Genomic DNA, 288,358 nt, shown 5'->3' with positions numbered 1-288,358 from the left:
CGCGATTGCGGTTTATCGTATAGCGACATTGCTGCTCGAGTTAGTCGAGATGTCGAGATCCAATGACTGTTAGCAGAATTTGGAATCCGTGGCCTCAGGAGGGTAATACGGAACATCGTGCTGGATCCCAACGGCCTCGTATCACTAGCAGTCGAGATGACAGGCACCGTATCCGCATGGCTGTAACGGATCGTGCAGCCACGTCTCGATCCCTGAGTTACCAGATAGTGACATTTGCAAGACAACACCCATCTGCACGAACAGTTCGACGACGTTTGCAGCAGCATCGACTATCAGCTCGGAGACCATGCCTGCGGTTACCCTTGACGCTGTATCACAGACAGGAGCGCCTGTAAAGGTGTACTCAACGACGAACCCGGGCCCACGAATGGCAAAACGTAATTTTTTCGGATGGATCCAGGTTCTGTTTACAGCATCATGATGGTCGCATCCGTCTTTGGCGACATCGCGGTGAACGCACATTGGCAGCGTGTATTCGTCATCGCCATACTGGCGTATCACGCGGCGTGATGGAACGGGGTGCCATTGGTTACACTTCTCGGTCACCTCTTGTTCGCATTGACTGCACTTTGAACAGTGGATGTTACATTTCAGAAGTGTTACGATCCGTGGCTCTACCCTTCATTCGATCCCTGCGAAACCCTATATTTCAGCAGGTCCTGTATGGGCCATTCTGGGTACAGAAAATGTTCGACTGCTGCCCTGGCCAGCACATTCTCCCTATCTCCCACCAACTGTAAACATCTGGTCAATGGTGACCGAGCAACTGGCTCGTCACAAAACGCCAGTCACTACTCTTGATGAACTGTGGTATCGTGTTGAAGCTGCATGGGCAGCTGTGCCTGTACACGCCATCCAAGCTCTGTTTGCCTCAATACATAGGCGTATTATGGCCGTTATTAAGGCCAGAGGTGGTTGACTGGGTACTGATTTCTCAGAATCTATGCACCCAAATTGCGTGAAAATGTAATCACATGTCAGTTCTAGTATAATATATTTGTCCAATGAATACCCGTTTATCATCTACATTTCTTCTTGGTGTAGCAATTTTAATGACCAGAAGTGTAGTTTACCTTAGGTATGTCATGTTGCGTAGATCATTTCCACGATTATTTTATCGATATAAGAATAGTGCTAACGTTAATATTACTGAAATTTTTAGTTCTACACGTGTAACTACACTTAGCGGTACATTTTTTTTATCAGTTCGGAAACAGAAACTCGTCCATTGAATAGAACTTGTGCAAAAGAAATGATTTTAAGCTAGATTTAAAACTTGATCAGCTACCTGCCAGACATTTTATGTTGTTGCAAAAATGATCAAAGATTTTTGTTGGTCAATAATTTACTCCTTTTTGATCAACTGACAGCTTCAATAGTGTATAGGAAAGATCATTTATCCCTCTAGTCAGTAATCGATTCATCTGGGCCAGAGGACCCAGTCCATTCCAAGTACACACAACCCAAACAATTGGTAATGCAACCACCACCGGCTTCCTTCGTGGTGGCTGCGCGTCATTCTAACCCTACCACCAGCTCTTACCAACTGAAATCAGGCCCCATGTAAGCAGGTTACGATTTTCCAGTCGTCTAGGAGCTAACAGATACGATCACGAGCCAAGGAGAGGTGCTGCAGGCGATGTCGAGCTGCTAGTAAAGACACTAGCGTCTGTCGTCTGCACTTATAACACTAGCGTCTGGTACTGCTGTACCAGAGGAATTTTGTTATGTTGACCGTGTTGTACCTAATGGAGGTGGCTTATCAGAAATGAAAGTCAGAATTACGTAAATATTTGAACAGTAACAAACAAAATTTAGCCTATCTGCACAGTTTAACTGATAAAGAGAACGGTCGCCAGCCTAACTGGGCAAGAGAATGATTAACATTCTCGTTCAAGAAAATAGTTATTAATAACTTTAATGGATAAACACAACCTATACTTTGTTACACGCGAGTGCAGTGAACTCTTGACACTTACATATGTTTATGGTGAGATTGAAACTAACAGTTAGATCAGCACAAACTATTTGCAAAATTATAACAGATACCGAAACACACTATTACTTTCAGGGCTTACACAAACTGAATAGTCTTTGTAACGTTATTATTACTATTCATTGCAGAATCATTAACTGGGTATAGGTTAAGTCTCTCTCAGTTAAATACTGTACTATTTAAAATGTAAGTTAATTGGAATCCACTAACAGGTTGTTTCTCACTATCTTTTGAATAAAGAAATAATGTTTTTCATAATTAGTGGTCATCCCATTGCTTGTTACCTAGCATTAACACAATAGACAAACTGTGAATCCTGTTATATTTTTAATATGCACATCCAATACACAAGAGAGACAAACACTTAGCAAACATGAGTATATGACGTTCCACGCTGCAGTTTTCCACTTTTACTACATCGAGAGACAATATATATATATATATATATATATATATATATATATATATATATATATATATATATATATATATATATGTAAGATACTGACTCACCTTCTTCGATTTACAACAGGCAGTAATGTGATCATTTACTAAGCAAAACTTTATAAGCCTCAGACTTAAGAACTTTTAATCTGAAGTTGGCAACAACACATTAATAAGCAGTTTTACTAGTAAAATTATTTTCAGCAAACATCATTAACTTAAACTCACTCTCTTGCCAGATTAACTTTAACTTTCTTTTTAATATGTTCAATAGGCATCAATTAGCAAAACACTGGGCTTTAATGTTCAGTAAGGACACTCGGAAATCACTTTAGTTCAAACGGAGAGGAACCTGAGAGGTGTTATGATAAGGAGAAAAATCAAGGTAGGTACAAAAATTCAGTTATAAATTACCTTATATTTGAGCACACTAACACATCCATTAAGCCGATCCTTCACTGTACATTGCTATAGTGCTCCATTATAGTGTTTGCTCAATGTGGTGGCGATTGCATGTCGGTAAGTGGAATTGCAGGTAGAATTGCTGGACTCGGTCATTTCTTGGTGGTGATGATCGATACAAATTCCAGAATAGTTCCAGCTATTTATCCATCCATCCGAGGCATTGGAAAGTAGCAGAAAAAGCCTCTCTCGGGAAGAGGACAATGTGCAACTATTGCATGGCAATGCACAGTTTGGTAGCTCGTCCCCGACTCGTAGTTCGTCCCCGTCTGACTCTTGTTCCACCTTTTCCACCTAGGCCAACCACAATTTGAACGCGCTACACAGTTCCGTTCCTGAGGGAAACCACAACACCTTTTACATACAGATTAACTAAGGACCCTAAGTGGGGATCAGCTGTTTACATAACATCAACCAAATTCATTCAACAAAATAGAATATTTGCACATATTGACATACCTATAAAAAATTATTCACACAGAAATTACAATTATATACAGTAAGTTTTGTTCCCTCCTAATGGGACAAAGAATTTAAATGACGGATACACTACATTGCATAGAATCATATCATGACATCAAAGTTCTTACAAAGAAAGGAGTATACAATTTTGTGTTATCGATTCAAACAAACACATTTACAGAAGCTCAATGATGTAACATTAAATAAAACAAAAGCAAACTAAATCAGCAAAGCACTAGAGTTATGGTGTTAAACATGCCCTATGTTTCGTTGAAGTTTCCTGTAAGTGATACTTCAAGGAAACATCTATAACACCTAAGTGGTGTTGGCTACAAAAAAAATTATTCTATACAACTTCAGTTGGGAGAGAAAAAAAATACATATTACAAACATACACTATATACACTAAGGAAATTCATACACTCCTTCCAAAAAAATTTTCAAAATAAAGCATTTACTTTGTATGTAAACATTTAGGCGTAAAACACAATTTTAGATCAAGAACACTAAAAGACACATTTTTAAATTAATACATCCTCTAGGTTTGGCAGTTCGTGACCACTTATCAACTTCTTGCCCCACAATGGCAAGTCCTTTGGCTGCTGCTCACATAGCATATTTGGTAGCCCTTAACTTCAGGACCACAGCACTTTTATTCTTTTGTCTTGTTTTGCTGCCCAACAACATATTTTTGAGCAGTTTATTGTCATCATCTTTAAGTTTTTTCATCATTATGTCACATCTTTGGTAAAATTTGCATTAATGGTGTAAAACATAAAACCTGTAACTTCAAAACAGTAATTAGACACTGGCAACAAAATAATTTCTTTTCAAATGACAACATCAGGTAACATATACATTAATCAAGAAAAATTTTAAATGACATTTTTAGCATAATGACAATCTTCAGGAGTTATTTGAGAGTCCCAAATTTGTGGCTTTTCTCCCCACATTCTTACTCAGTAATATCTCTTTTATAGTCAATATTCAGTTTAATTATTTTTACACACATTTAGGTTATCACTTATGTCAAGATCAGGACAATAATTCATATCCCATTGCCAGTGTTTTCTGTCAACCCTTTGTGGCACTAGAAACATACATCTCATATCTATTTTACACATGTTAGTCAGGTATATCTCCTAAGTTTTGAACACATATAGCTTTTCAACATCATATTTATCCCTATTTTCAAAAAAACATTGACATTTCATTTACCTTGTTTTCAGTATTGTTACCTTTCCTCTTTCCAATTACTTTTCCATTACATTTTTCCTTTGCAATACCCACTATACTTTCATTATTCTTGGTCATTTTCTAGTGTACCCAATTTAATTATTCATTTATTTGTCCACAAGCAATACACAGTATCTTACGTTATTTCTACACTTTTCAGTTTATTCTGATAGAGAAGAAGGAAAGAAGATAGTAAAAGTTCTGAATGATGAAGAAGAAGGTGGACAGCACGAAAGGAAACGGAAGTAGTGCTGGCAACGACTCGGGTACTTAATGCTCATCGGACACTTGACAATGCAAAGAGTGCATGTCCCCTGAGGCTTGAACAACCCTCATCTGAGGACATGTATCTTTAAGTAAACCACACACTGCAAACCTAAGCCCTTTTTGATTTTCAAGTATATTACAAATAAATTATTGTCTTGTGGAGTTCTCTGCACTTTCATTAAGTTACCATAAGCATCATTATCATAAAGTTCTCAGGTTTCTCACCCTACATGGCCCTTTCTTCATAATTAGACTGGCAACATCAAGTAATAAATTGAAAATAAACAGTTGCCTATGCAAAGTAAATACAGTGCACTACAGTAAATAAGCAACGCCTGCCACAGGCCTCAAGATCAAAAAACAATAATTCACTTTCAGGTAACACTCAGATACAACAATAAAGTTTAAGTCATGTATAATATTGACAGTATATATACATACAGCAGCCTGCCCCCAGTCTCTTTATTAACAAGGCAGTCTTTTATGGTTCATAAAACACTAACTTAAGTCTGGTGGCTTTTTAGGCCTCCTATATTCTACATCTTTCACTATACTATTCAGATCTTGCCAACGCTTTGTTTCATCAGGCGGCTTTTTAGGTTTTGGAATTTCGAAGTCTTTAGCAAGGCACATCATCTCCTTTTCTGCTATTATTTTATCAAGTGATTCTTTTTGTTCCTGTAATTCACACCCATTCAAAACATCGGTTAAGGCTTGCCCCAGTATAGTATCATCTGGATGTTCCTGCAAATTATGCCCTTGTGTTACATTACTGAATAATTCATTCGGTTTTGGCCCAGTTCTACTTTCTTTATCTTGCTTTGGAAAAATGTCACTAATTTTCTCATACCCTCTTTCAGTAAAAGTATATTGACTTTCGTTCACACCTGAAAATTCATCTTCACTGATCACTACTCTCTTCTCCACCATCAGATTCCCTTAAATACTCGACTTTTGAACAATAGGGAAAGTTAGTATATTCATTAATATCGGTATTAATATACGCTTCATCATCTGAACTATCACTGATTTCATTTTCGTCATCAGATTCGAGCAGGAAAGCAACTTTTCGACAGTGGAGCATATTATCAATAGATGTTTCAGCCACTTCGTTTTTCGACTCATTTTCTACACAATGCACATTATTTGGAGACTCAAGCACTTCTGTTGTATCACTTTGAACGATTTCAGCCTTAACTTCATACTTAGTATAATCGTCATATACTTCGATAACCTTCATTTCATTTTCCCCTTTGTTATCATTCTCAGGTAATCGTGCGAAATTCTTACTAGGCCCTTCTGCATTAAAATCATTAAACACATTTCCATCAACAATAACTTCAACTACACTGCTTATAATGTCATGTTCACTAACGTCCTCCTTTACATCACTTTCACCTATTGTTAATTGTGCACACGTCTTTTGCGCGGCATATTCTACCTCCCTTTCCTCTTTATTCATCATAACCTCCCCCACATCTACGTCTTTTACCTCATACACATCATTAACAGTAGAAATGTTCTCCTTTTCACTCACCTTTTGTGGCTCCCATTCATTCTTTAATGGTGCCCTTTTGCACGATTTCGATATCGAGTTATCTTTATCATATGACATATAAACTTTATTTTCAGTTTTACATTCGTCTGTTACTGAAACCGGCTAACGGAAGTGTCCGATCCCGCCTCTTCTATTTCTCTCTTCTTGTTCTGACGTCTGCCATTTGTGTGAGCTGCCAAGTGCAATAGACGGTGCTCCTTGTAAGCGCTGCCCGGAACATAAACGGTCACGTGTCTTCGCACTGGGATCGCCACTACGTATCACTCCGCGCACGTCTTCCATAGGCGCGTCCTTAACCTTCCTGCCCTGTAGTGTATATCTTTCCTTCTCGAGTCTATTAATTGACATCTTTTCTTTGGGCCCAAAACCGGTTTCCACGTGAATCTGGACCGTAACATACGCGTTTTTCAGTTTTCCATTTTGTCTCTAGTTTGGAAATTCCGCGCCATGCATCCTCTGCCACGCGTCGCATAATTTCCCCTGCCTCTCGCACGACCTCTTGGAATCATGTTTACACGATATCTATTGTTTTCAGGTCATTCGTTTTGCTTATTACTTTCTCGCAAATAATTGTTATTATTGTGGGGACGGGTTTCGCGATTTCTTCGCCAGTGATCTTCATCTTCTACCTTTTCCAAGAACGCAGAAAAACTTTTGTGGGTACTCCCAACATCTATGTAGCTGAAAATATTAGCTATCTGAAGATGGGCATGGTAGCCCGGAACCGGTTATGGCATTGAAATAAAGCAAAGGTTGCACCATTCACCAGTTGTACAAGAATTATTTTAAATGTACAGTAACGATTAAAACAATGCAATTTACTAAGTGACAGAGTAGTAGATCCTTATGTATTGCTTATTTTTTGGTTGTGGATCAGTAGGTTCAGTTGAGGAGTCCAAGATGGCATGTCGGGCAGTTTGGGATAGCTGGCATTCCACAAAACACACTTCGACAGCGAAGGTGCTGAGAACGAAGATTAGACCTGAGACTCATTCACATAGATGTAAAACAAATAACCTCTATTGCATAAAAAACAGTTGTTTCATAACTTTGTTTTGAAGTTAATAAATGTAACAGATTTTTAATTATTATTTTATTTGTTACTGATGAGTAATTATTTTAAGAACTTAAACTAAGAGCAATCTCAGAATTATATTTTGTATAGATGAAATACGTTTTTCTTCTAAATTTACAACGTAATCTGCATTTTTACAACAATATGTAATAATTGGTTCCTTTTACCGACCCCCAGACTCAGATGATGACAGTTGCTGAACAGTTCAAAGAAAACTTGACTGTAATTTAAAATACGTACCCTACTCATACAATTATAGTTGTTGGTGACTTCAACGTATCCTCGATATGTTGGCGAAAAAACATGTTTAAAGTCAATAGTAGGCATAAAACGACGTCCGAGGTGGTACTGAATGTCTTTTCAGAAGATTATTTTGGACAACTAGTTAAGGAGCCTAGTCGAAGTGTAATTTATTGACAAACAGCCAGCACGGATTCAGAAATACTGTTCTTGTGAAACACAACTAGCTCTTTATATTCACGAAGTAATGTGTGCTACCGTCAGGGGACGTTAATTTGGTTCCATATTTTTAGATGTCCTTAAGGCTTTTGTCACCGATCCACAGAAGCAATTTCTAACTAAATTTCGTGCCTATGGAATATCGTCTCATTTGTGTTACTAGATTCCTGATTTCCTCTCAGAAAGGTCGCAGTTCGTAATAACTGACAGAAGTAATATCTGATGTTCTCCAGCGAAGTGTTACAGGCCCTCTGTTGCTCCTAATATACATAAACGATTTAGGAGAAAATCTGGGCAGCCCAGTTAGATTGTTTGCTATTAATGGTGTCACTTTCTTGCATGTAATATAATCAGATGATTGCAAAATGTTTTAGAAAAGATATCTGTATGGTGTAAAAAGTGGCAGTTGACTGTAAATAACGAAAAGCGTGAAGTCATCCACATGAGCACTAAAAAGAATCCGTTAAGTTTCAGTTACACGATAAATCACACAGATATAACGGCTGCAAACTCAACTAAATACTTAAATTGGAAAGAACACAAAGATAATGTATTCGGAAAAGAAACCAAAGATGCGGTTAATCGGTAGAAGACTTAGAAAATGTAACAGGTCTACTGTAGTGACTAAGATGTATCATAGCTCATACTGTATGACTGAAATGTTCGCTTTCCCCCGCGCCTTCCGAAAGTGGAACGGTAGAGAAGTAGCTTAAATGTGGTTCGATGAACTCTCTGCCAGCGACTTAACTCTGAATTCCAGAGTAATCATGTAGAGGTACATGCAGATATTCCATATTTCCCGACTATTGAATATTAGCCACCAAGTCCCACTTTTTAAAGATTTTTCCAGTTATTGAGTTTTTTCAAATTTTATTAAGAGACAAATAAGTACTTTTTGCCAAATAGATGACGTTTATGGTAAAATGTGTTTGAGAGCTAAGAATGTGTTCAGTTGTGAGATACAATAACAAAAGTAAGAAAGTAAGAGGTGTTGCATGATATCCGAACTTCACCTACCTAAACGATTAAGGCTCAGTTGCTCCTCACTATGACAAAATCGACGATCTTGCATCCCTACCTGCCTAGCACGGGAGCACCAGCTGTTTGTGCAGTCCCTCACACAGCCGGTTCCATCACTGCACTTGCACAACTGATAAGCTTCATTTATTAATGTGTGTGTCGGAGGTATAGGATAACTTTAATTCACAAGCCTTAACCATGCCTTGACTTTGAAGTGAGCCGGAAAACCGCAACATACAGCAATTCAAGAAAGAATTGCATTCTGTTCTGGAATGGAATTATACACCGAAGCGACAAACAAACTGGTATAGGCATGCTTATTCAAATAGAGATATGTAAGTAGGCAGAAGACGGCGCTGTGGTCGGTAACGTATATGTAAGACAAATAACTGGCGCAGTTGATAAATCGGTTAGTGCTGCTGCAATGGAAGGTTATCAAGACTTAAGTGAGTTTGAACGTGGTATTACAGTCGGCGCACGAGCGATGGGAAACAGCACTTCCGAGGTACCGATGACGATCATTTCACGAGTGCACCGTTAATACACCCCTGGAAATGGAAAAAAGAACACACTGACACCGGTGTGTCAGACCCACCATACTTGCTCCGGACACTGCGAGAGGGCTGTACAAGCAATGATCACATGCACGGCACAGCGGACACACCAGGAACCGCGGTGTTGGCCGTCGAATGGCGCTAGCTGCGCAGCATTCATGCACCGCCGCCGTCAGTGTCAGCCAGTTTGCCGGGGGATACGGAGCTCCATCGCAGTCTTTAACACAGGTAGCATGCCGCGACAGCGTGGACGTGAACCGTATGTGCAGTTGACGGACTTGGAGCGAGGGCGTATAGTGGGCATGCGGGAGGCCGGGTGGACGTACCGCCGAATTGCTCAACACGTGGGGCGTGAGGTCTCCACAGTACATCGATGTTGTCGCCAGTGGTCGGCGGAAGGTGCACGTGCCCGTCGACCTGGGACCGGACCGCAGCGACGCACGGATGCACGCCAACACCGTAGGATCCTATGCAGTGCCGTAGGGGACCGCACCGCTACTTCCCAGCAAATTAGGGACACTGTTGCTCCTGGGGGTATCGGCGAGGAGCATTCGCAACCGTCTCCATGAAGCTGGGCTACGGTCCCGCACACCGTTAGGCCGTCTTCCGCTCACGCCCTAACATCGTGCAGCCCGCCTCCAGTGGTGTCGCGACAGGCGTGAATGGAGGGACGAATGGAGACGTTTCGTCTTCAGCGATGAGAGTCGCTTCTGCGTTGGTGCCAATGATGGTCGTATGCGTGTTTGGCGCCGTGCAGGTGAGCGCCACAATCAGGACTGCATACGACCGAGGCACACAGGGCCAACACCCGGCATCATGGTGTGGGGAGCGATCTCCTACACTGGCCGTACACCTCTGGTGATCGTCGAGGGGACACTGAATAGTTCACGGTACATACAAAACGTCATCGAACCCATCGTTCTACCATTCCTAGACCGGCAAGGGAACTTGCTGTTCCAACAGGACAATGCACGTCCGCATGTATCCCGTGCCACCCAACGTGCTCTAGAAGGTGTAAGTCAACTACCCTGGCCAGCAAGATCTCCGGATCTGTCCCCCATTGAGCATGTTTGGGACTGGATGAAGCGTCGTCTAACGCGGTCTGCACGTCCAGCACGAACGCTGGTCCAACTGAGGCGGCAGGTGGAAATGGCATGGCAAGCCGTTCCACAGGACTACATCCAGCATCTCTACGATCGTCTCCATGGGAGAATAGCAGCCTGCATTGCTGCGAAAGGTGGATATACACTGTACTAGTGCCGAAATTGTGCATGCTCTGTTGCCTGTGTCTATGTGCCTGTGGTTCTGTCAGTGTGATCATGTGATGTATCTGACCCCAGGAATGTGTCAATAAAGTTTCCCCTTCCTGGGACAATGAATTCACGGTGTTCTTATTTCAATTTCCAGGAGTGTATTAGGAATTCGGTAAAACATCAAATCTCCGACATTGCTGTGGCTGGAAAAAGATCTTGCAAGGATGGGGCCAACGACGACTGAAGAGAATCCTTCATCGTGACAGAAGTGCAGCCCCTCCGCAAATTGTTGCGGATTTCAGTGCTCGGCCATCAAAAAGTGTCAGCGTGCGAACCATTCAACGAAACACCATCGATATGGGCTTTCGGAGCCGAAGGCTTACTCTTGTGCTCTTGATGATTGCACGATACAAAGCTTTACGGCTCGCCTGGGCCCGTCAACACCGATATTGGACTGCTGATGACGGGAAACATGTTGCCTGGTCGGACGAGTCTCGTTTCAAACTGTACCGAGCGGATGGACGTGTACGGGTATGAAGACAACCTTATGAATCCACGGACCCTAAACGTCACCAGGGGATTGTTCAAGCTGGTGAAGGTTCTGTAATGGCATGGGGAGTGTTCAGTTAGAGTCATGTCAGACCCCTGATAAGTATAGTTACGACTCTGACGGTGACAGTCTTGCACTGATATTTTTGTAAATCCATATCTTTGCCATTTTTTGTTCAATCTCATTGAAACTTTGCACACTTTTGTGTAGAGATCTAATATGATTTTTTTTTAATTCAGAATTTTTAGTAACAATCTAATGCAGTGAGATAATTTTGAATTTTTTATTCCATTATTATTTTAAGGTACGCTTTTTCATAATTTCGAGGCAAATTTGGCAATTTTTTTAAAGGTAAAATAATCTACACTAATATGTGTACAATTAAGTGCAGTAACTTTATAATGCTATTATTTTCTGTGATATTTTGGATTCGGACATTTTTTACAAGCAAACTTTTCAATATAATATCAACCAGAAAACTGTGTATAATATCTCGATTAAAATTTTGTTCCACTTAAATACTGCTTCAAAGTAAAAGAACAGGTGTGCCAAATTTCATTGCAATCCTTCCAGTAGTTTCTGATATTTGTGTTCCTGAAAGCAGAAATCCTTAAGTTGCAGAAAAATCATTTTAAAATTAGGATGAAACGTAAAAAAATCTATCCTAGTTAAAACAGTACATAGCCATATTCCATTTCTTTCTCACCATCCTCTACAGCTCTTTTAGCTTCTCAGCTCCTTCGCCTAGCAATTTTTTTGTATGTTCTGACTAAAGTCTCCGCCTTCGCGATTCTTTGCTTATCGATGATCTGCAGTATCTGCTCAGTGAAGACTCCAGATGTAAAGCCCAACTTGCTGAGGATGTGAAGTCTTGTCACATTTCCATCATTAAACACTGCTGCAGCTTTCAAAGCAGAAATCTTCACCACCAAGTTGGAAACAAACACTGTCTTCGGACATCTTTTCCAAATAAGAGCATTGAAACTTTCATTTGGGTTCTGTGTTTTCCCATGCAGACATTTTTCCAGCAGTTCTGGTGAACCCAGTCTTCTAAAAGTTGCTTTAATGGCCATTGAAACCTCATAAGGATGGTTACTTTTATGGGTATAAGCTTCCCTACTTTCCTTACTTTTCAAAAATTTGCACCATTTATTAGAACATAGCCCATGTTGAGGTGTAGTGTCTGACGACAAGTAATGAAACCAAATGGCCCATACTGCTTTCCTCATACTGTCCAAGCTTGTGAGGTTACTTCTAATTGCAGCACCATAATAGACTTGTAGGCTGTCAATTCTCTTCTTTGTTAGTCTGTTTTTACCTCCCAGTGGTTTCCCATCCTCTTGTAGCTTGCCTTTGTTGTCTGCAACAAGTCTTCGGAGTTGTCCGCCCATCCTCTTCTGAATATGGCCTAAGGACTCCAGTTCCTCAATAGTGCAATCTTTTCCATAGGGCTGACTTTAAACTACATTCTAGAAAGCACTAGAGTCTCCATCTCCTAAATACTGTACGTATCTTACTCCATACTTCTGGAAATATCTATGGAAAATGAATTTCATACCGGCAGCTTTCATCCCATCACTGGAGCCTGCATACTTTCTGCTACAAACAGCTTTATGGGCTGCTTACCATTCTGTTTCTTTACCTGCATCAATATATTTCTTGTGCAAGGAACATGCAGAACAATATTTAGACATCACCTCTAAGTTTAATCCTTTTCCAGTGTCGACACTAATGATTGTTGAAACTCCATGCAGTGAAGTACGCCCCCTCTTCATCCAGGAACTGTCACAGCAAACTGCTATATCATTGCTGTTAGTTGCTTCACAATTTTCTTGAATTGGCCCCAGGACTACCGTTTTCGTGCCCTCTTCGCTTACGTCTGCAACTGCATTGAGGAGAGGAGCATTCATTGCAGAAAATTTAAGGGGAGGACCAGGCATATTCATAATACCACATAAATGGTTTCCACCATCTCTTCCAATCCATATACATCTTAGTCCATAAGCAAATCACATATTGGTTTCATAGATACTATTACTGACTTTTGATGTCTTGAACGGTCTGTCAGCATCACAGTTTTGACACAAAGTGTGCAATGTGCAAACGAAACCGCATCTCTTTCCATCATCAACCAAATCCACATTTCCTCCACAAACAGAGCACTTGCAGGCTTTTCTAAGTGCTTCTGCCACCATTTCCAGATCCACAATATTCTGAAACCTGTATTTCTGTCATGATTTGTTTCTTCTGACACAATCCCTGTCCCAAGTTTTATTTTAGATGCACTTGGAGACAAGCTAATGTTTGCATCTGCTAGCCTGACCCTATCCTCAATGTCAGTTTTTCGCTTTATATTTGAAATATGGGACTTATTGTATTTTTTTAATCCTTTACCAGGCCTAGGTGTTGTAAAAAGGGATCAACAGATTCCACCATGCACAAAGAATGGCACAATAAATCAAGCGTCACTCTAATTCCACTGAACAGCACAAAACTTGTTTACAACACTCCACAGCCTTCTATACCTCACTGATTGAATCAGAAAATGGCTCCACAGCCTTCTTTACAACACTGCTGTTATGTATACAAAAAATCACAGCCTTCTAAAGCTATATTTTCTAGGTTCACAGGCCAAACTCTGCAATAAAATTTTTCCTCCATTTGTTACATTGGAAAGTGGGCTTGGCGCATTACACTGCTTAGGGTTTTAATTTTTTTATGCCGATTATAGTACGAATTTCAAGGAAAAAATTTGGGATAATAATCTAAATTACATTTACTAACAAATAAGCAAATAAAAATAATTTGTAAATTTTTCATTATTTCTGCCACCGTCTCCCCTTAAGCATCCTGTCTGATCATCTGTATCCATTCATGTCCATTGCGAGTTGCGACGGATGCGGGCAATTCCAGCAGGATAATGCGATACCCCGTACGTCCAGAGTGGCTCCAGGAACACTCTTCTTAGTTCAAACGCTTCCGCTAGCCATGAAACTCCCCAAACATAAACATTATTGAACATATCTGGGATGCTTTGCTAGCGCTTTTCAGAAGAGATCTCTACCCCTCGTACTCTTGCGGATTTACGAATAGCCCTGCTGTATTCATGGTGTCAGTTCCCTCCAGCACTACTTTAGACATCAGTCGAATCCATGTGACGATGTGACGTCGTGTTACTTATGCGTGCTCGCTGGGGGGGGGGGCTACGCGAATTAGGCAGTTGTACCAGTTTCTTTGGCTCTTCAGTGTACGTTCGTGTAGAAATATTTCGCTGTGTAGCAGGCCCTGAAACATCCATATAAATTTTGAGACAGGGCATAGAAACAAGTCACCAAAGAGCCCACTCATAGATGGACCTACTAATCTTAAGCACTGAAGTGTAACTTTTTTCCAGTGTACAATGTTTACGAAATTAGTTCATTCCTGTTACCATGATGTGACATGAAGCGGTTACGTATCAGCTACCAATGTGCAGCGCTTGGTCCAATACCCAGAGGATGCTACGATTCTTCTTCTGCAACTACTGCTTATTTCACCTTGACAATGATTCACGCTTGCAAAAACGCGGAGTCTTTCGAAGTCCATGTTCTGTTGTATGTCCCCTTATACGAGGGCTATCCACAAACAACATTACGTTTTGGAATTAAAAATAAATGAAGTATTGGAATTTTTTTATTATATACAGATGAAAGTAACACTTAAACACTACTTTTCTACATAGTTACCATTTAAATTAAAGCACTTATCGTAGCGATGGACGAGCTTGGAAATTCCTTCGTCGTAAAATTCGACACTGGTCTAATTATTTAACTTATATCACATTTTAAAGGTAATATAATCTTTCAATGTCAAGTGGATCCATAAATTTCACGTAAAACATGTAGCCGTCTGCATCAAATAAGCGGTGTGGACCTGATCGGAGTTCACATAAATTGTATCGACACACCAATCGTGGATTTCTAGAGACATGGTCTGCACGTGTCGCGTTGTTTTATCGAAAGTGAAGCTCACCGTACCTTTTCGTGGATACGCGCTTCAAACCAAGGTAGCCATACGGAGCAATCGACACCACTGCAAGTAGACAAACACAAACAGACAGTAAGGCTGAGCGGAGGTGCTACGACTCACTCTGCTGACAGAACAACACTAACGAGGAAAACTTCACACAAGTGGCGCTGCGGCAAGTGAAATAAAGAAGGACATTCCTGCTCGACGCTCGAAGCGGAACTGTTGGCTGTCTGTGAACGACTGACAACAAAGAAGCCGAGTAAAATGTTCAAATGTGTGTGAATTTATAAGGGACCAAACTGCTTAGCTCATCGGTCCCTAGACTTACACACTACTTAAACTAACTTATGCTAAGAACATCGCCCACACACCCATGCCCGAGGGATGACTCGAACCTCCACCGAGCGGGACCGCGCAGTCCGTGACATGACGCCTCAAACCGCGCGGCCAAAACTGAGTAAAGGACTCAACGATGAAGTTCAGTGGGTATCACGTAACGTACACCCAGATGAAGTGCAACGAACAAAATGAACTAAAAAAAAAAGTGATCAGCATTCGCACAATGCCAGAAGGTCGCGGTCGAGGTGACGGTTTGGATCCCGCTAAACTTATGTTTATATCTATATTTTTTCCAGGGCTGGCCACATTACTTAATTTATGTGTCAATTGAGAGCTAATATAATCAAAAAACCAACGTGCATTTTCATGAAGTTTTAGCGAATTTCATATGTTATTTGACAATTTACTATTTTTTATTAAATTTTCAGGGTCGAGGCACAGGCTTGGAAAGACCTAGTCAAACCTCGATAAATAATTATGCGAATGACGTTATTCGCAATGAGTAACATAGTAGGTCACAATGTGGCAGATCACAAGATGTGCTCTCAACGTCACACGTTGCAGGTTGGTATTTGTCAAAAAACGTGGAAAACATAATTTGAAACGGTCTCTACTACATCAAAAGAATGCAGGTTTCCCGTATTTACAAGGAATGTTCAGAGTTTCTAAGGGAAAACACACCTCGATAAAATTTTGAAAATTAAATAATATGACCAGTTAAGTAAAAAAATGGATTACTAATTAAGTCTGAGTGGGAGTCAAACCGTAGCCTCATACATGTTCGTCTTACGATACTTGATAGCTAATCACTTGAGCGCTATGAACTCTAAAGTCCGGCACATGCGCACAGATACATAATCCACATAATAGAGGCGTAAACCTTCTCTTGCGATTTTCTCGGAATTGCCAGAACGTTGCACATTATTACTTGCACATTATGTTGTTTTAGTGGCCCACTAAAAGTATACAAAGTCTGAAATAAATATTTGATCCCGACATCGTAGCCTCCCCTTGTTAGTGTAGAATTATGCAGCTACTTGTTGAATGATTTTGGCGATTTTATGAATCTAAAGTTGTATGTACATTATAGTATTTGGCAGACAGCCAATGAATCAGTAGCAATACTGCACATGAAAATTTGTTCTGAATGAACTGCACTTATTTTAAATTTGGTATATGCATCTAACGACAGAATTTCGGAGTCACAGGAAGAATAAATACTATGAAGATTTTCAATTTAGTCCTGATCTTGAGCGCATCTCCTTTTATTGCTGGGTGTGAGGGATATACGAGGTGCTACAATAAAATAGTGAGACTGATGTGAAAAAAACATTGCTTACCGTTTTAGTCAAGTTTAGTGTTGTCTCCTTCAAAGTAGTTCCCTTATGATTGTACAAACTCTTTCCAGCGCTTCTGCCATGGATGTTAACATTTCTGGAACTCATCTTCTGTAATAGCCTCCAAGACCCTTGTCACCGCTTTTTGGACATCTTGTGTTGTTTGAAAATGGTGTCCCTTGACCGCCGTTTTGACTCTTGGAAATAGAAAAATTCGCACGGAGCGATATCTGGAGATTAAGGTGGCTGTGGTAGTACTGAAATTTGTTTTGAGGTTAAAAATTGCTGTACTGAGAGAGCAGTATGGGACGGCGCATTATTTTTCAAAGTATTTCTAAAATTTCTTTGTAGCAATATTGATTAACTGTTTGTCCAGGAGGCACTCGCTCTTTATGAACAATTCCCTTGCAATCAAAGAAGCACACAAGCATGTATTTCGCGTTTGACTTTGACATGTTAGCTTTTTTGGTCTGGGTCATCCCTTTGAGCACCATGCGAACTTTGAACACGGCTCAACTATTCTGGATTGATTTCTGTTTGCTCTAACATACCGTCTGCCAAATTTTTCCGTGTTTCTCGCTATTGTGGTGTGAGACTTCTGGGGACAATTTTTGCACAAATCTTTCTCATAGCAATATCTTCGGTTATTGTTAGACGAACTGTTTCTCGGTTGATATTCAGTTCTTCTGCAATCATCTTCACGGGTAATCTTCGATCAAATCGTACGAGTTTAAGCACCCTGACCAAGCTGCCATGCGTCTGTGAGGTTGATGGTCGTCCACTGCGGTCTTCCTCTTTAATATTCTTTCTGCCTTCGCTAAACATTTTATGCCAACGAAAAACTTGACCTCTTGACATAATCTCCTCTCTAAAAGCCTTATGAAGTTTACCGTAAGTTGTCGTCGCGTTTTCACCCGATTTAACGCAAAAAGAAATGGCATACCGTTGCGCAATATCATGCAGTTCCATTTCCGTGAGAAGAGACACAAACACGTGTTAACTCTCTTCTGAGCAGTTGCATCGATGTGCCGCTTGGACTAGAAGCAGCTTATAGACCAAGGTCAATGATATTGTGCCCACGCCAGCCTGCAGGGTATCCACATCTTGCAAACAAAATCAGACTCATTACTTTGTTGTCGCACCTCGTAACAGCGTGTTAGCTTTGTTGCAGATATATTCATTGTGTAAGAATACGAATGTAGCCAACCTTATGTCGGTCAAACAGAAACACTGTAGGACAACGCAGGAAGCAGCATGAGAGATTTTATCGCCTACGCTCTGCCGAGTAATCCACTGAGCAAGCTTTAGAAAACGCTCACCGGATCAGATTTGACGAAACCTCTGCCGTGGCTCGCACAGCGTAATTAAAGAAGCGATCGAAGTGACTGATATCACTCTTAATAGAGAACGTCGACCTGGAGCTCAGCGCGGCGTGGGAACCAGCGATTGCGAAGATACAGCGGGAACTTCGCACGCTGAGTTAACGTACGCCCTTGTATGGCGATGCAGTGTGCAACAGTGACGTCACGGACGACAGCAAGTGTATGTAAGGGGCGTACCAGGAGCCCACTCGCAACAGTATAACTTGATGACGGTGAAGGAGCGCTTGGTCGAAAACTCGCGGAATTTTAAACATTTGACGCATCTAAAAGCCCAAGTATTTTTTATTCAGTGCATTCTGCTTTCTGAATGTAATTTGGAGTCAATAAGTATTTCCTGTTATTTTCTGTAGCGCTGTCACGATACTATCTTTCTCTATCTTGTTTAACTCCATTACTGGTGAACAGAATAGCTTTAGTTCAGTTGAAGTTCATCGTAATTACGCGAGCAGTGTGCCATGGTCGCGAAGAATGGGACAACGTTACCAGAGCAGTTTAGATAGTTTGAAACAGGCTTTATTCTGGTTCTGCATGTGCCCAGCCAGTCGTATTGTGCAATAGCTGGCCACGAGGGGAGCTTGGATGTGTGAGGTGCCAGTGTCGGACTGGTCAAGAACATGAGGGAAAGCACCACATGATCAAAGTTCCGGTCGAGCATGTTTGACCACAACACCGTCACTTCTTCACATCTGCCCCTGCCAGTTGCGTAGTACACTTAAACAGATTTTATAATTATTGTAATAAACTCTTGAGCATGGAATATAAAGCTGCAAGTGAGAAAACATGGTCGTCTCAAAACCCCTCCGTGCTACTTAATAGACTGACATCGTGAGTATAAGATAATAGTTTACCTATAAATAATACTGTAAGATGTAAACATGTTGAGCACGTCAAATCGTACAAATAATAATGGGTAGGCCGGCCGCGGTGGTCTAGCAGTTCTAGGCGCTCAGTCCGGAACCGCGTGACTGCTACGGTCGCAGGTTCGAATCCTGCCTTAGGCAAGGATGTATGTGATGTCCTTAGGTTAGTTAGGTTTAAGTAGTTCTAAGTTCTAGGGGACTGATGGCCACAGATATTAAGTCCCATAGTGCTCAGAGCCATTTGAACCATTTGAACCATATTAATGGGTAATCCAGGACAGGAACGAAGTCAGCATCGGTCGTAATGTCATCTGCCTTTTTTTTTTGCATGCAGATCTAGATTTCAACTGACAGTGCAACTATCATCAGTGCGTTGTAGGTAGTCATGTAGACTGAACGTAATTATAACGAAATACACTCCTGGAAATGGAAAAAAGAACACATTGACACCGGTGTGTCAGACCCACCATACTTTCTCCGGACACTGCGAGAGGGCTGTACAAGCAATAATCACACGCACGGCACAACGGACACACCAGGAACCGCGGTGTTGACCGTCGAATGGCGCTAGCTGCGCAGCATTTGTGCACCGCCGCCGTCAGTGTCAGCCAGTTTGCCGTGGCATACGGAGCTCCATCGGAGTCTTTAACACTGGTAGCATGCCGCGACAGCGTGGACGTGAACCGTATGTGCAGTTGACGGACTTTGAGCGAGGGCGTATAGTGGGCATTCGGGAGGCCGGGTGGACGTACCGCCGAATTGCTCAACACGTGGGGCGTGAGGTCTCCACAGTACATCGATGTTGTCGCCAGTGGTCGGCGGAAGGTGCACGTGCCCGTCGACCTGGGACCGGACCGCAGCGACGCACGGATGCACGCCAACACCGTAGGATCCTACGCAGTGCCATAGGGGACCGCACCGCCACTTCCCAGCAAATTAGGGACACTGTTGCTCCTGGGGTATCGGCGAGGACCATTCGCAACCGTCTCCATCAAGCTGGGCTACGGTCCCGCACACCGTTAGGCCGTCTTCCGCTCACGCCCCAACATCGTGCAGCCCGCCTCCAGTGGTGTCGCGACAGGCGTGAATGGAGGGACGAATGGAGACGTGTCGTCTTCAGCGATGAGAGTCGCTTCTGCCTTGGTGCCAATGCGTGTTTGGCGCCGTGCAGGTGAGCGCCACAATCAGGACTGCACACGACCGAGGCACACAGTGCCAACACCTAGCATCATGGTGTGGGGAGCGATCTCCTACACTGGCCGTACACCTCTGGTGATCGTCGAGGGGACACTGAATAGTGCACGGTACATCCAAACCGTCATCGAACCCATCGTTCTACCATTCCTAGACCGGCAAGGGAACTTGCTGTTCCAACAGGACAATGCACGTCCGCATGTATCCCGTGCCACCCAACGTGCTCTAGAAGGTGTAAGTCAACTACCCTGGCCAGCAAGATCTCCGGATCTGTCCCCCATTATGCATGTTTGGGACTGGATGAAGCGTCGTCTCACGCGGTCTGCACGTCCAGCACGAACGCTGGTCCAACTGAGGCGCCAGGTGGAAATGGCATGGCAAGCCGTTCCACAGGACTACATCCAGCATCTCTACGATGGTCTCCATGGGAGAATAGCAGCCTGCATTGCTGCGAAAGGTGGATATACACTGTACTAGTGCCGACATTGTGCATGCTCTGTTGCCTGTGTCTATGTGCCTGTGGTTCTGTCAGTGTGATCATGTGATGTATCTGACCCCAGGAATGTGTCAATAAAGTTTCCCCTTCCTGGGACAATGAATTCACGGTGTTCTTATTTCAATTTCCAGGAGTGTATATACCAATCTAACTCAGGTATGTACAAGCATTAGTCCAAGATGCCTGTACATGCCTGAGTTAGATTGGAATACGTTTCGTTATAATTACATTCAGTCTACGTGACTATTTGTAAACGCACTGACGATAGGTGCGCTGTCAGTTGAAATCTAGATCTGCAATACAATAAGAAAAGGCAGATGACATTACCACCCATGATGACTCTGTTTGTGTTCTAGGTTACGTCACGGTCGTGGGGCACAATCATTTCCATGGAATGGAATATGATTTATGGGTAATAATGAGAAGCGGTAAATGGGGTGATCAAGTAAAATCGTGATTAGGGGAGGTGAAAGGAAATACCTTGGAAAAAGGTAGAGTAATTAATTCTTAAGCACTGATCCAATGTTTGGAATCCATATCAAGTAAGCATGACAATAGACATCGAAGAAATTCATATACGCGATACTATTATCAGATCGTAACAGGTCGATTTAGCACATACGAAAGTGTAACACAAATGATTGGGAATTGTAAGTAGGAATCAGTGAAAGAAAGACAACGCAGCTCTCGTGAAACGCTGTTGGATAAATTTTGAGAAAGCGTGATAGAAAAAGACTGTGACCACCAGACAACCAATAGGGCACGTACAGAAGCATAGAGACAGTCAATTGCCCCTCGCTGATTACGCGAATGGAATTGGAAAGAAAATCGATATTTTTCATAAGAAGTGTCATCTTCCATGCATTGTACAGTGGCTTGTATCGTATATTTGGAGGCGTAGACATTGGTGTCGTATGTGTCGCGTATTTTGCTGTTAGAAAAACTTATTGATCGTGATCTAGATCGCAGGTCGCATTGGGAATTGAAATGTCTTAAAGTTAAAATCAGGATTCGTCGGAACGAGTCGTATTCCTGGAAGAAAGGATATTTCAGTCCATCTCCTGTTGAGATTGACACTTCAAATAAACTGCTAACGTGTTCTTCATAAGCAGCTGTGTGCCACTGCAAAGCTTTAGCTGTTAGACGTTCCTATAGCAAAATAATAGGAGAGCCCACTTCAAGGGAAAGACGACGTGGTGGCTAAGGAGATGATTGATTTGATCATCAAGTTCGATGACTGCACTTATTCACACAGCAATATTATTTACTGTTTTGTCGTCTTCATATTGAGCTGCAAGAATGGCTCTGTCTTGAAATCTGTCCAGATCGTGATTGTTTTAGAAAACAGTGGGACATAAAGCATGAGTGAAATCTGCACGGACGTGGATTTGACTGTGCTGTCTCGGTTATTGTTTGCGTGTCAAACCATTTCCATCAGCACTCACTCTCCCAGGACTGGAATTTCGTCAGGACTTTTACCAATCAGCCTAGCAAAAGTCTCCGTCTAATAAGACAATGGTATATACTTCTGGGAAGTATGTAAGTGTATGTACCAAGTTTGGTGCAAATTGAACAAGGCATTTCAGAGTTATGTTCAAATGTCACCACTTTCACATCGCGATGTACGCCCATAAGGGTCCACAATACCACAGCGCTCCGCTTGAGATGCAGAAGCAAAACGCCGTATTCCTTGATAACAAGGAGTTGACTGAGTCGCTTTGTTTAGACTCCTCTGGAGGCGTGTTTCGGTGTAATAAAGTGAGGCAAGATTTCGTGCTTAAGGTTTAACTAGCGATATACCGAAGAAAGCTTCAAAATTACAATTATATTATAACTGTTATTCCATCCTACTTTTGCCCTTTATAGAACCGAGTCCGAAAGTCATACATGTTATTTAAACTTAATAAAAAAAAGTAATGCAAATCTGCAGTCTTACCCGACCGTGAGGTCGGTGTTAGCTCATGCGTCTACATATTCGGACTCCGTTATAAAGGAGCGGCCGAGATTCGTTTAAACAATTTCAACAGACCGTAGATACACACTCAGCAGGGCATGGGGACGGGCGTTGGACATCGAAAGAAACCAGAGACAGATGCGCGACGCGGGAGCGGCAGTTTCAAACGTGGCGCCTGCCCCTGGCGCCATCTGACGTCACCATTGCTGCCACGGGCAATAGCTCCGCTAGCTGACCGGGTCGACTTACGCTCGCGCACCACATTGGCTGCTGATCATGTCATCTTGCCTATATAAGCGAGAAACCGTAGCAGCCCCGGCAAACTCCTGACTACGATGGCGGAGATGGCCATCGAAAGCTCGAGGATTTTATTCGAATTGAAGCGGCTGGAAAACCGAGAACGTTTTATTCAGGTCTCTTGTCTATTCCGAATTCAGTAGCATTCTTGTGTCGTATTGCGGGGTAGGGTTTTCTAGCTGATTCTTCTAGGTAGTTCCTTGATATTTTTTAGCTCATCGTTCCGATGCGTAACTAGCGCTTCTGATAAATTTTTTGGTTTTATGACAGTGTTGTAATGTCTCACTTGTAATTACAAGAGAGACGTGGTTTATTGTACTAGGGGCTTTCGATAAGTAATGCAACATATTCTTTTCTCAGCCAATGTCGGTTGCAAAAATGTGGAATTGGTTGTCGGACTATGTGGAATATTCCCGCTTCAGCTCCTGTAGTTTGATGAAGTACCGATGGATGGGGTCGCTAAGCGTAGCCTGCAAAATGACATCTGCAACAGAAATGCATTCCAAACCCAGAGCTATCACTGAGATTTTCTATCGCTGTCGCTTGAGCCTTGTCCCGCAGTTAAGCAGGGTCAGCCATCGTTAATCGGATTTGGCATGTCAATGTTTAAGGGGTGGCCGAATGCCCTTCCTGTCACCACCCCATACTCCCCCGGGACGGAATTAGTGTACCCCAACTGTCTGGGTCGAGTGTAATCCATGGAATTTTTTTTTCGCTATCTTTAAGTGCCCGTACTGTATTAGCTGTGATGTTTCTGTCCTGCTCTGGAAGGGTTTCTCTTTCACTATAGCCCTCTCCCCTTCATTCTGCATCCTGTCTCTACTTGTTATTTCTCTCCTACTGCTGAGCAATTTCACTTCACATGTCTGTAATCTGCTTGCATCTCTACTCTTCATTACCCACGTTTCAGATATATAGTTCAGTGTTGGGATATAATAACTTCTTCGCTTTTTTGTGAGACGTATTTATTCTAAACCAAGGTCCTAACACTTCCCAGCAATGCTTCTGCCTTGTTACTGATCTCTTTCTCATTTCTCCATTTCCATCCATCACACTTTCTAAATACTTGACACTTCATATCTTCCTCTTTTCTTCACCTCGAACACCTCGAATCCCTATTCCGCTTGTTGGTCTATCTTTCTTTGCAGTTGTAACCAGGATCTTATTGTTTACACTGAATTTCATTCCACGCTGTTTCACAGTTTCTTTCCAAGTATCTAGGTCTTCCTGACTCTCCTCCTCACTCTTTTCCCAGATCATCAAGTCTTCTGCGAACACTGATGCTTTCATCTCGTCGTCTGTAGTTTTTTCTGCCATCTTCGTCGTTATCTTATCCAAGAGCACAACGAAGAGGAGAAGTGACAGTTCACTGCCCTGTTTCACACCACTTGTGTCCGCCCTTTCATTTCCTTTCCACGTGACCCAGACTTCCACCGTACCTACTCTCATCTTTGCTTGTTGCCTCTTTTTCTTCTCCATCCTGTTCTAGTGCCTCCTTGACCTTTCTTCTACAGACCCTATAAAAATACTTTTCTGTATCAAGAAAGGCGATTAGAAGGTCTTCCCCAAACTCATAATGGTGATTCTCGAGCTGCCTCATTACGGTATGAGATCAACAGTTTACCTTCCAGGTCTGAAACCATGCTGTCCCTCTCTGTTTGTACTGGATCATTCTTCGCATTCTGCTTGTAATCTCCCCTTCACTTATCGACCTTAATGACAGTAAAACTAAACCGCGTGTACCTAATGAAAATTGGGAAAAGCAATCGTCACCGAAGTTAATCTGTCGGTAAAGAGGGAGGAAATGGTTGCATCTAAATGAAAGGAAAAATGCAAATGAAACTGGTGGAAATTAATTTTGAAAACGGGTAAAGTTAATAAAGAAAGTAAATGTGCGGTCGTTACGTTAAAAATTAACTGGCGATAATTAGATAGTTGAGATTTTGGGAGAATTAAAGTCGCCAGTCCTATGGACAACTACTGCAATAACTTAAAAAGAAAGGTTAATGCACATATAATTAGCACTAAAAGCGTGGCAACTGAAGGTTGACACGTATTGTGTGAAAACTAAATGTTTGTCAGAAGTAATAAATTTCGGTACACTCTGACTTAATTTAGCAAAAGAATTAATAAAACCCGAAAACTGTAAGTTAATTTTGTGACAGAAATTAATAGTGAATTTTAATTCTGAAGCACTACGAAATTCAATAAAATAAGGTTAGTCTTGGGCTACCTCAACAATCATTTCAAAAACTACTTGAATCTACGCAATTTAGAAATAAGAGATTTAGCTTTGAGCTTGAATTAAATAATTCTGAACAATTAACAGTAGTAGAATTTAGTACGTACCAAGCTGAGTTGCAGTCACAGGTAAGCTAAAATATGGTAACAAAACTCGCACTCTTAATTTGTGCATGTGTAATCTAAATATTGTGGCCAGGTATGAATACCTTAACTAAACTTTGAAATTAAACCAGTGAAATGGAATTATATTACTTTAATGCAGGCGTTTGAATTTCAATGACACTCGAGTTAATTTCTGAAAAGGAAGGGACCCTACTTGGTAATGCAATTGGGACAATGAGCAACAAAGGTTCATGTTAAGTTGCTGTATTTTAGTGATGCTAATGGAATTGTTTGAAAAGCTGAGGTCTACCATACAGTTCTAAAACTTTACGTGCTTTCAGTCTTCCTTGTTGGTTGATTGAATGAAGGATTGAAGTCGTCGATCGAGAAGGTGGCGACAATCACTCATTGTTGGCCGTAGCTGTTGCAGAAGCTGGATAAATGGCTCTGAGCAATATGGGACTCAACTGCTGTGGTCATTAGTCCCCTAGAACTTAGAACTACTTAAACCTAACTAACCTAAGGACATCACACACATCCATGCCCGAGGCAGCATTCGAACCTGCGACTGTAGCAGTCGCACGGTACCGGACTGCGCGCCTAGAACCGCGAGACCACCGCGGCTGGCCAGAAGCTGGATATTGGCGCGCCTTCTTCTCGACACGGTCACCAGGCGAAAGGAGCTCTTGATGTATGCCAGCTAATGTTTCCCATCCGCGACACCACGCCAGAATCTATCATAGCAAGTCGAGCGCAATTACATGCTGCCAAACCCCGAAAGCGCAGCAACTCGCGGGAGCGACACTCAACACACCTGCTCCACCGCCCTACTCCACCCAACCTCTGCTCTGCCCGCGCTCCACGAGGCAGAGTTAACACTACCAAAGATCCTAAACACTTTGGTTCTCCACACGACTTATCGATGTAATCGTTCGATAGCATAGTTTTCCCTAGACAAAACACAGTGTAAAAAAGCAAATAGTATTTACAAAACAAACCAATCATACATCGACATAAATGCATAAATATATATATATACAAATAGTAAAATAATTACAATATATAAAGACACAGAAATGTCATATCTTCAGGTAACAAAATAAGGAAAAAAATTATAGTACAATTGATGGAAATAGGAGGATATGCATTTCCGGCGTTATATGCTCTCCAGGGCCTTGTATGATACTTTTTACTTCTAGGATGATGTTAGACCCAATTTCCTTTAACAATTCAACTTAGATTCCTTCTTCTCCTGCCCTTCTACCATTTCTCAGTTTCATGAGTTGTCTGTTGACTTCCAGTTCATCTGGTACCTTTGACGTATCGCTTCTCTTGACCTCTTGACTTCTTAATAGGCTCTCTGCAGGTTCAGTAGTTCACTGAGATACTCTGCCAATGTATCGCAGTTCTCTGTGTTGTTCAGTGCGACTTCGCCATAGTTTTTCTGAAATACAGATTTTTTGGTTCTATCGGACGATTCTGACTTTAAATGTCTTGTAGAGGTCTCTCGTGTTATAGTTTCAGAACCCTCGTCTATTACGTTTATTGGATAATTTACGTTTTCTCTGGTGACTTCCTGAGGTCTCTTGTCGTTTTCTTTGCAGCCTGTACGTGCGTTGCCAGATATGAACCTTCAGCATTGCAGAGCGTCAGCAATCGTCGGTTAATATATTAAAAAACTAAAAACCCGCCTCGATTGCGAAAAAAGCACCTAGTGTTAACTGTTAACCCATGTTTAGGCGTAGATAACTACATCTTCTTCGGAATTACAATAAAACCCACAAGTACCTAAGAAGACCTATGACTAAACGAACACCATATCTATACGTTTATAAACGAAAAAGGTAATGAAAACGCAAACAGTACATATGTACAAAGTCAAAACTTAATGGAATGACGGGTCATGGCCCATCGAACATAGGCCGGTGTGAGGTGGAGCGTACACCATTAAGTTAAATAGTGCTTTTGAGTTTGTACATATGTGACAAAGGTCTTCTTAGGCACTTGTGGGTTTTATTGTTGTTCAGAAGAAGGTGTAGTTATCTCCGCCTGGGTTAACACTTAACACTAGGTGCGTTTTCCGCAATCGAGGCGGGTTTTTAGTTTTTTAATATGTTGCCAGATAAACTTCTATTTGGTCGGTTTTCCAATTGATTTCTGTTACTCTCCTGTTTTCAGTTGCTTTATTCAGAGTGTTCTTCCACCACGGATGTTCCGTCGTTTTTGCTAGAGGAGTTTCCTCTTCCTCTTTACTGATTACCTTCTCTTTTGATTTCTTAATAGGTCGTGGCTGTCACTTCTTAGCATTACTCCTTGATGCTTGATTATTTCAATTTTATTTTAACTTATTACCTTAGTCTTCTTATTCATTATATTTGGTATCAACTTGATTTAGATCCTGGTGAACGAAGTCTGCCCCCCACCCGCCCCCCTCCCCCCTTCTGATTTATACATTCATGATTTATCTGTGTTCCTTGTGTGTAATTGCTATGTGGTCGATTTGGCATTCTTCCAACGGGCGGCCTAGTGATCTCCGTCTCTTGATTTTCGTGATCTCTTTCTTGAAGTAAATTAACATCATCCTCATATTTTGATGGTAACATAGCTCGATCGATGTCTGGTCAACCTTGTTAGAAAATCTATGTTCTGGGAATTGTCCTATCATTCATCTCAATGTTTTCTTCTTTGCGTAATTGCGAGTTTAAATCACTTAATAAAATTGTAACCTCTCCTTTACCGTTTTTTCTCATGTTTTTTTCGACCCAGTACTTATTAACTTGTCCTTTGTCTCTCTTGTTATCTTGGTATACAGGTACATGTGCGTTGATTTTCATGTGAGACTTATTAGCACGTTTGAACCTCATCGCGATAAGTCTATTGTTCATTGGTTTCACTTCTGTTACTGATTGGAGGAGCCTGTTCTTTACTGCAAAGGTCATTCCCAGGGGCTCAGCTACTTTACTTATTTCCAGATCTGGTTTGCTCTAGAACAGTCTATCGTTCGTCTGTGACGTCGTCTATTACGCGAGTCTCTTCCATTACAAATATCAGAATCTTTTGTTTGTCCAGAATCTTTCCAAATTCAAGCAGTTTCCCTGCTCTAAGTAGTGTGCTGATGTTCAGTGTTCCTTTCTATATCTTCACTTTAGCGGAAACTTTACTAGAGGTCTGTGACCCCCTCTGCGTCCGCAGTAGGCCGAACTCACCAGAATTCACTAGTTCAGTTGCTTGCTGTAGTGGTTACCGGTCGATTGGTTGCCACCTGGGATATTGACAGTATTCCTTTCGCGATTCATGTCTGCACTTGATTCGTGAGTCCAGCTTTCACTGTATGAATAGAACTTCAGAGCTTTCTTTGCAGACGGACAAACTTTCAACGGTCCCTGAAAATGCAGGCACCTACAACCAAGGTCTCCACAAAATCTCATGATCTTAGCTTAATTTTTTTCTGGGTGATGTGGTTTATCACTACCCCTCCTACATACCATACCTCCTATCCAGTTATTTCCATCCAAAATTCACCTTTGAGGTCACAGAAACAGTCGAGTCCGTTCCCCCTACGTCTCCAGCTCGACGTTGTGCTCTAATAACTTCATCGTTGACGGGACATTATATGCTCATCATACTTATTTACCGTTCATGTGTCATTATCATTGAATCCCTTTAGACTTGTCTTTCATTTCTGGATTTCCTACTTACAGTATTCAACACCATTATTTCGCATTCGCAGAATCTTATGTTCCGATCCAAAACTCTCCTAATCTTCCAGAATGAGATTTTCACTCTGCAGCGGAGTGAGCGCTGATATGAAACTTTCTGGCAGATTAAAACTGTGTGCCCGACCGAGACTCGAACTCGGGACCTTTGCCTTTCGCGGGCAAGTGCTCTACCATCTGAGCTACCGAAGCACGACTCACGGGCGGTACTCACAGCTTTACTTCTGCCACTATCCGTCTCCTACCTTCCAAACTTTACAGAAGCTCTCCTGCGAACCTTGCAGAACTAGCACTCCTGAAAGGAAGGATATTTCAGAGACATGGCTTAGCCACAGCCTGGGGGATGTTTCCAGAATGAGAAAGACGGATACTGACAGAAGTAAAGCTGTGAGTACCGGGCGTGAGTCGTGCTTCGGTAGCTCAGATGGTAGAGCACTTGCCCGCGAAAGGCAAAGGTCCCGAGTTCGAGTCTCGGTCGGGCACACAGTTTTAATCTGCCAGAAAGTTTCAAGTTTCTCCTAATCTTGTTTGGTTCCATTGTAAGTACACTATTTGCTCTGCCAGTAAGCAACTGCAAAAAAGTCAATTTGCCCTTCATCCTATCCTGGATGATGACTGTTGTTGAGCTGGTCACATTTAGTCTTTCCACATTTTGTAGTTCAGTCCAGATTTCTTCTTTGACTGACGCTGTTCACATTTCTGCAGAAGTTTACAGTCACAAAAAACTTGAGAAACATAGGCGGCTGTTTTAACATCCTTTAGTGTCACTGCATAAATGTAACATTACTGGTGGTATAAATCTTCACCATTTACATACAGTGCATTAAAAACATGAGTAGTTTTGATAAATACTCTCCTCAGTCATGTCTGGTTTGCGTCTTTTTAGCCGCCTACATCTTAGGAGCATCCAAGCAAACCCGAAACTTGCTGCAATGGAGTCGTTTACGTGCTTCAGTGTACTTCAGTATTTCAGATAACGGGACAATGTGTGCAGTGACATCAGAGGCATATTTCTGGAAATCCCAACCTAACATATCAAATGAATTCACAATTGCGAATAAGGACTACAACCAGCTGTAGAATGGAATGCTTGAGAATTTGTGCCGGACCCCAGCCGGGATTTCCCGCTTATCGCTAACGCTCGCCTTACTATTTGGCTTTGAGTGCACGACTCACTGCCAGACCCAATCTTCGATATGTTGTCAACCACGTGTACACGACCTGTAGTCGTACATCCATTATGTATATGTGAAACATTCTCGGTTTTCTTGCCGCTCCAATTCGGGATAAAACCTCAAGCTTTCGACGATTTCCTCCATCGTCATCGTCAGGAGCTGACTGTCTCCACTGCTACTATGGTAGCCTCTATATAGCCCGAAGACGGCTTCTGATTGGTCGGCTTATGATTGGTCGGCTTATGATTGGTCGGCGATTACGTGCTCCTGTCTCAGACGGTGTCACTGTGTGCGCCGGTGGCGACACCGCTTCCGTTTCAATGTACACCCGCTTCTCTGCGTCAAGCGCTCATTTCCATGCAAAGCTCGGATGGTATCCGCTATCGCGGTGAAAGTTCTTTTGGCTCATTCTTATTTCAACAGTTCTTTAATAACATAATCCCAGTACGTGGAGGCATGGAACAGAATTTTTGTTTCACCGAACAATATTTTATGTTAGTTCATGAGGCTGTGCTTCGCAATTGCCGATTTCTCCAGTTCTCTATTTTTGATATGGCGTTGGTTTTCGCGCAGCGGTCGGAAAAGGTAGGAATGGTCTCACCTATATAATTGCTTCCACACTCACGGGGGATATTATAAACTGCAGGGACCCTGAGGCCGAGATTGTCCTTAACAGGGCGCATCATCTTCTTAGTTTTCTTAGGAGGGCGAAAAATCGGTCTTACACCCCGTCTACGCAGGACTCTTCCTATTTTGCTGGAAATAGCGCCACAAAAAGGAAGAACTTTAATCGGTCTTTCATCCTGTGAGTGTGCAGCATTTTCACGTTAAAAAAAGCTACCACAGAAGCAGTGAAGACAGTTAGTTGCTCCTGACGATGACGATGAAGGCTATCGTCGAAAGCTTGAGATTTTATCCCGAACTGACGCGACAAGAAAACCGAGAATATTCTACATATAAGTAGCTTCGAGAAAGATTTCGCTCCCATCCATTATGTGTATTCCCGTACAGGTCAGACGTTGTACTTGAAAGTCGCTTGCCCGGCATCGTCAGATAAATACGATATTATCTGTATTATCTAATTAAAATGGTTCAAATGGCTCTGAGCACTATGTGACTTAACTTCTGAGGTCATCAGTCGCCTAGAACTTAGAACTAATTAAACCAAACTAACCTAAGGACATCGCACACATCCATGCCCGAGGTAGGATTCGAACATGCGACCGTAGCGGTCGCTCGGCTCCAGACTGTAGCGCCTAGAACCGCACAGCCACTCCGACCGGCTTATCTGATTACGATGTATGCTTGTCCAAAGGAACTTTGCATCGTAATCAGAATAACACAGGCACTGCAACATCGTACAGTCTAACATGGGCTCCTGAAGATGGGCAGCAGTCTTGCGGGGGCAACAAGCTACCTGAGTGGCTGATATTGCCTTGTAACATTAGTCAAAATGGTCTTCCTATGTTGTACTGCGAAAGGGTGAAAGCAAGAAGAAACTTCAACCATTTATTTCCCAAGAACACATAGCTCGATAGTGACGACGGCTTCTCTTTAGTAAATTATTCCAGAAGTAAAATAGCTCCCACTCAGATCTCGAACTGAAGGATGTGGTAGCGGAGAAAAACGAAACTGGTGTTCTTCGGATCACAGCGTGGAATCGTAGATCTCTTAATTGGGTGGGTAGTTTAGATAATTTTAAAAAATAGAAATGTAAACGTTGAAGTTAAATACAGTGGGATGTAGTGAAATGTGACGAGACGAGAGGAAGGACAAGATTCCTGTCAGTTGAGCGTAGCGTCATCAACATTAAACCAAGAAAGGGTAATGCAGGAATATAACTAATAACGAATAAGAAATTAGGAATGTAGGCGACTTACTATGAATAGCATAGAAACACATTATCATAACCAAGACAGCAGCAATGCCGACGCCTTCTGTATCAGTAATCAACACGTATTATAAAAGTAAGTGTACGTGCGGCTAAAACTCAGAAACAAGTCACGGTACGATGAAGGGAGTTATATGGTGTGGTAGCCCTGTATCCTTCATCCACGAAGAAGGTTCCTGTTTCTACCTGAAGGGCGTACTTTTGAAGATATAAGGGCTGGAAAGTTCCGTCCTCTAGAGATTTTTAGGACCTTCGAGAACATTCGAGAGCATTCGAGAACATTCCAGAACATTTGAGAGCATTCCACAACATTCCAGAATGTGACAGAACTTTCCACAATGATTCGAGTTGTTCGTAAATAGTCTGCAACATTTGGGGAATTTCCAGAATATTCGGGAACTTCCCAGAACATCCCAGATCATTGTGGAATATTCCAGAACATTCTCGAATGATGTGGACTATTCTGGAACATTGTGAACCATTCGAAGCGCTTTGGTATGTTCTGGAATTCTCCAATTGGCGGGAAGGGGGAGGACTGCACATTGGTAGGAGTATGTAAAGCAAGACCCATCGTGGGTTCGAATGTCAGTTTCTTATCAGTGACTCAAGGAGGAACCGAAAAAGTAGTGCAGAGGGTGAATAAAAACAAACAGTGAAGTCTGATTAGTCAGAGTGATAGAGTGATGGAATGTAAATCGAAAATAAAGTGAGAAAAGTGTGCAAAATGTACTTAGCGTATTTGTTAATAAAAAAAGTTGGTTTGATTTATATTTTAGACAAATCCTGAACGTAAAAGAGGGAGAGATCTTGCCATTTATGAAGCAAAACTCCGAAAGCAAAAAGAACAGCGAAAACAGGAAACAACGAAATGAACGGATTGAAGAACAGCATTGCGACACAATCTTATAATAAAAGACTGCAAACTCAAGCCAGCATTTAAAATACCGGGTGATGAAAAAGTCAGTATAAATCTGAAAACTTAATAAATCACTGAATAATGTAGATAGAGAGCTACAAATTGACACACATGCTTGGAATGGCATGGGGTTTTATTAGAACAAAAAAATAAAAAATAAAAAAATGCAAAAGTTCAAAAAATGTGCGACAGATGGCGCTTCATCTGATGAGAATAGCAATAATTAGCATAACAAAGTAAGACAAAGCACAGTTGATGTTCATTACAGGAAATGCTCAATATATCCACCATCATTCCTCAACAATAGCTGTAGTCGAGGAATAATGTTGCGAACAGCACTGTAATGCATGTCCGGAGTTATGGTGAGGCATTGGCGTTGGGTGTTGTCTTTCAGCATCCCTAGAGATGTCGGTCGATCACGATATACTTGCGACTTCAGTTAACCCAAAGGCAATAATCGCGCGGGCTGAGGTCTGAGAACCTGGGAGGCCAAGCGTGACGAAAGTGGCGGCTGAGCACACGATCATCACCAAACGACGCTCGCAAGAGATCTTTCACGTGCATAGCAATATGAGGTGGTTCTAATAAAACCCCATGTCATTCCAAGCATGTGTGTCAATTTTTACATCGCTATATACATTATTCCGTGGTTTATTAAGTTTTCAAATTTACACTGACTTTTTGAACACCCGGTGTAAACGCATGAGAAGCGCGTACGAGGACAAGTAAGCAATATGACCTAATAAATGAAGCATTCCACTACGACCTGAGGAAAGAATATAACTAACACAAAATCGTAATAATCGGAAAAATGGATAACATCTATCAATTTTGCAAAACGAAAAAATCCAATAGAGGAATATCAGCATCTGTTGCATGAATGGAAAAATTTCGACTACCACAACTGGAAGCACCTCCGCAGGAATTTTTACATTACGTGACCGGGAAACTCCAGAATCAAAACACTTTCTTTAAAGTAAAAAGGCATACAACACCTGCTTCCAAAGGACTTCTTTCGGTATTACTTCGATCAACAGAGATGAAATCGCTTATGTTTTTTTTCCATCCAAGGACCAATCTATCACAACATGGGGTCATTACTACCACTACCCAACGGAGGCCATATATTTCTGCAATGTAGTTCATCGGAAATGAAGAAACAGAAATTTACCAACGATGCACAAATATCAGTGGACTGAGACGAGAAGTAGTCCAAGATGTACAGAGGATTTTACACAAATACAATCAACTGATTCACATATGTAAACCAGCACTAGGCTGAATGATTTCTGATGACTGTAGAGTTATAATTCAAGGCGACAAAAGACCATCTGGAAAACTCGAAAATCGATGGAATGCACCTCAGACAGACGAAGTCTCCATCGTAATTGTGGACAATGAAAACTCAGGCTGTGACATAGTTGTACAATGAAGAAGAGAAGGATTACAAAGCACCGCATGGACACGCCACTCATATGATGCTCTCCAGTATCCATTGACATTTTTGCCCGGAGAGGACGGATATCATTTTAGTGTGAAACAAATCCAACCTGAAACAGGTCAACAAAAAAGTCACTTCGAAGGAGTTTTATGCTTACTGCTTAATTATCAGAGTCAACAAACATAGAATGACATTCTCAACATTCGCCGTTTATTCCAACAATTCACGGTACATGTGTATGCAAAAATAGAGGCGGAACTGATGTTTTACGTAAGACTGAACCAGAAGAAACAACACAGGGAAGAATACATCAACCTTAGAGATGCAATCATAAATGACGGAATCACTGACGACATTGGAACAATGGCAATCTTATCTTCATCATTCATAGGAAGTCCGAAATACATGCATGAATACACTCTACATGCCATGACCCGCATAAGAAAATACGGACGACCTGACCTCTTCGTAACATTCACATGCAACTAATCGTGGCCAGAATCAAAGAACAGCTAAGAAATGGACAAGCCCGCATCCGTCTGCACGCCGTAATACCTAGAGGTTTCCAACAAAAATAGTCATCACAAAATACCACATATTCAAAACCTTAGGTGCTGGATTGTGTAATCGAATGGCAAAAACGAGGTCTGCCTCGCTCACACAATTTCATCTTGTCTACACGAAAGAATTCATCCCACGAATATCGACAAAATCACCCAGCTGAATTTGCCAGTCCACAAGAGGAACCGCAACTGTACGACGTGGCTGTGGAAAACACTATCCACGGACCATGTTGTCTATTAAACCCCAATTCGCCATACATCAGTGATGCAAAATGTACAAAAAATACCCTGAAGCGTAATTGGAGGATACAAATACAGGAGTTGATAGTTATCCCAAATACAGATGATGATCACCCAAAAACGGTGGCTTCACAGCGAAAATACGAATACGAGGCAACGACGTACTAGAAACAGATAATCGGAGGGTAGTGACATATAACACACTACTTTCCAAAATTTTCCATGCACACAGTAGATTACTGCAGTTCAGTGAAATCTATCAAATATATCTGTATGTATGTGAACAAAGGGAGTGACATGGAAGTACTACATACAGCGAACAACAAAACAGAAACGACGAGATCCTCATGTACCAAATGGGGAGATACATCAACAGTAACGAAGCAGCTTGGCGGATATTCGGTTTTGCCATACACGAACACAAGCCAACTGTACAACATCTATCAGTGCTTTTCGAGAATGGATAAAGTGTTTACTTCACTAAAGACACCGACAGAAAAGTTGCAAGCGAACCACCTCAGAACACAATATTAACAGCTTTTTACGGACTAGACATTACTAAATGTCGACGTCCCTACCTATTATACGTGGAGCAGAACAAGAAAAATCTTTCGACGACTAGAACAAGAATTCCGGTAAATCATCCAGGAATCATGAAAACTGGCGCACAAGGCCGAGTATGCACCGTACCTCCGAAGAAGACGGAATTTTTCTATTTCCGGATGTTGCTACACGGAATACGGGCATTAACAAGTTTCACATATCTGAAGACTGTTGACAGTTACCTATGTCAGACGTACAGGAAACCACAACGACACTTATGATTACTGAAAAACGGCAACCACTGAGAATTAGCATTACAAGAAGTCTCACTCACAGCCCAAGCTGAACAAATGAGATACTTATTCGCCATGATTTTAACAACATGTAACCCATCCAATCCAAAAAAACTATGGGACTCCTTCAAAGAGAGTATGAGTGATGACATTCTGCATGAAATCCGACAAGCTCATTCTTACTTAAAATCGAATTCAACGACTACATCTGCAATGGAACACTCATTCGCCTAGAAGGTAAATGCTTGGCTATAAACAACCAGACGTTAGTACAACCTGGGATGCAAACACCACGAAAAATGTTATGACTGTGTTGAGTTCGAAATTACAAAGGAAAAAAGCTACAACATCAACAAACTACTTCAGTACATTGCTCTCAACAAACCACTCCTCAATTGCAATCAAAAGAAGTTTACAACGTTATCATGGACAGCATCGGCAACAAAACTGGCAGAATTAATTTCTTGGACGCACCAGGTGGCACCGGGAAAACGCTTATAATAAATCTATTGCTGGGGGAAATTTGTGCTAAACAACACATCACACTTGCACTGCCATCATCCGGTATTGCAGCCACACTTACGGAAGGAGGTTGAACTGCCCACTCCACCCCCCATATATCGTTGAATGTAGCAGAAGAACAATTCCCGGTATGTAAAATGTCAAGAGCCTTTAGACAGGGTGAGCTTCTAAGGCAAGCTAAAATTATTTTCTGGACAAATGCAGAATGACAAATTAAGAATAACTCGAAGCCATGGGCAGAACATGGTAAGACTTTCAAGGAAACTCAGAAGTTATGGGAGGGCCTGTACTCACACTCTCACGAGATTTCCGACAAACGCTTGTAACGCTGGAAATGCATATCCTCCCATTTCTATGTATAGTACTATAATTTTTTTTGTTATTTTGTTACCTGAAGATATGACATTTCTGTGTCTTTATATATTGTAATTGTTTTATATATATATAGGTCGATGTATAATTGGTTTGTTTTGTAAATGTTATTTGTATTTTTACGCTGGTTCTTGCCTAGGGTAAACTTTGCTATCGAACGATTAAATCGATAGGTCCTGTGGAGAACCAAAGTGTTGAGGATCTTTGGTAGTGTTAACTCTGCCACATGGAGCACGGGCAGAGACGGGAGTCTGGCTGGAGTAGGGCAGTGGAGCAGGTGTGTTGTGTGACGCTCCCGCCAGTTGCCGCACTTTCGGGGTTTGGCAGCATGTAATTGCGCTCGACATGCTGTGATAGTTTCTGACACGGTGTCGCGGATGGGAAGCATTAGCTGGGGCACATCAAGAGCCCGTTTCGCCTGCTGACAGTGTCGAGAAGAAGGCGCGCCAACATCCAGCTTCTGCAACAGTGATGGCCGACAATGAGTGACTGTCGCCACCTCCCCGATCCTTGACTTCAATCCTTCAATCAACCAACAAGGAAGACTAGAAGTACGGAACGTTTTAGAACTGTATGGCAGACCTCATCACTAAAATACAGCAACTTAGCATGAACCTTTGTTGCTCATTGTCCCAATTGCATTACCAAGCAGGGTCCCTTTCTTTTCTGGCATGAACCCGAGTGTCGTTGAAATTCATACGCCAGCATTAAAGTAATATCATTCCCTTTCGCTGCTTTAGTTTCATAGTTCAATTAAAGTATTCATAGCTGGCTACAATATTTAGATTTCACAAGCAGAAATTAAGAGTGCGAGTTTTGTTACCATATTTTAGCTTCCTGTGACTGCAGCTCAGCTTGGTATGTACTAAATTTTACTATTTCTAATTGTTCAGAATCATTTAATTCAAGTTCACAGTTAAATCTCTTATTTCTAAATTGGGTAGATTCAAGTAGCTTTTGATATGATTGTTGAGGTAGCTCAAGACTAACCTTATTTTACTGAATTTCGTAGTGCTTCAGAAACAAACTTCATTATTAATTTCAGTCACTAAATTAACTTTCAATTTTCCAGTTTTATTAATTCTTTTTCTAAATTAAGTCAGAGTGTAGCGAAATTTATTGCTTCTGACAAACATTCAGTTTTCACACAATACGTGTCAACCTTCAGTTGCCACGCTTTTAGTGCTAATTATATGTGCATTAATATTTCATTTTCAGTTATTATAGTAGTTGTCCATACGAATGGCGACCATAATTTTCCCCAAATCTCAAATATCCAATTAACGCCAATTATTTGTTAACGTAACGACCGCACATTTACTTTCTTTATTAATTTTACCCTTTTCTCAAAATTAATTTCCAACTATTTCATTTGCATGTTTTCCTTTCTTTTAGATGTATCCCTTTCGTCCCTCTTCACCGACAAATTAACTTCGGTGCCGATTGCTTTTCCCATATCTCCATTAGGTGTATGCGGTTTCATTTTTCACTGTCATTAAGGTCGATAAGTGAGGGGGAGGTTACACGCTTCTAGTTATTTCCAAGTGAACATCTGCAGACGAGATCAAATGTTCAAATGTGTGTGAATTCCTAAGGGAACGAAGTGTTGAGGTTATCGGTGCCTAGATTTACACACTATTTAAACTAACTTTAACTTATGCTAAAAACAACACACACAATCGTGCCCGAGGGAGGACACGGACCTCCGGCGGAGGGGGCTGCGCAATCCGTTATCTGGCGCCTCAAACCGTACCGCCACTCCGCGTGGAAGTCGAGACCAATGCACGCTTTAAAAAGTCACATCTCTGTCCTCACATACGAATAGTACGACTAATAAAAAAATATGAGAGTTGATCAGTCGAAAGACAAAACAGCAACACATTTTCTCAGCAAATTGTACAAATAGGCGAAGGCTTCGTTAAATTCAATAGTGATTTCCGCAACATAGCCACTGCTCATCGGTAAAATTTATCCAAACATTGTTCACAACTATACCAACCTAGACTGGCTAATTCAAAGGACAATTTTGGTAACTAAAAGTAATGTTGTCGACGATTTCAACTTGATGATATCAACTTTAATATACAAAAGAAAATGCTCCCTGAAGAGAGAATACACAAATCGATCGACACGATGGTAAACGCTGAAGAAAGTGTGAACTTCCTTATAGACTTTCTAAACTCTTTGGAAATACCAGGAATGCCATTAGACTGTCTTTGACTTAGAATTGGATCTCCGATCATACTGCTCAGAAATCTCAACTCACCTAAACTATGTAATGGAACAGGAATGATCGTCAAACAGCTATCAAATAACATCATCAAAGCGGAACTTATGGCTGGAAAGTACGAAGGAAACACACTGTTTATCTCCAGAATACCACTGATTTCTTCTGAACTGCCAGTCCAATTTGAAGGACTGCAGTTTTGCAGTCAAATTAGCCTATAGTTTTACAATTAACAAAGCGCAAGGACAAACTTTAAAATATTGCTCCATCAGCTTCAAAGACGACTGCTTCCCTCATGGTCAGTTACACGAAGCTTGCTCTTGAGTAAGAGATTCTTAAAAATTGTAGATATATATCCCGGACAACAAAATGGAAAATGTCATTTATAAACAAGAATTATAAATAGAATATCTTTTCTATAATTTTTTTACTCTTTTACTTAACTAGTGTTGTACATACTTAGCATATGTTTTCAATAAAAAATTATTGTCTCCTTAAAATTTATCCTTCTATTCCAACTGTCACACAATTTCATGTCAGCTCCCGGAGCGAAGCCGGGTATCCCAGCTAGTGGTTTTTTTGCGATGGATGTCTGGAATTTAATAGAAGGAAAAGTAGGAGCAGGAATAATAATAAGAGAAGGGTGGCTACGAAGAAGGAAGGATATATTGTATAACTGAAAAAGAGAGATTTTGAAAGAATATTTTAAGCTACAGAACCAACTGATTATGAACTACTTGTCAAAACTGAAAAATTAAAGAAAGGTACAAAATTAAGGAGATGGAACCTGGATATAAATAACCACAGATTTACGAGTGTTTCAAAGCGAGCATTAGGCAACGATTGACTGAAACAGGAAATGAAATGAAATGAGCTTATGGCATTAGTGGCTGGGAGGCCCCATGCGTGGGAGTTCGGCCACAGAGTGCGAGTAGTAGTTTATTCGGGGCCACATGAGGTGACTTGCGTGCTGGCGATCAGGATGAAATGGTGATGAGGACAACACATCACCCAGTCCGCGAAACAGGAAAATGGGGCACAGTAGAAGACGAAATGGTAGCTTTGAAAAATGAAATTATGAAGACACCGGGATTAAAAAGGGATAAACACAAGAGTGACAGAAATCCGTAGGTAACAGCCAATACATTGATTTGAAATGGATAAATGGAGAAATTTAAAAACACGAGAAGTTAAGCAGACAAAAGGCAATATGGAAGTCTAAAAAATGGCAAAGCAGTGGGAAATTCAGAGCTGTATATACGTGCATGACTGTGGGAAATATAGATGTAGCCTATGCCAAAATGGACGAAACCTTCGGATAAAATATAAATATTAATAGCATTTATGGCAACCCATTCGAACGAAAATAAGGAAAGGTCTAAAATGGAAAGGAGAGCTATATAATCGATACGAACTTGAAGATGAAGTTGCAGAAGACACAGAATTTACACATAGGTGTGTATTGGGAGAGACTGCGAGAGAAGTTTGACTGAGCAACGAGATCCACGTGCAAACAGAGCACCTAGAGTAGACAGCTTTCCCTCAGAATTATTGAGATCCTTGGAAAAACATACACTGATAAAACTTTTTCATCTGGTATGCAAGATCTATGAGACAGATGAAACAATCTATGACTTCAAGAAATATATTGTAATTCAACTTCATAATAAATAAGCACCTGGAGGGTTCGAATATTACCGAAGTATCAAATTAATAACTCATTTGCAAATTACTTACATGAATTTTTACTGAAACACGCAAGAACGGTTAGAAACCATCTTCCGGGAAGATTAGTGCGCCTTTGAGGAAATATAGGAATGCACGAGGGAATGCTGACACTACGACACACCGTGGCGAAACAAGCGCTGCATCATTTGAGAGATACAGAGGCGAGCGAGTGGGTCGGTACTTACCCTGGTTCACGGCTACCAGCGGCACGTCTTCATAACACGCCTGTGCGTAGCATGGAAGTATTGCGCCATAATCTAAGGATGACATTAAAAAGTAAATGTGGTTTTCCGATCTTTGTCAACATAAGCTGAAGTATATTAATGGTTCAAATGGCTCTCAGCGCTATGCTTCTGAGGTCATCAGTCACCTAGAACTTAGAACCACTTAAACCTAACTAACCTAAGGACGTCACACACATCCATGCCAGAGGCTGGTTTCGAACCTGCGACCGTAGCAGTCACTCGGCTCCAGACTGTAATGCCTAGAACAGCACGGCCACTCCGGCCGGCTATGTTAATGTTGAAATTGTTAAATCTCAGAGTGAGATGATAAATATGTTTCCCTAACTTCATAGTTTTAAATAAAAACAAGCGGTGCTAAATAATAAACCTAGAGCCAAAAATTGTTCAGAATGTGTAAATGTATGTCAGAATTAACTGTTACACGTTCCAACTTAATCAGAGCAATATTTTAGTCAAAATCCAAATTTTTACGAAAAAGTGAAAGTGATAAATATTATACCCAGGAAAATAAAAATTCGTAAGGCGCTTTAGTTTAGTGTGAAAACCTTGACTATGTGACCCCATTAAGCTACCTCTAATAGTTTCCGAATAATTTACTGAAAACTAAATTTGGAGCAAAACCGTCTTTACTTGTAGTAGTTTAAGCATGAGTTACATTTAAAAAATAGACAGTTCTGACTACAGCACTTTATTATATGTATTAAATAATGAAGATATAACAAGTTTCAAGACTTTGATGCAAATAACAATCAATACAAGGTCTCTTATAGATGTAGTTCAGAGGTCATGTTCTACTGTCAGTTCCATTCTAAAAATTCTAAATGGCAAAGTTTAATTGCAGGCGAGCTAAAACTTTTTCTGTGAATATAACGAACTTAATTACATTCCACAAAAATTACGAAGTTTCTAAATTAATAGGCAACCGCGTTATAAAATATTATGTGTCCGAGAACACGGCCATTTTGGGACTACTATCAAGGCCTAGAGCGGATGACGGTAAGTGTTCCCTTCGGCCGATCGCTGCGCCCATATAATATAAATACGTCCAGAGCGGCAGCAGAGGACTTCACACCAAGCTACGGTAAGGTACGCGTTAGTCAAAGCCGGCTACGCGCTGCCTCGGGTGACGTCACAGCCAGGCTGTAACTAAACGCATGTTTTCCTTACAAATAGGAAGTGCACTCACGATGACTGTGCACCGTCCGGGATTGCTTATATTTCGCGGAAGCAAATCTTTGTGTGCCACCTGTAATGTTAACAAAACTGCGTGGCAAGTGGTGACATTATTTTCCACTTTCGTAGCGAGGAATTATTTTGATTATCATAAGTCAGGGCGAAGGACAATTTAGGGGGAACTTATCGTAGAGGTCGCTTCTCAACTGCTCATAGTGCTGTTTATGATAGAGACGTCATTATTATTATTGTTATTATTATCTGGTATATTACTACACACATCAAAACAAAGTATTGCATCACCTCGGTTCCGAGAGTTCCGGAGCCTAGGCAGAAAACTGGAACAGAGATCAACATAAACATCATTTCTGCCCTTTTTATTGTTCATGAAAACCGTACATCGCATGTTGTAGCACCATGCAGCGAGGCCTTCAGAGGTGGTGATCCAGATTGCTGCACACACTGCTAACTCTAATACCCAGTAGCACGTCTTCTTGCATTCATGCATGCCTGTATTCGCCATGGCATATCATCCACATGTTCGTCAAGACACTGTTGGTCTATACTGTCCCACTCCTCAATGGAGATTCGGCGTTGTTGGTGGGTCACGTAGTCCATAAACAGCCCTTTTTAATCCATCCCAGGCATGTTCGATGGGGTTCATGTATGGAGAACATGCTGGCCGCTCTAGTCAAGCGATGTCGTTATCCTGAAGGAAGTCATTCACAAGACTTGCACGATGGGGGCGCGAATTGTTGTCCATGAAGACGAATGCCTCGCCAATATGCTGCCGATATGGTTGCACTATCGTGGAATTCACGTATCGTACAGTCACTTAGGCGCCTTTCATGACCACCAGCGGTGTACGTCAGCCCCGCATAATGCAACCCCAAAACAGCAGGCAACCTCCATCTTGGTGCACTCCCTGGACAGTGCATCTAAGGCATTAAGCCTGTCCGCGTTGCCTCGAAACACGTCTCCGACGATTGTCTGGTTGAAGGAATGTTGGACACTCACAGTGAAGAGAACGTATCGCTAATCCTGAGCGGTCCATTCAGCATGTTATTGGGCCCAACAGTAACGCGCTGCACGGTGTCGTGGCTGCAGAGATGGACCTCGGCATGGACGTGTGGAGTGAAGTTGCGCATCACGCACCCTATTGTGCACAGTTTGACTCGTTACACGACGTCCTGTGGCTGCACGAAAAGCATTATTCAACATTGTGGCGTTATTGTGAGGGTTCCTCTGAGCTAGAATCCGTAGGTAGCGGTCATCAATTGCAGTAGTAGTCCTTGGGCGGCTTGAGCGAGGCATCGACAGTTCCTGTCTCTCTCTGTATCTCCTCCCCTGAACACTTCCTTGTCTAGAGCCCTTCATAGCACAAAGTAATAATGTGGACGCGATCGAACTGCGGTATTGGCCGTCCAGGCATGGTTGAACTACAGACAACACGAGCCGTGTACCTCCTTCCTGGAACTGATCAGCGGACGGACCCCCTCCGTCTAATAGGCGCTGCTCATGTATGGTTGTTTACATCTTTGGGCGGGTTTGGTGACATCTCTGAACAGTCTGTGATACAATATCCACAGTCAACTTCTATCTTCAGGAGTTCTGGGAACCGGGGTGATGCAAAACTTTTTTTGATGTACACTCCTGGAAATTGAAATAAGAACACCGTGAATTCATTGTCCCAGGAAGGGGAAACTTTATTGACACATTCCTGGGGTCAGATACATCACACGATCACACTGACAGAACCACAGGCACATAGACACAGGCAACAGAGCATGCACAATGTCGGCACTAGTACAGTGTATATCCACCTTTCGCAGCAATGCAGGCTGCTATTCTCCCATGAAGACGATCGTAGAGATGCTGGATGTAGTCCTGTGGAACGGCTTGCCATGCCATTTCCACCTGGCGCCTCAGTTGGACCAGCGTTCGTGCTGGACGTGCAGACCGCGTGAGACGACGCTTCATCCAGTCCCAAACATGCTCAATGGGGGACAGATCCGGAGATCTTGCTGGCCAGGGTAGTTGACTTACACTTCTAGAGCACGTTGGGTGGCATGGGATACATGCGGACGTGCATAGTCCTGTTGGACCAGCAAGTTCCCTTGCCGGTCTAGGAATGGTACAACGATGGGTTCGATGACGGTTTGGATGTACCGTGCACTATTCAGTGTCCCCTCGACGATCACCAGAGGTGTACGGCCAGTGTAGGAGATCGCTCCACACACCATGATGCCGGGTGTTGGCCCTGTGTGCCTCGGTCGTATGCAGTCCTGATTGTGGCGCTCACCTGCACGGCACCAAACACGCATGCGACCATCATTGGCACCAAGGCAGAAGCGACTCTCATCGCTGAAGACGACACGTCTCCATTCGTCCCTCCATTCACGCCTGTCGCGACACCACTGGAGGCGGGCTGCACGATGTTGGGGCGTGAGCGGAAGACGGCCTAACGGTGTGCGGGGAAGTGGCGGTGCGGTCCCCTACGGCACTGCGTAGGATCCTACGGTCTTGGCGTGCATCCGTGCGTCGCTGCGGTCCGGTCCCAGTTCGACGGGCACGTGCACCTTCCGCCGACCACTGGCGATAGCATCGATGTACTGTGGAGACCTCATGCCCCACGTGTTGAGCAATTCGGCGGTACGTCCACCCGGCCTCCCGCATGCCCACTATACGCCCTCGCTCAAAGTCCGTCAACTGCACATACGGTTCACGTCCACGCTGTCGCGGCATGCTACCAGTGTTAAAGACTGCGATGGAGCTCCATATGCCACGGCAAACTGGCTGACACTGACGGCGGCGGTGCACAAATGCAGCGCAGCTAGCTCCATTCAACGGCCATCACCGCGGTTCCTGGTGTGTCCGCTGTACCGTGCGTGTGATCATTGCTTGTACAGCCCTCTCGCAGTGTCCGGAGCAAGTATGGTGGGTCTGACACACCGGTGTCAATGTGTTCTTTTTTCCATTTCCAGGAGTGTATGTATATTGGGCGTATGAAAGTTATCAAATATATCGATAAATTAGAACTCAAAATTTTCATTTATAATCATAGTTCCTGATCCCACTGAGTAAACAGAGAGTAGAAACATTTCTTTCAGTGAGCAAAATAACAAAGTGGACTTGCAGACTGTAAGCAATGGTCAATATGTTATCCATCGTTTTTTTGGCTGACCACAAAAATAGTTTTAAGTCTCTCGCAAAAGTCGGCGAATATCCTCATATTTCATATTTTTCTCATACTACTATGCACCCGCCGCCCCACGTATGGCGTGTATCGGCTGAGAAACAGAACAGTGAAAGTGATTGGTACAAAACAATGAACTCGGTAGGCACTAACTTGTTACCGACGTGAAGTATACAGAAACCATAGCTAGAAAAGTACTAAGAATTGCTCGCGAGTGTGGAAGCTAAGCTGTTAGCCACAGTGACCTTGATCGTGAAGGAAGAAGTCGACACTAGATTGCGGCTACCAATGGCACTGAGGTTAGAAAAAGACGGTGCGTCGTCAGGGAGCTGTGTGGACCTGCGAGCTACCTAGAAGATACTGCGTGCATTCAACGGTGCCCAGCCTCCCTTATAGGCGATACCAGCCGCCATACTCACCGCCATAACTGCTGCTGCTGCTGCCTGTATTATGTCGCGACGCGTCGCATCATGTTTGTTTGTACATCGCGCCGGCATCGTTCGTTGAGGTCAAGCAATTAAGTTGAGTCAAGAATATTTAAAGTATTTGTTAGCTTTTGCTAATTAGCTACTGGCAATGGAAAATATTGACAAAGAGAATGTGATAGTTAAGATGGAAGCAGTCTCTGACGATGAATCCTCAGAATTAGAAACCGAAATTAATGAGGATGGTTCCGTCAATGTAGGAAATCCAAAACTGGAATGTGGTTTGTCGGAAATTGAATCTGAAATAAATTTCAGTGTTATTGCAAAGTCAGAACCATTTTCTGATGATGACGTAATTGAAGTCAAAAAAGAAAAGGTAGAATTAATACAGTTATTAGAATAATGAAACTGAGTTCAATGTATCCGAAATTCAGCCAAGTCAGGGAACCCTAGAAACTCCTTTAAAATCAGTGGAAATACCAAGTGGCAATGTAGAAGCACCAGATTAGATGCAATTACTGTTTGCTAAACTTGGTTCGGTTCATAAAGAACTGAGGGATAATAACAAAGAATTGAACAATAGGATTGAAACTAGTAGAAAAGAACTAAAGGACAGTAATCAGGAACTGAACATTTAGATGGAATCTGATAGAAAACATTTAAACGGTAGGATGGAATCTATTAGTAAAGGGCTAAAGGATGAATTGATATCAAAACTGAATAGTCTAAATTATAAAACTGACGCTAACCCCCATGATCTGCAAGCCCAAGTAGGGCAACAGCTAAATAAATGGCATAGTACTTTCAAAAGCGATATTAGCGAAGTTCGCGAGGATTTAGAAGACGCAGATGAACTTCTGGAGAGGAGGTTGTCAGAAAGAATAGGCAACGAATCCAAACCTTGCTCTAATCGATTTTCAGAAGTAACTAATAAAGTAAATGGTTGTCAAAAAGATATTAAGAAGGTAAATTCTGATTGCGAGAAATTTTGTGTAGACGTTGATAAAAGATTTTCTGACAGGGTGGAAGCAGTACAATTACAAGCTGAAGAACTAAACACTGGTGTTACTAAGATAGAAAATAGAGTTAACTCTGATAGTTCCTGTAATACTACTGTTCAGCATGTTGCTTCAATTGGCGGCTCTTTCATGGATTCGTCAGTTTTTACCTTTTGATCCAGACAAACAAATTCATCCTAGAGTTCTGGAATGATTTTGGAAATATTTTGTCTAATGCATGGTCAGAGGGAGGGAAAATTACTTTCATAAGAAGTTATTTGCCAGGAGATGCTTTGCGATGGTCAGCGGACTTAATGATTAGATGCAAGGCTCTTTCTGAATTCAAAACTGCATTTTTAAGAAAATGGGTACTGGTCACACAAAGAACAAAACAATTTCTTGAGAGAGTTGTGGAGTGGTAAAAACTTTGCTCCAGGTTGTGAGTCAGTAAAAGAGTTCTCTAGAAAGTGAGTCTCATGGCTATCGCATCTGACATAAAAGATGAAACCGGAAATAATTATCATGGGACTTGAAGGTAAACTGCCTTGGTATTGGAAGAAGAGAATCATTTCCACAACTAGGAATAATGTGGACAAGTTCATTGAATATGGAGAGCGAGAAGAAACAGTAGCTGCTGCCGTGGAGGAGCGGCTAAATAATAAGAAGTCTTCTAACAACCACGTAAACTACAGAAATAATGACAATGGGAAAGTGAATGTTAGAAGTTGGAGGTTCGGAATACAATGCCTAATTATTGTAATTAGGCACGTGGAAGAGGAAGAGGGGGTAGACAAACATCATGCTTTCGCAACAATTATTATGGCGGTAGTAAAAGGTAAATAACATGCCATTGAGACAAGACGGAGAGGAGAATGCTACCATATCTGGTTCCGTATCAAATGAACACAATAGGCCACGTGTGAGAAACTAAGTCCTGTCTATGAGGAAACTGACTCTCTCAAGGCGGTAACAGTAACACAACCAGTAAGAAAAACACAGACCACAGTCAGTCAACACACGCAAGCAGGTAACAGGGATGATGAAACAGGAGCAGACAGTACCAGTAATATACTAAGTCAATCTCAAAATATAGTTGACAATATTCTGGACACTTCAGAAAAATGGGTCAAGGAGGAGAAATAAAACACTAGAGGTAATAGGGAGGAACTTAGTAACGGGTTTGAATCTGATAAGCACGAAGATAAGGCAAAGGCTTACATCTTCGACGGTAACAGCAATTTGACAGCGAAAGTTTCGCTGGGAGAGAAAGATTCGGTTTTGCAAGGTTTTAAAGACGAGGAGTTGGTGGATGAAGGGGATAGCAATATTTATGAGGTCAAGGAACCCATTAGTGTATTTATTTGCCACAAACTGTAAGAGCCGACAAAGGTATTATAGATAGCAATGTTGCGCAGGGGCATAGTTGGTCAGAGGTAGAGAATAGCTTAGTTGATGTGCAGAAACGAAAGAAGAGGAAGTCGTGGAGTCTTTCATTTAAAATTTGTCGACTGGTCGAAAAAGGCAGCTGAGAATGAAGAGATTGAAGACCCCGTGAATCTAAGTGTGAACATACTTACAACTGAACAAAACTATTTTAACTGGAAACATATTGAAAAGGTTTCATTAGAAGTATTTTATGAGGACGCTGTTCAAACTAGAACAACTCGCGCTATTGTAATAACCGGCATCTGCCGATAACACAACTTTGTCTTCTCGATATTTGCAGTGAAGCATGTGCTTTGTCTCAAGCAGTCATTAATGCTATTCCCAATGAGAATAAACTAACTGACATGAAAAAATGGTTTAAGAATAATAAGTACTGCTGGAAAAGTTTCTGGACCAGTACACTACGAGACCTTGATACCAGTTTGTAAAGGTAACATAATAACAGATCAAATTTCTGATGAACAGAAAGGCAGTAATAATGAAGTATGGGAACTGCCTATTAGAGTGATTAGGAGTAAGGGATACTCGCAGGCAGACACTGAAATCGGTAGTAAGGTGCAACATGCTAATGCGGAAGAGAACTATATAGTAAAAGAGATTGATGCTCAGGTATCTGCAACAAATTAAATTTCTGATAAAAGGACTTTAAACAGAAAAAGAAGGCATGACGCAAAAGCTCTCTCATTTGTTTTAGCATTGGTGAACTACTGATAGTCAAAAATATAGAGAAATCTAAGAAAATTTCTGCAGAAACAAATACGTTTATGCATGGGTATCAAGGATCATTCAGGATGATAAGAAAAGCGTTTCAAAAAAGACGACAACTAGATTCTGTAGAGAGTCTGCCACTCTTTGGCGGATACATAGTTTGGTGTACTGTGCAGTTGCAGCTGGATGAAACATATTTTCCTTTCAAGCATCATACCCTTCTTTTGATCTGTCTGTACTAGTTTCTGTAGGAAGTGTGCCACTCTTTGGTGAATGCACAGTTTGTCGTATTGTGCTGTCCCAGCTGGATGAAACGTTATTTCCCTTTCAAGTTTCGTTCTCTTCCTTTATCTCATCGCAATAAATATGGAATATATGTCTTCATGTTGTACAGATGCTATTAGCTGTAATGTCTTCCTAGTGAATAGGAATGATTCACCGAAAGTGGCTATACCTGAATGATGACTTACAAAAGAATGTGAGAGATAGTTTGCAGTGTTAAATTCTAAATGTTAAAATAATGGGTAACTTTTGAGCACCAATAACAGAAAATTGATGATAAATGTGATCCATCAAAAGAGGATAGTAACTAAAAAAATACGGAACACTTTGAATGAACAGAAGTTATTGAAGCAGGAAATTCCTAAAATCTGGAACAATAAACTCTGCATAAATTAATATATTCAGTTGGGACTAAGGTTGAGAGAGTAATGGTATGGTGCCTCTAGAGGCAAGCCAAAGCGTTTTTATATTAATTAAAGAAGATTTATGGAAGTGGTCGAAATATATGTTATATAAAAATGGGAAGAAACAGGAGAAATGAAATCAAGGGGCTGACGTATATGGTTAAATTGTGAAAAATTGATGAGTAATTCCCTTACGTCTTGTAAAAGGTTTGAGAAACGAGTAATCTTGCTTAAGGCAGATGATCAATTAACAGATAAATACAGACACGTAAATACAAATACGCAAATGTGTTAAGAAATGCAGATCGTAAAATATTGATATGGTATCATAAAAAAAGCTTTCTAATGATGTTTGTGCCAAAGCAAACTAAATGCTGTCGAACAAATGACTTATTTGGCATACTAGACCATACGATAATTGAGCCGTATACTAAGATTACTCAATTTTCTAAGTAAAGCAAAATCTAAAGTAATGAAATAAATTACAAATTAGCCCAGAAGTTCATTAATTATGAACATAAATTCACCTTCAGTTCATAATAACTATGGGTTATGTATAAAAGAAAAGAGAATTGAAAAGTTTGAGTCACGCTTAGTAGTGAGGTGAAATGTTACGATTTTATGGTGTAACATATTACCAATAATCATTCTGAAATAGTTAATAACAATTTTTCAAAAAGAAAAACAGGAATTCTTTCTGATAACTTCTCAATTATTGGAGCTATTGAAGGAAAATAGAAAATAAAAAGTGTTTTTCTTCCCTTGGATATAAGTTGAGAGCAGAAGCTTAGGCAATGTTATCTGTTTCTCAGGAACATGGAGGCTTCATGAAAGGCAGCCCACAAGATATGGTGGAGAAGGAAGCGAGGACGATACGATCTACAGTGAATCCCTCCATATCTTTTTCTAATAAAATATAATGGATAAGTGACTTCCCACCTCCTGCATCTCATGGTTTAATGAAAGTGTCATGCAAACGCTCAAAGTGGTGCTTACAATTGTGATTAAACAAGGCAGTGTTAGTGGAGAGGAAAGAGAGTTAAAGTACAGCTTGACTAAAAGGAAGCATCAGTTGACAGGATACACCCTGAGGCATCAAGGAATCATCATTTTGGGGGTGAAGGGAAGTATGAGGGGAGGGGGAGGGTGGTAAACATTGAAGAGGGAACACAAGGCTTGAATACACTAAAAAGGTCCATATCGACGGCGGTTGCAGTGGTTATGTAGAGTTTATAAGCTTTGGACGGGATAGACTAGCGTAGAGAAATCTATCAAACCACGATTCGGACTGAAGACCACAACAATAGAGTCACAAGACTGTCTAGCGTAGTGATTTCATTGGTAAAAGTGGGAAACCGCAAGTCCAAAAGTCGAGGACTTTTTCTGGCACTGATCACTTCCGTAGTCTCTGGCAATGGCTTGTCAATACAAAGAAGGCTACCCACACTGGTTCATAGTCGGCGTTAAGTTATAGATACATCTATAGGAGGTTGAAAGAAGGCAAACGTATGGTTCGGATGATATCTAGTAAAGTACCTTAGGTTTTAGGACTGCCCACTAATACTTTAATACAACTGAAAGTACGTGGAGCGTACGTGACAGCCTCATCTCACAACGTAAGCAGTGGGGATGCTCTTGTAATGCGGAAGTAAATTGTTCAGAGCTAGTGGTCTCTTGAAACAGACGTTGTTGTCTCTTTAAAATCAGCTCCGAGTTATCTCGCAGGAGGTATCATGCTTTCTATTGGAGCCCGGGATGTATAACAAGCCTTTCTACGGAAGTGAACACGACAAAAATAATTAATTGAGTTATTTTAAATCTTCTTTAGTACCTGCAACGAACACATGACCTGTTCCATGTGGGATGTATATAAAATTGAAGTCTTGTGCCAACTAACCCGTAGATTTCAAATTAATTTTTGTAGGAACATGTGCGAATAACTGAATAATCGTATACATTCACGAACTCAAAGAACTGTCATAAAACTATAGTAGCGTTATCTATTAATTACTAAAGAACATTTCTGCTTTAAAATCTCAGAACGTGTGTGTCCATCCTAACAGGAGTTGGAAAAATTCATGGACACTTTTAAGGGAGTTGGGAACTGCTTGTGGGAGAAGCTGGCGAAATCGGAAGGTGCAGAGACGAAAGTGTCCACCATGCTCACAATGTCCGCGACTGACTCGATTGCAGCCACCATTCTTAGCGATAAACCAGAATTGGTGGTGCCAGACCTGCAGAAATAAGCTGAAATGGCTGCTCGACCAGTTGATTTCGTAAAAGCTTTTTTGGTCATTTGATGAAATTTTCATTGCGTATTTACATGTAACAGTTTTGCTAATTTGTAGATAATTTCTCAGGAATCCATCACCAAATTTGGCATATCATCTATTTTTATCAAATCTGTTTCATGACACAAGTGAAAAATTACCGATGAATTTTTGTTAATTTTTTAGAGAATCTTCGTCATGCTTATTGGTTTCTTATACAGATAAATTTTTCCTTTCAGATAAGAAAAAAAATCTGTGTCTCAAAGTAGAAATATTGAAAAACAAAGATAATTCCATAACTGGTACAATACAGTACACATACAATTCATAGCACCCTACTCACCGGCGCCATACGGTATAAATATTACATGTGATCAACTAGCGATAGATTTTTCTATACAAAAATTTTACCATGAGTGCTCGTGCGCGATCGTGTGTATGTGTGTGTGTGTGTGTGTGTGTGTGTGTGTGTGTGTGTGTGTGAGCGAGAGAGAAAGAAAGAGAGAGAGAAATAGAGAGAACCACTGTATGTAAAAAGAAATTGTAGAGGTTTAATGTAGACCTCGAACGTGTTAATGATCAGCTTATTGCGCTAATTTTTACTAAGGAACTGTGTGATGATTGTAAACCACCTGACTCGTTCCACATTACAGTGAGAGTCCTCGGTTTTGATACGTGGAAAACGGTAATAATAAATTAACTTACTGAGCTGCTTACCACATTTAAACCTATCAGCTTCACAGATGACTCTAAATAGTTACATGTCAGCGAGCATATATAACAGTTAATTTCACAGAATTGGTAAATGTATATAGAGGGTATCCCACCTAACTCTGCCACCTCATATACTTCCGAAGCGAAAAAAGATGTGAAAAATGCAGTTGGCCAGGGATGCACCTATGTCAGGAGCTCACACAGTGGGCAGGAATGCTCTATTTCTGCTAATAAATAAACACCACCTAAAATACAAATTTACTTTTTTTTAAATGACACATGTAAGTTACGGTTTAAATGCTATTATTTTATAACTAATTTATGGTGTAACCACTTGATCAGTTTTCATTCCATAAACAAGCTCCAACATTTCGTTGATACAGAGTGAAATAGTTAAGGCATGACACATAAAATCCCGAACCATTAAGTATATCAACAAGCTGTTTTCGCTGAACTATTGCAAGCGTTGTGGTAAATTTTCTGTCGCACAAAAATAAATGACAATAACATTTTATAAATTGCGCTCATTTTGGGAGTATGTGTTTATTATTATGACTATTACATCAAGTGTTCGAAATGAAGAACTTGAACATTCATATGTACTGTAGAGCTTTTATGGGCAGACAGTAATGTGCGATGAATCTCGTGTAGACGTATTGTGCCACATGCTCGTATTGTACAGAATGTCACGTCGTCAAGATACGTCGGTGTTTCTTGTAGACTTGCTGTTTTAATTTTCCTCTGAGATAAATGTTAGCCATGTTTATTATAGTGAGCATGCACGTTATTCTGTATTTCCAATACGATCGATCCAACTATTTACAAATGTTGTATTGACAACGACTGTAATTACCTGTGTGGAATCACCAGGACCAGTGTGATACTGTTATAACATAGATTTCCTTATGTCCAGTGCAATGTCTTCCAGAAACTGCAGCAGCATATCTGCTAGGGACTGTAACTGCATTTGACTATTTAAAGCTCCATTACTAAAACAGGGCCCTATGATGCGACCATTGAAACGTCTGGACCACATGTTGGCAGATCAAGGTTGTAGTTTATTTACTCCTGTAAGTCAGCATGAATCGTCAATTGCCCAGTAGTGCATATTGCGAAGACTGATTTGCCATGACCTGTAAACGATGTTTCACCCATAAACAAAACCCTGTACTGAAAAGTCACATCAGTATGCAGCTTTCGCAGACACCACTCAAAAGAACCCAGCCTTAAAATGTTATACTGACACGCGTATTGCATGTTGAGTCGGATTTCCAAAAAGCAGTTAAAGTGACGCCACTCGACAGCCGTCATCGAAGTTCCACGCGGGAACACTCATATTCCTCTGACCCCATTAGAATGACTACACTTTTACTCATTTCTCTGGAAGTTAAGGTTTCTTCGTGATGTCAGTTTTGTTCTTCCACCACAGATCAGCGTCACTCGGCTGCCACCAGGTGGCTGAATTTCGAAGTAGGATAAGTTGCCCTGTTTTCCGACGGTTGCCTAATTCCTACTAGATGGATATCTGCTCCATGGACAGAGCTCCCGATACAACCCTTGTGCTACCGCCGTTTTAGTATCTTAACCGCCAAGAGCATCAGTCGCGTTCTGTGCTCGCTGTCGATTTTTGCATTTGAATGTGATGCTTTGTAGATGCAAAGTAAGCGTAACAGCTACATGGTAAGTAGTTTTATATTATAGTCCTATTTGTTAGTGATATATCACATCTTAATGACATTTGTGAGTAGCTTCCTAAACGCAATAATTCATTACATATTTCGGTAGTTCGGCCATGAATGTCGAGTGGTACAGGTGCCTAATTTTGGATACTGCTAAGGTGTCCAATTTCAACCATCCAACAAATGGGCTTCTCTTATAGATGTCGCTTTTATTTCTTTTCATGACTGGGAAGAGAACAAAGTATTGGGCAGAGGAAAATATGAGGAAGGCAGTGGAAGCCATTAGAAATAAAGAAATGGGTTTGTTTAAGGTGTCCAAAGTGTTTCAAATGCCAAAATCTACAGTTTCAGATTGTGTAAAGGCAGAAAACTTGGAAAAGAAACTAGGCTCTAGGACAGAGAGAAAAATTGCTTTAAGAAGTTATGTTGGGAACGAATTTTCAAAATTCTACCAAGTAGTGGAGCACAGGTATTATGGACTGTGGAGGAGATATATTCGAACTTCAGCATATCAGCTAGCTGCTCCAAATAATCTTATGCATCCTTTTGCTCCAGACACTAGTAAAAAATGGTTGCAGGAGTTCTGAAAAGGACATACAATGTATTATTTTACAAAACCTGAAATCTCAATAGCCAGAGCAAACGGTTTCACCAAAGAAAAAATTTCTGAATTTTTCGATATTTTGCGACCTGAAATACAAAAAGTTAACTCTGACTCTCCACAGGTTTACAATGTGGATGAAACCGGAATATGTGTAATTCTGGGAAGTTGGTGTAAAGTACTGAGTGTGAAAGGTACAAATTAAGTTACTAGATTGTCTTCGGCAGAGAGAGATTCCTTGATTAATGCTGTTACATGTGTGAATGGAGTAGGGACATTTATTCCACCACGTATTGTATTTCCATGAATGAGAATAAAGCCAGAACTTTTGAAAGGCACATCACCAGGGACAGTAACGGTGTGCTGTCAGTCTGGATAGATACAGACTCACATCTTCATACAATGGTTGCAGCATTTTATCGGAACTGAGAAACCATCCTGCCAGTATCCAGTTGTGCTCATTTTAGATGGCCACTACTTACATACTAGAAATCTGGGCGTTATTAAGTTGGAAAAACAGCACGGAATAATAATGGTATGCCTACCACCCCACAATACCCATCAGCTACAACTATTAGACGTCAGCTTCATGGAGCCTTCCAAAAAGGTTTGCTCACAAGAAATTGATCTATGGCTTGGCAACCATCCATTGAAAGCTGTGATTCTGGCTGAAGTTGGAAAAATATTTGAGACAACCTACGTACGTATCTCAAACATGTAAACAGCTAAAGTGATTTCGATAAAAGTGGAATAATTCCATTCAACCCAAACGTTTGTGAAGATATAGACTTCCTCCCACAGGAAGACAGGACATAAGAAAGAAACATGTGGAGGTAACTGATACGAAGAGGTAAAAAAATTATTCAGCAGACACTGGTTGACCATTCGAAATGCGCCAACCGCCAGTCTTAACTTAGTCTTCTACAGATGGAAGACAAAGCAGAAAGACAGCAGTGTTGACACCCTCAGCATATAAGAAAGAGGTTACTGCGAAAAGTCCTCAGTTTTTAGCTCAAGACAAGCTAAAATGCAAGAGGACAACTTCAGAAGAACTGGAAGAACCTTCAAGATGGTGAAAACATCAAAGCACCCAAAACACCAGCCAGAAGAACACAAATGTGGCCAAAATGATTAGGTGGCAAAGAAAATCGACATATGCCTTATCATCTGCGGAGGATTCAGAAAGTGGAGTATAATTTCATTCTGTATGCTGAGTATCCAGGAACACTGACAACACGATGTGTGTGTCACGGAGCAGTAGTGCTCCTGAAAGACTGGCAACCCTACGAACGGAGTGGCATCGCGTGCGTACATACCTCCAAGGCGTCGCTTCCGACGACTTCGGCCACCGGCGCCAGTCATGTCGAAACCAGTTTCTGGCGGAGGAAGTACCAGCTGAGATACCGAGCGAGGTGGCGCAGTGGCTAGCACACTGGACACGCTATCAGGAGGACAACGGTTCAAACCCGTATCCAGTCATCCTGATTTAGGTTATCCGTGATTTACCTAAATCGCTTCAAGCAAATTCCGGGAAGGGCACAGCCGATTTCCTTCCTAATCCTTCCCTAATCCCAGCTTGTGCTCCGTCTTTAATGACCTCGTTGTCGACGGGACGTTAAACGCTATTTCGACAGATGATGAAGGCAACGTAGATGAGGAATGCATGTATTATTCTGTCCCATACCAGGAAGATTAACCTGGAGAAGATTGGATAAGGTGTTTGGGATGTTTGCCATGGACGCGTGACGCTGGGACAGAGAAACATGATCGAAAGACGTATAAATGTGGAAACTGCAAATGCTACACTCAATGTAGTTATAAGTGTAAGCAAAGTGGAATATCTCAGCTTTACTTTTTGTACTTTTTATAACAAAATAATATTATAAGTATGCAGTCTAGAATTTTCTTTGTGAAATAACCCTATACGAAATTACGAACCACATGAACTCAAATTGCACACATTGTTAGCAAACTCTCCAAAGAGCACAAGTTTCTTTGACACAAATTATGAAATGTAATCTCTTGACTTTCGCTATAAAAAGTTATATATGAGCAAAATCTATTATGTGTTGCATACTTCAGTCATTTTCTTGAGCTTTCAGATAATTTTTAACCAACCATGTCTTTAGATTTCCTTAGCTATCCGAAAATAGGGCACTTTAACCTACTGTAGCTGTATTCTGGTTTTTGGAATAGCATTGTGCCTTGTATCCGATTTAAATTACCAAAATGTCTTTGAAAAGGTTGTCAGCAGTAGTTGTACAGTTCCTTGAACACTACAAGGAGTGACCTTCTGAGTAGAATCACAAAAACTATACTACCACGACAAAAGCGTAAGAGGTGAAGTATTGCTTGAAACTGTGGACTGTACACGGGAAACAAGCTGAATTAAGAATTTGTCCTTCCTACACCACCGGACACAATGAAGTGTTAAGCTATTATAGGACTGCAGGTCTTTCTGGCACATAGAAAGTTGTTTTTGAAGTTTATGTAAGAAATGTGTAATTATAAACAGAATAAATTATATTTAAAAAACTTATCTCCTTCTGTTTTGAGTATTCAGAGGCAAATTCCGGCATTTCCCTTAAAATACAAGTGAGGTGCTATGTTTCATTCAAAAAGAAACTAGCCGGTAGCTCTAAAATAAAAACCACTGAAAGGGTCGTAATGTCATCGCCTACGGAAGAAGGTGCGGTCACTAATAAAGCTCTGAAGCTCCAAACTCGCCCCTCACCTACGTGATGACAGAGCTAGCAAGTGTATGCATCGAGTATCCACTGCAGTCTGTAATGCTGAAAGCAGTGCGAAGGAGGCTTCGAAAGGAGGTCGATTGGGTGCAGTGAGTTACCCTCACAGTGGAAGGAGTATGGCGAACGGAAATTCGTCGAAGTATGGCACAACTGTACGGAGAACACCGAATGTGCATTGTAATTCTAACAATGAATCCGATCTCTGGTGCAATGGTTGCCACCGTAACTCGCAGGTATCCAGTAATGAGGGCAGCCAGTAATGTGGTATAACCTTCCAGATCGTGCAACATCGCCCAAGGACATCCACTCTTCCTCGAATCGCTTGTGCCACGCCTTGATCGTGTAACACCATAGCTTAGACACTAGATACCTTTTGTTGATTCATTTATGGTAGCTTTCTATTTTGTTCAACATCCCATCGCTGAACTTCTGTAATTAGTGTGCGATTAATTCGATACTGTAATGAAGTGTAATCTCTGTAATGTGCACAATATGAGCAAATGATCTTTTGACTTCCTCATATATTCTCTTTGGTTGTCTTTAAAATTAAATAATTTTATTTAAATAATTTTGTTTAGAACTACCAATATATGCAAATGTTCTGTTTTATTTAAAACGTTTGTTTGCTGTTATGTAAACCTTCACTTAGCGTTCTTAGTTATTTTGTATGTAAAAGGTGTTGTGGTTCCCCTGGGGAACGGAACTTTGGAGCGCGCGCAAATTGTGGTTGGCCTAGGTAGAAAAGGTGGAACAAAGAGTCAGTCGGGGACGAGCTACCAAACTATCAACTGCTCATGCAGAAGTTGTGTATTGTGTTGGTTCCGAGAGAGGTTTTTCCTGACGCTTTCCAATGCCTTGGATGGATCGATAAAGAGCTGGAACTATTCTGGAATAGGATCCACAGTTTATCCTTTACGCTCATGATAAATAAAAATTAATAGAAAGACTACTATCTATCAAAACAGTAACTATTTGTATTCAAAATTCAGTGAGAAATTGTTTCTTAGTGAATACATTTAACTTTCATTCTACATAGAAAAGTATTTAGCTGAGAGAGATTTAACCTATGACCAGTTCATAATAATGCAGTGAACTACATTTACAATTTTTTTGTTGAGAAGTAATACTGAACCTATGTCCAATTTATGACTCTACAGTGAATATTAATAGTAATGTTATAAAGACTATTCAGTTTGGATAAGCCCTGAAAGTAATAGTGTGTATCGTTATCTGTTATATTTATGGAAATAGTTTGTTCTGCTCTAGCTGTCAACTCCAAACTTAACGTTAACATATGCAGGTGTCAGAGTTCATTGCACTCGCGTATGGCAAAATATAGGTTGTGTTTGTCCGTTAAAGTTACTCATATCTACTTTTTTAAACAAGAATGTTAATCATTCTCTTGCCTAATTAAACTGGCGTTTTCTTTATTCTTTGAACAGTGTGGATAAGTAAATTATTGTTTGTTACTGTTTGAATAATTACGTAATTCTGACTTTCACTTCCGATACGCCACCTCCGTTATGTACAACACGGTCAACATAATAAAATTCCTCTCAGAGTGTAACACTGCTCTGTTGCTTTATACCATAATTGCTTTAACAAGACAGTTTTATTAAACGACCTGCCTCCAACTTTAAGTTTATGGTATAGCAGTAGCGGACAGAAGTGTTATACGTGGCTTTTCCGTGACAGGACTATTTGTTCTGTTGGGGCATGGTGCGTAATAAACCAAACTTGGTACTTGCACAAGCTACGTAAATGCAATTCTGTGTTATAACCCTCGCAACGGATATAGAGGCTTTTTTACATTTATGCTATTCTTCGATGAATTTTCGTTCCGTGAACTGCTGCAGCTGTAAGAAAACTCACTGTGCCCCTTTGACTTTCTTTTGAAGCTTGGATGTCTGTTTTCCGCACGACTGAGTGCAGTGGAAGATCGACGCGTACACGTCCTTAGGGTGTTAGAGCTTACGGACGCTCAGCACCGAGGTATCAGCCGCCTCGCTCTGTCGTCACGTGAGTGCACGCCTACGTCACTCCAGCGGTCAGTCTGGGGGTTCAGCTCTTACAGCTCTTATAGAGGTCGCCCTTCTTCCGTAGGCAATGACGTTACGACCCCTACCAGTGGTCTTTGTCTTACAGCCTAACAAGTTGTGAAAATTGGACAAAATAATGTTATTAGTGCACACAGTACGAAAAATTGATCATTTTATGGTGTATGCACAGCTATCATGACAATAAAATGATGTGGAGTATGATTTCATTCTGTACGCTATCCAGAAACTGTGACAAAACGATGTGTGTGTCACTGACCAGGAGTGCTCCTGAAGCATCGGCAACCCTACGAACGGAGTGGCATCGCGTGCGTACATACCTCCAAGGCGTCGCTTCCCACGACTTCGGCCACCGGCGACAGTCATATCGAAATCGGTAGACGGCGGGGGGAATGTCACCAGAGATACCTAGCACACTGGACACGCTATCGGGAGGACAACGGTTCAAACCAGTATCCGGTCATCCTGATTTAGGTTATGCGTGATTTGCCTAAATCGCTTCATGCAAAATCCGGTAAGGGCACAGCCGTTTCCTTCCTTATCCTTTCCTAATCCCAGTTTGTGTTCCGTCTTTAATGACCTCGTTGTCCACGGGATGCTAAACACTATCACCTCCTCCTCCTGCACCACTAGAGCTACCCTTCACTGCGTGTCTACTTTCCTTCGCCGAACAAGTGTGCGGATATATATCCACAAGTGTAGCTGCGCATAATGGCTATTTGTGGCGACGCAGTTCCATTCATCGGCAGTTCTCCACCAACTCAGATTCTGGCCAATCCAACCATTCGATAAGATCACAGTAGTGGGACTTCGGATCTCTCCAACATCGACCCCGAGAGCATCTATGGCCAACTTCCGCTGAGTTCACTCTACTTCCTACTTCCTTCCCTTGAGAAGTTCGTTGGTTAAGCTCTACCTCTCATCATCTTAATTCACACTGTCATTTTCAGGCCCAAGTCTGACTGAAAACAGTGAGAGTTTCGTATTAATTTTTGTGGAGAGAAATTTTGGTTTTGTCCTTGTCCTATTATTTTGTTAATAAACCTTTCTCTTGATTTGAAACATTTTATCTCCTAGGCATCTCTCTAAGTGAGATATAGTTGTATGTCTCTTTATTCTAAATATTATGTCCCCAGAACCATAACAACACGATTTGTATTTTACTAGAAATATAATGTTAACTTTCTACATTCAAGGTAGTTTGTAGTTATAGGTTTCGCCATTGCAATTATGATCACATAACAGTTAATTCATTAGGTGAGAGTGCGTGATCTTTCTATTATATGATGCATGGATAAGATATGTGTGTCAGTAACAAGTACTGTTGAGTAATTACAGGAAGATAATATGTAAGTATCGTGGCAGCTACATTCTACAGATATTGAAATTACTGTAATTCTGGTAGTATATTCAGATTCTCGTAGTAGCAGCACAAAGAACATTAAACATCTGTCTGGTGGATTTGAGACAGGAAGCAACGACGTTTCTCATAGAATTATAATTGCAGCTTGACAGCAGTTTTTAACAAAGGAGCTTGAATGTCCCATCACCAACTATTTCACAGTGTCTTTCAGAGCACTTACACAAATTTTAAATACGGAATTCGGTAGAGAATAACCTAACATTTCGTCTTATTTAAGTGATGTGGGGTGCTAAAGAATAAAATATTAGTTTTCAAGTTAGTGTTCACGACATTGCAAGTAACATCCGACACATCACACTACCACTATAAAATTCCTCTGTTTGGGACGTTATAAAAAGAACACTTTTCATTGTTTAGAGTCAATTGCCACTTTTCGTACCATACAGATATCTTGTGTAAATCGTTTTGCAATTGGTCTCGATGACCTGATGACTTTAGAAGACGGGAAATGATAGCATCATCTGCAATCAATCTAAGAGGGATTCTCAGATTGTCACCTAAATCGTTTATATAGCGCAGGAAACCCAGAGGGCCTATGTAAATTCCTTGGGCAACGCCAGATTTTAGTTGTGGTTCACTCGATGACTTTCTGTCGGTTACTGTGAACTATGACTTTCTGACAGGAAATCAGGAATGCAGTCGCTCAACTCAGTTGATAGTCCATAGGCACACAATTTGATTTGAAGTCCCTTGTTAGGAACGGTGTCAAAATCCTTGTTGAAATGTAAAAATATGGAATCAATTTGACATTCCCAGTCAATAGTAATCATTGCTTCGTGAGAATAAATAGCTAGTTGTGTTTCATGAGAACGATATTTTTTGAACCCGTGTTGGCTGTTTGTCAGTAAATCGTTTTCTTTGAGGTAATTCATAAGATACGAACACTTGTATTTTCACTCCAGCCAATACGGAGCTCAACCATGTATGAAATCTGCTTTTATTGTTCGAAAGTGGTTCATGAACGGATCTTCGTTTATAAGTGCTACTGAGAAAATTTAGAGTCTGTTCGAAGTCCCTATGTTACATCTGCATAAAACTCTCTTCGAAATACAACATTGACGCCTTCTCGTCTTCGGATTGGAGTCTTGTCCCAAATCTGAAAATACAACCTGAATGACAATATCAAAATCCCTCCAACTCATCTCCGCTGACACCATATTGGAAACAGTGGCACTAGAATCTCGATAGCAGCCTCTGGAAACATCAGCGCACGCCGTCAGTGCCGTATCAGCCGACATATCACTTGCTATTGCGTCATTTTATTTGTCTGATGAAACCCGACTTGACTGTTGCAAAGATATTCTGCTTTCTCGTGGCCTTATCTTCACGAGATTGTCATGTTACTCAGAATTTGACAGTGCTAGTGGAAGAGGGTGGCCCCATTCCCTTCCTGTCGCACTTTGGGAAGGAATTTGTGTCCCTCATCTGTCTACGTCTAGAGTTATCTGCATCTACATCTGCATATGAATTTTGCAGCTCCCCGTACGGTTTGAGGCGGAGGGTATTCTGTCCCACTACTAGTCACGTTCTTTCCTGTTCCACTCGCAAACAGAGCGAGGAGGAAACGATTGTACCATTGTATATGTGCTTCTGTAGGAGCCCTAGTTTCTTTCATGTTCTTGGTCCTAACACGAGATGACGGCAGTAAAATCGCTGTAGTTAGCTTCAAATGCTAGTTCTCTAAATTTTTCTGAGTAGTGTTCTTCAAAAGGAACGCAGCCTCCCGTCCAGGAATTCTCATTTGGTTCCCGAACCATCCTCGTAATAGATGCAGGTAACAAATCTACCAGTCCACATCTTAATTGCTTCTAAGTCGTCCTTTAACTCTGATGCGGATCACAGACACTCGAACAATACTCAAGAATAGGTCGCATTAGTGTCCTACAAGTGTTCTCCATTAGATGATTCACACTTTCCCAAAATTTTCGTAATAAACCAAATCCGACCATATATCTTCCCTACAACAATCCTCACATGCTCGTTTTAATTGATATCGCTTTGCAACTTTACGCCCAGATACGTAAACGACGTAACTGTGGCAATCAGGACGCTACTAACGCTGTAACCAAAAGTTACTTATTTCTTTTTGCTACTCATCCGCATTAACTTACATTTCTCTACATTCAGCAGACCAATTAGAAATTTTGTCCAAATCATCTTGTATCCTCCTACAGTCATTCAACTTCGACACTTTACCGTACATCATAGCACCACCACAAAAAACCGCAAGTTACTGTCCACCCTGTTTGTCAAATCATTTACGTATACAGAAACCTACCTAAGCGTCAGTCCTGAAGATGTAAACACTGCAATCGCTCAGATGAATGATGATCTGTCTTCATTAGTGACATGGGCGAAAAACCTGTGGGTTAAACTAAATGCAAAAAAGACGCAAGAAATTAATAAGTTCAGATTTCCGCGAACGGCTACCTCCTATTCTGCTCGACGGTACTCCAATACCATATCAGAAAACAGTGAAGAACTTGGGTGTAACTTTGGATGAGCATCTCAACTGGGCGGAGAATACAGTCGCAGTGTGCCGAAAGACGTCTGCTTGTCTCTATGCTCTCAAAACGTTTCAGAACATATTTCCACAGGACTTGAAACGTCAGCTCGTGCAAGCACTCGTTCTACCGAACCTCCACTATTGTGATGTGATTCAACAAGGCATGAGTAGTGAAAACAAAAGACGGCTAGAGCTAACCATGAATGCCTGTGTGCGTTACACCTGCAACATTTGCCGATATGATCATGTTAGTGCTTCATACTCCGAGGTAGGGTGGCTGCAGCCGGACAAATTGCGTGACTACCACACTCTATGTCTACTTCACCGACTCCTCGTCGCGCAAGCACCCCAGTACTTTGCTTCAGAGATTAAAAACCTGTCATGCCATCATAATCGAAACACGAGGTCACTCTTATTTGGTATCATAACTGTGCCCACTCACAAAACAAAAACTCTTGCAAACTCTTTCTCAGTTGCCGCTGGAACAAACTGCCCCTTACCTTGCGCAAAATTCAATGTCCTGCTGCTTTTAAGAAGAAGTTTAAGAGCATGTCCTACTATCATCCTCATAAAGTTCTCCACAAAATTAATGTACAAGGCCAATCCTCCCATCTGTCAAATAGCAAAGCTAGCGTCTCCTACCTTGCTCCTGAGATGCCTTCCTCTTCATCTATCTCTATTAGCCACGTCATCTTGTTTTCCTTTATATTTCCTTAATTATGTTTCATCATGACTCTCTATTCTTCTCCTCCCTTCACCATGAGTCTCCCTCATACTCGCTGCTGCCAGCACTCCTATCTAAAATCTGTCTCTTCAATACTGTCTAATTACAACAGTACTTATGATCTACGAATATAAACTCCATATGTATGTATTTTCCCAGGTGCACCTTTCTAATTGTTTATTTCACTTTATGTACTAGATGTAGTTTAACATGCCTACTAAAACATATGAATGTAAAATAAGTAGAATGCCTGGTTAGATGTAAGAGAGGGCCTGATGGTCCTGATCATGCCAGGTTAAATAAATCAGTAAATAAAAATAAATAAATAAAAAATAATATCAGTCCTGTCGCACTTCCTGGAGCACTTCTGACGATAACCACGTCTCTGACGAACACTCGCCGTCTATTACTTACGACGTCTTTGAGCCAATCACATATCTGTGAACCTATTCTATATGCTCATACCTTCGTTAACGGTCTGCACTAGGGCACCGTGTCAAAATATTTCCTTTCATTCATAGTTTCCACTACAACGTGTAAGGAAAGGGCAAGCTGAGCTTCGCACGAACTCATGCTTTCTAAAACCGTGATGATACGTGGGCATAAACTTCCGGGCCCCAAGAATATTTATTCTGCTCTAACTGCGAATATGTTCAGGGATTCTGTAGCATACCGATGTTACAGATACTGATCCGCAATTTTGCGGATCCGTTCTTTTGCTCTTCTTATACACACGATTTACCTGTGATCTTTTACAGTCGATTATGGCTTCTCACTGGGAGAGTTGCACTCAATAAATACAAACTAAGCGAGGCGCCAATGCCGTAGAGTACTTTCCGTAAAACCGAATTGGGATTCCGACCGGACCGGGAGATGTACACTCCTGGAAATGGAAAAAAGAACACATTGACACCGATGTGTCAGACCCACCATACTTGCTCCGGACACTGCGAGACGGCTGTACAAGCAATGATCACACGCACGGCACAGCGGGCACACCAGGAACTGCGGTGTTGGCCGTCGAATGGTGCTAGCTGCGCAGCATTTGTGCACCGCCGCCGTCAGTGTCAGCCAGTTTGCCGTGGCATACGGAGCTCCATCGCAGTCTTTAACACTGGTAGCATGCCGCGACAGCGTGGACGTGAACCATATGTGCAGCTGACGGACTTTGAGTGAGGGCGTATAGTGGGCATACGGGAGGCCGGGTGGACGTACCGCCCAATTGCTCAACACGTGGGGCGTGAGGTCTCCACAGTACATCGATGTTGTCGCCAGTGGTCGGCGGAAGGTGCACGTGCCCGTCGACCTGGGACCGGACCGCAGCGACGCACGGATGCAAGCCAAGACCGTAGGATCCTACGCAGTGCCGTAGGGGACCGCGCCGCCACTTCCCAGCAAATTAGGGACACTGTTGCTCCTGGGGTATCGGCGAGGACCATTCGCAACCGTCTCCATGAAGCTGGGCTACGGTCCCGCACACCGTTAGGCCGTCTTCCGCTCACGCCCCAACATCGTGCAGCCCGCCTCCAGTGGTGTCGCGACAGGCGTGAATGGAGGGACGAATGGAGACGGATCGTCTTCAGCGATGAGAGTCGTTTCTGCCTTGGTGCCAATGATGGTCGTATGCGTGTTTGGCGCCGTGCAAGTGAGCGCCACAATCAGGGCTGCATACGACCGAGGCACACAGGGCCAACACCCGGCATCATGGTGTGGGGAGCGATCTACTACACTGGCCGTACACCTCTGGTGATCGTCGAGGGGACACTGAATAGTGTACGGTACGTCCAAACCGTCATCGAACCCATCGTTCTACCAAGGGAACTTGCTGTTCCAACAGGACAATGCACGTCCGCATGTATCCCGTGCCACCCAACGTGCTCTAGAAGGTGTAAGTCAACTACCCTGGCCAGCAAGATCTCCGGATCTGTCCCCCATTGAGCATGTTTGGGACTGGATGAAGCGTCGTCTCACGCGGTCTGCACGTCCAGCACGAACACTGGTCCAACTGAGGCGCCAGGTGGAAATGGCATGGCAAGCCGTTCCACAGGACTACATCCAGCATCTCTACGATCGTCTCCATGGGAGAATAGCAGCCTGCATTGCTGAGAAAGGTGGATATATACACTGTACTAGTGCCGACATTGTGCATGCTCTGTTGCCTGTGTCTATGTGCCTGTGGTTCTGTCAGTGTGATCATGTGATGTATCTGACCCCAGGAATGTGTCTATAAAGTTTCCCCTTCCTGGGACAATGAATTCACGGTGTTCTTATTTCAATTTCCAGGAGCATATTGGTTTTCAAGTGTGAGGGCGTTTCCGAAGTGTTTAAGACGCGTCTAACTGAAACGGGACGTGGGTGCCAGACTGGTAGTCACCTTGTCGGACGTCGAAAACTACCTAAAAACCACACTGAGTCTGTTCGGCACACGGGTCACCGTCATCAAATCACCAAGTGGTGTGGTGGCGCATACGGCTCTCTGGGAGCGTCTACCACTGCGAATATGTTACTTAAATTATCCTTGTCCATTATCATTGACGTATTTTATTTTCCACTCTACCAGATTCTTGATATGCTATTGTTGTGTTTGCAAGACAGATCGTGAAGCCTTCGTACAATCACGCTTTCTTTTAGTGTAGTACCAAAAATGGTTCAAATGGCTCTAAGCAGTATGGCACTTAACATCTGAGGTCATCAGTCCCCTAGACTTAGAACTATTCAAACCTAACTAACCTAAGGACATCACACACATCCATGACTGAGGCAGGATTCGGCAGCAGTGTGGTTCCGGACTGAACCATCTACAACTGCATAATACCGCATCGCTCCTCTAACAGTCTGGTGTCATAAACTGTAAACGAAAACCATATCAATTTTTTGATCATATGTTAGAGCAGGCCGAAAACAAGACTACCTGTAAATTATACCATGGGTCTGTGTCGCAATTTTCATAGAGAAATGGACACATAGGGAATCAAACTGACCAGTGTGAGGTCTAGTTCTGCAAAAAGGAATTTGTTTCTCTGAAACCAATCGTGGTAATTGAGAATGATATGATTAGTGTTTTGAAGTAGGATTTCTGTTAGGTTTGTCATAGTCAAAGTAAGAATGACAAATCGACAAATGTGGTATGAAATTGAAGAGCGTGAGGTCTAATGCTTAATTGTCTGAAAATAATCAGGGTATCAAAGGTAAAGCAATTTGGCAGAAAGTTACATAACGAACGTTTTCCGAATTCCTCACAGCCAAGCCGAGCATGAAATGGAAAAATAGGGTATCAAATTCACCAGACTGAGGTCTAATTTTGGAAACATAATTCCTTGAAAGAAATCAATGCAGTTAATTCTTGATTTGAGGGACAATTTGTATGTTTCACGAGTGGTTGTTACTAGCTATGGAAATGATGTAGTAATAAGTTCATCACTTCAAAGCCCAGCGAATTAGCACACACAAAAATTATACACTTTTTGATATTTAACTAAAAAACGGTTTGCGCGAAACACTAAGTTCAGGGCATTTCGAGAACAGAAAAAGCTTGAAAAACCCCTCGCGTGTTGAATGCAATAAGCTGAATCAGAAAATTAGTTATGATAAAGTTACACACCTCAAGACCCAAGATAAATTACTGTACACAAACGGATTAAAAAATCAATCGAATGTTAAGGCGCCGCGCGGTATTAGCTGAGCGGTCTATGGCGCTACTGTCATGGACTGTGCGGCTGGTCCCGGCGGAGGTTCGGGATCTCCCGCGGGCATGGGTGTGTGTGTTTGTCCTTAAAATAATTTGGGTTAAGTAGTGTGTAAGCTTAGGGACTGATGACCATAGCAGTTATGTCCCATAAGGTTTCACATACATTTCAACATTTTTTTGAATGTTAAGGCCCTAGTAGTGGACACTACGCAAATAAGGAAAAGCTTCATACTGTCTGACAATAAACACAGTAATATGTATAAAACTGTAGCCCAAGCTTCAGACAAAGTGAATTTTCCCGTTCGAAATGCTACTTCGGTTGTTTGAAATGGGCACGTCTAACGCAATTGATGATCTAAAATAGCTCACGAATTTCGTACTGCTAGACTATAGCGACTGCCTGGCTGAGTGTTCGACTGAAAAAAATGCATGCACATATCAATGTGCTGATGGACGTGGAACGGTTAATTGCAATGCTTAGACTAAATTCTAATCAGTGAATGTCCTAACGTGCCAATGTTGGCCAGTGGTGCTATCGTTGCTCACCATCAGATGCCAGTGGAAGAAGAGCAGATTGTTGTCTCCGTCTCTCGGTCACTGAAGCAGCCTTCCGTAGAGTCGAACACTGGACTCCGATTCGGCTCCTCCAGTAGAAACCCAATGATCATCAATCATTTTACAAGCGCTCTCTGTCCGCAAATGGTGAAATTGCCTCTTCATCAAAATTCCCGCAGTTACTTTCCTGTCCTCCCCTCTTGTCTAAAAAATTTCCCTCTGCGTGATATGGCCTCATGACGTCACACGTATTTTGCCTGCTGGCGATTTCACGTCCACCACCTAGCCTCGTTTCCCATGTCATAGGAAAGTTAAAAACTCTGCCGAAAGCTAGCCGCAGGAAGCCGGCACATACAGACACTGGAGTCATATTTACTCCTCAGAGCTGTTATTATTAAATTCTTCCCCCTCATTATTCTCTAGTTGAACTTAATTGACATATTGAATGGAAAGGAACAAGCTGAACGGATTGCCCCTTTTCATAGCACCCTGCTTGCATCAAATTTTTGAGCCGTAGGTGATCATCTTAAGTTTGCTAGAGTGGCTGCAACAAGCAAAATTGACAAACAACCATCAGCCGTATTCAGAGAGAATGTAAGGTTTATTAATATGATAACCAACGTCAAATGTTACTAACAGGATACAACAAAGTGTAACTCTGCCAACCACAACATGGAAATAACGTTCAGGGAGCTAAAGTTAACACATACAACCACAAACAAACAATCGTAAAATATTCCACTGTTAATGCTGACTTTGATGTTGATAATCAGTGAATCTACACAAAACAAACAAGATTTCCATTTCCAGCTGTTCAAAAAAACTCGTTCGCCTCTTCACCAAGGTCAGAGTTGAAATTAAATTACAATAAGTATTGTTTGTTACTCTGTCCTTCACAAAGTGCGGTTCCTTGCCCATTCACTACGTGGCAGGATACAATATTCAATGACTGAAAGCCCAGTCACATTAAATTTCCACCAGTGATCTATACAGCTAAGTCGAAGAGTACACAGGAAATACATGTAATGCACAAAAGTTTTCGGTTCTTATCCCAATAGGATTCTTTCTTTGAATAATACAGCTGAAGACACATCCATTGACAAGTTCGACAATAGGTACAGTCGTGCTCAAAAGTATCCAAACGACGTGAATTGCATTTCGCCTGATTCGCACACATCCCTCATAACGCAGCTGTCTAGCAGGTCCTCTAATCGCTCCTCGGTACAGTCCTTTGACTATTGAAAATGGTTCCCACAAGTCACCACTAGAAAACACTGCTCTCTATCGCAATAACTAAGGATGTAAAGTAATACCACGATACTACAATTATCAGGGGACACCATATCACAGATAAGACTGACCTTAAAGCTTGTAAGCTCACATTTATTAGAAGAAATTACGTACCTGAAATGTTACCACTCTCATTATTACGTCAGATAGATAATGCTCGTAGTATGTTAGTCGTATTCAAGATTTTCTCTTCAAAGTAACTTACCGTACTTATTATTTAACACAAAATGGCATAAAAAATTTAAATTATTCACGAGCTGCTAGTTGAGATTATGAACTTCAAATGACACGACGAACCGTCTCGTTCTGCATATGGATTAAAACCCAGGTCATGCACACTAAGCAAAGATTTCGTAACAGACGGAAACTAACAGAGAGTGATATACCTCGATTTTGGACCGTATCAGTTAGGAAATATCAACTTTAAATTACATAACGTAAATATTTTTAACGGACGCTTCTATTGTCCCTGTTAACGAACTGCGAGAGATGTTAAATATAGCTTCTTCACAAGTAACTTACTTGAATTGGCATGAGGTAAAGCTTTGTGTTGGACGGAGATTCGAACACAGAACCTAATCGGATTGTTATCGACGCACCATCAACTGTGACACATGGGAACTTCTCGGCAATAGCGAGGCCTTTTAACTGAAATGACGAGACGAAACATTAATTATTTCCTTCCCAGTACTCCAACCCGGCACCCATCGCTGTTATATTCTAGAGAAAACGAACGTTAAATATCGGTTTGTTACACCAGCAGCGACATGGGAGCAAGTTTGAACTAGAAATAATGTGACGAAGAGTTCAGTGCTGACTGGGAATCGAACCCCACACATATCGTTGTTGACTGCACACAATGAGACGTCAGCTACCGAATTTTTCTCCACCAGCAGCTCGGTGTAACATCTTGAACTTACAGCGATCTCGCAAATAGTTCTGTGTCTCACTGAAAGTCAATAACGTCGTATATCATTTGTGCTGACAAAGAATGAAAATAGATTAAAAATCAAAATTATTATCCACCGGCAGATCTTCGTTGTCATGCTAGAGCTTGATAATACATCATGGAAACCTTAGTGCCAGGCCAGGATTCTAACCAATTCACACACAATTTGAGGATATGTTGAGGAATCTGCAGTTTTGAACAAATAACAAATTGTAGTCGAACTGTATTGTAATGAGAGGATCACATACCGCGTTAAGGGCGGTCTGAGTTGCATTCCCAGTTCAGAAGCACTTTTATCGACATACAAAAGCTCAAGTGAAAGATGGAATAAGTGTACTATGACCTACATTGCGTTTGTTTCGTCAATAGAAATAAATAACTAGCATAAGAAAGGTTACTGGTGATAGAGTTTCTACATATCGCTACTTCTGACTTTATTGTGGTTCAACCTAACGTCTATCAATCTCTCAGCAATCCAACAGACCACCTAACCCATTTCTCTGTGACCCATTATTCAAGTGTAACGTCGTAGCACCACACTGGATGAGAATTCTGACACAGTCTCTGTAGTCGTTTGAAGCATGTACAGTACATTCATTTACTAGGTTGATCGAATCGCCATGATCTAGCTGGCTACCCGGTGCATATATTCGACTCTATTTTGTAATCACCGAAATAAAGTTACGTAATTGCCACCTACACAGAACTGCCAACAGTGTAGGATGCAGAAATTTAAATAGGAAGTGTTCCTTTCCACTTGAGCTACTCTATTGCGCTATCTGTTTGTTGAAATCGTCATGCAGTGCAAAAGAAAAGCTGTAACTGTCTGTCTCTCAGAAGTCTGCATCCGGCCTTATGCACTATCTCACAACACTGTGGAGTGCGGAAGTTCTGGAGGAATTGGTACTGGCTTCTGGAGGTGCTGTAGCTACGGTCCAACTAGCAGTGTAATGCTAAGTGTAGTCCACCATTGACAAAACGTCGCGAGTTCAAATACATTCACTGCTTAATTTTTTAAAACACAATTCTGCTGTCTGCTGAAGTTATCAATCTAATGGAACTTTGAACATAATTCCTTTCACCTCTCAGCCCAAAATAGTTGTATGTGGAAGGCCAACTTCTGTGACATTTTGTTCTTTTCAGGTTTAATAGACGGCCAGGCAGTAGCTGCTTCTCGAAACTTTTGTGCAATGTATGGGGAGAGCGCATTGTGCCAAAATAATTCAGAAAAGTATTTTCTACATTAGCTGTCGTGTGGTAGTGGCACTTTATTCTTCTTCAAACCTTGTTTGACTGCTTTATCTCAGAACAAGTTTTCTACATGCATGTAATCAATAAACTGCATGTGAATTGTCAGACTGTTATAGATAACATCAGAGAATTCGCATATATCGTTGATGATTAATTTCTCTCTCATGTCTACTATTGTGTAAACAACACTAAAAGATACCTTACGAAAACTGTACAGTGTATTATAAGAAATGGAATAAAACTACCCATGATAACCTTACGACTAGTCTGTTTTAATAAAACTGTGTATCTATACACAAGTGTGCCTCTATCGGACCGAATTAGTAAAATACTGCTTACTCACTTAGATTTCTATTTGGTCTGTGTTAAATTGTTATGCTGTGTCATGTTCAAGAGGTATGAAAATGTAGCATTTCATAAATAAAGTTATGTATTCATCGAAACACAAAATTTGCTTGTCAGCAACGGAAAGAGTCATTGCCTGTTGTGTAGCATTGTAAGTTTTTCAGCATTGCACATGAGCCGAATGTATTTTCTTGCGTTTTTCTTATCGATGTTTGATCTGACTTCTTATAGCTCTTTCACAGAAAGGATAAAAAAGTTATAGTTGGCGAGACTGGAACCGAGAACCAAAACAAACACTTTTTCACAGGTCAGCATGTAACCACATACCTGCCAGTGACGCCTATTAGAAGCATAATAGTGGCTAGAACTAGTAAATTCCTATTAAAGGACAAGCTTAGTTGCGATTTCCAGGCGCAATCACTTTTCTGGGCTGAAAACCGTAAATTTACAATCTTTTGTTACATCTCAAGCGATAATAACTCAGATTATGCAATGGAAATGACAGGAAAATTCAAGTGAACTTTGAGGCTTAATTCAGTGCACACCAGGAAGTAAATCGTCGATCACAGAGTTGCCAAACATACCTTGCCTAGTTGCCAAATCTCAGTTCCACTACCAGCAGGAAGAAGACGAACCGATGCGTTCCTACAGAGGGCTGGGAAGTGACAGTAGCAGGCATTTCAGTGCCGCGGCTGGCACGGTCTGGAATGCGTAATGCGCCTGATTCGCATTACTGTAAGCAGGTTTAGGGACTGGAGCGTAGTTACTAATAATACTCAGAACTGACTGCAAACTAAGCATCATAAATCAGTAACTCTCATAGTTGTTTTTATATTTCTTTAGTAAGTATACTCAAAACTAAGGAACTCATTCATGGACGTTTTCGTGCGTGGCTGATTGTCGAAGACAACAAAGAAATAAAAATAAAAACCAATGTTTGTGTGTGTGTGTGTGTGTGTGTGTGTGTGTGTGTGTGTGTGTGTGTGTGTGTGTGTAGAAGAGAGAGAGAGAGAGAGAGAGAGAGAGAGAGAGAGAGAGAGAGAGAGAGAGAGAGGGAGAGATAAATATAAAAAAGAATGAGAGAGAGAGTAAGTAATTCTTGTAAAAAAATTGCGTTATGGTATGTAAAGAAAACTTTCAATAAAATGACACGTTCCACATCATTACGAAATGATATATTCATGAACTATGGAACCAATATTAATCTAATCTAATCATATTGCTGATTCTCGAATTACCGAAATTTTTGCAAATATCAGTAACCAGACCTAAAATAAAAGACCACAATTTTGTAATAAATAGGAACACCTATCAAGACCCTTTCGTCCCTGTTAACTAACCACGAAAGATATCTGATATACCTCCATTCAGAAGTAACAAACTGTGCATCCATATAAAGATGAAGCACATGATGTGATGTCTGTGATGAAGGTACGAATCCAACACATAATCGGATTGTTAACTAAGTAAAATCAAATGTTACATATCGGTTTTTCTTACCAGTTGCTAGATGTTTGAATCTAAAATATGGATACAAATTTTTGTATCGAGCGACAATCGAACCGCTCACGTACCGTCCTTCTTTATCATCCACGAATATAGCTTAAGTATCAATTGGTTACTCACCAACACTAACATGTGTGCGTGTTTGACCAGAAATAACGACACCTTTTGCGAATGTTGACAACACATGAACTGACATTAAAAATGCATGTTAATTTTCACTAGCAGGGCGGTGTGCACATGATAGGGTTTGAAATGAAATTATGAATATTTTTGTACTGGATCAGTATTCGGACCAACATACTTACCTTTGGAGGATACCTAGAGAATGTTGCAATCTTGGGAAAAGGAACGAAACGATTGCAGTATACTGTTCCGAGAGATTCAGATCCTCAAAAGAGGAGATACGAATTCAGATCACAATACAGCACCAAGTTTTTCGACGTCTGTAGTTGAATCAAGTGTAAGTAAAATAAGAGCCCTGTTCCTGAAATGGCTATCGGTTGATTAAACAAGATAAAATTTTCTAATGAATGTAAGTATTTCTGTTTACCATGACTTCCGCCTATGTCATTTCCCAATGTTAACCGGCTCTGACCAGTTAGTAAAGAGGGAACGTGACGGTTAATGCGGATTCTGAATTATATCTTCTTTCTATTAAGGTGACCAGAGGTAAAATAAATCAGTTTGTGCCTCTTAAAAGTAAATGCCTGAACTCACCCATTGCACCTTTGATAGTCCGTTCCAACAGACCATTGTGGGCACATTTCCCAGGCCCAGGAGTCTGCTGTAGCGGATCATATGCGTAGGTCACAAAATTAGTCACGGTTGTAAAAATGCGTGTCTATTAAACGGTTAATTAGAATCAAAATTCTGACGTGGAGATTATGCTACTCTCATGTCAGCAGGATGTAAAGCCTCTTCTAGGCATCATAGCCTCGAGGTGAAGCCATTTCGAAATTTTCAGTGATTTAGCAAATTTATTAGTTCTAGGAAATCCACTCTGAAGAGTGAAGTTACCGGATAATTCGATTATTACAGTCATTATTACTATCATTTTCTTCATACCACTGCTGGAACACGTGTGCTTGAACATCATTTAATGCCTTTTGGTCATTATAGAAGTAGTTGCCCAAGAACAGATTCTTTCCCTATCTACGGAATTCTTTTCATGTTAATGTCAAACATCGGCAATTACTCGTAGCTTACATTAAAACTAAAGAAATTGCTGAAGTCGTCACTTGATAACAAAACAGGACTGTCTTTCTTCATTTACTTGCGCCTAGAAATCTCTGTCGAATACTGCCAAAGCAAAAGCCAAGAGATCTAACTGCCTTCCGATATTTGTCGCTGTCGATTCTTCCATATGGATTGGTCGACGTGACCTGTTTCAGGTTGTGTATGACAGAGAATGTTTTAGAAAATCAATTGTTTTGCTTTGCAATAAACATAAATATTTTCATTCTAAGCTATCCAAGTTCGAAATTTTCGCAATATTAGTTCAGATTTAATATTCGCTTCTGTAATGTGGAAAAGTATATCGCAGTTGCATAACCCGCATCCGACCCAGTGACCTTACACTTAGTCGCTGACCATAAATTCTAGCTCAGAGTGAGACCAGTTTAAGTAACCTAATGTAGCGAAGGCTGTTTGCCAGTGCTATTTCTCACCGGAAAATACTCAATTAACCCATTGGGCTCCATAAGTACACTATAACAGTAATTTCTGTGTGTATGCAATGCATACGAATTGTAGAATTTAGTGGGGCTCTCTCTTCCACTTCTGTATACAATATGCCTGATCTACACGGGCCCTTCATCATTACAGGCCCTGGGCCGTGCAACAAAATACTGACAACAGCAATGTGCTTTTACTGACAACCTCACTGTTCGTTTTACCTGATTTTGTCATCATTTAATTAAAACATCACTACCTTCCAGTGGGGGATAGTTCGTCCCCCTTTTCCTTCAGCGAAATTTGTCAGTAAGCTTTTTGCCTTCCAACCAGCGAAATGCGGCAGAGTAGAGCTAATAAACGATTCACAAACCACGATTTAGTGCCGTTAAGATGATTTCTTTAAACATTGTCGTAGGTGAAGGAATTTAGTTTCTTCTTAAATTGTCTTATGCAGCAATGTTCACAGATATATCAAATAGGAAAAGCTCTTTATCCAGGTACGAAGGTTGTAAAACAAACTTCCCACAGTTTGTGTCAGGTTGATGTTTTCGTCTTATAGCACTACGTAAGTATTTTGTTTAAGAGGTATCACAAGTAGAGTTGCTGTAGCTGTGGGAATCATTGGTTGAAAACGAATTTAGCACCAATGGGTACAGTACTGCTACATATTCAAAATGATTATCAATCTAAGTCTGAGTTCGTTCCCAAACGGAGGCGTATTTATAATATCAAAGCTAGACTGTGTATCCTAATACTGCTTGGGTGGGCATTGGAAGGTGTTTACACACACGTATACAATAGTATGAATACTTCAAACGCTATAGTTAATGCTGCTTTCATAAACTAATGTTGTTTTCTTTATTCTTCTGGGTCTTCAGTGTGCAATATGTGTTGTAGACGCAGTCTTAGACAAAAAGTTGACCGCCGAGTCGTTCACATAAGTTGGACAATACACTCACGCTCCCCTCAGAATTCTATGTCTGGCAGTATGCTTGATCTGACAATATTGTAGATTATGGCACTTCCTGGAGGAAGTTTTGACTGCAGTCTGAGTACATCAGTCTTGACTACGACTGTAGTCTTGGCCTAAAACATGAGAGTAGCTAAAACGACATCTGGCTTCAGAAAGCACACGTTGACAAAACTTTTATCGCCCCTTTCCTCTCAGTGCTGAATTTATGAGTGTATGAGTCCAATTCAAGCGAATCTACACTTTATCCGCTTTCTGTCTATTGGTAATAACAGTTTGGTTCAACACTATTTTAGCGAAAGATTTCTTGGCTGGCCATCTGCCTCTGAACACGGCATGCGTCTATGTTTTCTGGGACCCGTTTGCTGCCTACCGTCGGGGGCTGAGGCACTGCATTGCTTCGCCTGCTGCCGACAACGTCTGCTCCTTATCTCAGTCTCGATGGTGTAACATGACTTAATGTTGTTGAGTGGTGACCCATAAAATCTGTCTACGATTTGTGTTTCACACTCGATAACAACGAAAGCACAAAACCATTTTTATTTTATGAGTATTTTATTACACTAGTATGCAATACATCAATGTGGCACAGAATTAATTTCATTGTTCCTGATCAAGTGTGCTATAATTAAAGCATCAAATCCTGTTCTTTTTCAATACACACGAGATTCTTCAAATAATTTATTTTTGTCATGGGTTCGTATGTGTTAGTCAAGGCACAGAGAGTAAATGCAATGTAATGTATTTGGTTTCTTTCTTTGATTTTTTATTGCTTTGTTGTGCTCGACTATCAGCCACACACGAAAACGTCCATGAATGAGTTCCTTAGTTTTGAGTATACTTACTAAAGAAATATAAAAACAACTATGAGAGTTACTGATTTATGATGCTTAGTTTGCAGTCAGTTCTGAGTATTACTAGTAACTACGCTCCAGTCCCTAAACCTAGTTACAGAAATGCTAATCAGGCGCATTACGCATTCCAGACCGTGGCAGCCGCGGCACTGAAATGCCTGCTACTGTCACTTCCCAGCCCTCTGTAGGAACGCATCGGTTCGTCTTCTTCCTGCTGGTAGTGGAACTGAGATTTGGCAACTAGGCAAGGTATGTTTGGCAACTCTGTGATCGACGAGCTACTTCCTGGTGTGCACTGAATTAAGCCTCAAAGTTCACTTGAATTTTCCTGTCATTTCCATTGAATAATCTGAGTTATTATCGCTTGAGATGTAACAAAAGATTGTAAATTTACGGTTTTCAGCCCAGAAAAGACGTTGCGCGTGGAAATAACAACTAACCTTGTCCTTTAATGGCAATTTACTAGTTCTAGCCACTATTACGCTTGTAACAGGCGTCACAGACAAGTACCTATTCGCTAGGTAGGTAGTAACATGCTGACCTGTGAAAAAGTGTTTGTTTTCGTTCGCGGTTCCAGTCTCGCCAACTATAACGTCTTTATCCTTTCTGTGAAAGAGCTATAAGCAGTCAGATCAAACATCGATAAGGAAAACGCAAGGAAATGCAATCGGCTCATAGTGCAATGATGAAAAACTTACAATGCTGCACAACAGGCAATGCCTCTTTCCGTTGCTGACAAGCAAATTTTGTGTTTCGATGAATACATAACTTTATTTATGAAATGCTACATTTTCATACCTCTTGAACATGACACAGCATAGCAATTTATCACAGACCAAATAGAAATCTAAGTGAGTAAGTAGTATTTTACTAATTCGGTCCGATAGAGGCCCGTTTGTGTATAGGTACACAGCTTTATTAAAGCAGACTTTAGTCGTAAGATTATCACGGGTAGTTTTATTCCATTTCTTATAATACACCGTACAGTTTTCATAGGGTTTCTTTTAGTGTTGTTAACACAATAGTAGACATGATAGAGAAATTAATCATCAGCGATATACTGCGAATTCTCTTATGTTATCTATAACAGTCTGACAATGCACATGCAGATTATTGATTACATGCATGTAGAAAACTTGTTCTGAGACAAAGCAGTCAAACAAGGTTTGAAGAAGAATAAAATGCCACTACCACAGGACAGCTAATGTAGAACACACTTTTCTGACGTATTTTGGCACGATGCGCTCTCCCCATACATAATACAAAAGTTTCGAGAAGCAGCTGCTGCTTCGCCGTCGATTAAACCTGAAAAGAACAAAATGTCGCAGAAGTTGGCCTTCCACATACGACTATTTTGGGTTGAGAGGTGAAAGGAATTATGTTCAAAGTTCCATTAGATTGATAACTTCAGCAGACAGGAGAGCTGTGTTTTAAAAATTTAAGCAGTGAATGTATTTGAACTCACGACGATTTGTCAATGGTGGACTACACTTAGCATTACACTGCTAGTTGGACCGTAGCTACAGCACCTCCAGAAGCCAGTACCAATTCCTCCAGAACTTCCGCACTCCACAGTGTTGTGAGATAGTGCATAAGGCCAGATGTAGACCTCTGAGAGACAGACAATTACAGCTTTTCTTTTGCACTGCATGACGTTTTCAACAAACAGATAGCGCAATAGAGTAGCTCAAGTGGAAAGGAACACTTCCTATTTAAATTTCTGCATCCTACACTGTTGGCAGTTCTGTGTAGGTGGCAATTACGTAACTTTATTTCGGTGATTACAAAATACAGTCGAATATATGCACCGGGTAGACAAGGCAGCTAGATCATGGCGATTCGATCAACCTGGTAAATGAATGTAGTGTACATGCTTCAAACGACTACAGAGACTATGTCAGAATTCTCATCCAGTGTGGTGCTACGACGTTACACTTGAATAATGAGTCACAGAGAAATGGGTTAGGTGGTCTGTTGGATTGCTGAGAGGTTGATATACTCATGGTCTGGGTTCGACTCCAACTTCGCCTGATGATTTTTGATAGGGAGAGACAGATTCTATTCTCTTCTGGCTACGACAAGTGGAGAAGGTATAATGACATTGGGGTCTGACATTCACATTAAATGTGATATTGCTTCTCTACTAAGTAGACGTTAGGTTGAACCACAATAAAGTCAGAAGTAGCGACATGTAGAAACTCTATCACCAGTAACCATTCTTATGCTAGTTATTTATTTCTAGTGACGAAACAAAGGCTATGTAGGGTCACAGTACACTTATTCCATCTTTTATTTGAGATGTGTATGTCGATAAAAGTGCTTCTGAACTGGGAATGCAACTCAGATCGCCCTTAACGCGGTATGTGATCCCCTCATTACAATACAGTTCGACTACAATTTGGTGTTTTTTTTTCAAAAAACTGCGGATTCCTCAACACAGTCACATATTGCGTGTGAATGGGTTAGAATCCTGGCGTGGCACTAAAGTTTCCATTATGTATTATCAAGCTCTAGCATGAGAACACCTATCTGCCGGTGGATAATAATTTTCATTTTTAATCTGTTTTCATTCATTGTCAGCACTAATGATATACGTCGTTATTGACTCTCAGTGAGACACAGAACTATTTGCGAGATCACTGTAAGTTCAAGATGTTATTCCGAGCTGCTGGTGGAGAAAAATTCGGTAGCTGACATCTCATTGCGTGCAGTCAACAACGATATGTGTGGGGTTCGATTATCAGTCAGCACTGAACTCTTCGTCATATTATTTCTAGTTGAAACTTGCTCCCATGTCGCTGCTGGTGTAACAAACCGATATTTAACGTTCGTTTTCTCTAGAATATAACAACGATGGGTGCCGGGTTGGAGTCCTGGGAAGGAAATAATTAATGTTTCGTCTCGTCATTTCAGTTAAAACGCTTCGCTACTGCCGAGAAGTTCCCATGTGTCACAGTTGATTGTGCGTCGATAACAATCCGATTAGGTTCTGGGTTCGAATCTCCGTCCAACACAAAGCTTTACCTCACGCCAATTCAAGTAAGTTACTTGTGAAGAAGCAATATTTAACATCTCTCGTAGTTCGTTAACAGGGACAATAGATGCTGGGTAGGAATTCCCGTCCGTTAAAAATGTTTTAATTTAAAGTTGATATTTCCTAACTGATACGGTCTAAAATCGAGGTATATCAGTCTCTGCATGCCTAGTCAGTAATAACTGTTAGTTTCAGTCTGTCAAAAAATCTTTGCTTAGTGTGCATGACCTGGGTTTTAATCCATATGCAGAACGAGACGGTTCGTCGTGTCATTTGAAGTTCAAACATATTCTCAACTAGCAGCTCATGAATAACTAAAATTTTTCATGTCGTTGTTGTTGTTGTGGTCTTCAGTCCCGAGACTGGTTTGATGCAGCTCTCCATGCTACTCTATCCTGTGCAAGCTTTTTCATCTCCCTGTAACTACTGCAACATACATCCTTCTGAATCGGCTTAGTGTATTCATATTCCACGCTCCGATCCGTAGAACGCCAGCTTCCTTTATTTTCCATGTCATTTTGTGTTACATAATAAGTACAGTAAGTTACGTTGAAGAGAAAATCATGAATACGACGAACTTACTACCTGCATTACCTATCTGACGTAATAATGACAGTGGTAACATTTCAGGTATGTCATTTGTTGTAATAAATGTGAGCTTACAAGCCTTAAGGTCATTCTTATCTGTGATAAGGTGTGCCCTGATATTTGTAGTATCGTGGTATTACTTTACGTCTTTAGTTATTGCGATAGAGAGCGATGTTTTCTAGTGGTGATTTGTTGGAACCATTTTCAATAGTCAAACGACTGTACCGAGGAACGATTAGAGGACCTGTTAGACAGCAGCATTGTGAGGGGTGTGTGCGAATGAGCCACAATACTTTTGAGCACGACTGTACATATGAAAATTCAGCAGCTATACTTAAAATCATGGAAGGTAACCACTGAAACCGACGCAAAACACACACACACACACACACACACACACACACACACACACACACACACACATTCAATTACAATGATGTCCTGATAGACATCCTTGCCTTCTTGAATCAGACAATGGTTGTTTACATACTATAAGAAATCCTAGACTTAATACGAGACATAGAACGGTTCAGCGAAGCAAATAATATGGTCTATGAAAACATGTTGAGTGTACTTAATCTAACGCGATAATGACAATAATGAAACTAAGCTTTCGGTGTGTGTCATTGAATTTAAAAAAAAATCATGTGGCGTACTTGATAAATCAAAATGTTATCTAGTATTATATTAAGTTGAACAATAAGCAAAGATCAAACAAATTATGACAATTCTTAACCAAGTTAGTCCTTAAGACCCTATAAATTAAGTGGGTTTATCTAACGATATAATGCGAAAATTATGAATTGTTCATACTACATAGCAGCAGAAAAATGTTCCTGTCGGAGCACAGTCAATGCAAATATGTTCCTGTTTATTTATAAGACTCTGACTGAAGAGTGGAATACCACCTGCCTCATTCTACTTTCCTTAGCAGATTTAAAAACTGTCCCAAAGTTTTTGGCATGCAAACATTTTCACATTTTTTTAAGAATGCACAACTTCTACAAGCTGCGCTAATTGTAACTCACTCACATCCACTAGTCCATCGCTGTAATTCGCTCTTATCCAACCACTCCTAGTTACCCTTTTTCACTCACTCATTCAACCGAACTCAGTGTCATTATCTCTTCATGTCTCTCTCTCATTCTCTCCTATGTCACAGCCACAGCTCCTTTCATTCTGTTCTACAACTGCAGTATCCTCTCACAGTCACTTTCTCCCTCTTCCTCTCTCTTTCTGCTAATACCTGATTCCTTCCTACTGCTGCTGCTATTTTTAACTGTCACCATCTCTCTCTTCCTCGTTGTCCTTATCATATACTCTCATCTCGCATTATTACTGTCTCTCACCCACTTGCACTCTCTCTCGTTCTCTTTCTTCTTTCCACTCTCCTTGCACTATCTCTTTTCCTAGCACCGTTCTGTGACTGTCAACTATGTTCCACTGCCACTGTGTCCCTCTTTTTGTCTCACACTACGACTGTCTCCGTGGTACAACCACTGCCAATCATCTTCCAATATTTTTTTGCTATTCCGTCTCTTTGCCATTGCCACGGGCAACTCTCAGCATAGAAAAGCGTGAATGTGTCAACATGCCACAATTTTTGAGGAAATTTCGTAAAGGTACCGATTAAGGTAGAGTGAGGCAGCTGTTACCCCACTTATGAGTCAGAGTGTTTTAAATTAAGAGGAATATATTATCATTTTTTGTGCTTCGATAAGCGCCCTTTCTCGCTGGTCCTTTCTTGCCCCTGCTGCACCAGGGCATACAACTCATATCAAAATTAATGTATTGGTCAGTAAAATTTACATAGCTCACTTATGTGGAATTGAATTAGCCCAAAACTAATTTTTCATCTCAGGCAAGGTTTTACGGACAAAAAAATTTTGAATGTGATCAGTATTACGACATGGGGCTCCCATATGATAACGGAGAAACTGTACACCTTATTTCTCCGTGGTACGTCACTTCGTAAATTATGTTTTCGCCTCACACCGGATTTTATGTGGAGATTTTACATGCCCGAGTACGTTAGCTTTAAACCCCTTTATCTCGGAAACGGATAAAGATAAGAAGTAAATTATCAAAGTTATTAGAGTTCGTGATCTTAGGAATACATTGTAAAAATTGCAGCCATCTACTATGCATAGGCGCGTCGGAATCCGCGGCTGTGCTTTGGTACCCAAAAAATAAAACAAGTTTTTTGAGTATTTCTCGATAACAGGTAAAGATATTTGAAAACGAGGAGATGGTTCTTCTAGACAAATGTCTAGAGAATAGACGTTAAGATTGTAGCAATTTTCTGTGTTTATTTATTTTTAGTTGTCCGTGAGTGTTCGGAGAGGTGTATATGATAACATGGAGACCTCGTAGTTCATTTGTTCCTTCCTTTGCGACGTCTTCCTTCAGTTTGACTCGTAATCTCTGTCTGTTCCCAGCTCACCGGCGCTGACAAGGCGAGCCGGGGCACCGTTAACAGCTGAGTCTACGTTGCAAACTTGGTGTGCGTCCTGTGCTGACGGCCTATACGCAACCTCCTGCGCTATCAGCGCCCGTTTTCTTCTCCCGCTAACACTCCCCCTCTTTTTCATATCGGACAACGTCTCGTTCCACTCCACTTCTTTTTTGCCCCGCAAATTATTGATTTTGTTTCGCTATTGACTGAGTGTAGGCAGAAACTGCCTTGCCGCGGATGCTGCTGTTGACACAGTGTGTGGGGTCTGTGCTGTTTGGTCCCGCCGGTGACTTTCGTGTCACTGTTTTGCATCTGTAATAGTCTTCGAGTTGACCAACACACTCCTTCGCCATGTCAAGAGGACTCACTTTTTGTTATTATCTCTCTCTTAACTGCACTTGATTCTTCTGCAAATTCCAAAGTTGTCTCTGTCCACTTTCTACGCTTCCGTCTCTAGAGGTTACTTTCTTTACCTCATCTCGACTTTCCTTTACTATTTTCCGGAGTTTTTCCTTTACTTCAATCGCTACTTCGTTCTTTGCATGCTGAGCAGTGTTTTTGTTCCTCCTGTCAAGTTTGTAATTTCGTTGGTAACTTCGATTCGTATCTTTCCTCCTATACCCTTTATTTCTTCTCATCTCCTCTTGGCTTCCTCCTTGGCATCTTTCCTCACTTTTTAGAAACATTATGATTCCAAATCTATCAATTCTTGTCTCACTACGTCTGTCTGGTGGAGATGCGAGCAGATCTGTTCTCAGTGGCGTGTTCGGCCCCTCGTTCTCTTCTTTTGCGAATTTTTACTACTGCTGCAACATGTTGTGGCGCGCTCCCGGCGTCATCTCTTCGATAACTGAGGTCGGCAGAGCTTCCTGATCGGTGAGATTCGTCGAACACAATTTGCTAATTGCAGTTTTATGTTCACATTCATCAACACTAACTGTACAATCGTCTTCACCTTCACCATTTCGTAGAGTACATTCCAGATCTCCGACACTATCCTCCTTCGCGCCGTGGCTCGTTAGTTCATCTTCTTCACACAAAATTGTCTCGTTCGTTTCCTTACAGCCGCTGCTAACAATTATTTGAGTCTACTGTTCTCATCTGAGCTAAGTGTCAGTTATCATAAGGTGGCTAATATCTTTCAGGAAATGGCATAGAACCTTAGTTTAACGCAACTAAATGTGACACGTAGGACAAGAGTGGCTCACTAACCTGGATCGCTTTTAAGGTTACTACGATCTCATTTTTACTGTTGCAATTTACTTGGCTAACGATTTGGAAAGATTTCCAACCTCCCTGAAATCTTAAACAACATAACAATTTACACTCACCATTTACTCTGAACCAACATTCTTTTCATTGCGACATCACTTTGGTCTAAATAATTCACGATGGAGCGTGGCCAACATGCTATTTCATGAAACCAATGTTTGTCTTCTTCGTACGTCTTATAATTCCTCGAACATGTCGCCTGTATCCTGTTTCGTTATCTCATTCCATCGTGCTGTTTGTCGAGACATTTTTGTTCTTCCGCACTTAAGGTTTATCTGTAGTCTCCCTAATCCTAATTCGCTATCAACATTCGGCTGTTTAGTATGGACTCAAAACTTGCTTGTCAAATCATTTACAACAAACGAGGAACATAAAATCTAACTGCATCACAGAATATCCTGTGTTGATAAGATCCTGGTAGCGTCTCCAACTTATGCAAAACCCCACGTGTACGGAGTGCAACAAGCTGACTCAGAAAATTAATTATAAGACAGACACGCAACCATAAGAAACAAGCTAAATTAGTTTACGCAAAAGGACTGTTACATGCAGTGGACGGTTGGGACCATAGCTATAGATCCCAAAGGGGGAATTGCATAAGATAAAAAATGAAAATATTTGAGGTGTTAATAAAACATTATTTGAATGAACACATTAATTTATTCAAATAGGGAAACACGTCTGACTATCTGACAGTAAACGAAGTTGCAAATGTTCAAACAAGTGAATCTTACGGCTGAGAAAGTTACTTGTAAAGTTTGAAATAGGTGCCTTTAACATAATTAATGTACTGAAATAATTCACGAATTTCGTAGTGGTCGATCACAGTGACTGTTGGCTGAGTGTTAGACTGGCAAAAAAATACCAACACGCGTTTATAAATGCACTGATTGACGTGGAACAGTTAACTGTAAGGCTCAGACTGAATTATGATAACGTGCAGGCATTGCTGTTATTTCTCACCATCAATTATCAGCAGAAGACGAGCAGACTGTTGCCTCCATCTCTGGGTTTCTGAAGTACGACCAAAGACCAGGCTTTTGCAGACTCGAATACTGGACCGCCAATGGGCTTCTCCAATGGAGACTGGAGCCGGCAGAGTTTTTTTTTTTTTTTAGGACCAATACACACCTCGAAGGCCTCTTTTGTCTGTCAGAATCGGACACCCTGCTCTTTCCTTCGCTCCACGAAAACACAAGCACCAGTCATTTTACAAGCACTGTCTGTCCGCCAACAGCGAAATTGCTTCTTCAGAAAAAAATTTCCAAGAATGACTGTCACGTAAGAATCTCCAATGACTTTTCTATCCTCTCCTCCTCTCTAAATGACTTCCCTCTATGTGATCTGGTATGCTGACATCACATGTCTAATTCTACATCTACATGGTTACACTGCATAGTTACAGTGCCTGGCAGAGGGTTCATCGAACCATTTTCCTTCTACTTCTCTACCATTTCACTCTCGAATGGCGCGTGGGAAAAAGGAACACCTAAATCTTTTCGTTCGAGCTCTGATTTCTCTTATTTATTATGATGACCATTTCTCCCTACGTAGGTGGTGTCAACAAAATATTTTCGCATTCGGGAGAGAAAGTTGGTGATTGAAATTTCGTAAATAGATCTCGCCGCAAAGAAAACCGCCCTTGTTTCAGTGACTGCCAACCCAACTCGCCTATCATATCAGTGACACTCTCACCCCTATTTCGCGATAACACGAAACGAGCTGCCCTTGTTTCCACTTTTTCGATGTCCTCCATCAATCCCACATGGTAAAGATCCCACACCGCGCAGCAATATTCCACCAGAGGACGGACAAGTGTAACGTAGGCTATCTCTTTAGTGGGTTTGTCGCATCTTCTACGTGTCCTGCCAACAAAGCGCAGTCTTTGTTTCGCCTTCCCCACAATATTATTTATGTGGTCCTTCCAATTTAAGTTGCTCGTAATTGTAATTACTAGGTATTTAGTCGAATTGACAGCCCTTAAATTTGTGCGATTTGTCATATACCCTTTTAGTAACTATGTGTGTTACCACGCACTTTTCTTGGTTTAGTGCCAACTGCTACTTTTCGCACCAAACAGAAATTCTCTCTAGATGGTTTTGTAATTGGAATTGACCGCCTGAGGATTTTACAAGATGGTAAATCGCAGCATCATGTGTAAACAATCTAAGGGGGCTGCTCAGACTATCAACTACATTATCTATGTAAATCAGGAACAGCAGAGGTCCCTACTTTGCGGAACGCCAGATATCAATTTTCATCTACTCGATGATTTACCATCTATCACAACGAACTGTGACCTCTCTGAGAGGAAATCACGAATCCAGTCACACAACTAAGACGATATTCCATATGAACGCAATTTTATTAATAGTTGCTTGTGAGCAATGGTATCAAGAAATCTAGAAATACGGAATCGATTTGAGGTCCCTTGTCGACAGCATTCATTACTTCATGGGAATAAAGAGCTAGCTGCGATGCACAAGAACGATATTTTCTGAATCCGTGTTGATTATGTATTTTTCTTCAAGGTGATTCATAATGTTCGAGTACGGTATATGCTCCAAAATCCTACTGCAAATTGAGGTCAGTGATATTTATTATTATTATTATTATTATTATTATTATTATTATTATTATTATTATTAAATCCATCCTCCTCTCTGTCCTCCAGATGAACTCAGTTGTCACACTGAATGAAAAGAGACTAGCTGAATGGTTTGCCGCTTTTGACTCTGCCAAGAAAAATGATCATGCTTTCTGAACAAAACTTAAAAGTTAAAAAATGGAAAAATCATTCAAATGTTTTACGAAATAGTTTGTCTAAAATTAAGTGATAATACAGTGTAGAGTAATATTTGACACACCTTTGAACAATGGTCGAAATCATGTACGCTAAATGAATTGCGTCGAATGTGTCTCTACTCTCATAATATTTTACTTATTAGTTTCAGACTAAACGTTTCACCGATGTTTTTCAGTTCTTTTCATTTAACTGTTATGTACATTGTAGAAGTTTCATTAGCTTCACAGTCACGTTCTCTGCCCTCTGTATCAGCTGAACGTAGACTGATGATTTTCAAGCAACCAAATTAACACATAAACTGTATCCGAGTTATGTGTTTGCCTCTGTTTGATACAACATGGCAGACATTTCTGTGACCTCTCCTGTCAATGGAAAGCCCATGGCTTACTGTGCAGATACATTCTTATTATTGTATGTAGTTCTATACATGTTACATCCTTGAATTGTTCTTTGATGGCTCTTTCCATTGCTCACCCGTTCTGTATGTATATAGGGCGGCACGTCTTAACTCCTTCACTCTATATAACTTTTATAATTAAGTATTCACCGTGCAAATTTACTCTTGTTGAAAAGTCTGTTGACTTACTGGCTGAAAAAATATCTACAAGGAATCTCTATATTTTGCTTCCCATGTTAATACAGCCTTCTTACAGACTGAATTTTGGGATGAAAATGGTGTAATTCTAAGAACATAACAGTTTAATATGTATGTCTCTACTTGTATTTCAGTAACTGAAACTATTTTGTTTTGAAAAGGTCTGCCTTTGTCATCTGTTTCTGTTTAATTGATGTGAGTTTATGTAAAGAAATACAAACTTATTTTCGCCAGCTATTTTTATACTTTTTAAGACTGCCCCATTTACTGTGTTCTTAATAAATGACAAAACTGCAATTCTTTCCTTATTTACACCATTTTTATTTTCACATGTCCATCTTGACCACGTAGATTTCTTTACACTTTATGATCGGTTTCGGCTTATTGCCATCTTCAGGTCCATTGTAAATATAAGTATTGTGTAAGCGACCAGGTTCAATAAATTAAGATTAAATCTATACAAGTCTTAGTGATGCATGAAATATAAAATATAAAAATATTTATAGCCGTGTATTGTAGTCATACACACCGTTAAAATATTCTGATATAAATCATCGTCAAGTTAAACATGTGCGTGCTAATACTCAGAGTGCATCAGTATTTCTACAAAAAGCTAATGCCAGCAGGGAACACTTTAGCCTGAGTACATAGTAAACCAGTGTCGCCAATATAAAGATTAAAATGCGGTATGCATTGTCTTTAGTTTAAAAATTTTTCCCTCTTGGCTAAACGAGGGTCTGTCATTAAAAACATATACTGATATACTATGTGTGAAATTAGATTCATACTTGAAATTCACAAAAAGTACAAATAATGTACAATACAGCCCTTAGCCTGGTTAGGTAACATACCACTTTTATGAATGCCTGTATAAAAAGTATAAAAGATAAAAAATAAAAAAATCACAAAATCTTCTATCCTAAGATAAGTTAACACTGAACGAAATCATAGGATAGTTAATAAATTAATGACCCTTAGTTAAAAATAGAAAACTGATAATCGATATTGTATTAGAGTTCAGAATCGATGGCAAATACGCCGTGGCTTCTCTGAATGAATTCCTTGTTTTCCTGTGGCTAGGCTCACGGAGGACGGCCCAGTCTCCTCGTCACCGGTGGCTGGCACACATGCCAATCCGCTGGGGTGCTCCATGCTGCTCAAACTAATAGTCTCCAACATGATTAATTCTTTACATTGAATAAGTAGTAACGGAAACAAATGAGAAATTTGGAAAGGGAAATAAAACTTTGCAAGAAGTAATACAAGCTAAAAGTTTGTTTATGACATTGTAATTCATCTGGAGGTGGCAGAGGTCTCTTAATATCAGTTAAACACAATGGATGGTGCCTTAAAAAGAGGTAACAAAAAGAATAATAACAAAAGTAAAAGAAGGGAAACAGAATGTAGTAAAATTAAATGGTGCCCAGGAAAGCAAATGTCGAAATGCAACAATGTAATTAGTAAAGTTTGTTGCTATTTATCAACAAAGAAAACTGTTGATAGCTGAAGAAGAAAGAATACAAAACGTGGACAGTCAATAACTAGAATTTTTTTCTGAGAAAGAGATACCTATTAATATGAGATATAAATTTAAGTGTTAGGACATCTTCTCTGGAAGTAGTTGTCTGTGGTGAAGCCTTACACAAAAGTGAAAGATGAACGATAAGCAGCACAGACATGAATATAACAATAACTTTTGAATTGTGATGCTACAGGAGACTGTTGAATGTTAGATGAGAAGATGAAATAACTAATGAAGTGATAGTGATTAGATCTGTTAAAAAATTTACAGCACAATTTGATTAAAAATTTATTGACAGGACATATACTAATGCATCATCAAAAAGTTAATTTTTGTGGAGGAGAGCAAAGCATTTCTACAGTTAGCAGGCTCGAGTGGATATATGTTGCTATAGTTACCTAGAGATGGAATGGATTGCGTGGAGAGCTGCATCAAACAATTCTTTGGACTTTCCAATTGATCTATGTCCGAAATTCTTATTAATTTCATAGAAATACATCAGTAACTATGTAGAAAAAATGGTCGTTTCAGAATTACGATATTTCATTCAGAACATCCTTTGTATTATTAAATTTTGTGTAAATTCTTTCCAGTTTTCACTGTAAAAAAACATTTTTAGTCTTTGTTGTGAGGCTGGGATTATTGTGGGTTTGCTTGTTCCGTGAAATTTGTAATATATTTCTCCTATATGTGTGTCTGTGGATGATTTTATAACTCAGTCCAAAAGAAATTGTTACTAACGTCTGTGATAAGAAATTGGGCTTATTAGTGATAGGTTTTGAATATGTCTTCCATATTTGTGCCTGTGAATGATTTCATGGTTCAGTCCAAAAAAAACTGTCACCAGCTTCAGCGACAAAACACACGGTTTATTAGAGATAGGTTTAGAATATCATATTACCTTTTCCCCAAGTCAGAAAACCTTATGAATCGTTTTGTCTATAATAATAGTTTAACTTATGCAACTATGAACAAGTTGTTCTTGTAGACAACTTAAAGTAAAGTATTTGTAGAGAGCAGATAAAGGCAAAATAACACATAATTAAATAAGGAAAGTCAATTGAAGACATAAAATCTGTATATGAGTCTGCAATCATTTTATTTTTAATACTTTCATTTTCACAAGTCTGTCTTGATCACATAGATTTCTTTACACTTTATGAGCGGTTTCGGCTTATCGCCATCTTCAGATCTATTGTAAATATAAATACTATGTAAGTGACCAGGTTCATTAACCTATATACAAACGTCCCAATAAACGATACGTTGGAAATTGTAAGGAGAACGTTGCTGACACATATGAAGATTATCATCATCATCATCATCATCATTTAAGATTGATTATGCCTTTCAGCGTTCAGTCTGGAGCATAGCCCCCTTATAAAATTCCTCCATGATCCACTGTTCAGTGCTAACATTAGTGCCTCTTCTGATGTTAAACCTATTACCTCAAAATAATTTTTAACCGAATCCAGGGACCTTCTCCTTGGTCTGCCCCGACTCCTCCTACCCTCTACTGCTGAACCCATGAGTCTCTTGGGTTACCTTGCTTCTCCCATGTGTGTAACATGACCCCACCATCTAAGCCTGTTCGCCCTGACTGCTACATCTATAGAGTTCATTCCCAGTTTTTCTTTGATTTCCTCATTGTGGACACCCTCCTGCCATTGTTCCCATCTACTAGTACCTGCAATCATCCTAGCTACTTTCATATCCGTAACCTCAACCTTGTTGGTAAGGTAACCTGAATTCACCCAGCTTTCGCTCCCATACAACAAAGTTGGTTGAAAGATTGAACGGTGCACAGATAACTTAGTCTTGGTACTGACTTCCTTCTTGCAGAAGAGGGTAGATCGTAGTTGAGCGCTCACTGCATTAGCTTTGCCACACCTCGCTTCCAGTTCTTTCACCATGTTGCCATCCTGTGAGAATATGCATCCTAAGTACTTGAAACCGTCCACCTGTTCTAAATTTGTTCCTCCTATTTGGCACTCAATCCGTTTATATTTCCTTCCCACTGACATTACTTTCGTTTTGGAGATGCTAACCTTCATACCATAGTCCTTACATTTCTGATCTAGCTCTGAAATATTACTTTGCAAACTTTCAATCGAATCTGCCAGCACAACTAAGTCATCCACATATGCAAGACTGCTTATTTTGTGCTCACATATCTTAATCTCACCCAGCCAGTGTATTGTTTTCAACATATGATCCATAAATAATATGAACAACAGTGGAAACAGGTTGCAGCCTTGTCTTACCCCTGAAACTACTCTGGACCATGAACTCAATTTACTGTCAACTCTAACTGCTGCCTGACTATCCATGTAAAGACCTTTAATGGCTTGCAAAAGTTTGCCTCCTATCCCATAATCTCGTAGAACTGACAATAACTTCCTCCTAGGAACCCGGTCATATGCCTTTTCTAAATCTATAAGGCACACATACAATTCCCTGATCCACTCATAACACTTCTCCATTATTTGCCATAAGCTAAAGATCTGGACCTGGCAACCTCTAAGAGGCTTAAACCCACACCGATTTTCATCCAATTGGTCCTCAACTAATACTCGCACTTTCCTTTCAACAATACCTGAGAAGATTTTACCCACAACGCTGATTAAAGAGATACCTCTGTAATTGTTACAATCTTTTCTGTTTACATGTTTAAATATTGGTATGGTTACTGCTTTTGTCCAGTCTGATGGAACCTGTCCGGACACCCAGGCCATTTCAATTACCCTGTGTAGCCATTTAAGACCTAATATTGCAGTGTATTTGATAAGTTCCGACTTAATTTCATCCACCCCAGCTGCTTTATTGTACTGCAATCTATTGACCATTTTATCCACTTCCTCAAATGTGATCCTATTTCCATCATCATTCCTATCCCATTCTACCTCGAAATCCAAAACATTACTGATCGCATTTTCACCTACATTGAGCAACTCTTCTAAATATTCCCTCCATCTGCCCAAGGCATCCACAGGATCCACCAGCAGTTTTCCTGACCTGTCCAAAATACTTGTCATTTCCTTCTTACTTCCCTTTCGAAGACTGCTAATTACACTCCAGAATTGTTTTCCAGCAGCTTGACCCATAGTCTCCAACCTGTTCCCAAAGTCTTCCTGTTTCTTCTTGGATGCTGCAATTATCTGTTTGGCTTTGTTTCTTTCTTCAACATAACTTTCTCTGTCTACCTGAGTTCTAGTATGTAGCCATTTTTGATACGCCTTCTTTTTCCTTTTACAAGCTGCCTTGACTGTGTCATTCCACCAAGCTGTTTTCTTCATCCTACTTTTACATACTACTGTTCCAAGACATTCTTTAGCCACTTCTAGTACTGTGTCCCTGTACCTTGTCCATTCCTTTTCCAATGACTGTAATTGACTACAGTCAACTAACTGGTACCTTTCTGAGATCGCTGTTATGTACTTGTGCCTGATTTCCTTATCCTGAAGTTTCTCCACTCTTATCGTCCTACATATGGACGTGACCTCCTGCACTTTCGGCCTCACAATCATCAAAGAATCCCCTGAATACACGTGGGTCCCTCACAGCCTTCCTGAATTCCTCATCTGTTATTATATAGTCAATGACAGATCTGGTTCTCCGGCCTTCCCAAGTATACCGGTGAATGTTCTTATGTTTAAAAAAGGAGTTTGTGATTACTAAGCCCATACTGGCACAGAAATCCAAGAGTTGTTTCCCGTTCCTGTTGGCCTCCATATCCTCTCCAAATTTACCCATAAACTTTTCATACCCTTCTGTTCGATTTCCAATCCTGGCATTAAAATCACCCATGAGCAGAACACTGTCCTTGTCCTTTACTCTAAGAACTACATCACTGAGTGCCTCATAAAAACTATCCATCTTATCTTGATCTGTCCCTTCACAATGCGTATATACTGACACAATCCTAATTTTCTTGTTAGACACTTTCTGTCGTTCATTTACATACCTTATTGCAACTACGCTGGGTTCCATTTCTTTCCTGATTTAAAGCCCTACACCCCGTTGTGCTATTCCTGCTTTGACTTCTGACAGGTAGACCTTGTATTCTCCCACTTCCTCTTCTTTCTTACCTCTTACCCGAATGTCACTAACAGCTAAAACGTCCAGCCCCGTCTTACTTGCAGCCTCTGCCAGCTCTACCTTCTTCTCTGAGTAGCCCCCATTGATATTAATAGCTCCCCATCTCATTACCATTTGTTTACCAAGTCGTATCTTAGGAGTCCCTGGTTTGTCAGTTAGAGGTGGGACTCCATGACCTCCAAAAGTCCGAGGCATTTTGCTCTGATTGTTGCCAACATCATATTTAAAGTACCAGGGAAGCAGGTTGCTAGCCTTACTTGCCCCGAGTCCCGTAGGTTTTTACCCCTAACGGTTGAGGAACTAACCGGTGGAATTGGTAGTCTTTGCCGTATGAACACAAAGGTGACCACGAGTCAGATTATGTCCGAGATGCCCAGGCTTATTACAAAGTAACTGGTATCTCGACTGTTGGGACCACTTACTTGGCCACTCATAAGTTGCCTGTGGTTCATGAACTAGGACATGACTACAGGAACCCACACCATGAACCGATTAATGAGGGTGAAATAATAGAACCGTTGGAAATTTTGGAACTGCTGCTGTCATTTAAATATTTTCAGTTTAACAAGATTTTTTATCAGAAGGACGGGCTAGCAAATTGTCAACAGTTTGTCTGGTACTTTATCTCATATATTTATAAATGAGGTGGAAAATAAGTTTTTTGAACAAAATCCTGACGTCTGCGAGAAAATTCTCTTTTACAGACGATATGTAGACGATATTATACTACTGTACAAAGGAGACGAAAGTGAAATACGCGGGATAGCAGAAAGGATGGGTGAGATACACGAAAAAATTTAATACACAGTGGACGTGGAAGAAGAAGGAAGTATACGTTTTTTGGATCTTATGTTAACTAAAAGAGATGGAAGACATAAAATTAACATATTTAGGAAGACAACGGCCACTGGCACTATTATAAATGCAAGGTGCTGTCACCCCAGTAAGCATAAATGGGCATACATCAGAGCTATGTTTAACAGGATACTAAAATTTTCGCTTACGCCTGATGACAAGATAGAGGAATTAAGTGTGATTAAACAAGTAGCCAGGGCAAATTGATATAAAGATCGTTACGTAACGAAACTTTATTTTAAACTAAAATCAAAAATGTGTGACAGGACGAAGCCAATAGAACTGGAGGCAAGATGTTTGTGGTTATGTCATACAATGGTGCATGCTCAAACAGAACTGCGCAGGCCTTTGGGAAAACGAAAATAAAAATTGGGTTCCAAACGAAAGGTACAGTTGGTTGTAAGCTACGTCACAAAGTTGGCAATAACAACGATAAATATATGGGATCTGGTGGTTATAAGACTAGCTGCCAGGATTGTGATAAATTTTACATCGGTCAGACAGGAAGAAATTTCCAGATTCGTTTTAGAGAACCTACATATAATCAAGATAAGTGTGGTTTCGGTACACATTTGCACACAGAAAGACATTCGATAGGACGTTTAGATAGTAACATGAAAGTGTTGCGTAAGGCGCCAAAGGGACAGTTAATGGACCTGCTTGAAGAAATGGAGATTTATGAGCACAGGAAACAACAACCGGAATTACTGATGAATGAACAGAACAAGTTTAACCTGAATGCTTACTTTGATATATTCAGAGACTAATTAAATTAATTATTCAGTATCATTCACAGGTACGATATCTTTCTTTAAATTTCCTTGTATTTCACCTGTCTCAAATGTCTTACATATTGGTAGTAGATGGAATCAAAATAAAGCTAAGGAATGCTGCACTGTTTTGTTTTAGATCATGCAGTCAAATTCTTCCTGCAGTATCACATCCCCAACTCCTCTACATGTACTTTCTCCAACAACATATTCAAATTCCTTTCTTATGTATATGCTCTTTTTATACATGCCTTACACTTTTTAGCCAGACTTACATTGGTTTGTACTGACTTGTAAGCTGATATCTTTAATTTTCATATACTTGGTCCCCATCTCCCTCATAGCCATCTTGCATTCCGCCTCTAGCGATTTCCATATTGCTATTTTGCGTTTTCTGTCAACCTAATTTTTTAGATGCCTGTATTCACTATTGCTTAATCCATTCTCTGCATTTATATATTATACTTTCGTTCATCTCTTACATTCAATATCTTGTTTGAATATTCACTGGAACTTGTGTTCTTGTCTGTTACGTCTCGTGCTGAGGTAACAGGTAAGTCATCCTTCAGAGCTACACATTCGTATATGATAGTCTTCTTTTCCCCTGTATCGATCGATAACTCCCTAATGCTCTCTTTGAAAATCTTACCAGCTTCTGCTACTTTCAGCTTTTTCAGGTCCCATCTTCTTAAAGTCCTAGCTATATTTAATGTATTGTGTTTTAATCTGCAGATCATAATGGATATACTATGACTATACATTTGGAATTTAAAGTAAAGCTATTAAATGATTAATGCCATTATCTAATATTTAAGCTATCTTCTGGTTAGTGTATCACTTCCATATTTTATTTTATGTTTCTTAAATAGTGTTTGCGATGGTTAAATGGTGGAAAGGAATATCTCCATCATAATATACACCAGTTCAGTGCCTCCCCTAAAACGTACATGTTTGAATGTAGTAAGCAACGTCAAACTTTGGTATTGTGTAGCAGCTTAAGCCCAGCAATTTGATAATATGTTGCAGCAGGGCAGTTTTGGAAACAAATGTTTTGTGGGTTTTTATCTAGCACCATTGGTAATAACAGGCTACATATTTCACAATTTTATACAAACTGAATTTAACATCGTTCTTGCTTACAACAGATTTAGTAAATTACAGATACACATGTGTAGTCGCTGAAAAAACTAAAGCATCTGAAGATAGACTCATAGTGAAAGAACATAATGCAAAATTAAAATACAGTTATTCATATGATTGAGTGCTGAATTTATGTATATACTAACTGATTGCCCAGTATTGTGTAGTTACTTATTGATTCCAGTGTCGGATATGAAAAAGAGTGAAATCTGCCTCAGGAATTGTGTTGATGTGTACCAGAAAATCATTCTGGGGACCTCTGACATTCAGAGACATGCTGTGAAGGTGTAATAGAAAATCGAACGATGTTCTAGCAATTTTGAGAAACAATATTGACTATATCAAACTACAAAATTCAAATGTAAATCCGCTGTTAAGTACAGAAAATGAACAAAGGGAAGAAAACATCAACATTTTAACAGTTGAAACGAATTATCATGTAACAAGATTCAAGATGATGAGGATGTTAATGTGAAAGAAGTAAGTGAGTCAGTAACTTGATGGAATTTTGAAACAGCATTATATACTGATTTATATTCAAATAAATCAGTACTAGTCAATGAAATTTGTAATTACTGGATTCATTGTTAGGCACTGGACTATTAGTTTCCTTGATTGTATTTCAAAGTATCTTGCTGGTGATGTATTGTGAGGTTCCAATGTAAGAATTATCATCATATTGTGCTGGTGAAGGCATACACAAGTCATTGTGAGAGTGATCAGAAATAATGTCAGACATCTGATGCTCGTACGTTAGTGACTAGAATGACACAAAAATAAAATGAAATATAAATCGAGATCGAATTGGAATATAAGTTTGCTTTCAGAAAACAAACCAGACTATGCTGAAGAGTTTTATTCATAATGGAAAGATGAATTCATGGTGGTTGTTGATCAAGATAAAGCTATTAGCCATAGGAAGTGGCTATAAAAGAAAGCTTTCTTCAATGAAAGAGATCAATCAGCATCAAATATAAACTCAGATGTCAGCAACAATCTGTAGGAACTCTACTCAGAATCATACCATTGTTATAAAGCGAAACATTTGAGAATAGAAGGTAGAGAAAAGTTAAATCCTTTTCAATAAATGAAATATTTGATAACACGTTTGAATTGTTTCGATGACTGGAGGACCTCTCATGAAAAACAATAAACTAAGTTTGGAGAAATAAGTTGGAATTATAATGAAATTAAGACAGATGATTTTCAGAGTGTTTTCCATAAAATTATTAGACAATTTTCGAAAAGAGATGAGTCAAGAGTCAATGAGTTTTATGCAAAAGAAATTTGTTATTGAAAAATAATAATAAAAGGAAACCGCCTTTGTGGGAAAACGACTAAGAAATTTATGGACCTTTGCGTAAGAGAGACTACTGGTAGTATTAGGTTTTTTTTTTAACATTACACATATGCTGGCGAGATATCAGCCAAGTAAAAGATTTTGAGTCATCTAGCTGTAAGTGCTGGTTTGGCTGGTAGGCCAAGGCGAGGGAGTCACCCGGGCCATCACAGACTGTAGGAGTTCGAGGAAAGTGGTCAGCCAACTGGAAGCATATTCTATGTGTGAATGGGTCCCAAGATGGCGTCGCTGGCAACACAGGAGACTATGGTTACCTTGAAGTGCCTCTAAATTCAGTTGTAACTCACTCAGTTTCATTATAGTACAAAACCAGTGTCACCAAATTATTCGCAGAATAGAGGTTCTTGTCTTTAGATATCAATATCATGAGTTCCACGAAAATTATAAACGTTAGGTAGTCACAGTAAATGAATAATCGTACAAAAACCTTTAAAAATTAATTACTGAAGAAAACTTCATGTGATCTTTTGAACAAGGTACTGGATGATAATTTAGTACACTATAATTACTAAAAGCCACACATTTATACATACATACTTATTTACTGAGATATAACATACCTGATATCTTTTTAATAATGTAAAAGTGTCAGATCATCATATTATCTGCAGTTACGCAGCATGCCATTCCTCACAACTCTCCCAACTTAACCATACAATGTATGTCTGGATTTAATAACTGACGCCATGTCATTGAAACTCTTATCACTTTTGTTACAATAAATAACCGCAATCACAACGTTTGTATTTTAAGTTCGTTAACAAACTAAAATTTGTGGCACCAGACATGCTTGGGCCCTCATAACATTTTGTTGTTAATTGTGAAACCACTGATTTTAGTGCTTGAAATGCCGCACTCTTGAAATTATTATTGCCGTTGCCTTTTTGTCATGTTCAAACTAGACCTCAAGATGATCTTCAGTGGAGGTTGAAACTGATAGTCAGCATTAAAGAAGTGATCCAGATTGTGTCTGTTTATTTAGTACATATAGCTTATTAGATATATTTTTAATCTTGTTGCATTTTCAGTGATTTAAGTAGGTTGAGAACTTTGGACGAGAAGCTAGGAATTAAAAATGTGAGAGTGCAGGCGCTCCTGGTCATTCTGCATCTTTGCGAGCTGATAGTGATCTATTTGTGACAGGAAGCTGCAGCACAGGCACTTTAAAATTCTTTCATATTTAGAGAAATTCCGAGAAAAGTGGGACCTTAACTCTGAGAACTAGCTGGAAGTTTAATATATGATAAGCATTAGATGACTTGCAGCACTGAACTTTCACTTATTTCGGTTCGGTGCTAGATAGAGTGCAGGTGGTTTCGTGAGTTTTAATATGTTTATTACCCTAGTGGTCTTTAGGTATTTGTGATCTGATGAATGTTTTGAACTTTGAAGAGTGCATGACGCCACTATGAAGGCTGCAGGGTGAGTGGTGGGTCTGAAGTCTCCAGTGGAAACTTTATTGGGAATTAAGAATGACTTTTATTGACTTCAGTACATTACATAGTGCGGTAGGCATGCCTTTTCCAACTGCCCTGGCAGGTGATGGTGAGTGGGCAGCGGCTTTCAACGGTATTTGCTGAGATGGTACCCTGTGTTGCTGAGGCCAGCAGCCTTTGGAGGTCATGGTCATTGCCGTCCACGGCGCCTACGTGCTATGCTGCAATGGCATTCCATTGGGGAACAGTTCCTCAGCTCTGCATGCGGTCAGTCTGGCAGCATATGGATTCTACTATGTGCAGTGCTCGACTAGCTGCTCTCAAACATTTGCTGCATGGTTGGTAACCCTGTGGCGTTGAGTTCCACTAGAAAGTCAACGTCAGTAGCGGCAGTCAAGGACGGCAGGTTGGCACAGCTATGGCACCAATCCTGTGAAGTATTCAGTACTGGTGGCAGGTGCAGGCTGGACTCAAGCCCATGGCTGCTATTGGTGGTGCCCAGCCATATCAATGTATGGCATAGCCCTGGCATCGTGGTTGTACTGTCGGTTTCCAACAATGAGAAGTGCCCCCTGACTCAAAATTTAGACTTAGTTATATGTCTCTGGTGTGTCCTTGTTTCATGAAAACCTAGAATATAATCACACTGCCTGTAACAAGTGACCAGCCCTAGTGTGACGACATCACCCTGTTGGGTGAATGATTACCATTGCTTAGTAAAGTTAAATGCTGTGCTTGGGTATTCTGGCTTTGTAATCCACTTATGTGTCTATTATTGTGGCTTATATGTTATTCCTCGTAATAATTTATACTCACCTTATGAAAATATTGTGATCTAGTCATGTGCTTTAATTTTAATATTTTAAGAGAATATTTATTGCTGTTAATGGCTTCTTGTATCAGCTTCCATAATAGTTTTAAATTTTTTAGTAAGACATTACTCAGAAACTTAAGTTTTAGTAGTGAATGTGACTTTTTGCAACAAATGTCATGTTGATACTTCCTGGTAGATTAAACCTCCGTGCCGGACTGAGACTCGAACCCAGGACCTTTGCTTTTGCGGACAAGTGTGAAGATAGGAAGGTAGGAGACGAGGTACTGGCTGAAGAAAGCTGTGAGGACGGCTCCTGAGTCATGCTTGGGTAGCTAAGTCGGCTGCATGGGAAGAAAATCTTTAAGAATTTCTTAACCACCTCAAAGACATACATAACAACATTAAATTCAACATGGAAGTGGAAGAAAATGGGTGCCCGCCTTTCCTCATCACCATGATAAAGAAAAAGACTGACATCACCTTAGGTCATTCTGTTAACAGGACGAAAACACCCACAGACATGTACCTTAATGCCAATAGCTGCCACCATCCAACACAACGCCAATGCGTGCCACCACCTTGGTACAGAGAGCGACCAGGAGAGTCTACCTGTCTAACTGCAGTGCTTGAGACAAACGTTTCGCAAGTACGACCAGTCTGAGATGCAGTTAAGAAGTGCTTTCCAGCTGAAGAAGACATATGTGAAGGCGACTCAAAATGCTGGGCTGACCACAGCAAAGATTTCCGGAATATTAGAAAAGGCGAAACGGAGAAATCTACAGTGGAGGAACACAGTGCAAAGTCAGTTTGATTTCGAACGAACAAAACTGCTGTGGAGAGCGAATGGACTCCAGGATTTGGTCTTTATAGAGGCTGTGAAGATACGAGTCAGTGATAACCTTGTGAACCGAGACAGCGGTTTCCAGCTTAGCACCGCATGGGATGCAGCGATAACAAAAATACAAGAACACTCTGACGCAAAACCGGCAAAGATAGCGGACAGAATCGACAGGCCTCACCAGGGGCACTGTTGTGTATCGTTCATACCGATCGGTACAGTAGGTTGGCCTCGGTAGTGACGTCATTTTCGCTTCTTTATCCGAAGTTACTATTCTGTAAGCGTCTGAGACCTGTTAGCTATCAGTCGTCCTGCCGACTTTTCGAAAACTGTACCGAAAGGTTTTGGATTTCGGTATGATCCTCTCGTTCTGTTCAGTGTGATTTATTTACAACTAGAATTTGTTATTTTAAACATATTGAGCGCTTTTAGCGTCGGACATAGTGATTGTGTTACTGTAGAATCATCAGGACGCGTCTGGGTGGAAAGTGAGCTCGTAATAGACTGTTTTCCTTTGTTAGAAATATGTTTTACGTTGTTGTTACTGTGAATAATTGTAACATAAGAAAACAGTTTCGGTCATTATTCTCAAAAAATACCTGTTATGTTTACATAATTATCAGCTTAAAAAATCATTAAATTTCAAATGTCGTCTCTGCTTATATACAGGGTGTTTCACTAAATGTGTTTGCCTCTGTAAGTTACGAAGTACATCTACATCTACATGAGTACTCTGCAGTTCACATTTAAGTGCTTGGCAGAGCGTTCATCGAACCACAATCATACTATCTCTCTACTATTCCACTCCCGAACAGCGAGCGGGAAAAACGAACACCTAAACCTTTCTGTTCGAGCTCTGATTTCTCTTATTTTATTTTTATGATCATTCCTACCTATGTAGGTTGGGCTCAACAAAATATTTTCGCATTCGGAGGAGAAAGTTGGTGACTGAAATTTCGTAAAAAGGTCTCGCTTCGACGAAAAACGTCTGTGCTGTAATGACTTCCATCCCAACTCGTGTATCATATCTGCCACACTCTCTCCCCTATAACGTGATAATACAAAACGAGCTGCCCTTTTTTGCACCCTTTCGAAGTCCTCCGTCAATCCCACCTGGTAAGGATCCCACACCGCGCAGAAATATTCTAACAGAGGACAAACGAGTGTAGTGTAAGCTGTCTCTTTAGTGGACTTGTTGCATCTTCTAAGTGTCCTGCCAATGAAACGCAACCTTTGGCTCGCCTTCCCGACAATATTATCTATGTGGTCCTTCGAACTGAAGTTGTTCGTAATTTTAACACCCAGGTACTTACTTGAATTGACAGCCTTGAGAATTGTACTATTTCTCGAGTAATCGAATTCCAACGGATTTCTTTTGGAACTCATGTGGATCATCTCACACTTTTCGTTATTTAGCGTCAACTGCCACCTGACACACCATACAGCAATCTTTTCTAAATCGCTTTGTAACTGATACTGGTCTTCGGATGACCTCACTAGACGGTAAATTACAGTATCATCTGCGAACAATCTAAGAGAACTGCTCAGATTGTCACCCAGGTCATTTATATAGATCAGGAACAGCAGAGGTCCCAGGACGCTTCCCTGGGGAACACCTGATATCACTTCAGTTTTACTCGATGATTTGCCGTCTATTACTACGAACTGCGACCTTCCTGACAGAAAATCACGAATCCAGTCGCACAACTGAGACGATACCCCATAGCTCCGCAGCTTGATTAGAAGTCGCTTGTGAGGAACGGTGTCAAAAGCTTTCCGGAAATCTAGAAATACGGAATCAACTTGAGATCCCCTGTCGATAGCGGCCATTACTTCGTGCGAATAAAGAGCTAGCTGCGTTGCACAAGAGCGATGTTTTCTGAAGCCATGCTGATTACGTGTCAATAGATCGTTCCCTTCGAGGTGATTCATAATGTTTGAATACAGTATATGCTCCAAAACCCTACTGCAAACCGACGTCAATGATATAGGTCTGTAGTTAAATGGATTACTCCTACTACCCTTCTTGAACACTGGTGCGACCTGCGCAATGTTCCAATCTGTAGGTACAGATCTATCGGTGAGCGAGCGGTTGTATATGAGTGCTAAGTAGGGAGCTACAGTATCAGCGTAATCTGAGAGGAACCTAATCGGTATACAATCTGGACCTGAAGACTTGCCCGTATCAAACGATTTCAGTTGCTTCGCAACCCCTAAGGTATCTACTTCTAAGAAATTCATGCTAGCAGCTGTTCGTGTTTCTAATTCTGGAATATTCCATTCGTCTTCCCTGGTGAAGGAATTTCGGAAAACTGCTTTCAATAACTCCGCTTTAGCGGCACAGTCGTCGATAACAGTACCATCGGCATTGCGCAGCGAAGGTATTGACTGCATCTTGCCGCTTGTGTACTTTACATACGACCAGAATTTCTTCGGATTTTCTACCAAATTTCGAGACAATGTTTCGTTGTGGAACCTATTAAAGGCATCTCCCATCGAAGTACGTGTCAAATTTCGCGCGTCTGTAAATTTTAGCCCATCTTCGGGATTTCGCGTTCTTCTGAACTTCGCATGCTTTTTCCGTTGCCTCTGCAACAGCGTTCGGACCTTTTTTGTGTACCACGGGGGATCCGTTCCATCTCTTACCAATTTATGAGGTATGAATATCTCAATTGCTGTTGCTACTATATCTTTGAATTTGAGCCACATCTCGTCTACATTCGCATAGTCAGTTCGGAAGGAATGGAAATTGTCTTTTAGGAAGGCTTCTAGTGACACATTATCCGGTTTTTTAAATAAAATTATTTTGCGTTTGTTTCTGATGGATTTGGAAGAAATGGTATTGAGCCTAGCTACAATGATCTTGTGATCACTAATCACTAATCGCTGTATCAGTTTTAGGCGACGGAAATATTTATTGCGGTACGTCACCATAAGAAACGTTACACTTTCTGCGGAGCTATGAACATAGTTGTGTTATTATCCAAAGAGTTACAGCAAAAAGAGACAATTTTTAAATGGAACAATAGTTGTTTCTATCGTGCACTGGAATCAGTAACACCAGCTGTGTATACATCAATTTAAATTACATTCCTATCCCTTTTAGTTTGCGAGCTACAACCGTTCAAAGTTTCAGGGGCAGATACGACACACGATGCGCACAACGCAATGCACCTTCTAAATGTGGTGCGGCCGAGTGTAACGTCGCCGGTGTCACTGAGCGAGAAGCTTCCTCGATGCGCTGTTACACTGCCGACTGTCGCCGCACACGGCCGTATACCCGACAGTTCGAGCCATACAAACAAACAGCGCTCAATATACCACAGTTGCTGACATCGGATGAAGATGGCAAACACGAACAACGAGTACATTGACATTTTGCTGATGCTCGGCGAGCGCCGACACGATGCCACTGAAACAGCCATCGCTTACGGCGTGAGATATCCTAGACGAAGAGCTCGGGCAGCCTTTGCGTTCTTACGTGCCGAGCAACGACTTGGGGAAACAGTCGGCTTGGCAATGCGCGGCAGTAACAGACCAAGAACTGCAAGAAGTGAGGAGACGGAGGTGTTTGTTTTAGCTGCAGCACACCACGATCCTCATATCAGCTTACGAGCTTTTGCTGCAGTCGCTGTGTATCTTACAGAACACAGCCACAGGCCTCACCCGTACCACCTGTCACTGACCCAGGAAATGCATGAGAACGATTTCCGTGAGAGAGTTACATTCTGTGAATGGGCCATGCGTCATTTCACGCTGGAGTCTTTGCAAGGCGTTAGTGCTGGCCTCTGTGGGCGAGCGGTTATAGGTGCTTTGGTCCGGAACCGCGCTGCTGCTACGGTCGCTGGTTCGAATCCTGCCTCGGACATGGATGTGTGTGATGTCATTAGGTTAATTAGTTTTACGTAGGTCTAAGTCTAGGGGACTGATGACCTCAGATGTGTCCCATAGTGCTTAGAGCCATCCTTACAAGGTATTATGTTCTCTGATGAGTCCACGTTCACAAATTATGGTGCAGTGAATCGCCATAACGTGCACTACAGGGTCGCAGACAATCCTGTGGGTACGACCAGTCGACCGTCAACGTAGGTGGTCTATAAATGGTGTGGAATTCTTGGGGATGAAATCATCGGTCCACATTACTTCCCAGGTACACTGAGAGGTGAGTTATATCACGCGTTTATAGTCGACAGTTTGGGTGGTCTCCTTGAACATGTGTGTCTACACATGTGCATGCAGCACGATGGTCACCCAGCCCATTCTGCGTGTGCTGTTGTGGAAGAACTGAATAACTGGTTTGCAGGAAGGTGGTTGGGGCGCCATGGTCCTCATTCATGGCCCACAAGGTGTGCTCGAGGAGACGACGCAACTCAGATCGCGTGGCAACGAGAGGACTTCGGGTCACTCGCAAGTGGTTGGTAACACGTTGGAAACTACTTGCTGGTAACTAACTAAAGATGTGTTGTATTTGGAGGCCTATTCTACAACACAGCAAATTATTCATCACCAGATCGCGTCGTCAACGAGTCTCACTTGAATTGCTTCTGTTTGAAGAAACTTGGAAAAATGTGGAGAAGTTGCTGGTCGCAGAAACGCAAAGTAGCTTTTGATACTGAATGGACATGACTTTTCCTTCCCTGCTTATTGTTTTCTGTGAAGTACGAGTAATAGCGGAAAGTATCGGAATATTTACATAGAATTATATGTTTTTGGGAGTGCTTAAAAAGTCACGAAGCTCTTTTCAAATTTCGAAGGACCTGGCAACCCTACAGAGCGTCGCAGAACGGGCATCTATGTGTTTGACCGAAACAATATCTAATATACTGCTATGCTTCTATTGCGCTGTCATCCTCACCCCTCCCCCCCTACCATCCTGTCCGTTCTGCCAGTTAATGTACTTCACAGTTTCATTTCCTCACCTATTCGACAGAGAACGTCTACATTTCTTCACCCATTTACTTAATTTTCAGTAGCATTGTCTAAAGCTTCCAACCTCTTCTTTTCGGTTTTCTCAACAGCTGCCTAGCTTGTGAGGATGCCTGTTGCTATCACTGATGCAGATACTAGCAACCTAGACAGTACAGCCACTCTGCTTTCTTAGTTTGCAGAGCTAAGAAACTAGAACAGTTCTAAGAGTATTTAATTGTGATAAGAAATATAATTATTAATTTATATGTTATCTGTCGATTTATAACAGACAAAAAAATAACCAATACAGCTGATTATTCAGCCAACACTGTAAAAAATTTTATTCTCGTCCAGCGCATCAGCAAGACTATGTCCGCCCGGATAGCTGAGCGGTCAGCGTGACAGATGGCCGTGAAACGGGCCCGGGTTCAATTCCCGGCTGGGTCGGAGATTTTCTCCGCTCAAGGACTAGGTGTTGTGTTGTCTTCATCATCATCCCCATCCGGCGCACAGATCGCCCAATGAGGCGTCGGATATAATAACACCGCACCAAGGCGGCCGGACCTGCCTCGCAAGGGGCCTCCCGGCCAATGACGCCATACGCTCATTTCATTTCCATTTCAGTAAGACTGTCATAACTGTAACTGATTTTAGAACTGGAAGGAGCATTTTCAATTTATAAAAAAAGGTAGATTGCGTAAGTAATTTGCATTACTTTCTCTTATTCAATAATTCCAATTTGGTTCGATATTTACGAATAAAATCATGTTCTGAAAAATTCAGAATGAGCGAGAATATTAACCCACTTCACTTACTGTATTTTAACCTAAATTTTACAGTGTCACTGACAAATAGCATAAAACAAACAAAGGAGTAAAAGATTACCTTCCTCATCAAGGTCACGTCAGTAATAATGTAGACCATTTGTCTGTTTTCTGTAAAACACTATGGTTGACATAACAACGTTATAATTTATGTTCCCTTCACGAAAACTCTACGAAACATGGTCCTTGCCATGGTGGCAAGGCCACGACACTGGAAGGGTTTCTGGACAGAGAACAGTCAAATAGTGAAGCTGTACCAGTGTGAAGTAAATGGGAGGCACTTTTCTCTTAGATAAACAAATCAGCCATTTGCCCTAGTCTAATTTGATGACATTTATACAGACAAAACAACTTCCTTGGGCTCTTTTTTAGTACATTTAGCACATAATTAATGCGTAATAAATAATATAATTGTAGTTAATGGTCTGTAACTGTCATTCTACACTCCTGGAAATGGAAAAAAGAACACATTGACACCGGTGTGTCAGACCCACCATACTTGCTCCGGACACTGCGAGAGGGCTGTACAAGCAATGATCACACGCACGGCACAACGGACACACCAGGAATCGCGCTGTTGGCCGTCGAATGGCGCTAGCTGCGCAGCATTTGTGCACCGCCGCCGTCAGTGTCAGCCAGTTTGCCGTGGCACGTGCCCGTCGACCTGGGACCGGACCGCAGCGACGCACGGATGCACGCCAACACCGTAGGATCCTACGCAGTGCCATAGGGGACCGCACCGCAACTTCCCAGCAAATTAGGGACACTGTTGCTCCTGGGGTATCGGCGAGAACCATTCGCAACCGTCTCCATGAAGCTGGGCTACGGTCCCGCACACCGTTAGTCCGTCTTCCGCTCACGCCCCAACATCGTGCAGCCCGCCTCCAGTGGCGTCGCGACAGACGTGAATGGAGGGACGAATGGAGACGGGTCGTCTTCAGCGATGAGAGTCGCTTCTGCCTTGGTGCCAATGATGGTCGTATGCGTGTTTGGCGCCGTGCAGGTGAGCGCCACAATCAGGACTGCATACGACCGAGGCACACAGGGCCAACACCCGGAATCATGGTGTGGGGAGCGATCTCCTACAATGGCCGTACACCTCTGGTGATCGTCGAGGGGACACTGAATAGTGCACGGTACATACAAACCGTCATCGAACCCATCGTTCTACCATTCCTAGACCGGCAAGGGAACTTGCTGTTCCAACAGGACAATGCACGTCCGCATGTATCCCGTGCCACCCAACGTGCTCTAGAAGGTGTAAGTCAACAACCCTGGCCAGGAAGATCTCCGGATCTGTTCCCCATTGAGTATGTTTGGGACTGGATGAAGCGTCGTCTCACGCGGTCTGCACGTCCAGCACGAACGCTGGTCCAACTGAGGCGCCAGGTGGAAATGGCATGGCAAGCCGTTCCACAGGACTACATCCAGCATCTCTACGATCGTCTCCATGGGAGAATAGCAGCCTGCATTGCTGCGAAAGGTGGATATACACTGTACTAGTGCCGACATTGTGCATGCTCTGTTGCCTGTGTCTATGTGCCTGTGGTTCTGTCAGTGTGATCATGTGATGTATCTGACCCCAGGAATGTGTCAATAAAGTTTCCCCTTCCTGGTACAATGAATTTACGGTGTTCTTATTTCAATTTCCAGGAGTGTAATAACTGTAATTTATAACCCAGATGGAAGTCAAGTAGTGGACTTGCTTTCATGTTTACCCATGTGTTCGAATGCTTTTAGTGTAAAATCATCGTAAAGATGGTAATTTAATACCCATAAATGGCGTCCCCTCCACCACTAAAGTGTGCCCCAATTGGATCTTCAGCTACCCCCCCTCCCCCGAATTACTATCTCCAGAATCCTAAGACTGTCCTTCTTAGTCTGAACTTCATTCCAATAACGTCGCCTCCACAACATGTGCTATTCACAGATTTTACAACCCTTGTCTCACTTTCTTCCCAACTGCTGCTTACCTTTCATGTCCCTCGACTCTTATAATTGCCATCTGGTTTCTGCGCAAATTGTAAATAGCCTTTCGGTCCCTCTAATTTCCCCATTTCTACGGAGGTCGGCTTCTACCAGTTTTTCCATTCGTCTGTAAAGAATTCGCGTTAGTATTTTGCAGCTGTGGCTTACTAAACTGATAGTTTGGTAATTTTCACATCTATCAACACCTGCTTTCTTTGGGATTGGAATTATTATATTCTTCTTCAAGTCTGAGGGTATTTCGCCTGTCTCATACATCTTGCTCACCAGATGGTAGAGTTTTGTCAGGACTGGCTCTCCCACGGCGCTCTGTAGTTCTAATGGAATGTTGTCTACTCCCTGGGTCTTGTTTCGACTAATGTCTTTCAGTGATTTGTCAAAGTCTTCACGCAGTATCGTATCTCCCATTTCATCTTCATCTACATCCTCCTCCATTTCCTTAATATTGTCCTCAAGTACATCACCTTTGTATAGACGTTCTATATACTCTTTCCACTTTTCTGCTTTGCATTCTTTGCTTAGAACCTGGTTTCCATCTGAGCTCTTGATATTCATACAAGTGGCTCTCCTTTCTCCAGAGGACTCTTTAATTTTCCTGTAGGCAGTATCTATCTTACCCCTAGTGAGATAAGCCTCTACATCCTTACATTTGTCCTCTAGCCATCCCTGCTTAGCCATTTTGCACTTTCTGTCGGTCTCATTTTTGAGCCACTTGTATTCCTTTTTGCCTGCTTCATTTACAGCATTTTTATATTTTCCTACATCCTACATTAACAGATTTCTCTTCTTCAGAAATGCTTTTCTTACCACTGCTAGTCTACATTTTATATCCTCTCTGCTTCAGTCATCATCAATTATCTTTCTGCCCAAATAGCCAAACTCATCTACTCTTTTCAGTGTCTCGTTTCTTAATCAGATTCCCTTCACATCCTGTGATTTAACTCGACAACATTCCACTAGCCTTGCTTTGCTCTCGTTTATTTTCTTTTATACCCTCTTTTCAAAACACTGTCAGTTCCATTCACCTGGTCTTCCAAGTCCTTTGCTGTCTCTGACATAATTACAGTGTCATCCCCCAGAATTTTAATTCCTACTCCAAATTTTTCTTTGGTTTCCTTGACTGCTTGCTCAGTGTACATATTGAATGGCATCAGAGATGGCTACAAACCTTCTCAATCACTGCTTCCCTTTCGTGCCTCTCAGCTTTTGTTACTGCTGTCTGGTTTCCATACAAGCTGTAAATAGCCTTTCCCTCCCTATGTTTTACTCCTGCTACCTTCAGAATTTCAAAGAGAGTATTCCGTTCAACACTGTCAAAATGTTTCTCTAAGTCGAGAAATGCTATAAATGTAGAATTGCCATTCATCAACCTATCTTCTAAGGTAAGTCGTAAGGTCAGAATTGCCTTACGTGTTTTTACATTTCTCCTAAATCCAAACTAATCTTGTTTGAGGTCTACTCCACCAGTTTTTCCATTCTACTGTAAATAATTCGTGTTAATATCTTGCAGCAATGACTTATTAAACTGATATTTCGTTAATTTTGACACCTCTTAGCAACTTTCTTTCTTTTGAATTGCGATTACCGCATTCCTCTGGAAGTCTGAGAGGATTTCGCCTGTCTCATAAGTCTTGTATGGCAGATGGAAGAGTTGTGTCATGATTCGCTCTCCCAAGGCTATCAGTAGCTTTATCAAATTCTTCTCGTAGTATCACATCTATTGTCTCATCTTAATGTTCGTTCACTTCCCTTTCAGTAATATTTCTTACTATTTAATTTCCCTTGTATGGACCCTCTATATACTTCTTCCACCTTTCAACTTTCCATTCTTCTTTTAGGACTGCTTTACCAACTGAGCTCTTGATATTCATATAGCTGCTTCTCTTTTCCCCAAAGGCCCTTTCCTTTGAAAGGGCACTACCGACTCCCTTCCCCATCCTTCCCTAATCCGATGGGACTGGTGACCTCGCTGTTTGGTGCTGTCCCCCAAATCAGCCAACCAATCAACTAACCAATCCAAAGCCTCTTTAATTTTCTTATAGGCAGAATCTTTCTTCCCCCTAGTGAAATATGTTTCTAAGTGCTTACATTTGTCCTCTAGCCTTTCCTGCTTAGCAATTTTGCGCTTCCTGTCAATCTCATTTTTTAGAGGTTTGTATTCATTTTCGCTTGCTTCATTTGCTTCATATTTAACTTTTCTCCTTTCATCAATTAAATTCAATATTTCTTCTGTTACCCAAGGATTTCTACTACGCCTTGCCTTTTTATCTGCTTGATCCTCTGCTATCCTCACTAGTTCGTCTCTTGAAGCTACCATTTCGTCTTCTACTGTTCCCGTTTTCTAGACAACGGTTGCCTGATGCTCCCTCTGAAGTTCTCAATAACCTCTGATCCTCTGATTCTTTCAACTTAGCCATGTACCATCTTCTTAAATTTCTACCTTTTTACAATTTCTGCAGTTTTAATTTACAGTCATACCAATTAAATTGTGCTCAGAGTCCACTTCTTTCCCTGGGAATGACTTACAGTTTAAAATCTGGTTCCTACATCACTGTCTAACCATTATATAAACAATCTAAAACTTCTGATGGCTCCAGGTCTCGTCCACATATACAACTCTCTTTTATGATTCTTAAACCAAGTGTTAGCTATGATTAAATTACGCTGTGTGGAAAATTCTACCTGGCAGCTTCCTGTTTCATTTCTTTCCCCTAGTCAATATTCACCTGCTATTTTACCTTCTCTTGCTTTTCCTACTATCGAATTCTAGTCCCCCTTTACTATTTAAATATTTATTTCCCCTAACTATCTGAATAATTTTTTTTATCTCATCATACATTTCTCCAATCTCTTCATCCACAGAGCTAGTTGGCATATAAACTTGTAGTACTGTGGCAGGCGTGGGGTTCATCTCTAAAATAATGCATTCACTATGCAATTCATACTAACTTACTCCGATTCCTATTTTCTTATTCACTATGAAACCCACTCCTACAATACCCCTATTTGATTTTACATTTATAACCCTTAATTCGCCTGACCGGAATTCCTGTTTCTCCTGCCACCGAAATTCACTGATCTCCACTACCTCTAACTTCAGCCTACCCATTACCCTTTTCATATTTTCTGACCTACTTGCCTGATTAAGGGATATAACATTCCATGCTCTGATCCGTTCGATGCCAGTTTTGTTTTTCCTGATGACGATCCTTCTGAGTAGTCCCCACACAGAGGTCCAAATGGGGGAATATTTTACCTCCAGAATATTGTGCCCAAAAGGACGCCATTGTTATTTAACAATTCAGTCGATCTGCATGTTCTTGGGAAAAATTATGGCTGTAACTTCCACTAGCTTTCATGTATTCGCAGTACCAGCATAGCAAGGTTATTTGGGTTCATGTTACAAGACGAGATCAGTCAATAACTCAGTCAATAACCCAAACTGTTTTCCCTGCAACTACTAAAAGAGGCTGCTGCCCATCTCAAAGAACCACATATTTGTCTGGCTCCTCAAGAGATACGCCACCACTGTGGATGTACCTACAGTACTGAGGTATTGTGTTATTGAGGGACGCAGGCCTCCCCACCCATGGTAAGGTCCATGGTTCAAGGGAGGTTATGTTTATAATAATAAATCTGACTATAACTTTTCTTTTTAAAATTTAGTCTTGATCACATCACATATGTTACATGAAATACACAGCAGCTGAGAAGAGTGCTCCACCTACCATCTTCGAAGGGTGCCATGGGTATGATGATCGTCATGTGATATAACTGAAATCGGTCACCTATGTTCTTGTCTTGAAAGGAGGATATAAGATGAACATTAACAAAAGCAAAACGAGGATAATGGAATGTAGTCAAATTAAATTGGGTGATGCTGAGGGAATTAGATTAGGAAATGAGACACTTAAAGTAGTAAAGGAGTTTTGCTATTTAGGAAGTAAAATAACTGATGATGGTCGAAGTAGAGAGGATATAAAATGTAGACTGGCAATGGCAAGGAAAGCGTTTCTGAAGAAGAGAAATTTGTTAACATCGAATATAGATTTATGTATCAGGAAGTCGTTTCTGAAAGTATTTGTTTGGAGTGTAGCCATGTATGGAAGTGAAACATGGACGATAACTAGTTTGGACAAGAAGAGAATAGAAGCTTTCGAAATGTGGTGCTACAGAAGAATACTGAAGATAAGGTGGATAGATCACGTAACTAATGAGGAGGTATTGAATAGGATTGGGGAGAAGAGAAGTTTGTGGCACAACTTGACTAGAAGAAGGGATCGGTTGGTAGGACATGTTTTGAGGCATCAAGGGATCACAAATTTAGCGTTGGAGGGCAGCGTGGAGGGTAAAAATCGTAGAGGGAGACCGAGAGATGAGTACACTAAGCAGATTCAGAAGGACGTAGGTTGCAGTAGGTACTGGGAGATGAAGCAGCTTCAACAGGATAGAGTAGCATGGAGAGCTGCATCAAACCAGTCTCAGGACTGAAGACAACAACAACAACAACATGTTCTTGTAATATACACAGTGTGATCAAGACAAAATTTTAAAAAGAAAATTTTTTAAAATTTTTGGTCACTGTTCCAAAAATGTTTATTAAAATTTTCATAAGTCGGACTATTGCAGTGGGCACTTGTTTCTGTTTTAGATAATCCCTCCTCTCATTAATATATCTATGTGTTATGTGGAACCCAATTTTTATGCTTGATTGCCCCATACCTGTTAATTATCATTTGCTTAAAGTTAGATTGATCGTATGGAGTGATTTCCTTCTCTATAATCCACTAGATATTTGACTGCATCATGTGGGGGTATTATAAACACAACAATTGAAAATTCACACTTTCCTCATGTAGAACCAGTCCTGACACAGGGAAGGCCACTGCAACAAGGCCGAAACATCGATTTCATAGTCTATATTTAAAACATTAATACAGTGACATGGTACAACACGAAGAAGAATTTTAATCTTCATGATACTGACCGCAGACGCCTATGCTGTTATGTTAGTCTTCACTGCATGGCCTTCACACATACATTGAACACATTCCTCCCTCTTTCCATCCGTCATATCCTCCCCATCTCTATCTGTCAACCTCCTCTTGCTCCTTTCGCTGTCCACCTCATTGTTCCTCTCTCTCACTTTCTATCTCCCACTCCTTGTCTTGCTCAGCCATGCACATCTACATGTCTAGCCCCAGCAATATATGGTGGTACCACCCACACAACACATCTGCCATAAACAGGAGACTACATATCACTGGTAGAAAACACTCTTTTGCCCATATCTCTGCCCCTATTGGAGCCAGGATGTTCAAACCCCCCACGCAGCTGATTCTCATATGGCAAACAGTATGCATACCAAATTTGATAGAAATCGGCATAGTGTTTTAGAAGGAGATGCCGGGCATACACACAAACATGCATCCTGTTTTAAATCCATAAAGAAAACAGATGTCTCCATGGCCTTCAAGCCCACGTCTCGTGGTCGTGCAGTAGCGTTCTCGCTTCCTGCGCCCGGGTTCCCTGGTTCGATTCCCGGCGGGGTCAGGGATTTTCTCTGCCTCGTGATGGCTGGGTGTTGTCCTAAGGTTAGTTAGGTTTAAGTAGTTCTAACTCTAGAGGACTGATGACCATAGATGTTAAGTCCCATAGTGCTCAGAGCCAGCCGCCTCCTTCAACAACCAATGGATGGAGCCTTGCAGCTTGTATCAACAGTTCCTCAGGTGTATGCTAACAGGCCATTGATGGCCTCTGCCATCGAAAAGACAGCCTCCTCGGTGCTACCTCTCACCAAAAATCTCACCACTCTATGAGTCTCCAAGGTCTGAACAGTACAAAGTGACAAATCACATTGTTACCTACTGCCCCCAGAATCATAACAGCAGCATTATATGTCCAATGCCTCTCTATACAAAAGTGATTTAAACACTTAAAATCAACCCTCCTCTAGCCCATAAAGGAGTTTGAAAAAATCTGTTGTAAATTTTGTAAGTTTTCGCTGATGCAGAAGGTATAAGGGTTGTAAAGGCTTGAAGGAATTTGAGAATATTTAATTGTGAACTTGGGGCTGGAAATGTTTCTTTCTCTCCCTCCAGCCAAGGGTTATTGTCTAGCCAGGGACCTTTAGAACAGTTTGCACCTTCCCTGGGTGCACCCTCTATCACCCCAGCAGGAAGTATATTTGATATTCTGTTTAATGAAATTCTTTGTTCTTGGTACAAATACCCTCTCCAGGTGCCCACTCCTTCGTCTCCACCCTCGCCTCCTGTGCATAATGTTGAAGGTGTTGGCGATGTTTGATTATTTAGGATAAATCAGTATACATCCTTTAATGAACTGTTCACACTGCTGGTAACATGTTCATAATAAATGATAATCGATGTATATCGTATTTTCAGTCGAAGTGGCATCAAATAAAGAAAGCTGAGTCAAATAACAGTAATTGTGTCACTCACATTATTTACTATAATCTTTTGGTTGCATATTACCAGTATTCGTTAGCTGTTTAAATACTGTATGTGCAAGAACGTGTTCAGAAGCAAAATATATCTGTTAATAATAATTAAATTCAGACAAATAACACTAAAAATAAGACATGTCTAGCATGTCAACATGTATGTCAGTGTCATACTCTTTCAGTCATGAGAGTAGGAAGAATAATTTATCTATTTATTTTAGCATCTAATTCATCTGCTGCAGATGATGCACTATTATTGTCGAGTCAAAGTAAGAAGCTTCACATGGAAAATAGTCAATTACATTTTCTTTTCAAATAAGAAACTAGTTCTGCACAATTGGTCTAAAGGTAAATTTTGAGAAAGTTTAACTAATATAGTTCTATACCATTAAAAATACCCCACCCCCTATCTCCTGTTCAGCAAAGAAGTATAATAAATAGTGTCGATAGTTCAATGTTGTTGTGTGTGCACATTGATAAATAACTGAAATTAGATAAATATAGTGGACTTGCTAAAACTTTTAGGTTAACTGCGAACTGTAAGTACACAGAAATCAGTAACTTAACACATTATACACTTCTTCATTGACTATCTTAAAGGGTGGTATTGTCGAGCAAAGTTTCATTTAAGCAAGAAGTATTATTGTATGAAGGAAATTAATTATAATTTTTCTTGGGGGTTAACACATGTACATCTTGCAAACATCTGTAAAGTAATTGTGAATATTAACCACAGTGTTCCAGAAGTCCAGTGCAATTAGAAAGTAATAGAGGTTTTTCCAAATACAGTACTAACAAGGTGCAAGTAAATGAGCTTGATGAAACTTAGTGGTTGTGTGGAGAGGGTGAAATGATGCAATACAAATTATCTTCTTTGTGCCCAATTTTACTTTACAGGGTAAAACATTCCCTGAAAGGTAATTTTACACATACTGTGTGGAGGGGATCTTCTGATATCCCCTCAGATAAAAATGATTCACTTACAAAAGTTAAAGTACAAATAACATTCTTGGAAACTGTATAAACGAATTTTGTAATGATCTGTAAACTTGCAAAATACCTAAACACAGTTAATTAATTTAGAAGGATGAAAATCTTTGTTACAATATAAATTGAAAAAGCTCACTAGCTACCTATGTCCATGGGTAAAAAAGATGGTTTCTGGAATACCATTTTTGCAAAATAAGCTGTAAGCAATTCGCTGTCAGATGTTTTTCAACAGAGCTTTTTAAAAAGTTAAACATTCATTATTACTGTTGTTACTTATTTTACTTGTATTTGTCCGTTTTAAGTTATTATGATATATTTTACATCCATTTTAGTTCTTTAGTTTACCATTTTACCTGTGTGTAATCTCTCAATTGAGAATAATAAGTAACCCATTATTCTGATATAGAATCGTATTAATAATAATGATCCATCAATAAGTGCTCAAAAGATAACGATTTATTACACCATGCACATAAAATGAAGAAAAATTCTTCACCTAATATACAACACAGAGAACACAGTACAAAACAAAATTCAGATGGGTTTCAAATTGCCATGCATGAACCTCTAAATATCCTGATTTACATCAGGCACATTTCAGTACACTTGCAAGTCTTGACAAAGAGAACTGATTGTGTAGTAGTGAATGGTGCTTGATTAGATTGTTTCTCAAGGGGAAAGAGACATAATTATTCAACAGAACTACATCCACAAATCGTCTCACAAAGTTCTTTCAACATTGGAAGCCATATACATCTCATGACTGTACCCTGCACTGTCAAGCCCTATGGAATCACCATGTGAACAAGTTTCTCATCCTGAGATTCGATGCTTTATTCAGTTTCTTCATACTGACAGCCTGAAGAATCTAACAATAATACCGATTTTGCTCACTCACTGGAAAAGAAAAATCGTCAAACTATATTTCTATGTGGTCAGACTTTTGTTTACAGATTTCGCTGCTGTCACAAGGACAACTGGGGTTTGAAAAAGAGATTCTCGAATTCTTAGTTCAAACTCATCATTAGTTTCTTGTAAAGCTATGAAAAGGCAAATGATCAATATAAAAAATTATTCTGAACATCGTAACTGCAACAGTTTCAAATCCTGCTGAATTTTGCTTTGTATATAATATGAAGAAATTTCGTTTATTTTAGGTGCAATGTGTAAGGAAATGATATTTTAAATCATTTCTTTACAGATTATCTGTATTGTAATGATTCTGTATTGTAGCAATGGGTTTCTTACACTTTTTAATTAACAAAATACATTTATGTAAAATAGTGAACTAAATGACAAAAAATGAATCTATAATAGAAAACAACAATTTAAATTAAAACAAATAGAAATAATATAAGTAACCAGATTACTAACGAAAATTTAGGTATTTTATTTAGGTATGTTGAAAATACTTTGACACCACATTATGTGCAGTTTATTTTCCAGAAATCATGTTTCAGAAATCATTTTTACTACACATGGTTGCATGTAGTTTCAAAGTTTCTTTGGCTTATGTTGTAAAAAGCTATAATCTTACAAAATTATTTAATGACGGTCAGTTTTTGCAAAATTTCAAATTATTACAAAACTCCATTATACAGTTTTCAAGAACATTAAACGCATTTCAATTTTTATATGAGAGATACTTTTTATAGATAATCGTTTTGAGGATATTCTCTCCAAATGTAATGTTCCAAATTCCATTACTGTGTTTACCCCTTAAAAGTGAAATTGGGCACAACCAAAAAAACACAATGTATTTATTTGCTTTCTCCACACACCCACAAAGTTTCATCAAGACCATTTGACACTTGGGATTGTTCACTTGTAAGCGAGAGCATTAGCTTCTCTTCATTCAAGTGAATCTAACTTTACCACAGAAATAAATAAAATACTATGCCATAAAAGCTTGAGAACCATATCATGGAAATAAAAAGTTTAATAGACAGTAGATGTGTTTTCTGATGTAGAGTATTTTGTCATTAGCAACTATTTCTTGAACAGATAATCGGATACAAACATGTGTATGGACAGCATATTCTCATAAAAACACAAATAGCCTGTTTTGAAATTCCCTGTGAAAAGCTAACAACGAATATCACCTACTGAATAAAGAACTAACTAATATTATTACTATGACAATGGAGGTGATAAGCAAGGATGTCTAACGAACAACTAAAAGTTCGTTCAGAAGTTCCCGAAATTTACCTTCCCTCCATATTTATTTAACAAACGGAACTTAAAGTTGCATTATGTCGTGGGGTACAAGTAACTCTAAAACCAGTGGTTGGGTGAAGTGTTATGGAAAGTACACTCTCTTCTAGATCCTTCCTGCTGGATCCAGGCAGTATACGATAACGACGTAGCACCGTTGCCAGTATAGTTTTAATTTGCAAAATTGCATATCGGCCGCCCACACATTTGCGAGCGCCAACGCCAAAAGGCACGTAGCTGTAGGGTTTCCTGGATGTCGCGTTGCCGCCCTCCAGGAATCGACCAGGGTCGAACTTGTACGGGTCTGGAAACAGCTCGGGTTGGCGGTGCAACAGGTAATAAGCCACCATTACAGTGCTGCCACGAGGTGCCACATACCGACCCCCTGCCAGGGGGATGTCCTCAGTCGCCAGGTATGGAATGCAAGGCACTGTCGAGAACAGCCGCAGCGTCTCCTGCAAAAAATGGCAGTGATTGTGCTACATTTCATGTGTGCTGTTTGTGCGCTGTTATAGAGTGATTAAATTTAATAGTTTTCAACGGTGTTTCGTGGTGTTTGTGGTGAAATAACGATTTAATAAACTTTTGGAAACGTTCAGCCGCTGTGTTTTTTAGTTTTCTGCGCGTTGAAGTCATTTAGAAAATTCGTGCTTTAGATGTCAGCTGACGTTTGTTAATGTTTCCAGTGAAATATTTCAGTAGAATTTTCATTCACTGTTTTAACTTCGTCGAGTCTTCCAGAGTCCGCTTGAATTTTTGGTTTTAGCTAATAATTTTTTTTGGGTTTTGTTGGTATTGGTGCCAGCCCCGCGGTCTAGCGGTTCTAGGCGCTCAGTCCGGAACCGCGTGACTGCTACGGTCGCAGGTTCGAATCCTGCCTCGGGCATGGATGTGTGTGTTGTCCTTAGGTTAGTTAGGTTTAAGTAGTTCTACGTTCTAGGGGACTGATGACCACAGGTGATAAGTCCCATAGTGCTCAGAGCCATTTCTTTGTTGGTATTGGTGTTAGTTGTGGTTTAGCAGTATTAATAAAAGTTGTTGCTTTCTTAGTAGAGAGAGTATTTCGAGACCGCTATTATTAGTTCTACAAATAGTTCTATTTGTGTAACAGCACTTACATAAAGAAAACATTTAGGTTTTTCAGCAACTGTAAAATTTTACCATGAGTGAGAAATGTGAGCCGTGTCGTAGGTTAGTGAGTAATGGGTTACAGTGTGGGATTTGTTCAAATTGTTTTCACTGGGGGGGGGGGGGAATGCAGTGGGGAGGCCAGTGGGCATTCTAGTGAGATCCTCTCCTAAGAATTCAGAATCTGTAGTAGACGTAAGTTGATAGAGAAGCAGAACGTTAAGATCTGTTCCCTTCAGGTGCAATTACAATACGCAAAGGAGGAACCAGGTAGGTTGAGGAGGGTGAAGGGTGCTGGGGAATGGGAACTGGCAGTTGGCAAGAAGGGAGCTAGGATGAAGAGGTATTCAGACAGAATATTTGCTTATATGAAATAGATTTGGCCAGCTGTCGGAGTTGAAAGGAGAGAAGGCTCTTGTAGCTGTAGGTGTAGGAAACATTCAACAGGCCTCAACTGTTAGGAGGCCTAAGTCAGTTGCACAGTCTAACAGAAAGAATAACATTCTGCTGATAGGTGTTCACATGGTCGAGGTGCAGTTGCTGCAGTTGCAGGAAGTGGTGGGGAGTGATTTCTAGATTACCAGCATTGTGAAGCCTATTGCAGGGTTGGCTCAGGTAACTGACAGCATAGGGGAGTCATGTAGGAATTTTACAAAGGAGGATCAGGTAGTGATAGTGGGTGGAGCAGGGAGTAGTCTTGATAGGGACAGGGAATATGATGTAGGTAGTGACCTGGTAAATATAGCTACTCAAACTGGTGGCACTAATGTGCATTTCGTGCAACAGTTTCAGCGTCATGATCGGCCTCATCTCATGGAGACCGTTAGTGGCATTAACATGAGGCTGGAGAACAGTGGTGCCAGTTGAGTCTATCAGTAAATCATGTTTCACTAGGCATGGCCTTCACAGTAATAGGTATGGGAAGGGTGTCTGGCAAAGCTTATTGTAGTGTATAGTGGGTGGTGGTGGGATCACTCATAGAAAAATTCCTGTAGTAGTTGGTGTTAGAGCTGCACCTCTTTTAGGTTGAGGTCAGCTGATAGATATACCTGCTTACAGGAAGTCCCTCTGACTAAGGAATCACCTCCAGAGCACGTCTTGTTTCCCAGCAGAGAAGGAATTAGCGTATGTCATCAAAATATAAGTGGTGTTACAGATAAAGTTAGTGAACTGCTTATAGATGTTGACTGAAATTATTGGTGTATCGGATCACAACTTAAATAATTTCACAGTAAAGAGGCTTTCTTTACCAGGATACAGATTAGCTGGAGTTGCTCACGGGGTGGGGGTGTGGCCATTTGAGTCCACAGACGTAACACAGCACTGCATAGAATAGATATTTGAATGTTGTGCGGGATCAGTTGAATTTAATGAAACTAAACTAATTATTGATGTTTTAAGGTCCTTTAACTCTGACTTCAGAACATTTTTGCTCAAGCTAGAGAGGTTTCTTGATTCACCTTACGGGAATTACCAGAAATTAGTTATATGTGGTGACTTCAGTATTAATTTTTTATATGTTTGTGCAAGAAAAAGAATGTTAATAGCTCGCCTAAATTCATTTGATCTGATGGAGACTGTATTTTTTACAGCTGTGCTGAATGGAGCAGTAGCACCACCACAGACAATATTTTTATTCATTCTTCGTTACTATGTGGGCATTCTGTTAGTAAAAGTGTGAATGGCCTTTCTGACCATAACGCACAAATTTTGACACTAAAAGGCTTTAGTACTCAAACAAATGTCACATATAATTACAAAGTATGTAGGAAAGTTAACCCAATGGGAATAAAGAGTTTTTTTAAACTTATCAAACAACAAGAGTGGCAGGACGTTTATAAGGCTGATAATATAGATGACAAATGTAATGCTCTCCTTAACACATTTCTCGTGCTATTGGAAAGTATCTTTCTATAAGGACGTTCTAAATGGGGTACTACCAGTAAAAGGCAGCCTGGGTGGTCGACTAGTGGGATAAGAATATCAAGAAGAACAAAGTAGAATTATATAAAAAAGTTAGAAGTAGTCACAATCAGGTTACAGTAGCCCATTACAAACAGTGTTGTAAGGAGTTAAAAATGTTATTAGGAAAGCAAAGAGTATGTGGTATGCAAATAGGATAGCAAATTCATAGGATAAAATTAAAATCATATCGTCAGGTGTGAAGGAACTGTCTGCTCAGCAGCACAAGGTCTAGGATATCAAGTCAGTGCATACTAAAATTTTTCTGTTATGATAAATCAGATATATGTACAGTATTTAACAATAATTTCTTGAACATTGTTGGTGAAATAAGTAAAAATTCAGTTTCTACAGCGGATCATGTAACTCTCTTGGCCAATGCCTTTCCAATATTGATGTCTGAAATACTCCTCTGTGATACAGACAAGTGGGAGATTGAGTCAATAATTAAATAATTGAAGACTAAGTACTCTCATGGATGTGACGCAGTGCCTAGCAGAATATTGAAGTACTGTGTTGCACATGTTACCCCTCTACTTAGCCATATTTGTAAATTTTCCTTTAGGTATGGTCAGTTTCCTGAATGATGAAAGTACTCAGTAGTAAAGCGGCTTCATAAAAAGCGAGAAAGGGATAATAAAAACAATTTTAGACCTATTTCTAGGCCATCAGTGTTTCCCAAAGTTATTGAAAAGGCTGTGTGTGTAAGTATAATTGATCATTTTATATCACATAATTTGCTATCAAATGTACAGTTCGCCTTGAGAAGCCGTTGTTGTTGTTGTGGTCTTCAGTCCTGAGACTGGTTTGATGCAGCTCCCCATGCTACTCTGTCCTGTGCAAGATTCTTCATCTCCCAATAGCTACAGCAGCCTACATCATTCTGAATCTGCTTAGTGTATTCATCTCTTGGTCTCCCTCTAAGATTTTTACCCTCCACGCTGCCCTCCAATACTAAATTGGTGATCTCTCGATGTCTCAGAACATGTCCTACCAACCGATCCCTTCTTCTAGTCAAGTTGTGCCACAAGCTCCTCTTCTCCCCAATTCTATTCAATACCTCCTCATTAGTTATATGATCTACCCATGTAATCTTCAGCATTCTTCTTTAGCACCATTCTCTTCTAGTCTAAACAATTTATCGTCCACGTTTCACTTCCATACATGGCTACACTCCATACACATACTTTCAGAATTGACTTCCTGACATTTAAATCTATACTCGATGTTAACAAATTTTTCTTCTTCAGAAACGCTTTTCGTGGCATTGCCACTCTACATTTTATATCCTCTCTACTTCGACCATCATCAGTTATTTGGCTCCCCAAATAGCAAACCTCCTTCACTACTTTCAGTGTCTCATTTCCTAATCTAATTCCCTCAGCATCACCCGACTTAATTCGACTACATTCCATTATCCTCGTTTTGCTTTTGTTGGTGTTCATTTTATATCCTCCTTTCAAGACACTGTACATTCCGATCAGCTGCTCTTCCAAGTCCTTTGCTGTCTCTGACAGATTTACAATGTCATCGGCGAACCTCAAAGTTTTTATTTCTTCTCCCTGGATTTTAATACCTACCCCGAATTTTTCTTTTGATTTCTTCACTACTTTGCTCAATATAGAGATTGAATAACATCGGTGAGAGGCTATAGCCCTGCCTCACTCCCTTCCCAACCACTGCTTCCCTTTGATGTCCCTCGACTCTTATAACTGCCATCTGGTTTCTGTACAAATTGTAAATAGCTTTTCGCTCCCTGTATTTTACCCCTGCCACCTTCAGAATTTGGAAGAGAGTATTCCAGTCAACATTGTCAACAGCTTTCTTTTAGTCTACAAATGCTAGAAATGTAGGTTTGCCTTTCCTTAACCTATTTTCTAAGATAAGTCGTAGGGTCAGTATTGCCTTACGTGCTCCGAAATTTCTACGGAATCCGAACTGATCTTCCCCGAGGTCCGCTTCTACCCGTTTTTCCATTCGTCTGTAAATGATTCGCATAATTGCAGCCCTGATTTATTAAACTGATAGTTCGGTAATTTTCACATCTGTCAACAACTGCTTTCTTTGGGATTGGAATTACTATATTCTTCTTTAAGTCTGAAAGTATTTCGCCTGTCCCAAACATCTTGCTCACCAGATGGTAGAATTTTGTCAGGACTGGCTCTCTCAAGGCTGTCAGTAGTTCTAATGGAATGTTGTCTACTCCCGGGGCCTTGTTTCGACTCCTGTCTTTCAGTGCTCTGTCAAACTCCTCACGCAGTATCATATCTCCCATTTCATCTTCATCTACATCCTCCTCCATTTCCATAATATTGTACTCAAGTACATCGCCCTTGTATAGACCCTCTATATACTCCTTCGACCTTTCTGCTTTTCCTTCTTTGCTTAGAACTGGGTTTTCATCTGAGCTCTTGATATTCATACAAGTGGTTCTCTTTTCTCCAAAGGTCTCTTTAATTTTGCTGTAGGCAGTATCTATCTTACCCCTAATGAGATAAGCCTCAACATCTTTACATTTGTCCTCTAGCCATCACTGCTTAGCCATTTTGCACTTCCTGTCGATGTCGTTTTTGAGACGCTTGAATTCCTTTTTGCCTGCTTCATTTACTGCATTTTTATATTTTCTCCTTTCATCAATTAAATTCAATATTTCCTCTGTTACCCAAGGATTTCTACTAGCCCTCGTCTTTTTACCTACTTGATCCTCTGCTGCCTTCACTATTTCATTCGTCAAAGGTACCCATTCTTCTTCTACTGTGTTTCTTTCCCCCATTCCTGTCAATTGTTCCCTTATGCTCTCCCTGAAACTGTGTACAACGTCTGGTTTAGTCAGTTTATCCAGGTCCCATTTCCTTAAATTACCACCTTTTCGTTGTTTCTTCAGTTTTAATCTACAGTTCGTAACCAGCAGATTGTGGTCAGAGTCTACATCTGCCCTGGAAGTGTCTTACAATTTAAAACCTGGTTCCTAAATCTCTGTCTTACCATTATATAATCTATCTGAAACCTGTCAGTATCTCCAGGCTTCTTCCATGTATGCAACCTACTTTCATGATTCTTGAACCAAGTGTTAGCTATGATTAAGTTATGCTCTGTGCAAAATTCTACCAGGCGGCTTCCTCTTTCATTTCTTAGTCCCAATCCATATTCACCCACTACGTTTCCTTCTCTCCCTTTTCCTACTGACGAATTCCAGTCACCCATGACTATTAAATTTTCGTCTCCCTTCACTATCTGAATAATTTCTTTTATTTCATCATACATTTCTTCAATTTCTTCATCATCTGCAGAGCTAGTCGGCATATAAACTTGTACTACTGTCGTAGGCGTGGGCTTCGTACCTATCTTGGCCACAATAATGCGTTCACTATGCTTTTTTTAGTAGCTTACCCGCATTGCTATTTTCCTATTCATTATTAAACCTACTCCTGCATTACCCCTATTTGATTTTGTGTTTATAACCCTGTAGTCACCTGACCAGAAGTCTTGTTCCTCCTGCCACCGAACTTCACTAATTCCCCCTATATCTAACTTTAACCTATCCATTTCCCTTTTTAAATTTTCTAACCTACCTGCCCGATTAAGGGATCTGACGTTCCACGCTCCGATCCGTAGAATGCCAGTTTTCTTTCTCCTCATTATGACATCCTCTTGGGTAGTCCCCGCCCAGAGATCCGAATGGGGGACTATTTTACCTCCGGAATATTTTACCCAAGAGGACGCCACCATCATTTAACCATACAGTAAAGCTGCATGCCCTCGGGAAAAATTACGGCCGTAGTTTCCCCTTGCTTTCAGCCGTTCGCAGTACGAGCACAGAAAGGCCGTTTTGGTTATTGTTACAAGGCCAGATCAGTCAATCATCCAGACTGTTGCCCCTGCAGCTACTGAAAAGGCTGCTACCCCTCTTCAGGAACCACAAGTTTGTCTTGCCTCTCAACAGATACCCCTCCGTTGTGGTTGCACCTACGGTACGGCTATCTGTATCGCTGAAACACGCAAGCCTCCCCACCAACGACAAGGTCCATGGTTCATGCTGTTAAACAACTGAAAATGCTATATTCTCCTTTCTCTGTGAGGTATTGGAGTGTTAAACAAAAGGTTTCGAACGCTAGGCATCTTTCTTTATTTAACTAATTCGTTTGATTGTTTTTGTCACAAAATATTGTTCAGAAGTTCGACCATTACAGAATATAGAGAGTAACTCACAATTGGTTCACCCCTTAGTTTAGCAACATACAGCAAAAGGTCATTACTCACAGTGTAGAGAATGGCTGTGATGTGGGGTTTTTGAGTGCGATGTGGTTAAATGGGGGGTGCCCCAGTAATCGGTGTTGGAGTCACTCCTTTTCCCTATTTGTACACACATGAAAAAAAGTTTTGTTTCACCTCGGCTCCGAGATTTCCGGAATCTGTACAGAAAATTGGAATAGAGATCAGGTAAACATCATTTCCCCCCTTTATACTGTTCATGAAAACCACACATTCTTTGTTGTACCGCCATACACTGAGACCTTCAGAGATGGTGGTCCAGATTGCTGTACACACCGGTACGCATAGTACCAAGTAGCACGTCCTCTTGCATTGGAGCATGTCTATATTCCTTGTGGCACACTATACATAAGTTTATCAAGGCACTGTTGGTCCAGATTGTCCCTCTCCTCAATGACGATTCGGTACAGATCCCTCAAAATGGTTCGTGGGTCACGTTTTGCGTAAAGAGCCCTTTTTAATCTATCCAAGGCATATTCGATAGGGTACATGTCTGTAGAACATGCTGGCCACTCTATTCGAGCGATGTTGTTATCCTTAAGGAAGTCATTCATAAGATTTGCACGATGGGGGAGCGAATTGTCGTCCATGAAGACGAATGCCCCGCCAATATGCTGCCAATATGGTTGCAGTATCAGTAGGAGGATGGCATTCACATATCGTACAGTCGTTACGGAGGCCTCCATGTCTACCAGCGACGTGCGTCGGCCCCACGTAATGGCAGCCTAAAACAGCAGGGAACCACCACCTTGCTGCACTCGCTGGACAGTGTGTCTAAGGCGTACAGGTTGACAGGATTGCCTCTAATCACGTTTTCGATGATTGTCTAGTTGAAGGCATATGCGACATTCATCGGTGAAGAGAACGTGATGCCAATCCTGAGTGGTCCATTCGTCATGTTGTTGGTTCCATCTGTACCACACTGCATGGTGTCGTGGTTGCAAAGATGGACCTCGCCATGGACGTTGGGAGTGAAGTTGCGCATCATGCAGCCTGTTGCACACAGTTTGAGTCGTAACACGACGTCCTGTGGCTGCATGAAAAAGATTATTCAACATGATGGTGTTGCTGTCAGGGTTTCACCGGGCCATAATTCGTTGGTAGCGGTTGTAAGTGGGCTGTTTAGGTTTTTATGTTGGTAACGCCATGTAGCGCTCTATATGAAAATCACTGACTATGCTGTGTGTAGTCTGTGGTTGGTTTACATTGTTGAAATCTGCTATTGTAGTGTTGGGCAGTTGGCTGTGAACAGCGCGTAGCGTTGCGCAGTTGGAGGTGAGCCGCCAACAGTGGTGGATGTGGGGAGACAAATGGAGGAGTTTTGAGAGCGGATGATCTGGACGTGTGTCCATCAGAGACAGTAAATGTGTAAGACTGGATGCCATGAACTGCTATTTATATATTATGACTTTTGAACACTATTAAGGTAAAGACATTGTTTGTTCTCTATCAAAATCTTTCATTTGCTAACTATGCCTATCAGTAGTTAGTGCCTTCAGTAATTAGAATCTTTTATTTAGCTGGCAGTAGTGGCGCTCGCTGTATTGCAGTAGTTCGAGTAACGAAGATTTTTGTGAGGTAAGTGATTGATGATTCAAATGGTTCAAATGGCTCTGAGCACTATGGGACTTAACATCTGTGGTCATCAGTCCCCTATAACTTAGAACTACTTAAACCTAACTAACCTAAGGACATCACACACATCCACGCCCGAGGCAGGATTCAAACCTGCGACCGTAGCAGTCGCGCGGTTCCTGACTGAGCGCCTGGAACCGCTAGACCACCGCGGCCGGCAGTGATTGATGAAAGGTATAGATTATTGTTAGTCAGGGCCATTGTAGGGATTTTTGAAGGTCAGATTGCCTTCCGCTGAAAATATTGGGTGTCCGTTTAGTGTTGATCAGAATAGGCAAAGAGCGAAATGTCTGAGTACGTTCAGTTCTGTTGAGCTGAAAAGCAAATAATGTAAGATGTTTATGAGCACAGTCATTCATAAATTTTTCTAAGGGGACGTTTCACGGTCATCCACTGCAGTAGTAGCCCTTTGGCGTCCTGAGTTCCTTTTTCTCTGTATCTCCTCCATGTCTGATCAACGTCGCTTTGGTTCACTCCGAGACGAGTGGACACCTCCCTCGTTGTGAGTCCTTCCTGGTACAAAGTAACAATGTGGATTCGATCGAACCGCGGTATTTACCATCTAGGCTTGATTGAACTGCAGACAACACGAGCCATGTACCTCCTGCTTGGTGGAATGATTGGAACTGATTGGCTGTCTCCCTTCGTCTAATAGGCGCTGCTCATGCATGGTTGTTTACATCTTTGGGCAGGTTTAGTGACATCTTTGAACAGTCAAAGGGACTGTGTCTGTGATACAATATCCATAGTCAAAGTCTATCTTCTGGAGTTCTTGGAACTGGGGTGATGCAAAACTATTTTTGATATATGTGTTAATGATATTCCCTCTAGTATTATGAGTAGCTCTGAAATATTTCTGTTTGCTGATGATTTTAGCTTGGTAGAAAAGGATGTTCTGAGCAGAACTGGCTCTGATTCAGATAGTGCAATCATGATATAAGTTCATGGCTTGTAGAAAATAAAGTAAGGCTAAGTCACAGTAAGACTCAGTTTTTATAGTTTCTAACACACAATTCAACAAAATCCGACGTTTTAATTTAACAGAGAGGGCACATGATCAGTGAAACTGTACAGTTTAATTTCTAGGTGTTCAGATAGATAGTAAACATTCGTGTAAAGCCCATGTTCAAGATCTTGTTCAAAGACGTAATGCTGCCATTTTTACTATTCGGACGGTATCTGAAGTAAGTTACTGTTCGACACGAAAAGTAGCCTACTTTGCTTATTTTCATTCTCTTATATCGTATGGTATTATATTTTAGTTTAATTCTTCCCATTCTAAAAGGATATTTTTTGCTCAGAAACTGGCAGTTCGGGCAATAATTGGTGTAAGATCGTGAACCTCTTGTAGGCTCCTGTTCAATAGTCTGATTATTTTGACATTGGCCTCTCCGTATATTTATTCTTTACTGTCGTTTCTTGTTAACATTATCAGCTTATTCGCAAGAATATCGAAACTGAATAGTTCCCTCATGGTTAACTCCTTCTGTTCTGTTGGGAAGTTGCTTGAGTTCCTTAAAAAATTAAGCTGATTCTTATATTATATTGTTGATTGCGTGAGTTTAAACTTGTAGCTGGGTTGATAAACATTTTATTTTTATCTGTTAATACTTTTATGTTGTGATTTCATGCAGACACGTTCCATGACCTTGGAGATCCGCTCATCCATTTGGTCCTACGGAACTTGACGTGTAAATAAATAAATAACACAGAGGTTCGAATACATTTTGTGGCTACAAGGTGGAAAGAGTCTGCCCCATGTTCAGAGCTATGAGCTAAAAACTGCTAACTGCTGTATTCTTGGTTGCTATCTGTAAAGTGGTGACGTCATTTGTAGGTGAGGCTGCAATTTGACACTCGGAAAAAAGGAATTTTTAATGTTATTTAATGGCCAAACGTCAAGGACACAAACTGAAATGAGAAATTTTGTTTATTAAATACTCTGAGTGACAGAAAGATTGAAGCATCCACAAGGGGAGGAGAAAACGGACTGAAAATTAATGGGTTCAGGGCGTTGGTTATGTTTCTGCAGTGACAACAAAATCAAGTCAAACTTAGAAGGAACTTGGCAGTGTGAGTCAGGTTGACAATATGACATTGAACCGAGTTGGTAAGAATGTATGCACTGACCCGATTGGGAAGGGTGTCATTAAGTCGTATTCCCTCCTGAGGTAGCTTTGTCCATGACTGCGTAACTGATCAGTGGTATCCAGGTTACTAGCACTGGAATGGAGTAGTCTCCTGAGCTGGCCCCATGTGTTCAGTAATGGACATATCTGGGGATCTTGCTGTGAAGGGCGCACCTCAACATCACTCTGAAATTTCACAGAGACTTACGCCATGTGTGGGCAAGCATTCTCCAGCTGAAAAACTGTGCTATGTTAGTGTCACGTGAGACATAACTCGTGAGGTCAGATGTCGTACCTGAAGGCTCCAAACACCACAACGCTAGCAGTTATACTACTATGCATCTCGAAAACATTGGAAGAATTGATCCTTTCCACAGGTTTCCACCACAGTCGTCGACGATAGACATCTGAGGAGGTGCAGAACACTGTGTGACGCAATACATGAGCGATACAGGCTTCCTTGTGTGGCACATCTCTAAACGCAGTTGTTTAGGTTGTGGTATTAACAGCAGCCTGCACACAGGACGGTAGTTCCCTGGCCCCACTGGCACTAGTCTCTGACCAAAGTTGCACAATGACACATTGTCGTATGAGGTCTATTACTTGTTTCTGGAACCGCAGGCGCAAATGTGGAAGGCCTGCAATGTCTTTGGTACACAGTACGGCGAGACTCTTTGCTGTGTCAGGTGTAGTTGACTGGAACCTTAAAGGTACGTATGCCTGGCCCCACATTCCTAAGCAGTCCAACTTCGGGCAACTGTCGCATCAGAATGCCCCACAAATATGAATATTGCACAATTCAGCCAGCTAGCAAAATCGAGACCACAATCAGGCGTATTCCAAAGTCCGTCAAGTGCTGATAACACTGCTTGACACCAGTTTACGGCAGCGTCTTCATATCCTTCAAAGTAATCACTCAACATCTGACACTGTCCACGATTCTTATATGCCCTACTAAGCCCGGCCACAGCACTGAATGGGAACAATAATAATGTGCTCTGGTAGCCTTTGGACCTGCCATAGAGAACTTAAAATCTAATCATTTACGATATGGAGTTACGAGCAGTCTTAGTTGCAGCGTTAAAATTTTTTATTATTTCCCAGTTTACTGTTTCACCTTTGTCTAGGGATATTGGTATATATACAAAATTTCGAAACAGTGCCATGACCCCAAAACATTAAACAACTTACTGATATTTGATAGCTGTCGGTACATGGGATAGAGCGTACACAACATCTCAGCAGGTAAATGCCCGTTGTCATAGCTTTAAAAACACTGTGCTGTGACCTATGGAGTAGAATAAAACAGAAGGTGACGAAAAGGTATTTCTTAAAAAAATGTGTAACCTCCTTTGTCGCTAACGGATAACCCACAACGGAAATAAGGAAGAAGCTGCAGATGACCTTATTACGGCATGTGGCGTAGTCCAGTGCAAAACAAAGTGATAAGGCCTACGTCATAAACATGCCAGATGTGTAACGCATACTCTGGCTGCAGACACCACAATGGGTATGGAAACATACAAGGCCCCTAAGACTTGCACGCGCATCTCCCAGCAGATGGGGCCTGGAGGCTGCGAGCTACAATAGTGATCAGTTTTTAAGTCTTGTTTCAACAACAAATCATGACAATTGTTATAGATGTTTGGTGTTCGAAAAAATTTCTGATATAATGCTTACATTTACAGCCAGAATAATAAGGATTAATAAAAGTTAAAAACAAAAATTATATAAAAAGTACATTTCTGGAACAAGAAAGTATAGAAGTACGTAGGGCAGCTCCGAATTCCAAGTTTAAGTGTACCGATAAGTACTAAAGCCGTAATCGTTGTGTCTACTCAAATCTCTACGCCCCTCACCCGATACAGAAGATCTTGCTATGCTACCTACCTGTCCTGCTGACTAACAAATGCCGCCGGCCGGAGTGGCCGTGCGGTTAAAGGCGCTATAGTCTGGAACCGCGTGACCGCTACGGTCGCAGGTTCGAATCCTGCCTCGGGCATGGATGTGTGTGATGTCCTTAGGTTAGTTAGGTTTAAGTTGTTCTAAGTTCTAGGGGACTAATGACCGCAGCAGTTCTGTCCCATAGTGCTCAGAGCCATTTGAACCACTTAACAGATGCCAAGAAAGTGTGGCATCTAAGATTTCAGCGGGATAAATGCAAATACAAACAAAAAATATAATATCTTTAAAAGCTACCAGTATTAACTATATGGCAATTACAAAAACACAGAGGTCGCCCACTGAAAAAGCTGGTAGACAAGAATTAATTGTGTGCTAGAAACTGTAAAATCTGACTTTTATTGTGATTTAACGTCAGTCTATTTTCTGCAAGCCATGAACCTATGTCTTGAAGCTCACTATTTGATACAGTGGCAACGTTGCTCACAAAATCCTTTATTACCAAACAGAAGTCATCAGCAAATAGAAGTACTTTAGAATCAATGTAATACTAGATGGCATCTTATTTATAGTTGCATAAATAAGGAACAGGAGTGACCCCAGCACTAATCCTCGACCTCCCTCCTTTAACCGTGCCCCACGCGGATCCCACATCATAGCTATTCTCAAGACTACGGAGAATGGCCTTTTGTTTTCTGTTCTGAAACTAAGAGGTGGACCAGTTGTCAGCTGCTCGCTGTATTCCGTAATGGTCCAACTTCTAGAGCAATATTTGTGATGAACACAATCAAACGCCATAGTTAAATCAAAAGATGCCTTGCGATCTAAACCTTTTGTGTAGGCACCTCACAGAGAAAAGGAAACATAGCATTTTCAGTTGTTAAACAACGCCTAAGACCCAACAGTACATTTGCCAGTAAATTATGTGAAGTGCAATGATCAATTATCCATATGTACACAGACTTCTCAATTACTTTGGCTAACACTGATCACGTAGAAACAGTGCAAAATTGTCTAATTATCCTTTTCTCCCTTCTTATAAAATTCCTTTACTACTGTGTGGTTTAATCGGTCAGGAAACTGACCATTCCTAAATAAAAAATTACAAATATGGCTAAGTACAGAGCGGCACAGAGAATATGATGGCATTTCCCCAGAGGTAATTGCCTCCGATTGTTTGCGCAGCGTCTCCAGGTTCCCGTGTTTCCCGCCGGCCTCGGCCACAGGGACGTCTGGCTGCCTCATGCTGGCCAGGACCGGAGTATGCAGTCTTCTGTTGGTCCCCCGGCAGAGCACGGAGCTGCCCCTGGCAGCCAGGGGCGCAGCCGGCAGGCAGAGGATTGGGTCCCGGCGACGGCATACGTGGTTGCGTCTTCAGCGCTGAGTAGTACAGCCTCGAAGTCACATCACCGCTCCAGCTGGTCGACGATGACGGCGAGCGTCTTTAAATACTGCTTGTCTATGCTGATTTCTGCCGTCTACCGCGATTAGCGTGCTACGATGAACTGTGTGGAAGGTGTCGGTGACCTCCCTGCTGTCGCAATTGGGTCGCAATACTCGTGCAGGCTGCGTTTTAAGCAAGTGCCGTCTGTCGTCGCCTTAGTGTTGCGAGGCCGCTGACCACGCAGTCCCCTCGCCGGCTCTGAGTGACTTGGCGATGCCCTGGTCTCTGCATGACACCCTTCTGGTGGTTCCAAGACTCGTTTATAACGTTATCACTTTACATCAGTGTGCCTTACTTTTCTTCAAGGCATTGTACATTATTTGTTAATACTTGCTTAAATTTGCGTAAAGGGGAGAGAGAGAGAGAGAAAGAGAGAGAGAGAAAGAGAGAGAGAGAAAAAGAGAGAGAGAGAGAGAGAGAGAGACGAAGAAACAGACGGAAATTTTACTGATATCAGTTAAAACTCCAACATCAGAAAGACTGAAAGTTACGGAATTTTAATTACTCTGGAGTATACAGTCCAGTAAAAAGATATACAAAAATTTTATTATTTGAGTGTTGCTGATACAATAATAAATGTTCATGTGCTAAACATCCACTTCACCTTTCCCCTCACCCCCAACCCCCACGCATATATGGAGGTACTAACCAACCCAAAAACATATTAGCCTGCAATATTAAGTAAATACTGATGTTATGGTGCACAGAACACTGTTCTCCGTCAACTACAAAAACATATAACATTAACTGCTGATAAAATGCTTACATTAATTGGCGAAAGCACAGTACATAGGGGAGCTCAAAATTTCAATTGTGAGTTTCCCAAGTAGTATTATAGCCAATAGCATTGTGCATTCCCGAATCAGAAACCAGAAACTATGGAAATCTGTGGCCTTTTCCCTCCCCCTTTTCCTGGTGCACGAGTCAGTGCCATGCTTACTATGTGTCACTACTGACTGACACTGTCAACACTCTATCTGTATGCAAAGCAAGAGTTCATCTAAGTTGTAAAATACATTTCAACAGGATGCTGTTGCATGCAAATACAAACAAATAAGAAATATAATATAGTGTAATATTAATGTTAAAACTGCCAATATGTAATGCTGTATAAAACACGCCATATATGAAAGTGTGTGGGTGTGTGTGGGTGTGGGTGTGTGTGTGTGTGTGTGTGTGTGTGTGTGGGTGTGTGTGGGTGTGGGTGTGTGTGTGGGTGTGTGTGGGTGTGGGTGTGGGTGTGTGTGGGTGTGGGTGTGGGTGTGTGTGGGTGTGGGTGTGTGTGGGTGTGGGTGTGGGTGCGGGTGTGTGTGGGTGTGTGTGTGTGTGGGTGTGTGTGGGTGTGGGTGTGTGTGGGTGTGGGTGTGGGTGTGTGTGGGTGTGGGTGTGTGTGGGTGTGGGTGTGTGTGGGTGTGTGTGTGTGGGTGTGGGTGTGTGTGGGTGTGTGTGGGTGTGGGTGTGTGTGGGTGTGTGTGGGTGTGGGTGTGTGTGGGTGTGTGTGGGTGTGGGTGTGGGTGTGGGTGTGGGTGTGGGTGTGTGTGGGTGTGGGTGTGGGATAAGATGTATAAATATTGTTAATTTAATTCATTTTCACACTAATATTTTTAGGTTGCTAAGTATCTCCAGGTACACATGGCAAGAACAGGCTATTAACGCTTATTTTTCCCTTGGCAGTAGGTTAGATGTTGAAGTGTGGACACCTGCTTACTAAAAGTTTGGCCTGCATTGACAGTTGCAGTTCACTTACCGGTGTAGTTACGACCGTGAAAATAGCGTAGGGTAGTAAATTATGTGATGTGTGTGTGGAAGACTGTTTGCCGCATACAAAATAACAACCAACACACAGTGTTTTTACATATTGAGGTACCAAATATAAAAATAGATGCACTTATATCTGTCACGCCATCGTATAATGGGGGATCATAAAGTTTCCGTTCGAGGGCTGTACAGCCCAGGCTTGTTATGATCCCACAAACGCACTAGGTTGCAGATAGCCATTTGTTAAAAGACCGTGTGCTGTGTCGGTAACTACCTGTTGCACATCCTTATCTGACAGGAATCGTCGTTCATTTAAGGCTTCTCTTAAGGGATCAAAGGCATGATAGTCACACAGTTGAGAGATAAGCACTATAGAGCTGGTCTCCGAGTGAGTTGGATAACTTCTGCCTTATGAAATTTCCTGTGGGGATGTATGTTATCCCACACTTTGTGCACAATTTCACAATCGTGGCTTTCGATAGACATGTTGTCCCACAAGTACATCGTTCATTCTCTGATTTATGTCTACCTGTGTTTGTCCTTCAGCAACCAAGAAAATAACAGCACGTTAGTCCAGTTTGGAAGTATTTGGTAATAATGCCACCATAGTACCCATTTTTGAGTTTACTGTATCCAAGTCGGAATGACAGGAATGCCACACTAATCCCTTGACTACATTTGGGTGCTCATATACATGCAACCGAGTCGCACTACGTTGTACATACATTACAGGAACTCCTTCAAATGTGGTACTTTTTATCGGCCCTGATGAATCAGCTAAAACGTGCACCTCAAATATAGCAGAAATGGAAAATGCTATTGATGTGCGGTTTTCACACAATGCATTGGTAGTCAGGGGCTGTATCGTTAGCCAATAAACAGATTGTAATAATATGTCGAAAGTATATTGTTTGAGCAAATATATACTTTTTTAATTGGAACAAACTAAAAGTAGGGTAAATTAGAATATCAGTGGTGTTATTTGCAGTATTCTAGTGTGAGTCGTTTACGAGATATCGTATTTTGAAAAGTTCCCACACCAATACTTGTTTGTGCCCTTCTATCTGTGTAGTTGCTAGTTACGAAGTTGTTATATTTGGTTACATTGCGCTTGTGCATTCCTTGAATGCACTGCGACTTACTAGTCAGTTAGTGTGTGAGTCCCAATTGCAGGTCGTGAGTGGACGATCGGATTTATCAATGCAGAAAAAAACCGAAATGATCAAGGTGTGTGACGAGTGTAGGATGAACGCAGGTCCTTCTTCTATGGTGTAAGATATCTCAATAGAAGTCAACAGTCTCAGTTAAGAGAAAATAGTAGTGTAGCACCTAAACAAGGTAACAGAAAGAAATAAGTGTCGACAGAAGAGTGAGAAATTAATGTTCTTGTTGCAGTTGCAGTTAATCCGCACGTTAACTCCTGCGCAATCGTAAGAGAAAGTGGCACGAATCGGGCAAGTGTCACATTCTCCATCGGCATAGGTTCCATTCCTATCACAGCTCTCTCAATCGAGAGCTGCAGGGAGACGATCGTGAAACTCTTGTTATCTTCTATACGTGGGCAATTAGACACTATACTTCAGACTATCATGTATCTTGTTTAGTGATGAAGCCACATTTACCAATGACGGACCGGCGTGATTTTTGTATTTACAAATAACCTCTTTATGGTATTAATGGGGTGTTTAAGAAAACCTTTTGTTTCCAATATTTTCCACAAAAGGGGTCTTTTCACACTATCAAATGCTTTCTCATAATCAATAAAGGACAAATGCGTTTCTAAGCCACATTCTCAATATTTTTCAATAATTTATTTTATTATAAATATTTTGTCATTACTCAAATGTCCCTTTCTGAAGCCTGATTGTTTTTTTTTCAGATTTTTCCATCAATGTTAGTCTGTAATCTTTGCTTTTATGTCCTGCATTTTATAGACTTCTTCCTCCACAATTTCCTGTGCCTTACCTGTTGCCTTTTTTAAATATATAAATTACTTCAATTGCGTTCCATTCTTCAGGTATGGAACAATTTAGAAATGGAAGAAGCAGAATTCCAAATTATTTTCCCACATTTAATTAATTCAGCGTTAATACCTTCTAGACCAGTAACTTTTCTGTTTTTTGTTACATTTAAGGCTACTTTTAATTCTTTTATGTCTAATTTTATTTACAGAGTTACAGTCGTTGAAAATGGAGCTCCCGTTGGATGTTACCGCCAAGTGCGAATTTCACGCAGTATTTAGTTTTTGAACGCAAAGGGCACTGCGCCAATTGGAATCCATAGCCAACTGACGGAAGTGTATGGTGAGTCGTGCATGGATGTCAAAAATGTTTACAAGTGGTGTAGAGAGTTTGCAGCTGGGCGGACCGAAATTCAAGACGAATAAAGGAGCGGAAGACTGTCAATTTCTGAGGGGACAGTGTTGAAGATTGAGCAAAGCATGCGTGGACGATCTCTACACGTTGATTCCTGAGGTTTCCCGAAGCACCGCTCACAGAATTTTAACGGAAACATTGAACTACCGGAAGGTGTGGGCAAGATGGGTGCCACGCATTCTGACTGAGGACCACATGCGGCAACGAGATGATGTTTTCCCCCCATTTCTTCACCGCCTTGCAGCCGAACGGGACAACTTTCTGGACTCAATTGTCAAAGGTAACGAAACGTGGGCATACCACTTTACACCTAAAACCAATCAACAATCACGCCAGTGGGGGCATCCTTCTTCGCAGCATGGCGGCGAGCTGGTGTGACATGGGCATACAAAAACTGCCGCAGCCTCTACAAAAATGCATCGACAGAAATGGTGATTATGTCGGAAAATAGCTAAATTTTCAAACTGTAAACTGATGTTAACCATTGTAGAAATAAACAGGCCTATGTACTTATAAAAAAATAGGAGCCCTTACTTTTAGGATTACCCATATCAGTTTTTATAGTATAACTTTCTAGACTCTCTTCATCATGAAATAAATTTTCTTTAACTATCTATCTGTTGATTTTCAGTTATTATATTAATTTTTGCACTGTCTTTCTCTGTGTTATTCACATACAACATATGTTTAAACGCTACATTCTGTCTCCTGTAAATGTCATGTTCAACATTATCAATGAATCTTTTCCAGGATTCACTATGGTATCTTTTTTTAAAAAGTTCTTTGTTTTACTTCCTTTTTCTTCATATGTTTCTCAGGTTTCATTTGTTTGTGCTTGTAAAGAAGTACTATAATCATTTTGCTTTTCTATTTCTTTTAATGTTGTTGGCTATTTCTGTATTGCATATTTTCGGAACCCTTCTGTGGTTTGATACTTAGCTTTACCTGAGCACCTCATCATCTCTTTTCAACATTTTTCATTTTAATCTTTCCCCTTCTCCTTCAATAATGTCTTTACTATCAACCATATGAAAGTCGTATGCGAGTCTTTGTTGGTGATGCTTTCTTCCCAATGAAGATGAACTTTATACTTCAGATTTTGACTCTGGTTTCTTTTACATTTGTTTGTGTTCTCCATCTTGCCAATATCTCAATATTCGAAGTGACCAGGAAGCTACCAGAGCGTATATCATTACCTCTAAATAATGAGTTTCTCGAATTATAGCGATTATTTTGTTATTAGCTATTACACAGTCAATTAATGAGCGTGAATATCTTGCCTTCCAGTGTATTAATTCATGTCTTTCTTTCTGAAGAAGAAATTTGTAATGTTTAGCTGATTAAATTAGCAAAATCTCTTAATGTCATTTAAACTTATCACACCAAATGTGTCTACTGTATCTACTATTGGTATCTTCTCAGTTACTGCGTTTAAGGCACCTAATATTAAATAATGATCAGATTCTTTACATTTATTTAGTTGTTTTGGCAGCTCTTCATAAAATATTTCAAAATCTTTTCTTATACCTTCTTCAGGTCCATATACCCCTACGATGCATAAATGAATTCTATAAATTCTTAATCTAGCAATTACAGTCCTTTCATATGTAGCTGCAAACATCTATCTATCTTTTCCATTTTCCATATCTGAGAATTTCTACTTCACTCCCTGCTCATTATGTTTTTTCGACTCCAGTTTAAATTCATGTGCAGTTATTTAAATCTTTTTTTTTCTCACTTTCGTCTTTGTCTATGTTATTAGAGCAATTTTTATATTTCTTTATTTAAAATTTTCTATAATCTCTAGTTCCTTTTGTATTAAAACCTACTCTTACACTGCAGGTACCTAAAAATAAAATATCTTTAAGATCGACCCACTTTTCTTGATCAGGGTAGATAGATCTCTTAGCCCTGGCCGGAATTCTACCTACGAGAAGGTACTCTGATTTAAAACCCAGTCTCTTAGGGTGGGGGTTGTGTATACGCCGGTTACCCATCCATACAAAAAAGACCACAAATCGTAAGTCTCTAAGGAATAAGCCGGATAATTCTCAAAGACGACGAGAAGGACATGATAGAGGTAAACTCCAAAACAAAACTCTGTCTCGAAATCTGGCAGGAGATTCAGAGAGGTTCATTGAGTTGCAACGAGAATCATACTAATGATAGTGCTGTTGAAGCGGAGTTACTAACCACGGTTTTCCGAAATTCCTTCATCAAAGAAGACGAAGTAAATATTCCAGAATTCGAGTCAAGAACAGCTGTGAACATGAGTATATTAGGAGCAGATGTACTCGGTGTAGCGAAACAGCTTAAATAATTTAAAGGCAAGTCCTCCAAACTAGATTATATACGAATTAGGTTTCTTTTAGAGTATGCTTATACAGTAACTACATACTTAGCAATCATATATAATCTCTCGCTCAATTAAAGATCCATATCTAAGGGTGGAAAGCTGCTCATATCACACCACCACTCAAGAAAGGAAACAGGAGTAATCCGCCGAATTACAGAACCACCACCACTAATCTCGATCTGTAGTACGGTCCTGGAATACATACAGTGTTCTAACGTTATGAATTACCTCGAAGAAAACATTTTTTGCCATATAGTCAGTACGGATTCAAAAAAGATCGTCCCTGAGCAACACAACGAGTTCTTTATTCTCACGAATTAACGAGTGCTATCGATAGGCGATATTTATAGATTCAGTTCTTCTGGACTTCCAGAAGGCTTTTGACACCGCTCCTCACAAGAGACGTCTAATGAAATTGCAAGCCAATGGAGTAACGTCTCAATTGTGCGACTTCATTATCCACTTGCTGTCAGAAAGACCACAACTCGTAATACTCGACGGAACGTCATCAAGTAAAACGGAAATGATATTTGGCGTTCCCCAAGGAAGTGCTGATTCTGATGTACATAAACGGTTTAGGAGACAATCTGAATAGCGCTCTTAGATTGTTTGAAGATGATGCTGATATTTACCGTGTAGCAAAGTCACCAAAAATAATACAAATATCAATTGAAAAATTTCTTAGACATGATATCTGTATGATGCGAAAAGTGGCAATTTACTTTTAATTTCTTGAATTGTGAGGTAATCCACAAGAGTACTAAAATAAATCCGATAAATCTTGGTTACACGATAAATAACACAGATCTAAAAGTGCTCAATTCTATTAAATACCTAGAAATTTCAATTACCAACAAGTTAAATAGGAGCGATCACATAGATAATGTTGTGTGGAAAGTTAAACAAAGAATGTAATTTATTGGCAAAATACGTAGAAAAGGCTAGTGGTCTACCTACACTACGCTCGTCTGTGCTCTTAGGAGTGGTGCTGCACGTTGTGGAATGCGCATCAGACAGGACTGACGGAGGCCATTAAAGAAGTTCAAAGAAGAGTTGCTCGTTTTGTATTATAGTGAAATAAGGAAGAGGGTGTCACTGATATGATACGGGAGGCCTCGCGCAGTGGGCTCGCGGTTTGAGGCGCCATGCACGGATTGCGTGGCCCCTCCCGTCGGAGGTTCGACTCCTCCCCCGGGCATTAATGTGTGTGTTGTCCGTAGCATAAATTAGTTGAAGTTGTGTGTAAGGTTAGGGATCGATGACCTCAGCAATCTAGTCCCTTAGGAATTAACATACATCTGAACATTTTATACGAGAGTTATGGTGGCAATCGTTAAAGATTTTCGTTGCGGCAGGATCCTTACACGAAATTTCAGCCACCGCCTTTGTCCTCCGAATGCGAAAATATTTTGTTGGCGTGCACTTTTACAGGGAGAAATGATCATTTCAATAAAATAAGAGAAATCAGAGCTCGCGCGGAAAGATTTAAGTATGCGGTTTCCCGCGCACTGCTCATGTATGGAACTGTAGAAAAATGGTCCTCCATCAGCAATTAAGTGTGAATTGCAGAGTAGTCGTGTATATGTACGAAGTATTCAAAATGCCTGTCGACAGCAATATACGTTTGCAGTCGCTGATGCGTCTGGCGGGATACCTTTACACGTACAACTCAACTGTTCTCTTCGCTTTGCTTCGGCAGTCTCCAACTGCGTTGTGAAGAAGAAATCATCACTCGATATACTTGATCGTATGACAAAACGAAAGCTGCCTTACCTCTGTGCCACTTTTGTACTAGTATGACGGCGATACAACGCTCTGTTTCCTTCATTCGTCGCCATATACGTTCTTTTGTTACGAAATCTCGAACTTCCGTATTAAACAGAAATCGGTCTCATGATCAGTACAAATAAATCTGACATTGTAAACATCGTAGTTTCTGCGAGAAAACTAATCAGTTTTGAAGAACGAAACACCGTTCACTTCATCCTTTTTCAAAACTACAGTATTTGCAATAGAAATTTATTATAGTTCCTTGTTAAAAACGAAGTTGATACTGATATACGTGTTATTAATATGATTACGAAAAGAGAATAAACGTCGTTTAATGACGACTTTCATAACAGAATACGGACGTCGTGGGCTGGGTGTATTGGTAAAACAGTAACTGTAGGGAAAGTAACATCAGACTTTAGTGCTGGGCACAGTAAAAGTGTGTCTGAAGTCACAGAGCACTGAACAGTCCCAAAGATGGGCTTCCGCAGCAGACAACCCACATATATAAGAATGTTAACACCACGACATCGGAAACTACGACTGAAACGGTAACGTGACCATCTGCACTGGTCGTTGTCGCCGTGGTAGAGCGTTGCACGATCTGATGAATCGCGATACGTCCCTCATCACGCTGATGGAAGGGAGTGAATCCGGCGTCCTCCAGGGGAACACCTCCTTGAGCCTGAACTACGGGACAGAGACAAGCTGGCAGACGCTCCATTATGTTCTGGGATACATTCACACGGGCATCCATCGGTCCAGAGGAGCCTGTGGAAGGCACCATGATGGCCGAGGAATATCGTGAGCTGGCTACAGACCACGTACACACTGTAGTGTCCTGCGGCCGGCAGGAAAGAACTAACAGTCAATTTGAACACACTTTATTACAATTAAAGAAAAGACTCCTTCTTGGAATACGCTAACTTTTAAACGAAGAGCAAACGGGATAAAAACACAACTCTGTGGTAGTAAAACAGGTAAGGAAACAATACAATGGAAGAAAATACTGACCAAAAAGTACTCTACAAAATACAACGCGCTACTACAAGACTACGGCCAGTGAACACAAGGCTAGGGGCAGCGTAAATACTGGTCGGAGCTGTTTGTAGCGGTTGGTAAACACTGCCGGTCTGAATGTCTAGGAGTGCTTATAAAACCAGGTCAGCAGCGTGCTGCATCAGTCATACAGTTCAGATTGGTGGAACACAGTCACATGTCTGGCGGAATAGTTCCGTGTATACGAGGGTTGTCCAGAAAGTAAGTTCCGATCACCCGCGAAATGGAAACCACAGCGAAAACCAGAAACGTTATATTTGCAACCGTTAGGTACACCTTCCACCTACGTCTCTGCATGTCACCGCTCCAAATACGAGTTTTGTCGTACTGTTGTATCTACAATATCCTCGTCATAGAAAGCAGCCGCCTGCGCTTTCGGCCAGTTATCTGCACTGGTCTGCAGCTCGTCGTCGGTGGGGAAATTTTTTCACCATAGCGGTTCTTGTGAACATAGACGGGACTCAGGAGGAGCCAATTACGGACTGTATTGTGGGTGATCAAACACTTCTCGTCGGAAACACTGCAGGAGCGTCTTCATTGCAGCAGCAGCGTGCGGCCGAGAATTGACATGAAGAAGGAACTGCTCGACAGTTGTGTTATGTGGGCAGCACGACACAGGCGAAATATCTAACCAGTCCCTCATACTTGGCGGGAGACGCTATTCCCTACACATCTTTACGTGCTCACTGTTCACTCAAAACTGAAAAGAGCGACGCGACACGGTAGACGGGCATACTAGAGACACTGCCCAACATACCTGTGCAAAGCTTTACCGGATTTTCCCAGTGGTTTTCATTTCGCAAGCGGTAGGTGCTTACTTTCTGGACAACCCTCGTATCTGGAAAGCCTGTAATTGATTCTTTCCGCCGGCCTAAGTGGCCGCGCGGTTCTAGGCGCTGCAGTCTGGAACCGCGAGACCGCTACGGTCGCAGGTTCGAATCCTGCCTCGGGCATGGATGTGTGTGATGTCCTTAGGTTAGTTAGGTTTAACTAGTTCTAAGTTCTAGGGGACTAATGACCTTAGAAGTTGAGTCCCATAGTGCTCAGGGCCATTTGAACCATTGATTCTTTCCGCTGGCGATGTTTCTCTCCGCTGCTGAAAGGAGTTTAGCAACTCCTCTGGCGTGTCGGTTTTGCGGGTCCTCTAACAATAAGGGGCCTCTAAGCTACACACATTCTTGGAGATCATGTTTCCCGACGGCAGATAGTGCACCATGTTACAAGGAGTCTGATGGAATGATTCGAGGAACACGGCGGAGAGTTCGTTGATGAGCTGCCCCCACCCGCTCCCCTCCCCAACTCACCAGATCTGAACCCAGTCGAACACATCTGGGATGTGACTGAATGTGGCGTCAGAGCACACCGACCCATTCCCGGAATTTACGGGAACTGGGTAAATTGTGAGTACAGATGTGGTGCCAACTCTCTCCAGCGACCTACCGAGGCTTCATTGCTTCCTTGCCTCGACGCCTTACCGCTGTTTTCCGAGCCAGAGTTGGACATACCGGCTTATTTATATAAATGATATGTCCTCTAGAGTTTCAGGTGATTCTAAAATGTTCTGTTTGCTAGTAAAGGATATTGTATGCAACATTGACACTGTGTCAAATAATGCAGTTCATGACATATGTTCTTGGCTTGTAGATACTAAAGCAATCCGTCTTCAGGCTACAAGTGGCCCATCGGGACCATCCGACCGCCGTGTCATCCTCAGATGAGGATGCGGATAGGAGGGACGTGTGGTCAGCACACCGCTCTCCCGGTCGTTATGATGGTTTTCTTTGACCGGAGCCGCTACTATTCGGTCGAGTAGCTCCTCAATTGGCATCACGAGGCTGAGTGCACATCGAAAAATGGCAACAGTGCATGACGGCCCAGATGGTCACCCATCCAAGTGCCGGCCATGCCCAACAGTGCTTAACTTGGTGATCTGACAGGAACCGCTGTAGCCACTGTGGCAAGGCCATTGCTACTTGTAAAAATTAAACTAATGCTTAATCACTGTAAGACTCAGTTATTGTCGTTTCTAACACAGAATTCAACAAAACCTGATGACCTAATTTCACAGAATGGGCATATGATTAGTGAAAGTGAAATTAAAAATTTCTAGGTGTTCTGATAGACAGTAAACTGTCGTCGAAAGCCCACGATCAGGATCTTGTTCAAAGACTTAATGCTGCCATTTGTACTGTTCGAACGGTATCTGAAGGGAATGATAGTTCGACACGAAAAGCTGTCTACTTTGCTCATTTTCGCTCGCTTATGACGTATGTATTATGTTTTGGGGTAACTATTCCCATTCTCAAAGGATATTTTTGGCTCAGAAACGGGCGGTTCGGGCAGTAAGTGATGCAGTTGGCGAACCTCTTGTCGACCCTAAAACCACCCATCATTCACTGACAAAAGTTTGAGCCCTCTTTGTCTGAGAGTAGGACGTCGCTTATAATATTGGTAGTCGGCATAATGCAGCGGGGGTGGGCTCCTATGCACAATGCATGGGAACTGGACTGTTGCGTTACTCTTGATTCTCTCTTGTTAACCCAGCCACAGTACCTTTCAAAGGGACTGAGCAGCGAATACTTGTATCTTATTCAGGCAGATATTGAGCACAAATTTTATTTTTTTTTTTTATTTTTACGAAATATCCGATTTCCCTATATTAATCAGCTTCCCAGATTTATTTAAATGTCTCTGAATTGTGCTGTTCATGGACGAGGGTCGTACAGTAAGTAATGAAACACATTTTTTGTATCATCGTGTTGGTTTGTTGTTTTTCAGGGTTCCAATACACCATATTATTCCCCACACTTTTGGCTACAAAACCCTGATTTTCAACGTTATGATGGCCTTACGCCCCTTATGTGGTACCACCATACCGGTCGACGTCAGACCCAACGCCGTGTTGCGCCAATAACCTCTCAATCATCCACATAATGCTTACTGCGGTATGCGTCCCTCATTGGGCCAAACAAATGGAACTCACACGAAACTTTTAGGTTAATTCACAATTTAGACGCGACACTATTAAAGTAAGTGAAATTGATGGTGGTTTCCAATTTTTCACATACGAGAATGATGAAGACCATTTACTTCAGCAAAATGTAAGAGAGGAGATAAGGAGAAGAGGTAAAGTAAATAAGTTGTTAGCAGAGTGAAACTTCCACTCAGAAGGGGAGAGTAAACATGATAATAAATTTTGTACAAATCGGTATATAGAAACGACATACTTGTAGACTGATACTAAAAAAATTCTGCTGTGAATGCTGTAGGTCAGTGTGGCCCTATCGCAAGTGGAGTAGCTAAATTTGTGACTGATACTAAACAACAAGTGCGAAACAGCAACTCTGTATCACACATATTATTAGTTTGGAAGGAGTGGAGATTGTGTCTCAGGAACGCGTCAAGTGAATTTTTATCTGCTTTTTTGAATAGATATATTTTCGTTTAGTTTTGGAGGATTTGAGTGTTACAATATTTAGTTACAATATTTAGTCTCGCTATGACGACCCTGTTCTCACGAACCCCTATATCCTTTTTGATGCTCGTTATTAACTCAGGATTATTTGTTGCTAAGAGGTCAAGTGTGTTTTCACAACTGCTTACTATTCGTGTGGGCTCATGAACTAACTGCTCGAAATAATTTTCAGAGAATACGTTTAGTACAGTTTCGGATGATGTTTTATGCGTACCTCCAGAATGAAACATGTATATCGAGGGTAAATTAAAGTCACCACCGTCTATAATCTTATGAGTCCGCTGCGTGTTTGAAATCAAACTCATGTTTTCTTTGAATCTTTCAGCAACTGTATCATCTGAATTGGCCGGTCGGTAAAAGAAACCAATTATTATTTTATTCCAATTGCCAACATTGATCTCTGCCCATACTAACTCACAGGAAGTATCTACATCAATTTCGCGACAAGATAAACTACTTCTGACAGCAACAAACACGCCGCCGCCAACCGTGTTTAGCCTATCCTTTCGGATCACCGTTAGGTTCTTCGCAAAAATTTCAGCTGAGCTTATCTCCGTCCTTAGCCAGCTTTCAGTGCCTATAACGATTTGAGCATCAGTGATGTTTATTAGTGCTTGGATCTCTAATACTTTCCCAACACAGTTACGACAGTTTACAACTGTTATGCTGATGGTTCCTGGACGTACGTTCTTCCTGTGTTCGGCCTGTACCTTTGTGACTGAAGCCCTTCTTGTGTTTTCCCGAGACCCTCTAACCTAAAAAATCGCTCAGTCCACGCCACACAGCCCCTGCAACCGTGTAGCCGCCTCCTGCGTATAGTGGACACCTGACCTACTCAGCGACATCCGAAACCGAACCACCCTTTGCCGCAAGTCGAGGAACGTGCAGCCTGCACGGTCGCATAACCGTCTGAGCCTCTGATTCAGACTCTTCATCCACAATCGGTCCTGTCGACTGTGCTGCAAATGGTCAGCTCTGCTTCGCTCTTGCAAGCCTTTACCACTTCCGTTAGCCGCTCGAATCTCGACAGAATCTCTTCTGATCCAAAGTGACAGACATCATTGGTACCGACGTGATCAACCACCTGCAGTTGGCTGCACCCTGTACTCTTCATGGCATACAGGAGGACCTTTTCCACATCTGGAATTCCTCAGCCCGGTATGCACACGGACTGCTCATTGGTTTTCTTTCGCTTCTTGGCAGCCACGCCCCTAAGGGGCCCCATAACGCGACTGACGATGGAGGAGAACAAACGCTGGAGTAGAACCTTTTTTATTAAACTATTAATTTACCTTTCATTTAATATTTCCATTTATTTTATTTATTTATAATTCTAGCCATTGAATGTACTATTTGACAGCAGGATCACAATTACAATTTATTATTTGCAGAGAGATCGCTGCTGAGCATGAAAGCACACGTGTGCAGCTCCACTCTATTGCATTGTCGAGCTATTCTTTTTAAACAGAGCTTTGCATAGCCCAGTATCCTAAGAATCAGGTAAAGAGGCAACTGTTTGTCATGCGGGATGCTGTTTAGAGAGCAACTACTCAGCAGAAAACAGTTAGGTAACGAAGCAACGGCTCCAACATTTGAAACAGATCACTGCTGAAAGCTGGGTGCACAGAACACTATGTCCCAACAAACTGAATTCCCCACAGCTGTTTGACACCAAAATGCCGTAAGTTTCTTTAGCGTTCGCTTTAAAGTCTCTCAAATTGATGACTGAGTATACTTTCACCAGCTGCAACTCACAATTGACCCTTCAGAGTAGATGATTAGACACTGTCAGAGCAGTCAAATGGTTCAAATGGCTCTGAGCACTATGGGACTTGACTGCTGATGTCATACGTCCCCTACAACTTAGAACTACTTAAACTTAACTAACCTAAGTACATCACACACATCCATGCCCGAGGCAGGATTCGAACCTACGACCATAACACTCCCGCGGTTCCGGACCGTAGCGCCTAGAACCGCACAGGCCACATCGGACAGCTGAGTGCAGTCGCATGGAAAAAAAAGTAAAAAGCGGTTCCATAAATTGTCCATATCGAGATCAGGAAAGTAATAGCTATCTCAAGACGTCACTGGCTCTCTTCCAATGGCTCTCTTCTGACTGCAAATGTAACGGTGCTGGTGCTGCAGACACCATTAAACGCCATAATGGTCCTACCAGGACGGCGCATGCGGGAAGATGGGCTGCATGTTACTGGCTCCCCAATGTTCAATGAATCTTGATTTCAGTCAGATACACTACTGGCCATTAAAATTGCTACATCACGAAGATGACGTGCTAGAGACACGACATTTAACTGGGAGGAAGAAGATGCTGTGATATGCAAATGATTAGCTTCTCAGAGCATTCACACAAGGTTGGCGCCGGTGGCGACACCTACAACGTGCTAACATGAGGAAAGTTTCCAAACGATTCCTCATACACAAACAGCAGTTGACCGGCGTTGCCTGGTGAACCGTTGTTGTGATGCCTCGTCTAAGGAGGAGAAATGCGTACCGTCACGTTTCCGACTTCGATAAAGGTCGGATTGTAGCCTATCGCGGAGGTTTATCGTATCGCGACATTGCTGCTCGCGTTGGTCGAGATCCAATGACTGTTAGCAGAATATGGAATCTGTGGGTTCAGGATGGTAATCCATGTAAGTAGGCTGTTTAGGTTTTCTTATTGGTAACGCCGCTTAGCGCTCGGTATGAAAAATCACTGGGTGTGCTGTGCGCAGTCTGTGTTTAGTTTGCATTGTTGTCTGCCATTGTAGTGTTGGGCAGCGGCAGCTGGATGCTAACAGCGCGTAGCGTTGCGCAGTTGGAGGTGAGCCGCCAGCAGTGGTGGACGTGGGGAGAGAGATGGCGGAGTTTTAAAATTTGTAAGAATTGGTGTCATGAACTGCTATATATATTATGACTATTAAGGTAAATACATTGTTTGTTCTCTATTAAAATCTTTCATTTGCTAACTGTGCCTATCAGTAGTTAGTGACTTCCGTAGTTTGAATCTTTTAGTTAGCTGTCAGTAGTGGTGCTCGCTGTATTGCAGTAGTTCGAGTAACGAAGATTTTTGTGAGGTAAGTGATTTGTGAAACATGTAGATTAATGTTAGTCAGGGCCATTCCCTTGTAGGGATTACTGAAAGTCAGATTGCGTTGCGCTAAAAAATATTGTGTGTCAGCTTAAGCACAGTCGTGTATAAATTGTTCTAAGGGGACGTTTCATATGTCGACCCTTAGCCGAGGATACCTCACTGGAATCTTCTGATTTTTCTTGTAGTTTGTGTAATTAATGTAGCTTTTGTTTATTGCTAGCGCGTAATCATAGAGAGATATTCCTTTGTAGTTGCAGTCTTTCATTTTTGTACAGTAAAACAGTTTTGGCATCCATGTAGTTTTTGCACGAAGTATTTCGCAGCTGCGCTTGCAATTAACTAGTTATTATTTTCAGTGCTATGTTAATGTGTTTTCTTATTTTGCTCTTCAAATTGTGCTTTTCTGTGTTGTCGTGTGAAATATTGTGACAACAATGGCGTGTGAAAAACGTAATACTAGGCTCCAAAGTAAACTGAGAAATGACAGTGAAGACGAAAGCAGTGTGTTAGCGCCACCATGTAATGAATTAACTAATGTTCAAAGTAGTAATTTGGTAATTGTACATAGGGACATGGAGCGGCCTGCAAATAATGGTGTAGGCAGTGAAACAATTAGTGAACAGGGAAGCACTATCGATCGATCGGTTGGCAACCGCTCGCCTCAGGAGTCCGAAATGACAGGACACAATATTGCAAATACTGTAGATTCAGGTTTTGCGTCCTCACCGGTTTCTCAAATAAGTCAAGACACATTTTCTGTTTTTCAAACTGCGAATATTGCCGGTTCAAATACATTTCCGAATAGCACTAAGGAACATGTTTCAGACACCAGTGCACTGTTATTACAGTTAATGCAACAAATGGGACAAAAGCTTCAAAAGTTAGACACAATGGAACAAAATCAGAGACAAACACAGCAACAGTTGGACACAATGCAACATAATCTTCAAAAGTTACACACAATGGAACAAAATCAGAGGCAAACACAGCAAAAGCTTCAAAAGTTAGACACAATGGAACAAAATCTTCGGAAGTTAGACACCACACTTGAACAAACACGTGAAGATTTAACTACTGAGTTACATAACATTGAATCGAAGTGTCAAAAAATCTGTAATGACGTAAAAACACAAATTTGTGAGCATTTTCAACCTATTTTTTCGCTGTATGAAAACGCATTACAGAATCACGAAGGAGCCATAAAATAATTTGCAAACTGTTGTTCGTGAAAATCACGACGCCTTGCAAGCTAAAATGGACTCAGTTGCATCCACCGATTCGGTTACACAACTTGCAAGAACTCAGGAAAACTTAAAGGACACAGTAGATTCGATTTCAACACAAATGAACTCTCTGAAACTTGGTTCAGAAAAACACACTGAGGAAATGTGTTCACTTTCGGAGAAAGTAGCCGAACTTTCGGATCAGTTCACTAATTTATCTAGAAGGTAGATGATAATCTGAATGACACAAAACCGGTAGTCTTTAATGACACAGAAGAGTGCGAACAAATTAGAAAATTCAAACAAAGTCTGAATCAAATTAGTACGCAACACCAAAGAGAAATCCGGGAAGTACAAGATCAGCTGACACAGGTAATACAACAAATACGTATTTCAGAGGACACTCGCGCTCCAATACGGGAAGAGGGCCATAGAAATACGGAACAGCCACAAAGTAATAACACATGGCACTTAGGAAATTATGAAAGAAATTGGCAAGGTACACCGAATTTTGAGATGGAACCGCCGAAACGACGTAACAGTGACCGACATGCGACTCGCCGACATGATGATTTTGACTATAAGCTGTTCATTACTACACGTAAATTCAAAACATTTAAGAATTCTGGCAACGACATTCATCCACAAGCGTGGCTTCATCAATTCTCTCATTGTTTTCCTCCCAACTGGTCATTAGAACACAGATTAGAATTTATGTGTGGCTACTTGGCGAATGAACCAGCTGTAAGAATGCGATCGAACATTCACGATTGTCACAGTGAAGGAGAATTTTATCATGTTTTCCTCTCAGCATATTGGTCTCAAGCTACACAAGACCGAGTAAAACATAGCATAATGATGATGAAACACTTTGAACAATCTGAATTTTCCAGTCTTGTCAAATATTTTGAAGATATGTTGCATAAGAACCAATATCTTTCAAACCCATACAGCCCTTCAGAACTGATCCGCATTTGCTTAATGAAATTGCCGGAACATTTAAGGAATATTATTTTGGCAGGGCGTTGCAAAGACGACATTGAAGCTTTTCAGGGACTGTTACAAGAACTGGAAATTGACACTGACAATCGCGGAACGCGAAAACAGGAGCACAACAATTACAGGTCACATCCGTCGCAATTCCGCGATGAAAGAAATAATAACGGGACACGACAAGGCTATTCTCACAATACAAATCGTGACCAAAACGGACACCACCCGTATGACAACCGTTGGCAGAGTAGTAATTATTACAGGGAAAGATCACCTCTCCGGGGTAATGACTATCACAGAGACAATCAGAGAAACAGACAATATGGAAACCAAAATAATTATTATCAAGGGAGACGGAATAACTTAAGACGCAACGGTCCAGCGCGCAGTTACGATTCAGGGAGAAATTCTCCACCACGTGACCGACAAGAAAGAAACTATGGAATCTACCGACATGACGACACACGATATAATCGTAATGACAGACCTGAATTGCATCATAACTGGCGGGATTCCTACAGGACAGGGCCCTCTCGGCAAGGTTAATTTGTAGAAGCTAGGTCTCCTAATCCCAGTAACGACGCGCGCGAACAAATAGGTAACAGACAATCACTCGCACCGTAGGCAGCCAAGTGCGCCAGCTGGCTCCGAGAAAAATAACATAAGACGCTGGACCTTGAGAAAAATTTTAGCATTCCTTACCGACGTACACAACATGATAATTGCTTTGAAGTTAAAACTAACTCTGCGAACTACATAGGGTAAATGATGGCACCGCATTTCACATGTAAAACCGTTTATTGAAAGATAACCTGCTTTTTAACTTTTGCCTTTGCCATAAAGCTGTTCACATCACGTCACTAGTATACTTTGTCACACTAAGAATCTGTTAACATGCAACAATGTTTTCAAGTTAACTATCCAGTCTAGGACTTAGAGAACTTATTTAGCGAGTATTTACGAGTGCATTGTTATAGTGAACAGACGTCACAGTGTTATTGTGTGTGTACATTCTTGCTTGTTAGTTGCACGATTACGTAACGACTATAAGGCTTACATACTTAGAACATTTACCAGTACTGCTAATGGATTTTAATGCAACATATTGGTTTACTTGAAAACACATTCCTTATTTGAAGTTCATTTGGTGAGATTAAAGATGACTTAGCATTTGGTTTCTCTAATAGCTACACGATTATATCACGACGCTACTAATATGTGCACGATTTACATTGTTGCTTTTGCGGTGTATCTGTTTTATATCTGCACAGTTTTTCTGTATTATTCTGGAAAGTAAAACATGTTTTAGTAGTAACTTTTGTGGTATAGCTACAATGAGACAGCCTTTATCGTAGCACAACAATACGTTACATTATAGTACTTTCTTGATCACGGTAAGGTACGTAATAACTACGATATCTATGCGGAAAGCATTTCACTTTTGTTTATCATGAGGTAAGTACATTGACTTCTGCAGAACTTAGCTTTCGGAGGACAATAACTACGACACTTCCACAGAGATTGTCTTACAGCAAGACGCACATTTAGCGCTACAGGACACGCATTAAACTATTTATTTTTCAACATATTTGAATTACAAAGAAAGTTTTCCGTGATACATTTCATTCCATTGCTGTAATCTGTAACACCTGCGGATATAATCACATTAATCCTCAGGGGGGTACACGCCTACTTTGTGTACCATGTGTGTGGCAAGCACAAGGAGCCCTAGCTAATATGGTATTTGCTAATACAACTTTACACATCGGTACCATATTTCTCTAACACATTAATTACACAGCTATCTGATCATTGAACTGAGAGAGACAAACATTTACTTTACTACATCAGTGACAGATGTTTACGTAATTACACCATTGGATAACTTCACACTTACGAAGTTGTATTTTGTCTGTACTTTGTGAACTGTTCACATTTTTTCGGAACCATTGTGATACTATGAGAGCTTTGAATGACGTATTTGGTATGGGATCATGATTTTTAAAGTACGTTTGAGGTAGATGACACTTTTGACATGAGCAGAGAATTTTTTTTAGGTTTTGAAATTATTGGAGGAAGCTACGACGATTTTGAGAATTTAATTGAGGTGCTATGATGTTATTATTACGATGACTATGTGTATTATGCTGTTGTGGTATGTTTATGATCAATAAGCTGTTGCTGTATGAGTTATTTGATTATGCTACGCATCTGTTGTGATGAAATATTGAAGAAGTGTCGACGAATAAGCTAAGGAATAATGGGTAGTGGTTAGGGACTCTGGTTTGTGGAAAAGGATGTTGGAAACCGAGAATCGTACTTTAAGAGTTATGAAATGTGTGTTTATGCGTGAATGTATCACTATGCTGGCGAAAATTTTTTGGACACTATTCTATTTAAAGGATTTTGTTTCTACACATTTGTAACGCAAATTCTTGACCTGTGAATTTTTTATATGAGACTGTCACTGTAGCGGAAACTACTGTCGTAAATTTTTCAGTAAGAAAGGTAAGTGCCTGCACGTAATGCGTCATGGGCACCCAGCTGTGCGACAGTTGCCTGGGAAAAAAGCCATTAGTGTGTGCCTTTCAGAGGCACAGGTAAAAAAAAAAGGTGCCATTATCCTCGCTATTGACATTTCTTTGTAGAAAGCGTCGCAAATACGATACGCTCAAACTTGAAAACATATGATTACACTTTGGAGTTCTTAATTTATGATATTTACTGAAATGAAATGATGAGAAACATTTCATGTCTATTGTCTTGCTAGTTGGAAGATTGTTTACTGCATTATGAAATGACTTATGGCTAGCGAATGATGTTTCACGCCTTGCTTTGCCTATTTTGTTTAATATCTAGTTTCTAGCTGCACTGCAGCATTGGTTACAATAAAATTTAATGGATGTACTAATATAGATATTTTATGCCTACAGATCCAGTAAATAATTATGATGTACTTAAAAAAAACGAAGGAGCACAAAAAGACTTCCCTTCACAGGAACTGCATACATAATTTTCTTTTCAAGTACTTCGTAATTTTTATGGTAGAATAACTTCCTGTGGTGCACCACTTTAATTACATAGACATTAAGATGTGAATATAGATTTCCCTTATCTGCGTTGTTGTCTTTAGCGTACTATTTTTTCTGTTTGTGGGTTTGTCATGTTTAGATATAAGTTATTACATTTACTGCTGCTTGCTTTGAAAATCTGCATTTTTTTTGGGTCATTGCTGTTTGTATTAATTTGTTTTGTGCTGCTGCATTGCCTCGTCCCTTAGTTTAGCATTTGAGCTCAGTAGATTTTAAGTTAGCTTAAGAGCGGGTAGACTATATAAGAAAATAACTATGATGAATTGGAAGAAATGCATTGAGAAGCTATAAGAAAATGGTTTCGCCAAAAAAGTAGTGTATAGTGGAGAAAAACTATTTTTGAAAGAGGATGTGAGCATAATACAGAAAGCAGGCTTCGATATGACTTTTTGGAAATAATGAAAAATGAAGGGAGATCTCCGAGAAGTAAAGAAAGTTTTGTTTGCAAAATACTGCAGTAAAACAAACCCTGTCCTTTCTTTGTGTTATCCCACTATGTGTTTGTGTATCCTTGTGTATTTGTTTTCTTCCTGTCTCTGTGTACTGTTTCATAGAATTTTTCTCTCTTATAATACTAAGCTACATTCACTATGATGAGGAATACTGTTATCCTCAAATATAATTTGCATTAATAACATGTTATTTACTTCGTAAAGATGTTTACACATTATTTATTCTGTTTTGTTCTAATGCTCATCTGTGAAGTTGAGGTTTCAAAAGTTATTCTGATCTTTTATGTATGTACCTATGTCGTAATTTTTGTAACACTGATGTATTTGCTATTTCAATTCTTTTGTAAAGCCTGTACTACTGCATATGTTATCTGTATTGTTATGTTATTTAAAGATGTATTTTGTACCTTTGTTATTGCATTCTTATGTTATAAAATTGTAATTGACACCAGTTCATCAAATTAAGTAACTTGTAAATTACATTTCACTGCACACATTTCTGTTGGTCATAATATATGGACAATATGTGAGAAGTAGAGACTGATAGTGTTTGCACGTGTGTTAATAATTCAGTAAGGGACTGGATAACAGCATTGCTGGTTGTAAGGACATTTCAAAAACAATTTTTGTGAGTGCATAAGTGGTGGTTATGGACTTGCTATATTATCCGCAAGGCTCTTCAATGGTGATTGTGCGCCTGCACAGTCAAACAGATGGCTGCTGGCCATCTCTATAAGGACTACAGTGGGTCTACACCTTTGATGACCCACCAATACCATTATTTCTACAAGGACTTCAGTGGGTCTGCACCTCTGGTGGCCCACCAATAGTAATCTCTACCAGGACTACAGTGGGTCTGCTCTGTGATGACCTACCTACCGATAGTCTTCAACGTCGACTGACTCTGCTGTGGCCCATTACCTGTCTGCATGTCAAGAGTCAGCACTGTCTTTCATTGGACGGACAACACTACTTCTTCAAGATGGCTTAGAAATCCACTACTTCCAAGTGCAATTTCTTTTATTGCTCAGACTTTGAAAAAAAGCACTGCAATTTTACTGTGATGAACGATCAGGACTGTCTTTATGGACTGTGAGAGAATTTTAGCTCCTGACCAACATTGTATCAATAAGTGTGTGCATTTGATATCTTTGTAATAGTAATTATGAAAAATTTTATCAAATCATTATTGGCCACTGCCCAAAACAATTTGTAAAAATTTTTTGTTGGGAGCATGGGGGCTATGTAAGTAGGCTGTTTAGGTTTTCTTATTGGTAACGCCGCTTAGCGCTCGGTATGAAAAATCACTGGGTGTGCTGTGCGCAGTCTGTGTTTAGTTTGCATTGTTGTCTGCCATTGTAGTGTTGGGCAGCGGCAGCTGGATGCTAACAGCGCGTAGCGTTGCGCAGTTGGAGGTGAGCCGCCAGCAGTGGTGGACGTGGGGAGAGAGATGGCGGAGTTTTAAAATTTGTAAGAATTGGTGTCATGAACTGCTATATATATTATGACTATTAAGGTAAATGCATTGTTTGTTCTCTATTAAAATCTTTCATTTGCTAACTGTGCCTATCAGTAGTTAGTGACTTCCGTAGTTTGAATCTTTTAGTTAGCTGGCAGTAGTGGTGCTCGCTGTATTGCAGTAGTTCGAGTAACGAAGATTTTTGTGAGGTAAGTGATTTGTGAAACATGTAGATTAATGTTAGTCAGGGCCATTCTCTTGTAGGGATTACTGAAAGTCAGATTGCGTTGAGCAAAAATAATATTGTGTGTCAGTTTAAGTACAGTCTTGTATAAATTTTCAAAGGGGACGTTTTATATAGACCAGTCGTGTACAATTTTTCTAAGGGGACGTTTCATCCAGAACGCCGTGTTGGATCCCAACGGCCTCGTATCACTAGCAGTCGATGTGACAGGCATCTTATCCGCATGGCTGTAACGGATGGTGCAGCCACGTCTCGATCCCTGAGCCAACAGATTGGGACGTTTGCAAGACAACAACCATCTGCACGAACAGTTCGACGACATATGCAGCAGTATGGACTATCAGCTCGGAGACTATGGCTGCGGTTACCCTTGAAGCTGCATCACAGACAGGAGCGCCTGCGATGGCGTACTCAACGGCGAACCTGGGTGCACGAATGGCAAAACGTCATTATTTCGGATGAATCCAGGTTCTGTTTACATTATCATGATGCCGCATCCTTGTTTGGCAACATCGCGGTGAACGCACAATGGAAGCGTGTATTCGTCATTGCCATACTGGCGTATCACCCGGCGTCATGGTAGGGGGTGCCATTGGTAACACGTCTTGGTCTCTTCTTGTTCGCATTGACAGCACTTTGAACAGTAGACGTTAATTTCAGATGTGTTACGACCCGTGGCCCTACCCTTCATTCGATCCCTGCGAAACCCTACGTTTCAGCATGTTGCAGGACCTGTATGGGCCTTTCTGGATACAGAAAATATTCGACTGCTGCCCTGTACAGCACATTCTCCAGCTCTCTCACCAAAAGAAAACGTCTGGTCAATGGTGGCCGAGCAACTGGCTCGTCACAATACGCCAGTCACTACTCTTGATGAACTGTGGTATCGTGTTGAAGCTGCATGGGCAGCTGTAACTCCACACGCCATCCAAGCTCTGTTTCACTCAATGCGCAGGCCAGATGTGGTTGTTCTGGGTACTGATTTCTTAGGATCTATGCACCCAAATTGCGAGAAAATGTAATCACATGTCAGTTCTACTATAATAAATTTGTCCAGTGAATACCCGGTTATCATCTGCATTTCTTCTTGGTGTAGCAATTTTAATGGCCAGTAGTGTATATCATTCTTTATTTACTACGAGACTCGGAGGTTGAGGAAGGCTCGTTCGCATGGGTCGCCTCGCAGGCAACAGTTGCAGCCTCAGCATAGCGTATGTCATTTTGCTAGGCTCACAAGAGAGCAAGGACGCAGGGGTGTGTGTGCGCTGCCCCAACGAAGGCAGAAACTGGTGTAACCTTGTGGAGACGAGACTGGTGTCAGGTGCAGGGATGTCAACAAGTGATGTTCTGAACAGGAGCCACGTGGGACTGAATGAAGTGACCTGAGCTCGAGCTCTGCTGCCACCAGGTCAGCAGCAGCTGGTCCACCGACACGTAGCGAATAGTGTAGCTAGATATAACTGATGCTGTTTGGTTCACATGGGACCGATAGGTGGCCTGGAGCAGGCTTCAGCATCGGAGGTAGCCGGAGACAAGTCTGCCATGCTTTGTTGTAACAGGTGATAAGGACAGAGTAGCATTTGGTCATGTTGTATGTTGTGGTCTTCAGTCCAGAGACTGGTTTGATGTAGCTCTCCGTGCTTCTGCGAGCTTCTTCATCTCTGCGTAACTACTGCAACCTACATCCTTCTGAATCTGTTTAGTGTACTCATCTCTTGGTCTCTCTCTCTACTATTTTTATCCTCCGCACTTCCCTCCAATGTTAAACTGATGATCCGTTGATGCCACAAAACGTGTTCTACCACCGATCCCTTTTTCTAGTCTAGTTATGCCAAAAGTTCCCCTTCTCCCCAATTATGTTCAGTACCACCACGTTACTCACGTGATCTACCTATCTAATATTCAGCACTGTTCTATAGCAGCACATTTCTAAAGCTTCTGTTCTCTTCTTGTCTAAACTATTTATCGTGCACGTTTCACTTCCATACATGGCTACACTGCATACAAATACTTTCAGAAAAGATTTCCTGACATTTAAATCTTTACTCGACGTTAACAAATTTCTCTTCTTCAGAAACGTTTTCCTTGCCATTACCAGTCTACTTTTTATACCTTCTGTACTTCGACCATCATCGGTTATTTTGCTCCCCAAATAGCAAAAATCATCTCTCATGAGATGGGAGATACGATACTGCACGAAGAATTTGACAGAGCACTGAAAGGCCTAAGTCGAAACAAGGCTCCGGTAGTAGACAACATTCCATTAGAAGTACTGATAGCCTTGGGAGAGCCAGTCCTGACAAAACTCTACCATCTGGTGAGCAAGATGTATGGGACAGGCGAAATACCCTCAGACTTCACGAAAAAATATAATAATTCCAATCCGAAAGAAAGCAATTGTTGACTGGTATGAAAGTGCCGAACTATCAATTTAAAAAGGCACAGCTACAAAATACTAACACAAATTATCTACAGATGAATGGAAAAGCTGGTAGAAACTGACCTCAGTGAAGATCAGTTGGATTCCGTAGAAATACTGGAACACGTGAAGCAATACTGACCGCACGACTTATATTAAAAGATAAAGTAAGGAAAGACAAACCTACGTTTCAAGAATTTGTAGACGTGGAGAAAGCTTTTGACAATGATGACTGCAATACACTGCTTCAAATTCTGAAGATGGCAGCGGTTAGATACAGGGAGCGAAAGGCAGTTATAAGAGTTGAGGGGCATGAAAGGGAAGCAGTGGTTGGGAAGTGAGTGGAAAAGGGTTGTAGCCTATCCCCAATGTTATTCAATCTGTATATTGAGCAAGCACTAAATGAAACAAAAGACGAATTTGGAGTGGGAATTAAAACCCATGGAGAGGAAATTATAACTTTGAAGTTTGCCGACGACATTGTAATTCTGTCAGAGACAGCAAAGGACGTGGAAGAGCAGTTGAATGGAATGGACAGTGTCTTAAAAAGAGGATATAAGATGAACATCAACAAAAGCAAAACGAGGAGTGTAGGAGTGTAGTCGAATTATATCGGGTAATGCTCAGGGAATTAAATTAGGAAATGAGACGTGTAAAGTAGTAAATGACGTTTTCTATTTGGGGAGCAGAATAACTAATGATGGTCGAAGCAGAGAGGATGTAAAATGTAGACTGTCGATAGCAAGGAAAGCGTTTCTGAAGAAGAGAAATTTGTTAATAACGAGTATAGATTTAAGTGTCATGAAATATTTTCTGCAAGTATTTGTAGGGACTGTAGCCATGTATTGAAGTGAGACATTGACGATAAATAGTTTAGACAAGAAGAGAATTGAAGCTTTCGAAATATACTGTTATAGAACAATGCTGAATAATAGATGGGTAGAACACGTAACTGATGAGGACGTAGCTAACCGAATTGGGGAGAAGGGGAATCTGTGACACAACTTGACTAGAAGAAGGAAATGGTTGGTAGGACGTTTTCTGAGGCATCAAGGGATCACCAGTTTAGTTTTGGAGGGCAGCGTAGAGGGTAAAACTCGTACAGGGAGACCAAGAGATGAATACACTAAGCAGATTCAGAAGGATGAAGGTTGCAGTAGGTACTGGGAGAAGAAGACTGCACATGATAGAGTAGCATGGAAAGCTGCATGAACCCAGTCTCTGAACTGAAGGCCACAACAACAACAGGCAATATTTCCACATACCTTTACGATGGCGTCGAGTACTGTAAGCTGGGCGAGGTCTGAAGTAGTGACTGGCCTCAGGTAGTCGCCTCCGGTCCCGAAAACATCGTCCAGCTCACGCTGTGCCTTCTCTTGCCATTCTGGATGCAGGCCGAGCAGAGTTAGCAGGTAACCTATTGTAGCAGATGAAGTCTCCATACCGGCTGAAAGTAGGGTCATTACCTACGGAGGAAAGAAGAGAAAGCTTTTATAACGCTAGCACAACTACAATCCAACGGATGTTCGCTCTTCCTTTATAAGAATCATTAACGGCAACAAAATCTTTTACAAGTTACAAGAGCAGTATGAAACTTCCTGGCAGATAAAGACTGTACGCCGGGTCGATAGTCGAAATCGGAACCGCGATGCATGCTCACGGCTCCAATTCCGCCATTTACTCATCTCCTACCTTCCAAATTATACAGAAGACTGTGCGAAAAATGAGGGGCTAGCACTCCTGTAACTTTCGGGTGTGAGGACAGGTCGTGATTTTTGCTTGGGTCGCTTAGTTGGTACAGACTTGCCCGCGAAACGCAAAGATCCCGATTTCGAGTCTCGATCCAGCATACGGTTTCAAACTGCCGGGAGTTTCGTATCAATGCACCATGGGCTGAAGGATAAAAATTCAGTCCTGAAAAAAACATATACAGGATGGTCCATTGATAGTGACTGGGCCAAATATCACACGAAATAAGCTACAAACGAAAAAACTTCAAAGAATGAAACTCGTCTAGCTTGAAGGGGGAAACCAGATGGCGATATGGTTGGCCGGCTAGATGGCGCTACCATAGGTCAAACGGATATCAGCTGCCTTTTTTAAAAATAGGAACCCTCATTTTTTATTACATATTCGTGTAGTACAGAAAGAAATATGAATGTTTTAGTTGGACCACTTTTTTCGCTTTCTGTTGGATGGTGCTGTAATAGTCACAAACGTATAAGTACGTGGTATCACGTAACATTCCGCCAGTGCGGACTGTATTTGCTTCGTGACACATTACCCGTGCCAAAATGGACCGTTTACCAATTGCGTAAAAGGTCGATATCATGTTGGTGTATGGCTATTGTGATCAAAATGCCCAACGGAGTTGTGCTATGTATGCTGCTCGGTATCCTGGACGACATATCCAAGTATCCGGACCGCTCGCTGGATAGTTACGTTATTTAAGGAAAAAGCAAGTGTTCAAAAAAATGGCTCTGAGCACTATGGGACTCAACTGCTGTGGTCATCAGTCCCCTAGAACTTAGAACTACTTAAACCTAACTAACTTAAGGACATCACACACATCCATGCCCGAGGCAGGATTCGAACCTGCAACCGTAGCAGTCGCACGGTTCCGGACTGCGCGCCTAGAACCGCGAGACCACCGCGGTCGGCAGGAAGTGTTCAGCCACATGTGAAACGTCAACCATGACCTGCAACATATGATGATGCCCAAGTAGGTGTTTTAGCTGCTGTCGCGGCTAATCCACACATCAGTAGCAGACAAATTGCGCGAGAATCCGGGATCTCATAAACATTGGGGTTGAGAATCCTAAATCAACATCGATTGCACCCGTACCATATTTATATGCACCAGGAAACGCATGGCGACGACTTTGAACGTCGTGTACAGTTCTGCCACTGGACACAAGAGAAATTACGGGACGATGACAGACTTTTTGCACGCGTTCTATTTAGCGGCGAAGCGTCATTAACCAACAGCGGTAACGTAAACCAGCATAATATGGCATCCACGATGGCTGCTACAAGTGAAACATCAGCGACCTTGCCGGGTTAGTGTATGGTGCGGCATTATGGGAGGAAGGATAATTGGCCGTCATTTTATCAATGGCAATCTAAATGGTGCAATGTATGCTGATTTCCTACATAATGTTCTACCGATGTTACTACAAGGTGTTTTACTGCATGACACAATGGCGATGTACTTCCAACATGGTGGATGTCCGGCACACAGTTCGGGTGCGGTTGAAGCGGTATTGAATAGCATATTTCATGACAGTTGGATTGGTCGTCGAAGCACCATACCATGGCCCGCATGTTCACCGGATCTGATGGATATCTGGTATCATCAACCACTTACAGCGCCTGAGAACATGCGTCAGCGCATTGCCAATGCATGTGCGAACACTACCGTCGGCGAAATACTTGCTGTTGAGAGGAATGTCGTTTCACGTATTGCCAAATGCATTGAGGCTGACGGACATAATTTTGAGCATTTATTGCATTAATGTGGTATTTACAGGTAATCACGCTGTAACAGCCTGAGTTCTCAAAAATGATAAGTTCACAAAGGTACGTGTATCACATTGGAACAACCGAAATAAAATGTTCAAAAGTACCTACATTCTGTATTTTAATTTAAAAAACCTCCCTGCTACCAGCTGTAAGTCTAAAACTGTGAGCCATATGTTTGTGACTATTACAGCGCCATCTGCCACAAACCTAAAAAAGTGGTCCAACTAAAACACGCATATTTCTTTTATGCACTACACGAATATATAATAAAAAATGGTTGTTGCTATTTTAAAGAAACACAGTTGATATCCGTTTGACAAATGGCAGCGCCATCTAGCGGACCAACCATAGCGCCATCTGGTTCCCCCTTCAAGCTAGACAAGTTCCGTTCTTTGTAGTTTTTTCGTTTGACGCTTATTTCCTGAGATATTTGGCCCGGTCACGATCATTGGATCACCCTGTATATAAACCGTTCCTCGAAGTAATTCACACATCAATCCACATACGATTTCAGAATTTCTGTATAGGCTTCGGTTTTCACGTAAGAATGGCTTTTGTAAATGCATACAGCAGCTTATTTATTTCGTGAATCTGGGAAAATGACACGTTTTCTCAACGAGACATCCAAATCCAAATAGCAGGAAACAAAGGAAAAATGTAATGTACAAATATTTGCTTTCCAGTTTCCTTAGGACTATCGCCTTGTATGAATTGGCAGGAGTTGGACAACAATGCGGTATTCCACTTATTTCGATAACTCTTTTCCATTTGAGTAACATTCTGGTGAAACCATTGTCGATTTTCATCAGTATTAGAGCGAAGGTTTTCCGGAAAAATTGTAATAATCAGTCAAGAGATGTACTTTAGGTCACGTATCACTTACCATACGGTGATATTATCTAAGTAGTTATTGGACAATATTGTGATCGTTCTCTGCCCTGTGGTTGCCTATAGAGTTCTGCATATGCTTGTGAAAAACAAACATGATATCCTTTCAACATCATTCAACAGGTCACTGATATATAATCAGACATTAATTACCCAATCTGTTCTCCTGCAATTAATCCTTCATTTATTTTAGCTTCATTGAGTCTTCGAATCTTCTCTTCCAGATACATATCCAGGTGAAGTTTTGTCCAAGGCTTTCACCAATTTGCCGACGAGACGCAGTTTAACGTGCACTGGTGGGCATTTTTCCTTAATAGTGGCTTTTCTCTGTGCTGCTCCACTCACATGGAGAAGGGCAGTACTTTGCGCGACTGAGCTAGATGCTGAGAAGAAGTGCAACCACCTTGAGGTCTCCACATACACACCATTTCCATTTCTCATATCGGATAAGGCTAAGTAAGCATTTCAAGTTCATACAGATATCCTTCGGGTTAATTCCATGAATAATATGAAAGGAAACACGTTGCACTGCGTAGATGTATTGATGTAACTTTGCTGGAATCTATGAAGTGCACTTATTTATATTAAAATGACGGCCAATAGACTCTTTCGTTGTAGCGTCTTCAATATACACTACTAGCTATTAAAATTGCTACACCAAGAAGAAATGTAGATGATAAACGGGTATTCATTGGACAAATATATTATACTAGAACTGAAATGTGATTACATTTTCACGCAATTTGGGTGCATAGATTCTGAGAAATCAGTACCCAGTCAACCACCTCTGGCCTTAATAACGGCCATGATACGCCTATGTATTGAGGCAAACAGAGCTTGGATGGCGTGTACAGGTACAGCTGCCCATGCAGCTTCAACACGATACCACAGTTCATCAAGAGTAGTGACTGGCGTTTTGTGACGAGCCAGTTGCTCGGTCACCATTGACCAGATGTTTACAGTTGGTGGGAGATAGGGAGAATGTGCTGGCCAGGGCAGCAGTCGAACATTTTCTGTACCCATAATGGCCCATACAGGACCTGCTGAAATATAGGGTTTCGCAGGGATCGAATGAAGGGTAGAGCCACGGATCGTAACACTTCTGAAATGTAACGTCCACTGTTCAAAGTGTCGTCAATGCGGACAAGAGGTGACCGAGACATGTAACCAATGGTCGGGTGATACGCCAGTATGGCGATGATGAATACATTCTTCCAATGTGCGTTCACCGCTATGTGGCCAAACACGGATGCGACCATCATGACGCTGTGAACAGAACCTGGATTCATCCGAAAAAATGGCGTGCACCCAGGTTCGTCGTTGAGTACACCATCGCACAGGCGCTCCTGCCTATGATGTGTGCGGCTAATCCCAGCGGTGGTTCGAGTCCTCCCTCGGGCATTCGGTAATACCCTCCTGAACCTACCGATTCCATATTCTGCTAAGTCATTGGATATCGACCAACACGAGCAGAAAGGTCGCGATACGATAAACCGCAGTCGCTATAGGCTACAATCCGACCATTATCAAAGTCGGAAACGTGATGGTACGCATTTCCCCTCCTTACACGAGGCATTACAACAACGTTTCACCAGGCAACGCCGGTCAACTGCTGTTTGTATATGAGAAATCGGTTGAAATCTTTCCTCATGTCAGCACGTTGTAGGTGTCGCCACCGGCGCCAACCTTGTGTGAATGCTCTGAAAAGTTAATCACTTGCATATCACAGCATCTTCTTCCTGTCGGTTAAATTTCGCGTCTATATCACGTCATCTTCGTGGTGTAGTAATTTTAATGGCAAGTAGTGTACACATCCGTACGAGGTACACTTTCCTTTGCCTACCTGCCAGAGCTGACCTATATTTCACGTCAGGAAGGTATAGTACCTGTTAGAATTATTGCTGACGTGCTATGACCAATTCCTATGGCGACAAGTAGGTAATGCTGGACAGGAAGCAAATGGAGTGCTGGCAGATGTGAGCAGTGTGTGAGATTAAGAAGCTGTCTTTCCTCTGTTACCAGGCTTTGAACCAACAGCAATGATCTCTTCTTCCCATTCCTATCCTACCATTCGGACTTTTGCAAATCTGTTATCGACTGCGATGCCTCCTCCAGGTGGTTGGTGGCATGTACCCTTCTTAGGGTGTGCCCCATGTAACTCCTTTCTAAGAATTTATTACGACATTATAATCTTAACCTCATCGTTTATTTAATCGGTTTCCTAAGTTAGAAGAATGCAATGTGACTCAGACGAAATTTCTGGTTGGTGTGATAAATGGCAGCTAGCTCTAAGTCCAGAAAGAAGTAAGTTAAAGTGAATGAGTAGGAAAATCAAATCCCTAATGTTCAGATACAGCATTAGTAGTGTCCTGCTTGACACAGTTACAATGTTTAAATACCAGGGTGTCACTGCAAAACAATGTAAATGGAAAGAGCACGTCAGGATCGTGGTAGAAAATGCGAATGGTCAATTTCAGTTTATCGGGAGAGGTTTGGAAAGTGTGGTTTATTTGAAAGGAGACCACATACAGAACGTCAGTGCGACCTATTCTTGAGTACTGCTCGAGCGGTGTTTGGGACGCTCACCTGGACGGATTGAAGGAGCACATCGAAGCAATTCAGAGGCACGCTGCAAGATTTGTTCCTGGTAGGTTCGAACAACACGCAAGTATACAAACACGCTTTGGGAACTCAGCGGGAATTCCTGAAGGGAAGGTGACAAACTTTTTGAGGAAGAATAATGAGAAAATTTAGAGAACCGGCATTTGAAGTTGACTACAGAACGATTCTACTGCTATCAACACACATTTCGCATAAGGACAACAAAGATTAAGATATAAGAAATTGTGGCTAATACAGCGCCATTTGCCCTCGCTCTATTTGCGATTCAAAAAAGAAAGAAAATGACTAGTAATGGTTCAGGATACCCTCCGCAATTAACGACACATTGTCTTGTGGAGTGTGGATGGAGAGGTAGATGTAGACGGCCAACTCATTTTCTGTATCCTGACACATCTCTTTAGTCGGCCTTCCGTTCACTGCTGTTATTGAAGTAGGATCTGCCACCCTACCGTCTGTGAAACAGCATTTTCATGGCTAAACGCCCTGATTGCACTGTGCTCTTGGTTGGATATGAGACAGCTGTGGGAGGATCAGCAGCGGCTGGGTGTTGTGGGGCGCGAGTTGGCCTGCTTTGCCTGGTGCACGAGTATTCCGCAGATGTTACCGGCTGATAGTGGGCCGAAATGTTGCCAGATATGCTCCAGCCAGCATGCTTAGGGGTGCTAAGTCCGGGCGCAAGCCACTGTGTACCATTGCTGAGATACATCTGTAGCCATTGGCCGTGCCGTGTTACAGTCGGTTGTGGGTTTTGCCGAAGCGCAGCCACCGCCAAGCTGTCCGCCGCCATTGTCGCCGAGGGTTTTGGGTTTGACGCTACAGTACCTGCGTTTCGCGGCCGTCGCCATTTTATTAGCGTACCTTGAAGGTCTTGAGTTCCTCAGCACGTCACATTGGGTCACATCCTTTGTAAAGTCTTAAGTTCCAGATAGTTTACATTGCTCTGAGATATTTTTCCTAATCGTATTTTGGAGTGTTATTCATAGTAAAAATGTCAACCAAATTCTCGCAGTTATAGACTGACGGAAAGGCTGATAGTGGTGATTCCATTGAGATTGGGTAACTACTCCTGTCCACGAGAATCTTGAGTTAGAAGAGACGTTACGGCAAGGAATGCAGTCAACACTTAAAAAACACATTTGTGTATTCATGTTACCTCTGAAGAGCCCCGGGAACACGTAAATGGCACCGCTGTCGCATCCCAGTCCAATATACGAAGCAGTTTTCCACCAGTAACTTCCATCCCCTTTCCCTCGAGGAAAACTACAGAGAACGTATCTACACGTTTGAGGAATGTACAAGATGCTGGTCTCATCAGCTCTTTCCACACGGGTTTCAGTTGGATGTAGTGCTATAGAAATTGTCAGGAGGTAGGTGAATGTATGTGGAATCGGTTGGCACTCTAAGGAAATTGAAAACGTTCGACGTATACTGACATCACAAAAAGCATGGGATGTGCACATACGCAGATTGTGGTAATATTGCATGAACAGGGTATAAACGGCAGTGCATTGGTGGAGCTGTCATTTGTACTCAGTTACGCACGTGATTTTAACCGCACGACGGGGTTTAACAGATTCTGAACGCGTAATGGTAGTTAGAACTAGAGGCATCGGAAGATCATTTCGGAAACCGTTAGGGAATTCAGTATTTCGTGACCGACAGTGTCAAGAGCCCGCCGAGAATACCAATTTTCAGACAGTCCCTTTCACTGTGGACAGTGTAGTGAGCGATGGTGTTTACTTAACGATCAAGATGAGTGTTGTTTGTGTAGATTTGTCAGTGCTAACAGGCAAGCTGCACTACATGAAATAACCTCAGCTATCAATGTGGAGTGTTTCGATGAGCGCATCAATTAGGACAGTGACATAAAGGAGAGACGAAGTGCCCTTTGTTAACGGCAGTCCGTCGCCTGCAGCACCCCTCTTGGGCTCGTGACCTCATCGGTTGGACCCTAGCCAAGCAGAAAGTCATGGCTTGGTCTGATGAGTCCAGGCTCCTGTAGGTAAAACCTGATGGCAGGGTTCGGGAGTGGCACAGACCTCACGAAGACGTGGACTCCAGTTGCCAACTCTGCAATTAGGTGGTGTCTCTATAGTGATGGGGGCTGTGTTTACATGGAACAAACAAGGTCCTCTCGCTTTGATCGGCTGCTTCGAGAGCATTTGCAGCCATTCATGGAGTTCAAGTTCTCAAACAACGATATAAATTTTATGGATAACAATGTCTAACCACAATTGTTTGCGGTTGTTTGGAAGAACGTTTGTGGACATTTCGAGTGAATGATTTGATCACCCAAATCACCAGATATGAACCCCATCGAAAATTTTTGGGACATATTCAAGACGTCAGTTTGTGCACAAAATCCTGCACTTGCAACACTTTCGCAACACTCGCAACACTTTAGCAATTATGGACGGCTATAATGGCAGCATGGCCCAGTATTGTAGCGGCACCACCCTTTAGCATAGGGAAAGTTAGTTTTGCGCGATATTCTGAGCACAAGTTACAGCCAGATGCGGGCCGGTTTGCAGTGAGTTATGCATACCAGCCAGTTGCGAAGTGGAATGGAGGCCACAGGGCTGTAGAAGCACTGAAAAGCGTAAACACAGCGGTTTGAATGGCGCAAGCTACAGGCAGATGGGGCCCACTGGCGCAATCCAGGTGTTGTGAACATGTAACTCAGAGTGGCGCGTTAGCAAAACAGAGGCACACAGCCGAATATAAATAGGTGCCGTTTACTAACGAGATTTATTCAAGTGTGGCAGCTCTCCTGGACAGTGGGGCATATCACACCACTGGGCTACACACAGCGTCCCAGTCCACGGTGGGCCGTTGGTTCGACCCTCTTGAGGCCAACACTGGGTCTGCAGGTAGCGAGCGGTGGCCCACTCTTCAGCTCAGTACCTCGGGCAGTCGTCTCGGCTCCCGACACACACGGGAGACTTCCTGAGGCGAGGGCCGCAGACTCGGACGCCAGGTCATGGGCGCTTGTTCGTTGCCGTGGTCTCACCCACGCCGGCGAGAAGGACGCAGCGAGCCACTCAGTAGCTGCCAGCAGAGCAGCGCTGAGTCAACGGGGAAGAAGACTGGTTAGCTGGCTGTAGGCGCAGCCCTGACGATGTGATCCTACAAGGCCTACACACAGCAGTGCATTGCACTGAATCGCTAGGGCGGTGGCCTCAGCATTGTGGGACCCTGTGACGCGGACCAAGGTGAACGGGGCACTGTAGCTAAATAACAGTAAATCGTTTGGAAACTTCTCGCCGAGTTTTAATGCGGAACCTCCTGGCATCACCCACCCACTACATTTGGTGTCATCCCGCCACATATGGTCCTCCTGATACACTCGGTGGCAGAATTCGCCATTACATTGTTACTGCAGGGGCTTCCAAGAACTTGTTGAGCCCACGCTACTTTGAGCTGCTGCACTACGCCAGGCAAAAGGAGGTCCCACACGATATTAGGAGGTATCATACGATTTTTCTCGCCTCAGTGTATTGGCTAAGGCGTTAGCACAGAGATATTTGTATGAGAGTTACTACACATACAAGTTGTCTACACAGAGGCAAAGGCTGGGAGAGAATTTTGAGACACAGCAAGGATCTGCATTATATGGTGCCCTTCTTACACATTAGGCACATGCCAAAGCAAATGCGGAACGGCATCCTGCTGGAGGAAGCAGATCCCTGAACTGTTGGTTTCTTTATTAGAGGCGAAGTGAAAGATGACTTCCCCCTGTCTTTTGATGAAGCAGGTCGTCTTGCTTCATTGGAGGAGGACGTTTCGTTTCATTGCCTTTGAATAGTAGTAATTCCTGTCACATCTTTGCGCCTGGAACATACTGTGAGGAGTAGAAGGAGCGAGGACATATGTGCTGGGCATCCTTTTTGCCTTTATTGCAGGGAAATTGGTCTCCTGGGCCTCAACTACTGTCGGTCATGGGGAAAACCAGACCGTAGGAAGGGTGTATTCCGTAGCACTTATGGTAAAGCAAATTCTAACCAGGGAAATGTCAGAGGGGCCTGAGCAACCATCACTTCACTGTCCCAGTAACATCAAATAACCCTGTTGCATTTTGTGGGCTAAGAGATGTGGCAAACGTGATGTTGAGTGTCAAAATTTGTGAGAAACCAACAAAAAATGAGGGTTCTCAAAAGAGTGCAGCCTTTTTAGCCCCTTGGTGACAAACAGGCACTGAAGCCACGTCGCTGTCACGTAAGTGTTTTGGTAACGGAGATAATAAAACTGATACGAATTAACTAAGTCAAAGTGACAACTGATGGAATAAAATAAACTTTTTTTGAGTTGGAGGCATTAAGAAAGACGGAACATGATTTTGATGTACTGGAGAGCGATTCTCTGCACCACATTCAGGGTTTCGATAACAGGCTGCAAAGTGTCCAATTTGGAAATGCCATATACTGATTTGGCAGTGGCAGCACTACAAAAACTATATTGATCTTGGGAAAAAGTCATATTTCCCAACTCTCCACTGAACTGTGTATCTTAGTGCTAAAAGCAAATCCCCTGTAAATCAAGCTTGGCAATACAGAGAGACTTCTGTGGATTGTGATCAACATCCGAGAATCCAGCAAAACATTCCTCCGCCATAATATAATTGCATCCTCAGGTGTATGGATATAGCTAATTTATCATTGGTTCGCTAAAAATACAATGCTTCCAATGTTCAGATGGTTTTCCGATCTCCAGATTTGCAATGGATAACGGGATAGCATCAGCACTGGAAGCCACTGCGGACATAAGTCCACAAATGCCCGCAAAAGCTTCATGGTGCAGAAGTGACTGTCTTTCAGTCCGGTGAAAAGATTTCTTTATGCATGTATTTACCTGCCTGTAGTGGTTTCTTCACAATAAAAGGCAACTTCAGTAACATAAATGTATTGAAACCTATAAGTGCATAACATAAGAATGGTATGATCCCTAACTCATTGTATAAAGAAGTTGCAAAATCTTAGTGAATGTGAAACTTCCTGGCAGATTAAAACTGTGTGCCCGACCGAGACTCGAACTCGGGACCTTTGCCTTTAGCGGGCAAGTGCTCTACCATCTGAGCTCCCGAAGCACGACTCACGCCCTGTACTCACAGCTTTACTTCTGCCAGTATCCGTCTCCTACCTTCCAAACTTTACAGAAGCTCTCCTGCCCGCGAAAGGTAAAGGTCCCGAGTTCGAGTCTCGGTCGGGCACACAGTTTTAATCTACCAGGAAGTTTCACATCAGCGCACACTCCGCTGCAGAGTGAAAATCTCATTCTGGCTTAGTAAATGTGTTTGGCCTACTGATTTCAGTTGTGTTCTTCTGAAAAGACTGCATTGTCGGGGTTCCCCCCCCCCCCCCCCCCATATTCGTTTTCAGTAGATATACTGATTAGAAAGATAATAATTTCATTTGAACATTATGAGCTGAGGCTGAAATTCAGTGAGTCTATTCAGGATACTTGTATTTGTTGGGGCCATATAGCCACTCATCCTTCGTTTTCTTCATAAATAAAATTTTACCATTACACAATGAACGTGCGTTTACCCAGACACCTGCCTGTCTTAAGACTCCTCAAGTTAGTTCCATGTGAGGCATATGGTCCACGCAGCTCCCCCCGCTATTCCTCCCCCACTGCATGTGCACCGAACATAAGACCAGTACCACATTAGGAGTCCCAGCGTGCCAGTTGCCTCTCCGCATTCCTGCTTTCCCCACCTGCCGCTTCCAAGTGGATGGCCATCACTGCTGGCAAGAATGACGCCACGAATCACACCTCCATAGAGGTCACCGACACATACGCCCAGGTGTTGCCGTGATGACAGATAAATACTGTGGTCACAGGTCGTGGATGCAGCCGTCATCGTGTGCAGTCATACGTGTCATTCTGCCTTTAAACCTGTGTCAACAAGAAAATGGACACTATCGCCGACACGTCTGTGTTTGTAAATTCCCACTCCTGCCTTTTTTTGGAGTGATAGTTGCTATTCTGCTCAAGCGAGCCCTATGTACATGTTTTTGTAACTCGCCTACTGAAGTTGTCCTTGAACCATTACTGGCTGGCAGTTACTACAAATAGGCATGGCCCAAATGGGGAGCAAGAACCGCAAATTTAGTATAAAATGGTACATTCAAATTATGTATTTGTGATTCTTGAGTTTCTTCAGGCGTATTTGGTAATCAAAATATCCACGGGTGTTAAGTAAGAGTAAATCGAGCAAACATATAGTTGTGACGACTACGGCGGACAGAGCCATCACTCCAACGTCATCACAGACGCCGTCGCTATCTGTTCCACCGCGCGACCGTGGCGCGGGGCGCGGACAGCGGAGGGAGCGCGCCGCGGGCGGAGGGTATTTAAATCGGCCACCGCCGCGACCGAACCCAGTTCCCTCTGAGCAGCCATAGCGTACGAATCTCCGTGCCGGCACGTTCACAGTAGCTCAGTCCCTCAGTTCACCTGATGATGGCGACATGTATGGAAATATTGTGCCCGTTGGACACTGTAGACCGGCAGTACCCGTGGATATTTTGATAAATTATGTATTTGTTTATTATTGTATAATTTACGAACAGTAGTCATGCGAATGCCACAACAATGGCAGATAATGTACTCCGTTTTTTGTAAAGTTTCACTGTGCTACGAAACTCCACTGTTCCCTCAGCGAATTTTCCGATCTCTTTGCAGAGCCATAGGGAAAAGTTTCTCCAAGCTATTAGTATTCCCAGTTTGTCCGTATAGGGACACATAAATTTTACACAAGGATATTTTTGAAGCTACGATGTATGCGAGCCGTGCTGCCATTAAGTTAATAGACCTGGTCTGATCTCACTAGCTGAAGGTACTATCGACTATCCCTCTTGCGGCCCTGTTGCCAATAACTATGAGGAAGAGTTGGTATTGTGGGTTGTGTCCTCAAAAGCTCTTTGCTTGCCGTTGTATATACGGGTTCGATGGCCCGAGAGAGATCTTTTTCCCTCCTCTCCAGCCTCCAGTCCTTCGGCAGGTCCCTACCAGCGGCTTTTTATTCTTCATCAGTGCTCCGTCTTTTCCAGTGATTTTTTAAGTGTCGTGCTCTGTGTGATTTCTATCTTGTGGCCGATAGCCCTCACTTGCCCATATGAGGCAGGGGAATGAAATTACAATAAAGAAAATAAAAGACCGAGAGAGAGGACCAAGTTTGGGGATTGGCGGTAGCGTCGCGACAAGAGGCGATCACTAGGTCCGAGCGGTCGAAGCCACGAGCTACCCAAGGAGGCAGGGGAAGAATACCGGAGTGCTTCACCGGGGTCAGCTTCGACTACAAGCAGCAGGCCGACATCCGGTCGGTTGGTTGGCAACGTTTGTGTAAGTCGACCGCTCGTGGCCTGGCTGCCCCCATCTACCTGCATGTCATCGACACCACTCAGTAACCGCCGCGACGCACCGTGGATCCATGGAGCTGCTAGCTCATAAATGGGAATAACATTCTGTAATTCTTGTGGTGATTGGTGTCATTTTCTACCCTACCTCCTAATTATTTTCTGGTTTGTATCCGACCATCAGAGTTTTACTTGGTCGGCTCTTTGGTAGTAAATATTGTCCTAGACATTATTTGTCGTTTGAAAATTTGTTCTGATATTATATTGCCCTTCCTTTCTACTTCATAATCTATAATTAATGCTTTAATGAATCAGCTCTTGGTCTGAAATACAGTCGGAACAATTGTACCAAGGCACAGGTTGACGTAAAACAAACAGGGGTCTTGTGGTTAGATTTAGATTTTAACCGGTTCGATCCCTTGACTGCAATTGTATTTGAGATAAGCTGAACTACCTGTTGTACTAAGCTTTGAAAGACCGAGTCATTATTGATATATTTTTTACTGGATCTTGAGTTTTCTTGTAACAAGTGCTCATACGTAATGTTTTAAAACGTTCCTTCAGAGCAGCCTTCATGACTGAGAAGCGCTTTAACTTTTGACATATTAACAGCTAACTGTCACCAGGGCTTTAATCAAAATAAGATTGTCAAAAGGAACGGATTGTGATCCCGTCGCACCTGGTTACTGATTGAAATGAAAATGTTGTTCGCCTTGAAGCAAGCCTTATCATTGTCAAAATTGTTTCCCAATTTGTTTAACCTTTAAGCATAGCTGCGCATCTTAACCCCGAACCTTTCGACATACAGTTTCCAAATAAAAAATAATCACCTCACCTGTTTGAGTAATTGAAACTCTTTTGTCATAAATATTACTTATATATTTTCATGTGTTGCAGAAGGGCATTTAATAAGAGAAACTGTGTCCATCGCGGTAATAAACACCGCTGTTTCACCAATAACGATCAGGCTGCAGCTCCGGACCCTTGTAATTATTGTCATGCTGTTCTTGTTGTAAAAGCTTACCCATTTCACAAATTTGTTAAGAAAACAAATTTATGATTATATACTGTTAGATAAACAGGTTTTGTGAAAAGAAAGTTTCATTAATGGGTCCTTCCTTCCACGTTTTCCTTAATACAGGTAAATACCACATCTCAGTAAGTATTAGGAATTATCCAGTGAAAGCTGTGTACAGTTGGTGACTGGGTATTATGCAGATTTCAAGTAATCCATCGATCACAAGGGAAGATACCTCTCAAGTCTCAAGAAGTTTTTGTTGAGTTACGATGATTATGTTCAACTCCTTTCTTTTATTTAGTGCTCCATTTACACATACGTTACCATCCAGAAACTGGAGTAAGAATATTTGTAGCACTGTTTCCATCTGTCTCACACTGGTTTTCTTGATGAAAACCTTTATGTGGGAATAGTAAGAGTATGAAGCTAGCCCACCTTCACAGCGAAGAATCGCAATTTATATGCAAAGACTGCAACCCCCCCCCCCCCCCCCCCCCACACACACACACACGCACGCATTAATAAAAAATTCTGAACATAGATTCTCAGTGTTGCACCATCTCTGCTTAGCAACCGATTAAGCTCTGTTCTTGGAACAGAGCGAGAAACACTTTGTACGAACCCAGAATAATATCTAACAGGAGAATATGCTCGGGATAACTTAACCAGCGATTTCTGGCCAGTTAGCGAGTGTAACGGGGTAATAAGTTTTCAATATTGCACGAGTAGTGACGGATGCAGATAGCGATGTCGAGATTTTAGCTGACTGTTTACGAAAACGAGGAAGGAGAAGAAAGTAAGACGACGCTGATTCCAAATTTTGCCTATCAAAGGAACCCATACTTCGTCTTTTCAGTCTCGTGAGAGAGTCAATATCGTAACGTGAGAAACTGGAGCATACAACAGGTGAAACAATTTCTCAATTTTCTCAAATAGTACTGTTTATTTATAGCAATATGCATTTGATTTCAGCACATTGTGAATTCCGTCATGTTATTTATGTAAAGTAGGCACATTAAAATGACGATTAATGCCAAAATAGTCTTGTTTATCTGACGTGTGTTACAGTTGCTGCAGAAGTAGTAAGGATTCCTTCGTTTTATTTAGCAGTGACGTGACAGACTTAACCATCACATCCGTTCTGGGCGCTATTTGTATTAACAGCTTTTTCTGTTTTAGACAAAACATTGTTTTTTGTGTTGTAAAACGTTTTGATGAAACATTAGTGGCCCAAATTCACTCAGCCACATTACGTCAACAGTAGATAATATTATTCCACTTTGTTTTTTACTGAGAGTGCCCCTTTTTGTTAACAGCACAACAATGTTGGAACAACTTTCCGCCTTTTGAGTCAAAATATTAGGATCACAGCTCCATTAATGCTTCATAGCAGCAACATTGTCTCCCACCTACCATTATTCACAGAAGGCTGTGAAGTATTTGTGCTTACTCAGGCTGAGTTTAACAAAGTAAGATAAGGAGGAAAGCTAGCATTTTTTTAGGTGATGCTTTACCAGCTGTAGACCATAGATGTTGTTTCTCAGTTGTTAGTATTATCCGCATAAGCCCACCCTTCTTTTTCTTCTTAGCTGTCGCTCGAGCCTTGGAGACCATACGCGTTCTCTCCATTCCTCTTCCAGTGCTCTCTGTTCCTATCTTTTGCAGTCCATTCTCCTTTACTCAGGCCCATTGCCATCGCGTCCTCGTCGATGTCATCCTTCCATCTGGTTCATGATATTCCTTGCTTCTTCTTCCCCCCTATGGCTCCAGAGAATGCTACTTTAGATAGTCGTTCCTCCTCCATCCTAATTAGATGTCTGGCCCACATTAGTCTCCTCCTCTTCATCCTTTGACTAATACCATCCTGTTGATGTAGCTCCTTCGGTTTTTGGTTTTTATGTATTCTTCATTCCTGTGTTTCTGAGTTCTCTTGGGTCCAAAAATTTTCCTTAATATGTTTTCTTTCAAAAGCTAATAATTTTTGTTCATCCGCTTCTCTAAATGTGAAGCTTTCTGACCCATATAGAGCTGCTGGCAGAATTACACTGTGATATAACCTAAGTTTGAAGCTTCTACTGGATAACACATCTCGTAGGCCAAAATAAGCTTCATTCGCTGCTGCTATTCTCGCTTTAATTTCAATTTCTATTTTATTCTGTTCATTGATGATGCTTCCTAAGAATTTGAGGGCGTCTACTCCTTTAAAAGTGAGATCATCAACTGTCAGTGGACTCCATCATTGGGTGCGTTGCTCACGACCATGTACCCTGTTTTCTTCTCATTAATTTGTAATCCTGCTCTCCTTGCAATGTTTCTGTAGGAACTTGTCATATGTTGTAGCTCTTCTTCGTTTCCACCCATTAGAACAATATCGTTCGCAAAAGCAAGACGATGTATTTTATTCCTACCCATCTTTACTCCAACTGGGTTTACTTTTTGGTGTTGTCTATCTGCCGTTTATAAAACCAGATTGAAAAGTATTGGAGATAAGGAATCTCCTTATCTAAGGCCTGTTCTGATTCAAACTCCTTTGCCCCTCCTGCGTTGGTATTCTGTACTAGGCATATTCACTTAAAAAAAATTGAAACTCTTTGACAACCCTGGTTATTGTGCTCCTGTGTACGCTGTCGTAAGCTTTTTTGAAGTCAACAAATACCATATGACTGTCAACGTTAGGTTCCCATGCTTTGTCAGCTATCTGTTGGAGTATAAAGAGGTGATCACTAGTTGACCTGTCTCTCCTAAAACCACACTGATAGTCAACTACAATTTCTTCAGGTAGCGGTATCGCTCTGTTGAGTCGACACTGTGATAGGATTTTGATGGCTAAATTAAGGAGTGAAATTCCCCCTATAATTATCGCAATCCAGAGAGTCATGCTTTTTTACAATGGGGCAGATTCTGACCGTTTTCCACTCATCAGGCATATTCTCATATTCCCACACTTATCAGTTTCGCAATTTTATTACCAATTCTGGCCCTCCATTCTTTATTAGTTCACCCTCAATTTTATCTTCACCTGAAGCACTATTATTTTTAAATTTTTAATTATTCCCTGTATTTCTTCTTTACTGGGTGGCTCTACTTTGATGTCTACTGTGTCTGGCACGTCACATAAAAGAGGTTCAGTGAGGTCTTCGCAGTTTAGTAAATAAGCGAAGTAGTGTGCCCGACGCTGTTCCACTTCAGCATCACTTGTGAAGATTTTTCCTTGGGTGTCATTAATAAATGTTTCTCTCTTTTTATATTTTTGTGTCTTTTTCTTTACTTTTTGGTACACCTGTCTTGTGCTGAGATGAATAAAATCCTGTTCTGCTTCTTTTATTAGTTTTTTGTAATACTTCCGTTTCTCCTGCCTTAATATAGTAGCTGTTTCCTTTCTTATTCTAGTGTACTTGTCTCTGAGATCGTGGTCTCTCAGATTTTCTAACTACCCTTATTTATTATAAAATAGTAGCTATATTTGCATGTTATAAGAGCAGAACAGGAATCTAGTTATTGAATCTGAACAGCTGTAGCATGTGGAAGTAGTACCTGGAATGCTTTGTTTTTAACTTTCCTTCAATATCAGGTTACTATCAGTGTCAAATTGTAGTTAGTTGAAGGTAGGTTCAAAATGGTTCAAATGGCTCTGAGCACTATGGGACTTAACATCTGTGGTCATCAGTCCCCTAGAACTTAGAACTACTTAAACCTAACTAACCTAAGGACAGCACACAACACCCAATCATCACGAGGCAGAGAAAATCCCTGACCCCGCCGGGAATCGAACCCGGGAACCCGAAGGCAGCTTAAACTGAAATATCTTATATTGTACGTGTGTGAAGTACCATTTTTTTCTGAAACTGATGGCTTATTATGGGTGTTTAATGTATCAAAAAGTTTGATAGTACATTAATGTCCCAAGTTCACTTAGGCACAGCTATAGCAAAAAATAGTGTTCACTCTTATCTCCCATTCGGACAACAACTCTCCATCTTTTAATGGATCCTTCAGAGGTACCCTGCGCCACGCACCGTATGGTGGATTGCGGAGTATGTATGTAGATGAAGATGTAGAACACATTTTCGGGAATAACTAACTGGGGAATAAAACTGCGTCGTACAAGACGCACTTCAAGTTAAGCCACGGTTAGCCTATTCCCTAGTTAGCTGTCCCTGAATTTATCCCAATATTGTACAATTGCCCTATGTGTAATAATAGCAATAGCAGCAATAGTTATAATAATATGCTGATTAAATGTAGAATTATGTAAATGTCTTTTGGTAAATAATGAATACTTTTACCCGCCATTTTAATACTAACTCTAACTGATTGGTTGGAGAGAACACAGAACTGAGGTAGTTCCACCATCTTATACTTCTGGTTGTCTATGATTGGCTGGAAAGAGGAGGAAGGGAAGTGAGGCATAAATGAAATTTAGCTAGTGCCCCCATTTTGGCTTTTTTTGATTGGATGGACGTAGGGGAGGGAGAGAAGGCTTTTCATTTCCCACTAACACAATTAGGTTAGTTCTGGGATCTTCATTCTTTTGATTTGCTCTTTCATCTTCAATACTCTGTTTTGCAATGCTGATGTCAGTGGTAAGAATGATGAAATCACTTATCACTAGGTCGATCGGAGAAGCGGTTAAAATTTCTAAGAATGCATCTAATTTCAATAGAGAGGACGGCTATAGGCTTCCGGCATCGTGGCTCCCCGCCATCAAGGAAGTAAATACGCGGCCGCGGTGTGTGAGCGGCATAAACAACGCGCTGCAAGCCACCTTGGCGGACAATAATATTTTGCGTAAACATTCCCCCTCTATTGGTCTTTCCGTTTCGAATCTAGCCACTGATGACGACCAACCAATAGCGGTAGCAGGCATTTCAACCAATAACCCTTCTCCAGCATATGTGTGGAATAGAGCTTTTCTATGCCGCGCTTGATTAGCCGAGCGGTCTCGGGCGCTGCAGTCATAGACTGTGCGGCTGGTCCAGGCGGAGGTTCGAGTCCCTTACTATGGCATGGGTGTGTGTGTTTGTCCTTAGGATAATTTAGGTTAAGTGCTGTGTGAGATTAGGGACTGATGACTGTAGCAGTTAAGTCCCATACGATTTCACACACACACTCAGTGCTTTTCTATCCAATGACGATGACCGCAAATGGTATCCACAGGAGATGAGCTACCAACGCTCCTTCTTCTGTATTAGCCTATGACTATTGCCCAGCAATGATAGCCATATGAATTTTAACCAAACTATCACTCCTCCAGCACGAACGCCAGAAAATTCCCCCTTTATAAGTGGACGCGACACTCGTCTCTGACAGTGTTCTAGCAGTAGCGGACACAAAAAGATCCCGAGGAAGATCCCAGCATAGGGGTCGAAACGTCCAACCTTTTAGAAAAAACATGACGTGACCTAATAACTCAGAAGATTGTAACTTCAGTGACAGCGGTCACGAAAGCCTGCAGACTTACATAGTATCAAGACAGTATTCGTCAGACTTCTAGTGCCATAGCAACTCTGATTTTGCTCTGATAAGTTTTTATGTATCTGAATCGACAAGTCACGTGAGAACCTCATCAAGTGGTAATTCGAAATCCCTTAGACTGGATTCCCTCAACGGTCGGTGAAAAATAGATTTAGAAGCTGAACATGAACATACTAACTGCATAGCCGTTAAGAATAACCCATCTAGTAGCATATCCTTGTTTTACAGATGAAAGGTGAACGTAATTTTAATAGAGAACTGGGCTGGAGCAAGACCCAAGGGGTTAGGCCTTCTCCATGGAAGGGAGTGGGGGTGGGGGGGGGGGTGGAGCAGTGTACCGCTGGTGGCTAGTCTTTTCTAGTCTTTTAGTGAAAGTAGTAAGAAGTGGTGAGTAAGCCATCATGCACCATATGGCGTCATGTGACTCGGAATAACTTGTGCGTAAGGAAACTGCGAGACAAGACTCGCCTCACTCAGCAGAAAACTGCGTCACACAGCGGTAATAACCATAGAAGATGGATCAATGTCATCACAGCAGACCAAGTCTCCTGTTATACCAGGTGCCAGGTTGAAGCTCAAATAGTTGTAGGTGCAGAGAGCCAAGCCGGAAATAAGTTCAGCCGAAATTTTTTCAAACGATCTAACAGCGTTCAGGAAGGACAGATTAAATACATCGTGCAGCCCGCCTCCAGTGGTGTCGCGACAGGCGTGAATGGAGGGACGAATCGAGACGTGTCGTCTTCAGCGATGAGAGTCGCTTCTGCCTTGGTGCCAATGATGGTCGTATGCGTGTTTAGCGCCGTGCAGGTGAGCGCCACAATCAGGACTGCATACGACCGAGGCACACAGGGCCAACACCCGGCATCATGGTGTGGGGAGCGATCTCCTACACTGGCCGTACACCTCTGGTGATCGTCGAGGGGACACTGAATAGTGCATGGTACATCCAAACCGTCATCGAACCCATCGTTCTACCATTCCTAGACCGGCAAGGGAACTTGCTGTTCCAACAGGACAATACACGTCCGCATGTATCCCGTGCCACCCAACGTGCTCTAGAAGGTGTAAGTCAACTACCCTGGCCAGCAAGATCTCCGGATCTGTCCCCCATTGAACATGTTTGTGACTGGATGAAGCGTCGTCTCACGCGGTCTGCACGTCCAGCACGAACGCTGGTCCAACTGAGGCGCCAGGTGGAAATGGCATGGCAAGCCGTTCCACAGGACTACATCCAGCATCTCTACGATCGTCTCCATGGGAGAATAGCAGCCTGCATTGCTGCGAAAGGTGGATATACACTGTACTAGTGCCGACATTGTGCATGCTCTGTTGCCTGTGTCTATGTGCCTGTGGTTCTGTCAGTGTGATCATGTGATGTATCTGACCCCAGGAATGTGTCAATAAAGTTTCCCCTTCCTGGGACAATGAATTCACGGTGTTCTTATTTCAATTTCCAGGAGTGTAGTTGGTGAACAGTTCAAAGAAAACTAGAGTCTCATTTCAAATAAGTACCTCGCTCATACAATTATAGTCGGTGGTGACTTCAATCTACCCTCGATATGCTGGAAAAATTATACGTTTAAAGCCGGCGGCAGGCATAAAACATCATACGAAATTGTACTGAATGCTTTCTCAGAAAATTATTTTGAACAATTAGTTAATGAGCCCATTCGAAGCGTAAATGGTTGCAAAAGCATACTTGACCGTTTAGCAGCTAATAATTCTGGACAAATAGTGAGTGTTGTGACGAATACAGGGATTAGCGACCACAAGGCATTTGCTGCTAGGCTGAATACCGTAACACCTACAACCATCAAAAAGAAACGCAAAATATATCTATTTAAAAAAGCTGATAAAAAAGCTCTTAACGCATTTTTAAGAGACAGTCTTCACTCCTTCCGATCTGATCATGTATGTGTAGAAAAGTTGCGGAATGTTTCCAAAGAGATAGTATCAACAGCAGTTGAGAGATATGTACCACATAAAGTAATAAGTGATGGTACTGATCCTCCATGGCACAAAATGGGTCAGATCGTTGTTGCAGAAGCAACGAAAAAACATGCCAAATTTAAAAGAACGCAAAATCCCGAAGATTGGCAAAGTTTTACAGAAGTTAGAAATATGGTACGTACTTCAATGCGGGATGCATTTAATAATTTCCACAACGAAATTCTGTCTCTAAATCTGGTCTATGTCTTTCGGCTGATGAGCAGCGCATATGTTGCTGCCAGCCCACCCTCATGGGGAATTGAAATACAATAAAGGAAAAAAAAAATCTGTCGGACTTATGGAACATGATGTCTTCTTTTCTTATATCTATTATGACGTTTCAGATTTTGTATCAGCCAGGAAAGAGAATGGTTTTTGTATTCAACTAATCTGTTTCTGTCTTGTAAGCAATCATGAAGAGATTATGCATGTGTATGTATCACAAATTTGCTATCTCGTGTTTTTTTTTGTTTCGTGTACATTACTTGTCCCATATCGTACTTTTGGCAGATACTTTGTGAAAATGGTCCATCACCAAAACTGGTAGATACTAAAGTTCAAATAAAAACAGCTAATTGTTCAACTTGGTTTTCTCAATTACTTAACTGTTCTTGAATGTCAACTTACCAAAACATTAATTAGATATAAATGTATGTGAGTTCTGACGTAGAGGCACTTCCTTCCGTCAGAGTCTAGCAGTACCTACATGATGCCAGGGCCACGCCAGACAGCGAGACGACTGGGCACTATTAGCAGAAGCCATGGGTTCTAAACCATGCCGCACCTGTCGCTGCCAGCACTGAATCGCTCACGGGACGTGGTACTACAATACGCTGCACCTGGTGCCACTAGAACTGAGTTCCCCAGGGGAAACAGTGCCTCAGCACCAGTCGCCATCTAGCTACTGCCAGACAGCTGAGGGTCAAATCTTGTGCACAGCAGACTCCATGCACCATCACAGTGGACGTGTTGGGGCTGACAGACTGTTCCAGGTGCCATCACGGACGGAGCAGTAGTGCGCTGCTAACTTCATAGCATCATGGTGATGGCCTACAGAAGTCACAAGCTGTCCAAGAGCTTTCTGTCAGCATCGCAGGGTTTCTGTACAGCATCCTCTCACCAGAAAGGATGCCGCCACCTGTAAGTCAGACCTGGCCAGGATCAACAGACTTAGCTAAGTTTTTCAAAACTATACATAATTGTCTGGTTGGGATAGCCGCTATCGTTCTTTGAATAAAAATATGGCATTTTAGTTTCTGATCGCTATTTTTTATTTTCAATAACCGGTCTTAGGCTAGCTGCCCATCTTCAGATCTGTTAGAAAAAAGTTAATAATATAATTAACAAGAGAAATATAGTCACTGATAGAACTATTTTAGTTTACAAAAAGAAATTTTGGAGTATATTAAATGCCATCATACCATATATTGCAGTTACAAAGTAACCTGTCACTACAGAACTGTTGGTTAGCTGTCATAACTAAAGTAATCTTTAATCTGTTGGAACCTTATATCACAGTTTGGAGAAACCCGATTGGTAAAAGTAAAAAGTGCCCTCTATTCGTATGAATTGTGCATATTTATTAAGATGTTGTTGTTTCACCATACATATTAATGGCGAATATACTTTTTAATAATAAGACAACCTGTAAAGAAATAACATTTAAATAATCTTTTTTGTGACAGAGTGAAATAAGAAACACCGACATACGCCCACTGTGGTGGGCTCCGTGTGACAAGGTTTCCAGGCTTTCTGGCGCAGCAACCAAACCAACGGCACCGTGACAGTCCCAGGCGCAAAGGCGCACCAGCGGAGACGACTTCGATTGGTAGACTCCAACCTGGCTCTCCACAGAGAAGCCAGTGGCAGTTCGCACTGCGTGTGAGCGACTGAACTACCTTACCAACTGCGTGATTGGGGGGGGGGGGGGCTGGGGGAGGGGCCCATTCATAAGAAGAAAGGCGGGAACCGTTGCCTGATTCCGAGATGATTTAGCAGAAGAATTGCGTGCTGCCATTTGTGAGGGTCCTCTCCCAAACACTGAACCATCCACACGGCAGACGGAGGGTGAGGGTTTCACTGAGCGGTCTCAGCAGCCAAAAAGATGGCAGATACTCTAGTCGCCCCACGGTGGGTAGCTCAAGCAATTGCCAAGGTCCAGTGGAGGCAGCGTAGAAAGATGGATGAAATTTGCAGCAGCATCTCTCAGCATATCGAAAGGTTACCCGAGGTCCCATCTCGCAGAGAGTTTAACATAGCACTAGCCTTGTATGATTTGTTGCTGAGGGCAAGTAAGTCCGCCACTGCCATTACTATCTGTCCTGTCTGTTCAAATGGCTCTTAGCACTATGGGACTTAACATCTGAGGTCATCAGTCCCCTAGACTTAGAACTACTTAAACCGGACTACCCTAAGGACATCACATACATCCATGCCCAAGGCAGGATTCGAAACTGCGACCGTAGCAGCTGCGCGGTTCTGGATTCAAATGTCTAGAACCGCTCAGCCACAGCGACCGGTTGTCCTGCCTGTCGCAGAGGCAAATTTTTCATGGTGCTTTTTTCTTCTTCTGCCTTTAACGCTTATTTCTTCAAATGTTTGTCTAGTATCTCCTTAAGGCCTCATATTAGTGGGTGATCTTCCCCAGGTATGTGGACAACATCAGAATTCCGCATCTTGGCTTCTCCATTGAAATATTAATCCTACGCACAAAGTGTAAAACGTAGATAAGGATTTCTTTATTAAATCAATACCTGATACTGGGAAACGTTTTTATGATATGGCATGGTTAAGAGAACAGACAGATGTTTATAAATTGCGGAACTTAAAAATTTTAGTTAACACTCATGGTCTAACAGTGAACTGTACCACGTATAAACATACGAAATAATTTAAATACCTTGCATCGACTTTTACTGAAGCAGCATCAACTGAAGCATGGATTAAGGCAAGACTGGAGGTAGAAAATAGGCGCTATTATCCGCTGAACCTGATATTAAAATGCGGAAACATATCATAACTAAAACTAAGACTGTGCAAAACATTAATAACGGCAGCAGTACTACATTGGTGTCAAACTAGGAGTTCACGGAAACAAGACTTTAGCCGCCTGCTTACATTTGAGAGCAAGGTCCTCTGGAAAATACACTCCTGGAAATTGAAATAAGAACACCGTGAATTCATTGTCCCAGGAAGGGGAAACTTTATTGACACATTCCTGGGGTCAGATACATCACATGATCACACTGACAGAACCACAGGCACATAGACACAGGCAACAGAGCATGCACAATGTCGGCACTAGTACAGTGTATATCCACCTTTCGCAGCAATGCAGGCTGCTATTCTCCCATGGAGACGATCGTAGAGATGCTGGATGTAGTCCTGTGAAACGGCTTGCCATGCCATTTCCACCTGGCGCCTCAGTTGGACCAGCGTTCGTGCTGGACGTGCAGACCGCGTGAGATGACGCTTCATCCAGTCACAAACATGCTCAGTGGGGGACAGATCCGGAGATCTTGCTGGCCAGGGTAGTTGACTTACACCTTCTAGAGCACGATGGGTGGCACGGGATACATGCGGACGTGTATTGTCCTGTTGGAACAGCAAGTTCCCTTGCCGGTCTAGGAATGGTAGAACGATGGGTTCGATAACGGTTTGGATGTACCGTGCACTATTCAGTGTCCCCTCGACGATCACCAGAGGTGTACGACCAGTGTAGGAAATCGCTCCCCACACCATGATGCCGGGTGTTGGCCCTGTGTGCCTCGGTCTTATGCAGTCCTGATTGTGGCGCTCACCTGCACGGCGCCAAACACGCATACGACCATCATTGGCACCAAGGCAGAAGCGACTCTCATCGCTGAAGACGACACGTCTCCGTTCGTCCCTCCATTCACGCCTGTCGCGACACCACTGGAGGCGGGCTGCACGATGTTGGGGCGTGAGCGGAAGACGGCCTAACGGTGTGCGGGACCGTAGCCCAGCTTCATGGAGACGGTTGCGAATGGTCCTCGCCGATACCCCAGGAGCAACAGTGTCCCTAATTTGCTGGGAAGTGGCGGTGCGGTCCCCTACGGCACTGTGTAGGATCCTACGGTCTTGGCGTGCATCCGTGCGTCGCTGCGGTCCGGTCCCAGGTCGACGGGCACGTGCACCTTCTGCCGACCACTGGCGACAACATCGATGTACTGTGGAGACCTCACGCCCCACGTGTTGAGCAATTCGGCGCTACGTCCACACTGCCTCCCGCATGCCCACTATACGCCCTCGCTCAAAGTCCGTCAACTGCACATACGGTTCACGTCCACGCTGTCGCGGTATGCTACCAGTGTTAAAGACTGCGATGGAGCTCCGTATGCCACGGCAAACTGGCTGACACTGACGGCGGCGGTGCACAAATGCTGCGCAGCTAGCGCCATTCGACGGCCAACACCGCGGTTCCTGGTGTGTCCGCTGTGCCGTGCATGTGATCATTGCTTGTACAGCCCTCTCGCAGTGTCCGGAGCAAGTATGGTGGGTCTGACACACCGGTGTCAATGTGTTCTTTTTTCCATTTCCAGCAGTGTATATGGACCAGTCTGGCTCCTAACTACAGGATAATAGGGCTAGGCATGTAGTGAGAATGGGAGGAACGAGATGGCCCAAAATTAAAATGGACTGAATTCCATTAGGCAGCAGACAAGTGGGAAGGCAGAGGAAGAGATGGGTGAATGGTGTGAGAAAAGGCTTGTTTCAGCTGGGAGAGACAGTTAGCAGAAGACAGAAGAAGATGGAGACACCTAATTGTGACGTTGAATGGCCCTTTGGGCCTCATCGCTTAAACAAAGTAAAGTATCGATATGCTTATGGTAGTTTAGCATATAGGATAGCCAGGGCCGTAGTCGAAGGGGATACTTAGGCGTGACTTCCCCAGCAACTATGCAAAAGAGTGGTAACCACACGTGAAATGAAGAAGATAACTGAGTCACATTACTGGCGCGAACAAAGAAGAAATAAACAGTTGGTAGAAAACGTTGTCTCGGTTCACACTGCAATGTACACGTTTTGTGTTCTGCGCATAGTGACTGAGGTGGCGGTTAATGCCGTACAAATCATTAAGCCAAATGGTAGATCCTGGGTGAAGTTCCCGCAAGCCCCTTGTAACTTGTTATTAGTGATGTAGAAGATATAGCGTATCAGACTGAGTGATTTCGATATTTAGACCAAAGTAGAGGCACTGAACATCATGTGAGGAAGATAGATAAAAAGTGATGCATATTGCAACAAGAGGAGAACACAAAATCCGTTTAAGGTAGGTGATCGGATGTATGTTAGAAATTTCGGTAAGCTGAGTAGGGCGGGGCGAAGCTGACAGGAAAGCTCCTGCTAAATTTGAAGTTTGTGCGGTTTGTAGCTACAGTTACTGTGTAAATTAAAGACCATTAAGTCCACTTGGGAATGCAGGTCACATATCTCTCAGCTCAAACCAGCCTATGAGTTATAATTGTTCCTGTGTATGTGCGGCTTCAGTTGGCTCCGCTTATCTGTTAATTATAATTTTTCAGCATGTCACCTTCGTTCTCTTGGCGGAGACATGACAAAATGGTAGATATCGAAATAGACGACAGAGGGTTAGAGAAACAATTAAAATCGCTCAAAACAGGAAAGGCCGCTGGACCTGATGGGATACCAGTCAGATTTTACACAGAGTACCCGAAGGAAGTTGCCCCCCTTCTTGCAGCGGTGTACCGTAGGTCTCTAGAAGAGCGTGGCGTTCCAAAGGATTGGAAAAGGGAACAGGTCGTCCCCGTTTTCAAGAAGGAACGTCGAACAGATGTGCAGAACTATAGACCTATATCTCTAAGGTCTATCAGTTGTAGAATTTTGGAACACGTATTATGTTCGAGTATAATGACTTTTCTGGAGAATAGAAATCTACTCTGTAGGAATCAGCATGGGTTTCGAAAAGACAATCGTGTGCAACCCAGCTCGCGCTATTCGTCCACGAGACTCAGATGGCATAGACACGGGTTCCCAGGTACATGCCGTGTTTCTTGACTTCCGCAAGGCGTGCGATACAGTTCCCCACAGTCGTTTAATGAACAAAGTAAGAGCATATAGACTATCAGACCAATTGTGTGATTGGATTGAAGAGTTCCTAGATAACAGAACGCAGCATGTCATTCTCAATGGAGAGAAGTCTTCCGCAGTAAGAGTGATTTCAGGTGTGCTGCAAGGGAGTGTCATAAGACCGTTGCTATTCACAATACACTCCTGGAAATGGAAAAAAGAACACATTGACACCGGTGTGTCAGACCCACCATACTTGCTCCGGACACTGCGAGAGGGCTGTACAAGCAATGATCACATGCACGGCACAGCGGACACACCAGGAACCGCGGTGTTGGCCGTCGAATGGCGCTAGCTGCGCAGCATTTGTGCACCGCCGCCGTCAGTGTCAGCCAGTTTGCCGTGGCATACGGAGCTCCATCGCAGTCTTTAACACTGGTAGCATGCCGCGACAGCGTGGACGTGAACCGTATGTGCAGTTGACGGACCTTGAGCGAGGGCGTATAGTGGGCATGCGGGAGGCCGGGTGGACGTACCACCGAATTGCTCAACACGTGGGGCGTGAGGTCTCCACAGTACATCGATGTTGTCGCCAGTGGTCGGTGGAAGGTGCACGTGCCCGTTGACCTGGGACCGGACCGCAGCGACGCAAGGATGCACGCCAAGACCGTAGGATCCTACGCAGTGTCGTAGGGGACCGCACCGCCACTTCCCAGCAAATTAGGGACACTGTTGCTCCTGGGGTATCGGCGAGGACCATTCGCAACCGTCTCCATGAAGCTGGGCTACGGTCCCGCACACCGTTAGGCCGTCTTCCGCTCACGCCCCAACATCGTGCAGCCCGCCTCCAGTGGTGTCGCGACAGGCGTGAATGGAGGGACGAACGGAGACGGGTCGTCTTCAGCGATGAGAGTCGCTTCTGCCTTGGTGCCAATGATGGGCGTATGAGTGTTTGGCGCCGTGCAGGTGAGCGCCGCAATCAGGACTGCATACGACCAAGGCACACAGGGCCAACACCCGGCATCATGGTGTGGGGAGCTATCTCCTACACTGGCCGTACACCTCCGGTGATCGTCGAGGGGACACTGAATAGTGCACGGTACATCCAAACCGTCATCGAACCCATCGTTCTACCATTCCTAGACCGGCAAGGGAACTTGCTGTTCCAACAGGACAATGCACGTCCGCATGTATCCCGTGCCACCCAACGTGCTCTAGAAGGTGTAAGTCAACTACCCTGGCCAGCAAGATCTCCGGATCTGTCCCCCATTGAGCATGTTTGGGACTAGATGAAGCGTCGTCTCACGGGGTCTGCACGTCCAACACGAACTCTGGTCCAACTGAGGCGCCAGGTGGAAATGGTATGGCAAGCCGTTCCACAGGACTACATCCAGCATCTCTACGTTCGTCTCCATGGGAGAATAGCAGCCTGCATTGCTGCGAAAGGTGGATATACACTGTACTAGTGCCGACATTGTGCATGCTCTGTTGCCTGTGTCTATGTGCCTGTGGTTCTGTCAGTGTGATCATGTGATGTATCTGACCCCAGGAATGTGTCAATAAAGTTTCCCCTTCCTGGGACAATGAATTCACGGTGTTCTTATTTCAATTTCCAGGAGTGTATATATAAATGACCTTGTGGATGACATCGGAAGTTCACTGAGGCTTTTTGCAGATGTTGCTGTGGTGTATTGAGTGATTGTAACAATGGAAAATTGTAGTGAAATGCAGGAGGATCTGCAGCGAATTGACGCATGGTGCAGGGAATGGCAATTGAATCTCAATGTAGACAAGTGTAATGTGCTGCGAATACATAGAAAGATAGATCCCTTATCGTTTAGCTATAAAATAGCAGGTCAGCAACTGGAAGCAGTTAATTCCATAAATTATCTGGGAGTACGCGTTAGGAGTGATTTAAAATGGAATGATCATATAAAGTTGATCGTCGGTAAAGCAGATGCCAGACTGAGATTCATTGGAAGAATCCTAAGGAAATGCAATCCGAAAACAAAGGAAGTAGGTTACAGTACGCTTGTTCGCCCACTGCTTGAATATTGCTCAGCAGTGTGGGATCCTTAACAGATAGGGTTGATATAAGAGGTAGAGAATATCCAACGAAGAGCAGAGCTATTCATTACAGGATCATTTATTAATCGCGAAAGCGTTACGGAGATGATAGATAAACTCCAGTGGTAGACTCTGCAGGAGAGATGCTCAGTAACTCGGTACGGGCTTTTGTTGAAGTTTCGAGAACATACCTTCACCGAGGAGTTAAGCAGTATATTGCTGCCGTCTACGTATATTTCGCGAAGAGACCATGAGGATAAATTCAGAGAGATTAGAGCCCACGCAGAGGCATACCGACAATCTTTCATTCACGAACAATACGAGACTGGAATAGAAGGGAGAACCGATAGAGGTACTCAAGGTACCCTCCGCCACATACCGTCAGATGGCTTGCGGAGTATGGATGTAGATGTAGATGTAGACGGAAGATTAATTTCAGTAGAGGACTGTGTCATTCAAAAATAGGCAGCTCTCTTCCCCCGCTCCAGAGATCATGGTAACTGGTGTGAGTGTGGCACTTCCGCTGCCACAAGACGACTGTCGGAGACAGGTGAGTGCTCAGACACCACCGTGGCACAGCTGGAGGAAGGGATGGACTATAGTTGTCAGTCCCTGGAGCGACAGAGAAGATGGTTCTGGGTCGAGCCGAGCCCAGGGTCTGAAGGGGTTGATGCGTAATACGGTACCGTATGAAACGATGGTGAGCGCAGGTGGCGCACCGGTGTAAACAACAATGTGGCTGAGTGGTTTCTGTGTTTCGTGGTCGGACCCACAGCTTTGCAGTAGAGGCGCTGCAGTGGCTGGGGTTGGTCATAGTGAGCACAATCTGAGTGCTTGTATAGTTACTGGTGGCATGCTGATGGCTTTGTTTTTGATGAGGTGTATCGTATTAAGTGTGAACGTGCGCTAAGTGCAGCCACGTGTAAATAACATCGTGAACGGAAGTCTGGACGGATGGGGTGTGCGCCAGTGTCTGCTGTGAGGCACAGCAAGCCCAACTGTATCAGCACACGCCAAGGGCGCGGTAAAGCAAATTAGATTAGATCAATTGCTTTTCGCTACGATTGTGAATCAGTTGTTTATTCATTGGTTTTAATCCTAGAAGCGTAGTCTTGGGTTACTTTGAGATGGAGTTCTTTGTTTGCTACTGCCCGTGTGTCACTGCACATATACAACCCGCTGCCACGTAAATTCAGCATCAAATGAGATACAGCAGAGGACGGATGTTCGAAGTTGTGAGACATTGTCGTTTGATTATCTTGACAGATTTTTTTTGGGACGGGGGAATGAGGTGGAGGTCAATATGACTCTGTAATACAGATTGCGTAACTGTACTGTTGCTGAGTGTGAAGGTCAAGTATTTCAAAATGCCACTTAGGAATGACATTTTACTAACGAAGATGCTAGTGGGAAGCATTGGTATAAAAACTCAATTGTGAAAGCGACGTATGTGAAATACATGATGGGACTAATTCTGAAGCTGACGCTCCTGCAGCACTTACGGACAATCGTGAAACTGACCAGTCTGCGGAATCTTCAGACAGTGACGAAAAAAATACATTCGTCTCTGGTAAGAGTTGCTATTGTTGGAATGCAGCTGTCCATAACAGTTCAGCCCTGCCAGTTGCCGATAACATGTTAGTCTGTATTGCAAGAGGGTGGAAATAATGAATTAATATATTTACGACTAATGGAGAACACCTAAAAATATTCGTATAGTATGTGAAATCTGTAACATGAATAGCATATTCATCTAATTCACCTGCAAATAAAGTCTTTAAATACATATCACTTTTATGTTTATTCGCTGAAAAGTTTCCATAGCACTTCTTACTTAGTCTCGAATTTTGAATTTATTAATACTAATATTGATTGAAAAATGTGCGTGAGAGGGGTGAAACAAAATCAGTTTTTGGTTTGTGGTTGTGATATTGACTATGTAACTAAGTGATATACTAAGACTGCACTGAATTCACTAAAATTAATTAATAATCAGTTGATAAAATAATGGATAAACTATGCAATTGATAAGCTAACCAAGATGGTATGTGGAGGATTCTAGATTACTACTTCTCTCGGGTGTAGAGAGATAAAAAATTGTTATAATAAAACAATATAACAGAAAAACACCTCAGAAAAACATAAAGACAGAATTAATATAGAAAACATAGAAAAGCCATAATGAAATATTTGTGGTTGTGATATTGATACCGAAAACTGGTTTAATGCAACTCTCTACAGTAGTTTATCTTGTGCAGTCATCTTCACACCTATTGCAACCCCAGATCCTTTTGAACCTGTCTAGTGTATCGGAACCCACCTCTACAATTTTTAATCTCCGCATTTCGCACTACTACCAAATGAACGATTCTTTGTTTCCCCAAGATGTGACCCATTAACTGATCACTTCTTGTAGTCAAGCTCTTCCCCGAATTTCTTTCTTCTCCAGTTTCATTCGATGCGACCTTATTATTTATCCAATATACCCATTCTCCTATCTCTCCACGAGTCTTGCGTGTACGCGACTTTCATACATGATTTTCAAACAAAGTGTTAGCAGTGATTAAATTGTGCTCTGTGCAAAATTGTACCAAATGGTCATCTCTCTCATTCATTTCCCCCAACCTATGTGCACGCACTATTATCCTCCTTTTCCCTTCTTTACGGTCGATTTCCAGTCCCCCAATACTCTTAAATTTTCTCCTTCCTTAACAATCTGAATAATATGTTTTACCTCGTAGTGAATTCCTACAATCTCAACATCATTGTCATGTACTGCTGTGGTGGAGTTGGTTGCATTTCAGTCTTGTCTATAATAAAGGATTCACTATGCTCTTCACAGTAGCTCACACCAAACCCTAATTTCGTATTTATTACTAGATGAGTTCCAGCTTTACTATCATTTGATGTTTTACAGGTAGGTATGTACTCAGCTGATCAAAACCCCTGTTCTTCTTGGTACCGCACTTCATTAATTCCCACTATGTTTAATTTCAGCCTATCCATTTCCATCTTCAGATTATCTAACCTACCTACCCAATTAAGGAATCTAACATTCCACTCTCTCTCTGTTTTTGGTGTGTGACTAGGGCCTCACATCGGGGAGACCGGTCGCCAGGTGCAAGTCTTTCGATTTGATGCCATTTCTGCGACTTGCTCGTCGATGGGGATCAAATGATGATGATTAGGATAACACAACAACCAGTCCCTGAGCGGAGAAAATCTTCGACCCAGCCTGGATGATGGAGTGATGTAGCCTAGTAGGATTAGTCAGCATCACAAGAAGCGGCTTACAGGGCGCTTGTTCGAACGACTCCAGAGTACTGTCCATCAATCTGGGATGCTTTGCAGGTAGGCCTGATACAAGAGACAGAGAAGATAAAACGAAGAGCGGGACATTTCTTCACGGTATTTTCCTCGCGGTATAGTTAAGTCCACGCGAGGGTGTAACAAAGATGTTCAACAGACTCCAGTAGCAGAGGGGTTGTGCATCACAGATAGTTTTACTACTGAAGTTTCGTGAGAATACTTTCCGGGGAGGACGGCATATTACTCCATCTCACACAGCTATCGCAGATGACCACAGCAAGAAAATTCGACAGATTATATGTAACACAGAGGCTTACCGACAATTATTCTGCCCAAGCTCCGTTCGTGAATGGATCAGGCAATGGCGGATCATTTAGTGGTACCCAAAGTATCCACCCCCACACACAGCCATGTCGCTTGCAGAGTACTGATATAGATGTACTGTAGGTATAGAACAGGAAATAATTTGAATGGTACTAGACAGAAAAACAAAATTACAAGTGAAGACAGAAATTAGAATGTATACAACAAAAAACTGTTCGCTACTTCACAAAATCGTAAAGAAGATTAAAGGCGGCAACCTCAGAGAGGCAAATCAGCATGGTAGAGATTGTTTTGGTCAAACACGTAAGCACCCATTCGTCGGTGCCTCTGAAGATCTTCATGATTTTTTATATATTTTGGAAAACTTTAAATTTAATATAAACTTTCCAACGTTTTTCGAATCTATTTCAAAGACAACAACAAGTTGGAAATGAACACTCACAGGCATGCAGTAACACAAGATCACTTGTATTTCTCCTGCTAGCGACTTCTCCAGGTTTCTGTTACGCTCTCCGAACACGGAGCAACTAAAATGACGTTGACGGCGGGCGTTGTAACTGGTCGCTTGTGAAGAACTTTCCGTGTAGCTGATTCCCCAGGCGATGCGACATCAGAGTGACTAACAAGTAAATCGCTTTCAACGTATTACCAACCAGTTGCCAGTGATTTGGCGTGTTCGTTGGCAAGCGATCTGAATTGTGTCCTCGAACACGAATCACACTGTTTTATTTTGAAAATGACTGAGCAGGTTTCAACGTAAGCTTCATACTTGCAGTGGAAACATGTCCCATTTTATACAATCATAAACACTCAGGCTAAAGCAGGAGAGGTTTGACGCAGAAAGCCTGGCATCAAGAGTAAAAATGAGAGTTTATAGAACACTGAATACTGTGTATCTCCCGAACTAAAAAAGAAAAAAAAGTTAGTCATAGCGGGAGTACTGACTAGCAGAATCCTTGTCCTGTAAAATGACATAATCGGGCACAAAAACACAGTGAAAACGGTAGGAAAACCACAGAGAAGCGACAGATTACAATGGTGTTCACGTAGAAGTAATTCTGTTAGTAACATCGAATTTCTGTTTTAGTCCATAGCTGCTACAAAGAGTCTGTAGTTCCATTTCTCTGGGTGTGCTGATGGATGTAGGATTTTCTTCGTTTTCTCATTCGCATGTAATGATAACAGAGCTTCAAAACATTCTTTGAGCTTCATTCTAAACTCTGCTGACGAATGCAACAAAGAGACGCCAGGGTGCAACAAACAACAGTTCCTTTCCTCCACACTCAGGACCTGCAATTATAGTTTGTCGTTAGCAGCCAGTCGGCAATGAGCGACCAATTTAGATCGCCAGCCCGTTCCGTTCCTTTTGAATAGCACCATGTGTGGATGGCCTAAGGCATTGTTCTCATATGGAACGATGAGTGACGCCAGAGGTACCAGTGTTATTTCTATTAACATTCGGACTGCTGTACGAGACTGGATCTGCTCAACAGGTGGCTCTTAACATGATAGAATAGGAATCACTATGCTGTGTTATTCATGGGGGACGCTTGGAGCCTATTATGTCAACCAGAGCGTGCCTGGATTCTCCACATCCTAATTACCACTGGAGGACTGCAATGTGTGGAGTTGCAAACAACGTCTCCACTTTGTGTACTTTACGCAACCATCAACTTCGCACAATAAATCGCCATATGGTATGTGATGCCAACTGAGTGTTGTATAACAGTCATCACTGTTCTGTTAAACATCACAATCGACTGTTGATCCTAATTTGATCATGGGGACGTGGGAATGGCATGCAGTAATTTATGGTCACTATCTGTTTCTCAATCCTAGCATTTCAGTGAACGTCATGATGTATAACATTAAAAACGGAAAATATGCCGTACACTACGTAGTGTAGGGATCACATGCATACAAAATCAATACTTTACTGCATTATGACAAGATAAAATTTCTTACGGCATAACAAAAGTGTAAAATCGCCACAGGTGATATTGTAAGACGGCAATACACCTGTTGTATCCCTTAGCACTTAATAGCTTCTTGCAGCTTACGTTATGATAGTGTTACCTTTTTCCTGAAAAGTGTTTCTATAATTGAAGATATTCAAGCAGAAATTCGGAGGTTTCATTGCTTATGCGTTTCAGTTATGTCACTGTCAACCTTGTTTAATGTACTCGTATGTCCATAATCAGTTTTGTGATGCCATAAGAAACATATTATAGTTTGTTTTTAATATGTGTGGCCGCAAATATGTGAAGATAGCAGTAGTCATTAAAATTTTCTTGTTTGATATTTCATGCTGCTCTCTGATACATTATGTGTCACGTTGTTTTGATAGAGTAAATGCTGTAACGGCGTTACAGAGAGTGATGACAAGTTATTTGTGATGCCAGAGCCGCTTACTTACTCCGTCATACAAGTCCTTCTCGGTAGATGGGAACCAAAGTTTCTTTTCCGGGTGAAGTAAAGCTAAAAGTGATCTTCCATTGATATCAATGTTAGAAATATTTTCTCTTGCTATGGCAAATCCATACCCGACGACATATTTGCAAAGATTGTTTACTCTTATGAGGGCCCGACCTTCTGCAGTCATCCACTTGAACAAGCCGATTATCGTCCATGGACGGTATAATATTGTCTGTGAATGAAGACACAAGAAATTTGTAATGAGGAGAGTCTATGAAATTACTTAATCAACTACGATAAAAGTTGTTAAAACACTAAAACTAAACAAATACAATTAGAAGTGATTCTTGTTTTTATAATCAAGTGGCTGAAATATGTAGAGCATGAATGTGATTAAATATATAGAATTAAGTAATCTGAGGAGCATAAAACACAATAAAACATAAACTCTTAGTAGATGACTTAACCAAAATGTGTTTAACTACAAAACGTCGTTGAAAATCTTGTTACATTTCCCAACATAATAAATAAATAACGCAAAACCCTTTTTAGAAACCATTGTAGAAAAATATGATTCTAAAACCAAGTAAACATCCAAGATATTAATGATTCATTCAATTGGGTACTGATTATATCTACAGCATTACCTACCAGTTTTATGTGAGAAATAATAAGCATATGTGTTCTATATTATTTTCTTTGATAAATTTTATGTTGAGGATAATTTTCTGCCATATTTTTTATCAGTGCACCAAGTGCCTCAAAGGTTTGTGGCACCTCTTAAATTTTATATTTGCTTATTTAATAGATTTAGAATACGGGTTAAAATATTAACGACTTGCTGTAAAACACAGCCTTTTCAATTCTAGCTACAAGCTCTGTGAATGAGCTGTGAAAATGGTTTGCTGCTGTCGAGTCAATCTACTTGAATTGGAAATTCCAAACTCTTAAACGTCATGCACATTCATCTATATACATAAGAAAAGCCCAATGAATCTCAAATTTTTCATTTCCAATACTTCATTAATTTATTTATTACTGGAGTCATAAGCACACGCATTGAATTCTGTAAATTTAAGGTTTTAGGTAAGGCAATTGAATTAATTGATAGACACACAAACATCAAAAAATTGAAATCAAGCAGAGTTTGTCCAGAAATAAGCGAGTTCTACTGCATTTTTTGTCTTGAAACGTTTGTCCTGGTTGCAAGAGTCAGGACAACACAGACACTGACACACTGTTTCGTTCTCTGTACTTCACATTGACACAGTATTAGTTCCGGTATGTATCCTCGTTTATAAGAATGTCCTTAGATTTACCAATGCCATCTGTAACCTGTTCAAAAATTTCCATGTGGTTCAGTGTCAGTTGTGTCCAGGTGGTAAGCACTGTGCTGACTCAACGCCTGCTTGGAGATGACTTACTATGGAAGCCTATTGTTTTATATAGCCTTCTTAACTGGCATATGTATTCCATATGTTGACTGGAAAAAGCAGTTCCCAGAATTCAGTCTAGATCTACGTGGAGATGTCCTTGTAGTGGATGTATCTCATTCTCTTCAATACTTCTCCATTTGACATGTCAGGAGAGGCAGTGCCTATGATAAAGTAACATTTTATCCTTATGAGTTGGCTTCTGGCATACAGTAATTAACCTTGCACTTTCATTAATGGCTACATTTACTTCTTCCAATGGGCAGGCATATTCAGCAGCCAAGAGAGTGTGATAGTAGAATCACTGACCACCTAGCGTTGGGCACTGGAATTACTACCAATAAGTTTCGAGATGATGTTGCTTCGGACAGACTATGTGAGTCTTATATTAAGACAGTGTCGCCAGTGAGTTAGTGGTCTGTTTAGGGATATAAAAGATTTTTTGGTTTGTTCTTGTTTTCTTTTGTGTCATCTCCTGTGCCAACATCTTCATCTCATAGTAGTACTTGCAACGTATATCCTCAATTATTTGTTGTATGAATTCCAATCTCTGTCTTTCTCTACATATTTTACCTTCCACAGCTCCCTATAATACCATGGGATTTATTCCCTGGAGTCTTAACACATGTCCTATCATCCTGGTCCTGCCTCTTGTCAGTTTTCTCCACATTTTCTAATATGCTTCGATTTGGGTCTAAAAGATGGCTCCAGGTCGATGCCTCCCCAAATAGCACAAGTTCGAGTCTCGGTCGGGCACACAGTTTTAATCTGCCAGGAAGTTCCATATCAGCGCACACTCCGCTGCACAGTGAGAATCTCATTCTGGAAGCATCCCCCAGGCTGTGGCTAAGCCATGTCTCCGCAGTATCCTTTCTTTCAGGAGCGCTAGTTCTGCAAGGTTCACAGGAGAGCTTCTGTAAAGTTTGGAATGTAGGAGACGAGATACTGGCAGAAGTAAAGCTGTGAGGACCGGCCGTGAGTCGTGCTCCGGTGGCTCAGATGGTAGTGTACTTGCCCGCAAAAGGCAAAGGTCCCGAGTAATCTGCCAGGAAGTTTCATTTCAGCGCACACTCAGCTGAAGAGTGAGAATTTCATTCTGGTAATTCCAGTGTGTCACTATGAATTCAATAATCACATTTCTCTAAGTATAGCTATTTTATTTGAACACCAATCAATATGTTACACACTTTGATAATCCCATCATGGTACTGAACCACCCGTTTCTTTTGTATCGACATCGTCGTCGTCTTGTACCTTGTCACAGGAAATCTCATAGACAAACTTTTGATGTGCCGCTCCCCCTGCTCATTTTCTGCACTTAATAAGGAATATACATCAGCATTTCCCAAATTAAGAGAACACCACACACCCACACACACACCCACACACACACCCACCCACCCTCCCACCCACACACACACACACACACACACACACACACACACACACACACACACACACACATACAAACAACGCACACTATATATCTGTTAAAATCTCTAAAGAGAGAATTATGTAACTATCGACTGAAACAGGGCAAAAGAAAGAATACATTCAGAGAGTAATGGTTAGTTTGGAAAAATGAATTAATGTCCAGGCAGCAGGTGAAAAAATAGGCAGTAACACAAAGGTCAATATAAATTCTTCTGTTCGCAGGAGATACTGAACTTAAGAGATGAAACAAGACAATAAAATGCAGAAAGTGAATTAGGTAACAAGGAATTACGATGTCTAAGAAATGATTGGATGGTAAGGACAGATGAATCATTTAGCAGTTATACTGGAATCAGAGAGCAGAGGTCAGAAATAACAAAAATTTAAAAACAGAATCTGTGCAAATACGAAAAGGGGTCCGCCAGGGCTGTATACTATCCCCGTGACTGTCGGTTAGTATCTGGAAAATATTTTTCGATCCAGTCAAGACTCAGAATTATATGGTATAAAAATAAATGGAGTGAAGATCTGGAACTTACGGTATGGCGACGACACAGCTTTGTTTGCGCCATCCGTAGCCGACCTACAGAAAATTCTTACAGAATAAAGCTGGTCAGCATTTTGGTGTCAGAAAAAACGTCAAGAAAACTAAATGGATGTCAATTGAAGGAACCCCTGGTCAAAACAAGTCCCTAGTCATTAATGGTAATAAAATTGAGTAAGTAACCGAATTTAGATATCTAGGATCTGTGATAAACTCGACACTTGAATGTGATGAGGAAATTAAGATTCGCTGTGGGATTGACAAACAAACGTTCCGAAAGCTACGAAATGTGCTGATATACACAGACATACCGCTCCATTTGAGGATAAGGGTGGTAGAATGCTATGTTCTCCCCATCGCAGGTTCGAATCCTGCCTCGGGCGTAGATGTGTGTGACGTCCTTAGATTAGTTAGGTTTAAGTAGTTCTAAGTCTAGTGGACTAGTGACCTCAGATGTTAAGTCCCACAGTGCTCAGAGCTATTTGACCCATTTCGTCGATTACTAAAAATACCATGGACTGAGAAAGTGGGCAATGCTGAAGTGCCGTGTAGAGCCGGTATGGAAAGAGAAATAATGCGGACAATTAAAAGCCGAAAGACATCGTACTGGGGGCACATTATGAGAGGAAAGAAATGTGAACTTCTGCAATTAATTCTAGAAGGCAGAATAGACGGAAAGCGACCACCACATAGAAGGAAGCAATCATGGAGACAGAATATCAAGACATGGACTGGCATCAACAACTTTGAAGAGCTGGTTCAAGAAGCAAGGGAACACCGCCTGTGAGCAGCCGACGCACTACAAGTGTATGGCACCAAGAAGAAGAAGAATGAGACTGACTGCGAGTGAAAAAGGGAAAAGTAGGAGAGGCTAGAGGTGAAATGCAAAGCTGTAGAAGTATGTATAGCTATGGTGGGAAAGAGAGGCCACATATATGAAAATTAAATAAACATTCGGAGAAAAGAGAAGTAGCTGTATGACCGTCAAGATTACGCATGGCAAATTAGTACAAAATAAACAAGGTAAGGCTGAAGGTAGAAGACATATGCAAAGGGAATACAGAAATGAATGAAACTTGAAGATAGTGTTAGGAAAAGTGAAGAGGAAGTTTATGGAGATGAACTGGTGATGTAATACTGCAAGAAGAATATGACTGCACTTAAATCGAAACAAGCCACCTGAAGTAAACAACGTTCTATCAGCATGACTTTAAACCTTGTGAGAGCCAGCGATGACAACTGTTCCACCTGCTACGCAAAGCAAAATACTCTCAGAATTCAATAAGAATGCAGTTATCCTAAGCACAAAGACGGAAAGTGTTGACATATGTCAACACTACCAAATCATTAGTTATGTAAGTTACAGTTATTTACAGAACAATGGAACAACTGGCAGACGCCGACATGGAGAGATCAGTTGGGTTCGGAAGAAATGTAACTCCATGCGAGACCATCCTGTCCTTTCGAATTATCTTACAAGACATATCGAAGGAGAGCAAACCTATATTTATTGTATTTATAGACTTAGAATAAGCTTTCGTCAGTGATGAGAATATAGTCTTTGAAACTGTATGCTCATGTAATTCATTATGTACGCCACGCTAACACTTACTGAAGAGAGAGAAATTTAGTAACGGAAATAATGTTGAGCAATAGGAATAAAGTTTAGATTTGTGTATGAGACTGTAGCTCGGTCAGAGATGAAAAAAGGACTTGTAAGACCAATTAAACATAGTGGATGGAATGTTGAAAATTGTTTGTAAGATGAAAACAAAAGTAAAGAAAAATTAAGTGATGCTAAGAGTATTTGATGAGGAAATGAGACACTAAAGGCAGTCGGTGAGGTTTGCTGCCTGGGCACCAATACAACCGATGACAACCAAAGTAGAAATGATTAAAAATGCATAAAGGCAACAACAAGAAAAGCGTTTATGGAAAAGCTATGCTTATTAAGATCAAATATAAATTTTAGTGTTACGTTGTTGCTGTTAGAAGTAATTTATCTTGTCGCGAAATTGAAGTAGATAGTTCCTGTGAGCTAGTATGGGTGGAGGTCATTGTTGGCAAACAGAATAAAATAATAGTTGGATCCTTTTACCGACCTCCCAATGCAGCTGATACAATTGCTGAAGGGTTCAAAGAAAACTTGAGTTTGATTTCTAACATCTACCCGACTCACAGGATTCTAGTTGGTAGTAACTTTAATTTACCCTCGATATGTTGGCGAAAATCAATGTTTAATTCCGGAGGTGCTCATAAAACATCATCCGAAATTGTGCTAAACACGTTCTTTGAAAATCATTTCGAGCAGTTAGTTCATGAGCCCACATGAATAGCAAACGGTTGAGAAAACACACTTGACCTCTTAGCAACAGATAATCCTGAGTTACTAACGAGCATCAAAACGGATACAGGGATTAGTGGACACAGAGTTGTCGTAGTGAGACTGAATATTGTAACCCCCAAATCCTCCAAAAATAAACGAAAAATATAACTATTCAAAACAGCAGCCAAAACTTCACTTGACGTCTTCCTGAAAGACAATCTCCACTTCCTCCAAATTAATATAAGTGTAAGCCTGATGTGGCTTGAATTCAGAGTAGTATCGGCAGCGATTGAGAGATTTATACCAAATAAATTAGCAAATGACGGCGCTAATCCTCTTTGGTACACAAAACGGGTCAGAACACTGTTGCAGAAACAACGGTACAAACTTGATAATTTAAACATACGCAAAATCCCTAAGACTTGCGAGCTTTTACGGAAGCTCGAACTTTAGCGCGGACTTCAATGCGAGATGCATATAACAGTTTCCACAACAAATCTTTGTCTCTAAATATGGCCGAAGATCCAAAGAGATTCAGTTCGTATATGAAATATGCTAGCGGCAATACACAATCAATGCCTTCTCTGCGCTATAGCAATGGAGATACTACCGAAGACAGTGCTGCCAAAGCAGCGTTGCTAAGCACGGCCTTTCGAAGATGCCTTCACAAAAGAAAACAAAATAAATATTCCAGAATTTCAATCGAGAACAGCTGCCAACGTAAGTAACGTACAAGTTAATATCCTCATTACACAGGTCACACCAATATTCAAGAAAGCCAGTAGGAGTAATCCACTAAATTACAGGCCCATGTCATTAACGTCGATATGTAGCAGGATTTTGGAACATATATTGTGTTCGAACATTATGAAATACCTCGCAGACAGCGGTCTGTTAACACACAGTCAACATAGATTTAGAAAACATCGATCTTGTGAAACACAACTAACTCTTTACTCGCATGAAGTGTTGAGTACTATTGGTAAGGGATTTAAAACTGATTCCGGAAGGCTTTCGACACGGTACCACACTAGCGGCGTGTAGTGAAATTGCGTGCTTATGGAATGTTGTTGTTGTTATGGTCTTCAGTCCTGAGACTGGTTTGATGCAGCTCTCCATGCTACTCTATCCTGTGCAAGCTTCTTCATCTCCCAGTACCTTCTGCAACCTACATCCTTCTGAATCTTCTTAGTGTAATTAACTCTTGGTCTCCCTCTTCGATTTTTACCCTCCACGCTGCCCTCCAATACTAAATTGGTGATCCCTTGATGCCTCAGAACATGTCCTACCAACCGATCCCTTCTTCTGGTCAAGTTGTGCTACAAACTTCTCTTCTCCCCAGTCCTATTTAATACTTCCTCATTATCTGTGATCTACCCATCTAATCTTGAACATATCTCTGTAGCACCACATTTCGAAAGCTTCTATTCTCTTCTTGTCCAAACTATTTATCGTCCATGTTTCACTTCCATACATGGCTACACTCCATACAAATACTTTCAGAAATGACTTCCTGACACTTAAATCTATACTCGATGTTAACAAATTTCTCTTCTTCAGAAACGCTTTCCTTGCCATTGCCAGTCTACATTTTATATCCTCTCTACTTCGACCATCATCAGTTATTTTGCTCCCCAAATAGCAAACCTCCTTTATTACTTTAAGTGTCTCATTTTCTAATCTAATTTCATCAGCAACACCCGACTTAATTCGACTACATTCCATTATCCTCGTTTTGCTTTTGTTGATGTTCATCTTAAATCCTCCTTTCAAGACACTATCCATTCCATTCAACTGCTCTTCCAAGTCATTTGCTGTCTCTGACAGAATTACAATGTCATCGGCGAACCTCAAAGTTTTTATTTCTTCTCCATGGATTTTAATACCTACTCCGAATTTTTCTTTTGTGTCCTTTACTGCTTGCTCAATATACAGATTGAATAACATCGGGGACAGGCTACAACCCAGTCTTACTCCCTTCCCAAAAACTGCTTCCCTTTCATGTCCCTCGACTCTTATAACTGTCATCTGGTTTCTGTACAAATTGTAAATAGCCTATCGCTCCCTGTGTTTTACCCCTGTACCTTCAGAATTTGGAAGAGAGTATTCCAGTCAACATTGTCAAAAGCTTTCTCTAAGTCTACAAATGCTAGAAACGTAGGTTTGCCTTTCCTTAATCTTTCTTGTAAGATAAGTCGTAAGGTCAGTATTGCCTCGCGTGTTCCAGTATTTCTACGGAATCCGAACTGATCTTCCCCGCGGTCGGCTTCTACTAGTTTTTCCATTCGTCTGTAAAGAATGCGCATTAGTATTTTGCACCTGTGGCGTATTAAACTGATTGTTCGGTAATTTTCACATCTGTCAACACCTGCTTTCTTTGGGACTGGAATTATTATATTCTTGTTGAAGTCTGAGGGTATTTCGCCTGTTTCATACATCTTGCTCACCTGATGGTAAAGTTTTGGCTTATGGAATACTGTCTCAGTTATGTGACCAGATTCGTGATTTCCTGTCGGAGAGCTCACAGTTCGTAGTAATTGACGGAAAGTCATCGAGTAAAGCAGAAGTGATTTCTGGCGGTCCCCAAGGTAATGTTATAGGCCCTTTGCTGTTCCTTATCTATATATAGCTGATTTGGGAGACTATCTGAGCAGTCGTCTTAGGTAGTTTGCAGACGACGCTGTTTTTTATCGACTAGTAAAATCATAAGAAAATGAAAACAAATTGCAAAACGATTTAGTCAGTTGACCCTAAATGACGATAGGTGCTAGGTCATCTACATGAGTGCTAAAAGAAATTCGGTAAACTTCGGTTACACGATAAATCACTCAAATATAAAGGCCGTAAATTCAACTAAATACCTAGGAATTATAATTACGTACAAGTTAAATTGGAAGGAACACATAGAAAATGTTGTGGGGAAGGCTTACCAAAGACTGCGTTTTATTGGCAGTACACTTAGAAAATGTAATAGGTCTACTAAGGAGACCGCCTGCACTACGCCTGTCCGTCCTCTTTTAGGATACTGCCGCGCGGTGTGGAATCCGTACGGGTTAGTACTGACGGAGTACATGGAAAAGCTTCAAAGAAGGTTCAAATGGCTCTGAGCACTATGGGACTTAATAGCTGAGGTCATCAGTCCCCTAAACGACCATAGCGGTCGCGCGGTTCCAGACTGAAGCGCCTAGAACCGCTCGGCCACTCCGGCCTTCAAAGAAGGGTAGCACTCTTTGTATTATCGCGAAATAGGGGAGAGAGTGTCACAGAAATGATACAAAATTTTCGGTGGACATTATTAAAACAAAGGTGTTTTTCGTTGTGACGGAATCTTCTCACGAAATTCCAATCACCAACTTTCTCTTCCGAATGCGAACACATTTTGTCGACACCTAGGTACATAGGGAGAAACGGTCACCATGATAGAATAATGGAAATAAGAGCTCGTACGGAAAGATATAAGTGTTCATTCTTTCCGCACGCTATACGAGATTGGAATGATAGAGAATTGTGAAGTTAGTTCGATAAACCCTCCGCCAAGCACTTAAATGTGATTTGCAGGGTATCCATGTAGATACAGTAGATGTAGATGTCGCCTCTGGAGGCAGCGTAGCCGTGTACCGAAGCGAAACTTGGACAATATGCAGCACAGACAAGAATATCGTTGCGCCCAGAATATTGTCCTCGGAGGGCCCAACAGTTCGTTCAATTTCTACGTTGGCAGCACCCGGAAGCTGAACCACCTATGTCAATCGCCAGTAGACTGCCAGCTGGGGGAAAGTGGCAGAATGAATTGTGGCAAACACAGAAGCTATAGCGGTACAGCCACTGACTGATCGTCCAGCTGTGCAAGCGAAGCAGACTAGGTACAACGCAACAATAAATATTAAGGTGCTGAACCAGTAAAAAACAGCCTCTGAAAGGAAAATACTAAAGGATGTCTAGTGTCTGAGGGAAATATCTCTAACAAAGGTTGTTGCTCACGATGTGATATGTCTTTTATAAACCTCTGCCTTTAAAACCAACTGTGTGTTTCTGTACATACAGGGTGTCTCTCCTAAGAGTTGTAAGGCGATTTTTCTATGGTGCCATTTCGTTTTTGCTATGTTTATCTGGAGACCCCCAAACAACTAGTGCACATCATGTCTTTCGCGAGACTTTCAGTGTCGACAGAAAGTGTCAGTTTTTTTCCCGTTGCACACAAAATGATGTTTAAATCAGAATTTTACGTGGTCATTCGATAGAGCTGTCCCAGATTAGTCTAGAACGACATTTGTGTTATCTGTACGTGTTAACAGGGACAGTAGATGGCGAAGAATAACCAGTACTACAGCAGCAACGGCACGTTGCTGCCCGACACTGGCTGCCACAGACCTGCAATAACAGAGCTAGTCAGTCGCATCTAGTTATTCTTGACTTTATAATATCCCTGTTAGTACTTATCGATAACACGAGTATCGCGGTAAACTAATTTGCGAATGCTCTGTCGAATGGGCAAGTAAACTTACGCTTCAAAAATCATTTTGTTTGTGATTCAAAATGGGAAACAAACTGACGCTTTTTGTCTACACTGGACCTCGCACGAAAGACGTAATCAGCCGTATCGGTTTGGGCTGACTACACAGTTATAAAAAGAATTAAATATCTGGCGAAACACCAGAAAATGCGCCTGGCTACTCTTGGGAGTGACAATCTGTATATGCTAGCAGACAAACCCGGCATTTCCCAGGTGTTTACTTACAGCTGGGCATCCATAACCTTACCATGCTCCATGTGGCCTTGTTCTTTATGTTTATATCTCCTGAAATCTCCTAAAATGAATGTCGTACAATGATATAGTTTTGCAGTTACATCCAGTGGTATATGTGCATTCTGTCTGCAAAACGTGTCGTGAATACAGTTAGTAGCAAAGAAGTAGTAAAATACAATGCCATGCCTCTTGCAGTACTTTTATTGCACGAACTGCGGCCCAGTAGTACGCTATAAATATTATTTCTTTCTCTATTTTGTAGGGATTGTCAGCGAGAAAAAATTTGGTGGTGATTCGATGTTGAGTGTAAAGATTGTTGCAAGTCGGTAAGTGCTCTCATTCTCAGATATCAGATGTATCAAGTCTGGACATTCACACATCATGGCCTAGGCTTCTTTTCCACCATCACTCCCACACATTTGATAGGTAGATGTTTCTTACCCCACAGTAACTGTCACGAAATAAGCATCAAACGAAAAAACTACAAAGGACGAAACTCGTCTAGCCTGAAGAGGGATGGCGCTATGGTTTGCCCCCTAGATGGCGCTGCCATAGGTCAAACTGATATCAACTGCGTTTTTTTAAAATATGAACCCCCATTTTTATTACATATTCGTGTAGTACGTAAAGAAATATGAATGTTTTAGTTGGACCACTTTTTCGCTTTGTAATAAATGGCGCTGTAATAGCCACAAACGTATGAGTACGTGGTATCACGTAACATTCCGCCAGTGCAGACGGTATTTTCTTCATGATACATTACCCGTGTTAAAATGGACCGTTTACTAATCGCGGAAAATGGGCGATATCGTGTTGATGTATGGCTGTTGTGATCAAAATGCCCAACGATCGTGTACTAAGTATGCTGCTCGGTATTATGGACGACATCATGCAAGTGTCCGGACCGTTCGCCGGATAGTTACATTATTTAAGGAAACAGGAAGTGTTCAGTCACATGTGAAACGTCAACCACGACCTGCAACAAATGAAGATGCCCAAGTAGGTGTTTTAGCTGCTGTCACGGCTAACCCGCAAATCAGTAGCAGACAAAGTGTGCGACAATCGGGAATCTGAAAAACGTCAGTGTTGATAATGCTACATCAACATCGATTGCACCCGCACCATATTTCAATGCACTAGGAATGGCGACGGCTTTGAACGTCGTGCACAGTTCTGCCACTGGGCGCAAGAGAAATTACGGGACGATGACAGACTTTTTGCACGCGTTCTATTTAGCTACGAAGCGTCATTCACCAACAGCGGTAACGTAAACCGGCGTAATATGCACTATTGGGCAACGGAAAATTCACGATGGCTGCGACAAGTGGAACATCAGCGACCTTGGCGCGTTAATGTGTGGTGCGGCATTATGGGAGGAAATATAATTGGCCTCATTTTATCGATGACAATCTAAATTGTGCAATGTATGCTGATTTCCTACGTATTGTTCTATCGATGTTACTACAAGATGTTTCAGTGCATGACAGAATGGCAATATACTTCCAACATGATGGATGTCCGTCATATAGCTCGCGTGCGGTTGAAGCGGTATTGAATAGCATATTTCATGACAGGTGGATTGGTCGTCGAAGCACCATACCACAGCTCGCACGTTCAACGGATCTGACGTCCCCGGATTTCTTTCTGTGGGGAAAGTTGAAGGATATTTGCTATCGCAATCCACCGACAACGCATTGGCAATGCATGTGCGAACATTAGGGAAGGCGAACTACTCGCTGTTGCGAGGAATTTCGTTAACATGTATTGCCAAATGCATTGAGGTTGACGGACATCACTTTGAGCATTTACTGCATTAATGTGGTATTTACAGTTAATCACGGTGTAAAAGCATGCGTTCTCAGAAATGATAAGTTCACAAAGGTACATGTATCACATTGGAACAACCGTAATAAAATGTTCAAACGTACCTACGTCCTGTATTTTAATTTAAAAGTCCTACCTGTTACCAACTACACGTTTAAAATAGTGTTACTGCAGTACCATGGCAAGTTTCACAAACGAGGAATACGCCGACATCGACGGGCTTGCTGATGGAAGAGCTGAGGTTGCAAGGGAAATGTATCACGAGAGGTTTCCTAGCCGGCGCCTTCCGTCCGCAAAAACGTTTTACTCTGAGGACATTCGTTCGAGGGAGTATGGTGCACGTACAGCACCTCCAGGATTTAGTGGTCGATGTCGATCTGCGAAGAGTTCAACTTTGCTACACACATCGTGGCCGTAATTTCGATCAGTACTTATAAAACGCCACTGCAGCCTCTGGTCATGTGTTTCTTGCGTTAGTTTATATTTGTACAGCTGTACTGTAATCATTTGTATTAAGTGCCACATACCTGCATAGTTGTATTTTGTATTCTGCATCAATGTACTCGTTTCTTAAAACTATGTCTGGGACACAAAATACAAATTATAAAATATGCACGTACAGTAGTGCAGCCCCTCCCCACATTCATTTCGCAATGCCAACTAGCCACGATACATAATACCGGCCAGCATAACCCGTACGAGATAGATGTGGGAGCTGTCATTGCTCACAGTTGCAGACCGTCGCTTGACGCCGCATGCCTCGCCTTCTCGTGAGTGACTAGACTACCCACAGCACTAACGTGTTTTGCCGTGTTGCCGATTTGTCCCCTTGGCCAATATCCACTCCATATTTACAGATTCATGCCATTCCAATGAATTGTCATTTATTGACATAGGAACATTCGGAAAACGAATTTATGTTTGTAGCTCAGTGTGCGACAATTTGCACAATATACTTTTCCTCATTTATGAGTCACCCATATATATATATATATATATATATATATATATATATATATATATATATATATATATATGTGTGTGTGTGTGTGTGTTCGATAAAGATAGTGGCAACACTGTGGTAACACTGTGGTATATATATATACTGGCCATTAAAATTGCTACACCACGAAGATGACGTGCTACAGACGAGAAATTTAGCCGACAGGAAAAAGATGCTGTGATATGCAAATGATTAGCTTTACACAGCATTCACACAAGGCTGGCGACGGTGACGACGCCTGCAACGTGCTGACATGAGGAAAGTTTCCAAACGATTCCTCATACACAAACAGCAGTTGAGCGGCGTTGCCTGGTGAAACGTTGTTGTGATGCCTCGTCTAAGGAGGAGAAATGCGTACCATCACGTTTCCGACTTTGATAAAGATCGGATTGTAGCCTATCGCGATTGCGGTTCATCGTATCGCAACATTGGTGCTCGCGTTGGTAGAGATCCAATGACTCTTAGCAGAATATGGAATCGGAGGGTTCACGAGGGTAATCCGGAACGCCGTGCTGGATCCCAACGGCCTCGTATCACTAGCAGTCGAGATGACAGACATCTTATCCGCATGGCTGTAACGGATCGTGCAGCCACGTCTCGATCTCTGAGTTCACAGATGGGGACGTGTGAAAGTCAACAATGATATGTAAGAACAGTTCGACGACGTTTTCAGCAGCATCGACTATCAGCTCGGAGACTGTGGCTGCGGTTACCCTTGACGCTGCATCACAGACAGGAGCGCCTTCGATGGTGTACTCAACGACGAACCTGGGTGCACGAATAGCAAAACGTCATTTCTTCCGATGAATTCATGTTCTGTTTACAACATCATGATGGTCGCATCCCTGTTTGGCGACATCACGGTGAATGCGTAATGGAAGCGTGTATTCGTCATCGCCATACTGGCGTATCACCCGGCGTGGTGGTATGGGGTGCTATTGGTTATACGTCTCGGGCACTTCTTGTTCGCATTGACAGCACTTTGAACAGTGGACGTTACATTTCCGATGTGTTACGACCCGTGGCTCTACCCTCCATTCGATTCCTGCGGAGCCCTACATTTCAGCAGGATAGTACACGACCGCATGTTGCAGGTCCTGCACAGGCCTTTCTGGATACAGAAAATGTTCGAATGCTGCCCTGGCCAGCACATTCTCCAGATCTCTCACCAATTGAAAACGTCTGGTCAGTGGTGGCCGAGCAACTGGCTCGTCACAATACGCCAGTCACTACTCTTGATGAACTGTGGTATCGTGTTGAAGCTGCATGGGGAGCTGTACCTGTACAAGCGATCCACGCTCTGTTTGACTCAATGCCCAGGCATATCAAGGCCGTTATTACGGCAAGAGGTGGTTGTTCTGGCTACTGATTTCTCTGTATCTATGCACCTAAACTGCGTGAAAATGTAACCACATCTCAGTTTTAGTATAATATATTTGTCCAATGAATCCCCGTTTATCATCTGCATTTCTTCTTGGTGTAGCAGTTTCAATGGCCAGTAGTGTATATATATGGCAACGGCATTCCCGCAGTCGTTACACCGGTTCCCGTGATATCACCGAAGTTAAGCGCTGCCGGGCGTGGTCGGCACTTGGATGGGTGACCATCCGGGTCGCCAAGCGCTGTTGCCATTTTTCGGGGTGCACTCAGCCTCGTGATGACAATTGAGGAGCTACCCCACCGAATAGTAGCTCCCTCGGTCAAGAATACCATCACGACGGCCGGGAGGGCGGTGTGCTGACCCCACACCCCTCCTCTATCCGCATTCTCCACTGAGGATGGTCCCGGTAGACCACTCGTGGCCTGAAGACGAAGTGCTTCTTTTTTTTGGTTTTCAGTACATACTCCTGTGAAATGAATGACTCACTCATATATATATATATATATATATATATATATATATATGTGTGTGTGTGTGTGTGTATTCGATAAAGGTAGTGACAATACCTTTGAAATACTAGCAGGCGTGCTGCTGTCGTTCCACGCTAGACTGGAAGCGTGTATTGTCGCTGCCGGTCCTCATTTTGAATGCAACCAGTAATGTTCAATTGTCTCGTTACTCGTCAGACTCCACAACACTAATATAAGCACTTGCATAGTTTTTCAGTGTGTGCTACGGTACTGTACAAGTGACGGTAAGGAAACTTTTTAAAAAAATCTCTTAAGCGACTTGCACTAGAATCCTGCACTGAACACCACCGACATTCTAACTCACCTTACGTTTAGTCTCTTAATGTCAGGAAACATTGTACCATTTAAAAAAAAAGTGTTGTTGTTGCTGTGGTCTTCAGTCCTGAGACTGGTTTGATGCAGATCTCCATGCTACTCTATCCTGTGCGTGCTTCTTCATCTCTGAGTAACTGCTGCACCCTACATATTTCTGAATCTGCTTAGTGTAGTTATTTCTTGGTCTCCGTCTACGATTATTACCCTACACACTGCCCTCCAATGCTAAACTGGTGATCCCTCGATGCCTCAGAACATGTACTACCAAAAGATCCCTTCTTCTAGTCAGGTTGCGCCACAAATTCCTCTTCCCCCCCAATCCCATTTAGTGCCACCTCATTAGTTATGTGATCTACCAATGTAATCTTCAACATTCTTCTGCAGCACCACATTTCGAAAGCTTCTATTCTCTTCCTGTCTAAACGATTTATTGTCCATGTTTAACATCCATAGATAGCTACACTCCATATAAATACTATGAGAAAAGATTTCCTGACTCTTAAATCTATACTCGATATTGATAAATTTCTCTTCTTCAGAAAACGATTTTCATACATTGCCAGTCTACATTTTATATCCTCTCTACTTCGACCATTATCAGTTATTTTGATCCCTAAATAGCAAAACTCATCTACTACTTTAAGCGTCTCATTTCCTATTCTAATTCCCTGAGCATCACCTGATTTACTAAGATTACATTCAATTATCCTCGTTTTACCTTTCTTGAAGTTCATCTTACATCCTCCTTTGAAGTCTCTGTCCATTCCGTCCAACTGCTAATCCAGGTCCTTTGCCATCTCTGACAGAATTACAACGTCATCAGCAAACCTTAAAGTTTTTATTTCTTCACCATGCAATTTAATTCCTAGTCCGAATTTTTCTTTTGTTTCCTTTACTGCTTGCTCAGTATATAGATTGAATAACATTGGGCATAGGCTACAGCCCTGTCTCACTCCCTTCCCAACCACTGCTTCTCTTCCATGCCCCTCAACACTTATAACTGCCATCTGGTTTCTGAATAAATTATAAATAACCTTTCACTCCCTTATTTGACGCCTGCCACCTTCAGAATTTGAAACAGAGTATTCCAGTCAACATTGTCAAAAGCTTTCTATGAGTCTATAAATGCTAGAAGCGTAGGTCTGCCTTTCCTTAATCTATCTTCTAGATAAGTCGTAGGGTCAGTATTGCGTTATATGTTCCAACATTTCTATGGAATCCAAACTGATCGTCCCCAAGGTCGGCTTCTACTAGTGTTTCCATTCGTATGTAAAGAATCGTGTCAGTATTTTACACTCGTGACTAATTAAACTGGTAGTTCTGTAATTTTCACACCTCTCAATACCTGCTTGCTTTGAGATTGGAAATATTATATTTTTCTTGAAATGTGAGAGTATTTCGCCTGTATCATACATCTCGCTCACCAGATGCTAGTTTTGTCAGGGGTGGCTCACCAAAGGCTATCAGTAGTTCTAATGGAATCTAATGGAATATTGTCTGCTCCCGGGGCCTTGTTTCCGCTTAAGCCTTTCAGTGTTCTGTGTTCTTCAAGCAATTTCACACGTCCCATTTCATCTTCATCTACGTCCTCCATTTCTATAATAATGCTCTCAAGTACATAGCCCTTGTACAGACCCTCTATATACTCCTTCTACCTTTCTGTTTTCCCTTCTTTTGCTAGAAGCGGTTTTCCATGTGAGCTTTTGATATTCATACAAGTGGTTCTCTTTTATCCAAAGGTCTCTTTAATTTTCCTGTACGCACTAACTATCTTACCCCTTCAATTAAATTCAATATCTCTACTGTTAACCAAGGATTTCTACTAGCCCTCGTCTTTTTTCTTACTTGATCCTCAGCTGCCTTCACTATTCCATCTCTCAAAGGTACCCATTCTTCGTCTACTGTATTTCTTTCTCTCGTATTTGTCAATCGTTCCCTTATTGTCCCTCTGGAACTCTCTGCAAACTCTCGTTCTTTCAATTTATCCAGATCCCACCTCCTTAAGATCCGACCTTTTTGCAGTTTCTTCAGTTTTAATCTACAGTTCATAACCAACAGATTGTGGTCAGAGTCCACATCTGCCCCTGGATATGTCTCAAAATTTAAAACCTGGTTTCTAAATCTCTGTCTTACCGTTATATAATCTGTCTGAAACTTTCCAATGTCCCTGGGACTCTTCCACCCATACAGTCTTCTTTCATAATTCTTAAACCAAGTTTTAGCTATGATTAAGTTATCCTCTGTGCAAAATTCTAGCAGGCGGCTTCCCCTTTCATTCTTTATCTCTGTTCCACATTCACTTACTATTTTTCCTTCTCTTCCTTTTCCTCATATCGAATTCCAGTCCCCTATGACTATTAAATTTTCGTCTCCCTTCATTATCTGACTAATTTCTTTGATCTCATCATACATTTCTTCAATATCTTCGTCATCTACGGATCTAGTTGGCATTTAAACCTGTACTACTGTGGTAGGCGTGGGCTTCGTGTCTATCTTGGCTAAGATAAGGCGTTCACAATGCTTTTCGTCATAGATTACCCACGCTCCTATTTTTATTCATTATTACACATACTCCTGCATTACCCCTATTTGATTTTGTATTTATAACCCTGTATTCACCTGATCAGAAGTCTTGTTCCTCCTGCCACCGAACTTCAGTAATTCCCGTTGTATGTAACTTAAACCTATCCATACCCTTTTTGAAATTTTCTAACCTATCTGCCAGATTAATGGACCTGACATTCCACTCTCCAATCCGTAGAACGCCAGTTTTGTTTCTCCTGATAACGACGTCCTCCTGAGTAGTCCTCGCCTGGAGATCCGAATGGGGAACTATTTTAGCTCCGGATTATTTCACCCAAGAGGATGCCATCATCATTTAGCCATACAGTGAAGCTGCATTGCCTCGGGAGAAATTACCGCTGTAGTTTCCCCTCACTTTCAGCTGTTCGCATTACAGCACAGCAAGGTCGTTTTGGTTAATGTTAGAAGGCCAGATGAGTTGATCATGCAGACTTTTGCCCCTCAAACTACTGAAAAGGCTGCTGCCCCTCTTCAGGAACCACACGTTTGTCTGGCCTGTCAACAGATATCACTCCGTTGTGGTTCCACCTAAAGGACCTCTATCTGCATCGCTGAGTCACTCAAGTCTCCCCAGCAACGGCAAGGTCCGTGGTTCATGGGGGTTTAAAAAGTGTACATTTGCACTAAAAATATAGTTTCTAAGTATTATTAAAATCTGTTGGTTGGCTAACGATGAAAGCCCGTGACCACCGATCCATTCTTTGAAACCCGCAATTCAACACCACCTTCCAACTTCCCATTTTCACAATGTGATTCACCGTATATACGTATACACAAAATACCTCTGTGTGTGTGTGTGTGTGTGTGTGTGTGTGTGTGTGTGTGTGTTTTTGTGCTCTATGTCTAAACACAGCGCAGGCAGCCACCTATTTGAATGGGTACAGCAGTATTTTACTACATATGTTACACTGACAAATTATTTCCTCTTTCACCAATGCTTGTTGTCTGTCCACAGGGCTACGACCATTGCTCACAGTGCAGAACCAACCAATGCTGCAGGCAAAGCGTAGTTCACTCGTTTCAGAACTGCTGAAAAGGGACTCCTTGCGAATGTCGGCTACAGCCATAAGCCAGCAGAATGTGGGAATGATCACGCAATGCCCTGATGAGTGAGATCAGTGTGGCGATTACCAAAGGAACGCACTTTCTGTGCTCAGCTGCCGACCTGACAACTTGTCTTCTCCCTGCACTCACCTGATTAGTTCCATAACCTAGCCACAATGGCAACTTTAATCAGTTGGTACCTTCCCTAGATACACCCTGTGAATCCCAAGCCATGAAATACACAAGAAGTTTTATTTGACAGAATACTGTTTTGTTTTCAAATAAAGCAGACTCACCAGATGTCTGTTCCTTCACCCTATCCCTCGGTTCCTGAGCAGTTGGAGTCATTTCAGTGGGATACGACCTATCTTACTATTCATAAACACTTCCATTTTCGCAGCTGGTTACCATTGTTTGGCCGGAAGTAGCGGCGTCCTACACACTGCCTGCCAATATCGGCCAATAGCTGACACTGCTCGACATTGACTTCTGTCTATGGTGCCCTGTCACGTTCCAGCTTGGTAAGCAACCTCCAAATGTTATTGACGGCACACCTGCATGCCGAGACTGAGCTCCAACTACACTATGCTGCAGCCACTGCCTCCTATCCACTCTGAGTTGCTGCCAGCTGTGGGTTGCACAGCCACAACCTCGTAGTCCTTGCAGCTGCCACGAGGGTCTGAGTGTCAATGCTGGGGGACACCTTCATCTTGCCATCGTATCAACCGCATCGCCATCTTTCTGAGGCTTATGAGTTTTTCACTGTACTGAATCATGATGCAATGTGCCTCCACCCACATATAAAGCAAATGTCACTACCACCGCCCTTTCAGTCCCCTTCGGCTGACCCAGCAGAAGACAGTGAGAATTCAGCTGCTGTTTCTTCTCGATTATTAACGTTCCTTTGCTTGTAACTGTACCTACCACACCCACACACCCACCCACCCACCCACACACACACACTCAGTTAGAGAGTGGAGCCTACCACATACTCACAGAGAGCAGTGCTGAAGGTGGTAGCAACAACCCCATTAATCCCATTAGGAACCTGCAAGAGCATCAGAATAATGTCACCCTCAAAAATATGGAACTGGAGAAGAAGTTTGAGCAGGCACAGGCACAGTCTTCTGCGCCAAGTTCAGATTAGAGTATTCAGGCTACCCTTCAAGGGTCCCAAGGAAGCTAAGGCTGTCTCACAGGCTAACAGAATGAGTGGCTACTTTTAAATTACATTCATTCCTTCTTATTTCGAGAAACCCAATGAGAATGTATCCATTTCGCTAGCAAATGTCTACGATCTGGTTTGCATATTCTCATGACCAGATAGTTTCCTGCTGAACGTGGATAAATTTATTCGATGATGGGAGGTAGCTATATAGAATAGACAGATATGTTGGAAGATGCAGAAAGGTTTGACACTCTAGGAAGAGAGGTATCTAAATAAGAGGGATGTGATCTGTTATCGAAATATATTGTGTAACTCAGTCAAAAGCAGGGGGAAGATTTTGAGGCATTGGCCAATAGAATTCGCACTGTACTGTGTAGCACTTGTATTGTTGAGACAGAAGCAGCATATAATGATGTGTTGCAAAAAAATACAGATTACAGGCCATTAATGTATTCATTCATGGTATACATCCGCGGCTGAAGTCAAAATGGCTTTACCTTCATCTTTGCGTGAGGCAGTTCATCTCGCACTATAGTGTGCGGAAGCCAAACGATTTGTTTCGAGCACCCAACACAATAATGAACCTTACCGGGTGTTTATGTATAATACAAATTGTAGATGATGCAAGCAGTCCGGTCACACTGCTGAAAGGTGTCGAACACAATACTGTCCTGATGCCATAAGGACTGGTCATTTGGACACGAACTGTCATTGGTCACAAGGTAGAGCGATCTTTTGTCAAGACGAACTTCAGAATTCAAGAAAAAATGGGATACCTTGAAAGGAATACAGATGGGGAGGGGGGCAGAGTGTATAGACACTCCTCCCCACCACCAGTAAAGGGAGTAAGCCCTGTCAGGTTTTGCTGGTTGAAGTTGGTGACAAATGTGATTGTCTCTGGAAAAATTCATGGGAGCAAAATAAAAGTTGTAATTTATATGTGTGCTGAAGTGAGTTCTTTTTTACTCCCCTGGCGACTGGGTACAGAAATAATTAAGCCTAAGGGAATTTATTATGTTACACTTGTAACTGACGAAAGGATATACACTCCTGGAAATTGAAATAAGAACACCGTGACTTCATTGTCCCAGGAAGGGGAAACTTTATTGACACATTCCTGGGGTCAGATACATCACATGATCACACTGACAGAACCACAGGCACGTAGACACAGGCAACAGAGCATGCACAATGTCGGCACTAGTACAGTGTATATCCACCTTTCGCAGCAATGCAGGCTGCTATTCTCCCATGGAGACGATCGTAGAGATGCTGGATGTAGTCCTGTGGAACGGCTTGCCATGCCATTTCCACCTGGCGCCTCAGTTGGACCAGCGTTCGTGCTGGACGTGCAGACCGCGTAAGACGACGCTTCATCCAGTCGCAAACATGCTCAATGGGGGACAGATCCGGAGATCTTGCTGGCCAGGGTAGTTGACTTGCACTTTCTAGAGCACGTTGGGTGGCACGGGATACAGGCGGACGTGCATTGTCCTGTTGGAACAGCAAATTCCCTTGCCGGTCTAGGAATGGTAGAACGATGGGTTCGATGACGGTTTGGATGTACCGTGCACTATTCAGTGTCCCCTCGACGATCACCAGAGGTGTACGGCCAGTGTACGAGATCGCTCCCCACACCATGATGCCGGGTGTTGGCCCTGTGTGCCTCGGTCGTATGCAGTCCTGATTGTGGCGCTCACCTGCACGGCGCCAAACACGCATACGACCATCATTGGCACCAAGGCAGAAGCGACTCTCATCGCTGAAGACGACACGTCTCCATTCGTCCCTCCATTCACGCCTGTCGCGACACCACTGGAGGCGGGCTGCACGATGTTGGGGCGTGAGCGGAAGACGGCCTAACGGTGTGCGGGACCGTAGCCCAGCTTCATGGAGACGGTTGCGAATGGTCCTCGCCGATACCCCAGGAGCAACAGTGTCCCTAAATTGCTGGGAAGTGGCGGTGTGGTCCCCTAGGGCACTGCGTAGGATCCTACGGTCTTGGCGTGCATCCGAGCGTCGCTGCGGTCCGGTCCCAGGTCGACGGGCACGTGCACCTTCCGCCGACCACTGGCGACAACATCGATGTACTGTGGAGACCTCACGCCCCACGTGTTGAGCAATTCGGCGGTACGTTCACCCGGCCTCCCGTATGCCCACTATACGCCCTCGCTCAAAGTCCGTCAACTGCTCATACGGTTCACGTCCACGCTGTCGCGGCATGCTACCAGTGTTAAAGACTGCGATGGAGCTCCATATGCCACAGCAAACTGGCTGACACTGACGGCGGCGGTGCACAAATGCTGCGCAGCTAGCACCATTCGACGGCCAACACCGCGGTTCCTGGTGTGTCCGCTGTGCCGTGCGTGTGACCATTGCTTGTACAGCCCTCTCGCAGTGTCCGGAGCAAGTGTGGTGGGTCTGACACACCGGTGTCAATGTGTTCTTTTTTCCATTTCCAGGAGTGTATGCGTTTCAGATGGAAATAAAGAGAAAGTGGCAGCAGGATTTGGATGTTCTCCTGGGGAACGGCTTTTCTGCCATTACCAGTGTGCTGGTGATTTCTACCCACACACTGTCCGATTTGGCTACGAAGTTCACAGTTTCAGTGGCGACAGCACTGTCTAGGTGCTAGAAACCCGGGGAAACATGCCCGTCTCCTAAATTTCTGCTGAGCTGCTTCTCTTACTGTTAAAAGTCAACGCCTGTGTAACGATGGTGGTGATACCGGAAAAGTTTTCAGGATGACAGTCAAAATACGACAGCACGATAGAGCGATTCCTCTGGCTGACCCGATGACCAAGAATGAAGATGTTGATTTATTCCAAGTTCATGTAAAGTGGGGCCTTTGCAAAGCTGAGACTGTGGATAGGAAAATACACGTCCCAGTTTGTATATATTAAATACATTTCCCATGTGGAACTGTATTGGACAGTGTTCAGGAAGTACTTAATGATTAAATGCTTCAAACACGAGGTAGCAATTTCAAAAGGGTAGCAAGAGAAGTCGTTGTCCATGACAGAACTTTATAATCACACCAACATTTAGAAATCGCTTGCAGGAAAATTTGTCACTCTTGTTAGAATCAGATCGATGCCTTTTGCACCCACTATTAGAAGAGTTTGCATGGTTCTCTGAGGAGAGGCATTATTTGATAGCTACAGACCTTAAATATCACGAAATTCCGACCAGGAATGGTAGAACGATATGGTGAGAAAACTGTCAAACCCAGCACCACTTGTAATCAGTTATTTAGGAGAGTATTCAGCAATTGCTACACGCTGGAATTATTCGGGTCTCTTCCAGTCCCTGGGTCGCATGTCTAGTGACAGCGCCCAAGAAATGTGTTAATGCTGAGGAATCCTGTCACTTATGTGTTCAAGCTGTGAATAAAGTCGAAATACCTGACACATGGCTGCTGCCTCATACGTTGGATAGGTTAGGGAACTGTAAATCAACTGGTGTGGAAAAATTAGGAACGAAAGTACCTTTCACATGATGTGTGACGGTCAAGTGATGTAGCTTGATGGAATTTGGACCACGCTGCTGCAGTATAGTACAGAAGGTAATTGAAATAAATGTGGAATGAGACAAACTGAGATGACACATTTACTCAAAGACAATAACTACTTATGATGCTGTGGTGGGAGGGAGAAATAATGTTGCAGAGGTGTTCCAATCACTAAATCTTTGATCATTGTACACTCACCTGTCAATGTTACTATGACACTGTACTACTTTCCCAAATGCATCTTTTGAGTGGTGCATTTCGCTCTGAGATCATTTTTATGGCATCAAACAGCGCAGGTAGAGAAGCTCTTGGAGTGAAAGGATATTTGGTGAATGGATTGTCCTGTCCATTCTCTTACTTCAGTCCCGTCGAGCATGTTGGCATAGGTTGTGGAGACATATTGCACCTTGGCCACATGCACTAACAGCCATCCTGCAGTTGGCAGTTGAGCTGTTGGTGGAATAGAACGCCCTACCGCAAGAACTACCCACCAATCCTTTGGCCAACATACGAGTACATTGCAGAGTATGCATTGTTATCCCTGATGATCACTCACTGTATTAGAACTATGTCCAACTCAGTTTAATGTCCTAGAGACCATCACAATGCATGATGGCTTCAGTTTCATTTCGTCTTCGAATGAAAGTGTCATTTCTGTTCACACCATTCGTACTTCTTTCAATTCCCTTCTGCACTGTATTGTAGCAGTGCTTCCAATGTATGGTTCAAGTTTCATTGCAGAGTGTTATTTGGTAGTGACATATCATGCAGAAGTTACGTTTGTCCTTAAGATTTGCACGCCAACCTATTTTACTACTCCGGGAATGAAATCGGGGTATGCCCAGATTCCTATTGTACACACGACAGGCTGAAAATAGAGTTTGTATTGCAATCTGATTTATATTAATTTCTTGGGCTGCCTGTTTGCTTGAGGAATCCCACTTTGGCGTTATAGCGGATTCCAGATCAGTTCAAAGGGGCTGAAACCAGCTACATACTTGATTTATTTAGACGATATTACTGTCTTTTCACAGAATATCGAAGAACATTCTGAACAGCTAAAAACGTTTGTAGTGACAATTAAAAGGGGCTCATTTGAGTTTGAAATTGGAGAAATGTTCTTTTACAGAGTCACAGGTTTAATGCCTGGGGCACAAGTGGTACACAATTTTACTGCCCTGTTATCATGAAGGAAATTGTGGTGGGTCAAAGGAAGATGTTTTATTTTAGTTGACTTTGCATAAGTTTTGTTGTATAGTCTATTGTTGCAGTAACTTAAATTATGATGACATGGTTTAAATATCCATCATTAGTTATTATGTTTCATCAAAAATATTATAGACCAGCAACGCAGAAATGATGAAGAGCATCCATGCTCAGAATGGCAGTAATCATATCTACATTGGAGCCAGACAGCAGTAACAATTTCAGCAGCAAAAATCTTAAATAGCAGCATCTGGACACAAGAATAAGATCCGATTGCCGTCTGAAATTATGAGTTAATCGTTAAAATTAATGATATTACTGTAAATTTATTAATTTAAGTTGTTCCAGAATGGTATGACATGGGTCTTATACCTAGTTATCCTGGAGAAGGCATACTGAACAGTAAGATTCACACTGAGGAATTCTCAGTGTAGGTGACCTGCTGACAGTCCCAGTGAGCTGTGGTACAGTGAGTCACAGCTGAGCGGTGTAACTTGCTGTGGTAGTATAGACTGGTATAGTCTGAGTACCTTAAGGTCAGGATAATTACTGTATTGAGGCAGATGATTGGTTTAACTATGCAAGTTTCCGTCAGTGAAATGCTGTCTTTTGGTTCCCATTGTGAATCATTGAATGGTTAATAGAGAGTTTAATAATATAAATATTACCATCAACATCAATATTTTTAGAATCGTGTATTTGCAACATCTGTCTGCAGTGTGAGCTTCTGTTATAAGGTAGATGCCGGTATGCTTATTAGTTATACATGTCATGTCTGTACTTGTGGACATGTCCCAATTAATAGACATCATTAGTTTTTGATGCAGCAGCTATATATCTACATTACGAAATTGAACAAAATTACCGATGGTCAGGCACTGAAATAAGTTCAGTGGGGATATGTGAGCAGTCAGCCTAACTGCTTTGATTGGCTGAGCATGCTCCATGTCCAAACCAAATTCCCAGTTTGTTGCAAACTAAAATATAGTGTCCCCTGCCCAATACCCTCATTGCTCATACGCTGCTTCCTGCACGAGTTGGAAAAAAGAGTGCATCTGAAATGAATGATCATTAATTGCCCTCAAGGAGCACATATTTATGTGTGGTGTTTGTTCTTTTGGATGTGTGCGAAGAAATAGAGATCAACACAGGTAAATTAACGGCTCGGTGAAGCAATTACAGACTTAGCAATTTTTATCAAATGTGTTATGCAACCAATGGACAAGTTCTCAGGAAGCCATTATGAAAAGTTTAGGGTTCGTTTTGTAAGGCCAGTCTTCTTCTCTCAAATGTGGTACTCTACTATGAACAATTATTGTTTTGTTCAGTGAAAATGAAAATGGTCTTGCATGTTTCACTATGTAAGTTGTGAGTGCAACCCCATTCTGTGTTCCACGCACCTACAATTTTTTTTCGATATTCAACGTAAGCAAAGAAAATTGGCATAATTTAAAATGCTTCACACAGTAGATGTATTACTATGGAACTATGAAATAGACAATGAATCAGTCTTCGAATGGTAAAGTGTCACATTCATTACTACATACTGTAGGCACTGTAGTGACTATAGTTTTGTGACAACATTACTTTCATTACGTGTGACGAAATTAAAATGTTAATCAGTACCATCGATACAGTTTTTGTGTTATTTTCTCTTAAATATTTTCTTTCCCATATTTACTGTACAGTGAACTCCTGCACCTGTCTTGTACCAGAAATAAATGTTTCTTATACTAATAATCAACACACTATCTACCACGATGCGTATTGTGCCATAAGCACAATGCAGGGTAATAACAGAGTTCATTACTGAATATTAATTAGTTGCATAATACTCATTCCGCAGTAACGTACATGTTAATATCACCTGTGAACGAAGAGAGAATTAAGATCCATTATTTCTGTTAATGTGTTCCATTTGCTGTGTAAGTACTCTATCAACAGTCATTTCAAAGTTATGCAGCAGTTATCAGTTCAATTTGACTACCCTCGCTTAATGTTAAAATTCTAATTAATTATTCTTTCTCTGGTAGCCTGCTTGTATTGTTGTTTTGTAAAGTGTATTATGCAAGAGTAATTACTGAGCAGCTGCTGCATGCAGCTGGTACCACTCCAGTCTGATGCCTCACAATCAAATAAAGGTTATTCCTCATTTGGAAGGGACTAATTAACTGAAACGAGACGAAATCCTTTCATGTGGCTACAGTGAAAAATAGAATATTAATACACTATTAGTTTCCTTCATTTATCAAAAACTGGATGTATATTTTCGTTGTCAAAATTATAAGCATGCTCAAGATGGACGACAGGCAATCAAAACTAGAGGATGACAAAAGATCATTAGATGATGTTGGCAATATGGGCCTGTTTGTCGAAAACACAAATATTAACAATATAGAAGATAACCCGCTAGTATCAGAGCATACAGATTATGTAAACATAAAGCAGGAGATGACAGACTCTGAACAAGGAGATTCAGAAGAGGCAATTACGTGTCCACGATTAAAATAAAAATACCAGGTTGTGAGTCAATAGCGTCAAAAAAAAAACAATCTTTAACAACAGAAGTGACATCACTGAATAAGTCGATGGGTGAAAATATTTATAACACCAAAAAATTCATTGGATAAGTTGTTAGGTGGGAAGTTTGTTTTACTGTACAATTCTATGGGTGAAAAAGTTAGTTTATTAAACAGGTCAATGGGCGAAAGAGTCACCAAAAAGGTTAGTGTGTGAGAAAATCGATTCAGTAAATAAAAATATGGGTACGGTATTCGATGAAAGAGTGCAGAAAATTCTGGAAAGAACAGATTCTTGGGGAGAAAGTGTGGGTACATACCCACATAATAAATTAGATTCAATGAAATTAGAACAGTTAGCGAAAGAAAAGACACAGTAACTGACTAAATACAAACACAGCTAAAGGAGTGAGCACCCACATTAAAAGGTCAAATTAAGTACAAACAAACACGGAAACAAGAATACAGACACTGAAACAAGGACACAAGTATTTGAAGAGGCAGTAGTTGACAATTTAGTTAAACCTGAAGCAGTTATAAATGGGGACGTGGATGAGAGAAATAAAGCTTATTACATGTCCATCACCAAGTTGCAACTTTTAAACCACGGATGTGGAACAACTGTGCTTGGCAAGGTCTAAAATTGCTGAACGTGTTCAATGTTTAGTGATTGTGAAAGGTTAGTCACTATTTTTCCATTTGGATTGGCATGTCATAATAATTTAGGGCCGGGTTAGAAAAATTTGAGCCGAAAGGCAAAATGCACTCCATAACATTCACGAAGGTTCGTAGAAAGTTGATTGTAGAAAGCTGAATTTTAAGGAATTTCCTGAGAAATATAGAGTTAAATAGCAGAAACGAAGCTTAATAGTGATGCTACAGAAGATTGTGGTAATTTAGATGCCTTTTGAGTAAATTTAAGGGGGAATTTGGGCCGTGAAGTAAACAAAGCGAAATTTATTAGGAATTTTTTAATGCGCCACCTTATAGGCCAGATGGAGAAAAGACTATGGGAATCTACAGTAAGGAATTATGTAGGAGGGTGAAACATTTAAAACGATTCGTTAATGAGGAACATGTGTTATAAATGTTACACCATTACCATAGAATGAACAGGTTTCCCTCAGCATATAGCGAGACCTTTTGAGGAGAGTAGGAGAATTTGTGCAGAACAGAGCAAAGCTGGCAACAACGGTATTTTTCTCTGACAGGCTTTTGTACTCTTTCGTCATTATTGTATAAATCAGCCACTAACCTGTCACCGAGCGAGGTGGCGCAGTGGTTAGCACACTGGACTCGCATTCGGGAGGACGACGGTTCAATCCCGTCTCCGTCCATCCTGATTTAGGTTTTCCGTGATTTCCCTAAATCACTTCAGGCAAATGCCGGGATGGTTCCTTTGAAAGGGCACGGCCGAACTCCTTCCCCATCCTTCACTCACCCGAGCTTGCGCTCCGTCTCTAATGACCTCGTTGTCGACGGGGCGATAAACGCTAATCTCCTCCTCCTCCTCCACTAATCTGTCGTGCTGCTGGTGAGTTGTGTTCAGGTGCTTTTTTAGGACGAATAGTTCCCCTGGTTGTAGGTCATCCCTGTTACCATTTTCGTGGGAGAAATATATTTGCTAGATTTCATAAGCTTTTCGAGTATGGAGTGTGGTTTAATGTTTGTTTTTACGTGGGACAGATCATGAAAAGGTTGTTTTATCTTCATGTAATTTGTAAACTTTCATGTGGTAAAGTTGCTATTCTTGTAAATTGTCGGAAATTATGAAGATTTTTAATCTCCTATTGTTTTGGTTTCTTTTAATACTAATGTTGCTGTTCACGTTTAATGATTTTACCCGCCAATACGGCATACAACTTTGTAATACACTTCGCATGTGGCGCTGCTGTGTATTACTGGTCAGTGATTTTAAGTGTTTGGCTGTTTTTGATAATGTTTTCAAAAGGTACTAATTTTACTGTTGACTTGTACGGTTATGGTATGAATCGCTGTATTCTTGGTGGTTAGAGAACATTTTAATATATAAAAAAGGTTTCCTGTATCCTGTAGCCAAGCTTTCCTTACGACCCTTATTTGTATGCACTGGAAATGTCCATTGCACATTTTTGGCATCTTTGGAAATTTCGACTATATTATATAAATTTTGTAACGATATGTTCTGCATCTTTGGCAAGTGCTTAAAAATTTAGTATTAACTGCAATATAGATGAGGATAAATTCGGTTTTCTGGCCTTTAGGATGATTCGAAAATGGGTCTCGGCCTGAAACTAGTCATCCAATGAACAAAGCGTAAAATTTTGCTCCGGTTTTTCGTTCTGCTGATACTCATAGGCATTTGCAAAACGTCTATGGAGACCTGGCAGTGAACAAAAGCACGGTGACTCATAGAGCGAGACGTTGACATTATCACAGTAAGATCATGCAGACCCCTCCTATCTCCTGCTTGCCGGCTAACTCCACACAGCTGTGAGTCTCCCATGTGTAGACTGTCGCATTTGAGATGAACGACAGACCACAGTCAAACACATCACTGCCCAACTGACCATCTCTTTTGGTATCAATGATACACACGTCCACCATCTACATCTACATCTACATACATACTCCGCAATCCACCATACGGTGCGTGGCGGAGGGTACCTCGTACCACAACTAGCATCTTCTCTCCCAGTTCCACTACCAAACAGAACGAGGGAAAAATGACTGCCTATATGCCTCTGCACGAGCCCTAATCCCTCTTATCTTATCTTTGTGGTCTTCCCGCGAAATGTAAGTTGGCGGCAGTAAAATTGTACTGCAGTCAGCCTCAATTGCTGGTTCTCTAAATTTCCTCAGTAGCGATTCACGAAAAGAACGCCTCTTTTCCTCTAGAGACTCCCACCCGAGTTCCTGAAGCACTTCCTTAACACTCGCGTGATGATCAAACGTACCAGTAACAAATCTAGCAGCTCGCCTCTGAATTGCTTCTATGTCCTCCCTCAATGCGACCTGATAGGGATCCCAAACGCTCGAGCAGTACTCATTAATAGGTCGTATTAGTGTTTTATAAGCGGTCTCCTTTACAGATGAACCACATCTTCCCAAAATTCTACCAATGAACCGAAGACGACTATCCGCCTTCCCCACAACTGCCATTACATGCTTGTCCCACTTCATATTGCTCTGCAATGTTACGCCCAAATATTTAATCAACGTGACTGTGTCAAGCGCTACCCTACTAATGGAGTATTCAAACATTACAGGATTCTTTTTCCTATTCATCTGCATTAATTTACATTTATCTATATTTAGAGTTAGCTGCCATTCTTTGCACGAATCACAAATCCTGTCCAAGTCATCCTACATCCTTCTACAGTCACTCAACGGCGACACCTTCCCGTACATCACAGCATCATCAGCAAACAACCGCACATTTATGTAGATAGAAAACAACAGCGGACCTACCACACTTCCCTGGGGCACTCCAGATGATACCTTCACCTCCGAGGAACACTCACCATCGAGGACAACGTACTGGGTTCTATTACTTAAGAAGTCTTCGAGCCACTCACATACTTGGGAACCAATCCATATGCTCGTACCTTAGTTAGGAGTCTGCACGGGGCACCGAGTCAAACGCTTTCCGGAAGTCAAGGAATATGGCATCCGTCTAATACCCTTCATCCATGGTTCGCAAGATATCATGTGAAAAAAGGGCGAGTTGCGTTTCGCAGGAGCGATGCTTTGTAAAGCCGTGCTGATGCATGGACAGCAACTTCTCTTTCTCAAGGAAATTCATTATATTCGAACTGAGAATATGTTAGAGAATCCTGCAACAAACTGACGTTAAGGATATTGGCCTGTAATTTTAAGGATCCGTCCTTCTACTCTTCTTATATACAGGTGTCACCTGCGCTTTTGTCCAGTCGCTCGGGACTTTGCGTTGGGCAGGAGATTCGCGATAAATACAAGCTAAGTAAGGGACCAATGCAGTAGAGTACTCTCTGTAAAACCGAATTGGAATCCCATCAGGACCTGGCGATTTATTTATTTTCAACCAATTCAGCCTATCTGTCTATCACTATGTCCTCCATACTGGAATCTGTACGAGACTCAAAGGGCGGTATGTTTGTACGATCCTCCTGCGTGAAAGATTTCAGCTTTCGTTCTGCTGTCTTCCGTTGCCAGACCAGACACATCAGTGAGTGACTGGATGGAAGCCTACGACCCGCTTACCGGTCTTACGTAAGACCAGAATTTCCTTGGGTTTTCAACAAGGTCTTTTGCTAAGGTATGACGGTGTTAGTGGTTGAATGCTTCGCTCATCGCTCTTTTTACAGCAGCACGAATCTCTACTAACTGTTGCCTGTCTTCATTCTCCCGATCTTTCTTGTACCACGAGTGCAACTGTCTTTGCTTCCTGAGCAGTTGGAGAGCTAAAAAGGTGTGAGCCCGCTGTGTTCCTCGCATTCTTTGTGTTTGTCCCAACGAACGGTGCAGTCCACGGGAAACAGTACATGGACGATGGGGAGGCTATTGTGGCAGCTAGAGTGGTGCCATGTGAGCATTCAGGCCCTCCCAGTAATGTGGCTGAACGCCGTCGCATTGAACGGAGATTACGGTGGAAAAAGGATTTCTTCGCCAAAAGAGTGGGGAAAAAATATGCCGTATGGGTCTCCTGAACAAAACAAACAAGCTTTCAAAAATAAAAATTGTTGCATTACTTAGTGACGGCACCTTGTAATATGTAAATTCTGTATCGCCTACTGTCTTGGGTTCGAGGCATAGCGCCTTACATCGTGCTTATTGAGATCGTTACAGCAGTGAACAGACGTGCACTATGAATCACGTGCAGAACAGGTGGCGTCATTTGCCCGAGAGTATATAGTTTTTATGCGATCTGGTAGAGATTACTAGCTGACGGACACTGTTTGTGCGGCGATTTTATTTGCAGGTCTGTTTGTTTAATTTTCTAATTGTTTATTAATTACTACTATAATTGTGCTTACTCATGAGAGTGAATGAAGGTGTGAATGTGAAATAATGTTTTACGTAAAGCTTTTATACTGTACATTGAAGTAACTGGTCCCCTGAAGAATGTTCGAGAAAGATGTGCGTGTTAGTCATTCGTACCAGAGGAACGAGATTATGAATTTAGTAACGTAGCTTAGTTAAGAGGAAACTGATTTTATATTTCTGCGTTTTCAAAAATTATTTATGGTAATTTACTGTTCTGATTCAGCGACAAATTTTTATTGGTTCTGTATATATGCGCGGGATTGAACGGGTGTGATACTGCTTTCCAATTCATCTACATCTACATTTACATGGATACTCTGCAAATCACATTTAAGTGCCTGGCAGAGGGTTCATCGAAACACCTTCACAATTCTCTATTATTCCAATCGCGTATACCGCGCGGAAAGAATGAACACCTGTATCTTTCCGTACGAGCTCTGATTTCCCTTATTTTATCGTGGTGATCGTTCCTCCCTGTGTAGGTCGGTGTCAACAAAATATTTTCGCATTCGAAGGTAAAAGTTGGTGATTGAAATTTCGCGAGAAGATTCCGTCGCAACGAAGAACGCCTTTCTTTTAATGATGTCCAGACCAAAAAATCCTGTATCATTTCTGTGACACTCTCTCCCACATTTCGCGATAATACAAAACGTGCTGACTTTCTTTGAACTTTTTCGATATACTCCGTCAGTCCTATCTGGTACTTATCACACAACAGCAGAATTCTAAAAGAGGACTGACAAGCGTAGTGTCGGCAGTCTCCTTAGTAGATATGCTACATTTTCCAAGTGTCCTTTCAATAAAACGCAGTCTTTGGCTAGTCTTCCCCACAACATTTTCTATGTGCTCCTTCCAATTTAAGTTGTTCGTATTTATAATACATAGGTATTTGGTTGAGTTTACATCTTTTAGATCAAACTGATTTATCGTCTAACCGAAGATTATCGAGTCCCTTTTAGCACTCTTGTGGATGACCTCACACTTTTAGTTATTTAGGGTCATCTGCTACCTTTCGCACTATTCAGAGTTTTTTAAAAATCGTTTTGCCGTTTGTTTTGACCTTCTGATAACTTTATTAGTCGATAAACGACAGCTTCATCTGCAAACAACCTAAGACGGCTGCTCAGATTGTCTACCAAATCGTTTATATAGATAAGGAACAGCAAAAGGCCTAGAGCACTACCTTGGGGAACGTCAGAAATCACGTCTGTTATTCGTTGACTTCCCGGCATTAACTAGGAACTGTGACCTCTCCGACTGGAAATCATAAATCCAGTCACATAACTGAGACGATATTCCATAAGCACGCAATTTCATTACAAGCTGCTTGTGTGGTACAGTGTCGAAAGCCTACTGGAAATCCACAAATACGGAATCAGTTTGAAATCCCTTGCCAATAGCACTCTACACTTCATGCGAGTAAAGAGCTAGTTGTGTTTCACAAGATCGATGTTTTCTAAATCCATGTTGACTGTGTGTTAATAGACCGTTTTCTTCGAGGTAATTCATAATGTTCGAACACAATATATGTTCCAAACTCCTGCTGCATATCGAAGTAAACGATATGGGCCTGTAATTTAGTGGATTACTACAAAAAATGGCTCTGAATGCTATGGGACTTAACTTCTAAGGTCATCAGTCCCCTAGAACGTAGAGCTACTTAAACCTAACTAACGTAAGGACATCATACACATCCATGCCCGAGGCAGGATTCGAACCTGCGACCGTAGCAGTCGCGCGGTTCCAGACTGTAGCGCCTTTAACCGCTTGGCCACCACGGCCGGCAGTGTATTACTCCTGCTACCTTTCTTGAATATTGGTGTGACCTGTGCAACTTTCCAGTCTTTGGGTACGGATCTTTCATCGAGCGAACGGTTGTATGTGATTGTTATGTATGGAGCTAACGCATCAGCATACGCCGAAATGAACCTAATTGGTATACAATCTGGACCAGAAGACTTTCTTTTATTAAGTGATTTAAGTTGCTTCACTACTCCGAGGATATTTACTTCTACGTTGCTCATGTTGGCAGCTGTTCTCGATTGGAATTCTGTAATACTTACTTCCTCTTCTTTTGTGAAAGCATTTCGGAAGGCTGTGTTCATTAACTCTGCTTTGGCAACACTGTCTTCGATAGTATCTCCACTGCCACTGAAAGGCATTTATTGTTTCTTGCCACTAACATATTTCACATGCGACCAGAATCTCTTTGGAATTTATGCCGGGTTTCAAGACAAAGTTTCGTTGTGGAAACTGTTATAAGCATCTCGCATTGAAGTCCTTTCTAAATTTCGAGCTTCTGTAAACGATTGCCAATCTTGAGAATTTTACGTCTGCAACAGTGTTCCGACTCGTTTTGTGTACCAACGATGATCAGCTCCGTCGTTTGTTCATTTATTTGGTATAAATCTCTCATTTGCTGCCGATAATATTTCTTTGAATTCAAGGTACATCTGGTTTACACATACATTATTAATTTTGAATGACTGTAGATTGTCTCTCAGGAAGGCATCAAGTGAATTTTTATCTGCTGTTTTGAATAGGTATATTTTTCGCTTGTTTTTCGAGGATTTGGGGATTACAATATTCAATCTCGCAATCTACTTGCGATGTTTCTCTGACAATCCGAAATTAGCATATCCGCCAGGTTTTTGGAGAACTATAAACTTCCTATGTGTAGAGAGATGAGTAGAGTCTGGACTAGCATCTCACAGCCATCAGACTAATATGTGCTCTCATGAAAAATATTAATATTGACGTATTTCGGCACCAAAATGTTTGAGAACCTCCGTAAAGTGCAGAAGAGAGTTCCATTTAATGCACGGTGCAAAATTCAGAACGTTTGGTGACATTTTAAATAACTATACTCCGCGTGTCGTGTTGCTTACTCGCGAGCGTGAACATTTTGTTACGTGAGACTAATTATAGCAACATTTGAGAGAGGTATTTTAAAAGAAACACTCCGTTCGTAAACATTTGGGGAAGTATCATTAATAATTATCATAAACTGCATAAACTGGCTACAGTTATGAATGATGTGTGCGTGTGGACTTTCCAGATTTTGTACAGCTTAGATTAAAGCCTGGTACTAACTGATGTATGCAAGCTTACCCAAGCAGAGTGAAATTTTACGTACGTAAATACTTCATTTAACTATTCCTTCTACCTAAAAAAAAATTATGCGACTTATGGTTATGACGTGTAAAGTTGTTCTTTTATAGCTTTTTCTGGCTGAGAATCGCTATTCCATTACTTCAAGTAGGCTTGCGGGTGAGACGAGATTCAGCTCGAGGTAAGTGGTGCTTCGCAAAGCAACGCGCCACCGCAGGTTAGGCGCTGTGAATTGTACGTCTGTTATTAGCTTATTGTATCCGTATTGTACCAGTTGTCAATTTACATTCGTTATCGAGTTAATTGCTTCGAGGCGCTGAATTCTTCAATATAGCGACGAAACATAACTTTGTGTATAACATCCATTAACGTCACGAATCAGCTCCTCATAATTAGCCAAAATGCATCGGTAATTTTTCCACTTCTGTCATGAAAAACTTAAATTAGATGAAAATAGAAGTTGTGTGTAATTGGGGATGGGTTTTCTACAGAGAATCCGAAAATTAGCGAAACTGTTATTTGTAAACACATCAAAAAAACTTTTGCATCAACCCAGTTCCCGGAATTCCTGAAGATAGACGTTGACTGTGGATATTATATTACAGACAAATCCCTTTGACCAGAGATATCACTAAAGCCACACAAAGATGTCGACAACCGCACATGAGCAGCTCCTATTAGACGGAGGGGCAGCGACAGCAGATCAGTTCCGATCATTCCACCAGGAAGGAGGTACTCATGTTGTCTGTAGTTCAGCCATGCCTAGACGGTCAATACCGCTGTTCGATCGCGTCCGCATTGTTACTTTGTGCCAGGAATGGCTCTCAACAAGGGAAGTGTCAGGGTGTCGCGGAGTGAACCAAAACGATGTTGTTCGGATATGGAGGAGATACAGAGAAACAGGAACTGTCGATAACAAGCCTCGCTCAGGCCGCCCTAGGGCTACTACTGCAGTGGATGACCGCTACCTACGGATTATGACTTGGAGGAACACTGACAGCAACGCCGCCACGTTAAATAATGCTTTTCGTGCAACCACAGAACTTCGTATCACGACTCAAACTATGCGCAATGGGCTGCATGATGCGCAACTTCACTCCTGACGTCCATGGTGAGGTCCACCTTTGCGACCACGGCACCATGCAGCGCGGTACAGATGGGCCCAACAACATGCCGAATGGACCGCTCAGGATTGGCATCACGTTGTCTTTACTGATGATTGTCACATATGCCTTCAACCAGACAATCGTCGGAGACGTGTTTGGAGGCAATCCGGTGAGGCTGAACGCCTTAAACACAGTGTCCAAAGAGTGCAGCAAGGTGGAGATTGCTGCTCTTTTCGGGTGGTCCCTATCGCCCTTGAGGAGTGGGACAATCTGGACCAACAGTGCCTTGTGGGGCCGACGTACGTCGCTGGTGGTCATGGAAGGCGCCGTAACAGCTGTACGATACGTGAATGCCATCCTCCGACAGATAGTACGACCATATCGGCAGCATGTTGGCGAGGCATTCGTCTTCGTGGACGACAATTCGGGTCCCCATCGTGCACATATTGTGAATGACTTCCTTCAGGATAACGACATCGCTCGACTACAGTGGCCACCATGTTCTCCTGACATGAACCCTATCGAACATGCCTGTTATAGACTGGAAAGAGCTGTTTATGGACTACGTGGCCCACCAACCACTCTGAGGCATCTGCTCCCTATCGCCCTTGAGGAGTGGGACAATCTGGACCAACAGTGCCTTGATGATCTTGTGGATAGTCTGCCACGACGAATATAGGCATGTATCAGTGCAAGAGAACGTGCTACCGGGTATTAGAGGTACCGGTGTGCAATCATGACCACCGTCTCCGAAGGTCTTTCTGTGTGGTGGTACAACATGCAATGTGTGGTTTGCATGAGCAATAAAAAGGGCGGAAATGATGTTTATGTTGATATCTATTCCAGTTTTCTGTACATGTTCCGGAACTCTGGGAACTGAGGTAATACAAACTTTTTTTGGATGTGTGTGGATCATGGAAATTTTAGTGACTCACCGAGAAAGTTTTTGAGAAATCAGTTATTTGAGTAGCCATTTCAACCTGTGTCTGGACATCTGGCACCACCGATTCTGGTTTAATACCAAAAACAGTGGATCCAATCGTTCGTATTGTGGAAATTGCGAGCAGGACGGACACGTCTGTCTCTGCACCATCCAGTTCCGCCAGCTTCGTGCACAGGAAACTCGCACCTTCGTTAAACGTGTCCATGAATTTCTCCAGCTCCTGTCAGGAAGGAAAAAACCATGTTATGAGATTTTAAATTGGTATTGTTTGTTAGTAATTAATAGTTAACATCACCTTCTACTTGTCTGTAACTGTACATAATTAATTGGCTATACAGAAACTGTTCCAACGAAAATTAATTTCAGTGGCGTGGTTGGCGCAACACTTTAGTTTTATGTTTTGTTGGGTGGCTGGTTGATTTGTGGGAGGGGGCCAAACAGCGAGGTTATCAGTCCCATCGGTTGAGGGAAGGGAATTTTCCTGAAGCGATTCAAGGAAATCACTGACAACCTAAATCAGGACTGCCGGATGTGGGTTTGAACCGTTGTTCTCCCGAATGCGAGTGCAGTGTGCTAACCACTGAGGCATGTCGCTCGGTTTAGTTTTATATCTGTCACACAGATGAAATCTGTTAAGCGTTCAGTGCAGATAATAACGAGAATGAAATTGTAAACCAACGCAGTTAGAGCTTTGCGTCAAGTACACTTTCATAGAAAGGCTAATTATTTATCCTGCGCTCCAATAGAAACTCGACACTTCGTGCAACATAACTCGGTACTGTGCAAATGTAGACTTTCCTGGCTTTTACTATTGATGATGGTGACGTTTAGTTTGTGGGCGCTCAACTGCACAGTCATCAGCGCCCATGAAAAGTCCCAATTTTTAAGCCGTCCAATATTTATACAGTCCAATCTAGCCACTGTCACGAATGATGATGATGATGAGGAGGAGGAGGAGGAGGAGGAGGAGGAAGAGGAGGAGAAGGAGGATGAAATGATGAGGACAACACAAACAACCAGTACCTGGGCAGAGAAAATCCCCAACCTGGCAAAAAATCGAACCCAGGACCTCGTAATCCAGAGGCCGCAACGCTAGTCACTAGACCACCAGCTGCGGACGTGTACTAGTGATGAAAAACCGTCTGGTTTACAGCGACATGCTAGTGTTTAATTATCGCGACATTTAAAAAGAATGTTCTCCTCATCATCTTCTGGCAAGATCTTGAGATAATGCGGATGTTGTAATATTTGAACTAGCCATGAGCCCCCACCAACTATCTATATGCAGCTGGGTACTTTTCGCTCGGTGGGCAGGGAGAGTTGGGGGTGGGGGTGGGGGGGGGGGGATGGCAGTATATTGTGCAACGAGGAATGGTGGCCATTGTGAAAGAGCACATTCTCTTTGCATGGAAAGAACTGAGCAAGTATACCTGAACCGTGCTTTCATGCCACCTTAGTATGTCAAGGGCTCTAGCAGCACAATACTGGGAGTGGGCAGACTTCAACTCAGCAACTCTTACACTGATAGCAAAGTTCAGAAGTCACGCGACAAATGTAACAGACTGTTGGGAGCTCAAACGATTAGCAAGGAGGTGAATAACATTAAAATTATTGTCAATTTGACGGAGAAATTTTTGGACTGATCTACAACTTCGGCCCTTGTAAAAGGGCTGAACTTCCCACCAATCATGAGGACCATACGGAAGCGAAACGTCATTAGTGCCGTGGAGGAAACAGTTTGAGGCATACCAAAGAAAGCAGACGAGATCAGGAAGGAGACCCTCAGTTTCATCGACAAGTCCTGACTTCCAAAAGCAAATGTCTGTGGTGGAAGGGGACGCTGTCGGTCCAGTGAGAGACGATTCTGACACTAACGGTTCTTCCAGCATACAAAGTGAATGCAACCTTCTGATGGGCACCGACAATTGGCAGCATAGAACTGGTTCACTGCTACAGTACCCAGCATACAAGAAGCTCAAGAATGATACAACCCTGACGACGATCACGAAAACTGTGACTCTATTTAAAAGCTCAGATCCACCAGAGGGAGTGAAGAAGCGGTTGTATCTATGGTCGCTGACGACACCACACCTATGCGAACTTACCAAAATCTCCGAGGAAGGCGAATATTCGATGCTATTAACTCGTAACATTGACTGACAAAATATCTGGGTACGCTTACAAGACACCATGTCTACATGACTACAAAGGGATGACCTGCTTGCGTGCTTCGTCATTAAGTCGATCTTCACAGAAGTACCTCTTTAAGATACCTCACCACTCCTGTCTCAACGTTATAGGCCACAACTTTTTGAACATGCACAGACGACCACCTACATAGACAATGGAGAGTCTTATGAACAGATAGGTGGCTTGGCCATGGGACGTACACTGGCTCTTAAAATTGCAAATCGCTACTTCAAACACTCTAAGGACGTGGCCCTTCAAATCACTCGCGAAGAACCCAAATGCTTCATTAGCTTTGTCCGTGATACTTTCGTGATGGGGGAGTATCACTGACAGGCACTGTATCAGTTCCTGGATCACCTTAACAGCATCCATCAAAACTTTACGTTTGCTTTGGATATATATGGGAATTATTGCCTCCCTTTATTGGACATATTAATAAGGAAGAAGACAGATGGTGTACGAGGTCATGTACTAATCAACAAGAAGACCCATAGATTTGTATCTCCATGCAACGAGGTGCCACCATCCACTGCGATGGAAGACAATACTAACTACTCTGCTGCATATGGCGCGCATGGTCTAAATCACGAAAAGCCTTCCAGCCAAAATACGAGACCTTTTGGAGCGATGAAGGAATCTTGTAATATGCTGCCGCCTGGGGCTTTTAGCTGACCAGCGAAAATCAAGAGTCACTAGGGGAACTATACAGCTTGTAAATACACTCCTGGAAATTGAAATAAGAACACCGTGAATTCATTGTCCCAGGAAGGGGAAACTTTATTGACACATTCCTGGGGTCAGATACATCGCATGATCACACTGACAGAACCACAGGCTCATAGACACAGGCAAAAGAGCATGCACAATGTCAGCACTAGTACAGTGTATATCCACCTTTCACAGCAATGCAGTCTGCTATTCTCCCATGGAGACGATCGTAGAGATGCTGGATGTAGTCCTGTGGAACAGCTTGCCATGCCATTTCCACCTGGCGCCTCAGTTGGACCAGCGTTCGTGCTGGACGTGCAGACCGCGTGAGACGACGCTTCATCCAGTCCCAAACATGCTCAATGGGGGACAGATCCGGAGATCTTGCTGGCCAGGGTAGTTGACTTACACCTTCTAGAGCACGTTGGGTGGCACGGGGTACATGCGGACGTGCATTGTCCTGTTGGAACAGCAAGTTCCCTTGCCGGTCTAGGAATGGTAGAACGATGGATTCGATGACGGTTTGGATGTACCGTGCACTATTCAGTGTCCCCTCGACGATCACCAGAGGTCTACGGCCAGTGTAGGAGATCGCTCCCCACACCATGATGCCAGGTGTTGGCGCTGTGTGCCTCGGTCGTATGCAGTCCTGATTGTGGCGCTCACCTGCACGGCGCCAAACACGCATACGACCATCACTGGCACCAAGGCAGAAGCGACTCTCATCGCTGAAGACGACACGTCTCCATTCGTCCCTCCATTCATGCCGGTCGCGACACCACTGGAGGCGGGCTGCACGATGTTGGGGCGTGAGCGGAAGACGGCCTAACGGTGTGCAGGACCGTAGCCCAGCTTCATGGAGACGGTTGCGAATGGTCCTCGCCGATACCCCAGGAGCAACAGTGTCCCTAATTTGCTGGGAAGTGGCGGTGCGGTCCCCTACGGCACTGCGTAGGATCCTACGGTCTTGGCGTGCATCTGTACGTCGCTGCGGTCCGGTCCCAGGTCGACGGGCACGTGCACCTTCCGCCGACCACTGGCGACAACATTGATGTACTGTGGAGACCTCACGCCCCACGTGTTGAGCAATTCGGCGGTACGTTCACCCGGCCTCCCGCATGCCCACTATACGCTCTCGCTCAAAGTCCGTCAACTGCACATACGGTTCATGTCCACGCTGTCGCGGCATGCTACCACTGTTAAAGACTGCGATGGAGCTCCGTATGCCACGGCAAACTGGCTGACACTGACGGCGGCGGTGCACAAATGCTGCGCAGCTAGCGCCATTCGACGGCCAACACCGCGGTTCCTGGTGTGTCCGCTGTGCCGTGCGTGTGACCATTGCTTGTACAGCCCTCTCGCAGTGTCCGGAGCAAGTATGGTGGGTCTGACACACCGGTGTCAATGTGTTCTTTTTTCCATTTCCAGGAGTGTATATAGTGGTTATCTTCCGTTCCATGTGGTTAAATCTACTCCATTTTTCGTTGTAATGACACCACTCCACCTCTATTACGTATGTTCTGTGTTTCATGCCGTCCACCATTGTCTGTCGTTACTGCGTCCAACAATGACTGTTCCTTAGGAAGTGTCAAGCAGTGTATTAATTCAGCTAAAGTTATCTTCTCAAAAAAATTGGTCCATGTACGCCAAATGATGATATTGTCCCCTAAACGCTCGCATCAGCTTGATTTAGTGGTTGTTCTAACAGAAGATTTCGATTGTTAGTATAGCGATAAGTGCAGATTTGTCTGTTAACTTGTGCGCTTAACTTAAAATTGGCCTCGTCAGGGCACACAATTTTATTAGTTGTGTTAAGATCACGGTTCTTTTGGTCATGCATCGATTCACAAAACTGAATATGTCCATCTGTATCACTTCAGGTAACCCATGTCGTAAACTTCTGTTTGTGTAACATTCTTTGCACTGAGCTTCATGATAAATAAAGCTCAATTGCTAAGCGTCAGGTTGTTTTTCACGGACTTTGGATCAAAGCTAAACATACCCGCAATTAATTTTCCTCAGTTGTGACTGTTGTTAGGCAACCAGATCTTGGTGCATGCGTAACAAATCCTTGTTCTTCAAGTCTATCTCGTGTGTCGTACACGCTATGCCTAGACGATGGTTTTAATCTAAAGCGTCGTCTCCATTCATTAACAACTGCAGTAGTACCACTTTAAAAAATATTAATGTTAAAATCCTTTCTTCTCTCGTTAACATCGTGACAATTTGGAAAACTACAGCTGTAAACACGTCTCACGGATAACTCTTTCAATTCACTAGTTTGATTATGGTTTTTATTTTGTTTGTGATTGCATTGTGTACAACTTGACAAGCCATAATTATCACCATTTCATATAACAACTAAATAGGTTACAACTTCCTACTGTACTACTTCTTGCGATTACTTCCGTTTTCTTTCAACCAACTGACTTTTGCGCCACCCTGCATGTACGTGTGAGATTTGGTACCCAAATTTTCATGCCTAACTGGGCTAGACCTGTTAATTTAATTAGATAAGCCATTATCCGTTGGCAACCTTGATTTCTTTTAACTCACGTTTTCTTGTGGAGAGTTATCCTTCACAGGAGGTCAGTGGGGATAGATTCAGTAGCATCTTAGGTGTACGCCAGATTTCTCGACCGATACCTCACAATAGTTCCCGAAGATTAGTGTACTCCAACTAATTCTCTGCAAAACTTCAAAATAGAAAATAAAATCTACTGCCACTTTCTACATCTACATCTATATCCATACTCCGCAAGCCACCTGACGGTGTGTGGAGGAGGGTACCCTGAGTACCTCTATCGGTTCTCCCTTCTATCCTTCTATTCCAGTCTCGTATTGTTCGTGGAAAGAAGGATTGTCGGTATGCTTCTGTGTGGGCTCTAATCTCTCTGATTTTATCCTCATGGTCTCTTCGCGACATATACGTGGGAGGGAGCAATATACTGCTTGGCTCTTCGGTGAAGGTACGTTCTCGAAACTTCAACAAAAGCCCGTTCCGAGTTACTGAGCGTCTCTCTTGTAGAGTCTTCCACTGGAGTTTATCTATCATCTCCGTAACGCTTTCGAGAGTACTGAATGATCCTGTAAAGAAGCGCGCTGCTCTCCCTACTTTATGTTCTTGTTGCTTGCGTCACCAACAAATGGCAGTAGTTGCAAAAATTCCTACTTCGATCCCAGAACCATTCTTGGTGTATGATACAACAGAACCCTCAATTTAATTATTTTTCTTATCTAAATTTTTGTATGATGCTTGTGAAGTGCCACAATATTCTTTTCGTTTCCAAACTATCCGTAAAAAATTCTTCAGTAAGAAAAAAATAAGCTGTGTAAGTAGGCTGTTTAGGTTTTTTTATTGGTAACGCCACATAGCGCTCTGTATGAAGATCACTGGTTGTGCTGTGTGTAGTCTGTGGCTGGTTGGCATTGTTGTAATACTCGCCATTGTAGTGTTGGGCAGATGGATGTCAACAGCGCGTAGCGTTGCGCAGTTGGAGGTGAACAGCCAGCAGTGGTGGACGTGGGGAGAGAGATGGCGCAGTTTTGTAATTTGTAAGACTGGATGTCATGAACTGATTTATATATTAAGACTATTAAGGTAAATACATTGTTTGTTCTCTATTAAAATCTTCCATTTGCTAACTATACCTATCAGTAGTTAGTGTCTTCCGTAGTTCGAATCTTTTATTTAGCTGGCAGTAGTTCGAGTAATCAAGATTTTTGTGAGGTAAGTGATTTGTGAAACGTATAGGTTAATGTTAGTCAGGGCCATTCTTTCGTAGGGATTTTTGAAAGTCAGATTGCGTTGCGCTAAAAATATTGTGTGTCAGTTTAAGCACAGTCTTGTATAATTGTTGAAAGGGGACGTTTCATATGTCGACCCTTAGCTGAGGATACCTCACTGGAATCTTCTGATTTTTTTCTTGTTGTTTGTGTAATTAGTGTAGCTATCGTTTATTGCTAGCGCGTAATTGTAGAGAGAATCTCCTTTGTAGTTGCAGTCTTTCATTATTGTACAGTAAAACAGTTGTGGCATGCATGTAGTTTTCCACGAAGTATTTCGCAGCTGCGCTTGCAAGATATTGTTTTCAGTGCTATGTTAATGTGTTCTCTTATTTTTGCTCTTCAAATTGTGGTTTTCTGTGTTATTGTGTGAAATATTGTGACAATAATGGCGTGTGAAAAATGTAACACTAGGCTCCAAAGTAAACTGAGAAATAATAGTGACGACGAGCGTAGCTTACCAGCACCACTGTGTAATGAATTAACAGACATTCAAAGTAGTTATTTGGTAATTGTGCATAGGGAAATGGAGCGGGCTGCAAATAATGATGTAGCCAGTGAAACAATTAGTGAACAGGGAAGCTTTATCGATCGATCGGTCGGCAACAGCTCGCGTCAGGATTCCGAAATGACAGGACACAATCTTGAAAATACTGTAGATTCAGATTTTGCGTCCTCACCGTTTTCTCAAATAAATCAAGACACATTTTCTGCTTTTCAAAATGCGAATATTGCCGGTTCAAATGCACTGCCGAATAGCACTGAGGAACATGTTTCAGACACCAGTGCACTGTTATTACAGTTAATGCAACAAATGGGACAAAGGCTACAAAAATAAGACACAACGCTTGAACAAAATCAGAAACAAATGGGACAAAATCTTCAAAAGTTAGACACAATGGAACAAAATCAGACGTTTGGCAGGACGTTGCAAAGACGACATTGAAGCTTTTCAGGGACTGTTACAAGAATTGGAAATTGACACTGACAATTGCGGAACGCGAAAACAGGAACACAACAATTACAGGTCATATCCGTCACAATTCCGCGATGAAAGAAATAATAACTGGGAACGACAAGGCTATCTTATAATGCAAATCGTGACCAAAACAGACACCACCCATATGACAAACACTGGAATAGTAATAATAGTTGCAGAGAAAGATCGCATTTCCGTAGTAATGAATATGACAGAGATAACCATAGAAACAGACAATATGGGAACAAAAACAATTATTACCAAGGGAGACAGAATAACTTTCTGACGCAACGGTCCAGCGCGCAGTTACGATTCAGGGAGAAATTCTCCACCACATGACCGACAAACAAGAAACTATGTAAACTACCGACAAGACGACAGACCTGAATTCCATCAGAGCTGGCGAGCTTCAAACAGGGCAGGGCCTTCTCGTCAAGGTGAATTTGCAGAAGTTAGGTCTCCTAATCCCAATAACGGCGAGCGCCAACAAAGAAACAGACAATGACTCGCACCGCAGGCAGCCACGTGCGCCGGCTGGCTCGGCGAAAAATAACGTAGACGCTCACCTTGAGAAAAATTCCAGTATTCTCTACCGACGTATACAACACGATAATAGCGTTCAAGTTGAAACTCTGCGTACTAGGAAGAGTAAAGATTTACACCATATTTCACATGTAAAACCGTTTATTGAAAGATAATTTGCTTTTTAACTTTGTCTTTGCAACAAAACATTTCACTTCACATTTCTAGTATGCTTTGTCACACTGAGAAACTGTTAACATGCAACAATGTTTTGAAGTTAACTATCCAGTCTAGAACCTAGGGAACATTTTTAAACAGAAATTACGAATGCATTGTTATAGTGAACAGACGACACAGTGTTGTTATTTGTACATTCTTGCTTGTTAGTTGCACGATTACGTAACGACTATAAGGCTTACATACTTAGAACATATACTGTTAATGAGATTTTAAGGCAACATTTTGGTTTAGTTGAAAAGACATTCTTTATTTGAAGTACTTTCTGTGAAATTAAAGATGACTTAGCATTTGGCTTTTTTGATAGCTACACGATTATATCACGACGCTACTAATGTGTGACACAACTTACATTGTGCTTTTACGATGTATCTGTTTTATATCTGCATAGTTTTTCTGAATTATTCTGGAAAGTAAAACATGCTTTAGTAGTAACTTTTGTGGTATAGCTACAATGAGATTGCCTTTTCCGTAGCACAACAATACGTTACAGCACAGCACTTCCTTCATCACGGCAATAAGCGTAATAACTAAGATATCTATACGCAAAGCATTTCACTTTTTCTTATCATGAGGTAAGTACATTGACTTCTGCAGAACTTAGCTTTCGGAGGTCGATAACTACGACACTTCCACAGAGATTATCTTACAACAAGACACACAGTTTAGCGCTACAGTACGCGTATTTGAGTGATTAATTTTGTACTTAAAACATTTATTTTTAAAGATATTTGAAGTACAATGATACAAATGTTTTTCGTGATGCATTTCATTCCATTGCTGTAATCTGTAACACCTGAGGGTATAATTACATTAATCCTCAGGGGGGTACACGTTTACTTTGTGTATCATGTGTTTGGCAAGCGCAAGGAGCCTTAGCTAATATGGTATTTGCTTATACAACTTTACACATCGGTACCATATTTCTCTAACACATAAATTACACAGCTATCTGATCATTTAACTGAGAGACAAACATTTTTTTCACTACATCAGTGACAGATGTTTACGTAATTACACGGTTGGATAATTTAACACTTATGAAATTGTATTTTGTCTGTACTTTGTGAAATGTTCATATTTTTTTGGAACCATTGTGATACTATGAGAGCTTTGAATGATGTATTTGGTATGGGATCATGATTTTTAAAGTACGAGGGTCAGTCAAAAAGTAATGCCTCCTATTTTTTTTTCTACGTTTAATTGTCAGGAAATTTAAATGCAATTACATAGGTTGAAAACCACAACATTGAGGATCATTTTGTCATTTTTCAATTTAATCTCCGCCCATCTCTACAGTTTTGGTCCATCTTTGAACAAGGGCATGTATCCCAGCACGGTAAAAATCACAGCTCTGCTTCCTAAGCCATTGACGCACGGATGTTTTGACGGCCTCCTCATGTTCAAAATGAATCCCACGATGAGCTTCTTTTAGTGGCCCGAACAGATGGAAGTCTGATGGTGCCAGGTCAGGGCTGTATGGGGGATGAGGCAAAACTTCCCATCCAATTTTGACAATCTCGTCAGAGGTGTGACGACTGGTGTGTGCCATAACTTTCCCTGCCGATCGCACAGTTTTGAATTTTTTCTTCCTCGGCGAGCTTGTGTGACGCCACTCCATTGACTGCCTCTTTGATTCGGGTTCAAAAAAATGCACCCATGTTTCGTCCCCGGTCACAATTTTTTTCAGAAACTCATCTCCCTCCAAACGGAAGCGCTGCAAGTGTTGGGAGGGTATTGTTTTCCTTGCCTCTTTATTCTGATCGGTTAACATTCTTGGAACCCACCGTGCACAAACTTTTGAGTACCCCAATTGTTTAATAATCGTGATCACACTGCCTTTACTAAGAGAAATAATGCGACACACTTCATCTGCAGTCACCCGACGGTCACCACGAATGATGTCATCAACTTGCTGAATGTTGTGTGGAGTCACTGCACTCACCGGCCTGCCGCTCCGCTTTTCGTCAGTCAACGGTGTTTGCCCTTCAGCTTCCTTACAACGACGAACCCATCGTCTAACAGTGCTGACATCCACTGTCACAACACCATACACCTTCTTCAGTCTTTCATGAATGCGTATGGGCGTTTCAACTTCTGCATTCAAGAATTAAATCACACAACGCTGTCTCAAACGAACATCGATGTCGGCCATCTTACAAACTTCTGCTGTGCTGCCACCTGTTGACACAGAAAGTTACTACTGCAGTGGATTGCAGAAGAACGTTTGAGGAATGGCGCCAAATTCAAATTTTTCACTTAACTTAATTTTTTTAAGTAGAAAAAAAATGGGAGGCATTACTTTTTGACCGACCCTCGTACTTTTGAGGCAATGACACTTTTGACATGAGCAGAGAATTTTTTTCAGGTTTTGAAATTATTGGAGGAAGCTACGATGATTTTGAGATTTGTCTGAGGGTTTATGATGTTATGATGACGATATGTATTACGCTGTTGCTGTATGTTTTTGATCAACAAGCTGATGCTATATAAGTAATTTGATTATGCTACATATTTATTATGATGAAATATTGAAGAAGTGTCGACGAATATGTATATGTGTAATAAAGCAAGGATAATGAGTAGTGGTTAGGGACTCTGGTTTGTGAAAAAGGATGTTGGAAACCAAGAATCGTACTTTAAGAATTATGAAATGTGTGTACATGCGTGAATGTATTACAATGCTGTCGAAAAATTTTTGGACACTGTCATATTTATAGGATTTTATTTTCTACACGTTTGTAACGCAAATTCTCAACCTGTGAAAATATTTTTACACGAGACTGTCACTGTAGCGGAAACTGTTGTCGTAAATATTTCGGTAAGAAAGGTAAGTGACCGTGACGAAATGCGTTGTGAGCGGCCAGGTGTGCCAGGCGCCTTGAGAAAAAGTCATTAGTGTGAGACTTTCAGAGGCACAGGTGGAGAAAAAAGGAGGCCATTAACCTCGCTATTGACATTCCTTTTAGAAAGCATCGCAAATACGATACGCCCAAACTTGAAAACATATGATTACACTGTGAAGCTCTTAATTTCTCATATTTATTGAAATGAAATGATGAGAAACATTTTATATCTATTGTCTTTCTAGCTGAGAGATTGCTCATTTTGTTTAATATCGAGTTTCTATCTGCACTGCAGCATTGGTTAAAATAAAATTTTATAGATGTACTAATATAAATATTTTATGCCTACAGATCCAGTACATAATAACTTTATAATCTACTTCAAAAAAACGAGGGAGCACAAAAAGACATTTCCCTTCTCAAGAATTGCTTACAGAATTTTCTTTTCAAGTACTTGGTAATTTCTTTTGTAGCATAAGTTGTGGTGCACCATTACACAGACATTAAGATGTGAATATACATTTTCCTTATCTGCATTGTTGTCTTTAGTGCAATATTTTTTCTGCTTGAGCTTTGTCAGGTTTATGTATAAGTTATTACATTTTTTGCTGCTTGCTTTGCTTACTTGCATTTTTTTGTCATTGGTGTTTGTATTAATTGTTTTGTGCTGCTGCATTGCCTTGTCCCTTAGTTAAGAATCTGAACTCAGTAGATTTAAGTTAGCTTAAGAGGGGGTAGACTATATAAGAGAATGAGTTGCGATGAATTAGAAGGAATGCATTGAGAAGCTATAAGAAAATGGTTTGGCCAAAAAAAGTATTTTGAAAGAGGATAGGAACAAAAAAAGTAGGGTTTAGGGACAACAGGTTTAGATAGGATTTTCTTGGAAATAAATGATGAGGTAAGATACTGAAAAATAAATAATGAGGTAAGGAATATGTGAACATATAAATACAGAAAGCATGCTTGGATAGAATTTTTTTGTGTGGAAACAAATGTTGGAATAAGACGAAAGATCTATGGAATGAAGTTTTGGGTTGGACTGCAGTACCAAATGTTACACTGAAAACAAACCCTGCCCTTTCCTCTTGTGTTATCCCACTATGTGTTTGTGTACCCTTGGGTATTTGTGTTCTTCCTGTCCTTACATGTTTATCTGATGAGAATTACGTTGTAGAATTTTTCTAATAATATGTTATTTACTTTGGAAAGATGTTTAGACATTATTTATCTGTTCTGTTTTGTTGCTCATATGTGAAGTTGATGTTTCAAAAGTTATTCTGATCTTTATGTACGTACTTATGTCATAATTCTTGTAACACTGATGTATATGTTTATTTCTATTCTTTTGTAAAGCCTGTTTTACTACAAATGTTATCTGTATTATTATGTTTTTAATTATGTATTTTGTCCGTTTGTTATTGTATTCTCACGTTATAAAATTGTAATTGACACCAGTTCATCAAATTAAGTAATTCGTAAGTTGCATTTCACTGCACATGTTTCTGTTGGTCATAGTATTTGGACAATGTGTGAGGAGTAGGGACTGATTGTATTTACATATGTGTTACTAATTCAGCAAGGGACTGGTTAACAGCATTGCTGGTTCTAAGGACAATTAGAAAAAAACTTCGTGAGTGCACAAGTGGTGGTTCAAGGACTTGCAATATTGTCTGCAAAACTCTTCGATGGTAATTGTGCACCTGCACAGTCGCAACGGATGCCTGCTAGACATCTCTACAAGAACTACAATGGGTCTGCATCTTTGATGCCCCACCAATACCATTATTTCTATAAGGACTGCACTGGGTCTACGCCTCTGGTAGCCCACCAATACCTTATCTCTAACAACACTACAGTGGTCTGCTCTGTGATGACCTACCTACTAAGATTCTTCACAACTTCAACTGACTCTGCTGTTGGTTTGTTCTGTTGTGGCCCATTACCTGTCAGCATCTCAAGAGTCAGCACTGTCTTTCCGTTAGAAGGACAACACTACTTCTTCAAGACTGCATGGAAATCCACTACTTCCGTGTGCATTTTCTTTTACTGCTCAGACATTGAGAAAAAAAAAAATCTGTGATGAATGATCAGGACTGTCTTCATGGACTGTGAGAAAATTTTAGCTTTTGACCAACATTGTATCAATAAGTGTGTGCATTTGCTATCTTTGTTATTGTAATTATGAAATTTTTTTTCTAATCTGTATTGGCCACTGCCCAAAACCATTTGTAAATTTTTTGTGGGGAGCGTGGGGGCTATGTAAGTAGGCTGTTTAGGTGTTTTTTTATTGGTAACGCCACGTAGCGCTCTGTATGAAGATCACTGGCTGTGCTGTGTGCAGTCTGTGGCTGGTTGGCATTGTTGTAATACTCGCCATTGTAGTGTTGGGCAGCTGGATGTTAACAGCGCGTAGCGTTGCGCAGTTGGAGGTGAGCCGCCAGCAGTGGTGGATGTGGGGAGAGAGATGGCGGAGTTTTGTAATTTGTAAGACTGGATGTCATGAACTGATTTATATATTATGACTATTAAGGTAAATACATTGTTTGTTCTCTGTTAAAATCTTTCATATGCTAACTACACCTATCAGTAGTTAGTGCTTTCAGTAGTTTGAACTTTTATTTAGCTGGCAGTAGTGGTGCTCACTGTATTGCAGTAGTTCGAATAACCAAGATTTTTGTGAGGTAAGTGATTTTTGAAACGTATAGGTTAATGTTAGTCAGGGACATTCTTTCGTAAGGATTTTTGAAAGTCAGATTGCGTTGCGCTAAAAATATTGTGTCTCAGTTGAAGCACAGTCTTGTATATTTTTGTAAGGGGATGTTTCAGCTGTTTATGTCATACTTTGGAGAACTGGTAAAATGGTAATGGATAACAGGTAAACAGGTAGTGAGTAAACTTGTATCAGGACAGAAGGCTTATGTTTCAGTAGATTAAGAGTTAATGAGTAATGGGTATATGGATTAAGACTAGTGGGTAAAGGATAAATGGGTCATGGGTACTGAGGAACAGATAGTGAACTGTTCGTAAAAAGGTAAACTGGTAATGATGACTGTAATGCAGTGTTCCTAACTCCAGCTTAATTACCAACTGATGGGTAGAATGATATTATTTGACGAGTAATGACAAAAGGCTTCAATTGTTTTCCAGACGTGAAACTAAATTATTTTTAAAAGATAATTATTGTCATATTTCACAAGACTGTAATTATTCAAGTATATATATATATATATATATATATATATATATACATATATATATATATATATATATATATATATATATATATATATATATATATATATATATATATTATGGGTTGCCATGGCCGGTGGCAGGAATCCAAAATGATATGAATGTTTGAAGATCAATTGGTCATAGTATTTCCGAAAGAAAAGAAACTTCCTGTGCCTCCTGCATTCAAGTGTTCTACTCTCTATTACTGTTCATAGAACACAGGCTAAGTATTAACCAGTACTGATGCTCTATAAGTCTGTGACCGAACTGGGCCTACCAGCGATGGCTGGCTGGTTAGGTCAGCATTGATAGGAGACACTGAACTCTGTCTTCCTAGAGGTGCGACATTGCCCATTCGTTCCACTTGCGCACCGTCAGCAGCTTGAGCGGTTTGCTGCCGAAGCTTTGGACACAGGGTGAGTCACCTAACATTACCGCTGGATATATTTCGTAAACCACATCAAATACTGACGAATCGAGTCCACAGACCGAACGTGAGGAGAGGAACTAGTGTAATTGGTTAATACAAACCATAAAAAAATGCATGGAAGTATGTTTTTAACATAAACCTACGTTTTTTTTAAAAAAATGGAACCCGTTAGTTTTGTTAGCACATCTGAACACATAAACAAATACGTAATCAGTGCCGTTTGTTGCATTGTAAAATGTTAATTACATCTGGAGATATTGTAACCTAAAGTTGACGCTTGAGTACCACTCCTCCGCTGTTCGATCGAGTGTATCGGAGAGCACCAAACTACGTAGGGATCCAAAGGGAATGGTGATGGACCTTAGGTACAGATGAGACTGGAACACCACATTACGTCCACATGCTAACACCTTTTTATTGGTCTTTTTCACTGACTACATGTACATTACCATGAGGGCTGAGGTACACGTACACACGTGGTTTCCGTTTTAAATTACGGAGTGGAATAGGGTGTGTCCCAACATGTCAGGCCAATAGATGTTCAATGTGGTGGCCATCATTTGCTGCACACAATTGCAATCTCTGGCGTAATGAATGTCATACCCGCCACAGTACATCTGGTGTAATATCGCCGCAGATTGCCACAATACGTTGTTTCATATCCTCTGGGGTTGTAGGCACATCACGGTACACATTCTCCTTTAACGTACCCCACAGAAAGAAGTCCAGAGGTGTAAGATCAGGGGAACGGGCTGGCCAATTTATGCGTTCTTCACGTCCTATGAAACGCCCGTTGCCCGTGTCTGTTACAACACGCAACTGAACGTCGGAGGTTTCAAACGTCAACTTTAGGTTACAATATCTCCGGATGTAATTAACATTTGACAATGCAACAAACGGCATTGATTACGTATTTGTAGAATGAAGGCTTTCACGACTGGGTGACATGGCTGTTGATATACACTCCTGGAAATTGAAATAAGAACACTGTGAATTCATTGTCCCAGGAAGGGGAAACTTTATTGACACATTCCTGGGGTCAGATACATCACATGATCACACTGACAGAACCACAGGCACATAGACACAGGCAACAGAGAATGCACAATGTCGGCACTAGTACAGTGTATATCCACCTTTCGCAGCAATGCAGGCTGCTATTCTCCCATGGAGACGATCGTAGAGATGCTGGATGTAGTCCTGTGGAACGGCTTGCCATGCCATTTCCACCTGGCGCCTCAGTTGGACCAGCGTTCGTGCTGGACGTGCAGACCGCGTGAGACGACGCTTCATCCAGTCCCAAACATGCTCAATGGGGGACAGATCCAGAGATCTTGCTGGCCAGGGTAGTTGACTTACACCTTCTAGAGCACGTTGGGTGGCACGGGATACATGTGGACGTGCATTGTCCTGTTGGAACAGCAAGTTCCCTTGCCGGTCTAGGAATGGTAGAACGATGGGTTCGATGACGGTTTGGATGTACCGTGCACTATTCAGTGTCCCCTCGACGATCACCAGAGGTGTACGGCCAGTGTAGGAGGTCGCTCCCCACACCATGATGCCGGGTGTTGGCCCTGTGTGCCTCGGTCGTATGCAGTCCTGATTGTGGCGCTCACCTACACGGCGCCAAACACGCATACGACCATCATTGGCACCAAGGCAGAAGCGACTCTCATCGCTGAAGACGACACGTCTCCATTCGTCCCTCCATTCACGCCTGTCGCGACACCACTGGAGGCGGGCTGCACGATGTTGGGGCGTGAGCGGAAGACGGCGTAACGGTGTGCGGGACCGTAGCCCAGCTTCATGGAGACGGTTGCGAATGGTCCTCGCCGATACCCCAGGAGCAACAGTGTCCCTAATTTGCTGGGAAGTGGCGGTGCGGTCCCCTACGGCACTGCGTAGGATCCTACGGTCTTGGCGTGCATCCGTGCGTCGCTGCGGTCCGGTCCCAGGTCGACGGGCACGTGCACCTTCCGCCGACCACTGGCGACAATATCTATGTACTGTGGAGCCCTCACGCCCCACGTGTTGAGCAATTCGGTGGTACGTCCACCCGGCCTCCCGCATGGCCACTATACGCCCTCGCTCAAAGTCCGTCAGCTGCACATACGGTTCACGTCCACGCTGTCGCGGCATGCTGCCAGTGTTAAAGACTGCGATGGAGCTCCGTATGCCACGGCAAACTGGCTGACACTGACGGCGGCGGTGCACAAATGCTGCGCAGCTAGCGCCATTCGACGGCCAACACCGCGGTTCCTGGTGTGTCCGCTGTGCCGTGCGTGTGATCATTGCTTGTACAGCCCTCTCGCAGTGTCCGGAGCAAGTATGGTGGGTCTGACACACCGGTGTCAATGTGTTCTTTTTTCCATTTCCAGGAGTATACTTTCCGGGATGTGAAGTCGTGGTCCAAGAACTCCTTACGTTTCGTCCAGGACTGCGCTGGACTTCCTCAGTCGGCAAGACTCAGCGGAGCAGCGCCTCTGAGGAAGTCCAGCGCAGTCCTGGACGAAACGTAAGGAGCAGAAAAAGTTCTTGGACCACGACCTCACATCCCGGAAAGTATATCAACAGCGATTACGTATTTGTTTATATGTTTGGGTGCTAACAAAACTAACGTGGTTCCATTTTAAAAAACCTAGGTTTGTGTTAAAAAACATACTTCTGTGCATTTTTTATGGTTTTTTATTAAAGAATTACACTAGCCCCTCTCCTCACGTTCGCTCTGTGGAATCGGTTCGTCAGTATTTGGTGTGGTTTACGAAATATATCCAGCGGTAACGTTAGGTGACTCACCCTGTATATTACCCAAGAGGAGACCATCGTCATTTAATCAGTTTAACCATAGAGTAAAGCTGCATCCCCTTGGGAAAAATTGCGGCTGTAGTTTCCTCTTGCTTTCAGCCGTTCGCAGTACCACAACAGCAAGGCCGTTTTGGTTAGTGTTACAAGGCCAGATCAGTCAATCACCCAGGCTGTTGCCCCTGCAACTACTGTAACTGCTGCTACCCCTCTTCAGGAAGCACACGTTTGTCTGGCCTCTCAACAGATACCCCTCCGTTGTGGTTGCACCTACGGTACGGCTATCAGTATCGTTGAGGCACGCAAGCCCACCAATGGCAAGGTCCATGGTTCTTGGAAAAGGGGGGGGGGGGGGGTTAGACAGCCGGCCGCTGTGACCGAGCGGTTCTAGGCTCTTCAGTCCGGAGCCGCGCTGCTGCTACACATGGATGTGTGTGATGTCCTTAGGTTAGTTAGGCTTAACTAGTTCTAACTCTAGGGGACTGACGATCTCAGATGTTAAGTCACATAGTGCTTAGAGCCATTTGAACCATTTTTGATTTAGACATTTTATCCTGGAATAAACATGGTGACGCTTTGACAAGCACCATGGAACACCTTAGATGCAGTAAATAATTAATTGGAAAGTTTGCTGTGCCTTATACCAAGCATAGCTCATAGACTGAAGTATGTACTTTTACAATTGGTGCAGTCACATACTGACACGCAGTAGGAACATACAGTTACAGTTGATTTTGTTCTGCATTATGAAGTTTTCCAGAATAGCCATTTAACTTCAACTCATTTTCAGCAACAAAGTATTTCTGATTCATTAATTATATGGCATAAGTAAATGTTGGTTATTAACTATTTTTGGGGAGTATGTTTTATGCTGCATTGCACTGCAGTGCATTAACAGTGGGTTGAAAAACGGTTGAGCGAGAACTTGGTAATCAACTTCTTTTGCAGACTGAGCTCGTCGTTCTAAATATGAATAAAATTACAGTTGCTGAACGAGTAAAGAGAGACGAGTGTTTGGTGCATTTAGACGTAGTAGTAACATTGTTCACTTTGTTAAATATCGTAGATACGTTCACCTTAATCTACGAGTTAGGTCAGCAGCAGTCCCATGTGTGTCTTAAATGCCTCAGGCGTATCATATTACACACAGACAATGGTCAAATACGCTCGATGTGAGCAAGGCAAGACTTGATGCAATAAGCAGAACACGCAGTCACTGAGGGACGTCTTGCTAACGCCTGCCTACCTGCCTTCTGTCACTCGACAAAAATCATAGAACAACTTAAATGTGGAGGATAATTAAGTTGAAGCTCAGTTGTGCCATAACCATCTTTGCACGAATTCAGGCACTGTTTTAGATAATTTTTGGATAAATAGTTTTGAACGCGCCGCAAAAAGAATTTGGGAGCATTCGGATATTTTTGTGCATCCTGTAAAGAAGTTTGAAATTCTGCATCTTTAACACTTCATGTAATTTTTTTTTTTGACAAATAGCCTTGAGTATGGCGCAAAAAAAGCAGGATTCAGATCATTGAGAAATATTTGAGCCCTTTTTGAAGGACTTAGTGTGTGTGTGTGTGTGTGTGTGTGTGTGTGTGTGTGTGTGTGTGTGTGTTGTGTTGTGTTAATCCTTAGGTAATTTTTTATGTTTAGCCCTGTGGATACTTTGTATGGTTATATGGTGGGATTTGACAATAATTGTGTTTACTGGACATTAAATGTCAGAAATAGTTTCTAACAGTTCCCTTGTGTTTAGTAAATTTACCCCCATCTGCCACCTTCATTCTTTTTAATTTCTTGCCCATCTTTATTTTTTAAATTGCTCGTCACCTGTCATCTTTATTTTTTATATTTACTGCCATCTGCCACTTGATGTCGTCATTCAAAATGGGAGTGGCTTGTGAAGTCACAATGATGACACGTCAGACACGAGGCACTAGGCTTGCGACGTCGTGGAGCGAGCACTGACCTGCTGGGTCCCACAGGAAATACGGGCCCCGCAACCAATGTATACCCTTGCACTACTCGCCTTTCCTGACATACAGGAAATGAGTGAGTCAGTGGCAAATAACAAAATGAAGCTCTTAACGTTGTCATATGTTATCGAGAGTGAGGCTGTTTAACTATGCAGCTAAGAAGTATTAAAGTCGTCTTAAATAGCAACTTGCCCCCCACTGGAAACGGTCGCTGCAACACGTAAGACCTTGTGCGGCAGGGGGCAAATACTAAAAATAGTCTGTGTTTCGTTATGAAACGACACTTAAATTGTCTGTGCACGCTTTTCATCTACCACCACCGTTTACAAAAGCATGAAAAATGTTTTTGCAGTCAGCCAGGAACCGATGGGTAAAACACTGACCACAATTTTCAGTCTGAAATTCCTCATTTCTCTTTGAACTAACTGAAAGAAAACATTCCCACTTGCCATTTACTCGTTGGAATTGACAATTATGGCTATAAATAAATGTTTGTGTTTTAATTGTCTGACACATTCAGCAGAAGTTGGCATGCATAATGTATAACAATATCTATAATGATAATAATAATATCCGTCAGAAAAAGCACTATTAACAGAGGCGACCTCTACGGGAGACTGATTTTCTCATCAGTGCTGCTCTGTGTACACGTAGAAGGTTTACTTCTAAATGTCCTGTGTCGTATATTCGCGACATGCTCTACATTTTATTTGAGTAATGACGAATGTGGTGGCTTAAATCATTCTAACCCTTATCCGTGAAGATGGTCCATGACTGAAACCGGTTGATATTCGGGTTTAAAATAAAAGCAGCTGAAGGTCAAACATCATTTTATACATTACTTGACGGCTGTTGACAGTAAACTTCCAAAAATGCTAAAATTTTGATTAATAATCAGCACTGGCTGCGCAAGACTTCAGGAATAAGAAATTAGCCTCATTCTGCCAAGTTCCGTATCAAAGGGAGCGGAGGGTCGGACAGAGGTGCAGGGCACTCTCTTGTTCTTGCGGTGGGAAACTGCCCCTAAATGTGAAAGAACCAGCAATGGCCAACGACATAAGGACGCAGAAGGCAACTGAAACCATTGCATTAAATACACATGACGCGTATCCACAGGTTATGTGGTCTGTAATAGAAAAGTGTCATGATGGTCCATTGGCAAAAGATTCCAGAATAATCCCCCATTCGGATCTCCGGAAGGGTATTGTAGGGGAAGGTGACCATGAGAAAAAGACTGAATAACCAACGAAAGGATAACATTCTACAAGTCGGGGCGTGGAATGTCAGAAGCTTGGACGTGATAGGGAAGCTAGAAAATCCGAAAAGGGAAATGCAAAGGCTCAATCTAGATATAGTAGGGATCAGTGAAGTGAAATAGAAAGAATACAAGGATTACTGGTCGGACGAGTATAGGATAATATCAAAAGCAGAGGAAAATATCGTAACTGCAGTAGGATTCGTTATGAATAGGAAGGTAGGGCAGAGAGTGTGTTACTGTGAACAGTTCTGTGATAGGGTTGGGTTGTGTGGGGAAGGAGACGAGACAGCGAGGTCATCGGTCTGTGATAGGCTTTTTCTTATCAAAATCGACAGCAAACCGACACAGACAACGATAGTTCAGGTATACATGCCGACGTCGCAAGCTGAACAAGAAGAGATAAAGTATATGAGGATATTGACAGGCCGGCCGATGTGGCCGTGCGGTTCTAGGCGCTTCAGTCTGGAACCGCGTGACCGCTACGGTCGCAGGTTCGAATCTTGTCTCGGGCATGGGTGTGTGTGATGTCCTTAGGTTAGAAGGTTTAATTAGTTCCAAGTTCTATCCACCCCAGTGGCTGAGTGGTCAGCGCAACAAACTGTCAATCCAAAGCGCCCGGGTTCGATTCCTGGCTGGGTCGTAGATTTTCTCCCCTCAGGGACTGGGTGTTGTGTTGTCCTACTCATCATCATTTCATCCCCCTCGACGCACAAGTCGCCGAAGTGGCGTCAAATCGAAAGACTTGCACCAGGCGAACGGTCTACCCGACGGGAGGCCCTCGTCACACGACATTTCATTTTTTCAGTTCTAAGTTCTAGGCGACTGATGACCTCAGAAGTTAAGTAGTATATATATATTGAAAGGTTAATACAGTATGTAAAGGGAGGTGAAAATCTAATCGACATGTGAGACTGGAATGTAGTTGTAGGGGGGAAGGAGTAGAAGAAAAGGTTGCAGTAGAATATGCTGTAATAATTTTCAGCTAGTAATAGCGAATACTCTGTTCAAGAACCAAAAGAGGAAGAGGTTAACTTGGATAAGGCCGGCTGATACCGGAAGATTTCAGTTAGATTACATCATGGCCAGACAAAGATTCCGAAATCAGATACTGGACTGTAAGGCAGACCCAGGAGCAGCTGTAGACTTAGATCGCAATTTAGTGATGAAGAGTAGGGTGAACTTAAAGAGATTAGTTAGGTAAAATCAATATGCAAAGAAGTTGGATACAAAAGTACTAAAAAGTGACGAGATAAGTTTGAAGTTCTCTAAAGCTATAGCTACAGCAAAAAGGAATAGCTCAGTAGGCAGTACAGTTGAAGAGGAGTGGACACGTCTAGAATGGGCACTCACAGAAGTTGGAAAGAAAAACATAGGTACAAAGGAGGTAAATGAGGAGAAACCATGGGTAACAGAAAAAATACTTCAGTTTATCCTTAAAGGAAGGAAGCACAAAAATTTTCGGGGAAATTCAGGAATACAGAAATTAACGTTGATGAGGAATGAAATAAATAGGAAGTGCAGGGAAGCTAAGAGAAACGGCTACTTGAAAAATTTGAAGAAATCAAAGAAGAAATGATTGTCGGAAAGACTGAATCACCATACAGGAAAGCAAAAACAACGTAAGGTAAAATTACAAGCAAGGGTGGTAACAATACGAGTGCAACGGCAATTCCACTGTTAAATGCAGTGGACAGATCACATAGGTGGAAAGAGAACGTTGAAGGCTTCTTTAGAGGGAAGATTTATCTGATGTGACAGGAAGAAACAGGAGTCGATTTAGAAGAGGTAGGGGGTCCAGTATTAGAATCAGAGTTTAAGAGAGCTTTGGAGGACTTAAGATCAAACAAGGGAGAGGGATAGATAAAATTCCTTCAGAATTTCTAAAATCATTGGGAGAAGGGCAACAAAACGAGTATTGACGTTGGTATGTAGAATATATGAGCCTGGCGACACACCCAGAGACTTTCGAAAATACATCATCCACACAATTTAGAAGACTGCAAGACCTGACAAGTGCGAGAATTACCGCACAATCAGTGTAACAGCTAGTGTATCCAAGCTCCTGACAAGAATAATATGCAAAAGAATGGAAAACAAAATTGAGGATATGTTAGATGACTATCAGTTTGGCTTTAGGAAACGTAAAGGAAACAGAGAGGCTATTCTGACGTTGCGGTAATTAATGAAAGCAACACAGGAAAACTCAAGACGCGTCCATAGGGTTTGTCGGCTTGGAAAAATTCGACAATGTAAAATGGTACAAGAGGTTCGAAATTCTGAGAAAAATTGGTATAAGCTATAGGGAGAGATGGGTAATATACAATAAGTACAAGAGCTAATTGGGAGTAATAAGAGTTGACGACCAAGATCGAAGTGTTCGGATTAAAAAGGATGTACGACAGGGATGTAGTCTTTCGGCTGTAGTCTTCCGTTTGTACAACGAAGAAAGTACGAAGGAAATAAAAGGAAGATTCAGGAGTGGAATTAAATTTCAAGGTGAAAGGATATCAATAATGCGATTCGCTGATGACATTGCTATCTTGAATGAAGGTAAGAAGCATTACGTGATCTGCTAAATGGAATGAACAGTCTAATGAGTACAGAATATGAACTGAGAGTAAATCGAAGAAATAAGAAAGTGATGAGACGTAGCAGAAATGAGAACAGCGAGAAACTTAAAATCAGGACTGAGGGTCACGAAGTAAATAAAGTTAAGGAATTCTGCTACCTAGGCAGTAAAATAACCTATGACGGACGGACCACGGATGGCATCAAAAGCAGACTAGCACTGGAAAAAAGAGCATTCCTGGCCACGAGGGGCCTACTAGTATCAAACATAGGCCTTAATTTGAACAAGAAATTTTTGAGCTGCGCTAAAACCGGAAGAGAAGAGAACCGAAGCATTTGAAATGTGGTGCTACAGACGAATGTTGAAAATTAGACTGACTGATAAGGTAAGGAATGAGGAAGTTCTGCGCAGAATCGGAAAGGTATATGTGGAAAGCACTGGTTGGAGATGACAAGCTACCTGTAGTAAATCCAGAAAAATCATGCACACCAAGTGTAAAGGTATTATAAAAAAGAAACGAACTATTGGCTAAAAAAACATCCACATAACTTTGTAATCGTTTAATAAAAATGTTCATATTACAGAATAAATGAAACGGAAATCCACTGATGATGGCACAGTGGTGCTGAAACATGTTTGGGTATTCACCTGAGATGGCTCCATCTGACTTCTATCTCTTCCCAAAACTGAAAACTTTTCTTGGTGGACTAAGACTCACTTCAAACGAAAGAACTGATTGCCGGATTTGAAAACTATTTTGCAAACCTGGAGGAAACTCATTTTCGAGATGGGATCAAGGCACTGGAACAACTTTGGACCAAGTGTATTAATCTACAAGAAGTGTACATTGAAAATTAAAAAAAATTTCCAGTCATGTAAGTACTTTTTTTCTATTCCATTCCGAGAACTTTTCAAATCGCCCTCGTAGTATTTAGTTCTTTTACTAGCAGTTCTACTGGATCCACTATGTCAGAAAATGTTTTATCAACATCCTCTCAGAATTTCACACAGTAAGATTTCGCTTTCTTTATATCCTTCTGACAAGAATTTACTTTATTAGTTGATTTCTCAAACCATTTAGAGCAAAGTTTGGATTAATTGCCTATTCTTTCTGACAACCGCCCTTCCAAAAAATCATCTGCGTCTTTGAAAAAATCTTTAAGAACTTCACCAGTTACGGTTCGAAAATGCTATCCAATTTAATTAGGTGTTACCCTACACTGATTTGTAGATCATGGTGGTTAGAGTCAATTTTATAATGTAGGCCATTCAGTTTTGAGGTCATTTGATGCGTAAGTTCTTTACTGGTATCTTTTAGTTTTTTTACCTACTAGATTCAGTCTTATTATTTAACTGCTTATTATTGGATTAGATTAATTTGTTCACATCTTTATTATGCGATTCAAGTTTGGAAAACAGTAAGTGCATTCAACTGAGTGCCTCTGTCTTGCCACTTGGCATTTCAACAGGTTTTAAAGGAGTTTCTAACATTCTGTGACTTGCTTGAATTAGAGAAAAACACTCACGTTCAGAAAAAAAAACCAGACGAGCTTGAACGATTAGTGGCCGGCCGTTCATATTCATACACATGTATATTAATTTGTTCTGCAGAAATGATTAGCATCTGAAACACGTCGGCTCGTGGATTCAAGGTCAACATGGCGCAACACCAACTTCCAGTGACATGTGCCTGCCGCCCTCGTCGCTATAAACTGAAGGTAATGGATCAGTGTGACTTGAGCAGACGTGCAGAATGCCTCGTAGACATATTCACGAACCGTACCATCAAATCAGTGAGTTTGAAAGAGGACACGTTATTGGCAAGAGAGAATATGATGCATCCACCAGGGCAATTGCTTCTGCTTTGGCACGAAGTTTTTCGGCTGCTGTGTGACGGATGTGAGAGCAGAATAGTTCACAGATGGCAGAAGAAAACGACGAGATGGATCAGGTCGCATCACCCAGAACCACCTCCCCTCCTTCGTCCCCAAGAAGATCGACACATCAGCCGAATGGCATTGCAGGAAATATGTGAATCCTCCTTGACTCCGGCGCGACGCTGAAACAGCGTAACACATCGGACGCTGTCAAGCGTGATCATCCGTTGCTGTTTATTACCGCATGGTTTAGTTAGGCGTCATCCACTTCTCCTCCTACCTTTGACGAAAGTGCAGAAACATGGTAGACAGCAATGGTGTATGGTACGACGTCACTGTGGACAGGAACAGCATCAGATAGTGTTTGCGGACGAATCCAAATTCTGTTTGAAAATGATGGCAGCATTTTGATTCGCTGCAGACCGGGGGAGCGGCATCAGAATAACTGCTGTCGCACAATACATACAGCGCCAGCCTTATGGTGTGGGGTGCTACTCAGTAGACCCGCAAATCACAGTTAGTGTGTGTCCAGGCCACTGCAGCCGGTTTGACCTACGTGAATGACATACTAAGACCCGTAGTAACGCTTTCTGCACAACACCCCGGATGCCACTTATCAGTAAGACAATGCGTGACCACATGTTGCTGCATGAACAGGTGCCTTCTTGGTGTCACACGATGTCAGTCTTTTGCCATGGCCTCCGAGATCACCCAACTTGTCGCCGGTTGAAAATGTGTGGGATATAGTGAAATGATTAGAGCAGCACTATGATCCAACATGAACCACCACAGAAGTACTTTGGAACCAGATGAATGCAGCGTGGATGCCTATATCACAGAACGCCATTCGCGCCTTATGCGTGTCGATGCCATCACGCACGGAGCAATTAATCAGTCCTGTGCCTGTCACTAGGCAACAGAACACATGTTGATCGGAGATGATTGAAGTGCTAATCATTTCTGCAGAACTAACTAACGTACATGTCCTGTTGAAACGTCCCCTTAGAAAAATTTTACACGACTGTGCTTAAACTGACACACAATATTTTTAGCGCAACGCAATCTGACTTTCAAAAATCCCTACAAAAGAATGGCCCTGACTAACATTAACCTATACGTTTCACAAATCACTTACCTCACAAAAATCTTCGTTACTCAAGCTACTGCAATACCGCGAGCGCCACTACTGCCAGCTAAATAAAAGATTCAAACTACGGAAGGCACTAACTACTGATAGATATAGTTAGCAAATGAAAGATTTTAATAGAAAACAATGTATTAACCTTAGTAATCATAATATATATATATATATACACTCCTGGAAATGGAAAAAAGAACACATTGACACCGGTGTGTCAGACCCACCATACTTGCTCCGGACACTGCGAGAGGGCTGTACAAGCAATGATCACACGCACGGCACAACGGACACATCAGGAACCGCGGTGTTGGCCGTCGAATGGCGCTAGCTGCGCAGCATTTGTGCACCGCCGCCGTCAGTGTCAGCCACTTTGCCGTGGCATACGGAGCTCCATCGCAGTCTTTAACACTGGTAGCATGCCGCGACAGCGTCGACGTGAACCGTATATGCAGTTGACGGACTTTGAGCGAGGGCGTATAGTGGGCATGCGGGAGGCCGGGTGGACGTACCGCCGAATTGCTCAACACGTGGGGTCTCCACAGTACATCGATGTTGTCGCCAGTGGTCGGCGGAAGGTGAACGTGCCCGTCAACCTGGGACCGGACCGCAGCGACGCACGGATGCACGCCAACACCGTAGGATCCTACGCAGTGCCGTAGGGGACCGCACCGCCACTTCACAGCAAATTAGGGACACTATTGCTCCTGGGGTATCGGCGAGGACCATTCGCAACCGTCTCCATGAAGCTGGGCTACGGTCCCGCACACCGTTGGGCCGTCTTCCACTCACACCCCAACATCGTGCAGCCCGCCTCCAGTGGTGTCGCGACAGGCGTGAATGGAGGGACGAATGGAGACGTGTCGTCTTCAGCGATGAGAGTCGCTTCTGCCTTGGTGCCAATGATGGTCGTATGCGTGTTTGGCGCCGTGCAGGTGAGCGCCACAATCAGGACTGCATACGACCGAGGCACACAGGGCCAACACCCGGCATCATGGTGTGGGGAGCGATCTCCTACACTGGCCGTACACCTCTGGTGATCGTCGAGGGGACACTGAATAGTGCACGGTACATCCAAACCGTCATCGAACCCATCGTTCTACCATTCCTAGACCGGCAAGGGAACTTGCTGTTCCAACAGGCCAATGCACGTCCGCATGTATCCCGTGCCACCCAACGTGCTCTAGAAGGTGTAAGTCAACTACCCTGGCCAGCAAGATCTCCGTATCTGTCCCCCATTGAGCATGTTTGGTACTGGATGAAGCGTCGTCTCACGCGGTCTGTACGCCCAGCACGAACGCTGGTCCAACTGAGGCACCAGGTGGAAATGACATGGCAAGCCGTTCCACAGGACTACATCCAGCATCTCTACGATCGTCTCCATGGGAGAATAGCAGCCTGCATTGCTGCGAAAGGTGGATATACACTGTACTAGTGCCGACATTGTGCATGCTCTGTTGCCTGTGTCTATGTGCCTGTGGTTCTGTCAGTGTGATCATGTGATGTATCTGACCCCAGGAATGTGTCAATAAAGTTTCCCCTTGCTGGGGCAATGAATTCACGGTGTTCTTATTTCAATTTCCAGGAGTGTATATATATATATATATATATATATATATATATATATATATATATATATATCACTTCATGACATCCAGTCTTACAAATTAAAAAACTCCGCCATCTCTCTACCCACGTCCACTACTGCTGGCGGCTCACTTCCAACTGCGCAACGCTACGCGCTGTTAGCATCCAGCTGCCGCTGCCCGACACTACAATGGCAGACAACAATGCAAACTAGCCACAGACTGCGCACAGCACAGCCAGTGATTTTTCATACAGAGCGCTATGTGGCGTTACCAATAAGAAAACCTAAACAGCCTACTTACACTGTAACTATGAACGTCCTATCTCTAGTCATTCAAAATGTTCTGTTTTTCGGAACATAAGTGTATTTAACTCAGTTTCATTATCTGATAAAAAAAAGCACTCCGTCTTCAGGCCACGAGTGGCCTACCGGGACCATCCGACCGCCGTGTCATCCTCAGGGGATAATGCGGATAAGATGGGCGTTTTGTCAGCACACCACTCTCCCAATCGTTATGATGGTATTCGTGACCGAAGCCGCTACTATTCGGTCGAGTAGCTCCTCAATTTGCACCACGAGGCTGAGTGCACCCCGAAAAATGGCAACAGCGCATGGCGGCCTGGATGGTCACCCAGCCAAGAGCCGACCATGCCCGACAGTGCTTAACTTAAGAGATCTCACGGGAACCGGTGTATCCACTGTGGCAAGGCCGTTGACTTCATTATCTGATGACTCTGTTAACTCTAATTTTCTTTTTTTTCTTTTTTGACTTCAATTATCTCATTATTAATAATTGGCTCTGACTTCGCAGTAACATTGAACTTTACCTGCGATTCTACTTTGGACAAATCACCTTCAGATTTTGAATTTATTACTTTGACCGAACCATCCTCATTAATTTCAGATTCTAATCCTGAGAATTCATTTTCAGAGCCTGTTCCATCTTAACTTTCACATCATTCTTATCATTAGACCCCATAAACTGTTATAAGCAATTAACAAATACACGTACTTTAAATATTCTTGACTCAGTTGCTTGATCTCGATGAGCGATGCTGGCGCGGTGCACCAGGCAACGTGACGCGACGCATTGTGACGTAATGCACACCGCAGCAGCAGCCATGGCTTCTAACCTCAGCGCCGGAGGTAGCCGCGATGTATTGTCGTCTTCTTACCACTTTTAGTTACGTTCAAGGTTATTGTTGCTAATATTTATAATTTAGTTTCCACACTTGCGAGCAAAACTTTCACAGTTGTCGGCTTATTCCACTTCGGTATCCTGTTAGTGCCTATCGAGCTCCCTGATTTGTACACTCCTGGAAATTGAAATAAGAACACCGTGAATTCATTGTCCCAGGAAGGGGAAACTTTATTGACACATTCCTGGGGTCAGATACATCACATGATCACACTGACAGAACCACAGGCACATAGACACAGGCAACAGAGCATGCACAATGTCGGCACTAGTACAGTGTAGATCCACCTTTCGCAGCAATGCAGGCTGCTATTCTCCCATGGAGACGATCGTAGAGATGCTGGATGTAGTCCTGTGGAACGGCTTGACATGCCATTTCCACCTGGCGCCTCAGTTGGACCAGCGTTCGTGTTGGACGTGCAGACCGCGTGAGACGACGCTTCACCCAGTCCCAAACATGCTCAATGGGGGACAGATCCGGAGATCTTGCTGGACAGGGTAGTTGACTTACACCTTCCTAGAGCACGTTGGGTGGCACGGGATACATGCGGACGTGCATTGTCCTGTTGGAACAGCAAGTTCCCTTGCCCGTCTAGGAATGGTAGAACGATGGGTTCGATGACGGTTTGGATGTACCGTGCACTATTCAGTGTCCCGTCGACGATCACCAGAGGTGTACGGACAGTGTAGGAGATGGCTCCCCACACCATGATGCCGAATGTTGGCCCTGTGTGCCTCGGTCGTATGCAGTCCTGATTGTGGCGCTCACCTGCACGGCGCCAAACACACATACGACCATCATTGGCACCAAGGCAGAAGCGACTCTCATCGCTGAAGACGACACGTCTCCATTCGTCCCTCCATTCACGCCTGTCGCGACACTACTGGAGGCGGGCTGCACGATGTTGGGGCGTGAGTGGAAGACGGCCTAACGGAGTGCAGGACCGTAGCCCAGCTTCATGGAGACGGTTGCGAATGGTCCTCGCCGATACCCCAGGAGCAACAGTGTCCCTAATTTGCTGGGAAGTGGCGGTGCGGTCCCCTACGGCACTGCGTAGGATCCTACGGTCTTGGCGTGAATCCGTGCGTCGCTGCGGTCCGGTCCCAGGTCGACGGGCACGTGCACCTTCCGCCGACCACTGGCGACAACATCGATGTACTGTGGAGACCTCACGCCCCACGTGTTGAGCAATTCGGCGGTACGTCCACCCGGCCTCCCGCATGCCCACTATATGCCCTCGCTCAAAGTCCGTCAACTGCACATACGGTTCATGTCCACGCTGTCGCGGCATGCTACCACTGTTAAAGACTGCGATGGAGCTCCGTATGCCACGGCAAACTGGCTGACACTGACGGCGGCGGTGCACAAATGCTGCGCAGCTAGCGCCATTCGACGGCCAACACCGCGGTTCCTGGTGTGTCCGCTGTGCCGTGCGTGTGATCATTGCTTGTACAGCCCTCTCGCAGTGTCCGGAGCAAGTATGGTGGGTCTGACACACCGGTGTCAATGTGTTCTTTTTTCCATTTCCAGGAGTGTATTTAGTAGTGGTTTACATGCACAATATGTAATAATGTCTCTAATGACAATAATCACATCCCTATCTGAAACAGCACTATTAACAGTTCAGAGGCGACCTCTACGAGAAATTCCAAGTAAAATAGCCTAACACCCTGACTTCTAACTACCGAAAGTTAATCGCTTGCCACGCGGTTTTGTCAACATTACGGGCGTTATAGAAACAGTTGACTCCCTGAAATCTAAGCGATTCAGGATGGTGCACGGTCTTCGCGAGTTCAGTTTCTAATTTTATCGAAAACGTTTTTGGCAGCTACCGGCTCTGACGTCATCCACGGTACAATGAACACAGGCATTTGACTGATGCAGACAGACTGAGGTGTCGGTGTCTCTTCTTACTGCCTCTCTGGCCGTATTTAAATAGGGGCAGAGCGGACCGCCAGTCAGAACATCCGCTATCATCCGTCCTAGGCACAAGTATCAGTATCTAAATGGCCCCTAGCTCGGACATGCATTAATTAATAACTCTGTCGTTTAACAATTTACAATATTCTTAATTTTTATATAAAGAGACCTAAGTTTGCCTTAGTTACTGTAAAAGTCTTAGCTCAAAAGCATTTAAACTTTGCCAGCTAAAATTTTTAGAACATGACCTGAACTGCCTCTTTAAGATTCCTTGTGTTAATATTTATTTACAATACAATCTTTAAACTTCGTGCAGCTGTATTATAGCATTATTGTAATCGAGTGCTGTAATTAGAAGTACAAATGATACAACTAGAAATGATACTTAATCTGCCATGAATAAGGACGTCTTCGCTTCAAATTTTGTTTTTAGTAAATAACTATTAGAGGCAGCTTAATGGAGCCACATAGTTAATGTTTTTATATCAAACTGTGGCTGCATACGAATTTTCATTTTTTTGGGTCTAATACTTAGCACGTTCAATTTTTTCATAATAACACCGATTTTGACCAAACTATTGCTCTGATCAAGCTGGGACATACAAGTTTTAATTGTCATGTACATTTGCCTATTCTTAATAATTTTTAGCATTGTAGTCTTATTATTCAGAGCCAGGTATTTTTTCTTATGATTCTATGTTTTTGCCTATTAAGTTGATCATTCTCACCCACCAGGTTATCTGAGAGCACTAATGCGCTGCTTTCTGGACTCGGGTAGGCTCGCCGGCCCCGAATATAATCCGGCCGGCGGATTACCGACGTTGGTCGGTGTGCCGGTCAGCCTGGATGTGGTTTTTAGGCGGTTCACCACATCCCACTAGGTGAATACTGGGCTGGTCCCCACGTTCCGCCTGAGTTTCACTACTCGCAGACCTCTGAACACCTTCGCAGTATTCCATGGATTCCACTAAAGGAAGAGTGCTGGAATACACTAATTTCGTCCTGAGGGGGTACGGGGTGGAGGAGTAATGGCAACTAGCCACCCTTTAAAACTAACCTTGCCAAATCGGATCCCAACCATGCCTACCCTGCGAAACCGCAAGACTAGGCATCAGCAAAAGAAGAAGAAGATTAATTAGATCATTCTGTGACCTCACACTGATGAAGTTCAGAAAAGTTATTTTAAATTTCTAATTTCCCTATTAGATTATGGATCAATCATTTGTTTGGTAAACACAGGCGCGTTGTGATGAAGTGGTGTTGGTAGTACTGAGCTAGGGTAAGCCGCGACACACTCGCTCGCCTTTGCGCCTCTTGCAGTGATACAGCACTCGTTTCGCCTCAACCTGTAGTGTCATGTGGTATGACACACAGTACGTCTATAATTCACGTTAGGTCCACATTGTACCTGCTGCCCTCTTACCCAAAGGTCTCTGAACATCAGGGAAACACAAAAGTTGGTTGTATTCTTAAGAAAAAAAATGGTTCAAATGGCTCTGAGCACTATGGAACTTAACATCTATGGTCAGCAGTCCCCTAGAAGTTAGAACTACTTAAACCTAACCAACCTAAGGACATCACACAACACCCAGTCATCACGAGGCAGAGAAAATCCCTGACCCCGCCGGGAATCGAACCCGGGAACCCGGGCGCGGGAAGCGAGAACGCTATCACACGACCACGAGCTGCGGACTGTGTTCTTAAGAAGTTGGTTGCTGTATTTTACTTACCTCCATATGAAAGGCTGGTTCGATGATCTTTCGGTGATTTTTCCAGACTTCACCTTTGCTGACAAGTATGCCGTTGCCCAGGAATGTGCTTAAGAGGTACGTGAAGTACGGATCCCGCTCACGTGGTTTACTTGTCACCAGCAGTTTTTGCACGTCATCTGGCTGCGTTACCACAATGAGCAGCTTTGGACCGACGTAAAACCTGTGCAAACAAGAAATCAGAGTACAATAAGTAACTCATCTGACCCAGCGCAGATACCTGTCCAGAGTGTATTTATTTCATTATGCATTGGCTCGTGTCTAAATTCTGACTACCAGTAATCTATTAATGTACAGTTCAGAAGATTGTACAGAGTTTCGGAACTGCAGCCATATGTCGTCCACATCTTGCTACAAGAAGCAGCTAGCTCACTTGATTTTTACAATTGGAGTTTATCAGCTACTTTCCTTACTAAATCTTCGTTCTCTCTTTTGGAGACGGAATGGTTGCGGTGCTACGTGGTTCTGTCCTCCGGTGCTTCTAAAACGCCGCCACCTGCCAAGTACGGCCAGCTGTCAAATGACGCCCCCCTGCAGCTGTTGTCGCTGCCTGAGGCGTGCAGAGGGCAGGGCCGCAGTCTTCTCTCCAATGACCTGGAGTAGTGCGGGCTATCTAGCAGCATGGGCCGCATCTTACGGTTGCGTCTATAGCTTTTCCTCGTTTTATTTCCGAGGCTTGAAGTCAAGTTTTTTGACGTTCTGACAGGCTTTCCATTGAGCCGTCGTCGCCAGCACAGTGGACACGAGTACTGTTTGGCAATTTTGCCATGCAGCTGAAGTTCATCGAGTATTCCTTCCTGTTATTTTATCATAATTACTTGTACGTCGAATGTTGGAAGCCTTGGGTAGGGTTCTTACTTATTGCAACTTTGAGGTTCGCTGATGACATTGTAATTCTGTCAGAGACAGCAAAGGACTTGGAAGAGCAGTTGAATGGAATAAACAGTGTCTTGAAAGGAGGGTATAAGATGAACATCAACAAAAGCGAAATGAGGATAATGGAATGTAGTCGAATTAAGTCAGGTGATGCTGAGGGAAGTAGATTAGGATATGAGACACTTTAAGTAGTAAAGGAGTTTTGCTATTTGGGGAGCAAAATAACTGATGTTGGTCGAAGTAGAGAGAATATCAAATGTAGACTGGCAATGGCAAGGAAAGCGTTTCTGAAGAAGAGAAGTTTGTTAATATCGAGTATAGATTTAAGTGTCAGGAAGTCGTTTCTAAAAGTATTTGTATGGAGTGTAGCCATGTATGGAAGTGAAACATGGACGATAACTAGTTTGGACAAGAAGAGAATAGAAGCTTTCGAAATGTGGTGCTACAGAAGAATGCTGAAGATTAGATGGGTAGATCACATAACTAAAGAGGAGGTATTGAATAGGATTGGGGACAAGAGAAATTTGTGGCACAACTTGACTAGAAGAAGGGATCGGTTGGTAGGACATGTATTGAGGCATCAAGGGATCACCAATTTAGCACTGTAGGGCAGCATAGAGGGAAAAAATCGTAGAGGAAAACCAAGAGATGAATACACTAAGCAGATTCAGAAGGATGTAGGTTGCAGTAAGTACTGGGAGATGAAGAGACTTGCACCGGATAGAGTAGCATGGAGAACTGCATCAAACCAGTCTCAGGACTGAAGACCACAACAACAACAACAACCGTGGTAAGAGTTGATTCTTGTATGTGCCAGAAAGCTGACCTCTTCGTGATTAACGGTGAATATAGAGTGTGACAAACTGCCTATTTCTTCTGTTTCTGGCTCTTCGTCTGATGATTTTACTGATGTTTCGCCAGCACGAGTGGCTGGCATTGTCTAACCTCCACCCTCCATTGCCATTGGTGAACAGGAGCCGAGCTCGCGGCCGCAGGCAGCTAGAGAAGCTCTAGAAATACACATACACGAGAATAGCTTCAACAAGAAAGAAGAAAGCCTTAAGGTAAACAGATCGTGGCTTCCCGTACTGCAGCGAGCTACCGTCGCAGGTAGCAAGAGGAGAACCGCACCGGCAGTTGCGGTTCTTTCCGTCCCTTTACGACGGACCTGCACCTACCTGCGAACATTGTCTCAGCAGATCATCAGTAGGAAAGCCGAGTGAAACCTACCGTACTTCGACGTGAACCAGGCTGCAATTTAAGTCACTGATCTACGCTTCGGGAGAAAGTTTCCACACAAATGAAAGGTTGGAAATTTTGTCCTCAGTTAATATATTCTGAAAGTTAGATGAACACGTATCACTGTCAAGCCCGTGCTAGTCTTAACACAGTCACTCATTATCCCTTTCACTCACGTTAGCAAGTTTATGGTGTTGTATTTCCCGAAAACGTAATAGGTACAAAAATACTGATTGTTTTTGATTGATAATGCTCGCCAAATATTAAGTCAGTCGGTACCAAAACCAGTCACAGTTTTTAGCCACCGACCACGCGGAATTTTTCTTTTCTGGTCACAAAATTCACTTAGAAATTCCGAAATTTCTACACACCCGTCACTTTACAACACTTTTGATGTATGAAACACTGCTAGAACGGGCAACTTCTCGTTTCCGTCGGAACTACTACTACATACGTCCGAACTGTTTCATGGCTAGGCTTCGACTCCTCTCTAAAATACTCTGTCTTCTCTACCAGCAGAGAAAGGCGTGTGGAGAATATTGCTTTACCATTGGTCAGTTTACTCAACAACCAATATCAGAAGAACACTGTCCCGCGCCAGTCCGCGCCTTTCATTAAAAATCAATCACAAAATAGTAAACCTAACGACTGCACTTTTTATCTAATATGCTGAAATTTTCCTTATGCATAAAGATACTTACTATTGTTATTTATACCTGAATTAATTTTCCCTTTACCATAAACTTACTTTACAAATCTATTCTACAAGAATCCCCTATGTCCATAACCATACTTCTTCGAAATGTTCCCACACTAAATGCTACTACATAAATCGTTAAAAAATTATCTTCATATTTACCCTAAACCACACTCACGCATCATTCACACTGCGAAAACACATTTATAGCATTTTACCTACACAAAGAGACATAATAACACTTTATGAAAATACTAGGACAGTTTGTCATAAACATTCTATTTAGTGCACTCTAGTGGGCATAATCGAAACTATAATCACAGTCCCCCTATCCAATATTGTCCTCTATCGGTTGATACATAAACTACGTGCGCGTCCAGTCTCGCGTCACTGTCTGTCACTATCCAGCTGTGAGACACATCTCCCACTTAACCGCCTCCAAGGCAGGATCGTTATACGGCGCTACTCCTCAAAATCACCGCGGAGAAGCCCTCGGACGTTGGCGCGCCAGGTACATATAGTCTGCGGCCGCGAGCTCAGCTCCAGTTCACCACCGGCAATGGAGGGTGAAGCTTTGACAATGCCAGCCACTCGTTCTGGCGAAACGTCACTAAAATCATCAGACGAACGTCGGCCGAAGAACCCGAGACAGAAGCAAATAGGCAGTTTGTCAGCAAGTGGCCACGAAAGAATTAACAATTTTTATGTAGCGTGTGTTTGCGTTCCTAATAAATCACGAATCACGGATTCTGAAATGCTCCACTGGGAGTGGTTTAAGTTTCGGAAATTTATGGTGGGTTCCTATGGGACCAGTCTGCTGAGGTCATCAGTCCCTAGGCTTACACACTACTTACCCTCTGACTTACGACGTGACTTTTCTGTAACGCATACCACAAGGTGGAGTCTCTGGGACTCTTATGTTTGAACCGAGATTTAAGGCAAAAATCATTTGAAATTTTTAATTTAGGTTACATAAAATTTATTTCTGCAGTTACTTAAATATTGTTTAAATGCTCCTTGTTTATTTTATTGCACTAAATAAAGCGTGCAACATTTTACTTTTCGTCACACAGAATCACGTACTTTCGTCTGCTATTTTAAATAGTAGGCATAAAATGAATTATTAGAACACAGTTCTACATTCTGAAACAATATACTGTCTCTGTAGCAAGTGAATCCTCACAGAAAACTAAATTCTAGCGTTTAAATTTGCACATAAAAATGTCACTCAATAGATATAAAAAGAAAGTCTGCAAAATTGACATTTTTTGCTGGAATCTGCATTTTCCTATCACCACTCACAATAAATTAGATTTTGATTAACATTTGAAGGATTTTATTGATGAAACGAAGAGGTCCCCATGAAAATTTTCCTGAAGTTCTTCCTCTGAATGAGCCTCTATCTCGATAGCTGAACTGTGACCACCAGCTACTGCAAGATCGTTGTCTTTTTCGTCTACTTCTTGATCTGCATTACTGACACCTTCCTTCATCCCCCGACTAAAAATTTCCTCAAACTCTGGAAAGTTAAAAGTGACACGTTCCGGCAAACACGTTTCGTACTATACGGTACCATACTTAAAGAAACAGGTACGTACTTCACGAGGCGCGGTCTAGGAGGCCCTGAAACCTGTCAGTAACACATGTCAATAGCAAGGAAAAAAGGTGATAACTCAACCCGCAACAAAATAGTAGGGTTGACAATTTACGGAGGTTAGGGGGAGTATAGAAGCATTCCTCTAAAACTGGCCTTGAAGAGCGAATTCTAAGATTTTCGAGCTGTCTGAGAGACCAAATCTCGTGAATTAAGGGTTAATCTAGCTTAAACTAACCTACGCTAAGGACAACATACACACCCAGGCCCGAGGGAGCACTCGAATCTCCGATGGGAGCAGTCGGGTGAACCGTGTCAACACGCCCAAGACTGCGCAACGGAGTGGTTTCGCGAACGAGTTGCAGTACTGCACAATTACTCTATTAGTCACTAAACGAGAAGCCACAAGCTGATAAACCAATGACTGTATTTGGTATATAACGTATCCTCTGACTGTCATGAACGCCTTGGTCAGATACATAGTGACAGTATGTAAAAAACATATCTGTCAAGGCAGACTTCGCATCCTACCTGCGTAACTTTGTCACGTTTATAAGTCTTAGCAAACGACGTGTAGTTAGCGATTAGGAATAAGAGTTGCTTTTTGAAGTGCAAACCGCAAGTAGGAAGAGTTTTCAACTCTGTATCAGCGTCTTGTTTTGTACCAGTGACCACGTGTGTTGCCAGCAGGGTTTTGCACGACGTCCAGTGAAACTGTATAGATCGGTTGGCGAGGATCTGCAGCCAAATTTGCCATTCCTAACGCGATATTTATGTTTATCGTGCAAGTGAAACGTTTGGAGGGTTAGTCCTCCAAAATTTATTATCTATGCCTACTACTGTCAGCTGTACATGGAGATCGGAGTTACGCAGTCCGATTGAAGTCCATTCTAGAGATGGGCAAAACTGTTCTTTTCAGAGATCGGATCAGAACTGTTCACTCCCTGAAATGAACTAGCTCTTTTTCATGACTCACCACTCATTAACAACAGAAAATAAATGGAAGGCACATAGCCCTTTAAACTTGGTTTATTCCAGTACTACACCTGTATTTGATCTTATTTGATCCTATTTTGAAGTAACACAGATAATGAGTAAGAATTTTGTATTGTTTATTGAAATTTCCATGAAATGACAAAGTTTTTGATTATTGACTTATTTTGCACTATTGTGGTTTTTGTTGTAACTTGATATTTATATTAACAATGTATTTGGCTATAATGTATTAAAATTTCATTAACCTCGTACAAATACATCGCAACCCATGAATTTTTAAAGTGAACGTTTCCTTCGAAAGACGCCTAAAATCGCAAAATCCGTACAACAATAAGAAAAAAAATATAAATTTGACTGTAAGACCAAAGTGCTGCATATAGCCTTACGCAGAATAAAACAAGGAAAATATTGGTGTATCACATTTTGCGATACATTTATTGGTTCGTTCGTAATTAAAGTGTAAATTCGAGTGTCCATAATAAAAAGTCCTATAGTAAGAGGAGTCGTCAGGAACCTCATCTGATCAGTTTAAACAAATAAAAATAAAATAAAAACAAATGATGTATACATAACATAATTTTGTAATACAGATACTGGTATAACTACGAAGAACAATATCCAGTAGAGACGAACTACGATGCAGAGGCACTAAGTCAGGCAGGTCGAGCTGCGAGCTCTATTACTGCGTGAGCTAAGACCGCAGAGACGGGAGTGATACCTGAGTTGCTTTGCTCAACGCTCTGGCTAGAGTCGGGAACGGTGGGGTGAGCGTTGAGCGGGCGAGTTCTGAGGGTGGGGGGAGCGGTGAATGGCCACCAGTCACCCACTCTGAGACAAATCGTCCGTTCTCTTGTGAGCAGGTTGTTGCAAGTACTTCTTATGTTCTCCACTAGGAGGCTCTCTGTCCTGTTGCTCGCATCAACTGCCCAGAGGGCAGGACGTGCGACTGAAACGATCGCTGACGGAGTTCGATGCTAAGTTAAGGTGTGCCACCACCAGACACTGCACACGGCAGAGGAAGCACAGATGGCATGGCATATGTGAAACACAAAATCCAATGGGTCACTGCACAATACAGGCAGCCAAGGCAGAAGCAGGGCAGAGACCGGTGCTGGCTGTGTTGTGTTGTGTTGGAGCTACCCTTCTTTTCTTCTGAATCACTGATTCTTAACTCTTTTGAAAGATTCAACTCTATGAATCAGTTCAGGAGCGGATCCTCCATCTCTAGTCCATTCTGCAGTGACTTAGAACCTATGCAGTATGGATCTGGAAGTGGCAGTATCGAGCGGCTTCTCTCCATTGTCACATTGCTGGATAACTTGTTACTAAATGTGAAAGTACTGTCTAGCGTCGGTCATGTTCTACTAGCGCCAGGTTAGTTTCCTACGGCAAGCACGGAAAAGCTGTTAGAGTGGGTTTGTAGTGAGTTTGGTTGGCATATATATATTCTTGGTCTATCATGTATCACGTGTTCGTGAATTGGTTACAGCGCCTTTGTCAGTGATTCCAGTATGATGTGTGATCGCTGATTATACACACATTTCCGTGCGGTTCTAGGTGTGTCACTCTGTAGCCCCGTGACCGATATGGTCGCAGGTTTAAATCCTGCCTCAGGCATGGATGTGTGTGATGTCCTTAGGTTAGTTAGGTTTAAGTAGTTCTATGTTCTAGGGGACTCATGACCACAGATGTTAATTCCCATAATGCTCAGAGCAATTTTTATACACACATTTGTATTTCGTAATTCAGCTACATGAAGATTGGTGACTTAAAATTTGTCTGGTGTCTTGTATTAGTTGTTTTGAGATGCTCGTGGCATCTGTTTGAAACTTGGTACCGTGTCTCAGTGGTATGATACGAATAGCGAGTTTGCTGACAAGGAAATAAGTTTTGCATGTCATTCGAGAAGAACGACCAGATGTCTTGTGTTTTGTGCCGAACCTTCAGCAACGAAATTAACAGTGGAGGCACAACCGTGCGGTGGACGATAATGCTGTGGTGTTGACATGTGCCTGCAAACACAGTGTTCCACAAAATACTAAAGTTAGACTCTCTGCGTATTATTAGTCATGATGTTGTTGAATGTTCGGACGAACGTGGCTCTGCTTAGTTGCGTCGTCGGCTTGTGCTGTTCTGTCTGCTTTAAGTATGCTCGTCGTGATTTTGATAGTACTCGTGTTGAACACACGTCCGCGCATTTAAGTTAAGTTTATGACGTGTCCTGATCAGCACGTGGTTTGAGAACTGCCGCTGTGTGTTTCAGCTGCTTCAACGGGACAAGGTCCTTGTGAGCTGTGTTATTCAAACATTTAGTTAGTCGACCGTGCCACTTATGTTACGAACGCGTGCATCTTTTTTATTTTTTAAGTTACGCCGTAGTGATGCGTTAGAAATTACGGACGTATGTTTATTCTCATGGTCGTTCACTTTTCTCAGTGGCTTTCTTGAGCTCTCATCTGCAAAGCCCTACAGCGGGCAATGCTCTGATTCTTTACTGATACATCAGTCTAGAGCGCTGGACACTATTAAATCTACTATCTTATGCTGGGATTTAGTGTTGATCATGTTAGTGCCTTTCGTTGTAATGGCTTTAAGACTTCACTCTAAGTTGTAAACCTGGTTTAAACTACAGCTAGTGCCGATTGTTTTGGTCATATTTTACCATAAGTGCCTATTGTCATAATTTTGTAACGTAAAAGCTAGGTAATGTTAAGCTTTGTCTACTAATAACTTGTATTACTAACTGGGCATCTGGAAAAAATTGAAGTGTGTAACTCCTTGACTGTCAACGCTAACTAATGAACAACTGCGCACGTTGCTATCACGTTTAATGTTCGTATAGAATTGCCATTCTGATTCAGTACTAGGACAATGCTCAAATGAATGTTTTTTGTGATTTTAAATTTCGTCAGAAAGTGATGTTGTAGGTACAAGTGAGCTAAAGGTGCTCACTCCCAGTGTAAGAATAAGTAGTTCCGTTTCCATTCATCTTATATGTCACAATGACATGAATAGCCCTAGCTGCATACAGCGTTAATATAAGTCAACGGGGACAGTTGAAAATGTGTCCCCCGACCGGTGCTCGAACCCGGGATCTCCTGCTTACATGGCAGACGCTCTATCCATCTGAGCCACCGAGGGGACAGAGGCTTTTTGTCGATTCCCGTAAGAGTTCGAGCACTGTTTGTGCATCTGTACAGAAGATCGTCAAACGGCAAGTTAGCCTTATATATATTAGCAGATGGGACCTGGATAAACTGACTAAACCAGATGTTGTACAGACTTTAAGGGAGAGCATAAGGGAACAATTGACAGGAATGGGGGAAAGAAATACAGTAGAAGAAGAATGGGTAGCTTTGAGGGATGAAGTAGTGAAGGCAGCAGAGGATCAAATACGTAAAAAGAATATTGAATTGCTGAAAGGAGAAAATATAAAAATGCAGCAAATGAAGCAGGCAAAAAGAAACACAAACGTCTCAAAAATGAGATTGACAGGAAGTGCGAAATGGCTAAGCAGGGATGGCTATAGGACAAATGTAAGGATGTAAAGGCTTATCTCGCCAGGCGTAAGATAGATCCTGCCTACAGGAAAATGAAAGAGACCTTTGGAGAAAAGAGAACCACTTGTATGAATTTCAAGAGCTCGTATGGAAACCCAGTTCTAAGCAAAGAAGGGAAAGCAGAAAGGTGGAAGGAGTATATACAAGGGCGATGTCCTAGAGGACAATATTATGGAAATGAAAGAGGATGTAGATGAAGATGAAATGGGAGATATGATACTGCGTGAAGAGATTGACAGAGCACCTTTTTGCAGTTTCTTCAATTTTAATCTACAGTTCATAACTAATAGATTGTGGTCAGAGTCCACATTTGCTACTGGAAATGTCTTACAATTGAAAACCTGGCTCCTAAATCTCTGTCTTACCATTATGTAATCTATCTGAAACCTCTCAGTATCTGCAGGCTTCTTTTATGTATACAACCTTCTTTTATGATTCTTGAACCAAGTGTTAGCTATGATTAAGTTGTGCTCTGTGCAAAATTCTACCAGGCAGTTTCCTCTTTCATATCTTAACCCAATCCATATTCACCTGCTACGTTTCCTTCTCTCCCTTTTCCTATTACCGAATTCCAGTGACCCATGACTATTAAATTTTCGTCTCCCTTCATTATCTGAATAATTTCTTTTACTTCATGATACATTTCTTCAATTTATTTGTAATCTGCAGAGCTAGTTGGCATATAAACTTGTACTACTGTAGTAGGAGTGGGCTTCGTGTCTATCATGGCCACAATAATGCTTTCACTATACTGTTTGTAGTAGCTTACCCGCGCTCTTATTTTTTTTATTTATTATTAAACCTACTCCTGCTGACTCCTATTTGATTTTGTATTTATAACCCTGTATTCACCTGACCAGAAGTCTTGTTCCTCCTGCTACTGAACTTCACTAATTCCCACTATATCTAACTGTAACCTATCCATTTCCCTTTTTAAATTTTCTAACCTACCTGCCCGATTAAGGGATCTGACATTCCACACTCCGATCTGTAGAACGACAGTTTTCTTTCTTCTGATAACGACGTCCTTCTGAGTAGTCCCAGCCCGGACATTCGAATGGGGGACTATTTTACATCCGGAATATTTTACCCAAGAGGACGCCATCATCATTTAATCATACAGTAAAGCTGCACGCCCTCGGGAAATATTATGGCTGTAGTTTCCTCTTGCTTTCAGCCGTTCGCAGTACCAGCACAGCAAGGCCGTTTTGGTTATTGTTACAAGGCCAGATCAGTCAGTCATCCAGACTGTTGTCCCTGCAACTACTGAAAAGGCTGCTGCCCCTCTTCAGGAACCACATGTTTGTCTGTCCTCTCAACAGATACCCCTCTGTTGTGGCTGCACCTACGGTATGGCTATCTGTATCGTTGTGGCATGCAAGCCTCCCCACCAACGGCAAGGTCCATGGTTCATGGGGGGGGGGGGGGGGGGGGGCGTAACTAGACATACATAACCTTTAATGTAGGCATTACAAGGTATGGTAATAAATAATAGAATCATAAAAAACAAGGACCTCTGAGAAGGTCCGGCAACAAACACTTTCGCGAGCAATGAGATAGGCAGCCAAGAGTTGTATTCACTTCACAAGATGGTAACTCAGGCTAGTGGCAGTCTAACGAATGACTAATGATAATCTTGCTGAAGCTACCTGACGCCCGATAAACCAAATGCAACGATAAAACAATACGCCAAAACTTGAACCGGCGGTCTGCACGACGTCCCAGAATAATGTGTTTAGAGCGTCCAGAACGATAAAGAAACCATTACCAGATTTCCGTCCGATTCCACAAACCCGAAAATCCGAACAAACAAGTGACAGTACAGAACACCACACAAACTAACAATAAGCAAAACCCTACACGATTTGCGTGCATGGCAAAACCGAAATGTAACCATCCAGAATCAAAAACCGCACGTCATCGCGGAAACAATCACAAAGCGAGCCAAAACCAAGTACCAAATGAGTGACATCAAATTCATTAGGCACACAAATGCACACTGAACTCACTGTGACAACTCTGACGAGGGTTGGTAGAATGAAACAAATCTCTTCACAGTTGAGTAACCTCACCGTCTAATCACTGTGCTTCTAACACAGTATGGTTTTCAAGTTCTAAACTGCACATGACAGCGCGATGATAATCTGTCATAACACTCATATGCACTCTGGGGCCCACACGGGTGACTGACTTCGCTCTACTTCGATTGAAATGCATTCATCCTATAGCTTGCTGGATCCGTTTACGACGACGTCGTGCACCCTTGCGACCACAGCCCTTCCGTCCGGCAGTCCATGTTATTGCACGGCGCGGACCTGCTCCTGGGCAACGCGGCTGGCAACGCTTACGAAACCGTGTGGCGCCAGTCAAGACGAATAGAAGACAAACAACAGCAACCATGCCAACTAAAGGATATGGTCTGGCCTCCAACAGAGGGCGGAAACCTACAAACAGCACCAACGCGAGCTGCAGCACGGCTCAGAAGACGTGATTTGATAGTTACAAGTTATCCACCAAGAAGAGTACCATTTTAGGTTCTTGTTGAATAAGAAACTATATGCTACAAGCAACAGTTTCTGAAACACAACTGTCCACGAATACAGAGTGTGACCACTACATTTTTTGCTGAGCTCTGTTAGGTCATCGTTACAAACGAGTGTGATAGGTGAACAAACCAAGGTTGTCGAAGTAGACGAATCTCGCATAGCTACTAGGAAATACCAGAAGAACAACCGTTGAAAAATTAAGTTTAACATACTTGGATTTCTAGCGGCATTGAAAGAGTATTCTTTATAGTTCAAGTCCGTTCAAGTGGGAAGCCAACTTTATTCTCTCTCATGAAGCGCTATATATTTCCAGGCAAGACAGTGATAACAGACGGATTTAAGTCATACAAGACCTCACAGAAAGAAAGATTTTAGCATCGATTTATGAATTATTGTGCTGAATTTGTGTCATCAGGCGATCCATCTCTCAACACATAGAATATCGAACACTTGGAAAAATCTGTGATATTATCGATAAAAATATACGGTCGTCCAGACGATAGGGACGAATGTCTTCCAATAGCTATATTTACAGAACTTGAGCCTGCGTGGAAAAATTGACCCTCCTCATACTCTCCTATATTTCAGACTGAGATAGTGAGATGCTGAATGAGTTGAGAACAATATTTTTAACAACGTATCACGTCTGTCCTATGTCACAAAAACGGATGAACCTGGTGTCCCTTATATAAGGGAGAGGAGAGACCAAACAATTAAAAATAGCTGCACGCATCACCATGTTCCAATGTCGTTCGTTGCTAATCAGCGGAATTTCCTGTCGCTCGTTTGTTTGCTTTCATCGTCAACAACCGATGATAATTCTCTGGTAGACACGAACCACACAGTGTTCCTTTATGGCCTGGAATTCACTTCGTGATAGTTTAACGGTTGTCTGATGTTTGTGCTGTCAGTAATAAAGGCTACCTGTTTTTCTTCCTGCCACTATTTAAGAGGGTGATCATCAGCACACACGCCACAAAATTCTCATCCCACACACAACTGGCACAGAGAACAGCTCAGTGTACTGTATTCTAGGAAATGGCCACAGATGACGCTAAAGGTCCCTTCCCATTTCCCAACATCTCCTCACCATCGTGTTTCTCAAGGGGGATGAATATGTGAACTAGTCGATAGATCTACGCTCCATGCGGCTACCGGAAAATAACTCCTCCCGAACAGGCCATGAAGGCCCAACTGTACCGACCAGCCACCTTGTCATCCTCAGCCCATAGGCGTCACTGGATACGGATGTGGTGAGGTATGTGGTCAGCACACCGCTCTCCCGCCCGTGTGTCGGTTTCGAAGACCCGGAGCCACTACTTCTCAATCAAGTAGTCCTGTAGTTTGCCCCACAAGGGCTGAGTGCACCCCGCTTACCAACAGCGCTCGACAGACCGGATGGTCACCCATCCAAGTGCTAGCCCAGCTCGACGGCGCTTAACTTCGGTGATCTGACGGGAACCGGTGTTACCACTGCGGCATGGCCGTTGGCCTACCTGAAAATGATGCACATGATTTTGTCATCTCTGCCACGCCATACCTCTTCCACCACTGCTGTCTTTCACAAGTATCGCGGTTTGATTTCCTCCTGAACTAAACAACTTCTGCAATTCAGGGTCTCCTTCTTGAAGGACATCCTTTCACCTCACTACAGTGGTTTAGTAGCAAAAATTATTTATTTTTCCACCTGTGCCTAACGCCCTCACTGACCTTTTCCGTCAGCTGGAACACCTTGGGAAGATCTTCACTAGTTGGTTGTTCTGGCCCACATGGAATAGTTACCAGTTTGCCACCATTTAAGAACTGGGCTGCTGTGAACTCCATATCACTCTCTCCTCGGGTGGTAGGTCTAGAATCTACTGCGGTTTCTATTCCTAACAAAATATACATTCGTCTAGCAGCGTTTAACTGACAAGGAACCCCACGAGTGAGAGGTCGCAAAAGGCCAATAACGTTTACAGCATTCGATGCCCCACATATTGTCTACCACACAACCACAATTTTGGCTGCTCATGGCAACTGGGGGCGGGACTGGAGGTACCCAGTGGTAAGTCCAGCATGAGGCTACGGAGTATGGTGAACTGCTTAGTCGACTAGTAACACACGACAGTGCTATAGTGTTAGTGCTGATGAAACAAAGTAGAGCAATGGCAACGATATAAAAGTAAACATTGCATTACGTCTACAACAACAGTTGCCAAGGTTGACATTTCGTCAAGAAGAAAACCAAGGAATTTCACAGAGTGAGGGAGAAGTCGCAAATGATATATTAGCGTTTCTGTAAGACGAGTCAGTAGAATGTGTGTTATCGTATACGCTCGATGTGCGGATGTTGTACATGAGGAGTGATGACGATCGTGCTAAACAAATGAAAGTGATATTGAAACAGGTGTCGAGTCATGTAGTTGACCACAATTCTCGGGCAGAGAACCACAAATCCGGTGTCTAGCGAAACGTAGTAAAGGACAATCGTTGACCAACGGGCGGGTACTGAACTGACTACATACGTGGAAGACCATCAGCAGCATAGTAGAAAACCACTTATGAACAGATTTCGAATAAGTCAGCAGAAATACGACCGTAGAGTGCCTTAGAAAAACTACGGATATTCTAGGGAGGACAAGGCACACTGTTTACAAAAATTGTTGTTTGCGCTTTTCAAGGATGCTCGATACAATTTACAGGATATGCACTATAGTGACCTACTACGTTTTGGACATTAAATTATGCCTGACATAGATTACAGTAATTTCAAGAGAAGCAGTGAATAGTTGTGTAACTCCAAACGGAGGTAAGGAACTGGAAGGCAGAAGATAACGCAATTTATGTGGCAGCATAATTCACCTTTATCTCTGCCAATGTCAGATAATTCTAGAATAATGAAGGTCATTGTTTCTTCTATTGCTGTAGCGATACACTTCACTACTCTTTTTGAATTTGGACAGGTTATTAATTACAAATTTCGTAATTGAATATATCTATTGCAAAGGTATTTTGAATATCCTATGTTCCCTAAATAAATGTCCACAAGGTGATCTTGGCTGGGCTCCAGCTATTATTATAACTACACACTTTTGTGCAATTAATATGTTTCTCGTAGTGGTCTATTAGCCCAAAATATGATGCCATATGAAAGCAGTGAATGAAAATAGGCATATTAGGCTAATTTACAGATACGTTTATCAACAAAATTTCCAATAAACCTAATAACATAAGTAGTTGAATCTAACCAATTCAGCTAATCATCAATGTATTTCTTTCAGCTCAATTTATCATAATTGCACAGGCCCATAAATCCTGAATATTTTACCTTAGCAACAGACATCTATATTTGTCTATGGTGTTAAACTGCATACTACACTTTTGTGAGTGTGTATGTGCAGAGAAACAATTAATAGGTTTCTGAAAGCCATTATATACAATTTCCTCAGTTAATTCTTTTTTGGTGGGTGTGATTAATATACTTGTATCATCATCAGAAACTTTGAATCTTCATGAATACAGAGGGCAAATCATTAATGTGTATTAACAACAAGGGACTCAAGACTGAACCCTGTGGGACACCATTCTTGATACATCCCCAGTTGGAGGTCGCTGTTGATATTTGTAAATTATCTGTACTGTTCATTTCAATCTTCTACATTCTTTCAATTAAATATGAATTACACCATTTAACTACAGTCCCATCATACCACAATGCTTAAGCTTATGTAGAAGAATTCCATGATTAACATAGTCAAAAGCTTTTGAGAGATCACAAAATTTCCCAGTGGACGATTTTTACTTATTCAGAGTACTTAATATTTGATCAGTGAAAGCATTTATGTCCATTTCTATTGCAAAGCCTTTCTGAAAACAAAACTGATATTTTGTTAGTACTTCATTTTTACAAATATGCAAAGCTACTCTACAATACATTACTTTTTCAAGGATTTTGGATAAATCTGTTAGAGGTGAGATTGGGTGGTAGTTGTTACATTCAGACCTATCTCCGTTCTTATGCAATAGTTTAATGATAGCTTATTTCAGTATATGTGTAAAAATGCGATGTTTTAGTAAGCTACTACATATGCAGCTGAGAATCCTGCTTATCTGTTGGGAACAAGGCTTTAGTACTCTGTTGAAAATGCAATCAATTCCTTGCAAGATTTCACTATTGAGCGAATTTATTATTTTCCTAATTTCAGTATGAGAGATGGCTTAAATTTCAGTTCCATCAAATTTCATAGATATTGCCTCTTCCATATAAAGTGCTGCATTTTATAATGAATAGCTGGATTATACCTTCTCTACAACACTTAGAAATTATTAAAAAGATTTTGTGCTTTAGATGTTTTGTTAACAACCCTTTCACTGTGTTTAATAGAAATAGTTTTTTGTGGTCTAGGTTTCCATGTTTTCATTTTAACAATATTCCAAATTATTTCAATTTCACTGTTAGAAGTGCTAATCTCAGGTGTATTGCATACACTTCTGAAATTTTTAAAAACTTCACTTACTAGAGTGCAATACTTCATATAATGGTTTATTGCTTAAGCAAGCTATGCATTTTTCGATGATTTCTCTGTTTCTTTAGAGAAAATGTTTTCAAATATTCTTACAAAGTTATCATGAAATAGGTTAAATTTTAAATTAACAGCACCTCATCCCAGGCTAACTGTTGCAAGCTTTCTGTCAAATTTTCAATTGTTAAATTTTTTATTTACTACACTACTTTGGAGGATGGTTCTCTATTACTGTGTGGAGCTATGCCATATACTGTAACTACATATGCATTCTGATCAGACCATTCTTAACAGGAGAAGTTTTTATCTCATTAAATTTCTCTTGATATATAAAAACATTATCTATCAGTATGCTGCTTTCCTGTACTACCCAAGTAGATAAATCAGTAGTTGACATCATGTTGAGAGAAACAAACAATACATCAAGGTCAAGCTTTCTATCAGGCTCTTTCAAAAAATCTGCTCTGAAATCCCCACAAACAGTAATTTGCTTTCCTCTGTCTGACATTTTTTTTTTTTTGGTCATCAGTCTACTGACTAGTTTGATGCGGCCTGCCACGAATTCCTTTCCTGTGCTAACCTCTTCATCTCAGAGTAGCACTTGCAACCTATGTCCTCAATTATTTGCTTGACATATTCCAATCTCTGTTTTCCTCTACAGTTTTTGCTCTCTACATTTCCCTCTAGTACCATGGAAGTCATTCCCTCATGTCTTGCAGATGTCCTATCATCCTGTCCCTTCTCCTTATCAGTGTTTTCCACATATTCCTTTCCTTTCTGATTCTGCGTAGAACCTCCTCATTCCTTACCTTATCAATCCACCTAATTTTCATTATTCGTCTATAGCACCACATCTCAAATGCTTCGATTCTCTTTTGTTCCGGTTTTCCCACAGTCCATGTTTCACTACCATACAATGCTGTACTCCAGACGTACATCCTCAGAAATTTTCCTCAAATTAAGGCCGGTATTTGATATTAGTAGACTTCTCTTGGCCAGAAATGCTTTTTTTGCCATAGCGAGTCTGCTTTTGATGTCTTCCTTGCTCCGTCCATCATTGTTTATTTTACTGCCAAGGTAGCAGAATTCCTTAACTCCATTGACTTCGTGACCATCAATCCTGATGTTAAGTTTCTCGCTGTTCTCATTTCTACTACTTCTCATTACCTTCGTCTTCCTCCGATTTACTCTCAAACCATAGTGTGTACTCACTAGACTGTTCATTCCGTTCAGCAGATCATTTAATTCTTCTTCACTTTCACTCAGGATAGCAATGTCATCAGCGAATCATATCAATGATATCCTTTCACCTTGTATTTTAATCCCACTCCTGAACCTTTCTTGTATTTCCATCATTGTTTCCTCGATGTACAGATTGAAGAGTAGGGGCGAAAGGCTACAGCCCTGTCTTACACCCTTCTTAATACGAGCACTTCGTTCTTGATTGTCTACTCTTATTATGCCCTCTTGGTTGTTGTACATATTGTATATGACCCGTCTCTCCCTATAGCTTACCCCTACTTTTTTCAGTATCTCGAACAGCTTGCACCATTTTATATTGTCGAACTCTTTTTCCAAGTCGATAAATCCTATGAACGTGTCTTGATTTTTATTTATCCTTGCTTTCATTATTAGCCGTAACGTCAGAATTGCCTCTCTCATGCCTTTACTTTTCCTAAAGCCGAACTGATCGTCATCTAGCGCATTCTCAATTTTCTTTTCCATTCTTCTGTATATTATTCTTGTAAGCAGCTTCGATGCATGAGCTGTTAAGCTGATTGTGCGATAATTCTCGCACTTGTCAGCTCTTGCCATCTTCGGAATTGTGTGGATGATGCTTTTCCGAAAGTCAGATGGTGTGTCGCCAGACTCATATATTCTACACACCAACGTGAATAGTCTTTTTGTTGCCACTTCCCCTAATGATTTTAGAAATTCTGATGGAATGTTATCTGTCCCTTCTTCCTTATTTGACCGTAAGTCCTCCAAAGCTCTTTTAAATTCCGATTCTAATACTGGATCCCCTATCTCTTCTAAATCGACTCCTGTTTCTTCTTCTATCACATCAGACAAATCTTCAGACTCATAGAGGCTTTCAATATATTCTTTCCATCTATCTGCTCTCTCCTCTGGAATTCCCATTGCACTCTTAATGTTACCACAGTTACTTTTAATGTCACCAAAGATTGTTTTGACTTTCCTGTATGCTGAGTCTGTCCTTCCGACAATCATATCTTTTTCGATGTCTTCACATTTTTCCTGCAGCCATTTCGTCTTAGCTTCCTTGCACTTCCTATTTCTTTCATTCCTCAGCGACTTGTATTTCTGTTTTGCCTGATTTTCCGCGGAACATGTTTGTACTTCCTCCTCTCATCAATCAACTGAAGTATTTCTTCTGTTACCCATGGTTTCTTCGCAGCTACCTTCTTTGTACCTATGTTTTCCTTCCTAACTTCTGTGATGGCCCTTTGTAGAGATGTCCATTCCTCTTCAACTGCACTGCCTACTGCGCTATTCCTTATTGCTGTTTCTATAGAGTTAGAGAATTTCAAACGTATCTCGTCATTCCTTAGAACTTCCGTATCCCACTCCTTTGCGTATTGATTCTTCCTGACTAAAGTCTTGAACTTCAGCCTATTCTTCATCACTACTATATTGTGATCTGAGTCTATATCTGCTCCTGGGTACGCCTTACAATCCAATATCTGATTTCGGAATCTCTGTCTGACCATGATGTAATCTAATTGAAATCTTCCCGTATCTCCCGGCCTTTTCCAAGTATACCTCCTCCTCTTGTGATTCTTGAACAGGGTATTCGCTATTACTAGCTTAAACTTGTTACAGATCTCAAATAGTCTTTCTCCTCTTTCATTCCTTGTCCCAAGCCCATATTCTCCTGTAACCTTTTCTTCTACTCCTTCCCATACAACTGCATTCAAGTCGCCCATGACTAATAGATTTTCGTCCCCCTTTACATACTGCATTACCCTTTCAATATCCTCATACACTTTCTCTATCTGTTCATCTTCAGCTTGCGACGTCGGCATGTATACTTGAACTATCGTTGTCGGTGTTGGTCTGCTGTCGATTCTGATTAGAACAACCCGGTCACTGAACTGTTCACAGTAACACACCCTCTGCCCTACCTTCCTATTCATAACGAATCCTACACCTGTTATACCATTTTCTGCTGCTGTTGATATTACCCGGTATTCATCTGACCAGAAATCCTTGTCTTCCTTCCACTTCACTTCACTGACCCCTACTATATCTAGATTGAGCCTTTGCATTTCCCTTTTCATATTTTCTACTTTCCCTACCACGTTCAAGCTTCTGGCATTCCACGCGCCGACTCGTATAACATTATCCTTTCGTTGATTATTCAATCTTTTTCTCATGGTAACCTCCCCCTTGGCAGTCTCCTCCCGGAGATCCGAATGGGGGACTATCCCTGAATCTTTTGCCAATGGAGAGATCATCATGAGACTTCTTCAACTACAGACCACTTGTCTGACGTAGCACAACAAAGAATCCAATTTTTTCTGAAATAGCTGAAAATTTCACAGTGGGGACCTACAGAGAGCTACAATTATAAAAAGTACCATTAATTACTTTAAGCTCACATTTATATTCTTATATAGGTTGCTTTACAAAACAGTGTTAATTAGTAAATTTTCACACTATGATAAATTTAACATATATTGCAACTCTTCCTCTCTCTATAGTGTCTCTGCTTACATATGGTGTAAGCCTGTATTTACCTACATTTACCTTTTCCATATCTGTGACTATAGGATGTTCGGACAGGCACAGTGCAACTAATTCCACCCTCAGTTTCTAATCTTCTAAACAAGACAGAAGCTCTTCTGCTTTGTTCTTCAATTCCCTGATATTCTGATGCAACATACTAACATTACTTTTCAGTGTGCTGTTATAAAAAATTTGTAATGTACTAACACATTATCAACAAACAGCACAACTTCTCATCCAGGTTCTTCTATTTTTTGTGACTGTTGTGGTTTAAGCCGTTGCTGTCAACCGATTAGTTATTAAGTGTGATTACATATCATGGCCTATCCACAGCAGCTTCTGGTAAAATAACATAAAATTCCATTCTATAATAACAAGTGATGGAACTTCTTAAATTGACATAATGAAACAAATCTTTCAGATGGCGCAATTGGTACGATTTTTTATATAAATGGGTGTGTTGTTGGTTTTTACAGAACAAGCTATGAATAATATTGATACCACCTTGAGATAATTCTAAACTGGGACCATTATACACACATAAAAGAAAAGTTTTGCATCACCTCGGTTCCGAGAGTTCCGGAACCTGTAGAGAAAATTATACTAGAGATCAACATAAACATCATTTCCTCCTTTTTTATTGCTCATGAAAATCACACAGTTCATGTTGTACCACCATACAGCGAGACCTTTAGAGAAGGTGGTCCAGATTGCACATCGGTACCTCCAATACCCAGTAGCACGTCCTCTTGTATTGAAGCATGTCTTTATTCATTGTAGCATACTATCCACAAATTCATCACGGCACTGTTGGCCCAAATTGTCCCACTCCTCAACGGCTATTTGGTGTAGATCCCTCAGAGTGTTTGGTGGGTCACGTTGTCACATAAACAGCCCTTTTCAATCAAATCCAAGCATGTTCGATAGATTTCATGTCTGGAGAACGTGCAGGCCACTCTAGTCGAGCGATGTCGTTATCCTGAAGGAAGTCATTCACAAGATGTGCACGATGGGGGCTTGAATTGTCGTCATGAAGACGAATGCCTCTCCAATACGCTGCCGACATGCTTGCGCTATCGGTCGGGGGATGGCATTCACTTGTCGTACAACTATTACGGCGCCTTCCATGACCACCAGCGGTGTACGTCGGCCCCACATAATGGCACCCCAAAACATCAGGGAACCTCCACCTTGCTACACTCGCTGGACAGTGTGTCTAAGGCTACGTTCACACTGAAGGATTTGTTACGGAGATTCGTGCCCCGCACAATTCGTAGAGAAAAGTTTCTCGGCACATGTATCTCGCGACTTGTTTCAAGGACAAGTGCCCGGCACAAGTAGCAACGTGAGTGTTCTCACTGGCGACATGTAGCCAGTCAGTTTCAAGGAAGGTGGCATCCGATGCAGAACTTCTATTTTTCTGCGCTAGTGCTGTGAATATAATAGTGAATACGGAGAATAAGCAGAAAAAGAAACGTTGGTGGTGGATGCGTAACTTTCTCAATAAACAGAGTACTCATGGAGCTTACACTTCCCTGATAAGTGACCTTAAACTTCAAGACAGACAGGGCTTCAAAAATTTTGTTCGTATGTCTACGACGGACTTTGAAGTATTACTACATACGACGGAATTGAAGGACACAAATTTTCGAGAGGCTGTAACCTCTGCTGAACAACATGCCGTTACATTACGCTTTTTAGC

General features: G+C 41.9%; 1 protein-coding gene, 1 non-coding gene and 1 pseudogene across 2 annotated transcripts; all 3 read right to left on the bottom strand.

The window, feature by feature from the left end:
* Positions 1-114,906: 114,906 nt before the first annotated feature.
* Positions 114,907-233,886, bottom strand: LOC126355647 (cytochrome P450 4V2-like). The gene is made up of 5 exons (XM_050006012.1): positions 233,855-233,886; positions 196,132-196,362; positions 160,358-160,558; positions 119,070-119,303; positions 114,907-115,011 (listed from the first exon to the last, which is right to left on the bottom strand). The coding sequence occupies exons 2-5, from the start codon at positions 196,315-196,317 to the stop codon at positions 114,907-114,909; spliced, it is 726 nt and encodes a 241-aa protein (XP_049861969.1). The 5' UTR covers positions 196,318-196,362; positions 233,855-233,886.
* Positions 233,887-275,362: 41,476 nt separating this feature from the next.
* On the bottom strand, positions 275,363-275,436 carry Trnat-ugu (transfer RNA threonine (anticodon UGU)). Its single transcript has one exon. It is a non-coding gene; the product is annotated as a tRNA-Thr (tRNA).
* A 4,339-nt stretch (positions 275,437-279,775) lies between these two features.
* LOC126356640 (5S ribosomal RNA) lies at positions 279,776-279,893 on the bottom strand (annotated as a pseudogene).
* Positions 279,894-288,358: the final 8,465 nt, after the last annotated feature.

This window comes from Schistocerca gregaria, chromosome 3, assembly GCF_023897955.1.
Source record: "Schistocerca gregaria isolate iqSchGreg1 chromosome 3, iqSchGreg1.2, whole genome shotgun sequence".
In the NCBI taxonomy this organism is placed as follows: Eukaryota; Metazoa; Arthropoda; class Insecta; order Orthoptera; family Acrididae; genus Schistocerca; species Schistocerca gregaria.
The sequence above is the reverse complement of the archived record's forward strand: the minus strand, read 5'-3'. Positions and strand labels throughout refer to the sequence as shown.

Bases quoted from the DNA above. Each gene is read 5' to 3' on its own strand.
- LOC126355647 (XM_050006012.1), bottom strand. From the start codon at position 196,317: ATGACTGCAGAAGGTCGGGCCCTCATAAGAGTAAACAATCTTTGCAAA. The intron at 160,559-196,131 runs GTAAGTAAGCGG...TTTCCTCCGTAG, and splicing joins AGAAGGACTTGTATGACGGA to GTAATGACCCTACTTTCAGC. The intron at 115,012-119,069 runs GTTGGCGCTCGC...TGTACTGTTCAG, and splicing joins ACAGCTACGTGCCTTTTGGC to ACCTTGGAGACTCATAGAGT.